General features: G+C 35.1%; 6 protein-coding genes and 1 long non-coding RNA gene across 10 annotated transcripts in view; 4 read left to right on the top strand and 3 right to left on the bottom strand.

Moving 5' to 3' along the window:
• Nucleotides 1-34,937, top strand: part of sntg2 (syntrophin, gamma 2) — an 83,328-nt gene extending 48,391 nt beyond the window's left edge. The window contains exons 9-17 of the mRNA XM_051867077.1: nt 355-482; nt 9,040-9,169; nt 11,736-11,774; nt 12,097-12,213; nt 14,695-14,766; nt 16,235-16,444; nt 29,380-29,472; nt 33,875-33,985; nt 34,158-34,937. Coding sequence (XP_051723037.1) covers nt 355-482; nt 9,040-9,169; nt 11,736-11,774; nt 12,097-12,213; nt 14,695-14,766; nt 16,235-16,444; nt 29,380-29,472; nt 33,875-33,985; nt 34,158-34,289 — 1,032 coding nt within the window. The 3' untranslated portion in view covers nt 34,290-34,937. The remainder of the gene's footprint in view (nt 1-354; nt 483-9,039; nt 9,170-11,735; nt 11,775-12,096; nt 12,214-14,694; nt 14,767-16,234; nt 16,445-29,379; nt 29,473-33,874; nt 33,986-34,157) is intronic.
• An 8,765-nt stretch (nt 34,938-43,702) lies between these two features.
• On the top strand, nt 43,703-78,786 carry tpo (thyroid peroxidase). Its single transcript, XM_051867069.1, is given in 11 exon segments — nt 43,703-43,858; nt 46,269-46,392; nt 48,289-48,418; nt 53,669-53,809; nt 53,811-53,876; nt 58,356-58,841; nt 65,946-66,204; nt 66,979-67,149; nt 67,728-67,965; nt 69,864-70,072; nt 77,849-78,786. Coding segments are annotated over 11 exon segments (1,971 nt in total). The 5' UTR covers nt 43,703-43,725; the 3' UTR covers nt 77,863-78,786.
• A 7,955-nt stretch (nt 78,787-86,741) lies between these two features.
• Nucleotides 86,742-94,009, bottom strand: LOC127498110 (uncharacterized). Its single transcript, XR_007925815.1, has 3 exons — nt 91,225-94,009; nt 88,961-89,071; nt 86,742-88,533 (listed from the first exon to the last, which is right to left on the bottom strand). It is a non-coding gene; the product is annotated as an uncharacterized LOC127498110 (long non-coding RNA).
• Nucleotides 94,010-99,161: 5,152 nt separating this feature from the next.
• Nucleotides 99,162-158,755, bottom strand: LOC127498081 (1-phosphatidylinositol 4,5-bisphosphate phosphodiesterase beta-4). 3 transcript variants are annotated; one of them, XM_051867036.1, is made up of 37 exons: nt 158,249-158,752; nt 156,224-156,312; nt 152,629-152,709; nt 151,727-151,786; nt 151,237-151,380; nt 144,628-144,707; nt 144,042-144,095; nt 143,696-143,777; nt 142,207-142,307; nt 140,492-140,549; nt 140,109-140,217; nt 137,747-137,957; nt 137,267-137,360; nt 137,015-137,094; nt 136,808-136,892; nt 134,132-134,222; nt 133,620-133,715; nt 132,874-132,971; nt 131,210-131,354; nt 128,307-128,391; nt 126,203-126,327; nt 122,935-122,986; nt 120,682-120,784; nt 118,879-119,043; nt 115,030-115,234; nt 114,860-114,948; nt 114,344-114,485; nt 111,440-111,492; nt 111,261-111,326; nt 110,997-111,112; nt 108,948-109,023; nt 108,674-108,849; nt 106,580-106,681; nt 104,151-104,208; nt 103,971-104,057; nt 103,511-103,547; nt 99,162-99,740 (listed from the first exon to the last, which is right to left on the bottom strand). In XM_051867036.1, the coding sequence occupies exons 2-37, from the start codon at nt 156,305-156,307 to the stop codon at nt 99,655-99,657; spliced, it is 3,576 nt and encodes a 1,191-aa protein (XP_051722996.1). In that variant the 5' UTR covers nt 156,308-156,312; nt 158,249-158,752; the 3' UTR covers nt 99,162-99,654. The 3 variants fall into 3 exon arrangements, with proteins under 3 accessions (XP_051722996.1, XP_051722997.1, XP_051722998.1); XM_051867037.1 differs by having other exon boundaries at nt 132,874-132,968; XM_051867038.1 differs by lacking the exon at nt 99,162-99,740 and adding an exon at nt 103,014-103,382 and having other exon boundaries at nt 158,249-158,755.
• A 1,055-nt stretch (nt 158,756-159,810) lies between these two features.
• LOC127498080 (1-phosphatidylinositol 4,5-bisphosphate phosphodiesterase beta-1) lies at nt 159,811-239,816 on the bottom strand. Its single transcript, XM_051867035.1, has 32 exons — nt 239,357-239,816; nt 233,610-233,687; nt 225,206-225,274; nt 206,699-206,839; nt 206,458-206,537; nt 203,707-203,760; nt 203,558-203,633; nt 202,654-202,754; nt 201,553-201,719; nt 193,960-194,106; nt 193,072-193,229; nt 191,132-191,214; nt 190,697-190,781; nt 190,410-190,596; nt 187,079-187,152; nt 184,491-184,587; nt 184,332-184,416; nt 182,461-182,585; nt 182,204-182,358; nt 179,611-179,775; nt 179,425-179,524; nt 178,939-179,043; nt 175,846-175,961; nt 173,197-173,332; nt 172,956-173,009; nt 171,417-171,636; nt 171,144-171,324; nt 169,066-169,142; nt 168,889-168,978; nt 167,694-167,751; nt 167,520-167,606; nt 159,811-165,080 (listed from the first exon to the last, which is right to left on the bottom strand). The coding sequence occupies exons 1-32, from the start codon at nt 239,453-239,455 to the stop codon at nt 164,880-164,882; spliced, it is 3,651 nt and encodes a 1,216-aa protein (XP_051722995.1). The 5' UTR covers nt 239,456-239,816; the 3' UTR covers nt 159,811-164,879.
• Nucleotides 239,817-245,272: 5,456 nt separating this feature from the next.
• tmx4 (thioredoxin-related transmembrane protein 4) lies at nt 245,273-256,871 on the top strand. Its single transcript, XM_051867089.1, has 8 exons — nt 245,273-245,485; nt 245,970-246,085; nt 248,996-249,041; nt 249,195-249,323; nt 249,425-249,470; nt 251,646-251,747; nt 252,204-252,267; nt 254,872-256,871. The coding sequence occupies exons 1-8, from the start codon at nt 245,292-245,294 to the stop codon at nt 255,111-255,113; spliced, it is 939 nt and encodes a 312-aa protein (XP_051723049.1). The 5' UTR covers nt 245,273-245,291; the 3' UTR covers nt 255,114-256,871.
• Nucleotides 256,872-261,357: 4,486 nt separating this feature from the next.
• Nucleotides 261,358-273,189, top strand: hao1 (hydroxyacid oxidase (glycolate oxidase) 1). 2 transcript variants are annotated; one of them, XM_051867082.1, is made up of 8 exons: nt 261,358-261,562; nt 263,929-264,080; nt 265,545-265,800; nt 268,966-269,141; nt 271,395-271,486; nt 271,898-272,056; nt 272,138-272,207; nt 272,937-273,189. In XM_051867082.1, the coding sequence occupies exons 1-8, from the start codon at nt 261,426-261,428 to the stop codon at nt 273,002-273,004; spliced, it is 1,110 nt and encodes a 369-aa protein (XP_051723042.1). In that variant the 5' UTR covers nt 261,358-261,425; the 3' UTR covers nt 273,005-273,189. The 2 variants fall into 2 exon arrangements, with proteins under 2 accessions (XP_051723042.1, XP_051723043.1); XM_051867083.1 differs by lacking the exon at nt 271,395-271,486 and having other exon boundaries at nt 271,893-272,056.
• The last annotated feature ends 15,169 nt before the right edge of the window (nt 273,190-288,358 follow it).

Genomic DNA, 288,358 nt, shown 5'->3' with positions numbered 1-288,358 from the left:
AAGTGAATTTTGCATAATAAGTCCCCTTTAAGAATGTATAGATATTTGTACTGGAAAACAAGACAAAAATACTGAGTAAGAAAATCAGTGTTCTCATGGTGTGTGTGTGAATATGCATAAAAATATGTATTTAAGTGAGGCAACTTTAATCCTCATTAATTTGTAAAATACTGCAGGATAACGTTGAGCCAGAGTTATTATCTGTCGAGTCCGAGCGCCGCGGATGCTTTTGAATCGCGGGACACGGTTGTTATGAGGCCGCTGGCATCGTGATCAAAGGGCAGCGGATGGCGCTGAAAACGAGATGTTTCTGCTCTGCCCTCTCACTCTCTCCCTCTCATTTATTCCATCTAGGCCCCGTCGTCGCCCTCCTCACCTTCGGCTAATGAACCAAAGTATGAGAAACGCTGGCTCGATGCCGTCACCCTCCCTCTCTTCATGGCTCGAATCTCTCGACGCAAAGCTGGAACCGACAAATTAAGGTACGGTAATCCGCTGCGATGCTGCACGAGCTGTAAGGTTGGCCACGCGGCCGCTCCAACTGTTGGTTTTTCAAGCATTTTTCATTTAGGTGAGAGGATGTTAAATCCAATATCTATGCGGCGGCATGCCGTGTCTGGAAAGGTCAGCGATGCAGCAGCCAGCGTGAGGAGAGCAGGTCGAGAAGAAGTGGCTCTGACTTTAGTCAGCTGACATTGAATGTAGAATGATAGCATATCACATAGTCATTCTGAGAAAAGAAATCTATAAATACGCACTTTAAAACTCAAAGGTTTTGATTGCAGCAGGTGGAAAGCTGAGAGATTCGTTTCTCATCCTTAATTAGGCAGAATGCATAATCTGAATGTGCATTTGCTTCGGGAGTTTCGTTTCTGACGACTTTGATTTTAACCCTATAAAGCCTACTGTATCATGTTTGATTCACAAATTTCAACATGATCAAAACAACATCTGCACCAAATTTCATATTTTTGCTCAGTTTGGGCCTCTAAATAAAACTGAGCTGTTTTTCCCTCCATATTTTCACTGTACACTAAAAAAATGCTGGGTTAAAACCATCCAAGTTGGGTTGAAAATGGACAATTGGGTTGTTTTAACCCAGCGGTTGGGTTAAATGTTTGCCCAACATGCTGGGTAGTTTTATTTAACTCAACTATTGTTTAAAAATGACTGTATTGTTTGCTTAAAATGAACCCAAAGTATGTTGGAAATTAACATTTATTAATATGTTTAATGAATAATAATTAAACAATAAACATTTATTAAAGTGCTTATTAATAAATGTTCACATTTTGATTATTATTGTTGCCTCTAGTAATTATGTGTCTTTTTGATTTTTAATTTCCAACATATTTTGGGTTCATTTTAAGGCAGACATATAGTCATTTTTAACCAATAGTTGGGTTAAATACAACTGCCCAGCACGTTGGGCAAACATTTAACCCAGTCGCTGGGTTAAAACAAGCCAACCGCCAATTTTTTAGTGTATCATACTATATCAGCCATAAAAGCCTGATGTATCAAATATGAAACTCAACAAAGATACACATGCTTTTTTTTAAGACATATTTTCTCTAAAGTTTCAGTAAACTTTTCCATTTCAAAAATGAGATTTTTCTGACTATCATTTCATATGTCAGGCTTTCCACAGTTAAATATGTTTTGCTGTTATTGACCTGTTTTTCTGTTCATCAACTTTTCTATGAAGTTTAACTTTTCTCTGAGTACGACTCCTCTATTGATCAAAATGATTTTTGAGCAAGTGCATCGTGTATTTTTAAGCTTTTAAACATCAAAAGGTGCATTATGATGCTTGATCTTTCATGAAGGAGTTTCAGCTGAAGGATTTCCTGGGCCATTTTTATTATTTTATAGTTTTATAGTTTTGATTATGCTTGGGTTGTAAGTAATTTTTGAACAAGTAACTCTCATTAGAGAATTAGTAGACTGTTAGGTTAAGGTTTGGATTAGTAGATTAAGTTGATGTAGTTGTAAAGTTACTTATAGTCAGTCGAATGTCTGTTGAGGAACTTCAGAATAAAGTGTTAGCAGATATTAATAGGGACCTATGAAATCTGCTTTATTTTTTCCAAAATTCTGTTTTATTTTTTTCCAAATTCAGTTTTTTCCATTAAAATTTTTTCTGGATTCCTTTTGTTTTTTCTGTTTAAATTTTTTAACTCCATTTTAATGGTTAAATACAATTTTAGTAATAAGAAAAGGATGTGTAATTAATTGAAGTCATAAAACGTATTAAGTTTAACAAAAATTCAGTTTTTAGGGCCCTATGAAATACGTTTTTTTTGTTCCCTCAAATTCAGTTTTATTTTTATTAAATTCTGTTTTAACCTTTAAGTCTGGATTCCATTTTAATGGTTTAATTCAATTTTAATAATCAAAAAGCAACAATTTTTATGAAATGTTTTTTTTTTTTTTTTTAAGAAATTGTGTATTTTAATTTTTCTGGCAATCAAATGAAAGCATAAAACATCAATTTAATTGATCTTTTAATCATATGACATTAAACATACTTTTTTTGTCAAACAGCTTTACTGTTCAAATTGAAACATGGAAGAAAAATTGTGATTATTCTTTAAAAAAAAATAAAGTTTTAATAATAATTTATTATTATTATTATTATTATTATTATTATTATTGTTGTTATTGTTATTAGTGTTAGTATTATTATTCCATTGAGATGTAGCTAAATTCTACTGTACAACAGTAATATATTTCTGACACAGTTTCTTTAAGTTAAACCAAACTTTTATTTTGACGGGTTGCAGTGAAGACCTTTGAGTTTCTTTGCGTTTATGATATGATGATAGATTTTCTCAAATGAAATGGTAAAATGCTCATGAAGTGACTCTGGAGATGAAGTTCATATGCTGAAAACACTGTGAGCGTCACGTGTGCTTCAGTGTGTGTCAGTTAAATGAAACCTCGCGTCTGCGCCATTCATTCACACAGAGACACAGAATGTGCAGGCTTCATATTTAAATAGTTTTTTTGCGGTTTAATATTCACAGACACTAGTCTATATCATGATTTGATTTAAGTGTACTGACCTACTTTTTATTTATTCATCAAATATTTGAGAAATTCTGTGACATTCGGCGTTATACGGTAAATTCCGTTTTTATGACTGGATTCCGCAATCCAGTCCGTGTTTTCTGCATCACAGAAATCATAGGGCTCTATATTAAGCAGACAGGCTACTAATAGTGTCTAATACTAGTACTAGTCTACTAATAATAATGACTGCTAGTTGACAAGTAGTTGCAAAGTTAGTAGAAAGTCTAAAGTGGACCATCGAAATTAAGTGTTACCTAAGTTTTAACTGGGATTTCACATCTCAGTACAATTCCCACAGAGCTTCGTTCTCTCCGAATGTAAGATGCTTTCAGATCCACCTTTTTGCAACAGTCTCCTGTGAGACGATGAACTTTTGGCCTTGTCGCGCCCAAAGCATCTTTGCAATATCTCGTCCCTTTCCTTTTGCTGTTCGCAGTCTGCTATTCTTCTCCCCTTCGTTATAACCCTCTCTCCATGTATGTCGATGCCCGATGAAAACGCCTCTCTCCAGACTAATAGATTTTTTATTGTGTTCTGTCACTCACTCGGGTGGCTTCTTGGTTTCAAAGCACTTGGCTACAGTCTGCTGGTAGTTCAAGCAGAACATTACATTCTCCAGGCAATTTCTATCTGAAAAACGGCAAGCGCTGAATGGCTGCATCTCACACATGGTTGGCATTAATTGAAATCATGCCATTTATTGAATTGCTTTATTGGAAAAGTTAGAAAATGCGAAGCTGCTAAAGATGTGTTCAGTGTTTCTATTTGCTCTGTAATATCACCTCAGTAATAGAGAAGTCTTGCTCTCACGTGACAGCATGATTTAATGCATTAGAAATGTTTATCTGATGTGGCTTCGGAGGTTTTGAAAGCCCCTGTGTGCCCTTTGCATGTGTCCTTCATAAGCAACGCAAAGATGATTAAATCTACATCCTAAAGGCCACAATGGAAATGATTGCTTAAATATATGTTTTGACCCGACAGTCGTAGCGCTGTCACTTTCTGTTGAACTCAACTGACAGCTATCATTAAATAGTCAGTCCAGCAAATCAAAGTGTAATTCATCTGCGGCACGCTCCAAACACACACTGAAATTAAATGTCAAAGCTGTCCCATTATATACAATTGATGGTGGAGTGAGCATGACAACCCTGTCTTCCAACAAATGCATTTCATCCCTCGAAATTTGTATTGATAACTTTTCACATTTAAAACAAATGGAAATAACCAGGTTGCGTAATCTGAACTGATGGCTATAGAAGCTTGTTTCCACCATGAAATAAAAGTAAAAAAGGTAATTGCGAGTTTATATTTCACAATTCTGACTTTTTTTCTCTGAATTGTGAGAATTGCGTAAAATAAAGTCAGAATTGTGTGATATAAAGTCAGAATTGCGAGTTATAAAGTCAGAATTGTGTGATATATAGTCAGAATTGCGAGATATAAAGTCAGAATTGCGAGAAATAATCAGAATTGTGATATAAAGTCAGAATTGTGTGATATAAAGTCAGAATTACGAGTTATAAAGTCAGAATTGTGTGATATAAAGTCAGAATTGCGAGTTATAAAGTCAGAATTGTGTGATATAAAGTCAGAATTGCGAGAAATAATCAGAATTGTGATATAAAGTCAGAATTGTGTGATATAAAGTCAGAATTACGAGTTATAAAGTCAGAATTGTGTGATATAAAGTCAGAATTGCGAGTTATAAAGTCAGAATTGCGAGAAATAATCAGAATTGTGATATAAAGTCAGAATTGCGAGAAATAATCAGAATTGTGATATAAAGTCAGAATTGTGTGATATAAAGTCAGAATTACGAGTTATAAAGTCAGAATTGTGTGATATAAAGTCAGAATTGCGAGTTATAAAGTCAGAATTGCGAGAAATAATCAGAATTGTGATATAAAGTCAGAATTGCGAGTTATAAAGTCAGAATTGTGTGATATAAAGTCAGAATTGCGTGATATAAAGTCAGAATTGTGTGATATAAAGTCAGAATTGCGAGTTATAAAGTCAGAATTGCGTGATATAAAGTCAGAATTACGAGTTATAAAGTCAGAATTGCGTGATATAAAGTCAGAATTGTGTGATATAAAGTCAGAATTACGAGTTATAAAGTCAGAATTGTGTGATATAAAGTCAGAATTACGAGTTATAAAGTCAGAATTGTGTGATATAAAGTCAGAATTGTGTGATATAAAGTCAGAATTGCGAGTTATAAAGTCAGAATTGTGTGATATAAAGTCAGAATTGCGAGTTATAAAGTCAGAATTGTGTGATATAAAGTCAGAATTGCGAGAAATAATCAGAATTGTGATATAAAGTCAGAATTGTGTGATATAAAGTCAGAATTGTGTGATATAAAGTCAGAATTGCGAGTTATAAAGTCAGAATTGTGTGATATAAAGTCAGAATTGTGAGTTATAAAGTCAGAATTGCGAGATATAAAGTCAGAATTGCGAGAAATAATCAGAATTGTGATATAAAGTCAGAATTGTGTGATATAAAGTCAGAATTACGAGTTTTAAAGTCAGAATTGCGTGATATAAAGTCAGAATTGTGTGATATAAAGTCAGAATTACGAGTTATAAAGTCAGAATTGTGTGATATAAAGTCAGAATTGTGTGATATAAAGTCAGAATTACGAGTTATAAAGTCAGAATTGTGTGATATAAAGTCAGAATTGTGTGATATAAAGTCAGAATTGCGAGTTATAAAGTCAGAATTGTGTGATATAAAGTCAGAATTGTGTGATATAAAGTCAGAATTGCGAGTTATAAAGTCAGAATTGTGTGATATAAAGTCAGAATTGCGAGTTATAAAGTCAGAATTGTGTGATATAAAGTCAGAATTGCGAGATATAAAGTCAGAATTGCGAGAAATAATCAGAATTGTGATATAAAGTCAGAATTGTGTGATATAAAGTCAGAATTGCGAGAAATAATCAGAATTGTGTTATAAAGTCAGAATTGTGTGATATAAAGTCAGAATTGTGTGATATAAAGTCAGAATTACGAGTTATAAAGTCAGAATTGTGTGATATAAAGTCAGAATTGCGAGTTATAAAGTCAGAATTGTGTGATATAAAGTCAGAATTGCGAGTTATAAAGTCAGAATTGTGTGATATAAAGTCAGAATTGTGAGATATAAAGTCAGAATTGTGTGATATAAAGTCAGAAATGCGAGTTATAAAGTCAGAATTGCGTGATATAAAGTCAGAATTGTGAGATATAAAGTCAGAATTGTGTGATATAAAGTCAGAATTGTGTGATATAAAGTCAGAATTGCGAGATATAAAGTCAGAATTGTGAGATATAATGTCAGAATTGTGTGATATAAAGTCAGAATTGCGAGATATAAAGTCAGAATTGTGAGATATAATGTCAGAATTGTGTGATTTAAAAACTCGCAATTGCGAGAAAAACGTTCGCAATTCTGACTTTATAACTTGCAATTCTGAAAAAGTCAGAATTGTGAGATAAAACGTCTCAATTACCTTTTTTATTTTTTTATCTAGTGGTGGGAACAAGCTTCCATAGATGAATGTGAGCAAAGTCTTTAGATATAGAAAGATGGTTCACTCATATTACAATGAATGGGAGAAAGTGCAATGCTCAATATGGCGGAATAAGTCCCGCCTTCTAAATAAAAGTGCCAATCGAGAGCCAAAATGCAGAAAGTCTTTTTTTTTTCATTTGGGTTCATTTTAAGCCAGCCATACAGTCATTTTTAACCAATAGTTGGGTTAAATAAAACTGCCCAGCAAGTTGGGCAAACATTGCAGAAAAATGCAGAAAGTCATTTTTTTTTTTTTTTTTTTTTAAAGCATTTTTTTATTTATTCTCTATTGATTTTGCTATGGGATTTGTTGACAGTCTGTTCTTATGGCATGAATATTTAATTTATTTAGTTATTATTTTACTTGGAGCTCACATTCAGCATGAATCATCTGGGAATTTGCACTGTAAATCATCTGTGACTGAAATGTATGATTCAACCCTCTACAAATCCTGGCCATACTTGTCGATTTAGTACTTGCAATGTACAATATATCTCTTATGTCTTATTCATCTCTTCATCAATACTAGAATAAACCTCTATGGCCTCGAAGATTTGATCAGGAAATGTTTCGTTCTTGCATCATGAACTACAGAGTTTATTTTACCACAGTGAGTCACTCCAGCAACAATGGCTCGGTTCAGAATAGAGTCCTCATGTACTGCTGACCACATACTGTGCGCTGTTACTACTCTATTGCTGCTGCATGCTGATTTTTAAAAATAGTTTGCGAAAGCTTGTGAAATTATAGACAATAAATGTTTCAACCTGAAGCATGCTTGTCAGGTGACCTCCCTGTGGAATTATTAGGGGCCAAGCACCGAAGGTCTAGGGAAGTCTATGGAAGCCCATAGAACCACTTGCAGGAAAGTTGTGAAATTTGGCACACTGATAGACGCCAGTCTGAACTGTCACTACAGCAAATTTGGAGTCTCTAACCGAATCTTTCTAGCACCACCAACCGTCCTAACTTGCATTTATATTTATGCTAATAACTTTTGAACCGTAAGGGCTAGAAACTCCTCTGATTCCTTGGCTCAAGACAATTCGATTGCACCATATGACGTCATTTGCCATTTTGAATTTTCCGAAAAACCTACTTTTCGAACTCCTCCTAGCCCGTTTGTTCCGATTTTCGCGAAAATTGAACCAGATCATCTTCAGATCATGGCAACAAAAAGTTGTGGGATTCAAGTTGATTTCTCAAACTGTTTTCGAAAAACGTGCGAACAAATTTTACTGTTGCTTGCAAAAATAGATGTAAGCTTTATATCCTCAACGCTTTAGTGTATTCAGACCAAACTTGGTCCATGTCATCACAAGCATGACCTGAGGTTACATGCTGCGTTTCGGCACACTGCCACCTAATGGTCCGGAGATACGAAAAATGGCTATTTTTGCTTATAACTTCTGAACTGTTTATCCAAAAATCATAAAAGTGGTGTCATGCCAAGTCGAATGATATCCAGTTTTCCCATATTGGCCATTTTGGGCGTTGGCCATTTTGAATTTTTGAAAACATAGGTCATTGGCTATATGCTAATGGCCAAATGTCAAAATTTCAATAGTAAGTGGCAAAAAATGCAATCAAAGTCAGGTGTGGGTAATTTTTTATGTGTTTATACATATAAATGTCTATAACTCCTAAACAAAATTAGATATTTACACCAAATACTTATGTATGGGGGCACACTGAGGAAACAAAAAAAACTGCACCACTTGGTGGCGCTATAATTGAACAACACATGAAATTGGCTCTGACTTAAGCTTATTTTCGTTATTATTTTTATTTTATATATATTTTTATTGTTATATTAATTGTATTAATTATTAATTTAGCAATAATTTATTAGTAGTAGTAGTAGTAATACTTTTATTTTTTATTAGTTTATTATTGTTATTATTTTAATTTAATTTATTATATATTATGTATTTTTCCTTTATTATTCCCCTTTCTATTTTTTATTTTCCTTTATTATTTTTTTTATTATAGTATAGTATTAATTTAGTAATAATTTATTAGTAGTAGTAGTAGTAGTAGTAATTCTTTTTTATTAATTTATTTTTAATGTGTCATTGTTATTATATTATTATTTTTAGTAGTAGTAGTAATACTTTTATTTTTTTTTATTTATTTACTCCTTAAAATTGTATATATTCATTATATTATGTAATGATTAATTTAGTAATAATTTATTATTATTATTATTATTATTATTATTATTTTCATAAATAAATACACTAATAATAACCGTAAAATCCAGCTATTTCATGCATACAGAAAATCTGCTCACTGTAAAAAATCAGTTTGATTTCTGTCATAGTATGCTTATGCCAGTGTTGTACTTGTATCAGTGCATTTAATATTTCATATTCTTTTTTATCCTCCTCTTCTTCTTCCAGATCGAACAGTTTTGAAGTCATTGCCTTAGATGGAGTTTGCACGCACGTTCTTCAATTTTGCACTGCAGGAGAAAGCACAGACTGGCTTCAAGCAATATCAACCAACATCAACGATTTGATGCAGGAGAGCGTAAGTAACATGGAATGATCTTCTGCGACGATTGGTGTAAGTGAAACTATGAGGGATGTCGGGTTTATGGTCCTCTGAGCTCCAGGCCTGTGTAAACTACAACTATAGAGGATGACAGAGACTTGATTATGATTATATATCAGTCAGTTAAGACTAAAACTTATTTTTCATGCATTGACATACTGCTGCAAATGCACTGGACTGAATGCCAGCAGAGTGAAGATGAAGACCATTTCATGACAGTTCTGAAATATGAATATGTAACTGGAACTTTGCTGTGTTCAGATCTTCGGCAACTTACAGAGCCCCTAAAGGGACATGGTAAGAAAAAAAGAAAATATGAGATGGGAGGAAAAATTATTTGTCAATTCTTTTGCGTTCTCTTGCAATTGTTTTGCGTTCCCCTGAGAAGCTTTGCGTTTGCTCTCAAAGAACAGAAAAGTTTTGCGAGCGAACTCAAAGTTTCTCAGGGGAACGCAAAGGTTTTGCGAGTGAACACAAAAGCATTGAGATATATTTTTTCCTCCCATCTTATATTTTTTTCATCCCCATGTACCTTTAGGTGCTCCGTAGCAACTTAAGATGATATACAGTCCATCATATCTATATATATTACTCTTTATTGGTGAATCTTACAAAGTCACACCTAGATTGTGCCAATAAGGAGTACTTCAGTCTTACTGCCATTAAGTTTGAGAATGTTGGCAGAAAACCAAACTTTTAATTCGTGAAGGCAGTTGGTAAGCGTAACAGTGAAATTTAATACTGTATTTGGAGAAAATATTACCAAGTGGGAGAAGGTAAATTAGGAACAATGGGGGACCTAGGACAGAGCCTTGGGGGACACCACAGCTAACAGAAGTTTTAGTTGTACAAAATGTGTATGGTTTGAAAGGTATGAAGTGAACCAGGCGTAAGGAATACCAGTGATACCAATAGCGGATAAACTGTTCAACAGAATATTGTGTGAAATGGTGTCAAAAGCTGCACTCAAATCAAGCAAAACAAGAATAGATAAGCACCTGCCATCAGCAGCCATTAACAGATCATTAGTACGGTTTCCGTAATATGCTTAGAACGAAACCCTGACTGAAAACACTCATATAAGTTATTATTACTAAGGTGAGCATGGACCTAATAGTGGTTGAGCAACAATACTGTGAATTGAATTTTATTAAATTTTTATTAATGCTAGTGCTAAATATTAAATAATGAAAATGTGTTAATTAGTGCTAAATATTAAATAATGAAAAATATAATCTATGATAATATAGATTCATATTATATTATATCAGTGTAGTAATAATATTTTTTAAAAATGTAGGAACATGAATAACCCAATGCAGCAATACACATTATATTATATTATATTATATTATATTATATTATATTAAAAAAGTACTTGAGCTACTGTAGCTCAACCACTGTTTTAATAATTTACTATTTTTTAGTTGCTTTCTGTAAAAAAAAAAAAAAAAAAAGGCAAGTTTCTCTAGATTCATGCTTTCTTGGACCCAATTCATAAGTCATAATGCTGCTCTCAGAACCAACCGCTTGCCAAGAATATTGCCTAACGATCTCATTTCCTGTGCGTTGTTTTAATTAGTGCGCTGATGATCCAATGGGCTTTTTCTCAGGCGTGCACTAAATGACTGTCACACAGCTGCCTGTTTTACGTGCAATTACTGCGCTTACGTCACCTAATGATGGATACAGAGTCTGATTGCTAAATGTCCAATTAAGAGCTGATTGTATGTGCGAGAGGGAAGCGGAACTGTTATTGTGGTGACCTATAACCTATAAATAGAGCGTGTGACACATGCTTGAGCAGCGAGGATGATGGGAGATGAGTGTTGTTTGACACATTCTGACCCGCGAGCGGATTATTGGCTGATAAGTCGACTTTGGCTGTGATTCACTGGCAGGCCAGTATACTGTCAATCACTGCTGACAAGCGGGACTGATTTAGAAAGAGAGCAGCCTCGAAAGCAGCTCTCTGTTTGTGCACTTCATGTTTGAACTGAAAATACAATCTTCCCTATATCTATAATGCATTATGAAGGTCTATATATATACTGATGTATAATATATGTTTTAATGCATTATGTTTTCTTGAAGAATGTCAATTAATAATAATACTTGCCTATTCATGGTTTCGCCTTCAGCAAGTGTAATGCATATCCATAAGATTTAGTCATAAGAACATGCATTATAATGATTTATGAATATTTTTTTACTGCATTATATATACTTTTTTATACTGCATACATAAGTGTTACGACAAGATTATATCAGTCATGATGTGAAATAATATTATTAAAAAAAGAATGGAAATTTATGGAAACATTTCTGAACACATGATAAATAAACATAGAAATAATATTATATATATATATATATATATATATATATATATATATATATATATAATTTCCAAGTAAATTATTAAACGATCAATAGCTAGTAATTTCATTATAGTTGTAATAAGTGATAAATATTAAATAATGATAAATATACAGATTGAAAAATATGGTCATTGATTTTGAAATGTTTTCGTTTGTTTCAGATAAAGACGGCGAATAAATACTGTTCTCCTGATGATCAGGTAGGTCATTTGTACTATGACATATTCCTCTGAATCATAGGATAGAAAGTAATTATCCTTATTGTGCCAGTTCTTTTACAGCCTCAGAATATGTCATAATCATGCCAATAACCGTCTCACTGCGATCGTGTAATGACCTCTGGCTCTTTGTTGCATTTTGATTAGTAATTCATAAGCAGCAGAGAGTAATCCAGTCATATTTACTCAGGAGAAATCCAATACTGGCAGAGGAAACCCTGCCAATGTGCGCTGAACACACAAAGATGTTGGAATTCACCGGGGTTCAGTGGGATTGATTTTCCGGGACTGTTTTCTCCTGCAGATTGTCCACATGGGTTGGGTATGCGAGCAGCTCCAGGGCAGTGACGCCGATTCGACACGCGGCTGCAGGTTTCTGGCGTTGAGAGGCTCTTCTCTTCTCATCTTCAGGAGTCCTCCTGTAAGTTCATCCATGTGTTTACAGACACTCAGTATTCAATCCTGCAGAGACGTACAGTATCTTCACACGTGGACGTGAGACAGTCAGTGGTTTTCTGGACACTCGCACCATTGTTTGGACAAACAGTTCTGCCACAAAACCACAAAGCCATTATTTGAGCTACTGTAAAGTTGCTGTGTCACTAAACTAAACAAAACATAATATAATATAACATAATATAATATAATATAATATAATATAATATAATATAGATCTGAATATATTATCTCAGCTTAATAATAATATAAAAAATGTAGGGTCTATGACTAACACGACAGAAATATTACTGTAGCTCAACTACTATATATTATATTATAATTGTAAATAATTAATAATAAATATATACACATATATGTATGTATTTGTGTGTTATAATCATATATATATATATATATATATATATATACATACATACACATACCATGTATATATTAGGGCTGTCAAGCGATTAATTTTTAATCTAATTAATTACACAATGTGACGATTAATCTAATTAATCGCAAATTAATCACACATCAAATTTGGCAGACAAATTACCTTCAAAAGATAATTTAAAGTCATTATTGTGTTAAATGAGAAAAGCATCACATGTACATTACAAAAAGTAGCTTTAGAAAAAAATATTTTATTTGATTCAACATAAAATTTATTACACAAACTTTTAGGCTTCAACGGCCATGATTGTGAATAAACGATGACAGAATTTTCATTTTTGGGTGAACTATATCTTTAATGGGTTTTTATTCATATGGAAATGATACTCATTCAAATGGCTGATTCATTCAGGAATGAAGTAAATGTCTCTCTTTATGAATGAGTCATTGAATTATTGATTGACCAATTGATTCGCTTAAAACGCAGATTCATTCAGATATAAAACAGTGCTGTGTGTTGCTCGAAGAAGCACAACAGTTATGCTCTGGCTTTATAGGTAATATTTTCTTTGGCAAAATTGAGCAAAAACATACAATATTTTGTCTAAAATATAACACAATATTAAATTCTTATTTATTGAACTGTTGTATAAAACCATTATCACATTTGCACTTGTGCTATCCAGGACAAAAACAACACTCGTGTGATATTGCTTAACTATATCATGATATAAATATGAGACAAAAACTAATACAGGGTCATTTTTGCCCTGATATCTTAAATTTTAGGGTCATCTAACTGCATTAGTCTAGATCGTGAGAATAATATCTCAGCTTGAGAATAATATCTCGCGTAGCATTACATTTACCTCAGGCAAGTCATTTAGTGTCCACAGCATGTTAGTTCACTAGAGAAATGAACTCTAGATGGGGAGCATTTATGGGAACAAATGTGGCATCAATATGGGAACCCTGAATAACATGTGAAACATTTCAAACACTAGTGAACTAGATCAGTCTGGAAACTACATCCTGCAAAAACAGTACATGTAGTATGGCAGGATCCTATTCTGAACACACCCAGTGTCTTATCTTCTAAAATATGACAACATTACCTGTCTTTTGGTGGTCTCAGACTCAGGACATCCATTCTAATTATATATAATCAATCTACTACTTTCTAATGGACTGTGGCGAGGAAAAGCCATTACCGCGGTGGCCTCGCACACATACGTTATTTGTGACAAATGCTGTATCTTTGCCATTAAGCCTGAAGACACAGGTTTCATCAGTTATGAAATACAACCCTGTACTTTGTGTTGGCACTGTTTTGTGTGCTATTTTAGTGTCTGCACTTCCTAATGCAGTGTGATATTTAGCTTCAATTCACCGTCGTCCTCTACGTGACTCTGTTATTGGTGCATTAACATTATTGTAAGTGGTTTTGATAAATTTTGTGACCAAAATAACACTGTGCTGATATTTCTTGCCATTTCATTAACTGTGCATTACTGAATTAATAAAGGGAGAATTGTAAGGAAACATAGCATTTAACATGCCTTAAAGCCAAGCGAGACATTCAGCAAATTCATTAGCATCTCATTATGTTTCAGATTTACGTCTGTGGTGCTTTAGCTCTGCATGCACAGAGAGAACAGACTGTTAAATAAGCGTTATGTCTCTCTAGGTCATGAAGAGGTAATTACTTCAAACTTTTTCATACGCATGAATTTTAATGTAAATGGCAGCATTGAAATCTATTTCTGAAGGCAAAAAAACAAGACAAGTGACTGACCAGTGAATCAGTAGAATCTCAGTGTCCGAATAAACAACACCAGTCGCATCTTTGTGTAGTTGAGTGTGTAACTGTAGCTTGTGTTAACTGTTGGTTAACAATCTTGACCTAAAAGATTGTAAGTTCAAAAACACAAGGGTTGATCCAGACACCTCACCATTGTGTCTTAACCTCAGGTTACTGCAGGGAGACTGAAGTAAACCGCTAATTGCCTGCTGACTGTGGATGTGTTGTTATGTAACATCATGATTTCTTTCTGTGTGTCTGTATCAGGTCATGGCGTCAGACTGGGCTCAAGCAGAGGCTAGTTTTCACCTCTGTGAGGTTCTCTTTAAGGTTCATAAGGTACAAACACACATGGATGGCTTCATCAATAGATGCTAGTTGCTCTGTATGTGTATATATTAAGATGTATCATGGCCATATTCCAGGATGACAATGTCAAGATTCACTAATGTTAAAATTGTGAAAGAATTGTTGAGATGGAGCATGAAGAATCATTTTCACACATGAATTGGCACTGACCTTAACCTCAGTGTAAGTTTTTGGGATGTGCTGGAGGAGACTTTACAGAGTGCTCACCTCTTGCATTGTCAATACAAGATCTTGACCAAAAAATGATGCACCTCTCGATGGAAATAAATGTTGTGATGTTATTTCCATCAAGAGGTGCATCAATTTTTGGTCTACATCTTGTATTGATAATGCAAGAGGTGAGCACTCTGTAAAATCTCCTCCAGCACATCCCAAAGACTTTGAATGAATTTAAGGTCTGGACTCAGAGGTGCCAATTCATGTGTGAAAATGATTCTTCATGCTCTCTGAACCATTCTTTCATAATTTTAACCCTGGTGAATCTTGACATTGTCATCCTGGAATATGGTCATGATGTGTCTTCCTACATGGTTGTTTAAGAAATGAAAAGCTACACACTCCGTCTTTAAGGGTTAAAAGAACCGTTGCCAAACATACAACATGCTAGAAACATAATAATCACTGTAATAATGATCCATTCATAGATTCTTAAGTATTTGCATTCTTAAGCAACTTTTTTTTTTGGGCAGGCAGTGTATATGTATATATAATATATAATATACAGTAGTCAACATTTGAAGTGGATCAAAACCTTTCATCAAAGTTGTACTAAAACCTTCTTCTTATGACAACTTTGATGAACTTTTTTTACTTCAGATGTTCAAATATTTTATGTGTCAAAAATACACAATCGTTCAAAAGTTTGGAGTTTTTTTTAAAGAAATTAGCACTTTTGTTCAGCAAAAGTGCATTAAATTGATCAAAATTGGCAGTAACGACATTTATAATGTTACAAAATATTTTATTTCAAATAAATGTTGTTCTTTTGAACTTCCTTTTCATCAAAAAAATTCTGGAAAATAAAATACATCATGTTTCCACACAGATATGAAGCAGCACAACAGTTTTCAACATTGATAATAATCATAAATGTTTCTTGAGCAGCAAATCAGCATATTAGAATGATTTCTGAAGGATCATGTGACACTGAAGACTGCAGTAATGATGCTGAAAATTCAGCTTTGATCACAGGAATAAATTACATTTTACAATATATTCACATGGAAAACAGTTATCTTAAATTGTAATAATATTTCACTGTTTTTACTGTATTTTTGATCAAATAAGTGCAGCCTTGGTGAGCTTAAGAGACTTCATACCATGATGGTGTATATATTTATATTTTTCAGTAAACATCAGGTTTTTAAAAAAAAATTATTTATGTGCTTCACGTTAGACCTTAATTCCAATCTTCTGTGTCTCTTTTTTTTCTGTCTAGCTATGGATAGCCGAAGACTGCTGGATACAGACCAAGTTTTATATGGGCCTCCAGCAGGACGGTGAGCTGCGGGACAGTGAACCCTTCTGCTTTAGTGTGCTTGTGGGTCACGGCCAGAGCTTCTGCTACAGCGTTGAGCTGGGCTCAGAACTGGTGCTGTGGGAGAAAACATTTCAGAGAGCAGTGTTCATGGAGGTGCAGAGAGTACGGGTGAGTACTGACACTGAAATCAAAGAGTTGAGCAAACTTACAAAACTTTACCAAAACTGGGAACAAATAATTAATATTGCATAACGGTATACAAACATGGCGGTTCAGTACAGGTTCGATACAGCAGGGGGAGAAAACTAAACATAAAATGACTTCTTTTCCTTCTTTTTATTAAACAGTGGTTTATTGAACAAATTGTCTCTCTCTTTAAATAAATTCGATTATAATTAACATTTTCTTCAGGATAAAAAAAATCGATCTCAGCTAATTGCTGTAAACTATTAACAGGAAACCCATTCTTGCACATTAATATAATATTAAAGGTTACAGTTAACAACAGAGCACAAAATATTAAATTCAGTGGCTGTTTATTTTTAGATATTATAATCAACATGCAAATAAAAAAAGTAAATTGCACATAAGGCAGGTTTTGCATTAACTTCTAAATCTAATTTAGTTTCAATTATTTTTTTTACTCCAATTCATTTTTGAAATATAATCATTTACACACTTACTGTCATAACCTGTTTTCATGACAAATTTATTTAAACATATATTAAATAAGATATTACTAATAGGTAAATATAATGAATATATAATCTAATATAGTGCATATATTCAGTGAAATGCTCCCTCTAGAGTTCATTTCTCTAGTGAACTAACATGCTGTGGACACTAAATGACTTGCCTGAGGTAAATGTAATGCTACGTGAGAGATTATTCTCAAGCTGTTTTATTGATGTCTTTCCACAGTTGAAACACTGGTTGAGAGATTACACGTAAACATATCTATGCATAGATCGTCTGTTCTTCTTCTTCAGCACCTTTTCCTGTTGTGGCGGTTAGCAAACAGCGTTGCGTTACCAAGCGTGCCCCTTCTGGATTGGAGTGTGGATCGCCTGTGACTGACTGTATTCGTGTGACTATGTGCAGCATTGTTAATAAAATACTAAATAATAGTTTAGTCCAAGTCCAAGTGTGAATATAGAAACATTTGGATTCGTGCCGAATGAGAGAGGAGCCCAACAGCGGTTTCAGTTTCACTTTAAACAAAATACATTTTTTGTACTGTCTGACCCGGTACATGCGACATAATCAGGTGCGACTTATTTTCCAGAAAATATGGTATAGGCTAAATTATAAAATTGTGCTTAATTATTAAAAAGTGCATATTTACAATTGGAGATATACGGCAGTAAAACAATTATATTGTGTTCAGTACTCCCACCCACAACTGACTTTGGTTATAGGCTAGGGAAAATTTTCTACCTTATAAGTTTGAGAAAGTTTGGTTTAGATTTTTGTGATGTGGTGTACAGTTCTTCACAGATACTTCCAATCTCGTGCTATGGGCACTGCCATTAATACAGGCATTGAAAGGTATTTTACGCTATATTTGCTTCTGCTTTTTGTATGCGGAAGTGTGATAAAGGATAAATTATCTATTATAGATCAGATAAAGGCATAATTCATACACTTCATGTTCAAAATATGTTGTTTTAATGACATATCTCGTTATTATGAGAAAATTTTAACAAGAAAAGTGTCGTTTTAACAGCTTATTATTACAAGATGTCGTTTTAACAACATATCTCGTTATTACGATCTAATTGAGTGGAGAGAATATTATGTTTGTGGCAACAATGCGCCATCGTAGTATTTGCCAATATTTTGCCAAAAAAGAATTATTGTCTAGACAGGATGATTTTCATTAATGCATTACAGTAATATGAATGAAGCAATGCTGTACATTTTTTGCATTACGGTAACAAGAATGCATCTTAATTTAAAATATATATCCTGTCAATCAGTATTATGGTTTTAAAATGCCTCTTCAAGAGATTAAACACATAGAAAGCGGTATATGACAAGTGAACCATTGATTTCTGCATCTGTCAGCACTGCAATGCAATGCATATGAGAGCGCGTCTGTGTCTGATTTGTGCGTTTCAAATGTTATTACTGCTTTAATTAAATTTCTCTGAAGACGCTTTTCTGTGAGACCTCTCCTCATTGAGCCGTTAAATTACCTCCACTATACAAAGGTCTAGCGCATCTCTGGTGTCGCCATGAACTCCTGCAGGGCAGCTATTATGAAGTATATGCTAACATAAGTTCATGGGATGAAGGGGATTTAAGTCTCAGCAGCTCCAGAGACTTGCGTTACTCACATTTAAGTAATCTTAAATACCACCCGGGGTCAAATGCAGAGCGTCACATTACGGCTCTCAAAGTTTCGGCGACCCTCGAACGAATCTCTAGCACGCAAGTGTGCATTACTACAGGATGTTTATTTATGGCTCATCAGCATTATGCCGGTTTAGCGCTCTGCCAGCGGCGTGTTGGTCTCTCTGCGGTGTTTAATCAGTGGTGATTCGCTCAAACTTTGGCTTAGTGGAGCAGATTAGTGGCTCTCTGGATAAACTGCAAATCATATTCCATGCCAGACATCAAAATCCTCATCTAACACAACACTAACGTTTTATTTGAGGCTAATTGAGGGAGTAAAGGCCACAAAAAGGCCTAATAGGAAACGCTCAAATGGCCCATCATGATATGCTGCCAAGTTCTGACAGCGAAATTTACTACATGTGTCCGCTTGATCTTAATTCCAAGGGCGATTATTTCAAATGGCCTTTTCATGTCCTTGAAAGGCACGACATGAATGAGACGGTCTGTGATGTATTTCTTTGTGAGTGTCGCTCACTAAAAGCGCTCAAAGAGGGGGTAGACCAGCGTGATGCTCACTTTCACATGAAATTCACACCAAAATTACAGCTCGCAATGGCTGACGTGACGAGTTTGACCTTTGTAGTTGGGCTGCACAATATTGGAAAAAACTTGCCATTGCGATATTTTGTTTTTCAGCAATATGCAGTCTATTGAATTGAATTCTAGAATGGTTGGGGTGATTTTGTTGGGAATTATTATAATTTTTTAACACTTTTTACTCGTGTTTGTAGTTCTGAACTGAATCCTCATCCAAAGCGCAATGGGTTGTGGGCAATATTAGCCCTTATAGTGTGCACGGATCCACACTTTGAAAATCTACCGGAAACAGTAGACCATCCAGGGACTTTTGTCATATTCTTTTCAACATACTATGCTTTGGGACACACTTATTTTAATCTCACATACTATTTAGGATGGATAGTATGGACATTGGGACGCAGGGCAAGTGTGCTGCACAAGTCCTAAAAAAGTAAGGCCAAGGTGATCGCGCCCAGGTGATTGGTCTCAGTATAGGTCATAAACCCCGCCCTCTCCATGTAATCTAATGGGATGTGAGACAAACTAAACAATTAAATTACACTTCAAATCAATTTTTTTCCAAAGGTGGTTTTGAGTTCACTACTGCGCAGACTCGTTTTCCGAGTTCACTACTGCACAGACTCGGGTTCCGAGTTCACTACTGCACAGACTCGGGTTCCGAGTTCACTACTGCGCAGACTTGTGTTACGAGTTCACTACTGTGCAGACTCTGGTTTTGAGTTCACTACTGCTCAGACTCAAGTTCCCAAGTCACTACTGCACAGACTCGGGTTCCGAGTTCAATACTGTGCAGACTCGTGTTCCGAGTTCACTACTGTGCAGACTCTGGTTTTGAGTTCACTACAGCACTGACTCTGGTTCCAAGTTCACTACTGCACAGACTCAGGTTCCGAGTTCACTACTGCGCAGACTCGAGTTTCGAGTTCACTACTGCGCAGACTCGGGTTCTGAGTTCACTACTGCGCAGACTCGGGTTCGGAGTTCACTACTGCGCAGACTCGGGTTCAAAGTTCACTACTGCGCAGACTCTGGTTCCGAGTTCACTACTGCGCAGACTCTGGTTCCGAGTTCACTACTGCGCAGACTCGGGTTCGGAGTTCACTACTGTGCAGACTCGTGTTCCGAGTTCACTACTGCGCAGACTCGGGGTCAGACAAAGGAGACATGGAAAACGTGCAGTGTTGGGGGGCCCCAGGATTGTGGTTGGGAACCACTGCTCTAAACACTGGATTGTGCTGCACACGTGTAAATGAACACAGTGTTTTGCTTCACACTGAAACCCTCAGAGGGCTGATTTTTGTAATGCAATCTGCTTTAAATTGTAAACAGGTGTGTGCTAACAGGAAGTTGGTGTTCTTCAACCTTATAATGGTTTAACTAGCCACTTTCACACATCTAACAGCAGATTTCTGTGTTGTATATCTATTGATGATAATAAAGCTGAATAAACTTGACTTTATTCATTCACTTTTACAGATATGCATTTGGCAGATTTTATCCATTATATTGAACACTTTCGGTTCATGCATTCCCTGAGAATCGAACCCATGACCTTGACGTTGCATACACCATGCTTTACTGTTTGAGCTACAAGAAATCATCTGCACTGGAAATATATTGTGTATACATGTCTTCTATAGGTCTTTATGTTTAAATGTGTAATTTATGACATTTCTTTCCGACACATAACTAGCTAAATCAAGGTAATAGTTTTTCTTGTGAAGTGATTGTGTCGGCACCTTCACAACTTGAATGATTGGTTCAGACTCTTTGACAGCAGACTTTTCATGTTTTCATGACAGCCTGCCCCACATTTCTTTTTTGATTGAATACCCTCTTTCATTAAGAACTGCAAGTACTTTTCATGTTGACTATATTTCAGAAAATTGCACAGAATTGGTCTTATTCATTAAACACTGGCAATTATGTGTGATTCATTCATAATTCTATCCTTTTATAAGTTGCTGCATTGAATTGAATTAAACGGTTATTACAAAATAAGAATTTTATGAAAAGTATATATTTTTAATTATTATTTTTTGTAGCTAATACTTAGTAGAGGACCCTGTGATTTGGTCATTTAAAACATTTTCCACTAAATCCATCAAAACATGTTTATTTCATCTCAGGGTTGTAGTAAATGTCTATTCAAGGTTTTTTGAAGCAAAACACTTGGTGCATTTTCCCCCGTTTGCTGAAAAGCAGAGGGTCAGAAAGCAGCCCTGAGCCCGCAAGCTGTATTATGTTGTACCCTTAACCAGACATTTATAAATAATACAAAGAAACGAAGCTGTCAGAAACAATTTCAATCACTGCAATGCTGAGATACAGAAAGGGCAACATGCAAAGCTCCCAAATTCATCCACGTGGCTTTGCAGGAGACCTTCAGTCTGTAACGCACAGGAAACGCGGCACTGATTATCTGCCACTGTCCATCCAGAACACTCACCAACCAGCTCAAACCCCCTTAAGCTCTTCATGTTGTGCACAGTACGTACCATTAGACGACAGTGTGACAGTTTTATGAGGCAGCGTGAAAGATCTTATAATCATTTTATATGGCGCATTCATGTGGGGAAGTCAGCGGGAGTTCAGGATCACGACTTCTTCGGGTTCAGTGAGTTGCGATCTTGTTTAAATGAATGGATAGTTGGTCCTAAGGCGAGATCTTAATCTGAAAATATCCACTTTTGATATGAATGAAGACCGTAGCGCTCATTCAGAGCACATTAAAGGAGATTTTCCTACTAATTCACAGTGTCAAAACTGTTATAGCTGGGATGAAAAACGGCTGGTGTCTATTTGGCACTGCATTACCTATATAAAAGCCTATAAAAAAGGTTGGGTTCGATTTTAATTATTTTTATATTGTAGTACTTTCACATTGACTCTCCAAAATAATGTAGAAACAACATAAAGATGGTATATTTTAAATATTTGTTTAATGGCATCTTTTTACGAAGCACTATGAATCGAGGCCCGTATCACAGATACTGTTGTCTCTATTAAATAGATATTTTATTTTTTTCTCAATTTTATCCATTAATTTTGGCTATTCAACATTGTGGTATAATTAAAAGCAATTGAATTTTTTTTAATATTTAATATGCTTTAAAAAATATATAATTTTTAATTGAAGTGAACTTAAAACCATCTTCACATAAATCTATTGTAATAAATGTCAAATTTACCTGTGCATTTAATATATCAGGGCTTAACACTCAAGGTTTTTTTTTCTACTGGCAAAAAGTTATTGTTTTTTATGTAAGCTTGTAAACAGTGTTTTAAGATGTTCAGGTAGGTCTAACGCATAAATACATAGAGAAATTGAATAATTAAACACTGCACAGTCTTCACTGCATAAATTATAAATTGAATATAGATTAATCCTTATTAAAGCTACAAAAGTTATTCAGTCTAGAGCAGTGAGTGATTTTTCTCTCTTTTGTTCTTTGATTAACATTACGGACAGACAGCAGCAGGTTTATTAGGCTGCTGTCACTTTACGAGCTGACGCACATGATGCGGATCTGACACATCCTATTTTCTCACAACTCTTTCCGTTCATTTAACACTTTTTAACTCATTTGACACTGTGCTTGCAAGGATACTCGACAAACCGGGAATTTTGTGTTTTTGTGCATTTAAGTGTGAAAGAGAACTCAATGCAGGGCTGTCTGAAGCGGCTTTCTGTGTGCTTGTTTCGGGTGTTTGTTCACAAAGAGCTGCTTCACAGACAGATTTGTGTTTATTTTTTGCGTCTTATCGTGCTTGAATGGTTTAATAGCACTAGAATGAATGATAGCATGATCATATATATAATGCTCGCCAAAAGGCGATGAAAAAACAGATGCTGCATTAACTGCATTAAATATAAAACTAACACGTTAATTTTGAGAGCCCTAACATACATACATTAGGGGTGTAATGGTACACAAACATGATGGTTCTGTATGTACCTCGGCTTTGAAGTCACTGTTCGGTACGGGTTTGGTACAGCAGGGGGAGAAAACTAAACTTTAATAATAATAATAATAATAATAAAACAGTGGTTTACTGAACAAATTGTATGCAAAGATGTAAATTGCACATAAGGTAGTTTTTGCATTTACTTCTAAATCTAATTATAAAATTATGTTTTTACTCCAATCCGTTGTTGAAATATAATCATTTATACACGGTGGCTGTCATTTTCATGACAGAATTATTTAAACATACATTAAATAATCAAGACATCACTAACAGGTTAAGTAAAATATAGGCTAATGAATAAATAGGCTAATATAGTGCATATATTTAGTGAAATAGTTCATTTCTCTAGTGAACTAACATGCTGTGGACACTGAATGATTTGCCTGAGGTAAATGTAATGCTATGTGAGATATTCTTAAGCTGCTTTATTGATGTCTTTCCATGATTGAAACACTGATTGAGAGAATACATTAGATATTATACATTTCAGTAAGTTGTACTGTATCTTTCAACATACCTTCAGATGTTCATTCATGTTTATTCTGTAACTAGTTTAAAGAGGAAGGGATGATCGCATTCACTCGCGCGGCCGCTGAAATGAGGCGCCTGTACAGTGATCTGTTACGCCACATTAAAGAGCGTTAAAACCCCATTTATTGTTTGAATTTCATGATAAAATGGTCAGAATTTGAAAAAAGACACTTTGTTTCTTATCAAAAGTAACAAAACGCAGAGCTTATTGTGATTATTGGTGGTTAATAGTGGTTAGGCTACAATGGTGTATTGTACACGTGCATATCAAACCGTAACTTCACTACTGAAGTTACGTACTGAAAATTCACAGAATGAATATATGTACTGTTACAGCCCTAATATATAGATGTAAAGTCTTTAATATTGCCTGATAAGAACGTTTGTGCATTATTTGTTGAGATCCCTGACACTAATGTTGCTTTTCAACAAATTTGACTAAGCTAGATGAAAGTGACTTTTAATAGTTCATGAATGATAGTTGCAGATCCAGCATTTTGTGTTCCACATCACATCGCTCATGTTATTGTCCTTGATCAATTAGGCCTTGATTGTCCAGTTCTCATTTAGGATGATGGGATTCACGTCACTGAGAGATGGATGAGTGTTTTAAAGAGCAGTGTTAACGCTCCATGAGCTTTGGTGCACAACAGCCTTCAGAGCCACTTGAGAAAGCGATTCTGTTCATTCTGCATTTGTGAGCATGATCGCAGATTATCCAGACGTGCTTCTCTGGGATGTTTGAGACGGGCTGAATGCTGGACCTCTAGTGTGGCAAGTGCTTTTTCACATTAAGAATGAACAAATATCTGCTGATGTGAGACGTTCTCCTTTTGGGATTTCACTAAGGGTGATGGAGAATTTCAATTAGTTGTTGATTAGAGGTTTGTTCTCCAGACAGCTAGATTTTCTTGGGCCATAAACATTCTTTACACAAGTGTACAAAAACAGACACAATTGGCAAATGCTTTGCAAACACACAAAAACTGAAGATTGAAGGCAGTTTATGCTACTGTCTGTTATAGAGCCATTAACAGTTATTTACTTGTATATACAGTATAACGAAAAACAGCAACCCATAAAAATCAGTGGTCCTTTGTTTGTCCAGATGTTGTAGCTGGTGCAAATATATTCACATCGCTATCATCAGATGCTTTCTTAACTGATGTTTTCTCACTGCTGTCATTTTAGTTGAGTGTTTATTTTGTTATTGAGAGGAAAGCGTGCAGCACATATTTACATATTCATCTAAACGTCACTCTCAGCAGTGACGTAAATTAAATAGATTAGATAATGAAAATTATCCCATGATTTACTCACCCTCAATGCATCCTAGGTGTATATGACTATCTTCTTTCAGACGAACACAATAAGAGTTATATTAAAAAATATCCTGGCTCTTCCAAGCTTTATAATGGCAGTAAATCTGTCCATCATTAAAGTAATCCATACGGCTCCAGAGGGTTAATAAAGGCTTTCTGAAGCGAAACAATGGGTTTTTGTAAGAAAAATATCCATATTTATAAATTTATAAACTAGAATCACTGGCTTCCGTACGCGAGTCGATTACGGCGGAAGAGTGACCTCTGACCTGACACATTATGTATTGACGAATGCCGAAGCGCAGAGAAATAGAGCAAAACAAAACACCAGTCACGAATTAGAAGTCTGAAACGAGAATTTTTAAAGAGAAATGGTGGAGGAGCTTGAGTTTGTTGCCCAGCCCTATTTGTTTGAACCGCGAGAGGTGTCTAAGCTTATGCTACGTTTACATCCTACATCATACGCCAGAACATGACTCTCTCGTGAACACAACATTGCTAGAAGCTAGTGATTATAGTCTATAAAGTTATAAATATGGATATTTTTCTTACAAAAATACATCACTTCGCTTCAGAAGGCCTTTATTAACCCTCTGGAGTCGTATGGATTACTTTTATGATGGATGGATGCACTTTTTTGGGCTTCAAAATCTCGAGCCCCATTCACTCCCATTATAAAGCTTGGAAGAGCTAGAATATTTTTTAATATAACTCTGTGTTTGACTGCAAGAAGATAGTCATGTACACCTAAGATGGCTTGACCGTGAGTAAATTATGGGATAATTTTCATTTTTGGGTGAACTATCCCTCTAACAGTATATCGCTGCAAAGGTATTTACAACTTCTTTTTACTTCTTAATGAAGAAGAACGAAAAAGAACTTCGCTGTACATCGGTACATTGGGGCCTTGAATCACGTACGTAACGTGAGCACGAGCAGTAAGTTGCTGGCTGCAGTTCACTTAACGGCCACCGGTGTCGCTAATAACAATGGTTTCTGAATTCTACATACAGCCCCTTTTAAAGGATTAGTTCACTTCAGAATTAAAATTTCCTGATAATTTACATCCAAGATGTTTGTCTTTCTGTCTTCAGTCGAAAAGAAATTGTTTCTCTGGATAAGACTCTTATTCCTCGTCTGGGATCATGTAGAGCTCTTTGAAGCTGCACTGAAACTGACATTTGGACCTTCAACCCGTTGAACCCCAGTGCAGTCCACTATATGGAGAAAAATCCTGGAATATTTTCCTCAAAAACCTTCATTTCTTTTCGACTGAAGAAAGACAGACATGAACATCTTGGATGACATGGGGGTGAGTAAATTATCAGGAAATTTGAATTCTGAAGTGAACTAATCCTTTAATTGCATTGCTCTGCAAGATTCTCTTCAAGCTGCATGACAGTAGTTCACCTGAAATAGAAAACTGATTGTAGAAGAAGACAATTTATGCTAATGTATGTTGAAGTACAACTTCAAAATGCAGTGATGCATGGAATAGAGCTTGCAAAGACTGAAGTGTTTGGCTTTACATACTTGTGTAGAGTATGCTTAGATTTCATGAGATGCAACATGAATCAACCAGATATTAATGTGTTTTTTAGTGTTTGTCCAGATGTTTTGGAGATGCATCTGTCGCAGTTCATTAGATCAACAAACACAATACATGTCTGTCTGGATGTCTCTTTTTAGTTTAGGAAGGGTTTTGTATGAAGAACGGTATAGCGTTGCATGTTTGACTGTTATTCTAATGCCTGCGTGTGTTCTGACGGACTGCAGAGAAGAAATTTGCAGCATTTGCACCGTGCCGTTGTGAGTTTCTCTTGGCTCGGCTTGACAAGGAAATCCTCAACAAACCTCACTATGTGTTTTTCAGATCCCTCTGGAGAAGCTCTCCAATTAGCGGCGTGTAGTCTGTGCTTTACATGTGACAGCCGACACTTACGCGAGGCGACAGTAAGCACTGCAAATCCGCTTCGCTGGCGTTTGCTTTCTCTGGCAGCTGAATTTCATGCGCCTCTTAAAATGCGACAGCACATCTGTGCTGCGAGTAAACGGCCTCTTCGGTTCCAGCAGATACGTCCTATGATGACTGAAGATCATGAGCTTGAGTCGAAACAGCAACAGAAAGGTAACAGGACGCCTGAATTGAGTAGAAACTTTCCCGAAGTTTTGAGAAGTACATCTTGTGGTTTTCAAGTTCATCCTCCACTCAGAGGTCAGTGTGTTGGGCTCAATTAGATCTCATAATTCTGTCAGCTGTATGGAAGAGTTTAATGCACAAAATAATAAGGACCCAAGAGAAATCCTGGCACGGCTGGTGCAAATAATTCCCATGCTCCTTCCACATTAGTCAGAGCTGTGTTGACGAACTTTAATGGCTTCTTCTCTAGCTCGACAGATTGCTTGATGATGTTGCAGAATCAAAATGTCACTGCCGGCGTCCACAAAAACTAACTCTGCTCCTCGGGTCTAATTGATTTCAAGAGCCACTCACTGTAATACTGCGAATATTACTGTTACATTTCATGCATATTTAGCTACAAATGTTTCCTCTTTTTTGAGGATTTGATTCAAAAATGCAAAGCAGACGGAACAGACTGTTGCAGATCTGAGACTCGGCTGTGATTTTCTCTGCCTTCGCATTTTAATTTTGGGTGTGGGTTATTATTAATCAGTTGTTGTTCATTTAATATTGCTTGTAAATGAGTTTAGGACAAATGTGTATGCTGAAATAAAAATAATATTCTATGATCGACATAATAGTTTTGTTTGTTTATTTTGTATTTGTGATATGTTTTGAGTTTGTAAACATTTAATCAGTTAATTAATCATTAATTTTACGTTTACATTTATCCATTTGATAGACATTTTTCCAAAGTGACTTGCATCCTGGGAATTCTGGGAATTGATCCCATGACCTTGCCATTGCTAGCACATTGCTCTACTGTTTGAGCTATGAGAATGTAATAGACAATGTAAATTGCTGAAAATTGACAAATTGAATAGAATCAATTTTTATTTTATTGTTCTTAATTAATTTTTATTCGTTTAAATTTTTTATTAATACTCATTTTAAAATACATGTTTATTCATTTATTGTATTTTTAGTCCGTTTGTATTTTTTTATTCATTTTTATTCATTTAAATATATTAATTAAATGTATTTTGTTTAGTCATTTTTTATTTTTTTATTTTGTTTTATAGTTAATTAATGTTTATTAATTTAAATATTTAAATATTTTAATATTAAAAAAAGTTTATCCATTTATTTTATTGTATTGTATTTTTAGTCATTTTTTTATTTTATTATTTTTATTTTTTAGTCATTTTTATTCATTTAAATATATTTTTTTTATTTTTTATTCATTTAAATATTTTAATAATACTAATTTTAAATATATTTTTATTTGTTTATTTTATGTTTAGTCATTTTTTATTATTTTTATTTTGTTTTATATTTAATTAATGTTTATTAATTTAAATATTTAAATATTTTATTAATATTAATTTTAAAAACCATGGTTATCCATTTATTATTATATTTTATTTTTAGTCATTTTTGAATTTTATTTTTTATTTTTTATTAATTTAAATACAGTATTTAAATAATCTATTAATACTGATTTTAAAATACACTAATTTTTCATTTTATTTTATTATTTTTTTATTTTATTTTTTCTGAAATCTGATTTGATGACCCGTGTTTAAAGCCACTGAATTCTTTCCAGCTCCTGAGGTATTCAATCCAGTGATCTTCGGGCGCTCTGCGTCAGCTCAGACCGCTGTAATGTGATTTTGAGGGTCATTGTGTTGTGAATACTGATGCGTCTCTATAATCACATTGATTAGAATCACGAACTTCGTGGAACAAAACACAGAGACTGAGGTTATCAGACACATTTACAGAAGCCCTTCAGACGCTGCCGAGATCTTTGCTTCCTCTCGGTCAGTCCATTAACTAAAAGATTTTATTCAGTCAGTGTGACCTGACTTTAACTAAACTGTGGCAGCACCATAGCATCAGATCTCAGTACTGCATGATTACTGGACTGGATATCGACATTTTCCCTTCAGAAAATTGATTATTAGACAAGTTCTTCTATCTTAGTTTTTTCTCTGTATTAAAAGCGCAGTGTTGGACAGCCGTTTCCATGGCAACTGAGCCGTACCTGTCTTATTCCCGGGAATATAAAGCATGTGAGATCAGGACTGTTGAGAATGTTCAGCCATTTAAATATGAATGTTGGGTCTGTTGTTTTACAGTGTTTACAGCAAACAGTGGTCTCGTGAGCTTTTGTATGGTCCTGTGTAAATATTCCTATTGTTCTTCCTTTGCAGTCGAAGAGCTACATGTGCAGCAGTCAAGGGAAGATCCTGTGCTTCACAGTCGACTTTGAGTCGGGCTTCTCCTGCTCCGAGAGCGTTTCAAAGGTAAGGAAATGAAACCTTGCTGTGTTTGCTGCTTATTGGCTTTCTGAGCAGAGACTCACAGCTGAATCCTGACAGGAGTGAACTCAGAATAAACTGCCTTTATATTGCGCTCAGTATTTCAGGTAATTACTGTTCTCCTTCCTAAGCTGCTTTACTCTTATTAGCAAAACACACTCAGGTCATCCCTGCTATACGCTACTGGCAGTTTATTAAGGAATCTTCCCATTTTATTTATTTTAATTTTTTTCATATTTTTTTTATTTATTATTTTTAAATGTATTTTTATTTTTTGTTTATTTATTTATTTATTTCTGTATTTATTTATTTATTTATTTAGATTTTTTTAATGGATTTTCATTTTATTTATTTCTGTATTTATTTATTTTATTCCTTTTTCTAGCCAAAATGTTTCAAACAAAACTTGTTTTCTTTTGAATATTCTTTTAATTGGTGATCATTTAACAGGTTTTTCCAGTGTCTTCAGAATCATCCTTTTAGTCTGTAAAATCCCTTTAAATAACAAAAGCCTGTCCCGCAGTGGCATCATCATCATCATCCATCCAAGTGACATCATTTTGGAGGGAAAACAGCAGCACAGTCTCAATGGATCTGATGAATTTCGGATGTTTGTGTCACTCTAAAACATTCATCCTCTTTGATTCAGTATACCTATAAAAATAAATACCTGAAACTAAAATAATAAATATAACTGTGAGCTGCAATTATTGGTTTTCAAGCACCTTAAGGCCTTTATGTTTTGTTTAGCAAGCCTGTAACCATCTTGATGATAGATGGAAAAGACCATTTACAGCCAGTAAAGGCAATTTACTAAAGAAATATATCATTTTTTAAGCTTTTTAACAGTTATACCGCCACCTATGGTCCGATCTCCATAAAAGTCTGCATGCTTGTTTAGAATCACGTCGCATGTGAGCACCTAATTTCATGAAGTTTTGAGTTTTCGTTTAGGATTTATAGGCTTATATTTGGGTATATTTGGCCACGCCCATTTTCTAAATGACTCTGTTATAGCTATTCAAAGGGTAAAGTTAAACTTTTTTTTTTTTTTATAATTGACCTCAAGAATCCATAAAATTGTACTGCAGTGGTTTTATTGAGGCTGAACGAAAAAACCTTGGCCGAGTTCGCAAAAGTAGGTATTTTAAATATTCTCAAATATTTCATTAACAGTTTGATTGACAGCAGTGGTTCTTGAGGAGGTCTATCATATGGTATGAATATTGTGTGTATGTGTGAAAAATAGCGTAATATACAATCATTTACGTGGCTGAAAATGCGATGGCTCAACAATTTACGTTTCAACCGACCTCCATTAAGCTTGTGCTCAAAATTCATTGGCTGATGGCGGCCATGTTTTTTGAGATATGCCAGTGTCCTCACAGACAATCATGGCACCTTGGAAAAAGACACTGCATACCAATTTTCAAGTCAATCAGACTGACTGTTGTGTAGCTATAGCCATATTTTTTATTTTTTTCATTTTATAGCGCCACCAAGTGGCCAGTCACCACGTCCTTTTTCAGGGAATCACAGATTGAGCCATACATGGGTGTACCAAATTTGGTGAAATTATCTCATTCCGTTCAAGAGTGATAGCCGTTTTAGTAAAAGTGGCCACGCCCACTTCAAACGTTTTTGGCGGCCCGTCGCAGATGTGAATCGAAAGTTCGCACTTTCTGCATTGCTTACACTTTAGTCTGCGACTAACGGTTTAAGAGTTATGAGCGATTTCGTTTTTTTGATCGCTTTAGCGCCACCGTCTGGCCGATTGCGGCAAAAGTCCTAACAATTACAATTAACTATGTAATAAACTATATAAATAAAAATAGTATCTCAGTGATTCTAATATAACACTGGTTTTCATCAAATTACACCAATCCATTTGATCAGATCACCATTTCATAAAAAATCCAAATATGAATTTTACATTGACATCCTCATTTAAGCTAACCGTTGTACCCTTTTATAGAACTAGTTTCCTAAATTACAACTCAATCATATTCATTTTTGAAATGAAGAGTTCAGAAGGTAATGGTTAATGAAATGATTCGTGATTCATGCAGAACTGCTCTGAATAGAGTAACATGGGCTGATTTCAAGGCTGACAGGCGAATTAAATTGTGCCGTCTAAATTTGGCATGTATTGTTCTTGGTTAGAATAGCAGTCTGTGATTTGCACAGCAGTGACAAGTGTGTTAAACGTGATTGTCTTCAGTCTTCACAGCGCCTGATGACGTCAAACCAGTTCAACTACCCGTAATGAAAGTGTTTTCAGTTCTCATTTCAAGGGCTTGTGTCAGGCGTCAAACTTGGCTTCTTTTGAAATATTAGAGTTATTAAATTCAGTTTATTATTTTTTACATTCAATCATGACTGATTTTAGGAGTCCATATAAGAGCAAATAACTTCAGTGAAGACAAAATGTCTTAAATTAGATTGAAATCTCAGGTTGAAATCAAAACTGACCCCATATACTTTCTTTATAACTGGCACAGATCATTATTCAGATTTTTTTCACATTGTCTTGCATGTTGTCTTAACATGAAGGTATTTAGGTCTTTTCTGAATGTTTAATTAGCAGTATCAGATGAGCAGATGGTCTTGGTGTAAAACACACACACACACACACACACACACACACACACACACACACACACACAACACAACACAAGACACAATAGTCATTATTGCAGCTTTGTTGTTGTGCCAAGGATGAAGAAAGAACGTTTATTTACAAGAGAAATCTTTATGTGTGGACTAATATCAGCAAAACGAATGAACATTCCTTCCTCGGCTGAATAAATCATCATTCAGTGTTCGGGTCAATGACATGATACTCTCCAGATCTTATGATCTGAAGTTATTCAGAATTATTAAAACTTGCATTTAAAATGCAGTTTATACACAAACAGTGACCTTGAACATTTTTCAATTTATAAGTTAAATTACTTCTGATATTTTTTTTGTCTTAAAAAAGCTTAGATGGTGTAACCTTAAGGTTCAAAAAGTTTGGGGTCGGTACGATTTTTTTTTCAAGAATGTTTTTCTCCTATTTATGCTCAGCATGGCTGCATTTATTTGATCAAAAATTAAGTAAAAATTGTGAAATATTATTTTAAACATTTCTGATTATCAGTGTTGAAAACAGTTGTGCTGCTTCATATTTTTGTGGAAATTGTGACTTTTTTTCAGCAATTATTTGAAATTAAGATCTTTTGTAACATTGTAAATGTCTGGACTGTCACTTGTGATCAGTATGAATATTTAACGTTTATAAATGGGTCAATGACGTGACAGGTCTTTTTTTTTTTTTTTTTTTCTCTCCAAGATATGACATTCAAAGTATCTAAGGTAGTACAACTTGATCTCTTTTATTGAATCTAAAAGGTTTTAATTATATTTTGCGACATATAAAGGTCTTTTAAAGATTTTGAAGTGACAAAAGGTCATTCGGTTTAACTCTCCAAAGGCCAATACAGCCATTTCATTTGTGATTAAAATATCTTAAAATGTAATAAACGTATATATTTTTTTATTCTGGCATGATTTTATAACATCATATATCAACATAGTGCAAAATGGTATTAAAATTATGTGTAGAAGTCGTTGCTCTGTTATGAGAAATAATGTCCATAAAAATGAATTTCATTGATGTCATTCAGAGTAACCAATATAAAGGGACCATTTTGGATCAAGTCATGCGGTCAATATCATGTGACAGGATGTGACATCATTCAGACACCTGCAAAGGAACACATGGTCATAAAGCAAAGTAACTAACTCTCTCTTAACTATTTGAAAAATTTATGTTTTCTCTTGCTCATACGCATGTCCCGAAACATCAGGTCATTTGGTACAACCGCTATAAAACATGGAAAATGTTGATATATTTAAAAAACTTGTACTAAATATAAAATGTTTAATTGTCCTTTTGCTAGCTAGCTAGATATCAGCTTGTTAGCATCGTCATTCGGTGTAACCAAAAGTGTCATTTGGTAAAACCGAAATTTTGGTTAAACTGAATGACTTTTTTTGGTGACAAATTTTGTCCATCTTGTAAAAAACAACACAAAAGCAGTGTTAATTGATTATAAAAACCACAATCTCATTGTTAACACTTCAAAATGAATTATATCTCCATAATGTTTTTTTACACCTTATTCGTCAATGACCCAAATCTATCTAAATCTAAATTCTACATATTCCGACTGATTTGTCTGCATTCGGTTACATCATATTGATTGCGTGCACATTGATGTGAATCTGAACACAGATGTGAATGAGGTTTGATGTGAAGTTTATCACTGAATCAAACCACTTCGTTTTCAGCTTTTGCATGTCCGGCTGCTCTGCTTGATATTTTTCATCTGCTTTTCCACAGAAAACCATCTGGAAATATAAATTCTCCCAGCTGAAGGGTTCATCGGATGACGGCAAGACACGAGTGAAGCTTTTGTTCCAGAATTCAGAGAATAAACAGATCGAAATGAAGGTCAGAATGTGTTTACATGTGTAATCATATAACGTTAATATTATTTATTGGGTTTATATGTCTAATATATTTTATAATATATGTGCATAGACAATGTTTGGGGCATAATTCATTTTTCATTGTAGCTCACATAACATCCTTCTGATCGTGTCTCTTTTCCCGCCGCAAACAGGAGCTGGAGTTTGCGAATCTGACGGCCGTCCTTCACTGCATACACTCGTTCATCGCTGCCAAAGTGGCCACGGTGGATCCCGTCTTCGTCAACAATCAAAGTCTCACGCAGAAGTACATGTGCAGCAGCTAGAAACATCCGTGTACATTCTCTGATTTTATGCACAATATCTATGGATATATCTAGTTCTTGTTATTTTTGTACGAATCTTCTAAATCCAGAAGGACGTTTAAGGAACACTTTGAGTAGATGATATTTTGACATGCATCGAGTTATGATTTCTTTCTTACCTACTAATATGATCAATCATGTGCTTAACCTGAACTCATATTGATTATGTAGCAAAGCAGATGTTGACATACGGCATTATAAGTTGATGCATGAACTGCATTTGACAATTTTACAGGGCAAAACGGGTGAAACTCTGAGACTTTCAGCTGTAATATCAACCAAACTTTTGTGTTCTTTTGCCCTTTTGTTTATTCAATGCCTCAAACCTCTTAATTTAGCACAAAGCATAATAGCAAGTCATATACGTATAAGATTTTAATGTCAATTCTGATGCTTCTCTGCATTTGAATCAAAGTGCTGCCTATGTTCAAATTAATTTGATGTGTTAATATGAAGTAGTTCTTTCATTAACAGTAATTAGACAGTCTTGCCAGCTACTGTCCTTAAAAATGGAAATTTTCTAAAAATCAAGGTCCCTGATCTACTGTTCTATTTAGTTTGATGTTAATCCAGTTCTTTTCCAAATAAAGGAATGATTAGTTCACTGCTGATGGAATACGCCATGATTCTTGTGTGGAGGAAATGTTTATATGTAAAAATGTGTATCATGGTTATTTATTATCTGATTGTATTGATTGTACAACTATATATTCTCATCTACTATATACATATATATATATATATATATATATATATATATATATATATATATATATATTTAAATTTTATTTAGTCACCCAATTACCCTAGATATCTGACATTTGATTATAGAACTATATATTCACATTCAGCCCATAAATATATATTTTCAAATTTTATATAGTGCCTAAATTACATTTATTTATTTATTTATTTTGCCAGGGCCAAACTAATCCCAAACAGAATAACATTAAAATAACTTGGAGGGAAAATAATTGGTTAATTTCACAATTACTATTATTTTTACACATGCAATCAGTCTTAACAGAACATGAGGGATAATTACCATTATACCAGAACACTGTGATGAATTAATGACTGCTGTCTTATTTTGGTTAATTAAATTTGCAGTTTAAAGAGATAGTGTATGAAAATTCTGTCATTTACTACCTTAAGTTGTTCTAAACCTGTATAAATTTCTTTGTTCTGCTGTACACAAAGGAAGATATTTGGAAGAATGATTGTAATCAAGCAGATCTCGCCCCCCATTGACTACCATAGTATTTTTCCCCATACTATGGTAGTCAATTGGGGGGCGAGATCTTGATTACAAACATTTTTCCAAATACCTTCCTTTGTGTACAGCAGAACAAAGAAATTTATACAGGTTTGGGACAACTTGAGGTGAGTAAATGATGACAAAAAAAAAAAATTGGAAGGTGAACTATCCCTTTAAATACTGTGAATCATGAAATTACTTCATCATATTGTAGATCGGCATGTAGTGAACGTAGTAGAATACAGTGGTCTTAAATAAGTGTTCAGATGCTTTAAAATGTATGAATGTCCAGAAATTATGAAAGCAAGTGTCTGTAAACAAATGATGAGGTGTCAAAAGCCTCAAAAATCAGTGAAGCTGGCCGTTATGTCACCGAGTCTCTGAAGCGCTCGACTGGAGTGAATTCTGAAGCAGCGCTGCATTAAACTCAAGAGGCGAAGGAATAAACATTTCGAGTGATGGAGAAAACGTCTCGATTGATTCAGCCAGCAGTGCTGCATTGTGCTGAAAACACGTCATTCTTCAAGGTCCCATCTGTAGGGCTCTTGATCACCGTGAAGAGCTTCAGGAGCTGCGACCTTACGTCAAATTAGCTAGTGTTTTTGTTTCTGTCAAGTCATTGACGCCAGTACGTACATACATGAACATCAGAGCTGTGAGACGGCAATGTTTACACATCATTAAGGTGTTTATTATTATTATTATTATTATTATTATTATGGCGAGCATCAATGTTAATATTGCTCTTAGGTGCGATCACATTTACCTCGAAATTTGGCGGGCGAAATCCAGTCATCGATCGGCATCCACACGATCAGGTGATTTCCACAGGCAGATTTCGCAACGGTTTCAAGTTTGTCATCGCGTTTGAGAGCTGTTTTGTTTGAAAGTGAATTCTGTGTGAGCTGTGTTTTATTTCTACACTATTAACAATACATAACGGACCATTTTGCCCGCGCAAATTCGCTAATATGACCGCACCTTTTATTTTTTTAATGTTAGTGATTTGCGTTTAAAGGGTTAGTTCACCCAAAAATTTAAATTCTGTCATTAATTACTCACCCTCATGCCATTCCACACCCGTAAGACCTTTGTTAATCTTCAGAACGCAAATTGAGATATTTTTGTTGAAATCCGATGGCTCCGTGAGGCCTACATAGAGAGCAATGACATTTCCTCTTTCAAGATCCATAAAGGTACTAAAAACATATTTAAATCAGTTCATGTGAGTACAGTGGTTCAATATTAATATTATAAAGCGACGAGAATATTTTTGGTGCGCCAAAAAAAACAAAATAACGAATTATTTAGTGATGGCCGATTTCAAAACATTGCTTCATGAAGCTTCGGAGCATAATGAATCAGCGCGTCGAATCCGCAGTTCGGAGCGCCAAAGTCACGTGATTTCAGCAGTTTGGCGGTTTGACACGCGACCCGAATCATGATTTGACACGCTGATTCATAACGCTCCGAAGCTTCATGAAGCAGTGTTTTGAAATCGCCCATCAATATAGAAGTCGTTATTTTGTTTTTTTGGTGCACCAAAAATATTCTCGTCGCTTTATAATATTAATATTGAACCACTGTACTCACGTGAACTGATTTAAATATGTTTTTAGTACCTTTATGGATCTTGAGAGAGGAAATGTCATTGCTCCCTATGTAGGCCTCACTGAGCCATCGGATTTCAACAAAAATATCTTAATTTGTGTTCCGAAGATCAACGAAGGTCTTACGGGTGTAAAACGGCACGAGGGTGAGTAATAAATGACAGAATTTTCATTTTTGGGTGAACTAACCCTTTAAGTCATGTCAAAAAGGTCGTATTTATGAGTTGAACACACATGAATGCCACCACAAAGTTGTAAATACTAGTGGGAAGCTCGGGATTTTACGAGTCTTTACCAGTTGGGGTCGTGTCAGTTAGAAACATGGCGGAATACCACAATATTTAGCAGACATTGTTAGGCTTTTTCATTTACAACAAAATAAGATAATTCCCTGCACAAAATATAATAGCATTGTAATATAACAATATAATATGTAACGATAAACTTTACAGAGGCTTCATAAATTAATTAAAAACATCAAAAAGCAAAACACACCTTTGTTCTTTGTTCTAGAAATAGATTTCAAAAACTTTGCTGTATTTTTGTTTTGTTAAAGCGAAGGTACACCGCCATCTTGAACGTACCTGATGTCGTAAACACAACTTCTCACCTGGTAAATACGAACTTCCCAGGAGGACTTGAATGCACCATATGACAGGAGGAAAGAAACCACCTAGCAACCACTCAAAAAAATCATAGCAACACTGGTATTGTGGCCGTGAGTGTTTCAGCACTCACATTTTCTTCAGACAATGTGAATGTAATCTAGTCACTTATATTTATGATTTTGTTATAGAGTATGTGACATGAATTCTTATAAATGAATGATTTAAAAGATTTTTACAGGCTTTTAGATGATTGTACTTGTAAAAAGGACATCAGATCAAGTGCCATCCACTGAAGCCTTAACATGCTTTGCTATTAATCTAGATTAATGACTTGACTTACTTTAATTAAGGATCATTGTCCAGCCAAAGATGATCTTTCAGAATTGACTATTAAAATGAGGTATGCCAAAAGCATCAGGTCATTCCTCATCTACCACAGTCATACAGCTAGAGTTCACAGACGGACATTTCCCCGAAAATGAGATGATCATGGGTCATTTATAGGAATATTCCAGCCAAAAATGAAAGTAGACTTTGTAAATGATGACAGAATGGTCTGTTTTATGTGAACTATATCCAATAAGGTTGTGTAATGTCATGTTTGAAATCTATGTACAAAGCAAGCTACTAACTCTGAGCAGATAATCATGATTTCCAAGTCCTGACAGATGCTTGACATGAGCTTGTGTTGTGTTTAAAGAGGGCCACTCCAACGACACGCTTCATGTAGCAAGAGCCTTGAAAATCAAGGGTTTTTGGTGGAATCAGCAGAGTTTGACTGTTCACAGTCAGTGAGCAAAACCCAGTACAGACGTGAACACAGGGGAGAGTGAACACAGCCGACTGGAAAAACACACAGACAACCGCCTCACAACACAACACCACAGAGACGAGAGGTATGAAATCGGTATATCATTAAAAATATATTTTTTTATGTTAGAGAAAGAAGTCTTCTGCTCTCCAAGGATCAAAAATACAGTTATTACAATTTAAAATAGCTGTTTTCTAATATTGAATATATTGTAAACTGAAATGTATTCCTGTGATCAAAGCTGAATTTTCAGCATCATTAGTGTCACATGATCCTTCAGAAATCATTCTAATGTTGATTTGCTGCATTTCTGATTATTATCAATGTTGAAAACAGTTGTGCTGCTTCATATTTGTGTGCACTGTAAAAAAAAAAAAAAAAAAAAAAAAAGAATTGGTGGTTTAACTTAAAAAAAGTAAGTTACCTGGTTGCCTTAAAATTTTGAGTTCATTGAAATTGAACATTTAAGTTAATACAATGAAGGCGATTGATTTAAGCAACAGAAACTCAAAATATTGTGTTATCTGAACCACATTAATTATTTAAGTTGATTTGACAAAAGAAAAATGTTGTGCTAACAAATCATGAAAACTATAGTTTTACACATACGTATCTACACATATATTTACACAAGTATATACACTATCCATATACACATATGTGTGTGTTACAGTGATGTATCACCAATTTATTATTTTAATTTAATTTTAATAAAACTTTATTAATTTTTTAGCTGTCAGGAAGTGTCATACAGTAGTTCACTCTTTAATCAGCAGAAAATATATTGCATAAATATAATTAAATGAAGCCTTTTTAACACCCCAAATTCACAGTATCCTACTGTGACACAAAACGATCTTATTTTAATTGTACATTTGCAATGTAATGTACAATTGTATAATATTTGTTGTGCCAAATTTAATTATTTCTGAAAAATCAGCTGATTCCAGTGCTATTATAATGATGATATGCAAATGACAAACTATGGCAGATTAGATGAAAACTTTTGACACAATATTTCTCAAAATTAATTTCATTTCTTTAAGCTTTAAAACATGACCCAGAGATTTCTTTTTCAAATTCATAGTTGGAAAGTACTCAAGTGATAAAATGCATTTCATAGTTCAAGGATTAGTTTACTTCAGAATTAAAATTTCCTGATAATTTACTCACCCCCATGTCATCCAAGATGTTTGTCTTTCTTTCTTCAGTCGAAAAGAAATTAAGGTTTTTGTGGAAAACATTCCAGGATTTTTCTCCATATAGTGGACTTCAACAGTCACCAACAGGTTGAAGGTCCAAATGTCAGTTTCAGTGCAGCTTCAAAGAGATCTACATGATCCCAGACGAGGAATAAGGGTCTTGTCTAGCGAAATGATCGGTCATTTTCTTAAAAAAATAAAAAATTATATATTTTTTTTAACCACAAATGCTTATCATGCACTGCTCTGTGATGAGCCACGCATTACATAATCACGTTGGAAAGGTCATGTGCGACATAGTTGGAAGGACCAATCCAGTGTCTACAAAGCGAACATGCAAAGACCAAGTCGAATGCCCTTTACAAAAAAAAAAAAAAAAGGAGGTAAAACAAGGATGTCAGACGATTTTGAAGTTGGAGGAGAAAATGAGATGGAGTTTTTCACCCTACTGCGGTACTTCCACCTACGTCATGTGTGATCTTTCCAACATGATTACGTAATGCGTGGCATAACGCAGAGCAGTGCAAGATGAGCTTTTGTGGTTAAAAAGTATATAATTTTTTATTTTATTTTTTTTTTAAATGACTGATCGTTTCACTAGATAAGACTCTTATTCCTCGTCTGGGATCATGTAGAGCTCGTTGAAGCTGCACTGAAACTGACATTTGGACCTTCAACCCGTTGAACCCCAGTGAAGTCCACTATATGGAGAAAAATCCTGGAATGTTTTCCTCAAAAACCTTTCTTTTCAACTGAAGAAAGAAACACAAACATCTTGGATGACATGGGGGTGAGTAAATTATCAGGAAATTTTAATTCTGAAGTGAACCTTTATCATAATGTTGTTTATTTCACAACGTGGGCAGTAGATCACTTTAGCTCCACAGATACAGAATAAATAGTGTTTAATCATTCTGTGATGAAAGTATATATATATACTGCGTGCAGCTTAAAGTTTATTTTTCTCTCATAAGACATTTATTTTAAGTTAATTAAAAGCATTTTTCTTTTATTCCAGGTCATATAGGACATGGCTGGCGTTCTGATGCATTTAACCTCTGTCATGATGTTCTGCAATCTGAGCACAGATTCATCTCAGCGTATGTGGTGTCTTTTACATACCATACATTTCAGCTTATATGTGATTCTGAGACATCTATAAATAAGATGTTTTATAACTTATACATGCCAGTCCCGATGTTGATGATTTGTGGTTAATTGCCTTTCTTTGACAACAAGTACTTAGCAACTAAGCACTTTGGAGTGGGATTCGGTAGCAATTACCAGAACTCAACACAGCGTCTTATTCTTACAGCCAGCTGGTGACAGATTCATTACGGTTTATTTTGTACCTACTGACATTTAGTTTGAACGTTTCCAGACCCAATGTTCCAACCACATCTGGTACCTGACGTCTGGTGCCAAATTTCTGTAATGACATCTCCTGTGGTGGCCCTTGGGATATTTCCCAAGAAATTGCAGGTCTCGACACGTAATAGGGAGGTCAGATGATGAGCGGGACAGCATTGTTATGTTACCGTCTTCATGTTAAAAGTAGATGGGTTGTTGGTTAGTATTAGAAGACGTGTTATATAACGTCTGATTCTCTGTAGAAGAATTCCCACTGGGGAATGTCGTCATTCCGAGGCGGTCCAGATTTTGGGCTGCTGGTTTGTTTGTGCTGTTGGCCCCACAGGAAGACTGTGGCTTTGATGCGCTTGTGCAGGCCGCATAATCAGAGGTGAAATGGGGACGTTTCTCGCAAACACAGCGTTCTTTAACTAGGCACGAATGCCAAGACGTCAAATTATGGCCCGTATTCATAAGCCCACCCTAGAGACATCACATTAATGTAAAACCTGAGTCAATCTGAATATTTTACATTTCATTTCATATCACTAAAGGATATGAGCAGTTTAATTAAATTTTCAACACTGACACATTTTTTCTGTGGATTTCTGGGAGGATTTTCTTGACGTCAGTATAATGCAGGCAGAGCCTAATGTAACAACAGCAACATAATAAAAAGCACCAAGTGAAATATAATAATATATGTGTATGTACCCAGCTAACAGGGAACATTCTCAGAACTTTAGCTAACATTCCAGATCAAAGTCATCTGGTCTTTAATAATGTTCTCAAAACATTAGCACAAAAACATTTTGTCATGGAATGTTTCTGACATGTTTTAGTTGGGCTTCTAAAATTGTTTAAAATGTTACTACTTGGTTCAGAATGTTCAGAGAACATTTAAATGTAGCAGTCTCATAATGTTCGCAAAATGGAATGTTTCCTTAACGTTCGTATAACCAAGGAGAAAACGTAACAATTTATTTAAAGTCTTTATGTATAATGCATTTTAATGGTATTCATAATGTACATTATAATCTATTATAGCTTTTCACATTATGGGCCCTATTTTAACGATCTAAGCGCATGGTCTGAAGCTCACGGTGCAGGTGCACTTAGACCGTGCCCGAATCCACTTTTGCTAGTTTGACGATGGAAAAAAATGGTCGGCGCACCAGGTGCATGGTCTAAAAGGGTTGTCCCTATTCTCTTAATGAGTCATGGGTGTGTTTTGGGTGTAACGTGCAATAAACCAACCAGAGTCTCATTTGTCGGAATTTGCAAGCAGAAAGACTCAACACTTCTCCAGAGAGGAATCCTTTTATTTTTAATGTTTGGCATGCTGTGTGTAACAAGCAGAGTGTATGCGCGTTGTGCACCCACCTATAGGCGCATTATACTAACACCCTCTTTAAATAACAACAAAAATATTGCGCCATTGACTTTAGACCAGGTTTCAGTTGGTCAGTGGCGCAGTCGTTTTCAGTTGCCTCAAAATAGCAACACGCCAACAATGCACCTGAACACACCTCGTTTGAAGACCAGCATGCCCATGGACGAACAGATGGGAGCAAGTGCATTTGATAATTAAACAACGTGGCGCAGGACGTGAAAATGATAACTGCGTCTGGCTGAAACTAGCAAAAAACAATTGCGTCGCGCCTGGAGCCGCATTGTACCGGGTGTATGATAGGGCCCTAAATCTTTTTTAACTGTAACCAAAGAAAAAATGCATTATAATATTCACAGATTCCTTGTTACTTCTGGAATTGGTTGCTTGTTGTGTTTTAATGCATTATACTTTCTAAAGGGGTATTATAATGTATTATAACTGGGGTTACAATTAAATTTATGAGATTATAAGATGCATTACAAGGCATAATTAATGCATCAAAAATACTCTTATAATGCATTATACATAAAGGCTTTACATAAAGTGCTACCCATACGTTTTTAAAACATTTCGTTCAGAGAACATTCAGAAATAACATTTTCATAACTTAATGGGAACGTTAGGAAAATGTTCTTGACAAATGTTCTACACATATTTTGTATGGCATCCTTTGGCCTTGATAACAGCTTGCATTCCTGCTGGCATTGTTTTTATGTACTTTTTCCACAGTCTCTGTTGTTATTGACTTCCAAATAGTTTCTAGTTGTTCCCAAAGACTTTCTTTTGGTGAAACTTTTGTGCAGTTTATCTTTGAATCCATTAAATTCCAACAATAATTATATTTTAGAATTAGAAACACTACTGTGACTGAAGAGTTACAAATACTGGTGTGGATTAACCATTACAGAAACATAAAAAATGATTTTGGCAATCACCAATACTAGTTGTTTCTTTCTCTGAAAACTAGTCATTCCCGAGAGCTTGATTATATCTTCATTCCAAGAGAGTCTTCAGATGGTCAATGCCGCACTGAATCAAACTGCACACTGGTAAACAACAGTCTATTACAACATCTATACTCATTTTATCTCTCGATATAGTCAGGACGGTGTTTCCATCTTTTCCTCTGAGAAGCAGGTTTGATCCTCGGCCGCCCCCTTTACAGATGTACACGCTCTCCAGACGGGCGTCATCAGAAACACAGCACATCTCCAAATCAGCAGAGATCTTTCACATGACGTTAGGGCTTTTGAAGGAGAAGGCGAACAGGAGACATAGAAGATCACTGCCTGTGTCAGGTGAGGCTCTTATACGTACTTTGACCCGAGGCCGTAACCGTGTCTTGAACAGGGGTGGTCTTGGAGTGGTAATTGGACTTTATATTTCAAGGAATTAAATAATTAAAGGATTAAAAGGGATTTAAGAGAAAAATGGGAAAAGACCAAAAGGGCATACTAGCCGTCTAATTGTAGTTATAGGCTATGAATCACATTTGATAAAGTTGAGTTATTTGCATCACTGGATATTACTCAAGTCATTTTAACATTTTTATGGTGAAACAGGTGTCAAATATTAAATGTTTAGCTACTTACATGATCTTACTACGCACTCTTTCACTAGCCGGGTTTCCATTACATATTTGTGCAAAACTTTTGCAATATTTTCTAAATGTCGATAAAAAACTATTGCGAAATGACCGTGTTTTCATTAACTGATGTTATGTGACTAAAACGTAATTTTACGTATGCCAGGTGACCTGTAAATGTGAAAAAGAAAAGACAGTTTCCATTGCAGTTTTGCGAAATATTCATTTTTCGCATTGTCTGAAAAACCATCTGATGTAAGCGTAAAATCTTTTTTGAGATATATGGGAGTTTTTGCGAAATTAATGCGTTTCCATTGGGCGTATTTTTAATTTCAATTTGCACAAGGGGGATGGAAACAGGGGAATGGAAACACAGCTACTGTTAAAACTAAAGCGTTGCATTGGAATTCGCACTCGTCTTCTGTGAACATTAAGCCCCACCTCCTTTGATTTGATTGGCCAATCATCTCATACATTTTGACAATGACATGCTGTGAGGCAGTCCAGCTTAAAAATGTAACTTTTAAAACTTTTTTACGGAGCCCCACACCTAACATGCAGGAAAAAAAAGTAATTAATGCGCACGATTTACTAATTCTTTCCCTCAATTTGCTAAATTGTGCGCATGATTTACTATTTTGTTCCATCGATTTGCTAAATCGTGCACGCGATTTACTATTTTGTTCCCTCGATTTGCTAAATCATGCTCACGATTTACTAATCCGTTTTCTCAATTTGCTAAATCATGCGCATGATTTACTAATCCGTTCCCCCAATTTGTTAAATCATGCGCACGATTTACTATTTCGTTCCCTCGATTTGCTAAATTGTGCGAACGATTTACTATTTTGTTCCCTCAGTTTGCTAAATTGTGCGCATGATTTACTATTTTGTTCTCTCGATTTGCTAAATCATGCGCACGAGTTACTAATTCGTTCCCTTGATTTGCTAAATCGTGCGCGCAATTTACTCTTTCGTTCCCTCGATTTGCTAAATAATGCTCACGATTTACTATTTCGTTCCCTCAATTTACTAAATCGTGTGAACGATTTACTATTTCGTTCCCTCAATTTGCTAAATCATGCTCACGAATTACTATTTTGTTTCCTCAATTTGCTATATTGTGCGCATGATTTACTATTTCATTCCCTCGATTTACTATATCATGCTCACGATTTACTATTTTGTTCCCTCAATTCATAAATCGTGCGCACAATTTAGCCTACTATTTTTTTCCTTCATGTCATGTCCAGGGCTCCATACATTTTTAACTCTTTCCCCGCCATTGACGTAATTTTCCAGCTTTCCATGTTTTCACTGTTATTCAGTAGGGGGCGCTATTATGCATCTTCTGAAAGAGTAGAGATTCTCCTAACTAAGGCACAAAAAAAAAAAAGAGCACAAACAAGCGATAAAAGCACTGCTTAAAAAAAAAAAAAAACATGATTTTTTTATGAAACACCCATATTCAAGTGTTGATAAAAAAGAATGCATGAAGTTAGAATAAAACTTTGTTGTTGATGTTGATTAAAAGCAGAGACACTGTTCTTTCTTTTGATATATTGCATGTTCAGATATTCATGCAACAAAATAGCCATTACATTTTTGTAAAAATTATCAAAATTGCTGGCGGTGGCTGGCAACTGTTTTAAAAAAAAACTCTAGTGGGGGAAAAGTTAATTTTTTGGTCTGGACTTGTCCCATTCAGTGTCTATGCTGGTTACGGCTCTGCTTTGACCCCAAAAAGTATTTGTACATTCAAGTCACACGAGCCTGAATGTTACAGCATTAGATATCAGAAGTGAAGTTTATAAAAGCTCTTGCAGCGTTTGATCCCAGATGACACTTGATCTAATGTAATGACATTTTTAAGTGTGAATGAAGTGTCTAAACACTTTTTGGGGCCGCTGCGGGGTATTAGCGTGTTATTTTGTACGGGAGATTCAGTCCATCTCTATAACTGGAATAATGCAGCAGCAGCATCATCTCTGAAGCGCTTTAAATGTCAGATTTAATCTATGCACAAGAGTTGATGAGAGCTGCTGCATCTACTCAAACCTCAGCAGACTGTTTACCCTTCAATGTTTGAGTTGCGTTCGTAAACACATTAACTCCTTTTCAAGAACTCCTTTCCGTGAAGGCAGTGGAGTGGATAGCAAACCTGTCTGGATGCCCTCAGACCTTTCAGCCCACCACCTGCGCCACGGAAGGAAAATACCGCAGCATCTCTGGAGTCTGCAATAACAGGTATCTGACTCCCATCTTAATAATTTATCCATAATGCAGCAAGAGGCACATCTCACAGTTTGAAAGCACAGAAATCAGACATTTGGTTAACTGCTCAGTGGCCTTTGTGAAGAGAATCAGGTCGATATGATAAGATGACCTGCGACCGGTAAGACGGGTCAGAGCTTTAACCAGATGAGAATGTCACTAAACAGTATAAGAATAATGTCTAAACCTTAAATATTCATACACGCCCACCCGGGTCATGGAAGACGTCATTGGACCTTTGCTTTCTTTCATCTACCAGATGTACCATGTGCTTCTATTGGATTCATTTGCATTGAGCTGATACTGTGGTAGAGCTGATGTGTGCAATCACATAAACATATTTTAATCAGGATAAACTCAACTTTTTCTTTATGATGTATATGTCTGATTTAGTTTCATGGAAATTATTTTCGGTTCTCCACACTGGCTCGGCTTGCAAGATTTATAGCATTAATTTTACATCTGCGGGAGGAAATGTACCATGTCCGTCCAGTTCTGATGCATCAAATTATATATTTTTAATGGAAAAACATCATTAGTTCTGATTAAATTTATCTTTTATGATATATGAATGAGTGGTTGAATGTGGTGTGACATGCTGTACTTCATTTAAATCTATTTCAAACATTTCTCAGAATCTTATATAATTATTACTAGAGCTTGACCAACTATATAAATGCTGTCAATCCGAAATCTAGACACTAGAATATCACATAGGCTGGATAGTGGACTCTTTTTACACTTGATACCATAGGAAACCACCCCGAATATCCTAGCAACAACCTAGCAACTCCCTGGCAACAACTTAGCACTGTGCAACATCGATTAATTTTGCATCATTGACTCTGTTATTTTCCTGTTTATTACACTCTAAGAAATGCTGGGTTAAAAACAATCCAAGTTGGGATGAAAATAGACAAACCCAGCGATTGGGATGTTTTAATCCAGCGATTAGGTTGTTTTAACCCAGCGGTTGGGTTAAATGTTTTATTTAACTCAACTATTGTTTAAAAATGACTATATGGCTGGCTTAAAATGAACCCAAAATATGTTGTAAATTAAAAATCAGACACATAATTACTAGAGACAACAATAATAATCAAAAGGTGAACATTTATTAATAAGCAATTTAATATGTTTATTGTTTTATTATTATTCATTCAACTTATTAATAAATGTTCATTTATTAAACATAATTATATAATTTCCAACACATTTTAGGTTTATTTTAAGCAAGCAATACAGTAATTATTAAACAATAGTTGAGTTAAATAAAACTACCCAGCAGGTTGGGCAAACATTTAACCCAACTGCTGGGTTACAACAACCCAATTGATGGGTTTGTCCATTTTCAACCCAACTTGGGTTGTTTTAAACCCAGCATTTTTTAAGTGTACTGTGAAGATGCTTTAAAACAGTCTGTATTGTAAAAAGTGCTACATAAATGCATTTTTAAGTGCTGATATAAGTTACTGAAGTTGAGTATATGAAAGTGCTTGTTATGTTAGTTCAAAACCATAATGCTTTGACAACTAAAAAAGAGCATTCAGTGAGAAAAGAATTCAAAAGTATGAGAATATTTCTTTATATTCAGTGAGAGAATTTATGCATTGCATTGAGCCAGAATATGAAATGTATGCAAAGCCATTATTAGTCAGGTCCTGTAATCTTTCAGATCATGCAATGCAATGTTACAGCTCTTATCCATGCAAGGACGGACAATGCATTAATGCAAATAGTATTAATATTGACTGTGAGCTCTCTGCAAACATGCACTACTTTAATCAACAGTACTGTTCCCTTATATTCTTTAAAAATGTGATGCCATGGGACATTTTAGATCACATCCATTCATACTGTGTTATTTAGGAAGAACCCGCTTTGGGGAGCAGCCAACACTGGCTTGGCCAGATGGCTCCCCGCGGAGTACGAGGATGGAGAAAACCAACCCAAAGGCTGGAACGCTGGACGCCAATACAGCGGCTTCCAACTTCCTCCGGTGAGCTGCACAAGAATATCCACAGAATGCATGAAAGAAATGACTAGAAATAATGTGCAAAACAAAATGATTCACTGGGGGGATGAGTCACCTTGAATGAAACATGCATGCAAATGATATGCAAATGCTATGGAAAAATAAATTAAAGCTATAGAAATATATATTTTTAAAAAAAAAGTTTTTTACTAAAACTAAAATTAAAATGAAAACTAGAAAAAAGAAATAAAACAACACTGTCACCCGGGGCGCTGCTAGCAATTTGCTACCCTATGAAAGAATATGAGGTTGGGCCCCCTACACACCCATTCCGCACCAAACATACAAACCAACCTAGCTATCCAAAATCTTTGTCTGCAATATAATAATGACCTATTACTTTTGCTATTGCTTTTGACCACTAGGTATCAGTATTTAGTCAGAGACCTACCATGGCTGTAGCTAGCAGATGATTTATTACGCAAATGTAATAGAAAAATACAGTACAGTAATCAAATATTCATAGAAAATGCAACATTCTTAAAACCAATTGTTTAGACAAAATTACCATTTTTTACTCATTACCATTTTCTCTTTCCTTCTTTTTATCTAACATTTATGAAAAATAGCAATACAGTTAGAAACTATAGCTACAACATGCTAGTTGTAAATCTTTACTGAGAAATCTATTCCCTTAACAAATGATCTATTATAAATTCTTCAACTAGTCCAAATTTGCCACAATAAATACAATAAAATGTGATAAATTCTAGTAAATGTGGTCATCATGATTTTAAAAAGCTTGCAGGATGATGTTTTCCCCTCTTTTTATCAGTCATTTTAGTGGCTGTTTTAGATCATGTTCGACTTTCTCCGTAGCGTTTTACTATATTCTCAATAGAATCCAAATGGGTTGCACATTTTATCATCAGCGTCGCATAGGAACGGCTAGTGCAAATCTTAACACTTTTGGAGCGCGCTGGTGAACGCACCTACGGTGATTCGCGCGCCACTCATGCAAAATTAAACAACTGGGCTTCAGTCACAGTCATATTGCGCAGACAATTGATCCTTTCAGGTCGTACAGCTTATAAAAGCTCAGAACGCGCAATGTATACAATTAATTTATAGTCTGATGATTCTGTATTTCGGCGTGTGCGCTCAGAGTACCGATAACATGAAGTGCCGGTACGCGAGAAAAAGTAAGGGTATGTTACTGATTAAAATAGAGAAGTGCCGTTACTGCATACCGGTGCGTACCGGCCCAATTCAAGCACTGACTGTTACTACTAATAAAACCGATCTCTGGGGGCCCCAAAAGTGTGTGGGCCCTTAGAATCGTCCTAACTTTCCCCCCCTTAGCGGCGCCCCTGCTGTCACCAATGTGGAAAAATACTGTTTTCCAGTCTGATTTGAAATCTATGATTAGGGTCAGAATTTACAATCATCTTCTGTGAACATTAAGATCTCCTTTAATTTGATGGGCCATCTCAAACATTTTGACATTAACGAGCACTGTTTGACCGGTCTAAACATGTAACTTTTAAAAGAATTTGTCATCTTAACAACAAACAGAGTGGTACTTTATCATTTCTATTTCAGTTAGTTGCCAAGGCAAGTTTTTATGTTTAAGTTTATACTTTTCATCTAATATTTTATTGTATTTTTTTATTTCCAGTACAAATATCTAAACATTCTAAAATCATGATACATTTTTCTTGAGAAGCAAAATGACTTAAGACTTGAAGTCTTGTTTTCTGAAAAAAGAATCAAAATTAAGTGAGTTTTTGCTGAAAACAAGAACAAATATAGCTGCGAGCAGCAATTAACAGAGTTCAAGAGCTTTAAGGCCTTTAAGCACTTGATATTATAAAAAGATATTATGTTTTATTTAGCAAGCATGTAACCACTTAGATAATAGATAGAAAAGACCATTTACAGTCAATACAGGCAATTTACCATAGGAAATATATGGTTTTAAAAGCTTTTTAATAGTTATTGCCAAAAACCTAGGACCAGTTCGCCAAAGTTGGTTTTTGAAATAATCTCCAATATTTAACAAATGATTCAGTGGACAGAGGTGGTCCTAGATGCAGTTTCTCAGAATGAGGAGTTCTACCACGGGGTATGAATGTCGTGGGTGTGTGCGAAAAATCATGTGATATACAATCCTTTATGCACGTAAAAAATATTTTGACATTTTTTTCCATGTTATAACACCACCATGTGGCCAGTCAGCACCAGTGGTGCGTCCTTTTTCACGCAACCACAAAATGAGCTCTTACATAGGTGTGCTGAGTTTGGTGAAGTACCACCAGCCCTCAAAGTTTCAAGTATCAGCACTACATGCTTGAACCCTAAATATCTTCCAGTGAGGTCAGAAAAAATAAACCTGTTTTCCTTTTGAATTATGTTTTAATTTTCTTACCCCACTGGCAGATAATTATTATTGATTTAAACATAAACTTACTTAATGTTGATACATTTTTCAGAAAACAAGACCTAATATCTTAAAGGATTAGTTGACTGCAGAATTAAAATTTCCTGATAATTTACTCACCCCCATCCAAGATGTTTATGTCTCTTTCTTCAGTCAAAAAAAAATTAAGGTTTTTGAGGAAAACATTCCAGGATTTTTCTCCATATAGTGGACTTCACTGGGGTTCAACGGGTTGAAGGTCCAAATGTCAGTTTCAGTGCAGCTTCAAAGAGCTCTACACGATCCCAGACGAGGAATAAGGTCTTATCTAGAGAAACGGTCTGTCTTTTTAAAAAAACAAAAAAAATTATGCTCATCTTGCACTAGCTCTGGGATGCGCCACGCATTACATAATTATATTGGAAATGTCACATGGTAGGCGTAAGTACTGAGCAAGTGTTTACAAAGTGAACGTGTAAAGACTAAGTCAAACGCCCTTTACAAAAAAAGGTAAAACAACTTGATTTTGAAGTTGGAGGAGTTTTTCGCCCTACTGTGGTACTTCCGCCTACGTCATGCGTGACCTTTCCAACGTGATTACATAATGCGTGGCGCATCACAGAGCAGTGCAAGATGAGCATTTGTGGTTAAAAAGTAATTTTTATTTTTTTTAGAAAATGGCCGATGGTTTCTCTAGATAAGACTCTTATTCCTCGTCTGGGATCATGTAGAGCTCTTTGAAGCTGCACTGAAACTGACATTTGGACCTTCAACCCGTTGAACCCCAGTGAAGTCCACTATATGGAGAAAAATCCTGGAATGTTTTCCTCAAAAACCTTAATTTCTTTTCGACTGAAGAAAGAAAGACATGAACATTTTGGATGACATGGGGGTGAGTAAATTATCAGGAAATTTTAATTCTGAAGTGAACTAATCCTTATAGTCATTTTGCTTCTCAAGTAAATGTATCTTGATTTAAGAATGTTTAGATATTTGTGCTGGAAAACAAGACAAAAAAACAACTAAGAAAATTTTTTTTTTTTCAGTGCAGTAAAAAACTCATGGTGTTCATAATCATGATGTTTTTTGAACAAGTTTGTTTTTCTGGAAATAGTCTGAATGGACTGATGAGGGAGTTTTGAGTGAGCATACTTGTTTGCTTTGCATACATATAAGCAGATTTATAATAAAAACTCTGTGAACGTCTGCCAAATAAGCTTGAGAAACCGTTACATATTAAACAGCTCGATCTCACATCTACCTGTGACACATTGGCCTTTCCCTGCTCTATTATCGCATTAAAAATGCAAAGCTATGCACGCTGTTTTAAATATGCACAACCTCTTCTTCCCAAATGCAAAGAAACATGAGCATCTCTGCCATCATGCCTCACTGAAACTATTTTTTTTAATGAGGCGAAGGCTGCAGCACTTCAGTGCAAGAATGCCATGACAAATGTTCATATTGTCACATCTCACATTGTGCAGAGAGAGCTCGCAAAAACACTTCCATCTAATTTAGCTACACCAGTTTAATTGCTAGTGGTTTTAATGACATTTTAACAGGTAAACAAACTCTGAAAGAGGGGTATAATGAGATTTCCACACACGAAACATCAACATATCAGGGTTCGTTTTCATGCATTTATTTTATTTACCAGAACAAATCCCAACGTTTTATATGTTTAGGCACAACTGCGTCAAATTAAGATATGGTGTTAGGAGTAAAGTTAAAGTGCAAAGGTTTCACAAGCCTTTTTGTGTAATTGTACAAACATCTACCTTCAGCTTGTGCTTTTTGCTGTGAAATCTGCCCTGATTTTTTTAAAGTAAACATAAGAATGGCTTTCATATTGTTAGTAATATTTCAAGATGAACGCTTACTGGATTAAAGCAAATCAGGTTTACTTGATTATTCATACATACTTTTTTAGTAAAATCATGTTCAAATGTGAGTCTCAAATATAATCATCAGGCTTTTGAGGAAGGATTTTTTGTTCATCTCTCAATCATCATTGTATTGCATTGCATTATATGTTTTAAAACTACAGATTTGATCATAAAACTAAGCATTTAAATAAATTACTAAGACATATTATTGGCAGATATAGAGCGTCGACTGATATTTATGTCAGAATTTCATCAATTTGGCCATATAAATATCAACATCTGCACCAAATTGCATATTTTTGCTCATTTTGGGAAAAATTGAGCTGTTTTTCCTCCTCAAGTGTGAGCTTCATATTCTCACTATGTGATATGAGCCATTAAAACCTATAATACTCAACTCTTTTTGTCAGGCTTTACAGGGTTACTCATCTGAACAAACTTCTAAACATTAAAGGGATAGTTCACCCAAAAATGAAAATTAAGTCCTTTATTAACCCTCTGGAGCCGTATGGATTACTTTTATGATGAATGGATGAGCTTTTTTGGGCTTCAAAATCCCCCCTGACTCCCATTATAAAGCTTGGAAGAACCACAATATTTTTTAATATAACTCTGATTGTGTTTGTCTGAAAGAAGATATACACCTCATATACACCTAGGATGGCTCGAGGGTGTGTACATCATGGGATAATTTTCCTTTTTTGGTGAACTATCCCTTTAAGTATTAACCTTCAGCTTGTAACTCGTCCTGCGGCGTTTGTGCTACAGATATGATTTATCACAGACTTGAAGGTGAATTCTTCTGACTTTAAATCATTGTGGCAGTGAGTTTCACACAGGAAAGCATATATATATATATATATATATATATTCATGTTCAGCAGCTAGTGTTTGAGTGTAAAAAATGATGATCGGAATGACGAATGATGTATCTTGCCTCTTTTGCTTTCATTTCTGTATTTTAAGGTTCGAGAAGTCAGTAACAAAATCATGCGTGGCTCCAGCATGTCCATCCTGGAGGATAACGTTTACTCCCAGATGCTGGTGGACTGGGGCCAATACATCGACCATGATATCTCCTTCACACCTCAGAGCTCCAGCCAAACCTGCGTTCTCGGAGGGACGGGACTGTCTGCACACCTGCACCAATGCCAACCCCTGCTTCCCAATGCAGGTAACCTCTCAAGATCTCTCAAGAGAACTCGACGCCTTAAGTCATTTTTAGTCATGCGAGACAGTGTTGAGGAAGTGACTCTGAAGCTGTAGCTTCCCAAGATACAAGATACTGATCATTTCAACTACAGCCAAGCTACAAACTTTTGGCTAATGATTCATATCAATTCACAAACAGAACTTGACATTAATTGTTATCATTGGATTTCTATAGCTTTCATTTGTTTTTATTTTAGTTTTAGTAATTTTAGTACTTCAAATTATTTTAGTTAGATGCCAAGGCAACATTTTTAAGTTTTTAAGATTACATTTTCCATTATTTTATTTTACTTTACTTTACTTTACTTTACTGGTTTATATATATATATTTATACAGTACTGGTCAAAAAGTTTGGAAACATCACTATTTTTAATGTTTTTGAAAGAAGTCTCTTCTGCTCATCAAACCTGCATTTATTTGATTAAAAATACAGAAAAAACAGTAATTTTATGAAATATTATTACAATTTAAAATAATGGTTTTCTATTTTAATATAATTTAAACTATAATTTATTTTTGCGATGCAAAGCTGAATTTTCAGCATCATTACTCCAGTCTTCAGTGTCACATGATCCTTCAGAAATCATTCTAATATGTTGATTTTTTTTTTTTTTTTTATAACCTGTGATACTTTTTTAAGGATTATTTGATGAATAAAAAGTTTAAAAAAGAACAGCATTTATTTAAAATAAAAACTTTTGTAACAATGTACACTACCGTTCAAAAGTGTAGGGTCAGGAATTTTTTCTTTCTTTCTTTTTTGGAAAGAAATTAATACTTTTATTCAGCAAGGATGTGTTAAATCGATAAAAAGTGATAGTAAAGATTTATATTGTTAGAAAAGATTTCTATTTTGAATAAATGCTGTTCTTTTTAACTTTTTATTCATCAGTGAATCCTGAAAAAAAGTATCACAGGTTCAAAAAAATATTAAGCAGCACAACTGTTTCCAACATTGATAATAACTGAGTATCAAATCAACATATTAGAATGATTTCTGAAGGATCATGTGACACTGAAGACTGGAGTAATGATGCTGAAAATTCAGCTTTGATCACAGAAATAAATTATAGTTTAAAGTATATTAAAATAGAAAACCATTATTTTAAATCATAATAATATTTCACATTTTTACTGTTTTTCCTGTATTTTTGATCAAATAAATGTAGCCTTGATGAGCAGAAGAGACTTCTTTCAAAAACATTACAAATAGTAATTTTTCCAAACTTTTGACCAGTGCATGCATATATATATATATATATATATATACACACACACACATACATACCCCATTTTTATTCAATACAACAATTTCTTGTGTATGCCTTAGCCAAAAAAAAGTGATTGGCTCTTTAAATTTAAGGGCGGGGCTTCCATTCTTCAGCCGGCATATCGATCGCTGCGATTGCTCTCATTCATTATTCTACGAGGGCTCCATCTCCTGCTCATACTGTCTCTGGTGTTGTGTATTATTAATCACGAGCAACATCTATTTTCATATGAGAGTCACCGGCAGCTAGTTTTCTGCTATTGACTGGATAAGACATTCCCCCAGACATTTCATTAGAATTATCTCTCGCTTTGACATCCCGTGTCAAGGAGCAGGATACTGTTCTCATTTTTAGAATTCACTGACAGAAGTTCATTTCGTTTAAACAGATAAAATGCCATGTGTTTCCTCAGGGGCGACGTCATTGTCTAGCGCTCGCTTTGTCTGACGGCCTCCGATGAGTCAGAGGTGGGAATATATTTGACTCAGAGGACAGTTCAGGACTGTTGGTTCGGAACAACGAAGATGAATCCGGGAATGTGGCTGAGCCTTATAATTAAAAACAAAATATATCTCATTGATTACTTCTTTATCTCCGGCGAACCTCAAACGGCATTGAAAATGGGGGTCAAGGCAGCACCTTTTTGTTGGCCGTTCTGGATCCTCCGGGGCTCGAAATGCTCATAAAAATGTGGGGAGTTTGTGCTGGTTTGTAACTAATCTCACTGTCCCCAGCCAGAGGCAAGGAGGACACTTCCATAGATATACAAAATAGCATTTTATTCCTGGCCACCCTGAGCCGTATACTGCATACTGCATACTAATACTCAGAGCTTCACGATAGACCGGCCGCTCTTGGCATCCGCCCGTAAATGACAGACAGAAAATAAACAAAAAGATTTGTGATCAATTTTGCAAGCGAGTCCATCCCGGAGGAGCATGTTTTTGCTCAGGAGACTCAGTTTCATTATGAATTTAATTGTTTATTCAACATGAAATGACATTCCATTTTGGCTTCCATAATGTAAAATTCCATAATGAGAAAAACGTAAAGCAAAACTGGATTTCATACATTGGGATTTCACAAGAGGGACGTTTAACTGTCAAATTCATTTCCACAATGCATCACAACGCACTTAGCAAACAACCTAGAATGAATGTTGTGTGCATGTGCACTTTGTAGGGAACAAATTAGCAGCACACAAGGCAGTGAGGCAATATAACATGGAAATGTAAATGAAATTATATAAACTCAGAGTTCATGTGCTTTTTAGTTTCAGCTCAGTATTGATCTTTATAATACCAAACTTTAGAAGCATATTACATCAGTTTAGTTTTCATTGATAATTTGCACATGAATAGATTCATATGAGGAATATAGTTCAGCCAGTAATTAATATTCTGTCATTTGTGCACCCTCGTGTCATTTACAACCTGTATGACTTTTGTTCTTCTTCCATGGAACACAGAAACTGGAAAAACACAGAAACTACAGATAATTAAAGCACCATAAATATAGGGCTGAGTAATAACTAAACTCCACTCTAAAAATGCTGGGTTAAAAACAACCCAAGTTGGGTTGAAAATGGACAAACCCAGAGATTGGGTTGTTTTAACGCAACTATTGTTTAAAAATTACTGTATGTCTGGCTTAAACTGAACCCAAAATAGTTTGGAAATTAAAAATCAGACACATAATTACTAGAGGCAACAATAAAAATCAAAAGGTGAACATTTATTAATAAACAATTTAATAAATGTTTATTGTTTAATTGTTATTCATTAAACTTATTAATAAATGTTAATTTATTAAATATATTAATAAATATTAATTTCCAACATATTTTGTGTTAATTTTAAGCAAGCAATACAGTGTTTTTTAAACAATAGTTGAGTTAAATAAAACTACCCAGCAGGTTGGTCAAACATTTAACCCAATCGCTGGGTTAAAACAACCCAATCACTGGGCTAAAACAACCCATTCGCTGTTAGCTGGGTTAAAACAACCCAACTGCTGCGTTAAAATTGGGTTAAAACAACCAATTTGCTGGGTTAACTTAAAACAACCCATTCGCTGTTCGCTGGGTTAAAACAACCCATTCATTGTTCGCTGGGTTAAAACAACCCATTTGTTGGGTTAAAATTGGGTTAAAAAAACCAATTCGCTGGGTTAAAATAACCCATTCGCTGTTCGCTGGGTTAAAACAACACAACTGTTGGGTTAAAGCAACCCAATCGCTGGGTTAAAACAACCCAATCACTGGGTTAAAACAACCCAATCACTGGGCTAAAACAACCCATTCGCTGTTAGCTGGGTTAAAACAACCCAACTGCTGCGTTAAAATTGGGTTAAAACAACCAATTTGCTGGGTTAACTTAAAACAACCCATTCGCTGTTCGCTGGGTTAAAACAACCCATTCATTGTTCGCTGGGTTAAAACAACCCATTTGTTGGGTTAAAATTGGGTTAAAAAAACCAATTCGCTGGGTTAAAATAACCCATTTGCTGTTCGCTGGGTTAAAACAACCCAACCGTTGGGTTAAAACAATTAATTCGCTGGGTTAAAACAACCCATTCGCTGTTCGCTGGGTTAAAACAACCCATTTGCTGGGTTAAAACAACCCAATCACTGGGTTAAAACAACCCAATCACTGGGTTAAAACAACCCATTCGCTGGGTTAAAACAATCCATTCGCTGGGTTAAAACAACCCATTCGCTGTTCGCTGGGTTAAAACAACCAATTCGCTGGGTTAAAACAACCCATTCAGTGGGTTAAAACAACCCAATCATTGGGTTAAAACAACCCATTTTCTGGGTTAAAACAACCCAACCGTTGGGTTAAAACAACCCATTCGCTGTTCGCTGGGTTAAAACAACCCAATCACTGGGTTAAAATAACCCGTTCGCTGGGTTAAAACAACCCAGTCGCTGGGTTTGTCCATTTTCAACCCAGCATTTTTTAGAGTGTAGTTTTATATCACCATCATGAATATTCAAAATTTCGCCCAGCCAGTATCATAAAAGTCCATACGACCCATGCACTATGATTTGGCATTAATGAGTGTGAACGACATTGATGTTTGGGTGAACTATTTCTATAATTGACTATTTTCATCACTTGATTTCAACACTTCTATATACAGTAATCTCTCTCTCTTACACACACAGATTCCCAAGGATGATAAACTTTCCAGAAACAAAAGCTGTCTTCCGTTTTTCCGTTCTTCACCCGCCTGCCTAAACGGCCAGAGAGACGCACAACACGTTCGACAACAGATGAATTCAGTCACGTCCTTCATAGACGCATCAACCGTCTACGGCCATTCGAAAGACCTCGAGAAAATCCTCCGAAACCTCTCTGGCTCTGAAGGTCTCCTGGCTGTCAATAGTAAATACACGGATAAGGGCCTGCCGTACTTGCCCTTCGTCTCTGTCCAGCCATCCGCGTGCCTCCAGGATCCCGGGTCAGAGCGGGTCGAGTGTTTCGCGGCAGGTGACAGCAGGGTAAACGAGATCCTGCCCCTGTCTGTCCTCCATACGCTCTGGGTGAGAGAACACAACCGGCTGGCCAAACACCTGACACGACTTAACCCTCACTGGGGGTCAGAGGTCATCTACCAGGAGACTCGCAAAATCATTGGAGCGCTGCATCAGGTAAGACACCGCTGCACTGTGAAAAACTACTTTAAAGACCCGTTGAAGACTTGTATTTGTGTATTCCATTTAAAAAGAATACTATAGTAATTTTTTTTTTAAATTGCAACACAGAATCACATGTGTTGCAATTAAAAAAATCTTTTCAACTCACAAATGATGCATGCACTGATAATGCAGGAATAAAAATGATCCTGATGCTTAAGTAGCCGACTGTCGCTATTTATTTCCATTCAGCACAGGTGAAAACATTCGTCCAGACTCAGAACTGACAGGTTTTTCTTCAGCGGAGACAATGAGGCCCAAAACTGCGGACATTTAAAATCAGTAATTGCCCATCAGAGGGCACGTTTGTCAGGCAGAAGTAATTTATGGAATATATTTAGCATAAATTTACACAGGAAGTCAAAGTTTCATTGTGCATCATCACCAAAGAAATGATTTATGTTAAAATACTGCAGCAGGGGGCATTTCCCCTCCAGACAGGAGGTTTTCATTTTGAATGAAAAGCTGATAAGTGAGGAAAACCTTTCTTGTGCATTTCAACCAAAAAGAAAATTTTTACTTTTATCTATGGCGGTACAATGGTATATGATTATATATATCATGATACATTTTAAAAGTTTGGAATCATTAAGATTTTTTATGTTTATGAAAGATAATTTTTTATGTTTTGTCAATAATGATAATTAGACGATGTTTTGCTGAGTGTGTTCAATGTGTTGGTACCTTTTATGGGCATTTTTACTTTTATATGGCCAATTTTTTCCAAACCTTATTAAATGTATGCAATGTCTTTTGTGACAATTTTTTACATCTAATCAAAAAAAAAAAAACATTAGAATAATAAGACACTATAGGGCTTTTACCAAATTAAATCAGTATCAACAAATTTCATCTTTGCAATGCAGAGGAGACAGACTGTTTAATGCAGCTCAGAGGGGACATGAAGGCATTTACCCTGCAGTTACCAAACCAAATCATTGTGAGTCATTGTGAGTCATTGAATCATTCATTCAATCAATTCATTCAAAAGGCTGATTCATTCAGGAACAAAGCATTTGACTGTATTAAGGAGTGAGTCATTGAATCATTCATTCAACTGATTCATTCAAACGGCTGATTTATTTAGGAATGAAGCATCTGACTGTCTTAAGGAGTGAGTCACTGAATCATTCATTCAACCGATTCATTCAAACGGATTATTCATTCAGGGATGAAGCATCTGAGGCCCCATCCCAAATGGCACCCTAAACCCTCACGGTCTTCCTCTGAATCCGCACTTTCGTGACGTAATGCCAGTTTGACTGCTGGGTAAAGACCTCTGTGTAGCTCGCAGACTTGCGGGCTCAGCTGAAGTTCACATCGAGGGTGCATAGCGGCCGCAAAGGGGGCGCTTGCGAGCACCCTTCTGAAACATAAAATGATGAATGGGGCACCCTACGGTCTCGTGGACTTAACGGACACGTGCATGCAGCAGGTTTTTTAAGTCCACAAGACCAAAAGTGCATAGAAGTGTACCATTTGGGATTCAGCCTGACTGCCTTAATGAGTGAGTCATTGAATCATTCATTCAACTGATTAATTCAAACGGCTGATTCATTCAGGAATGAAGCATCTGTTTAAGGAGTGTATCATTGGCTACATCCGAAAACTGGAAAATGCTGCCTTCAAAGGACACATTTCAAGGTGGGATGGCATCAAGGCACGTCTGAATCCCATGTTAGCTTCACTTCCTGTCTCCTGAGATACCTTCATTTGATCGATTTTTGAAGGCAGCATAGATGTATCCTTCACTGCCTTTGATATCCCACAATCCTGTGCTTTCCATTCTGTGACAGTTGAGCTAGAAAAATAAAGATGGTGTCCGAAAGTTGCGTTTGCTGGTCAGTTTGTGTGTAAATGTATGTTTTTGACCAACATTTTCCACTTTTGATGTCATTTCTAGCGAGAAATTACTACTGTAGTAATTAAATATTTGTTTAGTTCTCACCAAAGCTTGCGCTATTTTGTGGTAGATCATTAAACTGTTACGCTGCCTCAGAAGTCTGTCTGAAATCAGTTTTGTGAGGTGCCTTCATGCTCAAACACTGCCTTACAAGTCATTGCCTGATAGGGCAGTGAGGCAACAAGTCAGCTGCCTAGGTTTTCGGATGCAGCCACTGAATCATTCATACAACTGATTCATTCAAACGGCTGATTCATTCAGGAATGAAGCATCTAAATGCCTTAATAAGTGAGTCATTGAATCATTCATTCAATCGATTCATTCAAACAGCTGATTCATTCAGGAACGAAGCATTTGACTGTCTAAAGGAGTGAGTTATTGAATCATTCATTTAAGCAATTTGTTTAAAAGGGCTGATTCATTCAGTAACAAAGCACCGCCGTATGTTGCTTAGAGATACAAAACAGTGCTGTTGTTTGGAATAAGAGGGAAAAACAGGGAATGTTGTGTCTAAATGGCCAACTAAGTCACTTAATATTAACTTTTTGTTTATTGAACTGTTGTATAAAATCAATATCATATTTGTAATTGTGCTGATATTTGAAGAAAAAACGGCACTCTTTGTCTGATATTAATTAACTACATCATAGTAGTTAATAATAATAAAAAAAGTATATCATAGATATAAAAATAAAAGACAAAAAGTCATACAGGGGCATATGTACTAGACTAAACACTCTCTCTGGGTGTGTTTTTGTTTGGTTTTTGTAAAGTGAGGGAGCAACATACATGATAATGTCAGATCGCACATCGTTGAAACAACAATTATGATATTGTTATCGCAGACAATATATATCACACACAATATATATCGCACACAAATAGTGAAAAGTAGGATTTTATGCAGTGTAACGATTGCAGGTTATCACTTCAACAGATTGTGTCCTGAAAATGCCCTATACAGTTCTTTTATTTTAAGTGAATAAGTTCACAATGATCAGGATCTGAAGATTATTGTTTATATAACCGTACATTGACAGCGGTTAATCTCTCAACACTGTTGCTCACAGTCACATATGGTATTTTTCTCTCGTCTGAAAGTGTCCAATTAAAGACTTATCTACAGTTCCAGAAACATTTTGAGCTTTAGGGGTTGAAAACTCCTTTATATTAGTGCAGCTTTGTACCGCAGTGTGTTTTCCTGACAGCTGCTTCAATCCAGAGATCAGTGTAGGAGGAACGGCTCGTGTCTTATGATTCAGAGCAGTGTTGTTTCAGTATCATTGAGGCATACTATTAGAGTTTATATGAATATTTTGAGTTTCTTTTTATTTGACCTGTATATTTTCTTTTTTCATTTAAAGTTTTAGTAATTTTGTTGTTGTTTTGTTTTGTGTTGTCATTTTTATTAGTTTCTTTTAATATGTCCATATAGTTTTTATTATAAAAACTAGTTTTTATTATAGTTACATCAAGTTAAACTAAATGAAAATGAGAAATGTTGCCTTGGCAACTATCTGTATAAAACATCATAGAAAATGTAATCTATATAAAATTTTTAAAAATAATTAATTTTTGCTTTTCAATTTTTTTGTTGCATGTTTAAAAAATAAATACTATGATTAATTATTTCTGTTTTTAAACATGTCTAAACAAAAATGAATTATTATTATTAATATTATTAATTATTTTTTGTTTTTTAAACATGTCTAACAAAAAACAAAGACTAATTATTATTATTACTTTTTGTTTTTTAAATGTCTGCATAATTTTTATCCATTTTATACATTTTTAATTAATTTGAATTTTAGTTTTAGTTTTTTTTAGTACATCAAAATAAATCAAATCTGTATAAAACAATGTAAAATAGAATCTATATAAAATAAAGCTGCATTGAAGCTATAAGGTGGTTAATATCTTTGACAATAAATAGCAGATGATATAATTTATTTTTGTAATCAAAGCAGTAAATATTTGGCACATAAAAAACAAACAAAAAAACAACACTGGATGTCTTTGCATTAGGGACAGTTCATGGAACGACATGAGATCAGAATAATGTTCATTTTAATATTTGTCTCCATGTCATTAAGGTGTTGATTAGAAGGGGGTTCATATACTTTTGGCTATGCATTTTATCTATTAATAAAGTTACAGTATACAGAATGCAGTTAAATGATTAACCTGATGAATGTGGCGGCACCGCTCTATTTCTGACAGCAAAACAGTTTCGCCACACTGAGCAGAGAAGAAATTCAGGGATTAAAGGCCTTGAGCCGTGGCTGTAAAACCCTCCTCCTCTCCGAGCGGTCCTCACCGAATCAAAGAGACATTTGATCGCTCTCACAAGCATCTCTAAGGTTGAATGCTGCCCGGGTCCCATAAATTAAAGTGGCAGAGAAAGTGACTCTAAAGTAGTACAGAATCCACGGAAATGGCACACATCAAACGGAGCGCAGTGTTTTAACAAAGTCCCGCAGGGGCCGACTTCACACAACCAGTAAAAACAGTTTCCAGTCCGCGGCGGTGAAGCTGCTGTATTACGGTTTTATGGACAGCGGGTTTTGATTTATACGTCCCCTCCGTGGAGGGCCGGCCGTCAGTCAGACATGCTTTTGAAACCCTGCCGTAACATCTCTGTGCGGGGTGCCGCGCTTCTCGAGGTGAAATGCTGGACTATTTTCATAAACAGCGATAAGACTGGATGAATTTCTGAGGCGTATCACAGGGAGAAAGAGCCGTACAATCTCATCTTATCTCCAGGCACAGGATGTCCCAAACGACCATCTTGCAGAGCTGAGTACATGTACAATATCCCCCACAGACGCGTCCCATTCGCATTAGTGAGCAAATGAACCGTGCGCTTCTCAAATTTGCATCTATAGATTTCAGAATCAGAGTATCATTTAGCAGATCTCTGGATTTTGCACCCTGGGGCACATAGAAGTGTGTTCAGAATTACAATTTTGTAGTTTTTCATTTTATGCTGTCCTGGAAAAGATGCTAAATTGCTCAAGCAAATCTGCAAAATGCATTAGATCTGTTCCAAAACCTAGTGAGTGTCCTACCTAGACAAACAATTCTTAAAGTCCCCCTGTAGTCAATAATTTTGTCCCTTAAAACTCATCTTTAATCACCAAAATGGCATAATTAGACATTTTTTTCCTGTGAAAAAAATTCTTCATGCCTTAAAATAGCTTAAATGTAACTCTACACCCTTGCCTCATTTAGTATACGCGGATCAATGAATATGCAAATTAGCCCCGCCTCCACTCGCTTACGCCAGCTCAGAGATCCACTCGGTAAACTTACCGAGGTAAACGCTGCACAATGCTATCGCTCTTTACAACGTCGGACACATAACGGTTATTAATATGATTAGACTTTTGCTTGACTACGTTATCAAACAGCTAATAATGTGTTGCTAATGTTACAAACCATGTTCACATTCACGAGTCAGACAGCTGTCTTCTAACAATCAGCATCCTTACAAACACTTTGAACGACTCAGAACGTCAGTGGAGAAAGGCATATAGTTCATCATAACATCGTAATATACATCATACACCCGCTATATTGCTAAATCTGCCTGATTTTTCATATCAACAGAAAATATACCAGGATAACCTGGCTTCTCTTGAGATTCTCCTGCTAGATCGCTGTTAATGATATGCTAAAACCCGCCAGCACGTTGACGTGATTGGTTACAAGGTAGTTTGTGACGTCAGAAACACCAGCGATTTCAAAAGATATCTTTTTTTCACTGCACTTATAAGGAGAAAGTACTCAGCAATGGTGTTGATTTATGAATTTTCACATGGTTTGTCTTAAAGCATATTCAAAATATCACATAGACATATAAACAACATTAAAAACTTGTTTTTCACCACAGGGGGACCTTAAGCCCTGTATATACTTTGTTTTTTTGCATGTACGCGAACGCACAGCCTTTGAAAGTATATTTCATTTGACTCGTACGCGTAAACAATTTTGAGCAATGTCTCTCGCTCGTTACAACCCATGTAAACATCTTTGTATTCTTTCATGCTAGAGTTGTACTAATGAGGGTACTTTCTAACCTTTTTGCACAATCTCTCATCTATAGGCCTCCATTGTCGCTGCAGCTTTCATGCGTTCCCGTCTGTTCTGTTTATGCAGTTTTTCTTTGACTGTCTTGTGAATCGACACCCCCAGGACATGGTTGCCACCTTGTGGATAAAATAATTACTGCAAAAAAAATTAATGCGAGTACAAAGTACACACGGTTACAAAAATCTGCCGGTGTGCGTACAGTATGCGCGTACTCATCTGATGATGAAATTTCGGTCGCGCGCTGACCTTCGCATACACATAAAAAAATGAACTATAAATATAAATATTAAATGACTTGAAAATGCAAACAAAAATTTGAAATGTTGCAAAATAAGTGCAAGCTAAAAATGGAATAAAGATAAATTAAAGCTCAATAGAAATACTTAAAAAAGCAAAAACTAATAAAAATGACAAAATTACTAAAAAAATAAAATTTAAATGAAAACTGTTTGGCGGTTTGACACGCGATCCGAATCATGATTCGACACGCTGATTAATAACGCTCCGAAGTTTCATGAAGCAGTGTTTTGAAATCGGCCATCATTATATAAGTCGTTATTTTGGGTTTTTTTTGGCGCACCAAAAATATTCGTGTAGCTTTATAATATTAATACTGAACCGCTGTACTCACATGAACTGATTTAAATATGTTTTTAGTACATTAATGGATCTTGAGAGAAGAAATGTCATTTCTGGCTATGTAGGCCTCATTGAGTCATCGGTGAACTAACGTAACCCTTTAAGTCATTTTGCTTCTCCAGTAAATGTATCTTGATTTAAGAATGTTTAGATATTTGTACTTGAAAACAAGACAGAAATACAGAGGAAGAACATCATTATTTGCAGTGTGTCAGAGAGAAATGCTGATCATTAATTCTCTTATGATATTCAGTACTGAAAATATCAATAAAAAGGATTCAGTCTGAATAAAATGGGCTGTTTTAGCCAATAATGTTGTGTCATTATCTTAGAAACACATGATCTGAGTTAGAATCCATTGTGAGTCTCTGTGATTTGTGTCGGCAGTAAATACTGACTCTGTCTCTATATTGTTCTTCCTGCAGATCATAACCATGAGGGACTATGTTCCAAAAATCATTGGACGGGAAGCGTTTGATGAGTATATCGGACCGTACGAGGGCTATAACGACTCTGTGAATCCTTCTGTGTCAAACGTGTTCGCCACGGCTGCGTTCCGCTTCGGTCATGTGACCATCTCCCCGGTGCTCCGGAGACTGAACGAGAGCTTCCAGGAACACGAGCGCTTCTCTTCTCTGAATCTTCATCAGACCTTCTTCAGCCCTTGGAGACTGATAAAAGAAGGTGCAGTGGCTCTTGTTGCTCTTTAATTCTTATCTAGCCAGACTTTTGATTATCGCTCTATAGTCTGGTCCACTTTACCGCTTGTTCTGATTAAGAACTGGTCATTTACACTGCAAAAACTCTTCGTATTTTTTGTCTTGCTTTCCAAGTCAAATATATCTAAAACTCTAAAAAACAAGATGAGTGTGTGTGTGAGAGAGAGAGAGAGAGAGAGAGAGAGAGTGTGTGTGTGTGTGTGTGTGTGTGTGTGTGTGTGTGTGTGTGTGTGTGTGCGCTGATGGAGACTCTGCTGCTGCCAGATGTTCTTTTCACTCACGCAAAATATTGAAATGTATCTCATGTTGATAAGAAAGAAAAGTAAGAGAGTTTCAGGGAAGGCTGACTTCATTATACAGCTGATTCATGCGTACATGTCCAGGCAAGGGACAGAAATATTGAATATGTCAATATTAAATTATTACTGCTGCAACTGGCAGACTCATTAATGAAGCACTGAATGATTTATCATTTGAAGTTCAAATCAGTTGCACATCTAGAGGACATTTTACATACATCCTGATTTATAGAAAACAACTTGATTACAACGATAAATCATGTTCAGAAAAATATTTTTGTTGATCAGTTTATTATTCTGATTTACTAGTGAAAATTAAGTTTTAGTTAGTACAACTCCCCAGCACTGTAATCCACACATTTGCGAATATGAGCAAAAACTATATTTCAACTGTCTGTCTTGGATGGTCAGTGTCTCATGGCATGTTTTGTGCTCTGAAGGTGGACTGGATCCGGTCCTGCGGGGTCTTGTGGGCCGGCCGGCTGCCCTGCAGGACCAGGACCATCTAATGACAGAAGAACTGACGGAAAGACTCGTGGTTCTCAACATCCCAGAGACTTTAGATCTGGCAGCTCTGAACCTGCAGCGGGGACGAGATCACGGCTTACCAGGTTACACCCTTCACATCAAATTTGTCAGCAGGTTTATTAGGCTGCTGTCACTTTAAGACCTGACGCACGGATCCATTATACTGTTACACGTGTTTTCTTTCTCAACTGTTTATGTTCACTTAAAATATAACTGACTGTGAATACTCGCCAAGACCGGCATTTTGACATTATTTTGTGTGTATTTGACTGTTTATGTGCAATAAGCCATGAAAAAGAACTCAATTTAGTACTGAGAGGAGGCTTCATGTGTGCGCACTTTGAGTGTGAGAACAAAATCTGTGGGAATGAGTAAAATTATGTGCAATACGCGCAATCCCACGCCAAAATTCATGCCCTGTAACACCATCAATATTCATCTGGAGCAAATGAAACGAGTGAGTGAGGGGAGACGGGTTTGTGTGTGCAAATATATGTCAACTTATTCTACTAACCCGAACCCTAACCTAACAGTCTACTAATACTCTAATGAGAGTTAGTTGACATGTAGTTGTAAAGTTACTTCGTATAATGTCTAAAGTGGACCATTGAAATAAAGCCTAACCAACACTTGATCTGTAAACCTGACTGTTCTCTTACAGGTTACAATGACTGGAGGGTTTTCTGTGGATTTGACAGAGTTGAAACCAGATCAGATCTCGCAGAGGTGATCGGCAATGATGTTTTGGTAGAGAAAGTAATGGATTTGTATGGACATCCAAACAACATTGATGTGTGGCTGGGAGGAGTGCTGGAGCGTACGCTGTCTGGAGCCAGGACCGGACCACTCTTCGCATGCTTGATCGGAAAACAGATGAAGACGCTGAGGGAAGGTGACAGGTGAGCTTTGAATAGCGTCTGCAGAAACACTGCTCAACTACAGTTAACCTCCAGTCACCACAATACAGTCATTCACTAGGCAAGCTTTATTTCTATAGCGCTTTATACAATACAGATTTTTTTTAACTTTAGTTAGTGTGTAATGTTGCTGTTTGAGCATAAACAACATCTGCAAAGTTACAACACTCAAAGTTCAATGCAAAGGGAGATATTTTCTTTTTTAAAATTCTCTGTTTAAGGACTACAACAAACAGCTGGTAGGGACTACAACAAGCTTCTTCCTGGGTTAGTGACATCACTAACCCTAAAATTTACATAAACCCTGTTGCCAAAAACACACAACAAAGGGGGTGAGGCCATGTTGGGCTGCTTTAGAGAAGAGGAAGAGTTGTTGTAGTAGAGTGTTGTTGTCATGCCGTCATTTTGCGCCAGACTGCTTCACAAACGAGGGTCAATTCAACGCTGGATTTGCACAAAAGATTAACATGACGCCACATGCTAGTCGATGAGTTGAATCAACTCCACAGCAACTACATAAATTTATCCACTAACCATTCAGAAACGTCTAAAAGTTGTAACTTCTTCCTGAGTCTCTCCATCAGTGTCGACTCCGGTTTGAACAATGTAAGGCTGAACACCGTTACTGACAATCCTCATTTTGGCTGCGTGAGATTCTCCAGCTTTGTTGTTGTTGAGCAACCGAAGCACGAGCTGTTAAAGCTCTGCCCTCTTCTGGAAAGGGGGCCGGGAGCAGCAGCTCATTTGCATTTAAAGGGACACACACAAAAATGGCGTGTTTTTGCTCAGACTCAAACTTCACACCCAAACTTTCAAAATTCACAGATACATTCTGGAGACACCAGAGACTTATATTACATCTTGTGAAAGGAGCATTATAAAAAACTAAAATAAAAAGTCTTTAAGACGTTTAAAAGAGTGGACGTTTTTTTGCGTTCAGAGAACATTCAGAAATAACATTTCCAAAACTTAATGGGAACGTAAGCAAAACGTTCTCAGAACATATTTTTGCTCAGCTCTAAAAAGACAAAAGAGTGCAACAGTGCCTGCCCACTTTTTCAGTGGCGCTGGTTCCGGAAATATTTTTTCCACTCATATCTCCCACAGGGATTTCATAAAAGTCTTCATTAAAGAGTTATAAGCCATGAACCAAACCAACCAGCTACGAGGAGAATCACAATATTACAAACTTTGATTTGAAGTGAAAAAGTATTTGAAATTGGTACAGGACTGTGTATTTAACAGCTTTAGTGAGGGGAAAAAACTACAATCTTCATGGGCGGAGCTAAAGAGATCTTTTGACACATTTTGCTTGTTTTGACTCTGATTGGTGGAATTTTCTGTACAGCATCATGGGTATTGTAGTTTTTCACCACGAATTCCGCTGTTAAACACTATTATTTTAAATCTAAGTTAAAATAATGCAGACTAATGGCTTCAATGGAAGCAAATACCATCGATTAATGACCTCAGAGCTCACAATAAGTCTGTCTTTAAATGTTTATAAGTTAAAATTCAAATTCCCTATGGAGAGAATGAATGGAGTTCATCCGGAACCCGACTGTTGTGCACGTTATTCAGCTCAATTCAGTTCAGTGTTGATTCAGTTTAGTTCAATAACTGTGTAAAGTTCAGCTATAAGCAGCTCTACTGAAGATAATTATTCAATAAATACTCATGCAGTTCTGTTTTGACTGTTAAAGTTAAATGTTTAAAACAAGATTTGCTTTTGTTGATGGCATTGTCATGTCATTCCAACCACTGAAGCACAAGAGATGTTTTTTGTCAAATGAATCCTTTACCTTGTCTGAGTTCATGTCAAAATGATAAGAATAACACATTGCATCAATCAAAATGTGAATATTTTTGGTGTGATTCAGATTCTGGTGGGAACATCCCGGTGTCTTTTCCCCAAAACAAAGACAGGAACTACAGAGGCACTCTCTGTCTCGTGTCATCTGTGACAACAGTGGTGTGACGGAGGTTCCTCTTGATCCGTTCAGAGTAGAAACTTACCCAGAGGACTTTCTCTTCTGTGGGAACATCCCATCACTGGATCTGGAGGAATGGAAAGAGCAACCTGATGACGGTACGTATGTGACATGCTGCCTTCCAGCTTTATTTAGATTGAGATAGTAGGTTAAAATTTACATATACACTACGTTTTTTTTTTAGTTTTTTTTTTACGTATTATATAATTTTTATATCATTCATATTATATTTTATCTTATATAACTATATATTTTTATATTATTTATATAAAACAAATATATATTTTATTCCAGTGATCAAAGCTGAATTTTCAGCATCATTACTCCAGTCTTCAGTGTCACATGATCCTTTAGAAATCAATTTAATTGTAATTATAAAATAAAATATAAATATAAAATTTTAAAATAAATATAACTTTATTATATATATATATATATATATATATATATATATATAAATTGATAATATATTTTATCTTATATAATTAGATATTTTTATATTATTTTATAAAACAAATTTTTATTCCTGTGATCAAAGCTGAATTTTCAGCATCGTTACTCTAGTCTTCAGTGTCACATGATCCTTTAGAAATCAATTTAATTATAATATAATTATAAAATAAATATAAAAATATAAATGTAAAATTATAAAATAAATATAATTTTAATATATATTATATAAAATTCATAATATATTTTATCTTATATAATTATATATTTTTATATTATTTTTATAAAACAATTATATTTTTATTCCTGTGATCAAAGCTCATTACTCCAGTCTTCAGTGTCACATGACCCTTCAGAAATCAATTTAATGCATCCTTGTTAAATAAAAGTAATAATTTCTTAAAGAAAAATCTTACTGAGCCCAAACTTTTGAACGGTGGTGTATTTGCAAAGAAAAAAGTATATTTCACATCATGTAACTGGTAGTTTTTCACCATCTTTTCCTTCACTGGTTCATTTTAAATAGTCCTGAGGTGTAACGAATGATTCCATGTAGCCTCTCAATTAATTTAACTCATAAACGCTGCACGCATAATAATCATAAAAGAATTAGAAATAGTTTTGCATTTCAAAATAACTTTAAATGAAGTGAAGCATGTCACACCGCAGGACACTGCTTGAAGTTTCACGTCAGCCTCCTTTATGTGTCCATGTGCAAACGAACGCAGCTAAACACTGCTGTGGAAATTCATGAATACCAAAGAGGCTCTAATTTGAGGAATTACACAGTCTCAATGAGGAATAAAAGACATGCAGATTCACTCAGTATAATGAATGAGTTAAATCGCTTGTGTTCAAACTGCAGTCCCAGGTGAGACGCCGAGCTGTGATTTTATCCCCAGTGTGCAAATTGATGGTGTAAAGTAATCTGTTTCTATGGTAATAGTGTTTTCATCACCCAAACTTCTCAAACACAAATCACTGTTTGAATCTTAATGAGAAATCTGCTGCTTTTTGTGTCATGTTCTGACAATAGACCATTTTTCATTTTTACTTACAATACACTTTAGTTCAAAAGTTTGGGGTCACTGAGATTTTTATAAAATTCAAACTTTTATTCAGCAAAGACGCATTAATCAAAATGACAGTATAGATACTATTTCAAATAAAAAAAAAAAAAAACTTCCTGTTCATCAAAGAATCCTGGAAAAAAATTTATCACAGTTTCCATAAAAATGTAAAGCAGCTCAACTGTTTTCAACATTGATAATAATTGTAAATGTTTCTTGAGCATCAAATCATCATATTAGAATGATTTCTGAAGGATCATGTGACACTGAAGACTGGAGTAATGATGCTGAAAATTCAGCTTTGATCACAGGAATAAATTACATTTTACTATCTACTCACATAGAAAACAGTTATTTTACATTGCAATAATATTTCACAATATTAGTTTTAATTTGTGATCAAATAAATGCAGCTTTGGTCAAGTCAAGTCATCTTCATTTATACTACGCTTTTCACAATACAGACTGTTTCAAAGCAGCTTCACAGTGATAACAGGAATATTAATTGACAGATTGTTTTGGCTTTACAGCAGCTCTAAGAAAATATTATTATCGAGCTAAAGTTGGTTTTTGATTGAATCGCTTCCAGTTGTAAAAATTGTTAATTATTAACTTAGGAGCCACTTAAATGACACCTTTCCTACTGAAAAGCGAAGACCTTTAATGCATTCTTGTTGTTCATTTATGTGTTTGAATGTGTATGAGCGCAGACGCTTGGTCTTTTTACAAAGTGATATTGCCAAATTACTTGTCTGGTCCGCATAATACAGAAAAATTAGTCGTGTCCGCGGATCTATGCGAACTGGAATAATTTTGATAACGTTTTATCTATACATAGGGAAAGGAAAGGGAAGGTGAGCAGAAGAAACTTCTTTCAAAATCATTAAATAATCTTACTGACCCCAAACTTTGAAATGTTTTCAGGAAATCTTTCAGTGTGAAAAATATGGGTTTTTCAGCAACTCTCACTGCAAAAAATTTTCTTCCTCAGTATTTTTGTCTTGTTTTCCAATACAAAATATCTAAACATTAATAAATCAAGATACATTTACTTGAGAAGCAAAATGATTTAAGATATTATGTCCTATTTTCTGAATAATGTATCAAAATGAAGTGTTTTTGCTGAAAACAAGAAAAAATAAATGCCAATGAAGTCAGAACATAATCTAGTTTTCCCATTTGAATTAAGTTTATTTTTCTGACCCCATTAGCAGATATTTGCTCTTGTTTTAAGCTGAAACTCACCTAATATTGGTCAATATTTTCAGAAAACAAGACCTAATATCTTAAAGGTGGGGTAAGCCGTATTTTTAAAAACACTGTTTGGAAGTTAGTCAGGCTGACACTAACAACAAACGTGTAACCAATCAGCATTAGAGGGTGTATGACGGTCGAGGAGACAGAACGAGCAAGAGGGAGATTTGAAGAAAGACCGCAGAAAGAGAGATGAGACACAATACAAAAGAGCTCAAAAGAATATCACTGGAATGAAGGTTTATGACTGGGCAAGCGCTTTAGGACCCGCGTTAATATTAGAAAAGCTTTCCAGCGCTGGAGAGAGCTAAGCGGGAAGGCCTGAAAACAGACGCGGAGGCTGATTTGATCTGAGTTTGAGTGTCATTGAGTGTCTGGAGCTGCTGTGCTGTTGGCGACTAACAACAAACTCTTGTTTGTATTTACTCTTGTGTACTGTACGTTCATTTTTTGTGCTTCCTTGTTGTTCGTTCATCATCTGCACTTTAGTTTTCGTGAAGCATTATAATGTTGCGCATCAGCTGTGATAAACAGACATCCACTCTCACACTGCGTGTGTAACAGTGTGCAGCTAGTGAGAGTTGTGCAGATAAACCACTGCGCACTGATGACTGCTAGAGAATGAGGTGTTTAGCGTCATTGTTAGTGCACTCACCTCGCCTGCCAGCAGCGATCGGGCCGGCGTTCGAGACTGACATGGAGTAGGGTGGTTAGGATTGGAGGGTGAGTTTTGGAGGCGGAGCAATGAAGAGAGGAGTGGGTTTGTTTAGGTTGATTTCAAATATCAATAATGTCCAACAGCGTTTTTGAAAAATGGCTTACTCCACCTTTAAGTTATTTTGCTTCTTAAGTAAATGTATCTTGATTTAAAAAACTGAGAAAGAACATTATTTGCAGAGCATCTAGAGAGAACATAACGTTGATATATATATATGTGTGTGTGTGTGTGTGTGTGTGTGTGTGTGTGTGTGTGTGTGTGTGTGTGACCCGTGCTGGCAAAATGAGTCGCAATGAGCAAATTATCAAAATGAGTTATTGTCATTTTGAGTGAGCTACACAAAAATGAGTGAGCTACACCTGTTTGGAGTCAATAGAGTCTGCAAAGTCAATTTTGAGAATCGAGTTAAAGTTTCCTGAAGGTTCCAAATACCACCAAATTTGGCACAAACCAAGTCAAAACCCATATCTATAGGAAAAAATATAAATATTCAACTATTTTTTTCCATGATAACACAATTGTTTGATTAACATTAATGAAACAGACAGGCTATATATTAAGACCTACTGTATCACATGGATCTGATATAATATTACACATCAGAAGTTTTTCCCCAACAGCTAACCAAACGTTCAGTTAAGACATAACAGATAATGTCTGTGTGAATACTCGCCAAGACAGATATTTTGAAATACTGTAATTCTATATATAAGTGTATATCAGGATCGCACGCTGTTTGTGTGCACGCTTCGGATCTGTCAGTTAGTGTGAGTAAGACCGTTTTGTTTACATCAGCATGAGTTTGAAAATCACATTTCATTGTTTCAGACTCTTGCCATCAAGAATTTGCTATAAATATTCACAAAGTTTGAATGCTGCGCTTTAAAGCGATACTAAACTTGTGCTGAGGGAAGCGCCAGTCATCGAGAAACAATCAGAGAAAAACTGTATTTTTAATGGTCAAAGGAAAGGTACTCCTCATACAAATAAAGATACTTTTAGATGTTTAATTGCTATTTGGAGAATTGGGATCACTAGACAAGGGCTTAATGAACTCAATTTTTGTGAAAACCTCGAATTCAACCAAAATTGACATTTTTCACTTGTTTTGCCTGTAGCTCGAAATTAGCCTGTGTGTATTTCCATTTTGCCAGGTTTTTCCGATTTTCATTCTTACGGGTCATTTTTCGTTATATATATATATATATATATATATATATATAACAATGAGCCATATCTATAGACTGCAGAACATGACTTCTGCTGGGCTTTTTTCACTTCAGACTGTAAGAAACGGCCTATAAACCACCTGAACATCTCAGTAACTGCTCATTTCTGCTCTGGCAACCAGCAGCAGTTTGACGGATGTGTGTTCCTGTTCAGTAATTCTGGTTTGTTCACACAGACATTATTGGGCCACAGGTTGTTGGACTGCAGCCGCTCATGCGGTGTATTAACAATCATTTTCAATGTGTTCGCCGCTCCTCAGAGTCTGTAATTCTCACAGCACCGACGCTTGTAATCTCGACGCTGGAATCCAGCCCAATGATAAATATTGATCCATTATGAGCCCGCGACGCTGCCAAAACAATTAACGTTAGCAGTCGCACCTGTTACGTGCGATAGAAATTAATCTTTCTAATGAATATTAGGCAAATCCCACGGTAGGCGCGGCGCAGATGAGAGTCCGAGAGAAGCCATTGAGATTCCACGTCATGCCAGATGGAGAAACACGGGCTGGTTTGCATTAGCTTGGCCTCCTGACATCACAGGTCCTGACCCGTTCTCAACCCATCTACAGTGTTTATTCAGTCCCGAAGCTCAAGATGCCTATGAAATAGACTGCTGTCATCTCAGATAATGTCTTCCGGAGGAGATCGAGTAAATGGAAGTCACATCCATGCCTGGTCCTCAGGGCATCAATGGCACACGACGCCCACATGACAAAAACTGCTTTCAATAATAGAACACATTCTTAGAAAAAAGGCTCAATGGGGTTCTACATGGAACCATATTTATATATATTTTACATTTTTGTGATTTAATTGAGCTGTAAAATTGTACCTGTAAAACTGTAAATACAATAAAAAGTTAACTTTTTTATTGTGTCAAATCAGCTTAGATTCACTAATGTTGTTCTTCTGATTAAACTAATCTCTTTCTTCATATTAACTCAAATTTCTAGTTTCAATGAACTCAACATTTTAAGTCAACCAGGTTAGTTACTTTTTGTAAGTTAAACCAACAAATCATTTTTACAGTGTATTCGCTTTTCATCAACTCACAAGCTCCAGTTTGGGAAATGTGATGCTTAATGCACTTCATTATGTTGATAAAGAATGGAATATATTTTCTTTCTCTTGTATTTTTATATAAATAATAATCCTATATTCTAATCTGTGCGCAAACGATTTACATCAAAAGTAATAAAAAAGTAGTCCGAAATGTGTAATCTAATAGATTATGTTACTAACTACAATTTTCACCATGTAATCGATTTGTTGGTTTAACATATAAAGTAAGTAACTTGGTTGCCTTAATATTTTGAGTTCTTTGAAACTAAAAATTTAAGTTAATACAAAGAACGAGAACAAAATGTCTTTCTTTGTATTAACTCAAATGTTTAGTTTCAATGAACTCAAAATATTAAAGCAACCAAGTTACTTACTAAGTTAAATCAACAATTTCACAGGAAGTGTCCTCATAAACCATGTTTACATTGTAATACCCATGTCATTATACACATTTGTGTCCTCATAAACCATGTATACAAGAACACACACACACGCACACACAACAACAACACGATCTGAAGGGCAGTTATGAGTTGAATGATGTTTTTGGATCTGCATTTTATCTTTAAACAATAACTGTATTGAGTGCAGAATAAGGAGCCGTTCACACAGAACGTGTTTTTCCATTCCTATGCGCTACTTTTCCATTGTTTTTCTATGTAATCGCGCTAGACGGAGTCTTTTGCAGCGTCTCGCACACGAAGGCGTTCTAAAAACTCAAGTTAAAATCAATTCAACTTTCAACTTAAAAAACGTGAGACCTTGCATTTTTCCCCATTCCACTGCTCTGCATCTTGCGTTCTGTGTGAAAGAGCCCATTACTCAAAAAAATAATCTATTTTTATGCCATTTAGAATGGGCAACTTAAAATATTAACAGCAAGAACATACATTGTCAAGTTTGGTGGTGAGGGTTCAAATAACAGGCTGTGGAGCTCTGAAGCTGAACTTAAATAATCTGTGCTTTAGGTCAAAGCATGTTTTAATTATATTTTGCTAAAAGTTATTTAGAGTGATTAGTGTTCCCTTCAGTGAAGTGTACTCCATTCTATGAGTATATACAACTTGTTTTTTTGTATAGACTCTATATAACCTTTTCAGTGGATCCACAAGTAGAACTTATTATATAATGTTTGACCAACTTTAAAGTTGACACAACAATTTTTATTTGAGAATAGTTGAGAATACAATGGTTGCCTCAAGTTTTTGAGTTTTCTCAAACTCAGATTTTTTAGCTATGTGATATAACATATTATAAAACGGTTAGTTCCTGTCCTTGATTCTGATTGGCCAATAGCTGTGTTTTATTCACAATAATAGTTACTGAGGCTATGATCGCTTCACCCAACGGTTCTGTGTACCACTACACAACACCCTTAGCAACCACTCTTAGCAACGTAAACTGTTCTCAATTGATATTGTTCATTGAAGCTTACTGTATTACGTAGTAGAGTATTGTGAGAAAGAGATCGAGTGAGCGAGTTTATTACCTGCATTCAGATTTAGCATTTTCCTTCAGGTCAGTCCTATGTTCATAATAAAAAATCAGTTTAAATGTCCGCTGCAATATCTTGTCCTTTTAACAGTTAAGGGGTTTTCCCGTGACTGACGGCGCTAGTCAAAGCATTTGTCAGTTGCGTCTTGTTCCGTGTTCACAACAATTCAGTCTTTTCAATATAAAAGTCTTTGCGACTGACTGACACACTCATAAGGACAGTCTTTGCTGCCATCTAATAGTGTAATAATGCAACTTCTGTTGCTGTTCACGGTCAGGAACTATTTTCTCCGGCGGAAGGAAGGTTTTTAGTGATTTTACTTCATGAAAGTTGCATTGATACATATTTTAGGCTTTTAATATTTGTATTGTGTGGTAACCATTTTATAAAAGCAATAAGGTACGAGAGGCTGTGCTGTATCGTGAATAAGTCACGGCTGAAGGGGTTACTCCGCTTCGCATCGTGCCTAACAACGCCCTTCAGCCGTGACTTGTTCATGATACAGCACAGCCTCGATTACCTTATTGCTTACATAATGCATGCGATAATGTGCAGTATTTCTTTTTGATTTATATGACTTTTTTTCTCAGCAGACTTGAGACTCTGACCGCAAGACGAGTGGCAGTTTCTCCGAGATGCCGACGGCGACACCAGCGGCACCAGAACTGTGGTGTACCGCACAATGACACAAGACAAAAAAGAGCTGCTGAACATCGAGCACGTAACTACAGGACGCCTGTACAGATCTGATGAATCGGGACTCTCTCATTATGTTGGAATATAATACACTGAGCTGCACAGAGCGCATACAGGCCCTAATTAGTGATGGATTAATATTCTTTACACAGCCCTGCCTCATTCTCCAACGGCACAAAAGCACTGATCAGTGTATCATTTCAAAGCAATTATGAATATGAGTTGAACTCTGAACCGAAGACCATGTAGCTTCATGTAGAATGCATTTATGTTGAGTAATGTAAGTTCACCGTCATATCTGGTTTCAAAACTAAAATATAAATGCAATAAATGTCCATTTCCCAGTTTGTGACTTTATTGCTTTTAGGCTGCATATAATCCATGCATCTTTATTGTTAAAAATATACAAATGTATCCTATATGTAAGCAAATAAGTAATAATTTGATAATAATAATAATAATAATTCACCTTTTGCATTAAGAGCAAATGGTGCAAACAAATTAAGTAGGCTACTAAGTTAGTACACACTAATTTAAACCATATTATATGAATACTAGATGAACCGTGTGTTCAAACCTAAAGCAATGTCCTTTCTTGGCTATTAAGTGAGTACAAATCTATTCAAACAGATGTAGGCTACATTTACATTTTAAACCTGAAATTAAACTCTTTGGTGAGGACGGACACCTCCGTTTTTGACACAAATAGGCATCACATTTGCATTCAGCCATATCTTGTCCTGGTTTTGTTTTAGATAATGGAATACAAAAGCAATCAGTTCTGGAAAATGAGACGGCCGGAATTAAATAAAATGGAGCCTTTTAGGCAATCCACTGCAATTTCTGATGTGTTGACCAATTACGCCTCTCTCCTGTTCACCGTAATTCAAAGCAGCATTTGTAGCATGGAGCTCTTAGAGCAATCTCAGCGTTTCCACATGCTTAATTAGAGCAGATCTGTTATTCAGAATGAATGCGTCTGTACTGTTTGTGTATGTGGATCACTGATAACACACACAAAAAACCACACAGCACTTCCTTTATAAAGTCTGCTAATGCAGTAGACTGTATGCATCACTCCACACAGAATAAGTGCAGTTACATTACTTTCTACCTGATCTAAGCAGTAACATTTCAGTGTATTTATTGATTTCCTATAATGTAAAGTTCATAAACACGTACTGTAAATGCATAAACACAAGCATGAATTCACATAATTGTTCTGAAATGTCAGAATGCTGTTTATTATGATATATTACCAACAATATTCATCATAAATTTGTGTTTGTCATGCTCCTGTACAGCACTTTGAACAGGATATTTAATGCAAAATAATAAAAAAAGATTGGATGGTGGAAAGTAACAGGTAAAATTTATGACTAACTTACATTGTGATTTAATTTTAACATGCACTGATGAAAGACTAGGGTTACAAAATTCTGGGAAATTTAAGGCTGGAAACTTTCCATGGGAATTAACGGGAATATATGGGAATTAATGGGAATAAACTGGGAATTTGCTAAATTACAAGGTAGCAGCATAATCTTGGTTAAAACAACCAGATTTAATGCAATTTGAATAAATTATCACCCCACACCCCCCTTGCATTTAAGCCCAAGGACTACATCCAGTCCAGTAAGTTTTGATGATAATACTTGGGTAAATATATTCGATCTATGGTATTAAAGTTTAACTAGAAAATACCAAAATGTGTTTATACAGTAGCTAGCTAGCCATTAAATCAGATATGCTAAATGTAAACTAGTTAACACTATTTCATTGACAGTTTACGAGGCTAGTTTTCATGTGCTAGCTAGCTCAAGCTGTGATATAAATTCCCATAAATTATCATAAATTGCCCAGATTCCCAAGGAGAAATTTACCAAGATCATTAATTTAAAGAAATTTCCAATTAATTCCCCAAAATTCCCATAAATTCTCAATAAATTTCCCATAGAAAGTTTGCAGACATTTACCAAGATTATTAATTTAAAGAAGTATCCAATTAATTCCCATAAATTCTCAAACATTCCCTAGATTAAGTTCCCATGGAAAGTTTCCGGAAATTTACCAAGATCATTAATTTAAAGACATTTCCAATTAATTCCCATAAATTCCCATAAACTTCCCAGATTAAGTTCCCATTGAAAGTTTCCGGACATTTACCAAGATCATTAATTTAAAGCAATTTCCAATTAATTCCCATAAATTCCCATAAATTCTCATAAATTCCCTGGATTAAGTTCCCATGGAAAGTTTCCGGAAATTTACCAAGATCATTAATTTAAGGAAGCCATATTATGCCTTTTTACAAATTGTTGGTTTTGTTTTTCGGCTGTACTAGAACAGGTTTTCATGCTTGAATGTTCAACAACACATGTTTTTCCTCATATTCTCCATTGTTCAGCTCCTCTCTTCCCAGTCTGTCAGTAACGCTCTGTTTAGTTCCTGTCTCTATGAAGCCCCTCCTTCTGAAAAGCACAATGTGCTCTGATTGGTCGGCTGGAGCAGTGTGTTGTGATTGGTGTTTGGGAAACGTCCGACCCCTTACCATAACCACCAGTTTTAACACACTACTAACTCAACCAAGCCCCGCCCCTTTATTCTGTATGAATTATTTAAATGAGGAATATTGTGACGTGTTCGTTCCCAGAAGAAAACTCAAGACTGCAATGGAGGCGTTTCAGGGAGTTCAGAAACAGTGACACTGATATAGACAATAACTGCTTTGGGACTTTGCAGAGCTTTTTCATGCTCAAACATCAACATTACACACTAAAGAAAGATGAACATGGGGGAGAAAAAGGATAATAGGACCCATTTAAAAAGGTAAATAGAATCAACCTGTAAATTAATTATACAGTATATGTAGCCCAAAATATCAATGCATGCAAAATGTAAAAAAGACCTTCTAGTACAGACATTCTGGGAGATTTTCTAGCAAAAGGGAAAGATGCTTGCAGTGGTGTTGCGCTATAGTGTTTTGAAAATTCGCCCTCAGGTTCCTACACACGCTCCTAAACAATTTCTCGCTTCACACAGTTGAGATGTGAGAGAAGAGCAGCTCTGCAACAAAAGCTCCTCATGATCGCCTCTGACTCATCTCAACAAACAAACACATGCCTCTGCATAGATGACCGCAGCGAGCAGGAGATAGAAAAGATGACTGGTCCACACTGCACCCTATTCTGGCCAAAAACACCCACATGAAGTGAAAGAAGAGGTCACATGACCACAGTTCGTTTTGTCTTTATGTGCCGTTAGGGGCAGATGAATCTGACAGATGAAAGAAATTGATTGTACATAATATACAGCTGCTAAGAGCTTCTTCCTCTTGACTACATCTTCATAAGCATTCGTAATATCAACCCAGTACCTTTTAAACATGATTTTATTTCCCAGCGGATCGATTAAAACCCATGCACTCGACTCTCAGAAGTTGTGCTGCTATGTTATTAAATCAAGTGCTTAACAGTTTTGGATGCAAAATTCATCAGATGGTCAGTGAGCGAACTGTGGGTGGTCTGTTTAACAAAGTTGTGGTTTATGTGTAGCCTAAAGAAAAATACAATGTACAGACTTCACATGGGGCAAAATGCATTAACATTAACGCTATGCAAACATATTAGTTTTATATGATTTGAAACTGGCAGGGGGGAAGATGCATAGACATTCATTTGTGTTATACCATGGGGCTGCTGAATGCTTGAATCTGATTGGTTGACGAACGTTCTAAGGTCTGCAATTATTTTCATGTCCATATCACTTCACCAAATGATTTCAGTTATTTCAAAGTCCTTACAGGCTAAAACAGCAAAAAAAAAAAAAAAAAAAAAATCCCTCAACGACACTGTTCAAACAAATAAATATAGTAAACAGAATAAAAACAACTAATTATTTCCATGTTTTTTTGCCACAAAATTACGTTTTATTATGTAAGGAAAGCACATACTTTCTTTCTCCTGCTCTCTGTCCCACTCAAACATATGGAAGCTTGTTTCCGCCACTAAATAAAAAATAAAAAAGGTAATAGTGACTTTTTAATCTCACAATTATGAAGTCAGAATTGTGAGTTATAAAGTCAGAATTGCGAGATATAAAGTCAGAGTTGCGAGATAAAGTCAGAATTGTGAGTTATAAAGTCAGAATTGCGAGATATAAAGTCAGAATTGAGAGATATTAAGTCAGAGTTGCGAGATAAAGTCAGAATTGTGTGATATAAAGTCAGAATTGTGAGACAAAGTCAGAATTGCGAGTTATAAAGTCAGAATTGCGAGATATAAAGTCAGAATTGCGAGACAAAGTCAGAATTGCGAGATATAAAGTCAGAATTGCGAGATATAAAGTCAGAATTGCGTGATATAAAGTCAGAATTGCGAGACAAAGTCAGAATTGCGAGTTATAAAGTCAGAATTGCGAGATATAAAGTCAGAATAGTGACACAAAGTCAGAGTTGCGAGATATAAAGTCAGAATTGTGAGTTATAAAGTCAGAATTGCGAGATATAAAGTCAGAATTGAGAGATATTAAGTCAGAGTTGCGAGATAAAGTCAGAATTGTGTGATATAAAGTCAGAATTGTGAGACAAAGTCAGAATTGCGAGTTATAAAGTCAGAATTGCGAGATATAAAGTCAGAATTGCGAGACAAAGTCAGAATTGCGAGATATAAAGTCAGAGTTGCGAGATAAAGTCAGAATTGTGTGATATAAAGTCAGAATTGTGAGACAAAGTCAGAATTGCGAGTTATAAAGTCAGAATTGCGAGATATAAAGTCAGAATTGCGAGACAAAGTCAGAATTGCGAGATATAAAGTCAGAATTGCGAGATATAAAGTCAGAATTGCGTGATATAAAGTCAGAATTGCGAGACAAAGTCAGAATTGCGAGTTATAAAGTCAGAATTGCGAGATATAAAGTCAGAATTGTGACACAAAGTCAGAGTTGCGAGATATAAAGTCAGAATTGCGTGATTTAAAGTCAGAATTGCGAGATATAAAGTCAGAATTGCGAAACAAAGTCAGAATTGTGAGTTATAAAGTCAGAATTGCGAGTTAAAGTCAGAATTGCGAGATATAAAGTCAGAATTGCGAGACAAAGTCAGAATTGCGAGATATAAAGTCAGAATTGCGAGATATAAAGTCAGAATTGCGAGACAAAGTCAGAATTGCGTGATATAAAGTCAGAATTGCGAGATATAAAGTCAGAATTGCAAGATATAAAGTCAGAATTGCGAGACAAAGTCAGAATTGCGTGATATAAAGTCAGAATTGCGTAATATAAAGTCAGAATTGAGAGATATAAAGTCAGAGTTGTGAGATAAAGTCAGAATTGTGTGATATAAAGTCAGAATTGTGAGACAAAGTCAGAGTTGCGAGATATAAAGTCAGAATTGCGTGATATAAAGTCAGAATTGCATGATATAAAGTCAGAATTGTGAGTTATAAAGTCAGAATTGCGAGTTATAAAGTCAGAGTTGCGAGATATAAAATCGCAATTGAAACTTTTTTCTCAAATTTGCAAGATATAAACTCACAATTGCGTCTTATAAAGTCACAATTTCCCTCACAATTGGACATTATAACACACAATTACTTTATATCATTAAATTCTATTCGCCAATTTCAGTGAGATTTGCGAACCGATTCAACGGGTTCATTGAAAGAATCAGCTTGCCTCGCTCAACAATTGGACATTTCTCTTCCATTTCAGACGGGGGTGCAATTTATTCAGTCCAAAATAATGAGGAACGACATGTTTTTATGAAACGTAGTGGAGTAAAAAGTATGATGTTATGCTTTGAAATGTAGTGAAGTAAAATTAAAAGTTTTCCAAAATAAAATACTCTGATAAAGTAGGTAGAGATGCCTGTAAAATGAAATAAATATAGCCTACTTTGTCCACTACTGCATACTGTAACATTAATGGGGTATTTGGAGCATTAGACTGCATTTGAACTGAAGCACAGTCCATCTAATGAAGAAGGGAAACATGGCCCTGTGTCTGTTTGATCAACCTGAGCCTGTTTAACATTCTCCAGGAGTGTTGCAGATATTCATGCGTGTACCGCAGTGAAAACGCAAATATTAGATTAATCTTCATTTCCACTCGAGCTTGTTAAGCTCACTCTTCCGTAGAGAATCGTGCTGAAACACAAACACGTCGGCATCTACAGTTCCTCTAAACGTTACACAAGGGTTTTTACATGTTAAAGTGATCGTCTCTTGTATGATTTATTAACCAGGCTGTGCATTTAAATTCTGTGTGACTGTGAATGTAGAGGCCGTAATGACAAAGATGTAACAGCGGTACAATTGAGCTGATTTTGATGCTTCGTTGTTCATATCAAAGCATATTTTCTCTTTTTTTGTGTTACGGGAATCTTCATTATGTTGTCCATTACTTTTCAGGAAAGACAATGTTCTGAACACATCTGATGCAAATGTAGACAGCAGTATCTCAAGGCTTGAAGCAATATTCCCAGTTATTTTCAATTAAAAGTACTGCATGTTTATCATATAGGCGTAATGTCTACTGCATGACAATATAGTTTTACCCTTTAGTTTTTAACACCTTTCATTTGTTAGCACTAGTTAACTACAACCCGAATTCCGGAAAAGTTGGGACGTTTTTTTTTTTTTTTTTTAATTTGAATAAAATGAAAACTAAAAGACTTTCACATCACATGAGCCAATATTTTATTCACAATAGAACATAGATAACATAACAAATGTTTAAACTGAGAAATTTTACAATTTTATGCACAAAATGAGCTCATTTCAAATTTGATGCCTGATACAGGTCTCAAAATAGTTGGGACGGGGGCATGTTTACCATGGTGTAGCATCTCCTCTTCTTTTCAAAACAGTTTGAAGACATCTGGGCATCAAGGTTACGAGTTTCTGGAGTTTTGGTGTTGGAATCTGGTCCCATTCTTGCCTGATATAGGTTCCCAGCTGCTGAAGAGTTTGTGGTCGTCTTTCGTTTAATGATGCACCAAATGTTCTCTATAGGTGAAAGATCTGGACTGCAGGCAGGCCAATTCAGCACCCGGACTCTTCTATGACGAAGCCATGCTGTTGTAATAGCTGCAGTATGTGGTTTTGCATTGTCCTGCTGAAATACACAAGGCCTTCCCTGAAATAGACGTCGTCTGGAGGGGAGCATATGTTGCTCTAAAACCTTTATATACCTTTCAGTATTCATAGTGCCTTCCAAAACATGCAAGCTGCCCATACCGTATGCACTTATGCACCCCCATACCATCAGAGATGCTGGCTTTTGAACTGAACGCTGATAACACGCTGGAAGGTCTCCCTCCTCTTTAGCCCGGAGGACACGGCGTCCATGATTTCCAACAAGAATGTCAAATTTGGACTCGTCTGACCACTTTTTCACTTTGAAACAGTCCATTTTAAATAAGCCTTGGCCCACAGGACATGATGGCGCTTCTGGACCATATTCACATATGGCTTCCTTTTTGCATGATAGAGCTTTAGTTGGCATCTGCAGATGGCACAGCGGATTGTGTTTACCGACAGTGGTTTCTGGAAGTATTCCTGGGCCCATTTAGTAACGTCATTGACACAATCATGCCGATGAGTGATGCAGTGTCATCTGAGGGCCCGAAGACCACGGGCATCCAATAAAGGTCTTCAGCCTTTACGCACAGAGATTTCTCCAGTTTCTCTGAATCTTTTGATGATGTTATGCACTGTAGATGATGAGATTTGCAATTTGACGTTGAGGAACATTGTTTTTAAAGTATTCCACAATCTTTTTACGCACTCTTTCACAGCTATGCCCATCTTTACTTCTGAGAGACTCTGCCTCTCTAAGACATCCCTTTTATAGCTAATCATGTTACAGACCTGATATCAATTAACTTAATTAGTTGCTAGATGTTCTCCCAGCTGAATCTTTTTAAAATTTCTTGCTTTTTCAGCCATTTGTTACCCCCGTGCCAAGTTTTTTGAGACCTGTAGCTCATTTAGTGGATAAAAGTGTAAAATTTCCCAGTTTAAACATTTATGTTATTTATGTTCTATTGTGAATAAAATATTGGCTCATGTGATTTGAAAGTCTTTTAGTTTTTATTTTATTCAACTAAAAACAAAAAGTCCCAACATTTCCAGAATTCGGGTTGTACATTAGTTAACATGAACTATATACCTCTAAAGTATTTATTAATACTTATAGGCCCGATTTCACAGACAGGGCTTAGCCTAAGCCAGGATTAGGCCTTAGTTCAATTAGGATATTTAAGAAGCTTTTATAAACCTACACTAGAAAAAAAACATTATACGTGTGTTGACATGTGCCAATATTCGGTAATATTGATATATCACGATAATGAATATGCATGATATTGTTATCGCAAGCACCGCTGTATTCTGCGTCAAAGAGACACGCGCACTAAGATGTAAACAAGCCCAACGTGCATGAGAAGCACCTGGTGCCGTGCTGAATGAAAGTGCACATTCACTCTCTGACAGCAGAGGGCGCTGATGGAACAGCAGAAATGCAGCGGTTACCCCGGAAACCCCGTAAACAAAACAGCTGCGCTACTGAACAGTATTTAAAATGCTTCAAACAGCCATTGAGTTTTTTGTATTCGCAATGTTGTTCATCACAGCACTAAATACTCAATACTTAAAGACTTAACAGGCTATTTATTTTCAAACTTAAACATTTTTATATTTGAATCTGGACTACAACATGCCCTAATGATTGAAAATGTTCTGATTATTTGTTATTGTTCAGTAAAACTTAGTGACATAAGGCTTCATTAGTTAACATGTTAACATTATTACCAAACTGACAATAAAAATACTTATAAAGCATTTATTAATCTTAATGTTAATTTCTTAATGTTTAATAACATTACTAAGATCAAAAGTTGTTACTATTATTTAATGGACCTGAGCTAAAACTAACAATGATCAGTTGTACTTTTTAACTAACATTAACTAAAAATAATACCTTCTGTAACAAATGTTGCTATTGCTCATTCTTAATCTCAGTTAATGCATTAACTAGCTTCATCAATTATCGCATCATGCCTACTGGTATACATCTTGAGACAAAATAATGGCACTGACATATTTTAAGATATGTTCAGTGCAAGTTGCGTTCAGTTAAAACAGCTCAAACATGCATTTTAGTCTGGGACTAGTTTAAGCCTTGTCTGTGAAACCGGGAGATTATTTAATTAGCTTAGCTACTGTTAATCTTCTCAACATTTACTAATTTTTAGATCTGTTAACATTAGTTAATGCACTGTGAACTTACATGAATATCGACATTTTTTATTAAGTAACATTAACAAAGGACAATAAATGGTGTAAAAATATAACATGGTTAACATAGTTAATGCATTAACTAATGATAACAAATGAGGCTTTGTTGTAAAACGTCAGTGTAAAAATAATTGAAAAAAAAAAAAAAATCATATATATATATATATATATATACACACACACACACACACACACACACACACACATATATCAGCTATGCCAAGGCAATATTTCTAAAATTACTAAAACTGAAATAATATATGTAACTGTAATATGTAATATATGTAATATGTAATAATATATGTAATAACTATGTAAACACATTTAAGGGGCAAAAAATGAATAAACACACCAGTAAATCAAAAAAACACACACAATTACTAAAATGTTGACTAAAATAAAATTGAAAACAAAAAATATAAAAATAAAATTTAATTCAAAATAGAAGCAATGATACTAAAACTTATTTCAGCTATTTCAACATTTCTCATTTTATTTTAACTTGAAGTACTAAAACAACTAAAAATGAAATAAAAATGTAGAACTATATGGACATATTTAAGAAAAGAAAAAAAAAAACTAATAAAAATTACAAAAACACAACAAAATTACCAAAACACTGAATTAACTAAAAGTTACAACAGAAAATATAAAAATAAAATTCATTAAAAATATTAACAAAAAACATAACACCAGTCACAAGTTAAAGTACAAAAATAAGAGCTTTTCTGAAAGTTACCTGGTTGCCTTAAAATTTTAAGTTCATTGAAATTAAAAATTTGAGTTAATACAATGAAGGCGACTGGTTTGATCAACAGAAACTCAAAATATTATGTCATCTGAACCACATTAATTATCTAAGTTGATTTGACAAAAGAAAAAATGTTGTGATAACAAATCATGAAAATATTTTTTTTTTACAGTGTACACATTAATATTAAAGAGTTGTTCACTTTAACGAAAAATGATAATCTGTGGTAACTGGCATGCAAGAATCTGAAGATTAGAAATCATGTATATGTTGAAGATTATCACAAAGCAAAGTTCTTTAGTGTTTATCTGAGCTGTTACAGCTGCAGTGCAGGAGAGACACTGCGCTTGTGTTCAGTGAGATTGTACAGTACACACACACACACACACACACACACGTACACACACACAGTCTTATCAGAGTTGGTTCACCTCCACGGCCAGCAGTATGTCAGCCATTAAACTCCTGATATCAGCACAACGGACATCCAGAGTCCAGAGCTGCATTGCCATCAACTGTTCAAAGCAAGTCTAACCTGAAAGAGAAGAAGTGAAATTATCTTTAAAACAGGCTTTAAGCAAGCTGCCTTTTATCCTCTCAAAAAACCCACCATAAAGTTAGCATAAAGGCCATTTTATTACACGCTTTGAGTTTTACAACCCTCCTCTATCATTTTACTGGGCGCATCCACGATCGCTTTCCTTTCAAAGCTGTTGTTTGGTTTCCGGGCATATCATTTTTGACCCCCTCTTATTATGGCCTCATCAAAACTGTGCCAATCTATCAAAGAAAAGGTTAAATGATTGACTGGTTGAAGTGATAATTGCACGATTGCCTTCTTCCTCTCACGAAGAAAGTGGCAGAATATATATCAGCGTGTTTGCGTGTGTTAAAATGTCAGATCGTAATCATCAGCCAAGTGGAATAATGATGAAGTGCTTGTGTCTTAATTGAAATTTCACCTCGTGAGTGGCGTGCCGGCTGTATTTTTAGTCCCTCTGCACTTCAGCTCTGCGTCGGCCCACACACTGCCCTGACAAGAGAGCGCTGCGTGTTTTTCTCCATATCCATCCCTAGAGTACAAGAGAGAGAAGAGAACGGTGTACTGCTCACACTGCTACAGCTCTGTCTGTACTGTGCGTCGTATGCGCATTTTCTGTATGCATGGATTTTTTGGATGAACTATTATTGCATTTGCTAAAACGTGCGCACAGAAAATCTGCTTCCCAAAATACAATGCACCCCACTTGACCTGTGTATATTGTATAATGTATATTAATAGAAATGCACATCATTTCTAATTTAAGTAGACATCATTTGCTCAACTAAACATGCAACGTAGTAAAAAAGAAAAAATCCTGAATGTGTTTTCACTTATATTTATGCTTTTTGTACTTATGTTCTGATAAAAACATGCAATGCATTTATTTTTTTTTGCTTCATCAGAATGAGATGACACTTGGTGGGTTTTTTTTGCATTAGCTATGTGAACGCACAAAAAATCATGGACACACCTGTTCATTTTTGGTACATTTTGATGTTATGTTTAACAAAATGTCCTCCTCTGTGTTCAGGTTTGACTGTAAAAAAATTAATGCAAAAACTGACACTTCAAATCAACATTTCAAAAAAAAAAAAAAAAAAAAAAAATCTAAACCTTGACAAAAAGTAGTCATTGATAATGTATAAGTATAAATCCAAATCCAAAACTTAATACAAATAAGTATTTATATCTAAAAACCACTAGAGAATTTATAAGCCACTTTATATAAAAATATATAGGCATCTAGTGGTTACAACACGGCATTACATACGTTTTTCTTTTTTTACTCTTACCAGATGGTGCTAATCTGCCTTAAAAAAATTGGATCACGCAGAATCACACAGAACACATTTTTGCTGTTAAAAACATGAGACGCAGATCAATGGACCGTTTTTTTTTTTGTTATATAAAACATATTACTAATTAATTTAACAACTTAAGATGTAACACAAAACCCTAATGTACATAACTGATAAGAAAAAACGAAGAAACGAAACAAAAATTAAATTCATTATATTTGGGGCTGTTTACATGACACCCTTTTTCAAGTAAACGTTAAACTTTTTATGCGTTTTGTCCGTTCATTTACATGACAATGTCGTTTTGGGGGCCTGAAAATGCTAACTTTTGAAAACGGGTTTCAAAGTGCAAGTTTTTGAAAACGATACCATTATTGTCTCCGTGTAAACTACAAAAACACGAATTTGTGAAAACGGTGACATAATGCGCATGCGTATTATGTATAGACATGTAGTTTCTTTACAAAGTGATATCGCCATCTACTGGCCTGGCAGCAGAATACAGCGTTTTTAGTCGTTTTCACGGATTCGTGTGAATGAGGATCATTTTGACAACATTGTTGTCTGTATGTGAAAAATGCAAAAGGAAAAACGGTTACACTTTGTTAAGGTGTCTTTGTTACACTGTAATTATACATTTAAGTACTGAGTAATGTTAATAAACTACATGTACTTACTATAGGGTTAGGATTTGGTTTGGTTTAGGGTTAGTTGCATGTAATTATGCATAATTTATAGTTATTACTATAGTAACTACATGTAACATATATAACAATGACACTAAAATAAAGTGTTACCGGAAAAACGTCAGTTTTTAGTACACTGTTGTAATGTAAACGTACCCATAATTAAAGGTGCAATAAGCGTTTTTTGAAAAACGCTGTTAAAAGTGGATCTGACTGAGAACAACAACACACTTGTAGCCAATCAGCAGCAGGGGGCGTGTCCACTCATGATGGGGGAGGAGAGCAAGCGAGCAAGAGGGAGATTTGAAGAAAGACTGTAGAAAGAGTGATGGCTGAGAGACATTACAAAAGAGTAAAGCTCTGAGGGATATCACTGGAAAAAGAAGGGTTATGATCAGGAAAGGGCTTTAGGACCAACGTTAATATTAGAAAAGCTTTCCAGCGCTGGAGAGACCTGAGCAGGAAGGCCTGAAAACAGATGAAATCTGATAACAGATTTCAAATATCAACAGTGTTTCTAGGAAATCGCTTACTGCACCTTTAAATGAAAAGTATCACAGAAGAGTGTTTTATAAGATGACTCGTTCTTTTTCACTTCAAAAACTGTACATTTAACAGTATTTCACTGTAAAAATACGCAGCCTTAGAATCTGGCCAGATGAAGATGTCCTAAAAGGCAGGATAATTATGATTTTTACCTTTTGGAAGCGGCAGCTCGGCAGGTTCAGTAACAGCGTGAGCGCGACAGGGTCACACACTCCCCCTTCATCACAGTCCCGCTTCAGTGAGCGATCGCAGCTCCGGGTCGCTCCCCTCCTCCTCCTCAGCGATCACCACACGCCGCTGCTCTCATCCTTTCATTATGGCCTGTGATTATGTTCCAGACTTATGAAATATTCCCCACAGTCAGAGGGATCTTTAACCTCAGGCGCTGCTCGACAGGCGCAGTTAATTCTCCATATTTAACCTACTTGTTGGATATTCTGAAGAGAAATGTCTGGAGAAATCTACCTCACCCGTATTTCCTCGGAAAATAATCAGTTTCATCAGCGTAAGGAGTCAGGATGCGAAACAATCCTCATCCTGTGTATTATTTATTAGACTACAAGAATTGCAGTATGACCGGGGGCTACAACGTGTTCAGTACAGTATTACGAAACATAACCGAGCTGGATGTGTAACAGAAAACAGCGTTTGTGAGAAACGCAATCAAAACAGGAAGTTGTCTCACTGTGAACCTCCCGGAAGATTGTGAATCACACGCAACATGATTACAACGAACAAACGAGACGCTGACAGACAAAACAGAATTCATGCAGTAACAGTACAAGTTAGACATCGTTCTGGGCCTGATGCCAAAGTGCACGCAACGCTTGAACAAGATCATGTCTCTCCGACATACATTAGTACCTCAAAACAAATGAGCAAAACCAGACAAATGCAGCTAATACAACAAACTTATACAACTGTTTAATGTGGCCTAGGCTATATGGAGCGCGTCTGCGGCATGTTGATGATTAACACAGACAATGTCAGCTAAACTTTCATCACTCAGAATGTTTAAATGCATGAACCAACCCAATTAACATAAAACATTCACTTAAAATTCTGGTAAGGTTCTCTTAAAGTTATGAACAAAGATTAAAGTTATGCAGAAAGAAATCTGCACTGTAAACCCGAATAAGGGTTTATAATAATTCAGAAAATGATAATTTGCATGTTAATAGCACGGTATAGCACTTTCTGAATGATTGCAGCAATATAAAGCATTAAACATTAAAACTCTTCTAAATTAGCATAACAAAACATTAATCACTAATAAATCTCCCAATTAACAGTAATCTTGCACAAAAATACATTATATAACACTTAATTTTAACATTTTCTCCCCCTTCCGAGTGCCATGGGCAAAGCATGCTGGGAAATATAAATCCCAGCCCAGTTTCAGTTAAACTGGTCACTTAAGTTCATCTAAATTAAAAGAAATAAGTTAATAAAACTCAAAACATTGAAACAGTTCAGTTTACTTAAAATATGTCAGTTCTGTGAACTGAAAGTGAAAAGAAAGTGCTAAATACTCATAAAAGTTCATTTGACTGAACTATTTTGTTTAATTTAAGTTTGTCCTACTCAAACAATTAAATATTTTGAGTGTTAGGCTTTAGTGTGTCATTAATAATGTTCTCAAAACATTAGCTCAAAAACATTTATACATCATTCTTGCAAGTTTTTTTCTTCTTAAATGCTTTAGTTGGACGTTCATCTATTATTTTTTAAATGTAAATGTTTTTTTTTTTGTTTTTGTTTTTTTTCAGAACGTTCTGAGAACATTCAAAAGTTAATGTTCTCATAACCAAGAAAAAACAACAACGTTTTAAACCATTTTTAAAACTGGATGTTTTAAACGTTCAGCAAACTTTCAGATATAACTTAATGTGAACTTTAGCAAAACGTTCTTAGAACATATTTTAGTTAGCTGGGAAACGCATAACACAAAGGAGGTCTAGCATGAAATGAAGATGGAGAGTTTAAAAATCATACATTTAAAGCTTATTTTTGTTAAAGCATGATTTCATTTGTGTAAAAAGAAAAAGTTAGTCGAGCAGTAAAATTGTCTTTTAGAGTGATATTAGTCACAAATTTAGATTCTAAAAACGTTTTCCAAACATTCCATTTTGGTTGTGGGAACATTGTTTTGAAATGTTTTTAAATCATTAAAATGTCCAGATTCTTATAAAGTTGTTATAAGGTTACAGAACCAGTGTTGGGGTAATGCATTACAAGTAACGTGAGTAAGCAATAAGGTACTCGAGGCTGTGCTGTATTGTGAAAACAAGTCACGGATGAAGGGCGTTGTTAGGCATGATGCAAAGCAGAGTAACCCCTTCAGCCGTGACTTATTCATGATACAGCACTAGCCTCAAGTACCTTACTGCTTTTATAAAACGGTTACCACACAATACAAACATTAAAGCCAAAAATATGTATCAATGCAACTTTCATGAAGTAAATTTCACTAAAAGCCTTCCTTCCACCGGAAAAAAATAGTCCCTGACCGTGAACAGCAACAAAAGTTACATTAGATGGCGGCAAAGACTGTCTTTATGAGTGTGTCAGTCAGTAGCAAAGACTTTTACATTGAAAAGCCTGAATTGTTGTGAACACGGAACAAGACGCAACTGACAAATGCTTTGTCTAGCGCTGTCAGTCACGGGAAAACCCCTTAACTGTTAAAAGGACAAGATAATACATCGGACATGGTTACTAAGGGTGTTGTGTAGTGATACACAGAACCGTTGGGTGAAGCGGTCATAGCTGTGTTTTATCGTGAATAAAACACAGCTATTGACCAATCAGAATCAAGGACAGGAACTAAGTTTTTATAAGTTACGTTATCAGATTACTTATTTCAAATAACTAGTAAAGTAAATTTACAACAAAATATGATCATTAAATTTACAACAAAATATGAACTACTTTTTCAAGTTACTTTGTTTTCCCATTTATTGACTGACAGCTCTCCTGTCCCCATGTTGAGAGAAATCGTGAGTAAGTGCGTGTGCGCTGTGTAAATATGATGGTTATTTTAGACTAGTTCTAGGCTAAATGTGAGCATACATTTACTCATTTATTCTTCTCCTGCATCCTATTCTTCTGTGATCCAAAATGGCAACACAGCTGAAAGGTTTGTTTGTTTGAGCTGCGCCCTCTACTGTACAAGCTTGAATTTGCACTTCCTTCAGCCTGAGGCTTATTCATTTCACTTTTGGTGTGAAAGGGCCTTTACATTTGCCAAAAATAGAACTTTTCTTGTTGTTATAAAAACAAACAAACAAACAGCCCAGCCCAGATGAGAAAAAGTAATGTAACGCATTACTTTCCATAAAAAGTAACTAAGTAATGCAATTAGTTACTTTTTTAGGGAGTAACGCAATATTGTAATGCATTACTTTTAAAGTAACTTTCCCCAACACAGTACAGAACTGCTACTTACAACATACTAACATTATTTTCACCCAACATGCAATGTTATTTGAACATTTATTTTGAATATTCTAATAACGTTAAAACGTCCAGTCTTTCTATTGTGATTAGAACGTTATTTAAAATTTACAAAAACGTTTCTTACAACATTCTCCTAAGTTTTTCACCAAAAATACACATTCTTTGAATGTTTAATATTCTAAGAACATTAAAATGTCCAGGTGGATGAGCTTATGTTTATGCATCACATAATGAATTTGCTTCATATACTGTAGCCAAAGTTTAAAGTAGCATATTAATCTTACTGTTTCTTAAGCACAATATGCAAATTATCAGTAACCGTATGCATGAAAGAGTCAAGACCTAAATGAGCTACTGTGCCAAAATGTGCACATGCATTTAGAGACAAATGAAGCAGAAGTTAACTTTTTAAGTCATTTGATCAGACCAGCGTCTTTGCACACTTACCAACCGTAAGTATGGGTTTAGTTGACATGGATAAAATAACAACACACCACAAGTTTTATGTATTCATTAGACTGCAAACAACCAGGAATACTGCTTTAGGCGCAGTGCAGCTGTTATTCCTTTAGCCGCATGTATTCATGCACATTTCAGTGGGAGGAAGAAAAAACACACGCATTTGAATCATAAAAGCAGATGTTCAAACACAGAGATATCATAACAAACACACTCCGGCTTTGCATTTTCACTCAATTAACTCATAACCTGCTTCAACGATCGTACCACTAATTCAGAGACTGAAAACACACGACGAGTCAGTATGTGTCTGTTACAGCATGTTGACTGCTCACGCAGGGAAGTGCGTGTTTGTTACGGCACACAAAGACAACCAACGCTAATTGAGAATAAGAATGAGTGTGCGTGGCTCACTCTACATGACAATCTTCCTGCAGAATTTATGCAAGACTTGATGTATCAATAGAAAGGCCGTGTCTGTGTCTCTTACAGCACTGCATGTTCAACACCGCCCAAGTGTGATTTCCTTTGTGAAGAGATGTTTCATTGTTTCATTCGGATCATTTGGCTCAGTGTGTTTTATGCGAAGAGGTCGGCAGACATTTGAACCCGTCTGGATGATGAAACCGCCTGCAATCACACGCTTTTAAAGAAGCAATAGTCCTGATTCATTCGATCATCATTATTGCAGCTTCAAATGAAACGCATCGTTCAGTGACTTTTAATTTCCTGCAATGTTGTCGGTAATTGAATTCAGAATGTGGGATACAAAAGATATAAACAAACAATGATGATATACGATTCATAATTACAAATAAGTTGGTTGGTTAGTGTGCAAATAAATCAAGAACGTATTACACACAATAATATTAAAAGCAATTTTCTGTGTTAAATACTATACATCTCTGACATGCTGCTGATTTCATTTCAAATCATCTCTCAGTTTGACAAAGAAACAAAAGTCACGTTTGCAGTAATGCACTTACAAAAAATAGATGGGCGACTATGAGGGGAAACACTGCGACATGATAAAATATGATTAAAATAAACATTATATGTGTTAAGTCTCATCTTAAAGCTGCGTTCACACTGCCAGCGACATGATCACAGTCATTTCAATGGAGATCTGGCAATTTCCGGTGTCATGAGAAATCGAGTTCCCCCCAGGAATCAGGTCTCCTTTAGGACCCAGGCAGTAATGCCTGATCAAAAGTTGCTATCGTGATATCTTGACTAATTATAATTTCACTATTGTATGATGTTTATTACTTTAAGTGCACAAACAAAACATGCTTGAAATATAAAATGAATGCCTATGTATTGCATAATAAAACAACCTGGAAACAAAACCATGCCAAACATTTTTTTTTTTTTTTATAAGGATACGGATTATTGCAACAAACTATGATCTGTAAAAAGTAATTTAATATTAATTTTACACAATAATAGCAATGTGGTATAGTATATAACATTACTATTATACATTTTTAATAAATTAATTGTCATGCTATGTACACACAAACATCATTAATTTGAAACGTAATTGGGAACTATATTGGAAGCAAAAAAACATACCTAATATAATATAAGCTAAGCTAGCAGGCTAATCGGGTAGATGTATGCTATATTAGTACATAAGCTAACTAAAAAAACAGTAAGTGCAAGAAATGCTTGATTTCACAACCTATAGCTTCAGTTATATACTAGTGTTTGAACCATGTAATTTAAAAGACATTAATTGTCATTACAACGCATTTTAAACAATATAAATCATAACGAGATTTTGCTGGAATTATAATCAGGCACTAAAAATACTACCCATTAAAAGTCTGTTGAAGAACTGGGATCACTCGGGGTCCTAAAGGAGACCCAATTCCATCGGGGGAATTGATTTCTCACCACACCGGCGACACGAGCGACAGTGACTATTGGTGACAGGATGTGGGCGTGTCCAGCGACGTGACAAGGTTGATATATGCAAATGAAGAGTGACTTGCGGGAGCGATAACCAATTGGAGTGAAGTCTTTGGAGTGCACGTGATCCGTCACTACATCCTGTAGTGGAGAGTGTCGTCGGTAAAATGGAGGAGAAGCTATTTTAGTGGTCAGCAGGGTGTGGCAGCTGCCTGGTCAGGTCAATGCAAGTAATATTTGTTTTTTGCAGGATTAACAGAGTTATATTACTACGTGTAACATATAATTTGTATTGTTAAATAGAAAAATAAGTAAATTAAAGCAATCTGGTTGTTATTTTCATGTCATGTGAGTTCAACAGCACTGCCAAAATGTCCCTTTACAACAAGATTTGCGCGTTGAGTATTGTAGCCAATCACAGGGATTTCTGTTGAAAATAATGACCAATCAGAGGTGTTTAAGTTACCAGTAGTGAGAATCCACTCAGTATCTCTCAAAACGCTGAAGGAGTTTATATTCGGCACAAGTTTACTATGTTCTGCACTCACACAAATCCTCTTACTATAACAAACAAAGCAGAGACGCAATGTAAATAAAAGATTCATTGTGCAGTTTTGACAGATTCATTGATTAAAACGAGAGTTTTCGCACTCAATGAGTTTGCGCTGAACTGACTGACAGCTTCAGTGATTATAAAGGAAGCGCTCTTCACTAGCTGTCTAATTTCATTCGCAGGTTGAAGAAAAGTTTTTGTTTTTCCACGAGTCTTTGTGACTTTTCCTACATACTTCAGTACAAAGAAAAAAGATTTTTAAATGTTATAATAGTGATTCATGGTCACTATTCTGCTGGCTATAGTGGTAATTGAATATATAATTTAAATCTTTTTAGATTTTAAAATAAAGGTTTTTGTTTTTCATCAAGTCATCCCAAAACTTTTAGTTTTACAAATGAGGACAATTTTTCAAGGATGAACAAAAAATGTTTTTGGTCATCATATTAAACATATTTAAATTGGATAATATTCAGACTTTTGAGCTTTGAAATGCTGGAAAAGTTGTGTGAAGTACTACGAGGGAGTAAAATTAGATCATCAGAGTCTGCCATAACTTGGCTTTTGGTGAACTGACGCCACTGGCGGTCAACAACTTTCCTATAATTTATGATATATCTCTGTGTCCATTCGGTGGTACTCGCTGTGCTGACTCCAAACCTGAATGTTTTCGTGAACCCAGATGGACCAGCGCTTTGGCTGCAGATAAATAGCCGCGACGGCAAAGAGCACTCGCTGTTTCTCGTTTATCTTTAATAATAAGCATTTTATGCAGTGTGAACGCAGCTTTCACTCCTATTGGCTGTCACTTCCAAAAGTCACTCTTCATTTCCATAAAGTTAAACATATCTCACCTGTCATGTCGCAGAACACGCCCACATCCGGTGTAGTGACAAATTGGGTCTCCTTTAGGACCCCAAGCGATCCCATTGGTTCAAATTGCTTTTAATAGGTACTCTCTTTACCGCCTGATTACAATTCCTACAAAATCATGTCATGATAAATACTGTTTCAACTATGTTATGACCATTTATGTCTGTATTAGTTAGCTTATATGCTAGCATAGCATACAGATAAACGATTAGCCTGATAGCTTAGTGTATACACACATTTGCACTTACCCTACATACAGTATATTCATCTTTAATGTAATTATGTGTTAAATTAAGTTTTAAATTTCCAAATATCTAAGTTATATATATAAAAAAAAACAAATGAATGATGTTCAATTGTTCACTTAATAGGCGGTTATTATTATTAGGCTATTTACTAATGAACGGTTAATCAAGTGTAAGAAATTATGTTCAATTGGTTTTATTATGCACTAATGCGTTTTTGTATCTATTATATAGTAAGCTATGTGTATTTTAAATTAATATCATTCGTATATACTTAAGATAATCATTAACTTACAGTTTGGGGAGACCCGATTTCGAGGGAGGACCAGATTTGTCATGACACCGGAAATCGGCAGCTCTCTTCATTGAAATGAATGGGATCGTGTCACTGGCAGTGTGAACCGGGCTTTGAGACGAGACTAGTGTGAGAAAATCACTTACTAACCTAGTAAAGTATTTTGCATGATCTTTATAATATATCAGTATGAAAAACAGTGTTATTTCTTAAGACTCAAATACATAATTTATATTTTTCTGTATATGTTACAGCTATATTCCACTTTAGAGGATATTTAAAGTCAACATGAAACAGCATTCACAATCCATTTTACTCAGGTAATGGCATATGTACAAAATATCTTTCCGAATATACAAAAATAAATTGACTGCAAGGTAAAAAGTTGCAACTCTGTACCAGAATAGCTATCACAGGTTTACAACCAGGGTTAATCAAGTTATTATATTTTTAAAAAGACAAACAAACATTTATTCTTTATAATAATAATATGCACTGATAAATCATTCACAATAAAACCAGGAATGTGTATTTAAAAAAAAAAAAAAAACAGTCAATTTTAATTTCATGCTGACTTTAAAAGTAATTGGGCTTGTAAAACAAAGATCAAAATCAAATGCTCAGTTTTTCTCAATCATAAAACATCTGTGTGCTCATATACAATATTCATATCTCTTTCAACATTCATAAAATGTAAATAAATACCAAGCAGACATTACTAAAAACAGATTCTATGCATATAGTGTGCATTTAGGAGTAAAAAAGTGTGTTTGTGGGTGCGTTCTCACTGCGTGATTTTAAATGAAACGTGAGTTTGACTGGTCAGCAGTCTGTCTTCTCTTGTTTCTTCATGCGCCGAGTCTCTTTGGCCTGTAATGATGACAGTGAAGCACATTAAAGAAGCCATGTTATGCCCTTTTGTTTTTGTGCTCTACTAGAACAGGTTTTCATGCTTGAATGTTCATTATTTTCCTCATATTCTCCATTGTTGCAGCTCCTCTCTTCCCAGTCTGTCAGTAACGCTCTGTGTAGTTCCTGTCTCTATGAAGCCCCTCCTTCTGAAAAGCACAATGCGCTCTGATTGGTCGGCTGGAGCAGTGTGTTGTGATTGGTGAAGCGTGTTTGGGAAATGTCCCGCCCCTTACCATAACTGCCAGTTTCAACACACAACTAACTGAACTCTGCATATGAATTATTTAAATGAGGAATATTGTGACGTGTTCGTTCCCGGAAGAAAACTCAAGACTACAATGGAGGCGTTTCAGGGAGTTCAGAAACAGTGACACTGATATAGAGAAGAACTGGAACTTTGCAGAGCTTTTTCATGCTCAAACAGCATCATTACACACTAAAGAATGATGAACATGGAAAAAAGCATAATAGGACCCATTTAAAGCAGAATTACAGCACTGCCTCTGGAGGTAATGCTATCCAGAGAGACCCGAGTTAAAAAAAAGCCCTAGATTTCACAAATCCTATTTATTGAATAACATCTCAACATGAGATGTGCGCTGGGGAACAAACTTTTTTGTAGGGAGGATATTGCAAGCAACAAACAACATTTTGAAGCTGGTCACATGACACGTCATGTGTTTTAGTGAGATTAGGCTGGTTGGGAAGCGCCGCTCTGCACCAGCCATCAGTGGAAATGCAATGTGACGTTCAGTGTTTCCTCTGGTGATTGTAGTGGATGAAGTGGATGGAAAATCAACTAATTTATGCACTGCATTTAAATCAGCAAATAAAACAATCCTCCAGCAGACAAAAACATTTCAGTTGTGAATATTTGCAATGTGAAACATGTTAAAGAAATATTTCAAGAAATAGTTTTTTTTTTTTTTATCTAGTATTTTTGTCTTGTTTCCCAGTACAAATACACTATATTGCCAAAAGTATTGGGACACCCCTCCAAATTATTGAATTCAGGTGTTCCAATCACTTCCATGGCCACAGGTGTATAAAATCAAGCACCTAGGCATGCAGACTGCTTCTACAAACCTTTGTGAAAGAATGGGTCGCTCTCAGGAGCTCAGTGAATTCAAGCCTGGTACCGTGATAGGTTGCCACCTGTGCAATAAGTCCATTCGTGAAATTTCCTCACTACTAAATATTCCACGGTCAACTGTTAGTGGTATTATAACAAAGTGGAAGCAATTGGGAACAACAGCAACTCAGCCACAAAGTGGTAGGCCACGTAAAATCACAGAGCGGGGTCAGCGCAGGCTGAGGCACACAGTGCGCAGATGTCTGCAGAGTCAGTAGCTACAGACCTCCAAACTTTGTGTGGCCTTCAGATTAGCTCAAGAACAGTGTGTAGAGAGCTTCATGGAATGGGTTTCCATGACTGAGCAGCTGCATCCAAGCCTTACATCACCAAGTGCAATGCAAAGCGTCGGATGCAGTGGTGTAAAGCACGACAACACTGGACTCTAGAGCAGTGGAGACGTGTTCTCCGGACTGACGAATCACGCTTCTGTGTCTGGCAATCTGATGGACGAGTCTCGGTTTGGCGGTTGCCAGGAGAACGGTACTTGCTTGACTGCATTGTGCCAAGTGTAAAGTTTGGTGGAGGGGGGATTATGTGGGGGGTTGTTTTTCAGGGGTTGGGCTTGACCCCTTAGTTCCAGTGAAAGGAACTCTTAATGCTTCAGCATACCAAGACATTTTGGACAATTTCATGCTCCCAACTTTGTGGGAACAGTTTGGGGATGACCCCTTCCTGCTCCAACATGACTGCGCACCAGTGCACAAAGCAAGGTCCATAAAGACATGGATGAGTGAGTTTGTTGTGGAGAAACTTGACTGGCCTGCACAGAGTCCTGACCTCAACCCGATAGAACACCTTTGGGATGAATTAGAGCGGAGACTGTGAGCCAGGCCTTCTCGCCAACATCACTGCCTGACCTCACAAATGCGCTTCTAGAAGAATAGTCAAAAATTCCTTTCTAAACCTTGTGGAAAGCCTTCCCAGAAGAGTTGAGGCTGTTATAGCTGCAAAGGGTGGGCCAACTCCATATTAAACCCTACGGATTAAGAATGGGATGTCATTAAAGTTCATGTGCACGTAAAGGCAGGTGTCCCAAAACTTTTGGCAATATAGTGTATCTAAATATTCTTAAATCAAGACACATTTACTTGAGAAACAAAATGACAAGTTTTCTACACTCTAAAAAATGCTGGGTTAAAAACAACCCAAGTTGGGTTGAAAATGGACAAACCCAGCGATTGGGTTAAATGTTTGCCCAAACTGCTGGGTAGTTTTATTTAACTCAACTATTGATTAAAAATGACTGTATTGCTTGCTTAAAATGAACCCAAAGTATGTTGGAAATGAACGTTTATTAATATGTTTTATGAACAATAATTAAACAATAAACATTTATTAAATTGCTTATTAATAAATGTTCACCTTTTGATTATTATTGTTGCCTCTAGTAATTATGTGTCTGGTTTTTAATTTCGAAATTTTGGGTTAATTTTAAGCCAGACATATAGTCATTTTTAACCAATAGTTGAGTTAAATAAAACCGCCCAGCACGCTGCTGGGTTAAAACAACCCAATCGCTGGGTTTGTCCATTTCTAACCCAACTTGGGTTGTTTTTAACCCAGCATTTTTTTGAGTGTATGCTTAAAACAAGAAAAAATGTCTACCAATGGAGTCAAATTTCAGTTAAAATTAAAATCATAAACTCACTTTATTTTGGTAAATATCTTACAAAGACTTAATATCTTACATGATTTTGCTTCTCAAGTAAATGTATCTTGATTTAAGAATGATTTGATATTTGTACTGGAAAACAACACAGAAATACTGAGGAAGAACCTCATTTTTTTTGCAGTGTGATCATTTCACTGCAAAAAAAAAAAAAAAAAGCTTTTCTTATTTAGTATTTTTGTCTTGGTTCCATTCTAAATATCTAAAAATTCACAAAGTAAAATGACACAAGCAAAATTACCACCCAATGGGGTAATAAAAATAATCTTGTTTCTCTTTGAAATCTTGTCCCAAACAGAAACAAGATTATTTTTCTTACCCAATTGGCAGATCATTTTCCTTGTTTTAAGCAAGAACTCATTTTTTTCTTCTTCCAGAAAACAAACAAAAAAAATTCTTATATCATTTTACTTATCTAGTAAAAGCATGTGGATTCAAGAATTTTTTGATATTTGGACTGGAAACAAGACAAAAATACTAAATAAGAAAAGCATTTTTTGCAGTGTTGTTGCTTCAGTGGAACCCAAAAGGAGAAATTTTAGGTTATTTTGTCCTTTTTGGATCTTGACAGAACTGAGTGAACTCTCAGAACAAAGAAAGTCAAATGGTTTTGGAATGGCATGACGGACAGAAGTTTCACTTTTGTGATATAAAATTCAGTATTCAATCCATTTTTTACACAGTTGTTTATAGTATGTACACGCACTGACATCTCCAGATGATTGCAGGCAGAACAAACAGAGAACCCATGAGGAACGACTCGGCTTCCTCACACCGCATCTGTCTGCTCAGTAGTCTGTGAACGTGTGGAGGAGGAACAATAATTCACAGATATGATGGAATGGACATCCATACGGGGAGAAATGAAAGAATCATGGGAAAGGGGAGGCGTCATAAAATTGATTTGTGAGAGGAAAGACCTACCTTGGCATTGTGATTTTGCATAGCAGGAGTTCAAAAGCTAAATAGAAGAGCAAAATAAAATTCATGGTGAGTGATGATTATATCCACATGACAGTTTCATGCATCATCAAACGGGTCATTCCTGCCATGCATTATATTTTCATGCCACACCATCATATATCTTTAAAAAAAATCCATCCAATATTTTTAAGAATGAAACCATATTAGCAATTTATTAGGATGTAATTAATTTAGAAATATTCCTAATGCTTCTTTTTTCTTGCCTCCTGCCTCCTGTTTGATCAAATCATCATATCAATAAATTAAAAATACGAAAGAGAAGTCTGAGCGCTTCTGAACGTCTGTTACACCTTTATATAGAAATACACCCTTAATTACACAAGCACATTCATTATGTAGAGATTACAGAGTTCAAATGTTACTGCACAGCAGGAATGACCCAAACATTAAGGTGAAATACCTCCTCGTTGTGTTTCTCCAGCCTCTCCAGCTGTTCACGCTGAGCCGCCTGGAGTTGCTCGCTCTCTTTGGAATGTTTCATGGCGAGCTGTCAATCAACGCCCATGTTAATTTGCATAATTAGAAACATGCATTTGAAGAAAAAAAAAAAACACATCTGAAACAAGATTAGAATCCTTACCCTCTTTCTTTCTGTAAGAAACTTCCTTGTGTTCGTGCTGTTGAGCTCTCGAACTCTCCTGCAGAAACACCACCCGTCAGTTGAGTCATGGGTAATTTTTAAAGACTAAAAGTAGATTGCTTATAACTTTTGACCAGTAGGTGGCGCTGGCTTAAAATTTTGTGCATGCCCTAAGTGGATGATGACAATGATAATTCTCAAGTTTCACTACAATATACCAAAGTGTTCCCAAAAAACAGAGTTAATTTCGTTGACGAATAATTTTCGTAACATTTTTCACAGACGAAAACGATAACTAAATAATGAGTTTTGAACGACAAAAGCTATGATGAAAATCTATTGACATTTTCTTCAACGAATAAAAATGAGACGGAAATGTTAGGGAGGGACGATTTGGGAAGAGATCCAGTCATGTCCTGTGTTGTAGATGCGTATATTTGAACTGTAACGTAAGACATAAGTTGGCATACACTTGTTGCATGGCTCATAAAACGTTAAAAAAGTCTGGGAGAAAGAGGAGAGCGGAAAAAATGTGACGACACAAAAGAGAGCTCTATTCGGAGTGGTCTTCTGTGCGCACACACCGAAGTGCGCAGCCGCGTTCACAGAAAGCCACCTCTCAGACAGAGCTTGAATACTGAATTTCACATCTGAATGGACAAATACACACAACATGATGTCAAAATGTCCATTTTGGGGAGTATTCACGTTGTGATAATATTGGATGTGCATCAGTGTATTGGATTCCAGCATTCGGTCTTAAAGTGACAGCAGCCTAATAAACCTGCTGCCGTCTGTGCCCTTAATATTAATCAAACAACAAAAAACAAAAGGCTTTAATAAGGATTAATTATATTTAATTCATACAAATCAATATGTCTTCTTGAAAGAATAATGTTGAATGCAAGTTGTTATAAAGAATGCATATATCATTCATTGAAAAGAAGATCATCCCACAGTTTCACAGACAACGCTTAAGCTAGTCCCAGACTAAAATGCATGTTTGAGCTGTTTTAACTGAAAGTAACTTGCACTGACAGATCTTAAGATATGTCAGAGCCATTGTTTTGTCTCAAGATGCACACCAGTAATGTGTTTTTTCTAAGGCACGTTTATAAAAGCTAATTAAATATCCTAATTGAACTAAGGCCTAATCCTGGTTTAGGCTAAGCCCTGTCTGTGAAAACGGGCCCATATGTTCTTCTTCAGGAGAAGTGGTTTTATTTAATTTTAAGATAATTTTAATTTTTAATTTTACACGCTGATTCATAACGCTCCGAAGCTTCATGAAGCAGTGTTTTGAATCGGCTATATAAGTCGCTATTTTGTTTTTTTGGTGCACCAAAAATATTCTCGTCGCTTTATACTATTAATATTGAACCACTGTACTCACATGAACTGATTTAAATATGTTTTTAGTACATTAATGGATCTTGAGAGAGGAAATGTCATTGCTGGCTATGGAGGCCTCACTGAGCCATCGGATTTAAACAAAAATATCTTAATTTGCGTTCCAAAGATTAACAAAGGTCTTACAGGTGTGGAACAACATGAGGGTGAGTAATAAATGACATTATTTTCATTTTTGGGTGAACTAACCCTTTAATTAATGCATTACAATTTAACTAAACCCATTAGATTTTAGTCAACTAGCTCTACTGTAGATTTCGTCGACTAAAATCATCAACTAAAACTAGACTAAAACTAAAACAATTCAGATGACTAAAATATGACTAAAACTAAATGGCATTTTAGTCAAAAGACTATGACTAAAACTAAATCAAAATTTGCTGTCAAAATTAAAACTGCCCAAAACACACCCTCAGTTCCTCTTTGACGTTCTCAACTTATTGGTGTGTTCAAGTCAAAATGTTATAAAAATCACATTTGTGAAGTTTGGTCTGAAGATTGATGATAAGAGGCAATTGTTTTTGAAGATTTGTAGAAAAAACTGTCTGTGAAGGGGTTCAAAATGATGCAAAAGCATATATGGTTAAAAAAATCAGTTTCCTCCAATTGTTATTTTGAGATTTTGACCAACACCTTTCAGGATAGTGCCAATAAAAGTTTAATCTCAATATGTCGAAGCATTGTGTAGATGGGGTTTATTTTCCTGAACGATGTAGGCTACTTACTGTATGGTCAAATGTGGGGAGAATAACAAGAAAGTCTTAGAAAGTTTTAACAAAATGTTAAATGGTGGAAACTACTGCACTGAACTCAGAATCATCCATGCAATCAGAGAAGAAAAGAATAATAGTTCTAGATGGTGTTTTACCCTTAAAAAAGAGCAAATTATATGGATGAAATTGCTCAAGATGGTTCTGTTTGGTCATTACACTGTAATAGCAATGTCTCAAAATACAAGCAAAGCACAAAGAAAAGCGTATGAGCTTTAAAGGGAATTGCTGCTGAGCAGTTATTATTACCGTTCCCTCTCAGCCTTGTTCTTTATGCTTTTGTCTTGACTGATGGCTTTGCTGCTCTCCATCGAGGTCTTTGCTTGGTTGGTTCGCAGCTCTTTACTCTGTCTGTAAGAGGAGGAAAATAATTCAAATGGTTTTTATGACAAATATTGCTTTGCTCTATGATGTTACTATGATGTTGTCCCATACAAGATTTGCACTTTGACTGTTTAAGTATTTTGTTATGAATCACATGGTTATTAAATATATAAACTATTTTTATTTTATTTCCAGCAAAAATAACTAATTTGTGAGACTTATTGCAATATAAAAGGATATAAAATGGTGTGATAATATCTTGTTTGCACTATGCAACAAAAGTATTTGCTGTTTAAAGCGCAATTATAATAATAAATGCTTGATAATTCTGTGGAGTTAATGTAAAATACAATAAGAACACAGAGAACAAAACAGCAGCTGCAGGAAAAGACACACACACACTCTCACACACACACACAGACACACACACACACGTCATATGGAACAAAAGCCCATAAGAAACACACACAAGGGAGAATTCAGTAAGAATGAATTGCGCCCGCTGATAGTGCTGTTTAGCAAGCACAGACTGCATTGTTTCAGTACCCGATTCACTAAAGGAATTATGTAAATCAGGTAATGCCTCAAACACGCCCACAAAATTAGTGCTGCTCACAATTGGCATGGAGCAATCCCCCGGCGCACATGCCGGAACTGAGCGGCCGTTTGTGGTGGATGCAGCAGACGACTGCACATGCTTGACTTCACACCTGGATATATGCCCGGTTATATCCATCATTTAATGAATTACTGCTGACACGATCAATAGAAACTGTACACAGACGTTAATTACAATTAGCAGGCATACAGTGATGTCCTTTGTGAATCCAGCATGCACTGTTTGCATAGAAAGGAGGCAAGTTTGCCCAGAAAATAATGACACTGACTTCATTAGTATCCTCATATAATCTTTTTGTTTACAACTATATATAAATAAATATATACACTACCAGTCAAAAGTTGTAGAACGGTAAGATTTTTTAATGTTCTTAAAAGAAGTCTCTTCTGCTCACCACGGCTTCATTTATTTGATCCAAAATACTGCAGAAACAGTAATGCTGTGAAATATTATTACAATTTATAATAGCTGTTTTCTATGTGAATATATTGTAAAATATAATTTATTTCTGTGAACAAAGCTGTATTTTCAGCATCATTACTCCAGTCTTCAGTGTCACATGATCCTTCAGAAATCATTCTAATATGCTGATTTGCTGCTCAAGAAACATTTATGATTTCTATATATATAGGTTCTCTTCTTCAAAATAGCACATTTAATTCAAAGTTACTTGCAGATTGTATTATTTGTGAAATTTACTAGCAATTTTTAAGTGAAAATTAAGTGTGTGTAATAGTGCATATAGTGCCTAGTTAAATTATATTGCAGGAGGCATCTGAAGACGCAGGGTTTTGTGCTAAATATTACATTATTATATTTTAATAATACTGTAATAATAATTCATTTCATTAATGGGTGCCTTTCAAGACTCTCAAGGACAGCTTACAAATAATAAGATACATAAACAATAAATGAAAAAGAAAAAAAATACACAATAACAAAACTATATCATAAGCTAATCTAAAAAAATGAGTTTTAAGACATGATTTAAAAATTGAAAGACTACAACTATTATGTATGTCTATTATTATTATATAATAATAATAATAAATTAATATATTATATAAAACAAAATACATTGTAAATATAAAAAAATACTTATTTTGGTAAAAATATAAATATATAAAATATTTTATAATTAAATATAAATAGCAAATAGTCACTTTTCATGTTGACTAAATTAGCTGCATGCCACAAAATTTCCCAACACTTCAGAACTGGAGCGATTCATTAAAGCAGAAATCTTTGTAGAGAGATCCAAGTTCTCCAGCGATACAGGTCACTGTCCTGAGGCCAGCGATGAAGAGGGGAACAGACTTCACGGACACTATACTAGCTTTCATCTACATACAGTTGAATTCAAAGTTTGGTGGTTTCTTCAGAACAGAGCTCTCTCTCACCTCTCATGGACGAGCGTGAGATGATGTGTTTGCTGCTCCTGCTCCATGACCAGCAGCTTTCGGAGCTGCTCACACTGCTGGATCACGTGCTGCTCCCTCACATTCTGTTCCTCAGCCGAATGACATTTGATCATCTCAGCCCATTCTGACGCGTGAGCCGCAACCACGTCCTTCACCTGCCATACAGGGACAAAACCAAGCTTTGTTTTAATATTCAAATTGCCAAAACAAGTAGCTGGAAATTGAATGCAACAAATGAAATTCAGCTCGATACCTTGGATTTGTGATTTGTCGTTACAGTCTTAATTTGCCTTTCGATGTCTCTGCTCATTTCAAGGTTGTAACTTTCACTGAGGATGAACAAATAATGAGAGCGTGTCATATTTTACACTCAAAATATGACTGAGAAGAAGCTGTTATACTTCACAATGTTCTGGCTTTGATTTACAAAGGCTGGCTTATATTGTGCAAGATTCAGCATTGTAAATTGTTCCCTCCATCCAACCAACCAACCATCCGTCCGTCCATCCATCCATCCATCCGTCCGTCCATCCATCCATCCATCCATCCATCCATCTGTCTGTCATCCATCCAACCAACCAAACAAACATCCATCCACCAATCCATCCATCCATCCGTCCATCATCCATCCATCCAACCAACCAAACATCCATCTACCAATCCATCCATCCATCAAATCCATCCATCCATCCATCCATCCAACCAACCATCCATCTACCCAACCAAACATGCGTCCGTCCGTCCATCATCCTTCCAACCAACCATCCACCAATCCATCCCTCCATCCAACCAACCAAACATCCATCCATCCAACCAAACATCCATCCATCATCCATCCATCCATCCATCCAACCAACCAAACATCCATCCATCACCAATCCATCCCTCCATCCAACCAACCAAACATCCATCCATCCATCCAAACATCCACCCATCCATCCATCCACCCATACGTCCATCCGTCCATCCATCCATCCATCCAATTGTCCATCCGTCCGTCATCCATCCAACCAACCAAACATCCAGCCACCAATCCATCCATCCATCCAACCAAACATCCAGCCACCAATCCATCCATCCATCCATCCATCCGTCCATCCAAACATCCGTCCGTCCGTCCATCATCCTTCCAAACAACCATCCACCAATCCATCCATCCAACCAAACATCCAGCCACCAATCCATCCATCCATCCATCCATCCAACCAAACATCCAGCCACCAATCCATCCATCCATCCATCCATCCAAACATCCGTCCGTCCATCATCCTTCCAAACAACCATCCACCAATCCATCCATAAATCCATCCCTCCATCCCTCCATCCAACTAAACATCCATCCATCCATCCATCCAACCAACCAAACATCCACCCATCCACCCATCTGTCCGTCCGTCATCCATCCAACCAACCAAACATCCACCAATCCATCCATCCATCTATGCATTCATCCACCAATCCATCCATCCATCATCCATCCAACCAATCAACCGAACATCCACCAATCCATCCATCCATCCATCCACCTGTTCGTCCATCATCCATCCAACCAAACATCCACCAGTCCATCCATTCATCCAACCAACCAACCAACCAACCATCCATCCATCCATCCATCCATCCATCCATCCACCCAACCATCCAATCAATCCATCATCCATCCAATGAACCAACCAACAATCCATCATCCAACCAACCAACCAACCGTCTGTCCGTCCGTCCGTCATCCATCCAACCAAACATCCACCAAACCATGCATCCATTCATCCATTCATCCAACCAACCAACCAACCAACTATCCATCCATCCATCCATCCATCCATCCATCCATCCCTTCATCCATCCAACCAACCAACCAACCAACCAACCATCCATCCATCATAGTAACTGGAGAGTATTTGGACACTAACGTCAAACATAAAATGCCTGAATGTCATTGCATTAGATAAACTGATTTGACAGGTTTTAATTACAGTGAATAGAAATCCTCTCAGTGAACCAGTCAGCATTGTGTTTGTTTGTGGTTAGTAGATCAGTGTGATTCTCTACACCTGTGTGCATTTCAGCAGAACTGACTACATACATCCACTAAAAATCACCAAAACACTAGCTGATTCAGACACTTTAAGACCTCAAACATGAAGAAGAAAATTCACATTCATTTATGTGCCTGAAGTGAACAATGTATAAATTTAAACCTGAAACTTTGATGTTGAATAATCAACTATTTGGCTACCTGACTACATACAGTATGAAGAGAAAAGTACATCTGAGTGTGATAACAGACTAATATCACATTCACCTCACTTTCTTGCAGCTTTTTTCTAGTTGCTTCTCCAGCGCTTGTTTCTCTTTATCATGTTGAGCAACAATCCTGTCCACTTGAGCGCAGTGGGAACTCTGCAGTGCCGCGTGTGCCTGAAATAGGAAGCAGGATTGTTTTCTCTTCTGTCTTTGTATCCGCGCTGTCAGTTCTCATGCCCTACAGGCTTCAGTGTCTGTGACACTCCGGCAAACTGTTCATAATCAATTCAATGAACTCAAGGAAACAAAAGCCTTCGGTCACCTTCGCCTGCTTCTTCTTCAAAGCGTTCACATCCTTCTGCTGCTTCTTGACTAGTTTCAAGTAGGTCTGAGGAGAGGTTATAAAAACATGAATGCAGCACTTTTCATATTTCACATTTCAACGATGCAAATCAATTGCTTTATTCTGTTATTTTCATGTTTATTCTGTTGGGTTGTTACCTTCGTTTGCTTTAAGTCATCGATGGTCAGTTGAGGTGTGAGCACTGATGTATCTAGAGGTTCATAAAACAACATATGTTAACTGATTCTGAGATGTGTGTTTTGTGCAATATTTTAAAACGGATACATAATGTATGATTTTTGCCACAATTTTGCTTTTGGGCATTTCAGAGATGGCCGTAGGACAGTCTTGGATTCCTTTCTGATGTCAGTGTCAAAGTCTTTAATCTGCCTGAGCTTTAATCTCACTGGAGCCATATCTCAAACTGACAAGCAGAAAAAAACAAAACACACACACAGTCTACATGCCGAAACAAGCAAATGATTTGAAATGCATGTAGATTAAAGGGGTCATGACATGGATTTTCTCATTTTAATATGTTCCTTGAGGTTCAATAAAAACACAAATATATATGTATAGTGTAAACGGTGGCTGCTGTTTGTTTGCGGTGCTGACTGACGTCTGTCTGTATAAACTCTGCATAGCACGAAACACGCTGATGTATGATGTCTGCGTGAACAGGGTATGTAAAAATACACGTTGACAGGCAGGTAGGACATCGTATTATTTCATATTATTACCGAATATAATAATTGGATGAACATTTTATGGTCCTACACCTTCCACAGATAATATATATTTATAAAAATACATTTAGAGCATTTAATATAGTGATTGCTATCAGGGGATGGGGAGATTTTCAACCAGTATAACAAAAGTGTTTCTGTAGAGTCACCAATTGCACTATTAAAGGTACAATACGTAACTTTATTTGTTCAGAATTAACAAAATTTAAATAAGGAGGCTTTTACTCGTATATAAACATCGATCAGCGAACAAAAACAGCAGTTCAGCCAAACCTGAATGACGCACGAGAACAAACCTCTTCTGGAAGCACAAACACACAATCTCTTTATGAACATTTTGAAGCGTCAAAGTTGCAATTGCGTACCTGTCTATGGAGGGACAGAAAGCTCTCAGATTTCATAAAACAATATCTTAATTTGTGTTTCGAAGATGAACAAAGGTCTTATGGATTTGGAACGACATGAGAGTGAGTAATTAATGACAGAAATTTCATTTTTGGGTGAACTAACCCTTTAAATGACTGAGCTCCAGTGGGCGGGGCCTATGCTTTTTAAATAATGAGGAGGATGTTTTGAACTCTGAAGCTCGCAGGATGCATTAATGGTACAAAGGCCTCTTATAAGTCAAAAGATCAAGGTAAATTTGATGTTATGACCCCTTTAAAAGTCCACCAACCAACTTGACTTGATAAACTGTCCCACACCTGGCCAAAAACCCAATATATATTTTTTTGCAAATATATATAATTGTTAATATAAAAAATATATTAAGTAATTTTTTTAGAAATTATATTACATTTAGAATTTAATATAATTAATATACAGCACAGTGCAAAAGTCTTAGGCCACCACAATGCTTTAATAACCATCCATATTTATTTTTTGGTCTTTATTACGATACAAACAGAAAATACAGGACATTTTACACAAAATGTAAAAAAAAAAAAAAAAAAAAAAAAAAATAACAACAAAATGGCTTCTTTAAGCAAAAATCAGTATTTAGTGTGACCTCACTTCTTTCGGAGAAACTTCTCATATCTTGAAAGTTTTCTTGGTCTTTCAGCCCTTTTAAGTTCCATTTAGGTTTAACACTCAAGGGTCGATGGTCACGCTGGCGATACCACCTCGGTTTTTTTCTTACCCGTGTGAAAGAGACTTAAAATACTTCAAATTTGGACGTACAAATAAGAGTTATACATTATTAAAATCTGTGGATTGTCTCCTTTTATTTGTGTACACACACAGTAAAAACAAAATGTTGTGCTTTTGGCAAAATAAAGAAAACTAACATGATGCGTGATCTGTCGTCTCTCTCTGAGTCCAATCTGATAGTCATCAGAAAATGAACTGTAACTTAGTGAATACTAATCACACAAACACGAGACATATGTCTAAAGAAACGCTGAATTGAAAACAAATTTTCTCTGTTTATGAAATCTGTTTGAAAAGAGAGAAATGTCAGTTGTTCGCGAGTCACCTCATTATCAGCTAATGCGGCCAAGCCCACAGAGAGCGCACGGCATTCAGCCGGTTCCTGCTATTGCCTATATTTTTATTGTTATAGCCTAAAAAAATCGTTTTTTTTTCTGTTTTTTAATACTGCATACAAATTTGCTGTATTTTCTGGTTATATTCTAATAAAGAGACTGAGAAATAATTATATATGGTCATTATATCATTGCTAAAACAACATCTAATGGTGACCTAAGACTTTTGCACTGTGTATATATATATATATATATATATATATATATATATATATATATATATATATAAAATGTATATATTATTTATTCATACTGTTTCACTCAGGAATATGCCAAATTACCGAAGTAAAATCAGTTATTAATGTCATTCTATGATGATTACACAAAAGCAAAAAACTTTTTAAAAAACTTGTGAAAAAATTAAAAGAAATGTTGAACAATGTCAGGATGTAAAATATACATTTTCCAATATACATATATAATTGTTGCTTGTTGTATTCCTCATTTACGAATTGCTTTGAATTAAAGTTTGCTAAATTAATAAATGTAAATGTAAATATATATAGTGGCCTCAATATGCCATTATTATTATTATTATTATTATTATTATTAGTATTTTCCACATATTGCCATTATTATGCCATTATTTATATATGTTTATTATATCAAAATTATTAAATCAAAGTATCTGATGTGCTCTCCACATTCACATACTCTCACTGTATAACTACTGACTCATTTGTGTATTTTTATTTCTCCTACACAGGGTCACAGCGGCCTGTGTTTCTGCTCATGCAGATATTTACACTGTTTTTACTCTTATAGTTACCCTCTTTGGAACAGATGACCATATTTCGTCCCAGAGCTGCTCTCGATCTCTCCGAGTCCTTCTGCGGCGTCAACGCAGCCGGATTCACCCTCCGTTTCTTACTCCTCCTCCAGCTGTCATTCGGCACATCAGCAATATCTGACTGAATAAACAACCAGAATTCATTAAACACCATCATTCTCCTTCACAGCAGAGAGGGGAAATAAATGACTGGATTTTGCATTATCAGAAGCAAATGTTATACTACTGTCAAAACATTTGTGCATGTAAAATTAAGCAGCCAACATGTGTGTGAAATAAATGCACAAGCGAGAAAAACCTGAGCTGCAGTGATGCCTGAAAAATCACATTAGAAAAGTGCTTCTTAGTGCTATTGAATCACTTTCATGCTGAAAGTTTAATGATAGCAGTCGATCCGTACAGTTCTGTGAGTACATGAAGAAAACTGATTAAAGTAAATGAACGAGCTGATGGAGACCTCTCAAGGTTGTGTGCATTAATGATACAGATGCTCACCGTCTCAATGCCCATGGCTCTCATTTGGTCTGTTCGTTTCTCACAGACGGATAAGAACTTTTTGGGATCAGACAGGGCATCTACAATAGCTGAAACGAAAAGATCTGACAGCGTAAAGACTTGTGATGAAACACAATGAACTTGCTTTCATCATGTTCGAGTCTCCTAACCTCCGAAGCCGTCGGGCACGTATGTTTTGAGGATGATGTTGCAGAAGACGGTGGCCAGAGACAGGGGTTTGTTGTACTCGTTTCGCAGGGAGATGTGCCTGTAACCAGACTGCAGTCCGTCCAGAGGGAGAATTCGCTGTCCAATCAGCTTATTGTTGTCATCGTACACGGCCACCCGGAGCACGGCGAGGTCTGGGAGGATCACCTGTGGGATCGAGGCGTTTGAGTGTTTATTTACTCTGCTTGTGTTTTTGACTTAGAGGAAGGAGTTTCAAAAGCAAAACAAGAGACAAGAGAGATGTGACCTAGAAACTTGAAAACTGAAATAACAGCTTCACTCCAAAAAAAAAGATTCAATATTATAAAAAAATTGTGCAATTAATTTTCCAGTTTAACGCCTTAAATATATTTAACGCGATTAACGCAGCATCTGTTTTTTCCGTCATAATTTGGCTAGTGTTACATTATATGATCACGCTCTAATTCACGTAAATGCTTTTAAACCATTCAAGCACCACAAGACAAATGAGAACGTGCTGTCTGTGAATGTCGTGTCATGTGACACACACACGACTCGTGTGCACAGAAAGACGCACGCCAGTACAATAACACAGAATTATGCCAAAATGCCCATTTTGTCGAGTATCCTCATAAGAGCAGTCTTAAATGGGTTAAATAAAGTCTTAAATGAACTTAAAGAGTTGAGAAAATTAAATGAGCATCAGATCGGCATCATGTTCGGCAGCGGCAGCTCTTAAAGTGACAGCAGCCTAATAAACCAGTAGCTGTGATGTCTGTCATTAATGTTAATAAAAGAACAAAGGGAACAGAGAAAATTGTAGCTTTAATTAGGATTAATCTATATTTAATTTATAATTTATGCAGTAAAGATGGTAAGGTGATGGATAGCTTTATTCAATTTCTGTATATTCTGTATACGGCCACAGGTAAATATGACATTTATTATAATGGGTTTATGTGAAGATTGTTTTAAAAAGTTATTTTTTTAAAGACTATAATAAATGTTGAAATTGATAGCTTTCAGTTATACTGAAATGTTGAATGTCTATAATTAATGTTTTTAAAAAAATCAGTAGCAGTATTAGTATCAGTGATACTGGCCTTCATTCATAAAAAGATGCCAGTAAACAAATATTTAAAATATACTGTCTTTTAAGGCACAATATGTAAGATTTTTGAATTAAAATATCCCAAAACCACTAGAACAGTGTTATATATTATGTTGACTTGTGTACTATCCCAAATGTTTCCAAGAATGTTTAAATCCAGAGAAATAAGCAATTTTAACCAGGACATGGAGCATGCCTGTGCGTCGCCTATCAATGACATCATACCCACGTTACCCTTGATTTCCAGGGGTACAAGTGTCTCACAGCAGAGAAGCACTATAACAACTTTCAACACACAAATGTATCTAATATGATAAACAGCGCTGCGTTACCCCACATACGCTTGACCGGAAGAAGTGGAAGTAGCGACTGTGGCATAATAAAAGTCCCGCTGCTCTCGAGCCATGTGTCGCGCTCGTCTCTCATTAGCAGTCGCTCTAGCGGCCTCATTCAGCTCCAACAGCACTCGGTCCCGCTCTGCTTCATACTACAGTAACGTCAATAATCTCATCCATGAACATGATTTCTGCCCGAGTCCCATCCCGATTCTTCTCCACCGGCTGTAGACATGAAGACAACACATCCCATGATTCTGTGCTCAAACTCGGCGTCATCAAGCTACGCCTTTGTTTTGAATAAGTGACCTTTATTTGTGAAAAACTACATATTGTGCCTTTAAGTTGTTTCTACATTAATTTGGAGAGTAACTGTGAAATTATTGCAATATAAAATATTAAAAACGCCAATGTTTTTAAACGCAATTAATTTACAAAAAAAGTGATTAAGTAGTTAATTTTTTTAATCGATTGACAGCACTAATTAGGGCTGCACAACAGTTAATTGTGATTAATCGTGTCCAAAATAAAAGTCTGTGTTTATGTAATATATGTGTTCTGTGTATAATTATTATGTATATATATATCAATATATATATGTATGTGTGTGTAATAATTATATTACATAATATTTATACACATTTTACGTAAACACAGACTGTTATTTTGGACACAATTAATCGCAATTAATTCTTGTCCAGCCCTAGCACTAATATATATATATATATATGTAAATATATATACACATAGGAGTAATTTGCGGGTGGGACGGGTGGGACACATCCCCACCACTTTTTGCGAGGTTCGATATTGTCCTCACCACCTTTTGAAACATCTCGCGGCATGGACGTATACTAATACAAAAGAAACATCTCTAGATGATTAGCAATTTATTCGTTTGTGTTAAATAATAGGCGATCTGTCGCTGGGATGTGTTGTTTTTGAAATCATGTTGAGTGCTCGTTGCCGCTGTTATCAGTGGCGCAACAGTGCACACTGCGCAGACTTCACACGGACGAGCGCTTCAATCTATCGCTATCCAGAGACTCTATTCTTTTCAGTGAAATCACAAAACAAAATACACATAAATGTGTCCCTGCTCTTGATATACAATCACAGATGAACATCTTTGGTTTTAATGAGAAAAAAAAAAAAAAAATTACATGAAGGCGGATTAGAACACAGAACCTCTGGCATGCTGAACAAAAGTTCTACCCCTCGTCCATCAGGTCAATCTAACATTAGCTGCGGATCCACGTATTTATTGACTAATGTAAATGCTCTCGGGACAAACAACAGATGTAAGGACGAAACTATCATATTAAACATGAGGTCTATGTCGATAAAGTTTGTGCATTTATTATTGTAATGATACAATTACAATACCACCCCCCACCACCACCACCACCACCACATTCCTGTCCCACCCATATATATATATATATATATATATTCTTAGTCTTGAATAAATAAGCCTAAGATTTTGAGTTGAGAAAGTATACTTCCTTTTTTTGGTAATTTTTTTTCATAACTTTTCAACATTTTGGTGTGTGCTTTTTACATTTAGATTTGCTTTATTCATTATTTCTCCACCCTCATATTTTTTTCAGCGGAACACAAGAACAGGAAGAATTTTTCTGTGAAAATATGAAATCTTAAATCACATTTAGATTTAAAAATGGCACATCTGATGCAACAAAAATGCACTGGTTGTTACGCAACCAGTTTTATTCTTATGACTGTTTATTGTGATCTTTTTAGTCAAATTTGTTATAAGCAAAGTAACATGTGCATATTTAGGCATATAATACAAAAAAAAATTAACAAACTATACACAACTGCCAAAACTTTAGAGGACAAATTTTAAAATAATAATAAAAGATTTAACTACAATAACTATTACATCTAATATTAATAACTTATATTAAAATAAATGTTTCAGTAATCTGAATGTCCTGTGGGTGATTTGCTAAATCTACACAAAAACACAGTGCTTTATGGATCACACCTAATGGCTCTGTTCCTCACATCCAACTCTTGTATGGCTTTAGAAGACTTGTAAGTCTGTGGTTTGTATGTAAAGATCCTTCAGAAAATCTCCTGTTGAGTTTAATCATATAACAGCATGTCAGAGAGGATAATTAGACCGCAGCGTTCAGCAGATCTCTATAGTAACTACTCCATTTAGCTCATGTAGATGTAATTAAAGCTCACTATACTATTCCACATCGTATACGCTGTAGATAATGAAGGGAAGTCATTATGTCACTGGTATTCTGAGCTTCAGTTTAAGAATCATTAAGAACGAGCACCTCAGCTCTTTAGGGTGAAAAGAGCATCACGTGACATAATCAAGACAAAGACGTCACTGGCATGAAGGTCACCTTTCTGAAGACAAACGCTTCTCCACTGTACACCGGATTCAGCCCATTGTTCATCACCATCTTCGTGCGAAACTCTTTACGGATCGTGTCCGTGGGGAGCCCGTACATGTCCACCTCCACGTACGTGCCGATCTTCTTATCCGACAGAAACTGTCCAGAAATCACCTGAGAGACAAACACTTTACATAATTAACATGCTTTATTTACTGTGTCACTGTAGCACTAACTGATCTCAGTACTCGAGAGAGAGAGAGGGTGTTATTGAAATGTCTCTGTCGTTATTATTCAGGAAATATGTCAAAGTTTAACCAACTAAAAGAGAACAGGGTTTATTTTCACTTGGTTTAAAGGAAGAATTCCTACACTTTTTAACCAATCAGTGTCCAGGATTTTTCCACGACCTTTTCAATTGTTTGAGGTTACTGGATAAAGATTTTTAAAATAATAAAATAAAAAACAAATAATTTAAATAAATAGTTTTAAATAAGGAAATGTAAATATATAGATTTAAACAAATTGAAATAATTACATTTCAATGGATTTAAATTAATAAATAAATATTTATTCAGAGAAATTCACTAATGAATCATTTAGTCTGATTCATTGAAAAGAACCGATTTAAATAAATTTAAATAGATTTAAATGAATAAATGTAAATAAATTGATTTAAATAGATGTGAATAAATAGATTAAAATAATAAATGAATAAATAAATAGATGTTAAGATAAATTACCTAATGAATCAATTAGTCCGTCTAACTGATTCATTGAAAAAGAACCGATTTAAATGAATAAATGTAAATAAATAGATTTACAAAGATTAAAATAAATCAATAAATATTCAGACTAACTGCCTAATGAATCATTTAGTCTGTCTGATTCATTAAGAACCAATTTAATTAACTTTAGATGAATAAATGTAAGTAAACATATTTAAATAGATGTAAATAAATCAATGTATTTAAATAAATAAATATATTTTCAATTGTTCAAGGTTACTGGATAAAGATTTTAAAAATAATATATAAATAAACAATCACAAATAAGTTAAACAAATAGTTTTAAATAAATCGATAGTTTTAAATAAATTGATTTAAATAAATTGAAATAGATGTAAATACATAAATAAATTTAAATAAATAATAAATGAATAGATAATTAAATAAGCAAATAAATAAATATTCAGACTAACTGCCTAATGAATCATTTAGTCTGATTCATTAAGAACCAATTTAATTAAATTTAAATGAATAAATGTAAATAAGTAGATTTAAATAAATGTAAATAAATAGATTTAAATAGATGTAAATAAATGGATTTAAATAAGTAAATATATTTCTAATTGTTCAAGGTTACTGGATAAAGATTTTAAATATAATATATAATAAGTTAAACAAATAGTTTTAAATATATCAATAGTTCTAAATAAATTGATTTAAATAAATTTAAATAGATGTAAATAAATAATAAATGAATGAATAAATAAGTATTCAGACTAACTGCCTAAATTTAAATGAATAAATGTAAATAAGTAGATTTAAATAAATGTAAATAAATAGATTTAAATAGATTATAAAGTCAAATATTCAGATAAATTGCCTAATGAATCATTTAGTCTGTCTGATTCACTCACTGAAAAGAACCGACTCAAAAGAACAATTCCCTCTCAAACAGCAATCACACAGGATAATGTGTGTTCACTAAAGAAACGTCTGTGTAAAGAAATGTTTTCCAAGCCTGATTCCTGATTCTCCATAACGGCAGGACCCTGTGAAAGCGGTCGAGGTTAGGATGGACACACACCTGGACGCTGCAGGTGGCTGCGATCACTCCGTCCACAGGCGTCTCCGAGAACGGGTCGAACATCCGATCCGGCCGGCGCATGAAATCGGGCTTCAGCAGATACCTGTGAGAGTCAGATCACACGTTCATTATAAGAGCTGTTATCAGCGTCACCTTAAAGCAATGATCCGTTTAATGAAGTCTCTCTCGTCCCGTGTTTCATTTACAGCGCTAAACACAATGCTAATGGATACTGCCATGATTAATGTGCTGATTAATATGTTTGGAGTTTCACAGTGTCGGAGCGGCTCACAGCGTGGATCACACATCACAGCTAATTAACACTGACAACTGCTGCTGCTTTAACCAAGAACCACGCAAAAACTGGGGGACAATGAGCAACTGATTAGTATCTATAATCTATTTTTATGTGGGTAAATCAGTTATATGGTGTAATTATGCCACTTAAAATGTTAGTAAAGTTTTAATTAAGTCAATTTAGTATTTCATGATCATTTTCCACTTTCTGTTGGACCTTTACAATTAAACAGGCTGTTTTTAACCAATCAGTGTCCACGATTTTCCCACGAACTTTCCAATTGTTCAAGGTCAATGGATAAAGATTTTTAAAATAATAAATAAATTTAAAAAAAAATAATAATTGTAATAATTTTAAATAGAGAAATGTAAATAGATAAATAATTACATTTCAATGGATTTAAATGAATAAATAAATATTTATTCAGAGAAATTCACTAATGAATCATTTAGTCTAACTGATTCATTGAAAAGAACCGATTTAAATATATTTTAATAGATGTAAATAAATAGATTAAAATAAATAAATATATAAATAAATAAATAAATACTCAGACAAATTACTTAATGAATCATTTAATCCATCCAACTGATTTATCGAAAAATGTAAATAAATATATTTAAATAGATTAAAATAAATAAATAAATAAATATTCAGACAAAATTGCCTAATGAATCATTTATTAAAATATATTTAAATAAGTTTAAATAGATTTAAATATATGTAAATAAAATTATATATATATATATATATATATATATATATATATATATATATATATATATATATATATATTTCCAATTGGTCAAGGCTACTGGATAAAGATATTTAAAATAATAAATAAATAAAAACAAATAATTTAAATAATTTTAAATAAAGAAATGTAAATAGATCGATTTAAACAAATTTAAATAAATGCATTTCAATGGATTTAAATGAATAAATAAATATTTATTCAGAGAAATTTCAGAGAGATTCATTGAAAAAAATTGATTTAAATAAATTTAAATAGATTCAAATGAATAAATGTAAATAAATTGATTTAAATAGATGTAAAAAAAAAAAAAAAATTATTAAAATAAATAAAGGATTAAATAAATAAATATTCAGACAAATAGCCTAATGAATCGTTTAGTCTAACTGATTTAAAAAAAAATAATAATAAATAAATACATGTAAATAAATAGATTTAAATAGATTAAAATAAATCAATAAATAAATATTCAGACAAAACTGCCTAATTATTCATTTGTTTAAAAAACATTTAAATAAGTTTAAATAGATTTAAATAAATGTAAATAAATAGATTTAAATAAATAAATATATTTTCAATTGTTCAAGGTTACTGGGTAAATATTTAAAAAAATAATATATAAATAAACAAAAACAAATAAGTTAAACAAATAGTTTTAAATAAATGTATAGTTTTTTGCATTGTGATTTCTGTGCAAATGCACTTTTCTTGTGTAAAACGAGTAATGACGCTTTCATGGATCAAGTTTCTGGACAGTAAATGTGAACGTCACGTGATGATGTTCATTTATGTGACGTCAGAAAGTTGTTTCTGCAGTTTATTTGCATTAAATGATGTTTTAGAAGATGTTCTGATGCAATGAACTCTTCAGATCAATGATGAATAAGGTCTATTTGAAGAGTTGGATTTTTTCTCTGTAAGTGAAACACATAAAGATGCTCTAGTGATAATTGAGTCAGAGTAACTACTTTATTTGTGAGCCGATGATGGTTCATTAGTGCAATAGCTGTCAAAAAACTTCAGTAATAATGAACGGAAGCGTGTCAAACATACCCTACTTTTAATTTGATGTAAAACTTTTTTCCCAAAACAGACACTAAAGCTTCAAACAAGAAACTTCCAGGTAAAAACCTCTAATTGAGTTATTTAGTGTAATTAGTGTAATTAAGTGTATAATACTCAGTAGATGATTTAAACTCACCCACACGAGCCGTTATATTCAAACTTCCCCTGATTGAGCTGCATCGCCAAATCTACAAAACAACAAACAAACTGAACATGAGCACAGCTTCAAAACAAATATACACGACTAAAACTATCAGTGTAAAGACACTAGATTACAAACAGTTCATTTGATACTCTGGGTTCAGTATTACATGTCTGACATTTCATTTGCTAATAAATAAGATAATTAAATGTATTAATGTAATAAATACATATTAATGTAATAAATGTATTAATGTAATAAATAAATATTAATGTAATAAATAAAAAATAAAAAAATTAAAATCAAATAAAAAAATTAAACTAATAAATTATCATGCATTTTACTTTTTTATATATTATTTTCAAATTTCATATTTTACTTCCAAATCAAGACAAAAATATTATTATCAGTATTATAAATAAAAATCACTAAGAAAAATGTATCAATGGAAATGTAATAAAAATAAATTCGCTAATAAAAATAATAACAAAATAAAATAAAAAAATTAAACCATATATTATCATGCATTTTACTTTTTTATATATTTTACTCCAAAATCAAGACATAAAAAATATTATCAGTTATTTTTATCACAAAAAAAAAAGAAATGGTGAAAATGTAATAAAGTAAATCTAATAAAAAAGCACTAATAAAAAAATAATAACAAAATTAAATTAAAAATGAAACTATTATGCATTTTTTACTTTATTATTATTTTTTAAAATCAAATTTTATTTGAAAAAAAAAAATCAAGACAAATAAGTATTAAATATCTGACATTTAATTTGCTAATAAATAAAATAATTTTATATAAATGAAATTAAAAAATAAATTCACAAAAAATTAAACTATGAAAATTAAACTAATATATTACCATGCATTTTTTTTTTTTACTTTTGTTATTTTTTAAATATTTCATATTTTGATAATGTAAAGTAAATGTGCTAAAGGAAAAATTATTTCACTAATATTAATAACAAAATAAAGTAAAAAAAAATGATACTAATATATTACCATGCATTTTTTTTTTTTTACTTTTATTATGTTTTAAAAATGTTATATTTTACTACAAAATCAAAAGACAGAAATAATTATCCATTTTGTGAAGTTATGGTTCCCACAATGAACAATGAAGTTCCATAAATTTGACATTTTTCATTTTAATGACATTATTTATAATTTGCTAATAAATATAACATTAAAAATGTTATAAAATAAATTGAATAAAATAAAATAAATTCACAAATTATAAATCATAATATTACCATGGTATGATGATATTACCATACATTTTTGGCACATGGTAATACCGTAAAGAACTATGTAAATACCATGGTAATCACTGCAAGCGCACTTGGAAGGGCTGATAACTACTGAAGTATATTTTTGTGAGTTTGCCATCACATGACTGGAATCTGCTCTGATTTGTTCCTCTTTAAACAGAAGCGTGTCGCCGTCTGACATCATGACTGACACATCAAACCGTCTGCAGCCGACAGCAGCAGAACAAACCAAAGACGAGCGTTTCAGGTGAACACACACTGACAGAGTCTACAGATGTGTTCACATCACACACATCTACACAGACGGAGTCCTGTTCAATATTTGACATTCACACACAGGCTTATTCATCACAATAACAGGAGGAATCAGATCTGTTTCAACTGTTTAACATAATCAGAAATGTTTCTTGAGCATCAAATCATCATATCAGAAAGATTTCTGAAGGATCATGTGACACTGAAGATGCTGAAAATTCAGCTTTGATCACAGGAAAAAATTACAGTTTACTATATATTCACATTATTTTAAAGTGTTGTAATATTTCACAATATTTATGTTTTTACTGTACTGACTTCTTTTGTTAACATTAATCATCCTAAACTTTTAGGTGTATATTTATATTTGTTGCAGACTTTAATTATTTTTTTCATCATAACCACAATGTAAAAAATTCAGATATTTCTGTGTTTTCTATGACCACAAACCCTCTCCCAATTTCACACATTAATGCAAAAATATGATATATTATTTATATTATTTATATATATTTATTATATAATTTATGATTTATAAAAAAAATAAAATAAAAAATTATTGCTAATATATTACCATACATTTGTTTTTACTTTTGACTTTATTTTTTAAAATTTAATTTTACTGCAAAATCAAAAGACAGAAATAAGTATTATCAGTATTAAATGTCTGACATTTAATATGCAAATAAACGAAATAATTAAATGCATTAATGTAATAAATAAAAATAAATTCACTAAAAAATTTAACAATGAAAATGTAATAAAGTAAATGTGATAGATCCAAAATAAATTCACTAATAATAACACAATAAAATTGTGAAAAACGTATTAAAATTATTTAAAATCTATTTAAAAATCAATCAAATGTATTTATTTATTTTTTTTAAAAAAAAATATTTATTTAGACATTTTAGACAAACTGCTTAGTCGATACTGAGTGACGGATATATTTAGGCCAATTTATTTATTTATTTAAAAATATTTATTAAAATATTTATTTCTTTAAAATATAATAAAAGTGTAGTGCTGACATTAATCTATGATTTATAAACAAATAATTATAAAAATTATTGCTAATATACTACCATGCATTTTTTTTTTACATTTTGACTTTTATTTTCAATATTTCATATTTTACTCCAAAATCAAAAGACAGAAATAAGTATTATCGGTATTAAATGTCTGACATTTAATTTGCTAATAAACAAAATAATTAAATGTATTAATGTAATAAATAAAAATAAATTCACTTTAAAATGAAACAATGAAAATGTAATAAAGTAAACGTGATAGATAATTCACTAATAATAATAATAATAATAACAAAATAATATTCACAGCAGTTTTTGTAGTGCTGACATTAATTTATGATTTATAAAAAAAATTTAATAAAAAATGACTGCATTACAGTAATGAGAATTATGCTACAAAAAAAGTCAATTAAAATATATGTAGAAACATTACATGGGTGGGAAATTACGAACATTTAATAAAATAAATTTAACAAATATTAAATAAAAATAAAAATGATATTTTACTATAAAATCAAAAGACATAAATAAGTATTATTGTCCTTTTTTTAAAAAAACAAACAAACAAAAAAAACACATGTATGTTGAGTCCAAAATGTTCAGTAACAAGCTCCAAAAGTTGAAGTGAATGATGCGCAGATGGATGGATGTGTGTGTGTGTGTGTGTGTGTGTGTGTGTGTGGTCTGCATTACCTGGGGTCTGGAAGTTCAGAGACACCATCTGGCAGCCGGCGTTCCAGAAGATCTGTGGCATATAATTACTGGAGTCCACTCGGCCTCCTTTGGGGTAGATGCGACTCATCTGTCTCTTGTTGTAGCTGCGCATCTCGTTCAAGGAAACTAAAATGGAAAGGATTGAGGGATTTTTGGCTCTTGCACACTCATCCTCACAGTGTAGGTCTGCTGTTTTCACAGCACAAACGCTCTTTGAAAGAGGCTCTTTTGGATGAGAACAGAGATATGACGGATCTCTCATTATAAACCTCTAGACCTTCAGTCAGGCTTTTCTTCTCGAGTGTTTCAGAAGATTTCCTCTTAGTTAGAAGGACCCGACACACACACACACACACACACACACACACACACACACACACACACTGTCTGACTTCATACAGCCGCTAAAAATCACCAAAACACCAGCAGATTAAAAGACACTGAGATCAAAAAGCCGTTTCTTCACCAACCTCTCTTTTCTTCATCATTTTAGATGATGATAAAAGATCTGCAGCATTAGAAAACAGATTATATGTGATTTATGTTCTCTAATGATGCCGAGAGATTCAGTACAATTTAAAATTTCCATGTAATTTTTGGGCCACTTTTTTGACAAAATACTCTAAAAAGAGCTCAAATCTAGAGGTGAATAAAAGGTATGAAGAGTTTGTGACATTTAATTTGCTAATAACTAAAATAATTAAATGTAATAAAAAAAAAGTAATAAATAAAAAAATGAATTTACTAATAAAAAATTAAACAATGACCATTTAATAAAATAAATTTAACAAAATAAAAACTAAAAAAAAATAAAAAGAGACAAAAACTAAAATAATTAAATGTAATAATTCACGAAAAAAAATCATCAACAAAATAAATTAAACTATAATATTACCTCTATGTTTTATTCACCTCTAAAATATTTAATTAGCTAACAACTAAAATAATTAAATGTAATAAAATAAATACAATAAATAAAAATGAATTCATCAATAAACAAATGCAATGAAAATGTAATAAAATAAAATTAACAAATGAAAATCAATTCACAAATTAAAAAATAATAAAATTAAATTAAAAAAGAGACATAATATATTTTAATATTTAATTTTCGAATAAAGTAGATAATAAAAAAAATTCAATATAAAATACCTCTATTTTATTCACCTAAATTTCTGATATTTAATTTGCTAATGACTAAAATAATTAAATGTAATAAAATAAATGTAATAAATAAAAATGAATTCACTAATTAAAAAAAATGAAAATGTAAAATTAATTCACAAAAAATAAAAAAAAGAAACTATGATATTTTATTTTAATGATTTAATTTGCTAATAAATAAAATTAAATTAAAATTCACAAGCAAAAACTTTTTTTTGAAACTATGATATTAGCATGCATTTTAAATATTTTACTCTAAAATCAAAAGACTTAAAGACACAGTTGTCACACTGACCAATCAATTTTCCTGATTTTGACATTTATAATTAAGTTGCTAATAAATGAATGAAATAAAAATGAAATGAAATGTAATAAAACAAATAATTATTTAAAATAAAAATTAAATTCACTAATAAATAATATGAAACTATATTACCAACTCTACGTTTTATTCACCTCTAAAATCTAGAGGTGAATAAAAGTCATTAAAACTGTAACTGTTTCCAACCATCCATCTTATTTTTTGCACTCAAGCGCCCCCTGGAAACAGAGAAGTACACTACAACTTCAACAGCAAAAAACTCATGAAAGAAAACTAAAGTTAAAGCAGCACCAAGTAACATTATCCACTTATCCACTATCCAAACAAATTAGTTTTTTAACACATGAGATAAAACTCGTATTATTTTACATGGCGCGGTCGGTCATATAGTTGGCTAAATCCTCACTCTAACCCTTATATGAGACACTTTAATGCAGAATAAATTATTCACAAGTGACTGATAAGCAGATAAAGTGTCTGTTACAAAACAATTACTTTCTGCAGCTTTAAATGAGAGCCATAAAACTGACATGTAGATGCTTTATAGATCAGATACGAGTGCAGGAGACACGCCTCAGCCTGGGAAAGAAAGGATACTTCACGAATTCAATGGCGTTTGTTCTTAAATATCCCAAACCGACAGACTCGTTGAAGGAAGACATGTTGTGATGAATGTTGTTTTCTGTGGACATACAGACAAGATGAGCTGATCGAACGAGTGCTAAAACTGAAAATATTACAAACATTAATTTAATATGAATAGAACAATATTTGAAATAAAGCTGAAAAATAGTAACATCAGATGGAAAACTTAAACTAAATAAAAATTTTAAATGTTGTCTGAAACAACCTAAATGTTAATATTTACAAATATACAGTACCTGTCAAAAGTTTGAAAACATTACAATTTTTTTATGTTTTTGAATTTGTCTTAATAATCTGAAGGATCATGTGACACTGAAGACTGATAATGATGCTGAAAATTCAGCTTTGATCACAGGAATAAATTACATTTTACAATATATTCACATAGAAAACCATTCTTTTGAATTATAGTAATATTTCACAATTTTTACTATGTTTTTGATCAAATAAATGCAGCCTTGGTGAGCAGAAGAGACTCAAAAACATTAAAAAAAAATGTTAATCTTTCCAAACTTTTGACCGGTACTGTATATAAAAAAAATACATAACATAATTACTAAAAAAAAAAAAAAAATTAAATGACAAATTCAAATGAAAAATGAAAATATAAAAAAAGCCTTTTCAGAAAAGTGAAAAGCCAACTTAAAATATTAATAAAAATATAATAGTACATAAATAATACAAAAAAATAACACATTTGTATAATATGTTTCAGCTCTAAATATCAATAGGTTTCCATCCACATATTTTTATGCAAAGTTTGGAATATTGTATAAAAAAAAAAAAAACAGCTGGATGGAAATGCCAAGATGCACATAAATTCTAAAAATGTGCATAAAAAACATATGCACTGAATTGAGGCAGATACATGTTTTATCCAATAAGAAGACATGCGCACACTGTAAACCCTAACGCTCAAAATACTTAATTGGTTTAAGTAGGACAAACTTAAATTAAATAAAATTTGTTCAGTTAAATTAACTGTTATGAATATTTAGCACTTTCTTTTTCTTTTGAGTTCACAGAACTGATATATTTTAAGTAAACTGAACTGTTTCATTGTTTTGAGTTTTATGAACTCATTTCTTTTAATTTAGACAAACTTAAGTTTAACTGAAACTGGGCTGGGATTTCTATCTCCCAGCATGCTTTGCCCATGGCACTCGAAAGGGAGAGTAAATGCTAAAATTAAGTGTTATATAATGTTTTTGTGCAAGATTAATGGTAAGGGAGATTTAAAATGCTTTTGTTAACTAACATATTAGCAAATTAGTAAGTTGGCATTTTTTGAATTAGTTTGTTATAGCTAGCAAAATACTTACGTTGAGATAACCTGATAATTTTAAGTTAAATGTATAAATTAGTGTACTCAAATATTTCAAGTTAAGAACAATAAAAATGTATGAGTACAAAATAAAAATCTTTTTAACATGCATTAGTACTACAAACTCAAAACTTGAGAGTTCTGCTTACTTAAAATTGGGAACATAATTCAAAAAATTTGATGTAACTGATTACCTCTAATTTTTTGAGTTAGCCCAACTTATGGAAACGCATTTACCTAATAAATGCCTCAAAACCTCATGTGACTTTGCCTCAGCAGAGGCTGTGATTGGATAACTGGAGTCAAAATCTGTCATCAGAAGGATTTGATTTAATTCCTTCCAGAAGCGTCTCACACGATTGTGTTCCCAAACACCGGCATCCGAAAGCAACATCACATGACAGCGTTTATCGTGTTTCGTCTGACGCTTTGAGACGAAACTAATTTATGATGGAGGGAAAAAGAGCCCGACTGCAGCAACTTACATTTCATTAGGATTGCAAAATTACAGAAAATTTTTCAAGGCTGGACACTTTTCATGGGAATTGAGTGGAATATATGGGAATTAACGGGAATTAATGAAAATAAACGGAATTTGCAAAATTGCAGGTTAGCCTATAAGAGGGAACTTAAATGTAGTTGGAAAATACATCTTGCAGCATAATCTTGGTTAAAACAACCAGATTTATTGCAATTTCAGTCGAATTTTGCACATTTGATCAAAAATACAGAAAAAATTTATTTGAAAGAAATTAATACTTTTATTCGACAAAGATGTGTTAAATTGATAAAAATTAATAGTAAAGACTTCTATTTTGAATAAATGCTGTTCTTTTTAACTTTTTATTCATTAATGAATCCTGAAAAAAGTTTCACAGGTTCCAAAAAAATTAAACAGCGCATCTGTTTCCAATACCGATAATAACTGATTATCAAATCAACATATTAGAATGATTTCTGAAGGATCATGTGACACTGAAATAAATAACACATGCATAACAATTGCAATAAAAAATATATATTTATTTTACATATTTACTAAATTAGAATTAATTGGATGCAAAAAAGAAATAACTGTGTTATTTCATGTTATTACGACCAAACAAAATGTTTACATATATGTTTGTATATGATACATTTTATATAAATTTATATCAAATTTATAGAAATTTCCTAAAATTTCCAATTAATTCCCATATATTTCCATAAATTCTCATAAATTCCTGTAAATTCCCATAAATTCCCATAAATTCTTATAAATTCCTGTTAAGTTTCTAAATTGGAATATTTCCAAAATTCCCAAGGGTTTAGTTCCCATGGATAGTTTCTGGAAACATTCTGCCTCTTTGCAACCCTAGATTTCATTAATGATATTTTGCATTTTTGCATTTTCACAGGAAGTGACAATTTTGCTCTCTTGAACATGAGATGGAAACGCTGCTTTATTCACAAATGTTTTATGCGATATTCCAGTTTTGCAAACAATTTGGATGGAAACATGGCTATTGTCTTAAGTGCAAACTGTACTTGCCCTCGGCTTCATCAAAGCCAATGAACTTCACCGCCTGGGCGTAGTTGACAATACTGGACAGATACGGGTGGATGTTAGTCGTGGCCGCCACATACGTGTACGACTGAATCAATGCTAGTTCATCAGCTACATTCGTCTCGCTAGCCTGGAAAAACAAAATAACAAACAAAATAAGAAAACATTTTAGTTTGTCCATGCAAATCTCACCAGCTCAGAAGTGTTTAACAGTTACAGTTCTCACAACAGACTTTGAACTTTGCCGTTTTTCTTTATGCATGTAGATGACAGTGAGTGTCTGCGAGATTCCCATCATCAGAAGAAAAAAAGACAGTAATGGGTAAATCTGGCAGAAATATAAAAGCTTCTGCAGCACATTATCATGATAAGAGGCTTGGAGTGAAGTCTGTGTTCGTTCTGAACCTCCGTGACATTCACGACACTCCTCACCGAACTACAAAAACTGACGGTTGTCTCCGTTTCCTGTGGATGACACGCTCTTTGAAGAAGAGAAAACCTGTCAGAAGCCTTGAAGTAATGTTAATTGTTAATTGTGCATTTGAAACATAGAGAAATAATAACTTCTTTAAAAGCTAAAAGCAATAGTTTACTCACACTTTATTTCTTCTGTGGAAAAGAAAGATTTTTTCCTTATAATGACAGCTAAAATTAAACCATAAAAAAACATTTTTGTTACTTTATTTCAGCTAGTTTCTCATTTTTGTTTAGTTTAACTTGAAGTACTAACTAAAAATAAAATAAAAATTACGAAAAACAATAGACATTTAAAAAACACAAAATTACTAAAACTTTAAATAAAAAAATTACTAAAAAATTAAAATGAAAACAGAAAATATAAAAATAAAAACTAATTCAATATTAATGAAAAATATTAATATTGAATATTAATAAAAACTATAATAGTATATCAATGATGCAAAAATAACACTGACAACAAGCACCATAAAAAAACAAGTTGATACTTTTTGCATGCTATATATATATATAAAATTTTGTATTTTATTGTATATATTACATTACATTTTAGTTTATATATATTAATTTAATTTTAAGTTTTGGTAAATTTGTTATGCGATTTTTTTTGTCATTTTTATTACTTTTCTTTATATTTCTGTAATCTTAGTCATTTTACTTAATTTTAAACTATTTTATTTCAGTTTTCATTTTTGTTTAGATTAACTTGAAGTACTAAACTAAAAATAAAAGTCAATAAAAACAACATGGACATAAAAAAAGACAAAAACACAAAAATGACAAAAAAAGACAAAAAATTACTAAAACAAACTAAAATTAAAATGAAAACAGAAAATATAAAAATAAAAACTAAATAAATATTAATTTAAAAAAACTAATAAAACACTATAATAGTAAATCAATGATGCTAAAATAACACTGATGAAAAGTGCCATAAAAGCAAATAAGTAGATACTTTTATTATGTATGTGTGTCATTATGAGCTGTTGTTGTATGTAAAAGAGATGCACTTTAGAGATGTAAAAAAGATTCTTTAAAAAAAAAAAAAAAAAAGCCTTTTTTTTCTCCACCAAATCAAATGACAGCAAACCAGAACGACACGAGTGTGAGTACATTTAATTTCTCTGTGAATGATCCCTGTAGTGGTCATTTTATAAGAAGGATGTAAAAACCTTTCTGGGTGTGAGCAGCACCTCTTCCTCACGATTCTCTTCCTCAGTGATCAGACATCCATGAATCCGCTCGGGATGAGCTTCGTTTAACAGCTCTGCTAATGAGGAAAAGAAAATTATTACAAAAGACTGAACATGAAATTAATGTAATACTTCAAAATACAGACAAGAAACAATACACAAGAGTACTTTAAGGTGACATAAAAAAAACTGCATTTCTCTATGCTATTATGCGAAGGTTAGCCAATCATAATGGAACTCATTTGCATACAGTACAAATGCTCAGGAACAAAATCCTCCAGTTAAACTGTAGGGGTCTGAGACCGTGTTATTTTTTATAGTATTTATTGATATTTTGAATTAGCTTTAATTTTTATATCGACTTTAATACTGTTCATTTTAGTTATTTTAGTACTTCCAAGTCCAAAAACGCAAACGCAATGTCCATCTAGCACGTTTACATAAAAAGTAATGGAAAAGCAGCGCAATGGAATGCAAAAATGTGTTCTTGAGCTGTTAAAGCTCCGCCCTGTTCTGGAAAGGGGGCGGGGAGCTGCAGCTCATTTGCATTTAAAGATACACACACGAAACCAGCGTGTTTTTGCTTACACCCAAAAGAAGAGGGAATTTTGGGCGTGATATAATAAATGATCTGTGGGGTATTCTGAGCTGAAACTTTACAGACACATTCTGGAGACACTTAAGACATCTTGTAAAAAGGGGTCATAATAGATCCTGTTCCTCACCGGTGGTCGTCTCCTCCTCATTCTCATCTTCAGACAAGTTTGTGGAGATGCTCGGCTCTCCAGCCTCCATGTGCTTCCTGAAGTGCTCCAGCTGTTCTGTGGATTTAAAACCATGTTTGACAAAACTTGACCTTGAGAACTAAGTTTGTTGACATACTGGCAACATAACTACTTCTTACCCAAACAAAAATACAAATATTTACCATGGTTTCTGCCAAAATATTAAGGCCAAAATGAATCTGAATCTGAAAATGAATGAGTTCTACGAGGAGGTGAATGCTTTTTTTCCCCTCAAAATTAAGTAATTCTAACATGGTGCGAACGCACCTTTACTTCAGTTACTTCAGAGATTTTAGCAAGGGCAAAAACCACTTAAGTTTTCTTCAGAAAATATAAAAATATAGTTACTACAATACAACTGTTTTTGAAGAAGTTGCCATATTAATTACACATATTATGATTTTACTGTAGTAACTATGGTATTTGGTAGAAAGTAGTAGATATTTCACTACTTTTTTCAACTTCAGGTTTTAATCTTCTGTTCTTGATGAGGATTTTTCCTCTGAGGTCATTTGGAGACGGCAGCGGACATCCGGCCTCCATCTGAGAGAGAATAGAAGAAAAAACATTAGTAAGTAACTGTGTTATGGGCTCTTGAATAAACAGACAAAAAAAATATTGCATTTAAAAACACAACCGTATGGTCCTCTTCGGTCAAAAATGACTGAAAAAATTGTTTTTTACATTTTTTTGCTGCTTCAGAATGGGATGAAATTTGGTGACTTGTCGCATTGGCTATGTGAACACACAAAAAAATCATGGACATGATTCAGATATGTTAAAGGTTTAGCTCATTTGTGGTCAAAAGTGACCGACATAGGAATGAATGGGAAATACGAAAACTCAAGAGAATCTCTTGGTGGTACAAACTACAATTCAGCCACTGTGCAGAAAAAAAAGTATATAAAAAAGCCTATAAAACAGAACAAGTTTTGGCAAATGTGTCAATAATTCTGCCACAAAGCAGCAAAAAAATGAACAGCAAGGAAGAGGTTACACAAGAGTACAAAACAGACACAACCACTCAAACACACACTCACTTACACACACGCAGAAACACACACAACACACTATTATACACACAAATGAACCGGTGTGGCTGTAACAACATGGTAAAACTAAGCCAGAAGACTCAAATTAGAGGTTGAAATCAGATTTATTAGCTGTGATAAAGCATACCTGTTAATTTTTTTTTTTGCATTTTTATTGAATTTTGATGTTATCTGTAACAAAATGTCTTCCTCTATGTTCAGGTTCGACTGTAATAAAATTAATGCAAAAACTGACACTTCAAATCAATATTTAAAAAAAAACAAAAAACAAAAACAAAAAAAACTAAACCTTGACAAAAATTAGTCTTTGAAAATGTCTAAGTATAAATCCAAATCCACAACTTAATAAAAATGAGTATTTATGTCTAAAAAACACTAGATAATTTATAAGCCACTTTATATAAAGCTACAGTTGTGCTCAAAATTATTCATACCCTTGGTAAATATGACCAAAGAAGAATAAGAATATAAATCTGCATCGTTAATCCTTTTGATCTTTTATATTAAAAATCTACAAAAATCCAACCTTTCATTGGAGAATAAGAATTTTAAATGGCGGGAAAATCACAATATGAAAGAAATGTTTTTTTCCAAAACACGTTGGCCACAATTATTGGCACCCTTTTATTCAGTACTTTTTGCAACCTCCTTTTGCCAAGATAACAGCTCTGAGTCTTCACCTATAATGCCTGATGAGTTTGGAGAACAGCTGACAAGAGATCAGAGACCATTCCTTCATGCAGAATCTCTCCAGATCCTTCCGATTCCCAGCTCCATGTTGGTGCTTCTTCTCTTCAGTTCACTCCACTCATTTTCTTTAGGGTTCAGGTCAGGGGACTGGGATGGCAGAAGCTTGGCTTTGTGCTCTGTGACACATTTTTGTTTTGATTTTGATGTGTGTTTTGGATCATTGTCCTGTTGGAAGATCCAACCATAGCCAATTATATGACTTATAACAGGGACAGTCAGGTTTAGATTTTTATCGGTTAGTATTTGATAGAATCCATGATGCCATGTATCTGAACAAGATGTCCAGGATCTCTGGCAGAAAAATAGGCCCACAACATTAAAGATCCAGCAGTATATTTCATTGTACACATGGGGCACTTTTTACCCCTGTGTGCACCAAACCATATAATGGGCTTCCAACAGGACAATGATCCAAAACAAACATAAAAATCAAAACAAAAATGGGTCATTGAACACAAAACCAAGCTTCTGCCATGGCCATCCCAGTCCCCTGACCTGAACCCTATAGAAAATGAGTGGAGTGAACTGAAGAGAAGAAGCACCAACATGGAGCTGGGAATCTGAAGGATCTGGAGAGATTCTGTATGAAGGAATGGTCTCTGATCTCTTGTCAGGTGTTCTCCAAACTCATCAGGCATTATAGGAGAAGACTCGGAGCTGTTATCTTGGCAAAAGGAGGTTGCAAAAAGTATTGAATAAAAGGGTGCCAATAATTGTGGCCAACGTGTTTTGGAAAAAAACATTTCTTTCATAATAAGATTTTTTCCGCCATTTAAAATTCTTATTCTCCAATGAAAGGTTGGATTTTTGTAGATTTTTAAAATAAAAGATCAACAGGATTAACGACGCAGATTTATTTTCACAGCCTTCTTTGGTCATATTTACCAAGTGTATGAATAATTTTGAGCACAAGTGTACATATGCATCTAGTGGTTACAACACAGCATTACAGAATTTTTCTTTTTCTACTCCCACCAGATGGCGCTAATCTACATTCAAAATAGTGGATTTTAAATGCCTCGTCTCTATTTTAACATGGAATACTGCTTTAAGTGAAAAATCATTTAAAAAATATATTAGAAAAAAATTGTGTATTATTTTCAATGGGGAAAAATAGCTAATAAAAATTTTATAAATATTGCATAGTATCATAAAATATCCTAAAAATTTTAAATAATAATCAAAAAATATTATTGAACAAAAAATATTACATTGGTTTTCCTGAAAAAAAGAGTCACATTTCAAGGCTTCGGTCACTTTGACCTTGAAGGAGCCAAGTGTGACCCCTAAACGAAGAGGACCAGAGGGTTAAACAAACACACTTACTGGGAAATCATCTAACGGCTGTTTCAGGAGCAAATCTCCAAAGATGTCCTCACAGTAGCGCGCTAGTTTATACTGCTGATGTTTCCTGAGAGAAAGGTGCATTTATTATGCATTTCTTTATTATAATCATTTATTTATCTAGGGTAGTTTGTGAGATATTAATAAGGACCTTGATAAATAGTTTCATTGAAGAAAGCACATACGTACGTGCAGTGGTTTTCGAAGGACAGAATCACAGGATACTCAGATGTCATGAAGGCCGTTTCTTTAATTCCATGAATGACGTCCTGCAAATAACATACTGTAAATGTCTTTCAGTCTAAATATAAACAAATAAAGCATTCATACAGATAGATTTACTATCTAAAGACTAAGACTAGAGAAATGGATATCATTTAAGATTCTTCTGGAACATTTACTGGAGATTTGATTGTGAAGGCACACTGTGTTCGTGTTCACCTTGAACAGGACGTCTGTGCACATGGCCTTGCCGTGGGTGATTATGGGTTCCTGATCTTCACCTTTTCCATCCCAGCAGTCCAACTCAACACACCTGCCAACACGTGTTACAAAAAGTATTCTTATCACTTCATAACTTTAAGGTTGAACCACTGTAGTCACGTTGACTATTTTAACCATGTTTTTACTACTTTTCTGGACCTTGAATGACAGTAATTGCATTGCTTTCTATGGGGGATAAAAAAAAAAACTCTTGAATTTCATCAAAAATATCTTAACTTGTGTTCTGAAGATGAACGAAAGTCTTACGGGTTTGAAACAACATGAGGGTGAGTAATTAATGACAGAAATTTCATTTTTGGGTGAACTATCCCTCTAAAACCATTCAAATAAATAAATAATTTAATGTTATGGGAAATGCAACATACACAGATGATTTTGCAGTCATCTGAATGATATGAGGATGATATTTTCGTGTACCTGCAGCCGGTCAGCAGCACCTGTCTGTACATCTCCACTGAGGATCTGCCTCCAAACTGCCTGCCGGTCAGGTAGGTGTTGTGAGACGAGTTGATGAAGTAATGAGACAGAGGATGATCCATCTCCTGATAAACCTCCAACCGGTCCAGAAACACGGGAGCGTTTTCATCCGACATCAGATACCGACAGAATCCATCACATGACATCAGACCTGCACAAATCCATCCGTTTATCCATGCGTGTACAAATGAGATGTTTGAGACAGTCCTTTGATGTTCTTAAGTGAATATGGGCAAATGAATAATAGTTGCTGTACTTCGACACAAGGAGGCGCTGCAAGATTACAAAACTGTATTTACATACTGTAATAAGAAATGAACTTGACTTTAAGGCATGAAGAATGAGAACAAACCATAAACAAGCATTTAAATCATAATAATGCATTATTTTTTACTGTGCATTAAATCTAGACAACATGAGAGTAAACTGTATATTATTAAATGGCTACTTTTCTTAAATAAATACAATTAGGCCTAATTGTTTTATTTTGGGGTGTAGAAAATTGTTTGCTCAGAACAACTGTCAATTATATATTTATACAATATGTTTTGAAATATATTTCACTGCACAATGCCAGTACTGACCAATCAAAATCAAGTATTCCAGAGAGCCATATAATAAATAACAACTAGAGTTTCATGACAAACTTTGATGTTGGCTTGACAAAGCCAGGACTGAAAGTTCAACAGCTTGTAGTTTTAAAAAAAATTTTTAGTGATATGATTAAGCATTGTGCTAACATGATTTAACACATTGCTAACATGTTTTTAGCATGTTACTAGCATGATGTACTAACATGCCTAACATTTTGCTAGCATGTTTTAACACATTGCTAACATGAATTAACATGTTGATTTAGCAGGTTGCTAACATGATTTAACACGTTGTTTGCATGAATTAGCATGTTACTAAAATGTTTTAGCACATTGCTAGCATGAATTAGCAAGTTTTAGTAACATTGCTAACATTATTTAACACTTGGTTAGCATGAATTAACATTTTGCTGGCATGAATTAACAAGTTTTAACACATAGCTAACATGTTTTAGCATGTTGTTAGCATGATTCATCATGATTTGCTAACATGAATTAGCATTTTGCTAACATGTTTTAATATGTTGCTAACATGAATTAGCAAGTTTTAACACTTTGCTAGCATGAATTAACATGTTTTTGCACATTGCTAACATTAATTAGCATGTTGCTAACATGTTTGGTAACACTTTATTTTACACTGTCATTGTTACATGTTACATGTAGTTACTATAGTAATAACTATAAATTATGCATAATTACATGCAACTAACCCTAAACCAAATCAAACCCTAATCCTCACCCTATAGTAAGTACATGTAGTTACTTAATATTATTCAGTACTTAAATGTATAATTACAGTGTAACAAATACACCTTAAAATAAAGTGTAACCATGTTTTACCACATTGCTAGCATTTTTAGCACATTGCTAGCATGAATTGTTTTCACACATTGCTTACATGATTGAACACTTTGATAGCATGAATTAGCATGTTGCTAGCATGTTTTAGTATATTGCTAACATTATTTAACACTTTGCTAAAATGAATTAACATGTTTTAACAATTTGATAGCATGAATTAACATGTTTAACACTTTGCTAGCATGAATTAGCATGTCTTATCACGTTGCTAGTATGAATTATGTTTTAACACTTTGCTAACATGATTTAACGCTTTGCTAACACGAATTAGCATGTTGCTAGCATGTTTTAACATATTGATAGCATTATTTAACACATTGCTAGTATGAATTAGCATGTTTAACACTTTGCTAGCATGAATTAGGATGTTTAACACTTTGCTAACATTAATTTGTATGTTTAGCACGTTGATGGCATGAATTAGCATGTTACTAACATGTTTTAGCATGCTGATAGCGCGTTTTATAATGTTGTCCTAGGATAGTCATTAAGCTTTGCTAGTGATAGCTTTAATACTCTAAGTCTTATAATACAAAAGTCTTGACCCCCTTAATGAAAGTCTATATAACTTTTCGTAGTTTTGATTGTCTATTTAATGAAAATTGTAAGTTTGAAAACATAAAGCGACCCGAGTCAGAACAGTCTGAAGGTCTCAGTCGAGTTTGGTGGTTGTACCTTGAAAGCACTAGAAGGAGATACTGTCCAAATTTTGGCTCAGAATAATAATAATAATAATAAGTTTAAATAGTAGATCAGCTTTGTCAAGCCAACATAATAATATAACTTGCAAAACAAAGACCTCAGTCACATATAGTCAGATATAAACACAATAACGTGCCACAAACCTTTCATCTTCAGAGTCTCATCAGGTTCATATCGCTCTATGATTTGGAAAGCGCATTTACAGTCGAAGAACGGGAACAGGATTTCATTCAGACGTGGATCTCTCTGATTCTACCCACGAGAAAAAACCCTGCAAGTTACATTAACTAGGCCAACTTTCTCTAATATACACATGCACAAAGTTCAACAAAAGGAATAAGCTGCTTCATTGAAGAAGAAAAACAAGACTAAAGACTTCAAAGAAGAAAAGATTCATAACAGAGCAAAATCATCAAAATCATATATGATCTAATGTTTAATATTCCTTCAGGATGCATTAACTCTAATGACTGCCAGACGCTCACATGCAGGATATGAAAAGTTAATAAAAGAAAACATTGCTTACTTCATTCAAAAAGTGGACTAACCGGTCGACGCATAAATAGTCGCTTTTGTCTCCCTTGCTGAAAAGAAAAGCAACGGGGAAACAGAATTTTCAACTTCTTGATTGATGTTTCTGCTGTTCCAGTGAATGATTCATCAGTGATTCATGTTTCACAGCTCACTCTACTACAAGTTTCTCAATCAGTCTAGTTAGATTAATGGTTTAATATTCAAGCTCCTCAGGCAATGCATGTTTAAATATAACACTGTTTAGTTTAGTGTTGTGCAGCTCGTGGGAAAAACTCTAAAACAAACATGACAGCAAACTGTTGTAGGTCATTGAAGAGATTTTGATCAGGATGTGCTTGCAAACCTCTTTCTTCACTCTGAAAAGTAATTCAGGGGACCTGTTACCACAACTTGTATGGTTTCAAGTTAAAAATTCTAACTTATTGTTTAAATGAAACCTTTTAAGTTCTTTTGACATAATAATGTTGATCAATACATCAACTTAATATCATCTGTCATTTAAACTCAAATTTCTGTTAATTGGCTTTTATTAATTTAAGTTGTAACTTAATGAAATTGACTTGATAACTTCAGGAATTAGGCAGTGGATTTCTAGTTCCCAGCATGCTTTGCATAGGATTGGGTAAGGAGAATAAATGTTGAAATTAAGTGTTGATTTATTTGTTTTAGTGAAGGGAAAGACCTGTTAGTGTTTAACGCTGTTATGTTTGACATTTAAGAGTTTCTGTAATGTTGAAGTTTTTGTGGTTATTATTGTGCTGAAGAGTAGAGTAGTAACATTGACTAATGCTAGTGACAAGTAATATCTTACTTGGTCATTAAATAGACATGTTAATTAAGTTATGTTACCATGTGCTATGATACCTGTTGATTTGAACTGAAATAGATAAGGCTACAACTCTGGTAGTTTGAGCGACTTCATTTTTTTGAGTCATCAACTTAAAAATTTGTGTTTATGCTACAAAGTTCCTCTAACTCAATGTAGCTTGTTGGTTAAATGTAATTTCACTCAAAGTTGTCATAACTCTTATATTATATAAATTATAATATATCTTATATAAATATTAATTTATTATTAATATTATTAAGTATTATGTCTTACAAGTGCATGATATAAATATGTGAAAAGTTAATTTTTTTTGGAGATGAAAAATAATTATTTATCTATTTTTTAATTTATTGTCTTTATTTTTTATTCCTTTTTTGGTGGTGGGTATTATTAACACAAAATAAAAATAAATAAAAATAAAACATTGAAGAAATACTGAGGGAAAGAAAAATTATGACCTTTTAAAAAATGTTTATTGTTTAATGAAATATGAAATGAATTCAATGGAAAGACAAAGTATAAAAGAAACATTTTTTTTTTTTAAAGCACATAATATTAAGATTTTTTTTTTTTAGGAATAACATATACTGATGAATCTTTCACAGTAAGACCAGGATGTACTGTAGCATGTATTAAGAAAAACAGTGTCAATTTAATTTTATAATGATTATAATAGATAATAATGGATAATATTCTTTATACTATTTACAAATCATTTAGCAAAATACTAAATACTTTGTTTGGACAAGAGCAATCAGCTCAGAATATCTTGGCTGATTTCACACGTTTTGAATAATAAAGCTTTATATTTGTTGCTCATAATTTGTTTAATATACTGTATATTTAATATAGAACTAAAGTGCATGTTGCATGCTTACAATTTCTTGAAGAGTTCTTCAATATCAGTTCTGGGACAAATCTTCTGTGTAAGGCTGTAGAACTTGTGAAAGGTGAAGATCTCATGCTCGATTTCATCGTTCTGGTAAAAGACATGAATATGAATCATAGCAGCATAGTACCATACTACTCAAACTATTGCTGCAGTACACAGAGTTGCCAAAGAGAACATGCAACATAAAGAGGTCATGTGACAACAAATGTAGCATATAATCATTGCATATTGCGTGCTGTGTAGTATGCAGTAAACATTAGTATTCAGTTCATCGTCATAATGCTAAAATAGGGTATCTGCAGGTTTTTAAAATCAAATTTAAGACTTTTCTAAGTTTTACCAAAACTGACTGAAGGTTTAACTGACTGTAAAAATGATGATTTAAACAATTTTACAGTTCAAATAATACAGGTTTTTACAAAAAACGAAAACATAAAATAGTAAACCTCACATTTCAGCCTTTAAACCATTTTTAAGAAAAGGGATGAGTCAAAATGATAAATTATTATATTTATATTTATTTAAAATATGATAATATATATTATTATCCTAATTGTTTGGAGTTTAAGAATGCACATTATCTTCTTTTCTGCCCACCGGCTGAATGAAAATGCAATTTTATGCAGAAATATAGCGGTTACCCTGGTTTACCGCCTGTAAACAAAGCAGCTGTGCTTTTTAAAAATGCGACGAGTTTGCAGGTATGGCATAAACACCATAAGGTAAACACTGTCATAATTCATCAACAGTAGATCAATAAGCAATCTATTGGCATAAATGCGTGATATTCATTGATTGTAAACTGCTCTGAAAGCGTGAGCCTGTAAAAGCCTGTTTTATGGCCTTAAATATATTAAACCTGAATTTGAGACTTTTAAAGACTTTTTAACCCTCTGTTTATTGTTCATTTAATAGACACATTTGTGTTGTTTGCAGTCAAAAGTGATAAAAACTCTTATTTGAGTCTTGAGAATGTGTCTATTTCGCACTCTAGATATTTTAGATTTTTTTTTTCTGTATCGTGGCTGATTTGAAGATTGTACACACAAAAAAATTCTCTGTATTTTCATATTTTTGTGTATTTCTCATTCATTTCCTATGGCAGTCAGCGCGAACAACACAAGCATGACAAATTTTTTACAACCATTTAGCTTTTTTTTTTTTTTTTTTTTTAAATCAAGTCCACATTTTTTTTTGTGGTCAAATAGCGACTCCTACAAAAGTCACAGAGTTTCATACCATTCCAATAAAGTACCAATTTTAAAATTTCTAAAAAAAAATTTTAGTCGAAAATGACCGAACAACACCAGAGGGTTAAGCACCCGTGGGAAACCTGTAAAAGCAACCTAAAGCAACATTCTGCTCGTGTGGCTCACATCAATATCTGTACAATTACATCATTATTAATATCTCCACCCTGGATCTCCATATACGTGACGATATCTAAGAAAAAAGTAAGTGTTGTTAAAAATTACCTTTCCACTGGGTAAACCAAGATCCTTCAGTGCCTGGAAAATACCCTTCTCCGTTTTGCCTGAGGCAAAGGTTCTTGTGATACTGCAGAAAATCAGACACATTCACCGGTTATAAAGATAGACTTCACTCGTTTTAATGTGAGAATGTCCTTCAATAGATCAGGTGTCTGTATCTGTGTGTCTCACACATTGACATTCAGCCATTTTTAAGTCTATTATTCACCATATGAACAATATTCACTGTAAAATATATGGAGATATGATCTATTAACGTGCAGCAGGCATCTACCAAATATCACAAAAAGGTGTAAAAACCTCGTCACATTAATGAGAATGCTGGAAGTACCTTCTGACGGGTATTTTTCCATTCACGTTGGTCAAAAATGACAACCGCATCCAACTGCAGGAAATAAATCATAACACAAGCAAAGACTGAGCATGAAAGCAACAAGATACATTTGCACTGTCATAAACATAAGTTCATTCAGATAGAACAATAGTCGCACCTCAAAAAAAACACTTTTACAGCTTAAATAACATGTATTTTCCTGTGGAATTAATAGAAGTGCTTCATATTTCTGATTTGAAAGTTAACCATCTTTAATGTCTTGCCTCGTAGACTTCTATTTTAAGAGCATTACTGTAAACATGACTTTTGTTTGTTTTTACAAACTAAGAGATGAGAGAAAATGAACTGACAGCACATCACCAGCGTTGCTGATCGAGTTTAACCCAGAATATACTTTAAATAAGCTTTTCTTTAAGTAATGTTTTTCTGGGTAATTCGCTTATATAAGTAATTAGACTGAAATACAGCTGGCTAAATCATTTCCTGGCTGAATACTTTATGAAACCTTAAAAATGACTTGACACACAGCGCATTAGCAGGCTGAAATTGCTCCAGCGATGATGTATTATCTGGTGGCACTCACTGTTTTCTCAGGCAGGTCATCGGACACACGTTATTCGCTCGAGAGTTCTGAATCAATGACCGCAAGCCGTCTGTCCATTGCTGCAAACATATACACAAGCAAATAAGGGTAAAACTTAAAATGTCACTGAGTTTCCAATCTCTTCATGGCCAAAATGATTGAAAAAACAAAAAAAATATATAAAACCAAAACAAATGCACGGTTCTAGTAAGCTAATATGCTGATCGATTCAGATTTTTGTTTCTCAGAAAGACACATCAGAAATATTTAGGGATGCACAGATATGAACATTTTAGCAGATACCGATAACTGACATGTTGGCCAATAAATTTAAATCTAAATCCAAATTTGCATAAAAATTATAGAGAGCCTGATTACAAAAAAAAAAAAAGTCTCATCATTAAAAGCCATGTCCCAAACACTGCTGTTTGAGCTGCATGCTCTGAAGCTACAGATGATCACCGGTAAACTGAAACACTTTACTACCGCGTTAATTAATTTAACCATATATACAACAGTTCTTTCTGGAATCTGATTGGCTGAGAGCCATGCAATATTCCCCCAGTATCTTCACTGGTTTCACTGTTTGTATCACTCCGGTTGCTACGACTGTCATGGAGGTCGAGCAAATTCACCGTATTATTTTTGAAAAATACTACTGTTGTTTTGTCACGAAATGTAGTTTTTAGAGGTTTTTTTTGGCGAGAATGAAGTTATTTAGACCTCAAATATGCAATTTATATATAAACATAGCGCCTATTTTACAATTTGTTTTGACGCTCCAGGCCGTCAGCGACCGTTCAGGGCTCGTGTACCCACCGAGAACAGCTTCATCTTGGCCACTGGCCGCTGGCTCTTATGTACATAGTGTTTAAACATGAGATATAATTCATTTGGGGTATATCAAACGGGAAATCTTTGGTCTTATTAATCTATTAATTGTTCCAGAGCTAACTTCCGCTTCAGGGTCCAAACGCTCTATCTCATACCACAAGAAAACAACAAATGGTGCTAATATACACACATGATGTGGCGTAATACTTCCAAAAAAATTATAATCATAACCTTTATCTCCATACCAAAATCCCAGATGGCCAGACAGTGATTCATCTTTTATAAATCGTTAAAATATTAATGTCTGTGACGCTGTAAGCACGGAGACTGTTTTGTAGACTGTAAATATTTTAAATGTTTAACTTTAAAATGTTAAATGTTTAATGAATAAATAGCCATTCAAAAGATGCCATTCTCAAATTAAACGAGTCGAGGCTTGGACCCAGAAACAGCGTTCCTTACGTCACAACTTAACAAGTGGATAGATTTGGGTTAAGGGGAAAATTAAGTTTCATAATTTTATATTTAGGCTATATTTAACTTAAATCCTGTACTAGAGCGCTGCTTTTTCTTTTTTACGTTTGACTGAATTGTTTGCTTGTTTATTTCCTATTGTCCTTTATAATGGCTATTGTTGTTAATTTAAATATTGTTGTTCAATGAATATTATTTTATATAAATAATATGCCGTATTTGGTATTGAGAAAGGGATCGTGATATGGACTTCAGTGAAAGTTACATTATTAAGCAATTAGATGGAGGCAAAGACTGTCTTAATGAGTGAGTCAGAACAAGGAAGTTGTTTTAGCGCTGTGGGAAATCCCTTTAACTTTTAAAAGGACAAAGACAAAGATTGCTTTCCTCAGCCGGCATTCAAACTGATTTTTTTTATAATGGATATAATATTATGAACATCAACCTAAAGAATATCAGATGCAGGTAATACACTTGTTTAGTCGATCTCCCTCTCACAATACCATAATAATCTACTCTATGTGACGTTTTAGAATTAGTACCGGAGGCTTGTGCTCAACTGGTAAACTGTCAACTTGAGACTTGAATCCATGGTGGAAGGAAGTAGTTCTGCACAAAAGAAGGTTTTAAAGACACTTACACACAGTTGTAACACTCTAGGGTACAGAGATCTGCTCCAGGAATGAATTGCATATAAAGGGCAAAGAAAGTGTATAAGATTCAAGAAATCTCAATGATTGAAGATGATATTTACACACTCGTGCTGTCGCACTGTAGTATAAATGCAATATCACACTCGTAGCCTTTGCACTGCTATTCGTGTGATATTGCTTTTTTTCATATATATATACATATATATACATGTATGTGTATATTATATATATATATATATATATATATATATATATATACACACATACATACACACACTGTGTTCCAAATTATTATGCAAATGACATATCAGTAGGATTTCAGTACTTTCTAAGAAAGTGTTTGTTTGTTTATTTATCCATGTCTTTTTAGATAACTGGTATCAATCTCAGACAAAATAATTTGCCAGGTCTACTTAGGTAAATAGAAACCCTACTTAGAGGTTGTTCCACATTATTAAGCAAGTCAGAGTTCTCAGGCAATATGGGAAAGGAGATCTTTCTGAAGATGAAAAGCATGAAATGGTGCAATGTTGTGCAAAAGGAATGAAAACAACTAATATTGTGTGAAAACTGAATGCAGATTATTGAACTATCATAAGATTTGTGAGTGATTTAGAGCACAGCAGAACTCGGCCAGATAAAGGCTTACTAAGGAAAGTTTCTGTCAAACAAGTTAATTGTATTAAAAGGGCAGCTATAAAAAAGCCAGTGTTGAGCAGCAAACAGGTATTTGAAGCTGCTGGTGTCTCTGGAGTCTCAAGAAGCTCTCCATGCAGGCTGGCAGTCGTGCATAAAGATGCATTTCAGCCACTCCAAACCAAAAGCTCACAAAGAGAAACATTTACAGTGGGTTTTACAAAAAATAATTGTAAATACTTCTTAGTTCACTAAAAAAGGTCATCAGGTCATCATTTACCCATTTCAAACCCATATGTGCTTCTTTCTATTGAATGCATTACATTTACGTTTACGCATTTGCGACGTACACTGCATTCTAGATATACATTTGATCATTTCCTGGGAATCAAACCCATATTCTACTCATTCTTAAGAGTCATACTTTTATGATGTTTTCTTGTTTTGTTTCAGTACTTTGTTTTATGCTTTGTTGTTTTTGTGGAGCTTGAAAACTGCTTCGATTATATGGAAAAAGCAGCAAATGTTATATGGAATGATATGTGGGTAAATAAGTACATAATGGCAGAATGTTTATTTTTGGGTAAACTAACTCTTTAATAATGCACTGGGAAAGAACCCATAAAAATGATTCAGACTAAAAGGTTGCATGAATGAATGAATGAACAAATGGAAGATGTGCTGTTTTGTAAACATGTTTTTGTCTCTTAGTGTTTTATGAGTGCTCTATTTTTACACAAGATTCCAGGACATAAAGGACGCCATTTCTAATGCTCTCCTAATGCAAACACTCTTACTTCCTGGAAATCTAATAATGAATCAAGCACATGTTTCAGACAAAACACGACGCCCGACCGACAGAGGGTCCCGAAACAGCAGCTGCTTGCTAGTTCAACACAAGTGCACACATCCCTGGGGTCATCAACGAACCCTTGAGAGGAGCCGATAAAATCAGCAGTGCTTTAAGACACAGCAGCGGTGACGGCACAGTGACAGGCAGATGTCAGGAGCTGGAATTAGATGTGAGTTTGATGACCTTCCTACAGCTGAAATCCTTCAGGGAGAGGTTGAATCTTCGGTCAGTTTTTATATATATAATTTAACAGATTTTGTATTGTATTTACATGTAAAAATAAGATATGTGAAATATTAATATTTATATAAATAACATTACATATGAATATTATTAATACTTTACATATATGTGTGAATACATATGTTATATATATATATATATATATATATATACATACAGGTGCTGGTCATATAATTAGAATATCATCAAAAAGTTGATTTATTTCACTAATTCCATTCAAAAAGTGAAACTTGTATATTATATTCATTCATTACACACAGACTGATATATTTCAAATGTTTATTTCTTTTCATTTTGATGATTATAACTGACAACTAAGGAAAATCCCAAATTCAGTATCTCAGAAAATTAGAATATTGTGAAAAGGTTCAATATTGAAGACACCTGGTGCCACACTCTAATCAGCTAATTAACTCAAAACACCTGCAAAGGCCTTTAAATGGTCTCTCAATCTAGTTCTGTAGGCTACACAATCATGGGGAAGACTGCTGACTTGACAGTTGTCCAAAAGATGACCATTGACACCTTGCACAAGGAGGGCAAGACACAAAAGGTCATTGCAAAAGAGGCTGGCTGTTCACAGAACTCTGTGTCCAAGCACATTAATAGAGAGGTGAAGGGAAGGAAAAGATGTGGTAGAAAAAAGTGTACAAGCAATAGGGATAACCGCACCCTGGAGAGGATTGTGAAACAAAACCCATTCAAAAATGTGGGGGAGATTCACAAAGAGTGGACTGCAGCTGGAGTCAGTGCTTCAAAAACCACTACGCACAGACGTATGCAAGACATGGGTTTCAGCTGTCGCATTCCTTGTGTCAAGCCACTCTTGAACAATAGACAGCGTCAGAAGCGTCTCGCCTGGGCTAAAGACAAAAAGGACTGGACTGCTGCTGAGTGGTCCAAAGTTATGTTCTCTGATGAAAGTAAATTTTGCATTTCCCTTGGAAATCAGGGTCCCAGAGTCTGGAGGAAGAGAGGAGAGGCACACAATCCACGTTGCTTGAGGTCCAGTGTAAAGTTTCCACAGTCAGTGATGGTTTGGGGTGCCATGTCATCTGCTGGTGTTGGTCCACTGTGTTTTCTGAGGTCCAAGGTCAACGCAGCCGTATACCAGGAAGTTTTAGAGCACTTCATGCTTCCTGCTGCTGACCAACTTTATGGAGATGCAGATTTCATTTTCCAACAGGACTTGGCACCTGCACACAGTGCCAAAGCTACCAGTACCTGGTTTAAGGACCATGGTATCCCTGTTCTTAATTGGCCAGCAAACTCGCCTGACCTTAACCCCATAGAAAATCTATGGGGTATTGTGAAGAGGAAGATGCGATATGCCAGACCCAACAATGCAGAAGAGCTGAAGGCCACTATCAGAGCAACCTGGGCTCTTATAACACCTGAGCAGTGCCACAGACTGATCGACTCCATGCCACGCCGCATTGCTGCAGTAATTCAGGCAAAAGGAGCCCCAACTAAGTATTGAGTGCTGTACATGCTTATACTTTTCATGTTCATACTTTTCAGTTGGCCAAGATTTCTAAAAATCCTTTCTTTGTATTGGTCTTAAGTAATATTCTAATTTTCTGAGATACTGAATTAGGGATTTTCCTTAGTTGTCAGTTATAATCATCAAAATTAAAAGAAATAAACATTTGAAATATATCAGTCTGTGTGTAATGAATGAATATAATATACAAGTTTCACTTTTTGAATGGAATTAGTGAAATAAATCAACTTTTTGATGATATTCTAATTATATGACCAGCACCTGTATATATATATATATATATACACACACACACACATACATAAATGTATGCTCTCCTAATATGTATATAATGTATATATGTGTGTGTGTGTGTGTGTGTGTGTATTTATTTATATATACACACACAGACACATATATTAGACTGTTAGACAGTTAGTTTGCAACAATCTTGTATTTTAAAGTTGCTTTACATAAAAGTGCTGGCTAAATGAGCAAATGTAAATTCAAATAATCAACACTATAAAAAAAATAACTAAAAACTAAACAAATTTACACAGTAAAATACCTTTTTCCATTGAAACAGTAATATACCATAAAAACAATGCATTCTTTCTCAAAAACGGCAAATAATATTACCCAGAATGCATTGTAATATACAGAAGTAATATTCTGTAAAAACAATGCATTCTGGGTAATATTTGTCGTTTTTGAGAAAGTGTCCTATAGGTTACTTTCTCGAAAACAACAAATATTACCCAGAATGCATTGTTTTAGGGCATATTACTGTTGTATATTACTGTGTAAATTTGTTTAGTTATTTTACAGTTATTTTTTAGTGTTGTTCACGCTAGATTTATCAATATTTATAATAAAATGTTATACATTATTTTGATTATCTGATGGTGTTGACAGTAAGTGGAAGTCAAGTTTCATCACAAACATTCTGTGATAAAATTAAAAAATCAGCACTTGAAAACCTCTGAACATGTTTAACAGATCAATTCAAAATAATTTCTTAGTCCGTAATCTTTTATTTCTGTGCATATGTATAATGTTTTCCCACATTACTCTTTTATAGCCAGTGTTTTTAGTATGATTGGGAACCTATTGTAGTTTTTATTAATAATTTAAAAAAAAATACTTACAATTTAAAAGTATTTAAAATATTCTTTATTTTCTGTTTTCACTTCATTTGATGTGTTTTTTGTCATTTTTATTATTATTATTTATTTTTTTTTTTTAAATATATCTATGTAGTTTTTATGATTTTTTATTTCAGTTTTAGTTACTTAACTATATGAAATTAAATAAGGTTTTTTTTTAAATATATTTTAAAGTTTACTTTATTTCACGTAACAAACATTTCTTTGTGCTTTTAGTTTTAGTTACCTATAATAACCCCGCTCACAGCTAGAGAAGGCTGGCGTTACCTTGGCAGCGCTGATGTTTTGCGTGACCATGTACATGAAGCTCAGGTTGACCAGGTCTGTGCCGCTGCATATGCAGATGATTCTGCCCTCCAGGTTACTTTCACACTTTCCTGCGGCCTCCAACGCCGAGAGAATCTTTGGATCCTGCAGAGAGTTTGAGAGACGAGTGCATGAAACCGACCACTAGAAAACCAGTCCATCATCATAACTACTCAAACCACAACATCATCAAAATACACATTTATAATGTTTATTAAAGAGCTGTCAGTTTTGTTGAAAAATGAACTGATTTAAGAACATTTGCTTGATGAATGAAACAAGATATATGATGCAAAAACCAGAGCAGTACTTCAGTTTATTAATGCCAAATTGATTTAAATCATGTAAGAGCAGTATTTAAGATGACAAAGACAAATATTTTTTCTTTAGAATAGCATGCACTGATAAATCATTCACAGAGATCAACAAATGCTGAATGTATTGGTTTTACCTTTGGTACACTGATATCCCGTATACTGTTGATCAGGGAAAACTCTAATACTTGACCCTCCTATACGAAAAGATATGAAACAAATCAAAATGTTTTAGATGTATGAGCCTAAAAATGAATGAATTTAAAAAACACCCTGTGGTTACAATCAAGTTTTTAATGTTGTTTATATGTCTATGTGGTGTTTTTAATATGCATAATTCTGTATAATTCGCTCTTCCTCTTCTTCTTCTGAATCAGTTTATGGTTCAAACATATATGGCTGAATTAAACCGGTATTTCCACTTGTCATTGTGCAGCGTTTACTATAGCAAAGAGGATCAGGTAATCCGAGCTGGCGTGATTGAGTGGAGGCGGGGACTAATTTTCATATTCATGGTTAGTTTTATTTTTGAAGGGAATGCGCCCCCATTTACCTAAATTCATTTATGTCTGTGTGAATCATTTTACACCAGACTGCTTTATACAAAGGGACAATACAAAACACATTTTTTTTGCTAAAACATTGTTACTCAAGGATGGATCAGTACAAACTGTTCGTAAAGTTATAACCGTGATTAAACTAAACTATATACCTGTTCTATCTCAATGCAGAATATATTCTCTGGCTCTATAGGCATCATTTTCCGACTCCGGTTTGAAACGAACGCCGATACTGACAGTTTCTGACATTTTCAGTGCGTGAGATTGTCCTGTTTTGTTGTTGTCTGTATGCCGGAGCATGAGCTCTTGAAGCTCCGCCCTCTTCTTGAAAGCAGCTCATTTGCATTTAAAGGGACACACAAAAACTGTGCGTTTTTGCTCAAAAAGAGGCATAAAAGGTCTCCTTTAAAGTATAGCACATGAATTGGAAAATAAACAACTAGAAACTAGAATGCATTACATTCTCACACAACTTGTACCTTTCCTTCACTTTTCCATGTCAGGAAGAATCCAAAAGCATCCACCTTGAAAAAACAGTTTGATTCATAGACGAACGGATCCTGCAAACGCAGAAATAAAGCAGAAATAATCAATGTTCTGGGGTCAGCTGTGATTAAGCTTCATTTGAAACATGTTTGTTATCATTTTATTACATTAATAGACCTTGATGTGCATATAACTAATATTTATAACACTTTATAATCATGTTTTATAAATGTATAAACAGACTCACTATATCACTGAAAATATCATTGGATCATTGAAAGAGCTGCTATGAGAAACTCCACGTTATAAAGAAAAAGAAAGAAAGAAACTCCTTTTTGCATCTTGGGAAAAAATAAACATAATAAAATAAACCACCTTCATAATGTCAACAGAATCAACATTCCATCCCACTTCATTTAAGTATTCAAGAGATAATGGAAAAGATATAATGATAATAAACAAATAAAGCTGAATTTCATCTCATATCAATAGGGAAAGAGACCTCCAAGTGCTCTGAAAGCCTCATGGGAAATCTGTACGCTGGTTTAACAACTCCGATCCAGTCTCTGACACATCGTTCATGAGAATACATCCTTCCAGAAAACTTTTATTCCAAGATAAACTTCTCCAGCCTGAGCAAATATTCCCAGGGGACGAATGTCTTTGAGAACACAGATGTTCACAATATCCTCTGAGATTAAAGTCACCAGCGTCCATTCTCCATCTTCTTTGTGAATGAATGATGACATTACTTCAAACATTAACATAAAACATAGTATATTTATACCAGCTATAGCTATAATGTTTGTTTTGTTTAGTCTATTAGCTTGAGTGAATCTCACAAAACATGTCCGGGTCCCAGAAAAATTGAGAGCGGAGTAATTAAGCACCAGTTTTAGGGAAGCTACCCTGACAAGCTACTCATAAGTTTAAGTTAAGATACAGTCAAGCTACCATTCTGAAAAAGTAATTAGCTACACTACAAATTACTATCAAAAAGTAGCTACCATTCTACTAATCTTATTTTTTTTACAATGACATTAGGGTTTTTCACACTGCCCTTAACCCCAGGTTATTGTCATTCTAAACACAGCTTTTAACCCCGGGTAAAGGAACATTTCACACTTGTAATTTAGAAGCAGGGTTAGCACCACTTTTTACCCGAGGTTATAAAACCCTGCTCCGGAGCAAGGTTAGCACTGCTTTTGCAGCGTTAACCCCACATTAGGGCTTTTCACACTTGTAATATTTAACCCTGGGTCATTCTAAACCCAGGGTAAAGGGAATCCTGGGTTATCTTGCTTCACGTGTCACACTGCTCATGATTTACCCGGGGTTAAGAAACTAATCCTGGGTATTTATAAGGTGACGTTTCACATTGTACATTCCTAAATCCTGGGTTAATGTTCTTATTTGCATATTTGCAGTGTCAGTGTCATTGTTTAGATAATATGGCAAGCCGTTTTGTCTTTTATTCATTCTCAGGATATGAAATCTTGATATCAACAATTCAATTCTTGATATCAGGAATTACATTTCCACTAGTAACAATGTTAATTCTTGATATCAACAATTCAATTTTCACTAGTTAAAACGCTACTTTTTGATATCAAGAATTACATTTCCACAAATTCAATTGTTGATATCAAGAATTGATTTCTTACTAGTTGAAATTCCAATTTCACGTATCAGAAATACAATTCTCACTAGTAAAAATCATAATTTTTGATATCAATAATTAATTTGTTACTAGTGCAAATATCTATTCTTGATATCAACAATTGAATTGCTACTAGTAACAACGTTAATTTTTGATATCAATAATTTGATTGTCACTAGTGACAATATTAGTTTCTGATATCATGAATGTGATTGTTACTAGTAAGAAAGCCATTTTAGATATCTATATTATACTGATATCAGAAATACATTTTTACTAGTAGCAATTCAATTGTTGATATCAAGAACTGATGTTTCAACTAGTGCCAATTAAATTCTTGATATCAAAAATTCGCATTTTTACTAGTAACAATGTAATTATTGATATCAAAAATTATGATTTTTACTAGTAGGAATTGTTTTTCTGATATGTGAAATTGGAATTTCGATTAGTAAGAAATCAATTCTTGATATCAACAATTAGCATTTTAACTAGTGAAAATTGAATTGTTGATATCAAGATTTCATATCCTGAGAATGAATAAAAGTCAAAACGGCTTGCCATAGGATAAACGCAGCACGCGACCTGTTTACATAAGCTCTAGCATTGCGCATCCTCGTATTGCCGACTGTACTATCGAGTTTATACTGAATTTGACATTTCGGACTATAAAGGTAAGAATAAAACGGTCTCTTCTTCACTCAAATTGTCGTGTTTTCTGTCAGCATTTGACGTTTTTCCTCTCAAACGCTGATTTTACTGTTTATATACAATGCTCAGTGTTTCTGTGACTGTCCAAAGCAGGCAAAGTATGTGATTGGTTGTCTGTTGCTAAGCGTCTAGCTGTAACATTCTAACACCGCATCGTTTCACACTGGACAAATTTCACACTGTACACCGCAAAAGCAGTGCTAACCCTACTCCGGAGCAGGGTTACATAACCCCGGGTAAAAAAAGCGGTGCTAACCCCAATTCTAAATTACAAGTGTGAAACGTTCCTTTACCCGGGGTTAAAAGCGGTGTTTAGAACAACGATAACCCGGGGTTAAGCGCAGTGCGAAAAGCCCTATTGCGGTGCCAAACTTGTACAGTGGGAAACGACACGGTGTTAGAATGTTACAGCTAGACGCTTAGCAACAAACAACCAATTGCGTGCCTCATATTCACATGCTTTGGACGGTCACGGAAACACTGCACATTGTATAAAAACGTCAAATTCAGCTTTTAAGAGGAAAAATGTCAAATGCTGAGAGAAAACGCAACAATTTGAGTGAAGATGATATATACACAGGGTTATTACTAAAACTAAAACCATAAAAAAATTATTTACTTGAAATAAATGTTAACTGAAAAAAAAAAAAACTGAAATAAAAATTAATAGAAAACAGACTTTAAAAAAAAAGGACATAAACACAAAACAAATTACTAAAACTTTAACTAAAATGAAAATAAAAATGGAAAAAATAAAAATTCTAAATATTAATATCATCTCTATGATACTCAAATATCACAATGTTTATGTTTTTCTTTTAAAATAATATTTTTGTTCCACATTAGAGTAATGAGAATAATACTTCATTTTTATGGCAAATGTGCTTCATAATATAATCATAAAATAATATCATTTTCTCATATAATATAGAAATTGCAAAAATTATGCTAAAAATCATTATGCTCTTTAATAGGCTAAAAATTACGAAAAAAAATATTTTTCTAAATCTTTTTTATTTTCACCATTTTAAGGGAATTATGCATTTATATATATATATATATATATATATATATATATATATATATAAAAAAAAGTATTCTCAGGTTAAGTACCTTCCTCTTCTAAAACTGTATTTAATGATTTACAATAGTACACATATCAATAAACACGTTTTTCAGCAAACAACAAAGACAATGAATCTGAGAAATATTCATACCTCATCAAATCTGTCAAAAAATGCCCCTTCCTGCATGAAACAAGGAACAGGCCTTTGCCAGTTGAACTCGTACGGTTTTGCCATTTGACCTACAGGATGGAAAATAAAACAACAGCATTCAGTACGAGAGAATGAGTGAATCTGAGATTTAATAATCATGGGAGGTCCATATAAATCAGGCCTGACTACATCTCAGAAGTCCAGCCCAAAAGATGCTTGGACCAACAGAGCATGTGCGGTTTTTAAAAAAAAAAATATATATATATTTCAGAAACTTCAGCATCACTATTATTATTGCTCATCGCAACAGTTTTGCACATACTCTCCTGAAAATCTATTTTTTGCAATTCAACACACAGAAATGTCTTCAACCTTAAGTAGATTTAAATGGTTTCATCTTTAGATGTTCCTCAATAAAAATAGCCTAACAAATCATCCATGACACTCTATCAGTCTGTTCTCCTGAAAACAATATAGTAAAATTGCGTTGGTTTTTTTTGTTTTTTTACACATTAGGGTAAATGAGAATACTTTATTTTATATGGCAAATGTGTTTGATTCTCGTAAAAATAATATAATATTCTCCTAAATATAATATTAAAAAATATTTTAAAAATTCATTATGATATTTAATGTCATTTTACTTATCTAGTAAAAGCATCTGGATTTAAGATTTTTTTTTTTTTTTTAGATATTTAGACTGTAAACAAGACAAAAATACTAAATAAGAAAAGCAGTTTTTGCAGTGTATCATTTTAAAGGAATTATTTTTCCAATTATGCATATTTAAAAAATCTCAGGTTTAGTACCTTCTTCTACTAAAAAAGAAAGGAAAATCGCAATCTGTCGGTCTGTTCTCCTGAAAACACTCTGACACTCAGGTTCTCATGGTTAATGAATCACACGTTAAAGATTGCACACGGAAACTTCAAAGTGCTGCTCATGTCTGCTTGAAAATCATCAATGAACAGCAGCTGAGCTCATAGTATCCTACAGAAGAGATTCACTGAAAACACCACAGAGAAAACACAAAGAGAGAAAGAGAGAGAGATGTGGACTAATAAGCACACATCCTAAAGTGTGTCTGTCCTGTGAACACATGCTGTAAATCTGTGAAAGTAAAGTCAATTCATGAAATGCATATAGGAAATCCAGCTCATACTGATATAAAACATGTTCACTGTAGCTCAATATCTCAACATTTTAATACTTCAGTATAACAAACATGCAGTATGTAGTTCATTAAATGACAGTGAACTGAATACATGAGATACATAAATAAATCCACACTCACACATTAAGACAGGAGTCATTAATGAAAGCAGATGTCAATTGAAAGGCTGAACTTTGTACTCCAGACAAGATTAATTCACATTAATGTCAGGGCGGGGCAAGTTGTCACATGTATTTTATTTAAATTTTGTTAACTACAATATTTGTTCACAAAACAATTGCTTAATATTTTAGATTTCACATTTTTACACTTATGAATTGTTTTGTTGCATATGCTTTACTATCTAAATTATGATGAAAATCATATAATACTACAGATTCCTGTTGTGACAACATGCCCCACTGTTAGTTTAAATAATTTTTAAAGGGAATTACTGATGGAAATGTTCAAAAGTTTTATTGTGCTTATACAAAAATGACTTAAAAAAAGTAAATTGTAAAAAGTAAACGTGTGACAACTAGCCCCGGTTTCCCCTACAGTATGTTGTGTGGGAATACATGTATTTAACGCAGGACAAACAATTACTCATACATTTACTGTAACATATAATGTTCTGAATGAAACCGTTTTACAACATAAAACAAACAAACGACAGATATACGTTACAAGAGTGAATCAAACGCACTGATTGAATCAGTTTGTCTCAAATCAGCTGATTGATGGACAGATGTTGATTTAATCTCAATAATCCGAACTAATCTGAGTAATCCAGACGATATTTAACAGATGATGCCTCATTGTTAAAGTTCACTTCATTTTATTTGGTAAAAGTTGAGTTTGAGTTCACTCACCCGCTATACTGCTGCTCCAGTGTGATTGATTTTCCCTTTAATGCCTGATGGGAACGTTAAAACATTTCAGATGATTGAACAGCGACACCCACAGGCCTCCTTCTGCATTACAGCATGAGAACTTGCTCGGCAGACCATACAGATGTATCACATGGACGACGATTTTCCTCTTTACGTTCTTGAAAATATCATTAATAACACTTTATAATAACTAATTAGGGTAAAAAAAAAAAAAAAAAAAAAAAAAAAACCCATCATGTTCCGTAAGTGCCTGAAAAGGTCGAAACATACGTTATACTGTAGTATCAGACTGCTGACTTTTCCTAATCTTATAAACAAGAATTCAATTCGATTATTCGCTTGTCCTCCATAAAATTTCTTACTTGACTTACTGTATCAGAGACCCTAAGATACTAAATATAAATAAATGCCATTTTCTCATGCTCTGATATGCTCACTGTATATATGGCAAGCCGTTTTAACATGTAGGCTAATTCTTAAAACGTAGTTACTTACGGAAGCTTGTTTCCGCCACTGAATAAACAATAAAAAAGTATAATTGCGACTTTTGATCTTGCAATTCTGACATTATAACACGCAACTGTGAGTTATAAATCCAGAATTGTGAGTTATAAAGTCAGAATTGTGAGTTATAAAGTCAGAATTGTGAGTTATAAACTCATATGAAGTTTTTTTCCTCAAAATTGGACTTTGTAACTCGCCATTGCAAGTTTATAACTCGCAATTTTGACTTTATTTCTCACAATTGTGAGTTTATATCTCACAATTCTGACATAACTTGCAATTGCGAGTTTATATGTTGCAATTCTGAGAAAAAAAGGTCAGAATTGTGAGATAAAAAGTCGCAATTACCTTTTTTTTCTAATTTAGTGGCAGAAACAAGCTTCCATATGTGCTAGTATCTATTTTCATGCTATTTATTTTTAGATAATGTGATTTTTTTTGTACTTTTCTTTAATGTTTTTTTTTTTTTTTTTTTTTTTTTTTTTCCTGGGGTCAAATTGATCGCAAACAAAAGCATTGTTAAAATCATCTATTTCTGATGCTAACCAACTTTGTTAACAGGATTAAAGCTTCAATAATATCTGTATGTTGTGTTTTTATTAGGTTTATAAAACAGATAGTTCTGGTCCTTGATTCTGATTGGTTGAGCCACGTGACCTGTGACCTCATTACATCAGTATTACTGCACCACTGAAATAAATAGGCCTATTAAAATAAATGTTTTGATGGACTAACCATTTTATGAAAGCAATAAGCTCCAACAGTGAATAACAGCATTGTTAGGCACGAAATATAAAGGGAAAATAATAGGAACCTTTTGAAGTCAATCTCAATCGAACATTTAAATAATTAAATTTAGTAATTAGAAGTGTCATAAACTATTAATATACATTTAAAAATACACATTAAGTGTTGCATAATCAGTGAGAGTGACAGTCTACTGTAAAATAGATCTAAAAGGTCACATACACTTTATTTCACACCCATCACACATTAAAGTTACAGCCAAAAGGAGCATTATTGTTCAAAGCCCAAAGTTCACAAGAACAATTTTATTAAAACCAATGCACAACACGAGCACGACTTACATTCAACAATATTTGTCTTCCAAAGATCTTGATATTTGTCAAACTAATAACAGAAGTGGACAAAATCAAATGTCATTAAATGTTAAATCGGGATCTTTTCTGTCAACAGAAGTTGAAAATAATAAAGTGGCATTCAGTAGCATTCATGATCAATAGTCTGACACGTCATATCTAGCCTATCTAACTCTGTAGTAGTATAAATATCTTAAAAGTGCGCTTACGGTTTATACAAAAATGAGCTCTATTCATCAACACTTTTTACATTCCACATCTAACATAGATTGAACATTCAAAGGCACGGGACTTCACTTCAAAACGATCAAAAATATTCTCGAGTCATAAAAGTAATTCAAGTAATCTTACATTGCAAAAAAGATTTTGGTCGAAAGGAAACAATGGCACAGAATCGTGTTGTAAAAATTCAATAATACTTCTGGAAGTGAATATACAGGATTCATTTTACATGTAAACTAGTGATCATGGGGAAATTAAGTCATTGAGTAAATGATAAACGCTCTTTAGTAGCTGCAGCTGCTTCCCAATGACGTCACTCAAATGATCAAGACTCTTTTCAAAGCAAATTGTAAACAGATATTATGCAAGGTTTCAACATTTGTGTTTTAAGACAGTTTAGTCAGACCAATCTCAAAAGAAAGTGACAAGAAACACATTTTGGCTTTTTAGTATTTCACATAGATCAGATTGAGCATTATAAATATCAAAACCTTGCAAATATACAGAAAACGAAATGTCAAACTTGGTGTTGATAAACTTGAAATACATAACTAACCCAATTGGAGCAGATTAAAAAGATTTAAAAAAGTAAAAACTCTTAGTTAAATTATAATCTAGAGAGCAAGTAGAAATAACAGCTAATCAAAGTGCTTAATGAAATCACTAATTAATTATAGATGTATGGCATAAAAGTAGAAAAGAATTAACAATCAAATTTCACTTGGCATAAAAATCCTTAAACATATCCTACATCCAAAACGGAACATAATAAAAAGAAAATATTACATGCTTTCTGACTTCTGTAGAAAGATTGCATAATACCTCGGGACATCCAAAGTGCATATCCATTTTTTTTTTCTTTTTTTTTTCTTTTTTGCCTTCATCTGCATTACTAATTTTATTTATTACTGAGGTGAATCTCAAGAAACCTACGCCCAGGTCATGTTTTACCCCAAAATCAATAAGAAATAATATTTTGTATAAAGAAAACAAAGCTTATTTAATGACATTAAAATATTTCCTGTTATAGTGCCACCAAGTGGCCAGTTGCTGCGTCCTTTGTCACGCGATTTTTATGACATTAAGCACATCGCGCCACCCCCCACCCAAAATATTACTGTAATGCAAAAAAATAACAATAAAAAATATAGGTGCGAGCAGCAATTATTGGGGTTCAAGCTCTATAAGTTCTTTAAGCACATGCGTAAAAGGTATTATGTTTATTTAGCAAGCCTGTAACCATCTCAATCATAGATGGAAAAGACCATTTACAGCAAATACAGGAAATTTAACATAAAAATATATGGTTTTAAAAGCTTTTTAACAGTTAGAGAGGTTAAGCCAAAAACCTAGGACTAGTTCGCCAACTACGGCGCCCCCCCAGTGGCCGATTTCTATCAAATTTCTCACAGGCCTCTAGGGTCGTGAGTCAAACAGGCCCAGCGAGTTTCATTTCGATCGGCCTCCGTTAACCTTGTCTGATAGCTGCTCAAAATTCATTGGCTGATGGCGGACATGTTTTTTGAGATACTTCAATGTCCTCATACACAATCATGGCACCTTGGACCAAGACACTGCATGCCAATTTTCAAGTCAATTGTACTAATGATGAAGTAGTTATAGCCATTTTAATGATTTTTTCTCTGTTATATCGCCACCAAGTGGCTAGTCACTGTGTCTTTTGTCATGTGACCACAGAATGAGCTCCTACATAGGTGTGCCAAATTTGGTGAAAATATCTCATTCCGTTCACGACTTATAGCCATTTTAGTAAAAGTGGCTCCGCCTACTTTGAGCGTTTTGGCAGCCTTTAGGGACCGTGAATCGAAATTTTAACTTTGTTTTGATAATTATTGACAATGAGACTCTTGATACAGAGAATCTTGCTGCACTGATCCGATTGGGCCAAAAACCTAGTACTAGTTCTCAAAAGTAGGTTTTTCAAAAAATCCAAAATACCTGAAAATTTAGCTAATATTTCGACAAGCGACTCTAGAGCCAAGGATTCCAACGATATAAGACACTTGAGCCTATGCTTAATGGAGAATGCTGATCCATGGAAAATTTAACAATTACAATAGGGTTTCAGCGCTACACGCTTGAACCCCTAAAAATGGATGCATTATTACTGAATTTTTAAACATAGTGCCTTTTATGCTGAAAAAAAATTGTCACTGATTTTGGGGTGAAAATGACCTGAACATGTTTTTGTGAGATTCACTCATTGATTAAGGTGACCTATTGATGCTAATCGGAAAATTCTGCCCGTACGACAAACTGCAGTAACAAAAGAAAGAATTAAAACAGTTTCCTAAACAGAAACTGGAATTGAAATGGTCCCTTAATACAGCAAATAAACCACTATGCATTTATATATATATATATATTTTTTAAAACAACCCAACTGTGTCTGTTATGGGTTCAAAAAGAAAAAAGCTTATATCTTGAAACACATCTTCACAAATTGATAATAGTTCATCACATTACAACACAAGCTATATTGCTGACATTTACAAATGTGTAGAAGCACAAACGCTCGGCTGACTGTAAGCATGCATCCCTGAAACTGTTCCAGGTCAGTGTTGGACAGGGTTTCAGCACCTCCAGACCAGTATATGTTCATTAGTACAGGTGGAAAAATCACTCCTGTAATATATACAGCAAAACTCAAGCACTCAGCAGCAACTTTTGCAAGAAGATGAATCAAATAATCATCATCCGTTTCAGTGCAAATAAACCATGAACCTTTCAGAAACTCTCATGTCTGTAGAGGCCCGTTCACACCAGCAACAATAACTATAAAGTTGTGCTGTCAATCGATTAAATAAAATTAACTAATTAATCACGATTACAATTGCACCTAACATTAAAGATTTTAATATATTTTATATTGAAATAATTTCACATTTAATCTCCAAATTAGTCGGCATTAACGCTTCTCATTTACTTTGAATGGTTGATGTCATGCGTTGCCGAACTGAATTGTGGGTTGTGTTGCATCGCATCACTGGCGTTGCCCGTGGCAGAAGTTGAAAAATTTTCAACTTTTCAAATGCCAACGCAGGCGTCAGCCAATCGAATCGCCTTATGCAAATACCCTAGTGCGGATGCTAGCCAATTGCGTTCATGCAACACTGGAAAGTAATGTGATTGGCTTTTGTCATTATGACGGTTGTGTCAGCACCAAGCTTCAGACACGCCCTCCGTCAAGCGTTGACTCCCTGTATGAATGCAGCTTAATGACACAGACAGCAGCAGGTTTATTAGGCTGCTGTCACTTTAAGAGCTGACTCACATGACACGGATCTGACATGCATTTTCTCACAACACTTTACGTTAATTTAAGACTTTATTTACCTCATTTAAGACTGTGCGTACGAGGGTACTCGACAAAACAGGCATTTTGGCATAATTTTGTGTGTTTTTGCACGATTCATTTGAGCGTGAAAGAGAACTCAATGCTGTACTTGTGCGCTGTCCGAAGCAGCTTTCTCGTGTGTCTGTCACATAGACAGGAGATTCACAGACAGCGCTCCAGTACAGATCTGAGATATTTTTTGCATCTTCAATGGTTTATATAATTGTAAATATTATATAATAATTATAATTGTGTGCTTGTGTGACATAGCTTTTAATGGCGAGACCAATATATCGGTTATCGGCTTTCAAATAGAAAGAATTATCGGTATCGGCCAAAATTTTCATATCAGTGCATCCCTAGATTAAAAGCATTTGCGCGAATAAGAGCATGATCATATAATGTAACACTAGCTAAAAAATGACATTAAAAGTTTAACGAGTTAAAAAATGTTTAACGCAGTTAACATCGTATCTATTTTTTTCCGTCATTTTTTATCTAGTTACATTATACGTTCACGCGCTGATATGAAAATTTTGGCCAATACCGATAACTCTTTATATTTGAAAGCCGATAACCGATATATTGGCAGATAAATCTAAATTCACATTTTTTATATAATTTTTGACAGCCCTATTATAATGCGCTAATTTTGACAGCCCTACTATAAAGATAACTATAATATCGTCCAGAACAATGCACAACATCGTTCTGTTTATTCTAAGCAGTTTTGTCATCTACTGCTTTAAATGATCAAGCTCTGAAAGCAAGATTGATTCTGATTGGTTGTCAATGTTTTTATCGTTCATCAGCTGGAAAAAAATTGTTCTGAAAGTGATTCCCACGATATCGTTTCATACACTACATGGTTGAGTACATAGTGCATAAGTACATAGTGTATAGTGCATAATTTGAGACACATCTTTATCGTTATTGTCCTTGGTGTGAACGGGCCTTAAAAGTGAATCTCACAAAGCCTGTCGAGAACACATCCGGGTCATATTTCATCCCAAAAACTCCCAAGAATGTGGTGACATATGACTCGGACTGCTGTGACCAGGATGTTTTTGTGAGATTCATCCGTTAAAGATAATTGATCGCTACAGTATCTCTATACAGTATCATGACCTGCGTTCTCTTCCATTAAAACACTTTTGTTTTCATTCATTATTATGAGATGCACATCAACAGAACATTACAAATAATTCATATTTAAACCTTAGTATGTACCCAGTCAAGTAGACTAAACAAACCGAAATAAAATAACTCCCAGCGTGATACAGATGCAGCGTTTCCACGAGCTCTCCTTCGTCAGCTGTCGATATCTCCTGGAGCAAACGCAACCCTTCAAAAAATGTCTAATATGTAAATGAAAGAACGTAAAGTGAAGTGGGAAGAGATCCTGAAGGTTTCTGAAATGGTCCGATCAGTCTTTCTTCTCCTCTTCTGTGTCGTCTTCAGATTGTGCGCCCTTCTGCATCAGTTTCTCCAGCGTGGAGGAAGAGGGAAGAACTTCCTGCTCTACATCCTCAGTCTTTCTCTTGGTGCTTTCCTGCACAAACTCCTGGATCTCCAATGGAAGCCGCCGGAATTTGTCCTGGTATTCCTGATCCAGGTCATTCTGAAGCTGTGAACACAGGGCAAAATATTACCGTCTACAGGAAATCAAAACTGACCATTAGTGCACGTTATTCTAAAAAAAAAGAAGAAAAGTTTGTCTTCGTAATTGTTCAAAATGTAATAACTTCCTCCGCCTTACTTTCTTTATCGGCTTTTGAAAACAAAACTTCCTCCAAGTCTGAAATTAGCATTACTGAATATAAACTGCAAAAAATCATATCCGACAGATATAACAAAACCTATTATATTTTCATAAAGTTGTCCGCCCACAGTAAGGTAATAAGGAGGTTAAACACAAATAAGAAACAAATAAATAATAAAAATGTGGAAATGTCAATAAAAAACAGCATGTTTCATTTCAAGAGTCAGAGAGAGGGTGGAAAATAGTCCTGAAAAAATAAATTCAACTGTTTTTGGTCCAAAAAAGTCTTGATTAATTTTATTAGAGGACTCCAAGCGGAAAAAAGAAACAAATAAATAATAAAATGCAAAAATGTCTATTTTTAAAAAAAGGAAAGAAAAAAGCATGTTTAATTATAAGACTCAAAGAGAAAGAGTGGAAAATGATCCTGAAAAATATAAATGGGATGAATTTTAATATAACTTAAAGGATAATTTATTATACATTTGAAATAAATCTAATGATAAATTCAAAATAAATTATTTATTATTATTAGAAACACTAAAATGTGGAAAAGTCCATGAAAAAAAGCAAATAACAGCACGTTTAATTGAGAATTAATTGTTTTAATGGTCCTGAAAATAATAAATTTGACCATTTTTGGTGCATAAAAAACCTTGACTTACATTATTAGAGGACTTCAAGAGGAAAAACAAACAAAAACTAAATAATAAAATGTGGAAAAAGTCAGAGAGAGGGTGGAAAATGGTCCTGAAATAAATTAATTTGATACATTTAGGCCTAAATATAATATATTTGAATTTATTATTAATTTGAAATATAATGATACTTAAAATATGAATACCTAAATATAAATATTAAATAATAATGATATTTAAAATAAATTATCATTTATAATATAATTGTTATTATAAACAAAATACGAAAAAAAAGACTATGAAAAGAGCAAATAACAGCATGTTTAATTGTAAGTTAGAGAGAGAGAGTGGAAAATGGTACTGAAAAAAATAGTTTAATATATTATAAATTTAAAATAAATGTATCAATAAATTTAAAATAAATTTGGCGCAACTTTGACTAACATTATTAGAGGACTTCAAGGGGAAAAAATTAAGCTGAAAGAACAAAAATAATGAAAAGACCCCATCATAAACGGCAAACTTGATGTGGTTGAGTGTGAGTGTCTGTGTGCTGTGACCGCAGGAGACCCGCAGGAGTCGATGGATGAACGGGGCAGTGATGTGACATGGGACAGTATCGACAGATCCGGATCAATATTCACTAATGCAGCAGCAGATCAGGCCGATCCGTGCTGCAGCGCTCAGGAATCACAAATCTACACATATTTCACCAGATTACTTTATAGATAAGAAAAAAATCTTTACTGTTATGTTCAGGATTGAAAAGCACATTTGTTCTGTTTCTGCATCTAAAAATGTGCTGCATCACACTGAAATTCTCCAAATTTGAGATTTAAATACTCCTGACAGCTTATGAAATATTTAAAGGGTTGAATGAACAGTCTCTCATTTTAGTACAAACCTGTAGAAAGTTTTAACAGGACTTCATCATTGTAAGCATGTTTACATTATGTTTACATTACAAGAATCTCACATATCTCACATTTTGTCCATATAAATATCAGCATCTGCGCCAAACTGCATATTTTTGATATCTGAATAAAACTGAGGTATTTTTTCCTCCATATTCTCACTATATCAGACCACATGAGCCATAAAAACCTGATGCATCAAATATGATACTCAACAAAAACACATATGAAAACTTTTTATTTTAGATTTTGCCTAAAGGTTCAATAAACTGTTCCATTTAAAAAAAAAAATAGCATTATTATTTCATATCCCAGGCTTTACAGGCTTAAAGTTAAATAACTGATACTGACAAAAAATGTTGTTGAGCATAAAGGCATGATAGTGAATGACAGATGCAGAAAATCAATGATTTGTGAAATATGTATTGATCTACATTGTCATGATGCAACAAACTCAACAGACGCTGTGTTTCGTCCGACACTCGTCTGTCAAACTTCCAGAAAGCAACAACACTCGCTTTCACTAGATGACTTCTGCTTTTATAACAATAACAGTAACAGTGCTAGTTATTATAATATCTCTCGTTCTGTTCATTTATGAGACATTAAACTCCAAATGAGAAGTCTAGGGACTACATTAGTCTTAAAACAATCGCTCTAAAGAACTTCACGATGCTTATATCTACCTTTTTATCTACTGTTACTACTACCATGTTTATTTGTAATTGTAGTGCCACACGGCGAACTCTTACCTTGGGTTTCTCATCTAATATTTGTTGCAGAATGCTTTTATGGGTTTCTACAAGCTTCTCATGTCTTTTAGTCTGAGCATCTTCCAGCTAGAGACATAAAAAAAAAAGACAAAAAGTGTAAAGAATCATATTTATTCTCATTTATGATGATGAGAAATGGAGAAACTCTTTTACCCTCTTAATGTGCTGCACCACCTCGTTCACATAAGAGCGGTTGATTTCCAGCTTCTCCCTAAAATCAGAGAGAGAGAGACTGTTATGGATCATGGGATGCATTTATCAGTGTTTTATTGCCATCTAGAGGCTGCTTTTATAAGGAATAATAAAATTCTTTCCGTTCCTTTAATTGCCTCCCTGAACATTAATGAAACTAACCTGAAATTAATGTTTTTTGAATCTCTAAATCGATTCATGATTAGTTTGGTGTAAATTAATATCTCGAGGGTCAATGATACAAGCATCTTTGTAGCTTAACAAAGTATTTTAATATCATTTAAGTATATTAAAGCCAAATATGCTTACAATTCCCCTCACAGAATCACCTGAATGAAGCCGTCTGTAGTCAGTTGCACATTTTACTCACTTAATTACGTCACTTTTGAGTCTGCATTACTTTATCAATTCATCTCTACAGATATGAATCCAGATCTATTTGTCAAATATATAAATTTAGACGTATGTATGCATTTGGTAGATGCTTTTATCTGGAGTGACTTTCATTGCTTTCAAGTTATATATTTTGTAAAACACCAATTTAAACCCTCTCTGATCTGTGTGTATTTCTGTGGAAAATCTGAACATACAGTTCAACCTGTTTTAGACAGGAGCGTTTCTTCCGAGGAGGCAAGAGAGGCAGTGCCTCCTCAAAACAGTGGATGAGAAAATAATCCATATTAGAATAATAAAACAACTTGACATTTAAAAACGTATAAATCACTGTCCAACAGCAACACCCGCAGGTGCCTCCTCTGATCCCATTGACTTAAAACAGACACCCTAAAGTGTGCGGTGGGTTTGGTGGGGGGTAATAGAGGCAATGATTGGATATGACTGGTTATGGTTGGATATGATTGGTTCGTGCGATAAATCCCGCCTCTTGTTTTCGTGCACGTTCTAAGCTCGTGAATCAATCGCTTTATGTCATGTAAATCAAACTTGAAATGGCCAGAAAACATGATGACTGCAGGGGGACGCCCACCTGGCAGAGCAAGAAAAAGCTCTCTGTGCTGTCTCAGGGTGGACAGAAGGCCAAAACTTTGGGAAAAAGATACATTTTCAAATGTATCCGGATTATTGTGGATGCTAGAAGCCTTATTTCAACAAAAACACACATTTTATACACTAAACAGATGAGCAGATGAACTCTTACTCTTCTGTCAAGTGCTTCTCCTTTGATTTGGCTTCATTGATCTTCTCTTGTCTCTTCTTGTCCATTTTCTTTTTCAGTTCTTTCTTTTCTCTGTAAACACAGACGGAACAGAGAGGTTGATGCTACATGACCTTCTGAATTATTAAAAGATGCTTGTGATATTGATAACGGACTCACTTCTCACACAGCTCCTTGATTTTCTTCATTTGGTTGCTTTGACTTTCTTCAGCGATGCCGGTCAGCTTCTCGATAACCTGCGAACACAGCAGAAACACCCAAATCCATCAGTCATTCTGACCCATTCATTAAAGAGGTTTCTAAAGCTGCACATCAGAAATGTTTAAATAATTTATATTTGATTTCTCACATGAAATAAGCAAAAAATAGCATCTTTCTAGATGCAGACATTTACAATGAACACTTGGCTGGTTTATTTTTATATTTACATTTGTGCATTTAACAGACACTTTTATCAAAAGCGACTTACAATAAAGGAAAGAAAGCATTAAAAGCATAAAAAAAAACAAACTCAAATTCGTATGTATATGTGTGTGTGTGTGTGTGTGTGTGTGTGTGTGTGTGTGTGTGTGTGTGTGTGTGTGTGTGTGTGTGTGTGTGTGTGTGTGTGTGTGTGTATATACACACACATACATACATACATACATACATGATGTAAATATAAAAATATCTATATTTATATTATAAGCATTATTTACAAACTATATATATATACTGTATATATATATATATATATATATATATATATATATATATATATATATATATATATATATAGTGTAAATAATGCTTATAATGCAAACATATATTGAATATAAACACACATGCACACATGCGCACACACGCACACACACACACATATATATTAATGTTAATGTTAATTACTAATAATGCTAATAATATAAATATATACTTAATAAAAATACATGCACACACATATATTTATATTATTAATGTTAATTATAATAATAATGCTAATAATATATATTAATGTAAACTGTCAATATTAAATATTATATTTAATATAAACACACACACATATTTATATTTTTAATGTTAATGTTAATTAATAATAATGCTAATAATATAAATATATACTTAATATATTGTAATGATGGGACGGCAGAGCGGGGATCCATTTGCAGCTTTATTGAGAATAGTCACCAAGGCAGACAGGGGCAAAGGCAAAGACATAAACGGGACAGGCAATGGTCGAGGCAGGCAGCAGACAAACTGTATCGGGTCACAGGCGGAGATCAGGGCAGGCAGCAAACAATCACAGTCCAGTACACAGGCAAGGTTCAGGGCAGGCAGCAGAGAATCACAACGAATAAACAATCCAACGGTAACAGGGTAAACAGTCCACAAGAAAACGCTCAGAGTTGATCACCGGGGCAAATCAAGACTTCGCAAAGGGTGTGTGTGTGTGTGTGTCTTAAATAGTCCAGGTAATGATCTGCAGGTGTGTGTGGCAATTGGTGATTGGTGCATGTGATTGGAAGGGAGGATTATGGGAAGTGGAGTCCAGGAACTGACAGGAACAGACAGTGATCGTGACATATATACAGTCTCACACACACACACACACACATATATAGATATATATTATTAATGTTAATTAATAATAATAATGCTAATAATATATATATATATTTAATATAAACACACACACACACACACACATATATATATATTATTAATGTTAATATTAATGAATAATAATGCTAATAATATAAATATATACTTAATATAATCACACACACACATATACTGTATTATTTAAATTATTAATGTTAATATATGGTTAGTATATGGTAATATATGGTTCTAAAGAGTCATTTGCAAATGAATTAACACTTGTTTAAAATTTTATTTGAAATAATTTGCATTATGTTCTATTTTCTATAAGTTTGCCTTAAACAAGTAATTTCAACAAATTATATTAAATGGATTTTTTTTTTTTTAATTGTGTTGAATCTTGTATAATTTATATAAAAATGTTAAAATTACTGATTGATGATTTAATGTAAAAACATAAGTTGCCATGACTTACTGATCATGTTTTTACATGTGTGTGTGTGTATATATATATATATATATATATATATATATATATATATTAGTACATATAGAGAGAGAGTACAGTTTTAAAGAGTGAATTGCAAATGAATCAACTCTGTGATTTTGTTTCAGCACTCTTTTCTCAGACACACACCAGTTCTGGATTCTTGACGCACCTGTTTAATGTGTTCCTTCTTCAGGTACTTCTCGCTGTAATACTGTTCCTGACGGAGATTCAGTAGCTGCTGTTGCTGCTGCTCTTTGAGTTCAGACAGTTTCAGTCCGCTGTCTTGATCCAAACTGGCCAGTTCCTGCTCGAAGAACGAGGGTCCGTGTTCAGGACTGGACGACAGACACCTGACGACAGACGCCAGCCTGTGAGACGTTTGTTCACCTGATGTTTCGCCACACAATCCGAACCACAAGTCGATCAGAGGACGTCTACCTACCTCTTCTTACCATCTCGTTTTGCAGACTTCAGCAGGACGGCCCGTTTGCGGAGGTAGTCGTGCTGGATTTCATTGTATTTGGCCGTGTGCTCCTTGATCATCTCAGTGGTTTTCTTGTGATGTTTCTTCACCAGGTCCTTCATCTCTTTATAGTGTCGTCTCTGCTCCCGAACGAATCCCTTCTGCTGTTTGAGCTCCTCGATGGTTTGCGCCTCCATCTCTGAGGCAGAAACAGGCAGGGGTTTTATGGACTGTAAAATTACTTCTTCACATTCCACCTCCATATTTTATGAACCTTTTCTGAAGCTCAGGTGGATGGGTTCACTAAAGCTGTACATCAGAAGTGTTTAAATAATTTATGGTGAACATTCGAAATGATTTAAACTGAACAGCCACCTAATAAAACTGAATTTTATTTGATTGCTTACATAAATTAAGCAAAATATAGCTTATATATACACACACACACACACACACATTTTTTTATATATATATATATATAAAAAATGATTTTGTTTTTGTAAAAATAAATAATAGAATAAACTATTAAATAGCAGGTTATTTCAGGAATAATTAAAATATATTAACAAAATAATACACAAAATATAAAATGTCACGTATTATTTTGTTAATATATTTTAATTATATATAATTAATATATAATTATATATAATTAAATATATAAATATAATTTTGTGTATTATTTTATGTTAATATTTGAAAATTATTTTTTACATTTTTTAAATAACCTGCTATAGTTTGTTCTAATATTTATGTATATATTTATGTATATATACACAAAAACACACACATATACATATATATATATATATATATATACATATATATATATATACATATATATATATATATATATATATACATATATATATATATATATATATACATATATATATATATACACACACACACATAAGATTTTGTGTATTATTTTATATTAATATTTGAAAATTATTTTTGAAATAACCTGCTGTTGTTTGTTCTAATATTCTAATATTTATATTTATGTTTATGTATATATATATATATATATATATATATATATATGTATATATATATATATATATATATATATATATATATATATATATATTTGTTTTTGTGTGTGTGTGCGTGTGTATTTAAAATAAGTAATATATTATTTGTATAATATTTATATTATTAGATTATATATATATATATATATATTACATTTTGTGTATTATTTTGTTAATATATTTGAATTATTTTTGAAATAACCTGCTATTGTTTATTCTATTATTTTTGTTTACAAAAACAAAATCATTGTATATAAATAAATAAATAAATAAATAAATAAATGTATTTCCTGTTATTTTCTCTATATGTGTAATATGACAAAAACATAACTTAATAATATAAAATTATATATTATAATATATTAATATAAACCGTGCAAGTTATTTCAGATTTTCATTTCTCTGAATCAGGTCTCTTTTAAAGTCTGGACTGTGTCTCTTAAATAGGTGATAAAAGCCATTAGATCTGTTTAACACTGACCGGTGAGGACGCTTTGAATAAGATCTTCAGTTTTTGCCGCTGGTTTCGTTGAGCCTGAAACATATCCAGATAAGATCTCATCAGATAAGATTCAACCATATCTAATAACATTCATCATTTTTCTCTCCCGTCTTGTTTGATATGTGAACGCAGCACACGTGAGGTGAAACAGCTTAATCCAATCGATAGTAATGAATTACAGAGATGAGAGGATGATATGAGAGAGGTGTGGAGGTCTGACCTGTGGACTGTGGCTGTGTGCTGATCTGGGACGCGGGTTTAGGAGCCGCGCTGGGCGTGTGACTCAATCCGTTCTCAACCGGGGCGGGTTTGGGTTCGCTTTTAACCTCTGAGGGGTTTTCAACACCCGGATCCGCCTGAAGAACAAGAAACTTCTGCTAGAAACATCACCAAAATACCATTAAATACCATTCTCTGTCAGTTTAACAGCAACAAACCGTTTTGCAAAATGAAAAAAACTCATTAGAAAAATGACTTCATTCATTAAGTAAACGAATGGGAATGTGATTAGAGTTTAGACAGAGTAATTAGTGCAGTAATCCCATTATAAATCTATCACTAACTAATGCTCATGTATATTACATCTGAGAAATTCGATTTAATATGTGACATTAATACTGGTTTGCCCCTTTTTAAAAAGCTTTTTCTTACATACATTTTTAAGGCCCATTTCTTATATATATATAATTAAACATGGCCTAGGAAAATCGACATCATCACCCTTTGTGCAGACGTAATTTTTGGTCAGACTGTCATACAAACAAATTGTGAACACATGCACAAACAAGAGAGAACCAACAAAATATTAATAAATGATTATGTTGTAGTCACTGTATGCTTTTTCCAGTCAGAGTTTTGTTTTCTATGCTTTTTTTCATAGTAAAATAAAACCTGTAGCTGTAGTTTGCTGTGTTTTAGTGTTTGAGCTTCCCTCATATTTAACCCTTGTGTGTCCTTATGGACATTTCTGTCTTTTTCAGTTTTGTTTTTTGATCATTTTACCTGTTAATGCCAACTGCATAAATTTTGGCACTGGCGTGTATTTTTATTGGAATTTTTCTATTTCACCCTCATTTCCTTTAAAAAAAATATATATATATATTTTGCACTAGTAACACAAAATAGTTCCTCTCAGGGCCTTGAGGACAAAATGTCCCCATTGAAACCTTCATTCTGTTGGCAAGGCTTAAAAATGAAAAGTTTTATTTTTTTTAATTTATTTTTTTACCAGATGGTGCCATATTCTCTGGTTTGGCCTATAAAACAAATACTTGCGTTATTCCTGTTTTCTGCTTCTGCTTATTATTGAGCCAACTGGATAAATGATGCAGCTATAATTGTGTGGATGTCAGAGTGTGGTTTGCATGTGTGTAATAAAAAAATTGTGTGTGTGTGTGTGTGTAATATTTGAGAGTGAAAAACTACTGCAAATCACAAATCCAACCACTGTGTGTACCAGTAGAGTTTTGCTGGCATCTAATGGGGAAAATGTGGTACTGCAGTCAAACAAAATCTTACTGAAAGCTTATTTTTTGAGATATCATCCTCAAATTTGGAGCATAATTTGTTTAGATTTATGGTTTTGATTTTATAGCAGTTTTAGAGTTCAACATGTTTCATAAAATATATATTTTATATAAAATAATGTTCTCTATATCTTTTTTCTTATTTCACTTTTTAAACTTTTTTTTTAGTTTGACAATAATCTGCCCAGGGTCTTTTTTAAAATGAAAATTCTGTCATTAATCATGTCGTTCCACACCCGTAAGACCTTCGTTCATCTTTGGAAACACAAATTAAGATATTCTTGATAAAATCCGATGGCTCAGTGAGGCCTGCATTGTTAATTTACACTTTCAGATACCCAGAAAGCTACTAAAGATGTATTTAAAACAGTTCATGTGACTACAGTGGTTCAACCTTAATGTTATTAAGTGACGAGAATACTTTTTGTGCGCCAAAAGAACAAAATATCAACAATGTCTAGTGATGGGCGATTTCAAAACACTGCTTCATGAAGATTTACGAATTTTTTGTTTCGAATCGAGCTGGTATCAAACAATTGCAAACTGCCAAAGTCACGTGATTTCAGTAAACGCGGCTTCGTTACCTCATAAGTGTTTCAAATTTCAAGGGTTCACGTGACTTTGGCAGTTTTATACACGCTCCGTACCACTGATTCGAAACAAAAGATTCGTAAAGCTTCATGAAGCAGTGTTTTGAAATCGCCCATCACTAGATATTGTTGAATAAAGTCATTATTTTGTTTTTTTGGCGCACAAAAAGTATTCTCGTCACTTCATAACATTAAGGTTGAACCACTGCAGTCACATGAACTGTTTTAAATATGTCTTTAGTAGCTTTCTGGGTGTTTGAAAGTCTAAATTATCTTGCTGTCAATGCAGGCCTCACTGAGCCATCGGATTTTATCAAAAATATCTTAATTTGTGTTCTGAAGATGAACGAAGGTCTTACGGGTGTGGAACGACATGAGGGTGAGTAATTAATGACATTATTAATTTTTGGTGTACCAACCCTTTAAGTCGGTGCTCCCAAACTTCAAATTTTTATGACAGTTTTTTGACACTAACATTTTTGTCCAATATGGACCTATGTGTAACTTTTTTTTAATTGATGTACAAGGGTTAAAATATGTAATTCTCATATTTTGATGGTTTATTCGAATTTGTAGGGTGATTAAAACAAATATCCCCTCCGGATGTTACTTTTAAATAATATAAATAATTATATATTGTATTTTAATATATTTTTAATATCACTTAAGAGTGAAAAAGACTCCAAAATTACCATCTTCAACTTTCAGGTCTGAAGATTTGGAGTGAGACAGAAGCAGAATGTGAGTCTGTACCTCTTTGGTGTCTTTCTCCTCTTCTCCTTCCTCTAAAGTGAGAGCCGCCAGCTGTTTGGATCTCTGCTCCATTAGGTTGACGTATCTGATGGGGTTGGACAACGCTTCAATGACATCTGTTCAGCACAGAAACACACCGTCAGTCACGTCAAACACAACAACGCTCTCGAGAACCGTTACAAACTCACAAATCTCTGCATCATGCATCTGTTTTAGATACCATGGGCTAAAGTCATTTTAGTTAGTTAACAGCTATAATGTTTTCACAATATTTTGCAACTTCAAAACCTTATAAATATATATAAAGATTTGATATATGACATTATGTTTTGTCCCTTTTAAAGGCCTTCTTCTTGCAGTGACATTTTGCTCATATCTGAAGTTTCATTATAGGTAGAAACCCTTAATTAAGAGACATTTTTGAAAACATTTTCTCCTTGGCATTTTATGGGTCATTTCATCTTTAAAAAAGCCGTTCATTTACATAAACAGAGTGTTAGATTCAACATTTTCTAAAGAAAAGTCTTTGATAATTAGTTAACATAAAATAAAAGTTGTGACATCTTCTGTGGGGTCTATATCACTTTTTATATAATATGCATATTTAACAAATAATGCCACAGTTGAGCTTTAAATAGGTGAGGTCACTTTGTTTTTATGTGGCTTTAATAAGGCAAAGTTTCCATTTAAATTAAACAAACTCTTAAGATGGTCTAATCATTATTTGCATCTGACAGGAAAACAGACGAGTCAAAACGAACGTGTGAAACGCTGCTGAGAAGGTCAGTGCTGTTGTGCCGCTGTGGTGTAACACTTTTTAACTGAAGCACAACACTAACAGGAGCATTCTGGGAACTGGAGACGTGAATCTGTCCCATAATCCCCCATCTCATAGTTTCAGTATGCAAATGAGGACCACAAGCGTTTGTAAAAACCACCGCTGGGATGAAGATCGAAAAGCTCCTCACAAAAAACACTGTGGCTATACAGTGAAGGTAATACCACGGTACTCTGATATATGGGCCATTCTACAGAATTGGTGCAAACTGCTGTCCCACAACCAAAACACACATTTAAAAAGCATTTAAGTATTCAACTCGTTTACTAAGATCCTTCTATTATCTACTGAATCCCACAATAATACTTAAAATATCAGTAAGCTTAATATATATATATATATAATCATCATTTATTGGGTACTTTCAACTGGGAGGTGGCTGTCCCGAACCCTAACCCCTAAATTTCAAAATGATATTGCAATAATTTTTGCAATTTTTTCCATTGTTTTTAAAAATATCTTTTTGATTTTTTTTTTTTAAAGTGAGGTTCAAAAAAAATATTTATTTTATCTTTCTTTGTAAATCATGAAACTTTGTGTAAAAAATGTGTCCCACATTTTCATGTCACTATCGAAAGAGTGTATGTTTTAGTCCATTGACTGAGATTTATTTTAACCACACTTCTACATTTTTGATCAGAAAATATTCCTGTGTCCCTCCCTCTCATAGCCTCTCTTTCACATTAGATAGGTACCCTCATTTTGAGTTAAATGTGCTCAAAAGCCTGAAAATCTGTGTGTAACTTTAAGGAACGTCACTACCAAACACCTTTTTTCTGCAATTAGGCAAACTGTTTTGGGTGTTATTCCATAAAATTTGTTCAGAAGTGTACTGTGTTGATTAGCATCTTTGAGCTAGGCTCAAAAATATCTAAAATTGTCACTACTGAAACAGTCACGACCGTAACATGTGGTGAAGTTTCGGTTGTAACATTGTTTTTTGAATGTTATTCGATAAAATTTAGTGTTTTTGTGTGTACAACTGTTCAGAACTGTGCTAGCTAACCATGTGTTGATTAGCATCTTTGAGCTAGGATCAAAAGTATCTAAAATTGTCACTACCGAAACAGTCATGACCGAAACGACATTGTTTTTTGGGGGTTATTCGATAAAATTTAGTTTTTTTCTGCGTACAACTGTTCAGGACTGTGTTAGGTAACCATGTGCTGATTTGCATCTTTGAGCTAGGATCAAAAGGATTTGAAATTGTCACTACCGAAACTTCACCACATGTTTCGGTCGTGACTGTTTCGGTAGTGACATCATTGTTTGGTAGTGACAAAAGGGAACACATAATCATTTATTTGGGGGAAATAAACAAAAATTTAATACAGTTATGCAAATCATTAGTATGTTTTATTATGCAAATCATTAGTATTTTAATATGTTTTAGTAGTGTTTTAGTATGTGAGTTAAATTGTGTAACGTGATGTGGTGGCTACCAACACATTACTGTCACTACCGAAAATGTGCAGTCACAACCGAAACATGGGATGTTTTATCAAAAATAAAGTATATTGAATTATCAACTAAGATGTTATTATAGTGTTTGATTTAATGTATATTTAAACTAATGAATCCTTCACTTTGAAATCAGTATGATAAACTTTATGCCTTTTACAAAGAAAGATTGGATTCAAAATACAACAAATCTCATAACTTACACTTGAAATATTGTTAAAATTGTAATTGTTATTGATTTACATATGAGCACATTTTAATAAAATAACAACAAATATATTTACAAGGTAGATGTAAACAATGTTAATAGATCAATGTAACTCTTCTTATTAAATTATATATTATTGTGTTTGGGTAGTGACAAATTTGGGGAGAGGAAAAATATTACAAAACTTTCTGAAAATATTCTTTCTGCACAGTTACTAGAAATGTGTATCTTGGATATTATACAATTTGCATACATACAATTTTTTTCCAAGATGTTTCCAACTCTGACTTTGAATCAATTCTGTAGAATGGCCCATATAAGATATTCAAGTCATAATTCACAAAGAATATAAGAATATTTGTCACATATGCATAGAAGTCCATTTTCCATTTTCTTTATGCAAAGTATAATTTCTTGATTATGATCCAGCTTGTGAGATTCACTCATATTTACCATGTTATTCATAATGGCATTCAAGGTTATTTCAAAGGACGCCACAGTAGTACTATGGTACTTTTAGTGCTTTCTTTGAGTAGCAGATCCTAAAACAGCCAGATGTTTCAGATAACAGAAATGAACTTCTTACCAGCAAATGTATCCGGTACGTAGTCTTTCACCTCGATATACACGAATATAGCAGGAAGAATTAGAGCTTGATTCTTTTCATTTCTCAAACCGATGTAACGATAACCTGTGAGCATATGAGAAAATGGTGCTTTATTACAACAAACAAATCTGCCTTTCCATGCTGCAGCCTACTAGCAATATATTAAAATATTCTAAATAAATAATTAAAGTAAATTTGTCTGTTAAGCCTCCCAAAAATATTACAATGAAATCACATATGAAATCATATTAGGCTCTTAGAGATGCGGGGTTTAGAGAGACTGAATCGTTGATCGAAACGTTTCAGACACTGTGAGAAAAGAGCTGATGCTGCAGTGGAAATTATGAGAAAATTAAAGTGTTTTTAACTTTGGATGCATGTAACTCTATTGTAGGAGACTCCAAAACAACATTAGGAACCATTAAAACAGAATTATACAGGCACTTTAATATACATGTTTCTCACCCGGACGAATGGCTGAGACGGGAATGATCCGATGACCAATGAACTTCCCTCCTTCTTCAAACACGGCTATCCTGAGGGAAGCGAGGGTGGGCAACACAACCTGACCAATAAACAACACAGTTATTTATTTCATGCACTCCAACCATCTGATGATAATAATAACAGGACTCTAAAAACACTCCGTACTTTTTTAAAGACGATGGGCTCCTCGTCCCACACAGGATTGATGGCGTTGCTTTGGGACGTCTTTGTCTTGAAAGCTTTTCGTCTCGTGTCAACTGGAAGTCCAAACATGTCAATCTCCACATAAACGCCCACCTTCTTGTCAGTCAGAAACTGTCCTGATATGATCTAATGGAAGAGACAATGAGATTAAAATGACATATAACCAGTGCTCAGGAAACTAGTTTCAAACGCTTGACTGATAATATTTAACCTATTCGGGATTTAAAGTTGTTCAATTACAGCTAGCTACGACAACTTTACTTACAAAAAGTCTGCAACTATTTTATTAGAGTCTCTACTAGCGTTGTCATGATACTGGAACTTCCAACTTCGATACGATACCTTGAAAAATATCGATATTCGATACCATTTTCAATACCATGGTGAAAACTCACAGACAAATTAATTAAACAGGGCTTTATGTTTTTCAGGTGGTTCTAACTGTAGTATTCAGGTAAGAAATAATATAATAATCAAATATAAAATAACACTGGATAGCCTTCATTGTAAAAATTAAATACAGATTAACACCGTGTCCTAACCAGACTCGATGCGTTAAGATTCCAGCAACAAACAATTTGTCTGTCCACACCAGACACGATATGACTATGAGATGCGATAAAGTCAATCAAAAATCACAGCCAATCAGAAGAGTGTGTGGGCGGGCAAGCTCCTGGCACTCGCAACGAAAAAGTAGCTACATAATCAAATTCATGAATATTACACCATTTTAACATTATTAAACATACATATTGAGTTACTGAAACAATTTTTGTCATAGAATACACTTGTCTGTTCACAGTGATTTGACAGTTTGAACGTTCTTGTTTCCTTTCATTTATTTTGAAGATCTGAGGTGAATTGTTCATTGTTGCTAAAAGACACACAAAATGATATTAAAACTAACATTAGAAGTGTTTAACATTAAATAAAGTACATAAACGATACCAGAGATTATCATTATGATACTTTGTGTTGTTGTTCCAGACGCAATGTCGCAGAAAAATAGAAAACGTTTCTAAAATAGAATCGTCGCGTGTCGCCATCACAGCTAGTTAGGACAAAAATCTGATTAACATGGAAAAGATACCTTTTATCACGTGTCACGTGTATTTGGGACACGGTGTAATGCTTACAATTCAAGTTGCAAAAGTTATTCAGTCAAGAGCAGAGAGCGATTTTCTCTAACATGACAGACAGCAGCAGGCTTATTAGGCTGCTGTCACTTTAAGAGCTGAAGCACGGATCCAATAGACCAATTTGGAGCAGACGTCACAGTTACCTCACTTGCAGCTGCGCGCGCATATTGGTGGCAGAAAAATAGCGGTAACAAGTGGAGGAAAATGGGCAAAATCCACAGAATAAGAGAAAAATGTTTTGTTGTGCCTCTGGATGTCAGAGTCGGAATGCAAAAAATATAATTATAATCCATTTTTATAGAATACCGTCATTGCGGTAATGAAAATGCGCTTTGAAGAAAAACGCAAACGGAGATGTTTATGTTGCAAGTCTCAGACTGGACTGATGAAACAAGCGATGATTAGTTTACTATTAAAGCATGAATTTGATGTAAACTACATAATATTCACATATGTGGTTCATAGGGAACATACATACATAGCCATACAGTTACAGCATGAAATAATATTTAAACCTATAAAATTTTACATAGATAACTTTTAAACATAGCCTATAACATTTTTATTTAACAATTCTGACTTTTTTTCTTGCATTTGCATGTTTATATCTGCCAGTTCAGACTTTATAGCTCACAATTGTGAGTTTATATCACAATTCTGAGGGGAAAAAAGATATAATATAATTGCGGGATATAAACTTGCAATTATGAGGAAAAAAGACTGTTTTTTTGTCTTTGTCTGTTTTTCCTTCTAAGAATTGTGAGATATAAACCCGGATTTGCGAGCAAAAAAAAGGCAGAATTGTGAGATATAAACTCAAAATTAACTTTTTTTTTTATTCTTTTATTCCGTGGCTTCCACATACTTCTACTGCAGAACTGTCATTTTCTGCAACCAGGTAGGCTCCGCCCACAAAAAACATCATCGCTGTTTGCAAACACAAAATAGGTCTATATACTGTTACACAACATGCGTTTTCTCTCAACAATTTACGTTCCAGAACTGACTGTATTTACCTTTTGACATAATTTTGTATGTATTTGGCCGTTTAAGCGCAATAAGCCACGTAAAAGAAGTCAATTCGGTTCTTGCTAGCTGTCTGAGAGGCGGCTTTATGTGCGCGACACTTATATAGATCAGTGCTGTGCGCGCTTTTGGTGTGAGCGTGAAACCTGCGGGAATTACTAAAATTATGCACAATACAAGCACTATTCAACCGGAGCGAATGAGATGAGTGAGTGACAGGAGTATTGGAAGAGTTTCAGACATTTCAGTATCGATACTTATTGAAATATCTACTATTTTATTACTGTCATGAGAATTAATAGTGCACTGCAAATGAGTTTCCTAATGCTAACGGTTTTGGCAACAGTCTCGTGTTCCAGTTAAAAGCCTAAGTCTAGTACAAATCTAACCTTTACTGATAAGGTATTGGCTACAATCCCATCCACTGTGCTTTCTGTGAAGGGGTCGAAATGCTTGTCCGGTCGCCTCATGAACTCTGGTTTGAGCCTGTAGCCACTTTTCCCGTTGTACTCGTACATGCCGAGGTTCAGCTGCATGGACAGATCTGAGAGAGCAAACAAATATGAAGTGAAATTACAGCTGACATTTCATATCAAAGTCATGTTTTAATAAGTCTTTCCTGAAGCGTTTTGATTCATCTGCTCACCGATGGTCTGAAAGTTGAGTGCTACAAGCTGACAGCCGGCGTTCCAGAACACCTGCGGCATGTAGTTGGAGGAATCCACCCGAGTTCCTTTGGGATAGATTCTGCTCAGCTGAAATTTGTTGTATCTACATGCACACTGTTAAGGGACTGACGTAATGAACTGATAACTGATTCATTCACCTCCAGCACAACTAGCACATACATCACAAAACACAAAACTGTGTAAAATAATTAAAACGTAAAATATTAAAGAAATGATATTTGTTGTAAAATCTTTTTGGCTTTTTTGCTATAATGTGACATTATTTTATTATGGGCATGAAAATTTAAGCACATTCGTCCAGATGTTTATATGTGTGTAAACAACTATATATATATATATATATATATATATATATATATATACATATACACATATAAATTACTCCAGTCTTCAGTGTCACAAGATACTTCAGAAATCATTCTAATATGATGATTTGCTGCTCAAGAAACATTTATGATTATTATCAATGTTGAAAACTGTTGTGCTGCTTCATATTTTTTTTATAACCTGTGATACTTTTTTCAGGATTCTTTGATAAATAAAAAGTAAAAAAAAATAAAGAACAGCATTTATTTAAAATTGAAATATTTTGTAACAATATACACTATACTGTTCAAAAGGAAAGAAATTAATACTTTTATTCAGCAAGGATGTGTTGAATTGATCAAAAGTGATAGTAAAAACTTATATTGTTACAAAAGATTTCTGCTCTTTTTTAACTTTTTATTCATCAATGAATCCTGAAAAAAAAGTGTCCAAATTTTTGACCTGTGTATATGAATATAAGATATCGATATTATATATATATATATATGGTGTGCATCAAGTGAAAAATTTAGGTATAGTTTGCGATTGAGACTATTCTTTAAAATTAAGCCTTTTGTATCACGGAAGGACCTGGAAAATGTTATTCATGCTTTTATTTTCTCAAGATTAGACTATGGTAATGCACTGTACTATGGTGTTCAACACAAAAGCTTAGATTACAGCTGGTCCAAAATGTGGCCGCAAGACTTCTGACAGGCACTCGAAAAAACTACATTGGTTGCCAGTTTCCTATAGGATTGATTTTAAGATACTATTATTTGTTTTTAAAGCCTTACATGGTACTGCTCCAACATATATAGCTGATCTGATCCAGGGGAAGAAACCAAAGAGAACGTTACGCTCTGAGTCATTAAATCTCTTAGTGGACCTGCGGACGTACCGGATAATGAGAGGAAACCGCTCCTTTGCGGCCGCCGCTCCTAGGCTGTGGAATGGTTTACCTCATTATATCCGGCAGTGCTCCACTCTTAGAGAGCTTAAACGGCATTTAAAATCGGATTTTTTACTGTGGTGTTTGATCATTCATGAGTGTTGTGTTAGTGGTGTAATGGGTTTTTATTAATGCCTCTTTGAATTTGAGGTTGATTTTGAGTAATGGGAATTTGGGGTGAAAATGTACTTGATTGTCATTAAAAGGCCCTAAAAATAGGCTCCATTTTGTTTAATCCGTAAATTTCTTATTTATTTTTATTTGTAAATGTGGTGAAATGTGACTCAAACTTGTATTGGCAGGTTTTCTGAGATGCACTCAATAAAATGGTAAAAAAAATGAAAACAATATCCTTTCATAAGACTTGAAACAGTACATATGGACTAGAGTTCTGAAATGTTCCTGCCAGATTTGATTATTTGGGTCATAAGTTATGGCATGAATAATAGATGCACTTGTCCTGGTTTCCTGTCATGTGTCTGATGGGATATGTGGGTTGTGTGTGAAGTCACTACAGACGAGCAGCAGAACAAAACACACTCATCCTTCAGTTCCTCAGGTAAAGGATGCTCTACAAACTCCACCGGTGTCTTCGTGAGCTGCTCCAGGGCTTTGGTCTCCACAAACGATGACATCTGATAACTGCGCTTGGTTTCTGAAAGCAAACAAATTGAGTTTTGAAGAGATCTTCAAATCAGCGCACACATTATCGCATGCGGTCATACTCACTCTTGGAAACCTCAAAGGAGTGGAACTTGGTCGGCTGGATGTAATTGACCAGCGTGGACATTTCTTCTGTGGCAAAGGCTTCAGATCCTGCTGTACCCTGAAAAAACACAAAACCACCTCATTAGATCGATGAGCAGCTTTTTATGAAGGTTAAGATCCTCATTTGACAATCTGTTGAGAAAAATCATATTTTTTTTAAGAGTTTCAAGCCCTGTTTTTTACTATATTTGTGGACAAGTACCTGGAACTGACACAACAGAGTTAAACATTTTATTTACAGAGAAATCAGCTTCTGTCGATAACCTCAAAATGACCAATTAATCAGTTTCTGATTTATCCTAGTGTTGATAATGTCAACTAGAACTAAAACTATAATTTTCGATAATTTAAATAAAGCTGAAATAAAATATAAATATAACAGGAAAAACTAGAAATGAGGAAAAATGTTAGAAATCAGGGGGACAAAATAGAAACAGAAATGTTGCCTTGGCAACTAACTGAAATAAATAAATAAATAAATTTAAATTTAAGTACTAAAATTGCTAAAACTAAAACTGAAATAAAAATAAAGCCATACAGAAATATAAAAAACAAACAAACAAACAAACAAAAAATAGAAATTAGAATCATTGCCTTGGCAACTATATTGAAATAGGTTTAAGTACTAAAATGACTAAAATACTAAAGAAAAATGTTTTTATAAAATTAATAAATACATTAAAGCTATATAGGAATATTTTAAAATAAACCAACAAAAAATAGAAATGTTGCCTTGTCAACTAACTGAAATAAATAAATTAATTAATAAATAAATTTAAGTCCTAAAACTGCTAAAACTGACAAAATATAAAGCCATACAGAAATATAAAAAAACTAAAAAGACAAAAAAGAAAAAAAAAAAGAAACATTGCCTTGGCAACTATATTGAAATTAGATTAAGTACTAAAATTACTAAAATACTTACTAAAAAAAACAAAAAAACAAAACAAAAAACCTTTTTTCTTTTTTATAAAAGTAATAAAAATACATTAAAGCTATACAGAAATATTTTAAAACAAACCAACAAAAATAGAAATTAAAACCAAAACTGAAATAAAAATAAATTTAAGCTAAATAGAAATATAAAAAATGACAAAAGCACGTAACAAAATTACTAAAACTTCAACTAAAATGAAAACTGAAAATATAAAAACAAAAGCAAATAAAGGCGGCACAATAAGTCATGCCAGCATGGCTGAGAGCATCACAATGACTGCAACAATGAGCAATTAAAGGAATATTAAGATGATTTTAGGCAAAATGACTGAAAAATCATAAACACTCACTAGTAAAGATTTAATGGTTTATCACTTTTGACCAATAGGTGGAGCTGTGACCAAATTGATGTGGTGTTGTCAAGAGTGAGGTGACAATGACACATGCAAAGTTTGGTGTCAATATGCCAAAGCTCTGCAGACATACAGCCTACAGAGGTGTTTTGGCATCATGCCTCAAATTTTGTTGTTGTGGTATACGAATACGATTTTGTCTATTAACACAAAATCCATAACTTTTTGTCGGCACAGTCGGAAGATGATACGATTTGATTTTGGTGAAAATCGGACGAGTGGTCTAGGAGGAGTTCAAAATAGTAGGTTTTGAAAAAAAATCAAAAAGGCAAACAGGAAGTTTGGCCAAATATGGCAAAATTGGTATCTATGTTCTCGGCATGACCCAAGGTTCATTCATTACAATAGGCTAATTTAATCAAAAGTTATTAGCATTTCATTATAACTTTTGACCACAAGGTGGTGCTGCCCCAAACTTTTTAAATACCTTGAGGGCATGGTGGCAAAGACACATACCGAGTTTCATAACGATACGCTAATGCGTTCGTAAAATATAGCATTTTACGACAAAATTCAAAATGGTTGACATCCAAAATAGCCGGTATGGGAAAATTGGATATCAGTCAACTCAGAATGCCGCCCTGAATCTAACCACATTTATGATTTTTGGACAAACCATTCAGAAACTATAAGCAAAATAGCCATTTTTCGCATATATCTCCAGACCAGTAGGTGGCACTGCGCCGAAACGCAGCATATATTGATTTCCATAACTTTTTGTCACCATGATTTGAAGATGATCTGGTTCAATTTGCGTGAAAAATGGAGCAACGACCTAGGAGGAGTTCAAAAGTAGTTTTTTTTTCTTCGGAAAATTAAAAATGGCGGAAAAATTTTAACGATGGAAAATGACGTGCATTCATTCAAAAGTTATTAGCATAAACGTGAGTGCAAATTTGGACAGCTGGTGGCGCTAGAGGGATTGAGTTAGAGAAATTTGCTATGGACACAGTTCAGACTGTCCTCTATCTGTGTGCCAAATTTCATAACTTTCCCGCAAGTGGTTTTATGGGCTCCCATAGACCACGAGAGTGGAAGAAGAAGAAGAAACGGAAGAACAAAAAGAATGCCAACGATTACAATAGGTGCCTACACACCTTTGGTGCTTGACCCCTAATTATAGCATTAATAAATACTATCATTGTAAATAAATAACAAATATTTATTGATACACAAATAAAAACACAAACTCATACTGACCTCGTCTGACTTCTTACAGTCGTCATCGTCATCATCTTCATCCTCGTCATCCTCAGCCTCCACCTCTGCAGGCGCTAAATGACAAAAATAAACTTATACGTCAATCAAATCCCAAACACGAGAAGCAAACAGTGATTTGCAAACACATGCGCAGCTTAACCAGACATCCGGAGAGTCAGTTTTGTCACACGTCTCCATCCACTCAATATATGCAGAGCTGGTGTGAGATAAGAAAGAGCTCAGAGACAGGAAGTCCTGTTAATCCCATGATAAAGAGAGCAGATGTGTGTGGCTTTAAGATGCTAAGTCATAATCAATGAGTCTGAACACGCAAGACCTTCACCACCTGCTGCTTTAAAGGGATGGTTCATGCTCAAAGGAAAATTCAGACATCATTTACTCAACTTCATGTTATTGCAAACATGAACTATTTCACACAGCAGACAGTTTAAAGTGACGACATCACTGTCTCCAAAAACACCATGTGTTCCAATTAAAGAAATGAGGTTCGTAACAACATTGTAATTTCATAACTCCAGTCAAATGTTTGGAATAATTAATATTTGGTAAAAGTCTCTTCTGCTCACCAAGGCTGCATATATTTGAAAATTTATTTGTAAAATGTAATTTATTCATGTGATCAAAGCTGCATATATTGACTGATTTGCTGCACAAGAAACATTTCTGATTATTATCAATGTTGAAAACAGTTGAGCTGCTTCATGTATTAATGTGAGCTGCTTAATCTGAAATTAATACCTTTATTTAGTAAGGACGCATTAAGTTGCCCAAAAGTGACAATAAAAACATTTATAATGTTTAAAACATTCTATTTTAAATAAATGCTGTTCTTTTGAACTTTCAATTCTGAATCCTGAAAAAAATGTATCACAATTTCCACCAAAATTTAAGGATTCCGAGAAATAAAGTCAGAATTGCGAGAAATAGTCAGAATTGCGCGTTATAAAGTCACAACTGTGAAAAATAGTCAAAATTGTGAGAAATAAATGTACAATTGCGAGTTATAGTCACAATTGCGTGTTATAAACTCAATTGCGAGGTATAAAGTCAGAATTGCGATAAATAAAGTCAGAATTGCGATAAAGTCAGAATTGCGCGTTATAAAGTCATAACTGCGAAAAATAGTCAAAATTGTGAGAAATAAACTTACAATTGCGTGTTATAAACTCAATTGCGAGATATAAAGTTAGAATTGTGAGTTATATAAACTCACAATTCTGACTTTTTTTCTCACGATTGTGAGATATAAACTTGCAATGGCGAGTTATAATGTCCAATTCTGAGGAAAAAAAGACGGACTTTATAACTCGCAATTGCGAGTTTACATCATGCAATTCTGAATTGCAAGATAAAAAGTCGCAATTATACCTTTTTTATTTTTTACTTGGTGGAAACAAGCTTCAATAGAAAAGTTATTTTAAATTGTAATAGTATTTCGCAATATTACTGTTTTTATTGTCATTTTGATCAAATAAATGCAGGCTTGGTGAGCCGAAGAGACTTCTTTCAAAAAATATTTAAAAAATCGTAATGCTAGCAATCTCTTGACCAGTATTGTATTCCTCTACAAATGAGTCTTTAAGCTGTATTTGGTTCTGAAATCATGTGCATCATTTATTTCCTGATAATGCAGCCATGAATCACTTCAGTCAGCATGATTTCAGACATGAGTTCAGGTGTCTGTGGTGCTGCAGGTGGAGGTCTCGAGGAATCTACACCCCGCTGAGGAACCAGCTGTTCAACATCTGCTTTCCGCCAGAATGCTGTCTGGATTCAACCTTTAAAAACCTCTAGCATCCATCACAGGCTCCCGACGCCTCCGTCAGACATAAACGCACACGTCTCCGACCTGCAGAGGGTCTGTCGGCACATCGGCGCTCGAAAATGTCAGACGCTTGACTCTCCACATGCAGCTTTACACAGAGACCAGCTCACGGCTCCGGGAACGGCGGCGCTAATCGAGCTGCTGACGAGTTTATGACGTTTGCTTCTGTGCTTTCTTTCTTTCAACTAAAGATCGAGCCTTGAAAGGGGACATATCATGGGTTTTCATTTCACCTAAGAGAAGAGGGATGAATGCACTACATCGACCAGAGACCAGTTTTCAAATAACACACGTCAGAAATCATATACTTGGATCAAGTTATAATTATGGTGTCTGTAATTTAAACTCCAAGGCATTTATGTTGAACATCTATCAAACCATTAAACAGTGAATATACCAAACAAACCAAGCTCAGAACTGTACACATTTATATATTATATTATATTATATTATATTATATTATATTATATTATATTATATTATATTATATTATATAATTTTTTAAACTAATAAAAAATTAATATAAATAAAAAAATATAAAAATAATATAATATTTAAAATCTAATATAATAATATTAAAATATTACTTTTTTAACAATTTACTAATTTAACTATTTTTTATAATGTATATTTACAATTTAGCACTGTATACAAATTTAATATAAATACTAAAATAATAATAGTATGGTATATATTATATATAATAATATAAAATTATATTTTATTAATTTACAAATGTAATATAAAGAACATCTTATAATAAAAAAAATAATATATATAAATATATATAATTAAAATAAAAAATAAAATAAAAATAAATAAAAATAAAATAAATTTATATTAACAATTAACTAATTATAAAATGTATTTTATTAATTAATTTATATATATATATATATATATATTAATAATTTACTAGTCTAATTTTATATTTTTATATTATATATTTACAATTTAGAAATGTACATTCAAATTTAATATGAATAATATAAAATAAAATGAATTATAAATATAGAAATACAGCATATATAATACATAATAATATAAAATTATATGTTAATAACCATTTACAAATTGAATTTTAATTTTTTATATTGTATATTTACAATTTAGAAATGTATACAAATTTAATATAAATGCTAAAATAATAATAGTATATTATATATAATAATATAGAATTATATTTTATTATTAATTTACACATTTAATTTGAATAATTTACATAGAATATTTACAATAATAATAAACTATGTCCTGCATGTTTTAAAATCAAACACTGTCAGTCATGTACATGAACATATCAATTATTGGCTGATTGTTTGAAAGTCCCGCCCATTTGAGATCTCGTCCAATCATCATACACTGTCCAGTCAACATCAATTCTTGCTCCGTTGAGTAATACAGGCACTGACTTTTATGGACACAATCAATCGCAGATTTCAAGGGAAAACAGTCCATGCGTGAAGAACAAGAGCCCTTTAATACCTGCAGGTCCAGCGCTGGGTGACGAAGGCTCAAACACGCTGGACGAGTCGCTGTTGGTGTTGGACACCTGCTCGGACAGCTTCTTCTTCGTGCTCCCGTCAGATGGTTTCGGGTGAGATTTCTTGTTCTTGATGAGGATCTTTCCCATGAGCTCTTGAGGGCTTGGCAGAGGAACTCCAGACTCGAGCTGAAACGCCACAACAGAATCTGTCTTGAGAACATTGGCTCGGCCGGAATGGACTCGACCACAAAAAGAGCACAAGCGGATGTGGGAGTGATAAACTTACAGGATATTTCTCAAGCGGCTCGGTCAGAAGTGCGTCCCCGAATATCGATCTGCAATATTCTGCCATTTTGGCTTGCTGTTTGGGGCTGCGATTCAATATAAACACCATTAGAGCTGTCATAAAACAGCCATCACAACACGTTAACAAAATTAGTTTCTTGCAACGTTTGCATGCATCTCTCACTACATGTCCTTCTGTGACTGGAATGAAATTCCCAGACTGCACGCACATCGTGTCATCTTTGATTTCATGCAGAAAATAAAGCGAGCGCTCAAGCCGTCACATCTCACAAGAGAACAATGATGACTGAAAACAAATTATGCTTTTCAGAGACGGTTATAATCGCTCTACTCCTTGTTGCCATAGTTGCAGTCGGCCCCTGAGGAGCCGCGGCGCTACGGGACGGAGAGTATCAGCGTGTGCGGCTTCACTTACGAGTCCACATGATTCTCAAAGGACAGGATGACGGGGAAAGGAGACGTTTTGAAAGCACACTCCGCTATAGCTTCAATCACTTCCTGGAAAACAAGAACAGAATTTAAACGTGAAATATTTAGATATGTCAAAGTGCAATAGCTCTGTTTACTTTGATTGTTTCTAATGTTTTATTGCAGTTATAACAGTTAGCTGACTTTTTATTATTGTACTTCTATCAATATACTTTAAAAACTATATAAATATATAACTATATATATATAATGTATATACATAGTGTACTATATTATACTACATATACTAACGAAACTGAATGCTTCTGGTTATATAATGCATTTAATAATAAATCATAGGCCACACATACGTATATACAGAAATAAAAGTAAGTATTTCTACAATGGGATCGGCACCAAAAACATTTGTGTTTTGAATTCGCATCACTAAATATCACTGTAAAGTCCAAGACCAAGAGGTATCAGCAGACCCAAATTATTAAGTTATATTTATATATTTACATATATACAAATATATACAAATTTGTATACAAATTTAATTTTGGTTTGTTATAGATTGTATAACTACAATTCAGAAATGTAGACATTTATATTTCATTTACGATTTACAAATTAAATTTTAATTTATAATATTTTATTATTTTATAATTATGTGGAATTCTGCAGAATACATTTAAATATGGTAATAAAAAATGTACTAAACTATAAAACATATAATATATATATATATATATATATATATATATAAAATATATATATATATATATATATATATATATATATATAAAAAATATAGCATAGCTAAACAAATAATTAATTAATAATTATTAATATTTGCTTTAATAAAGTTAAAATTAAACGAGCACTCATGGTTTTATTTTAAAAATGTATATAAATTAAATTTTAATTTGTTATATATTGTATAATTACAATTTAGAAATGTACACATTTATATTTTAATTTTTTATATTTTTATATTTAATTTTACAAATTAAATTTTAATTTATATATTTTATTATCAATATTGTGGAATTCTGCAGAATACATTTAAATATGTTAATAAATAAAATGTATATATATAATTATATACACACACACACACACACACATTTTGTTTAATTATATAAAATATTTATATACTTATTTATATATAAAATAAATAAAATATAGAATAAAAAAGAATAAAATCTAAAACTATATATATATATATATATATATATATATAATTTATATATAAAAACTAAATAAGTACTAAACAAAAAAACTATTTTTTAAAAAACTTATTAAAATTAATTTGCTTAAACAAGTGTGTGTGTCTGTCTGTGTATATATATATATACATATATATATATATATATATATATTTATATATGTGTGTGTGTGTGTGTGTCAAGTCAAATCACCTTTATTTATATAGCGCTTTTAACAATGCAGATTGTGTCAAAGCAGCTTTACAGTGATAACAGCTCTTAAAGAAAATGGTGTCATTATCCATCTTCAATCAATCAATAGCTATTAATTTAGTTAATTTATCTTTATCAGCACTGGAGTAAACAGTGATGTCATCATCCAGCTCAGTTCAGTTCGCATACAATGGTGTCAATGCAGGCAGATCAGAACACTGTTGAATATCAAATGTCAAGTGTGTGTGTGTGTGTGTGTGTGTACAATTAATGAATAAATAATTATTAATATTAATTAGCTTTAATAAAGTTAAAATGAAACAAGCACTCACAGGCCTGCTAACGTGTGCACACAGATTTTGCATTGCCTGTGTATCAGTCAGTGAAGACCTTACCAATTATTGGGTTATTTTTTTATAGAATCCAAGTTAAGCACTACTTAACTGCAAGCACTGATGAAAAGCTGTGTGATAACTCAAAACTGAACCAGGCTCTCATGTGAGTGTGGTGGGCTGCAGGTCACCTTGAAGGAGATTTCTGAGGTCATGGTGAAGCCGTGTGTGATGACGGGTTCCTCCTCCGCCGTACGCCCCTTCCAGCAGTCCAGCTCCACACAGCGGCAGCCAGACAGCAGCGTCTGCCGATACATCTCCACCGAGGAGTTACCCGCAAGCTGACCCGCTGACAACACACACACAAACCCCTTAGCAAATGCTGGGAAGAACGCTGACTTCATGCAGAAACGAATATGCACTCAAGCAACTACTTTGCTTGACTTGTATGAACTGAATTATGATACTTTCATGGTGTTTTTGTCCTTTTTTGAACTTGACAGAATTCTCCTCACACATTTAACAAAAAAACAACAGCAGTATATCAGCTAAAACCAGCTTGGGACAACATAAAGGTAAAAAAAGAAGACAAGTTTCATTTTTGGGTGCGCTGTTCCTTTAAGAACGCAGTTGAGTATGTACTTCAGCAGCTCTGCACTACCTGCTCCGGCTGTGTTTTAGATTGATACATTAGCAGAATATTCACCATAATTGCATTTATAATTTATTTCTTGGTTTTTGAGGCCTATAACTGAGCATGCGGTGTGTTCTCAGATCTCTTCTAATAATTGGCTCTTACGCGATGTAATGCACTTTACCGTAAGTAGGTTTAAATGTAAATGTACTAATTCATGTAAAACATTGCCAAATGTGGAATTATTATTGTAGAGCTTATAAAGCACTGCTGTGAAATGATTCTTCTTCTCTGCACTTTTATGCAAACTGATTATCATTATTACTACTAGTTTAGATCAGTCAGTCTGAGGTGTGCAGTCTATTATGAGATTTTGCAACTTTATTCGGTATTGTTTCTAACATCTATTTGCATATTGCACCAGGTGATTTGTCTGTTGTGGTACCTGTGAGGTAGGTGTTGTGGGAGGAGTTGATGAAGTAATGAGAGAGAGGGAAGGTCATGTCTTCACTCTGGTCCAGTTTTTCTGCAGGAATGACGCTGTTCTCTTGACTGATCAGATACCTGGAGAAGCCCTCGACTGAGATCTGCCCTGTTACACAAATAACACAATACATCAGAGAAAGAGGCTCATGCACACATATCCAAATAAATATATATATATATATTGTAATTGTTAAAATTTCCAAGGATCAGCATTCTCCCCTAAAAGTGATCGGGCGGACCAAACCATAAGTCGTAGAGACTTGAAGCTTTGAGGGCTGGTAGTACTCACACTGTCTACAACGTCACCAAGGCTCGCCCTGATCAGCCTGATGGGGGCGCTACAGCGGCCAAAAGTACGAAATGGCTCGCAACTCCGAAATTTTCGGGTATTTTGGATTTTTTGAAAAACCTACTTTTGCAAACTAGTCCTAGGTTTTTGGCCCGATCGGAACCAAACCAGTGCAGCGAGATTCTCCGGAGTCTGATTGTCAATAATTATCAAAAAAAAAAGCATTTCGATTCACAGTCCCTAAGGGCCGCCAAAACGTGTGAAGTGGGTGGAGCCACTTTTACTAAAATGGCTATAACTCATGAACGAAATTAGATATTTTCACCAAATTTGGCACATCTATGCAAGAGCTCATTCTGTGGTCGCGTGAAAAAGGATGTGGCGACTGGCCACTTGGTGGCGCTATAACTGGAAAAAAACTTGAAAATGGCTATAACTACTTCACCGTTGGTCTGATTGACTTGAAAATTGGCATGCAGTGTCTTTGTCTGAGGTGACATGATTGTTTATGATGGAGGCCAATTGAAACAAAACTCGCTGGGCCTGTTTGACTCACAGCCATAGAGGCCTGTGAGAAATTCGGAAGAAATCGGTCACGGGGGGGCGCCTTCGCATTTTTCATGTGCGTAAAGGATTGTATATCGAACGATTTTTCGCACACGGCCACAACATTCATACCACATGGTAGAACTCCTCATTCTGAGCAACTTTGCCTCTAAGACCGTCGCTGTCCATCGAATCTTCGTTAAGTATTGGAGATTTAAAAAAAAACAACTTTGGCGAACTAGTCCTAGGTTTTTGGCTCAACTTCGATAACTGTTAAAAAGCTTTAAAAACCATATATTTCCTATGGTAAATTGCCTGTATTGGCTGTAAATGGTCATTTCCATCTATGATCGAGATGTTTACAGGTTTCCTAAATAAAACATGATACCTTTTTACGCATGTGCTTAAAGGTCTTAAAGCTCTTGAACCCTGATAATTGCTGCTCGCAGCTATATTTTGAAACTTTCTTTTGGAATTCTTTTGGAACACTTTCTTTCTGTCAATTTTAAACAATTTAAAATGCTCTTGAATGGTAGTGTAGTTTTCACAGCAGCATCATTATGGCATCAAAAAGTGATACAATCAAGATCGCATTGTGTTCTATTCACCTACATCTGCATTCAACAGAGGATATTTCACCTCAGAAAATTATCACTCTCTTTTGCACCAAAAGTAACAACTTGTCTCATCGAGTAAATTAGCACTGCGACTGCAAACAAACTTTAAATTAAACTCAAGCTGGAAGATCAGTGTTCCCTAAACAGCACTCGCGGTTGAAGGGAAGACACTGGGGGACGAGTGTCCCCTGCGACTAATTCTCACCAGCAGTTTACATTAATTAAACTCATTCTTTGCAGAGCTCCAAAGGTAATTAACCGTGGCCCTCTTTACGGCTGGAAGGCAGCGCTCAGGCTCAACGATCGCCGCCGCCTGTGTCACTCCAAAGCAAACAGCCCTTGATTTGCACACCGAAATAACACAAACCACCTCGCTGTCTCGAAAGGGGAGTCAAATGGTTTTTAAAGACTACAATTACTGCACACTGCTGAAATTCAGCAATTGTCTTGTCGAGTTAAATGGAGAATGAAAGAACAGGAACGAGATAAGAATGTAGATTGTATCTGTTGTCACAGTCTTGCATCCTAAGGTGGTTTTCTAGTTTCAACCGGCCACCAAGATGTTCAGACAGGTCTAGTTTAAAGATTTTAGAGGGTTTTTACACTGGTTTGGTCAGGCTAGAAGACCAGGAGCCATTATGTTAAGACTTAAAGGGGTCATGAATTGAGAAATCAACTTTACCTTGAGCTTTTCATATATAAGAGGTCATAGAATATCCTGTAAGTTTCAGAACTGAAAACTTCCTTGTTAGTCCAATAAAAGCTTTTATTGACACCAGGCCCAACGTCTCGTACTGGAGCGTGCCAATAGATAGGTGAAACGCAGAAGAAATCAACGTCTACTTCATCATTGCAACATTAGCCCCGCCCACTGGTGTGTTAGTGAGATGAGGAGGAGAGAAGAGCGATACAGGACTAAAATAACATTACCTTTCAAAGGATCCTAATGCTAGGAATGTGGTTATTTATTTTCAACAATGTGAATGTCTCAGTTGAGCTTTATTTATTTGTATTCGGTACATTTCACTGTGGATTCTTTGGTAAATCGATCGCATGTTAGCGCAGGCTTCGCAAACAGACTTTTACGATATGGACTCGACAGTAATGCAACAACATGTGAGTAACTGTGTTCATTCTAATGCCTGATCTGATATGAAATGATTCATGTACAGTCAGATGTTCTTTGTCTATGTGTCAGTAAATCAAACCAGTGACTAAACGCTCAACTTCATGTTCTTTCTCTTAGTAGGATGAAAATAATCTGTTATTAAATGGTGATTAAATGATGAATAGAAAGTGATCAAAGAACGCTCCCTTTACAATCGCTGGAGCTGTCAATCAAACAGTGCAAGTTTTTCAGTGACTGAGTTCTGGACTCATGCCAAAACTCCCGTTTTATTCAACAAATCTCTTTGTTATACGTTATATCGTTATATCATGTTTGCACTGTTAGTTATGATGAAAGCATTCATTAGTGTGCAGAAATTGAGTTGTAATGACGAGATCACTGCTTTCATGAGCTCAACAACATGTCTGTGATCAGCTACAATGTTCATCACTGCAACCTTTCATGCCACGATCTGAATATAATGCCATAGATCTAATTTTCACATTTAGTTAACCTTGAGAGCTGCAATAGTAAAAACATGCTAAAATGCAGTTCATGAGCCCTTTAATATGGAAGTAAAATAATGCCAAATGTATTTGAAACAAAAAAGCTTGTTGAATTGCACTACTTGAAATAAATATGCATTGCATTAACCGTGCTTGCATTTTAATATTTTTTTTAAAACCACAGAGCTTTGATCATAAAACTAAGCATTTAAATATCATCTTACTAAGACATACTATTGGCAGATATAAAGTGACGACTGATATTTATATGCATTTTATGTCAGTAGTCTGTTATACTAAAATAATCTCATTGATTTACAAGCATTAAAATTTCATCTTACTTTTTTGTCCATATAAATATCAGCATCTGCGTCAAATTGCATATTTTTGCTCAGTTTGAGTATCTGAATAAAACTGAGCTGTTTTTTCCTTCATAATCTCACTATATCATACTATATGAGCCATAAAAGCCTGATGCATCAAATATGACGCTCAACAAAAATCACTTTTTATATAACTTTTTTTTTCTAAAATTTCAATAAACTGTTCCATTTGAAAACATTAGATTTGTCTGACTTATTTCATATGTATACAGTAGATGATTAAAACTGGTCCCAGCTAAACCAGCTAAGACCAGCAAACCATCTTTAAGTTGTTTTGTTTTTTTAACAGCCATTTCAAATATAAAAATAAGCACCATGTGTCCAGGGTTCATTGACAATCGGACAATGAATGCTGCTTGGACACAATGTAATCCTGCCACCGCAGACCATTCCCGCATTTACAACCCAATCTACAATCAATACTATGCAAATATGTGTGCCTCGCGTGGGTGTTCGACTGTCCACCGCCTGTCTTTGAGATTGGACTGAGAAAATAGAGTCGGTAATCTGTGTGACAGCGGTGTGTCATGCTAGAACCACGAGCTAAAGAGCCCGATGATCATCCTCATCTATCGCCATCACTGGCCCCTCTGGACTCAATGTGCCTAATCAATCACCTGTCACAGGCTAACGGCCTCCCGCGCATTATCATCCACTGACCTGATCTCCAGTTTGCCCGTGGAGCCTTGTGCTCTGAGAGATATAAATAAACTGGCTTGACTGCGGCGTCGGACTGCATCTCGGGAGTTATTGTTGCTATGGTAATGAAAGGTGGAGAATGTTATGGAGGTTTTGTTTTCTTTCCATAGAATAAAAATAAGAAAAATCGAAGGCTCTGTTCCAAAAACAAGTGCACTTCCATGCTGTCTACCTCCTACATGGGCAGCTGCCTTCTAAGGCAACATCCCAACTGACACCGATCCTTCTAAATTATATAAAATAATACATACTGCACAAAAAAGTTTGGTAATTGTACACTCTAAAAAATGCTGGGTTAAAAACAACCCAAGTTGGGTTAAATATGGACAAACCCAGCGTTTGGGTTAAATGTTTTGAAAAAATGACTATATGTCTGGCTTATAATGAACCCAAAATAGGTTGGAAATTAAAAATCAGACACATAATTACTAGAGGCAACAATAATTTATATTAATAAGCATTTTTATAAATGTTTATTATTTAATTATTATTTATTAAACGTAATAATAAATGTTCATTTATTAAATATATTAATAAATGTTCATTTCCAACCTATTTTGGGTTCATTTTAAGCAAGCAATACGGTAATTTTTAAACAATAGTTGTCCATTTTAACCCAATTTGGTTTATTTTTAACGCAGCATTTTTTAGTGTATCAATTATACTTTTTCAGTTTAGAATGAAAAGGTATATTAATTAGTATTATTAGTACATTAATTCGTGTATTAATATATTAATTATAAAATATACTTATACTAATATAAATAATATACTGAAATAAATATCTGCAAATAATATACTTATTAATCAGCATATTAAATGAGTGAATTTACATCTAAGGCAACATCCTAACTGAAGCAGACCTTTGTAAATTAGAGATTTTACCCAAAAATATTGGGTAAAATATACCATTTTTAACTGGATTAAACTATTTATAGCTATTCTTTTGAGTTTAGAATTAATTAGTATATTAGTATTAGTATATTAATTAGTATATTAATATACTAATTATATACATAATATACTAAACTAATAATATACTTATTAATTAGTATATTAATTCAGCTAATTTACATAAGAAGTTGCCTTCAAAGGCAATAACTCGACTGAAACGGATCATTAAAAATTTGCGATTTTAAACGTATAAGCGTAAAAATATATACTACACAAAAATGCTGTGTAAAACAATACATTTTTAATTGGATAAAACTATTTATATCTATATCTTTCAGTTTAGAATGAATTTGAATATTAGTATCGATACGTTAATTAGTATAATAATATACTAATAATATACTAATTATATACTAAAATGTACTTATATTAATATAAATAAATATACTATGCTTAATTAGTACATTATATTAATTAGTAAACTAATTATTAGTATTTTGTTTTCCTACTATGCGCTACAACATCTGCGTTTCAGCTAATGGACTAAAGCGAACATTGCAATCTAATTAGTATTCATGAGCTGTGTGCTGATTCGCTGACAGAAAGCAAACCTCTCGAGGAGGGAAAAGAGATGAATGACTGAAAAAATGAATATCTGATAAAAAATACACAGTTTTATATTTGGTTGTTGCAAAAATGTTTCAGGCCTAATTACTAAACTTTCATGATTCAAATGTTTCTGTAAAGTTTAATGTTTTCAAACGATATCTGATATGACCCTAGGTATTTAAAACTGATGGGACGGGCGCCCCTGATTAAATCCCGAGGAATTTGCTGTTTGAACCGACAGAGAACATTGAAAGACAGGAATCCATCACTGTTTTAATGTGGCTGTCAATCAACAAGTCGGGTGGAAAAACTAATGAGGGATTAGATTTCATATTAGTATGATGACAGGAACAGACGGCGTTCTATTAAAAAGGCCTCATCAAACCTCATGGGAACACAGGGCCAAAACCACCCACATAATTATCAGTGATAATCAATTACATTCATTCGAGCTGTCCATCAGCGATCGATAAATAAACACCTCCAAACTGAGCTAATTCTCGTCTGTGGAATCTGTCCTTCTCAGACCGCCGGGGATGATGGGATACAGATAAACCATGATTCTGCCAAGACAATCAATAGTCTGTGCTGGTGGATTAAAACATTTACTGACAGGAAAATTCACTTAAAAATGAGAACTGTCACCGAACAGAGCCACATTCGATTTAAGAGCTGTAGTGAAGGGGAAGATTTTCAGTGAATAATGACTACATTTGGGTCTTTTTCTCACACAAATCATCATATGATTTGGAATATAATGAAATGAGTCATATGAACTTCTGTTATGGTGTTCTTTTAGTTAATATTAACCACGTTCTCTGGAAACGGCCCCATAGTGTAAAGGCTCTGCCCACTTCTGGAATAAGGGGTGTGGTGCAGCAGCTCATTTGCATTTAAAGGGGTGGTTGATTATGATTTCACTTTTTTAGCTTTAGTTAGTGTGTAATGTTGCTGTTTGAGCATAAACAACATCTGCAAAGTTATGACGCTCAAAGTTCAATGCAAAGTGAGATATTTTTCACCACAGCAACTACATAAATTTATCCACTAACCATTCAGAAACGTCCAGTTTCATTCTGAAAGTTGTAACTTCTTCCTGAGTCTCTCCATCAGTGTCCGACTCCGGTTTGAACAATGTAAGGCTGAACACCGTTACTGACAATCCTCATTTTGGCTGCGTGAGATTCTCCAACTTTGTTGTTGTTGAGCAACCGAAGCGCGAGCTGTTAAAGCTTCGCCCTCTTCTGGAGCTCATTTGCATTTAAAGGGACACACACAAAAACGGCGTGTTTTTGCTCACACCCAAATAGGGGCAAATTTGACAAGCTATAATAAATGATCTGTGGGGTATTTTGAGCTGAAACTTCACAGACATGTTCTGGGGATATTAATATTATATCTTGTAAAGGGGGCATAATAGGTCCCCTTTAATATTAAATGAGTTCTCTAGAAACGGCCTGTACTGTTTCTCCTGTTTTGTTGTTGCTGGAGTGTCCAAGGCATGGGCTGTAAAGGCTCTGCCCACTTCTGGAATAAGGGGCGGGGCGCAGCAGCTCATTTGCATTTAAAGATACACACATGAAAACAGATGGTTTTTGCTTCCAGCCAAAAAGGAGCATTTTGTGCATGGTATAATAAAAGATCTGTGGGGTATTTTGAGCTGAAACTTCAAATTGCAAGCTTCAATACTTCAAATGAAACTTCTTGAAACGACATACAAGCACTGCAAACTTAATTGGAGCTCTTTATATATAATCACATTTTAAATTAAAATTTCAATTTTTATCAGAATAAAAATCACAATTACTGTGAACGCTATATGGAAAAAAAAATGAATCAAGGTTAGTAGTGTTTGGAATGATGTGATGGTTTTGATTTTCGGGCATTTGTCTCAAACAGACCTTTTTGAATCATTCCTGGGTTGGGCTCAAATTTCTCCATGAGGCTCTGGGTTTGTTCAGGCTTCAGCGGCGGGTACAAGATCTCGTTCAGACGAGGGTCCCGCTGTTTGTTGTTTATGAATTCCGTCATCTGATCCAGGGTGAGAAAGTTTCTGCCCTTCGCGCCACTGGAGAGAGACGGTGAAAGAAAAGAGCGTATGGTTTACAGTGATAATCATAACAGAAAGATGAGCAGCAACATATCAGCATGCAAATTACACAATGACTTTCAGGAGGGTTTTTTTGTTTTTAATGTCTCGGTTATGATCAATGCCAATTATCTTTCATCATGATTTTTAAAATTGTAACGCCCCCAAATCCGGCCTAATTACAACGCTGTGATGCACTCATGTGCGCTCATCTCATACATATCATTCCAACATGACCTGAAGGCATCATTAGCTATATGTAATAAATAAATAAATAAAACATAACGATAAAAATATATTAAAAAAATAAATAAAAACAAAACAGATAAATAAAAACAATTTATAAAAATAAATGTAAAAACAAATAAATAAAAATAAATAAAACAAATAGAAAAAATAAAGATAAAAACAGATAAATTAAAACAAAAAAACAGGTAAATAAAAACAATGTATAAAAATAAATAAACAAATAAAACGGGGTTATAAATAAATAAATAAATTAATTGATAAAAACAGAAAAACAGATAAATAAAAACATTATTTTAAAAACAAATGTATAAATAAAATAAAAATGAAAAAGAAATAGATAGATAAAATAAATAAATAGAAAAAAACAAATAAAAATAATGTATAAAAATAAATGTATAAATAAATAAAAACAGATTAAAATTTAAAAAAACAAATAGATAAAATAAGTAAATGATAAAAACAGAAAAAAAATCAATCAATCAATACAAACAGTGCATAAAAATAAATGCATAAATAAATATACATAAAAATAAATTATAAAAAAGATAAAGAAACAAAATAAATAAAAACAGATAAACCAATAAATAAAAAATTATATATTTTTTATTTTATTGAAGGCATCATTAGCAATAGCTTCAGCTGAAACAGCTTCATAAAGACTTACAGATCAGCAAATATTTGGTTAATCTCAGATCGTGGGCAGAGATGGCTGATGAACGATTTGTAAACGTCAGGGGTCAAATCCTCCAAAGGGATGGAGTCATTCTGCAGGGACGAACAAAAACAGACAATCAAATAATGAATTACATATTCATATATCTATTACACAAGATCCGAAGAGTCGAAACAACTAATCACCAAAAACAGGGGAACCAAACCTGCTTCTAATAACATGTGGTCTCATATTAATAAAAACAAAAATAAGCTGGCCTCAAAATTAATTAGTTCATTCCATCCTATAAGAACCATCTAGTTAACCTGACACCGAATCAATTGGTTTGTTACGACAAACCCAATAACACACAAAGCCGTCAGAGAGCAAATATCAGTCAATGTCGTCCACATGCTGTTAGACATTCATCTCCCGCAGTAAACATTCAAAACATTCAGTCTGGAAGGCCGCGCCAGTGCCCGAGGCTGATTAATGCTTTGTTGGTCAAAATATAAAGCAGCAAACAAAAAAGAAAAACACATGAAAGGATGCGAATGCGAGTGAGTCAGAGGAGGAGGGCAGCGGGAATAACACCATGATGATTTCTCATTAGCTACACACTTTTTTCCCTCCCGAGTCTCCCGAGGCCTTTTAACATTATGGATTTTGAAAATCTCCCCATGTCCGCCGCTCAACCTTCAGATTTGCCGTAAAACGCTAAGGCAAACAAATAGACTCCCCTTGTTGCTGCGATTGAAAACATAAGATGTCATTTGTCAGGCGTTTAGAAAGGCGATGTGCTTCAATCTGAAAGCACAGGTTTTTGGTAAATCCCTCAAATTCACTTCCTCCAGAAATGCGCAGTCTTCCTGTCTGCCAGCGGGTTTCTGGAGCGATTAGCCGAACATATGCTCACCCGGCCGGACGGAAGATTACAGCTCTCCAGTGCCGTTTCCACGCGCTTCCGGTCAGTCGAGAAAATGCGGAATATGCTGCAGAAAAAGAGGGAAACATTAGGATCTGTTCATGTTCTGGTTTATCAGCTGAAAACAGTTGGTGACTTACTTTTTCACAGGGATGCGACCCTCTTGATTGGTCTGCAGCTTGAGTCTCGTGAAGCTGGTGATAAAACAATTTCATACAAAAGTTACATCAGTCATTCTCAGGGAACAATGACTTTCTTTGGCCTTGTGTCTCCATAACTTACTACTAATGAACTGAACACTGAACTTAACAGTATAACAACTGAAAGTGTATATATCTGGGACTATATTGATACATATTGTTGCACTATTGTTGGTTTGATTTCTTCTATTGTTCTCTTCATTTTTAAGTCGTTTTGGATAAAAGTGATAAATGATTAAATGTAATATAAAGTTTTTCACCAGAATGTCAGACAATTTAAAGGTCCCATTCATCACTTGTACATTTTTGATGGATGGATGGACTGACGGATGGATGGACTGACTGATGGATTGACTAATGGATGGATGGATGGATGGATGGACTGACGGATGAATGATAGATTGACTGATGGATGGATGGACTGACGGATGGATGATAGATTGACTGATGGATGGATGGACTGACGGATGGATGGACGGACGGACTGTTGATTGATTGATGGACTGACTGATGGGTTGACTAATGGATGAATGGATGGATAGATGGATGGATGGACTGATGGATGGATGATAGATTGACTGATGGATGGATGGATGGATGGACTGACGGATGAATGATAGATTGACTGATGGATGGATGGACTGACGGATGGATGGACGGACGGACTGTTGATTGATTGATGGACTGACTGATGGGTTGACTAATGGATGAATGGATGGATAGATGGATGGATGGACTGATGGATGGATGATAGATTGACTGATGGATGGATGGATGGATGGATGGATGGACGGACGGACAGACGGACTGACTGACTGATTAATTGACTGATTGATTGACTGATTGATGAACTGACTGATGGATGGATGGATGGATGGATGGAAGGATGGATGGACTGAAGAATGGATGGACGGACTGACTGACTGATTAATTGACTGATTGATTGATTGATGGACTGACTGATGGATTGACTAATGGATGGATGGACTGATGGATGGATGGATGGATGGATGGATGGATGGATTGACTGATGGATGGATGGATGGATGGATTGACTGATGGATGGATGGATGGATGGATGGATGGATGGACGAATGGATGGATGGATGGATGGACGGAAGGATAAACAGATGGATAAATAGACAGACAATAAGATTTAAAAAAATTAGATAAACAAACAAATAAATAAATAGATGAAAGATAAATACATTTATTACAATAAATACATACATGTTTTTCTCTCATTTGTTAACAACAGTTAATGTATTAACTAACATGAACTAACCATGAGCAATACATTTATTACAGTATTTATTAATCTTTGTTAATGTTAGTTAAAAAATAGTCGTTCATTACTTGTTCATGTTAGTTCACAGTGCATGAACTAATGTTAACAAACACTCTTGATTTTAATAATGTATTAGTAAATGATGAAATTATCATTAACTAACATTTATAAATGCTGTAGAAGTGCAGTTCATTCTTAGTAACTAAAATAGTGAAACCTTATTGTAAAGTGTTATAATTGTGTTTTACTGAAATTAACACTAAATTGTTTTCTTCTTAAAAAAATAATAATGGGCCTGTTCAACATTAGTCATTTTTTTTTTTTAATCTGGTACTGTTTCCTGAAAATAGTCGCTTTCCACCATCGGGCCAAACAGTTCAAAGAACAGTCAAATTGGTTATATTCTACTTGAGCTTCGGTTCGGTTCGGTTCGGCAGAATTACAAAGCGTTCTCGTCCCAGAATTCTAGAATTCTAGTAGAACACATGTAGTGATTGGTCACTTTTCTGTTGCCTAGCTGCCTGGCCAAGCGCACTATTTGAGTGAATTAAACACTAGTTTAAAACAGAAGCATCTGATCATCCTCCATAACGCAATTGCTATTTGCATCTCAAACCGTCTGTAAACTGACTGTTTACCAAAGAGCTCTGTTATCAGTCTTACATTGGAAAATGAAACCATATCTGTACCGGCTGGGCCGGTGTCACGACAAATCAGGTCCTCCCTCGAAATCGGGTCTCCCCAAACTGTCAGTTAATGATTATCCTGAGTATATATGAATGATATTAATTTAAAATACGCATAGCTTACTATATAACGTGTACGAAAACACATTAGTGCATTAGTGCGTAACGCTTAATTAACTGTTAATTAATAAATAATAATAATAATAATAATAATAATAGCCTATTAAGTGAATAATTGAACATCATTAATTTGTTTTATTTATAACTGAAACATTTGGAAATTTAACACTTAATACATTAAAGATGATTGAGAATATATGTAGGGTAAGTGCAAATGTGTGTACAAACTAAGCTATCAGGCTAATCAGATGCTATGCTAGTATATAAGCTAACTAATACAGACATAAATGGTCATTATAACGTAGTATTTATCATAACATGATTTTGTAGAAATTGTAATCAGGTGCTAAAGAGAGTACCTATTAAAAGCAATTTGAACCAATGGGATCGCTTGGGGTCCTAAAGGAGACCTGATTTCGACCCAATTTGTCACAGAATATAACGGTTTGCCGCGAAAGTGGAAAAGTAGCTAATGATTAATGGCTAATGATAAGGTTAATTCATTATGGGATTTAAAAATATATTATTTAGCTGTGAACGGCGCCCTGACCCAAGCAGGTGAACGTACACCATGACAGATCATCTGCAGGTACTCACGCTTTCTCCAGACAGGATTCTCTGCCCATGTTCTGAGCGAGTAGGTTGGATGCCAGACTAAACAGCTCATCTGCCCACTCCTTTATGAATGACAAAGCAGAAACAAAAAAAAGGCATTTTCATTAAAAACAATTCAGGTCAAGTATCCTGACTAAAATATGCTGCTCAAATATCTCACTGACAAAAAAACTATATCACGCTCTGCTTATTTAATAAAATGTTATGATGCCGATGAAAACACCTTGGCGACTTCTTCTTGGAAGGCCATGAAGTTCAGGTACTGGATATTGACCATGTCAGGTCCCGTCACCACCGTCAGCATCCGGTTCTCTATCCGTCCCACCAGATTACCCACATCCAGGAGCTCCCGGAGCTTTGCTTCCTGAGGGAAAACAATAATGAAGCCTCGCTGCCATAAAACATCTGAAATAAGCCAGTAAGCCTCTTTACGGCTGCTTAGCCGTTGTGATCTCGCCCACAACCGTTTCCCACGAGCGCTTTTATCTGTACGATAAAAACTCCATCTGAGCTGCTGAACACCTGCTGATGATGGAGAAACATTCAACACATCCGCTGGTGTTACTTCACAACACAAACACTTTATCATAGAAAAGAAGCCAAAAAAATTATATTTGCAAATGAATGCAGTTTGGATCCGGCCTTTGTGATGATTTCAGGTGATGACTTGACTCCAACTTTGGCTCTACATATAAAAATTATGAAATATTATCCCTATATTGTAATATTATCTTTATATCATTATCATTATGAGCACAAGTTGTAATTGCTGCCTAAAGGCCCGTTCACACAGAGGATGATAACTATAATGATAAAGATATCGTTCTAAATATAAAAGAACAGAAGAGTCCACACCACAACTATTATAAGTTATGATACAATATCATTGGAATCACTTCCAGAATAATTTTTTTCCAGCTGATGAACGATAAAAACACTGACAACCAATTAGAATCCACCCTGCTTTAAAAAACAGAACGATACCGTCCACTAGTGTGGACGCTGTTATAGTTATAGTTATTGTTCTTGGTGTGAACAAGCCTTAAAGGGATAGTTCACCCAAAAATGAAAATTATCCTATGATTTATTCACTCTCAAGCCATCCTAGGTGTATGTGACTATCTTTCAGATGAACACAATTGAAGTTATATTAAAAAATATTGTGGTTCTTCCAACTTTATAATGGGAGTGAAGGGGGGATTTTGAAGCCCAAAAAAGCGCATCCATTCATCATAAAAGTAATCCATACGGGGGTTAATAAAGGCCTTCTGAAGCGATGCATTTTTGTAAGACAAATATCCATATTTATATCTTTATAAACTAGAATAATTTGCCTCTGGCAGACGGCCTTACACATCAAGTTCCGGCGGAAGAGTGACCTCTGACCTGACATACTGATGAATGCAGGAGCACAGAGGATGGAGCAAAACAAAACACCGGTCAAGAATTAGAAGTCTAAAATGAGAATTTTTAAAGAGAAATGTCAGAGGATTTCGATATAAGAGAAGAGGAGCTTGAGTTTGTTGCTCAGCCCTATTGGGGATGTGCCACAGCGATCGAGTACTCGAGTAATCGACCGTGACAGCGATGATCGATCATGTAAACGATGATCGAAATGTTTAGTTTTTTTTTTGTTTTTTTTTCTCCTGATTGGTTAGCAGCACTTTGGGCGGCACCCTGAGCTCTGATTGTTTAGCTTGCCATAGCATGTGTCAAAAGCACACAGACTGTAAAAAAAAAAAAAAAAAAGGTCAAAAAACGTGAGAGAGAATGGCCTCGAAGTCACGTAGTGATGTCTGGCTTCACTTTGACAAGATAGATGAAAATACAGTTCAATGCAAGCTTTTATCTTGTGCTGAAAATATCCTTTAAATTCTATTCATAATTTAGCAATAATCATCAGTGATTTTCATACTGTAAAATAACATTTTGGTTGATCAGAAAGTGCAAATTGAATCCAAAATATTGCTGAAATATTAGAATAAATAAAAAATTGTACAATTTGTAGCCAAATAGATTGTGAATTTGTTGGCTTCCATTTTAAAGCACAATCGGAGATACACTTTCGGTCAATCTAACATTTGCATTCGCAAACTTTTTGCCGATGAAAGTTGTAATAGCTGCATCTGATTAATCTAATACAGGATGCGTTGGGATATCAACATTTATTCACATGCTGAATGCGCTGCAGATCAGTGTTTAGATTCATGCTCAAATGCAATGCCCGATATCTGAGTTATTTGAGACGGTCATATTGCTTTTAGATGTTTCTTTAAAAAATAAAGAAATAAATAAAAATACTGATGTTATAATAATGCAGCAGTGCTTTTTTTTGTCATATTTGTTCAATGGCATAGGCTAATTCGTATAATTCGTATGGCTTCAAAAACGCACAAGCGATTTATGGAATCACTTAATAATGTAGATGAAAATATAGCACAAATCTGCCATAAACAGCATTATAATGAGAACATTAAAAAATTCCATAGTAAATTCAGCGTGTTTCAGCGCGCTGTCATGAAAGCGCATCATGGCGGGAGCTCGCTCTCTCTCTCTCTCTCTCTCTCTCTCTCTCTCTCTCTCTCTCTCTCTCTCTCTCTCTCTCACTCTGGCTATAGCGCGTAACTTAAAGTTCACTGGCATTTGCATCCTTTTGTGCAGATACCAGTTGTAATGTTACGTCTGTCATGTATCTAAGTTATCTGATTAATATCATAGGATGTGTCATAGAACGGGCTTCAGTTTATTGGCGTCACTCACCTCAGGCAGCTATTCCTTTTAGACGCTTCTTTATTAATAACATTGCTGCATCGTAATCATAATCTAACAGTGTTCTAATCACGTGTTCATGTTTTCATAGACAAGTTTTCATGTCATATTTTCATTTTTAACATTCATTTTCATAACAGTCTTCAGATATTTTCATTATCTCCATGACGGCCATGCCCCGCCACCCCCGAGTACTCGATTACTCGTTTTTGAAACCTATCGATGATCGAAATGAAAAATTGCCAAAAATGCCCATCCCTAAGCCCTATCAGTTTGAATCTCGAGAGGCGTCTAAGCTTACGATACTCCTACATCCTATGTCATATAAAGCTAGTTATTATATTTTATAAAGTTTTAAATATGGATATTTTTCTTAAAGAAACACATCGCTTCGCTTCAGAAGGCCTTTATTAACCCCCTGGAGTCGTATGGATTACTTTTATGATGGATGGATGTGCTTTTTTGGGCTTCAAAATATCTATCCCCATTCACTTCCATTATAAAGCTTGGAAGAGCCAGGATATTTTTAAATATATCTCCGATTGTGTTCGTCTGAAAGAAGATAGTCATTTACACCTAGAATGGCTTGAGGGTGAGTAAATCATGGGATAATTTTTTTGGGTGAACTACCCCTTTAACACGTCCATTGTGTCTGAATACATTACTACATAACATATTATCCACCTTATTTTTCAACACGGAAGTAAGGTGTTTTCTGTGAATGTGTGAGACTTCTAATTTATTAGCCACTATAGGGAAGAATATCAAAGTGCAGTAAACTGTAAAACTGTCTGCACTACAAACCAGCGTTTTTAAAAATTAAGACAATACATTAAAATAACATGGTAAGAAATACCATTTTGCGATATCAAGCAACATAACGAGCTGTTTTGTACAGGTAAAAACAACTGGAAGCGAATGACAGACACATTAAATTTATAAAAGGCCGTGCTGCTCTTATCTGAAAAATAAGGTGGATATTAGAGCTACCATTTGGACATTACCTTGACACACTCATCTCAGGCTGATAACAGAATACTATGAAAGCTTATTTCTGCTAGGGAATAAAAAAAAGAAAAAGTAAACCGTAATTGAAACTTTTTAATCTCAAAATTCAGACTTTTTTCCCCCTCGCAATTCTGCTTTTATATCTCACATATCTTGTAATTGACCGTTCATAAAGACCCGCCCCCTTTAGTTACTGTTGCTATGTCCAACAAGCCATGCCAATCTCGCCACACATCATGTTTTCATGCAGTGAAAAATACATCGCGGAGCAAAGAGGACACTGACAACACATCGACAGACAAGACAGAGCAGGTTACTTTTGATATGAAACAAAATTCAAATTTTGTCATTTTTAAAGAAATTTAAACAATAAATACCATTTTGTGGCTCTTTAATGTGTCGTGACAGATCGCTGTAGCCCCTCAGATCAAGCGGCTCGTGAACCGATCATCTCTTCCTACTAGTTAATTTATATCATCAAATAAACATGAATGAACATCAGAAGGAATGTTGTTTCAACCGCGGAAAGATGTCAGTACACACCATTTTTCAAGTCCACCGACGTTAATCTGCTAACTCCCCTGACTGCTTTGTCGAACAAAATGGCGGATCTGGCATTATGATTGGGTAGATTGCCTGTCAATCAAACTCCCGGCGAAGGGTCAATTCCAAGTTATAAATCTCACAAATCTTTTTTTTTTTTTTTTCGCCATGGAATAGAATTTTTTTTAAAAAATTGTGACCATTTCAATCTCACAATTCTGAGTTAACAGCTCTCCGTTTTGACTTTTTCCTCAGCATTCTGACTTTACATCTCGCAAGGTAATTGTGACTTTTTAGTGACTTTTTTTCTTTTTCTGAGAACTGCGAGAAAAACAGTAAAAATTGCGAGTTATAAACTCAAAATTGAGAGGTATAAATTCTGACTTATTTTCCTTGCAATTATGAGTTTATATCTCAAAAATCTGACTTTTTGTGAAAAAAGTCAAAATTATTGAGTTATTAACTCAAAATTGTGAAGTATAAATTTATACCTCGCAAAGTTTATAACTCACAATTTTGACTTTTTTCCCCCTCACGATTCAGAGAACTGTTCAGAGCAGAGTTTGTATCTTCTAATAACTTTTTCAAATGACTTTTTTGAGAAAAAAGTATGCTTTGTGAGAATAACGTCAGAATTACTTTTATTAGTTTTTTATTCCATGGCGAAAACAAAAGTCCATAGAATACTTCCCAAACTGTAACACTAAAACAAGCATTTCCTGTAAAGCTGCACTGAAACAATATGTATTGTGGAAAGTTCTATGCAAATAAACAAAGTGAATTAATATGAAATGCATTTGCTGATAACAGGAATTATTTCATATAAATCTGAAATGTAAAATAAAACAAACTCTGCCTGTTTGCTTTGAATGCAGATCAGATGCTCTGTTCCTGTCTAAGTGGGCGTTTGTTGGCAAGAATAACCTGCAATGTGGACCCGATTTTATGCCAAAAAAAGCTTTTGCGCCTGTAGCTATGATGTCTAAGAGTGTTGCTCAGGTAGGGAGCCTCTCTAGTTTTGGAGCAGATCTTTCATCTGACGCGACGCTCAACAAGTGTTTCTCTCGGCAGCACATGCAGCTGTGCAACAGGTGTGTTTTGGCCTCTCAGCTGTCAGCGGGTAATTACAACCCAACGCAACGACTCTCCAATCAAGCTCTGATGTGTGAGTGCGATCCCTGCCACAGCAGAACCAATGCTTGAACAAATATAATCAAGCGTAAAAAACACTCTTACTGCCAAACATGCACAAGGAAGAGGATGAGAGACGCTTCACCGGCAGCAAAATCCCAAAGAGCACATGAGCACATCACCGAGAACAAATGGAAAAAGACACCCGATGGTTTTCCATCAAGAAAAATCAAATGTTTTATCAATTTCGGCTGTGACTCACAAAAAACAATATACCTAGAACAACACCCCAGAGGAAAACGAAGCTATTAAAGAGTCTAAATCCATCAGTGCTCACAGAGGGCTTCGGTAATTTCAAAGATGGTTCAATGAGTAATATTACATTTTGAATTGTCTTCTTGCCACTTGAGGGAGCGAATGATTGAATGGCGCTACCAATGTCTCGCTCCAAACTAGCATTTAGATGCGTTGCTAAATGATGCTCGTAAATATTTTATTCAGTCACATTCAGTTGAGAAGATGTGCAAACAATGAACAGACTGTCACAACGAACACAGAGTGTATCAAAGAATCTCATTTAAATACAGTTGCTTAAAATAACCTTCACTCTAAAAAATGCTGGGTTAAAAACAACCAAGTTGGGTTGAAAATGGACAAACCCAGCGAATAGTTGAGTTAAATAAAACTACCCAGCAGGTTGGGCAAAAGTTTAACCCAATCACTGGGTTTGTCCATTTTCAACCCAACTTGGGTTGTTTTTTACCCAGTATTTTTTAGAGTGGAAATAAAGCAATTCAAACAGCAGCCACTTTTACTTCCGTAATGTGACAGATCTCTGATGAAAGATGATTCAAAGGTTTTTTTCTGTAAAATAAAGTTCACTGATGATTCACAAATCACAATTAGAAATATGAAATATAAGATATTTTCTTGTAAAGAATTTTCTGTTTAAGGACTACAACAAACGGCTGGCAGGGACTACAACGAGTTTCTTCCCGGGTTGATGACATCACAAACCCTAAAATTTACATAAACCCAGCCCCCCATGCCGTTATTTTACACCGGACTGCTTCACAAACGAGGGTCAATTCAATACTGGATTTGCACAAAAGATTAACATGACGGCACATGCTAGTCGATGAGTTGAATCAACTCCACAGCAACTACATAAATTTATCCACTAACCATTCAGAAACGTCCAGTTTCATTCTAAAAGTTGTAACTTCTTCCTGAGTCTCTCCATCAGTGTCGACTCCGGTTTGAACAATGTAAGGCTGAACACCGTTACTGACAATCCTCATTTTGGCTGCGTGAGATTCTCCAGCTTTGTTGTTGTTGCGCGACCGAAGCACGAGCTGTTAAAGCTCCGCCCTCTTCTGGAAAGGGGGCCGGGAGCAGCAGCTCATTTGCATTTAAAGGGATTGACATTGTTCACGTGAGCATTACGACATATGCATGTAATGATAAGCCGGGGTTCAGACGTAAACATGGAAGCGCTATACTGCGTTCACTACGTCAACAGCAAAGGAGAATGACAGTGAAGAGAAGAAATTGTTGTTGAATAAAGTCATTAGGTTTGTTTTGTTTTTGCGCACAAAAGTGTTCTCATCGCTTCATTATATTAAGGTTGAACCACTGTAGTCACGTTGACTATTTTAACGATGTCTTTAGTACCTTTCTGGACCTTGAATGTGGTAATTTCATTGTTTTCTATGAGGGATAAAAATAACCTCTTGGATTTCATCAAAATATCTTAATTTGTGTTCTGAAGATGAACGATGATCTTACGGGTGTGGAATGACATGAGAGTGAGTAATTAATGACAGAAATTTCATTTTTGGGTGAACTAACCCTTTAAGGGTATTGGGGGCGATATCAGCACAGCCAAATTGTGCCGCACACGTCCTGAAAAGTGAAGCCAAAACATTTTGATCGCCCCCTGGTGGCTGGCTGCAGTATAGGTTATAAACCTCGTCCTCTCCATTAAAATGGAATGGGACGTTAGAGAGAAACTAAAAAAATCAAATTACACTTCTGTCAATTTCGGTAGTTCTCATAATGCTGACATATGTTCAAGTGTTCGTTTTTCCAATGAGTTTGGTTTTAATTAGTTATTCGATGCTATATGAGCGGGGTTTGACGACATGATTGACAGCTGTACTTGCGAGTGAGTCTGTGGGAGTGTGAATGTGGGCGGGACTTCCTATTGCACAGATTTAAGCTCTGAATGATGTCATCGTCAATGACCTCTTCTAGGATATTTTGGCTTCATTTTTCGACAATAGAAGGAAGTGGAAACATCCATCTTTTTTACAGTCTATAGAAGAGACACATCTTGCCTTTTTTTCAGACAGGATCTTCCCATAACCCTCATGACTCATGATTGGGTTCTGGCCCCGGGGCCCCTGCAGACAGACTACTGTTACACTTTTATTTAAAGCGGTTTCCTCCGACAGCATGACAGACGACACAGGTTCATTAGTGAAAGACGCTGTGTGTACTGCAGACACGGGCTCTGAATAGCACATGAATAATACATGCAGTTATTGAATATTAAATGGACTCTTTAAAAGGGGAGTTCTGTATGAACTGGACAGATGTGTGAGAGATTGGCGCTAAAAAAAGTTCAAGCCTGTAAATAGCCTACTTGCTGCATGATTATTTCCATTGCATTTTATTTTTCTGTATTATTTTATATTTCACATGTATTATTTTGAACATTTTCAGGATGGTTTAGTGTGCAAAATCTCACCGCCATGTTCTTGTCATGCATTTCAACACGTCAAACTCATGAACACAGTCATTATTATCTCTGCGATCTCTCTCACGTGTGCATGTTTCATGCAAATCTCCGTTTTATATTCTCTGCAGGATGCCTGGGCGAAATAAAAGGTCCTGTTGAGAGGAAAATAAATTGGATTTAGATTTCTCTGCACACCTGCATATATTACAGCACTCCAGCATCCTGACAGATACAGACGTGCAGACGGCCTTTTGTAATGAGAGACCTCTACATTTTCTATTTGTCTGATGGAATTCAGCGCTGCCTGTAATAAAACAATACATCGTTGATCAGCACAGTGAAAAATCAAGAGCAAGTTAATTGCTTTGTGCAGCATAATCACAAAACGACTGACAATCTCAACCCTTGATCATTTAAATGTGCTCTTTAAAAGAATAAGATGAACGCTAGATGAAAATGAGTTGTGCTTGGCCCTGATAAGCTCATTATCATGATGTTACGGTTGCTAAGGAGTTCTGGATTGTTGCTAAGGTGTTGGGTGGTTGTTAGGTTGTTACTTAATACCAGCCAAATCCAGAAGAGCGTATTAAGGTCTGTTCAGCGCAAGTCAGTGGGATTTCTTTTTTTTTTTTTCATTTTATTATCTGCTCATTAGGGCTGCACGATTAATCACAATAAAACTGAAATTGAGATATGGATTAGTACGATTACCAAATCACAAAGGCTAAGATATTATAAATAAATATATGTGCTGTGTGTTTCAGAGTGAAGCATGGCATTGTGTCCTTTTAAAATTATAAAGTCAGAATTGCGATATATAAAGTCAGAATTGCAGGATATAAACACAATTGCAAGTTATAAAGTCAGAATTGTGAGTTATAAAGTCAGAATTGCGGGAAATAAAGTCATAATTGCATGATATAAAGTCAGAAATGTGAATTATAAAGTCAGACTTGTGTGATATAAACAATTGCAAATTATAAAGTCAGAATTGCGAGATATAAAGTCAGAATTGAGTGATATAAAGTCAGGATTGTGAGATATAAAGTCAGAATTGAGTGATATAAAGTCAGGATTGTGATATATAAAGTCAGAATTTCGAGTTATAAAGTCAGAATTGCGAGATATAAAGTCAGAATTGCGCGATATAAAGTCAGAATTTCAAGATATAAAGTCAGAATTGCGGGTAATAAAGTCAGAATTGCGAGATATAAAGTCAGAATTGTGGGATATAAACAATTGCGAATTATAAAGTCAGAATTGCAAGATATAATTCTGACTTTTTTCTCGCAATTCTGACTTTTTATTGTGAGTTTATATCCCGCAATTCTGAGAAAAAAAGCAAGATAAAAAGAAAAATATTCTGGGATCCATGAAATTTTAGTGAAATTGATCAAAAATGCTAGTGGTGGTTGGAAACTTTTTTTAAAAAAAACGCTGGCGGGTAAGAGTTAACACTGTTATTTTCCTGTTTGTTAATGTGAAGCTGCTTTGAACAATCTGTATTGTATAAGCACTACATAAATAAATATGACTTTATTTTTTAATTTATATATATATTTGGCCAAATTGTGCAACCCTACAAACAAGCACAGAAAATCTTAAAATGCATTTTAAATCACAATTTTTAATCAGGATAATCACTATTCATTTATATGTGAGCAGCACATGATCTTCTTTTTAGTGTCTCAGAGCAGTTTCGTTTATTTATTTATTTATTTTTTACAGTTAGTAGTATAGTAATAATAGTTAGTTTTAATAATAGTTTATTAATTAATTAGATTTTTTCCCTCAAATCTGCCCTACTGCCAATCAGAAACTCTAAGGTTAGTGTGTTTGTTCATTGCTGCTCCTAGCAAACACCATTAACAATAGATCTCTGTCAGTACAAGAAGATCCAGACACACGCGCAGTCCACCTACACCTGTGCTAATCAAGGACGCCCCTGTAGTCTTTCTCTCCCTTTGGGCCTGGAAAGAATGCTGCGCAATGCATATTCATGATTATGATGGCGGAGCTGTTAAGGAGGAGGTTTTAAATCAGATGAGTCAGCGTCGATGGGCCCGCAGGCGAGCTGTTTCCTGCTCTCCGCTCCAAAGCCCTTGTCATTGTTGTCACCTTGTCCTCCGCGAGGCTCCTCGCCATGTTGGATGCCCTTTCTCGCAACCTCATTAGCTCCGGTGCCTTTGGCTTTGGTCACATACAGGGAGCCTTTCCACAAGAGTTTCTATGGCAACATGCATCAAGACCTCGCTGCCTTTGGGAGCCGGATTTAACCAAACCATGTCGTATCAAAGTAAAGGGCCACGGTGCATCTGCTCTGACCACAATCATTAGCTTTGAGCTCACTGGATCTCTTTCAACCACCAAAGATGAGTGAATGACCTGCCGGACAATGCAATTCACTGTGACGTCGAGTCAAGCCTTTTCATGTCGCTAATAAGCAATTAAAGCAAGCGTGGTGTATCAGACCATGGGTTCAGATGTGTTATTCTGTGAACCTACAAAAAAGTTGCAGTAAAATGAGTAAGAAATAATCAGGTGTCATATTAAACCAGCAGGTAAATATTGAACTGTAGAAAACATTTATTTACTGATTTAACGTTTTGACAGCTCATAATTACACCGGCGAACAAACTCATGAAAACTGAGATTAGACCACATACTGCAGCAGTGGCTTGTGTTCTGAAGAAAATCTAATTTATGTATTTATAAAGTCACATTCATTCTATTTACGTATATAAACATTAACGTCACATCGATTTTTTTTTTTTTTTTTTGTATGGCGCTTTTCATAATCATTTCAAAGCAGCATCACAGAAAGTCATACTATGTCAGTGTGACTATAAATAAATCCTGTATAAATACATAAATAAATAACAAAATACATATTTATAAATAATAAATAATTTAAATAATAATAAATAAACATTACTGAGACTTATTTATAAGTAAATAATTAAATAAATAACATTCAAATAGATAAATACATAAATAAAAATATAATGAGTGAGATTTAAAAAATAAAATAAAATAAAATATCAATACATCTTTGTTCTAGGTTAAAAAATTAAATGTGCCTACAATGTTGTGGCATGAATCATACATTCAGATGTCTAAATTTGTTCAGTCCAATGAAGCCGTACGATTATGAATAAATTGAGAATCATGATTTTTTTTTTTTTTCAGAGATCACGATTTTCCCACGATTCTGAACTAAAAAAAATAACTAAACAAAATATAAATTTAGTAGAGGTTCTGAAAAAATGTAGCTGCAGTCTATTTAAAATGTTTAATTAATCTGAATGAATTATTTAAAAAAAAATAAAAATAAATCAGGTTGAATGAATGATTCAATGACTCACTTATAAAGACTTCACTTGTTTCATTACTGATGAATCAGCGTTTTTTAACGAATCTCTTGAATGAATGATTCAATGACTCACATTTTTAACAGTCACTTGTCGCCACCTACTGGTGTAATGATGCAATCAGTACAATTGTCATTTGAAGCACTGTTACTTTTTAAAGGTGATTTGCTTTATTTTGATTGCCTCGGCAGACATCAGTGTTTATATCCGAGCTATAAACTTTTATCCCGGTACTTCTGTGATAATATGAATATTTGTAACACAGAAATAATGAAACTGTGTGGTTGAAAAGACTGTTTGTGAAGCGGGTTCATACATATACTGTACATAATAACTGCTGCAGTTATTCTCTATATCAGTGTCAGTGTTTCTGAACTCTCTGAAACGCCTCCATTGTAGTCTTGAGTTTTCTTCCGGGAACGAACACGTCACAATATTACTCATTTAAATAATTCATATGCAGAATAAAGGGGCGGGGCCTGGTTGAGTTAGTTAGTAGTGTGTTGAAACTGACGGTTATGGTAAGGCTCAAAGCGCTTGACCAATCACAACACACTGCTCCAGCCGACCAATCAGAGCACATTGTGCTTTTCAGAAGGAGGGGCTTCATAGAGACAGGAACTAAACAGAGCGTTACTGACAGACTGGGAAGAGAGGAGCTGCAACAATGGAGAATATGAGGAAAATAATGAACATTCAAGCATGAAAACCTGTTGTTGTAAAAATGAAATCAAGTCTTTGTAAAAAGGCATATAATATGGCCTCTTTAAGAACTGAAAGGGATAGTTCACCCAAAAATGAAAATTTAAGACACGAAACGATCGGTTTGTGCGAGAAACTGAACAGTATTTATATAATTTTTTACCTCTAATACACCACTATGTCCAACTGTGTCGCGCATCCGGTTGGTGAGGTCTGAACACGCTCTGACAACGGAAGTGATGTCTCGCACTCATTGAAGTATAAGTGCGAGACATCACTTCCGTCATCAGAACACGTTCAGACCTCACCAACCGGATGCTCAAGGCAGTTGGACATAGTGGTGTATTAGAGGTAAAAAATAATATAAATACTGTTCAGTTTCTTGCACAAACCGATCGTTTTGTGTCTTAGGACATCAATGTGTCGTCATGAGCAGCAGGGTTTAATTTGGATTTGTCTGTGCATGTTTTTTTTATTGTCATAGATGGTGTTACTGTTTCAATGCATTATACGACTGACAGACCGCAAAAGATAAAAATCATCATTTGTGTTCTACTGAAGAAACAAAGTCACCTACATCTTGGATGCCCTGGGGGTAAACAGATAAACATCAAATTTTCATTTTTGGGTGAACTATCCCTTGAAAGATTCTTTGGGGAATCAAAAATGTTTCTTCTATCTCATCACTGAGAAAACCCCATTTTGGAAGCTTCATTTTTAAGAGTGTAAGAATGAGCAACAGTGAAGCTTTTCTTAGAAAAGCACTAATTACAGCACATTATCATCTGAGTTTCACATGAGAGCATGTATTGTAAAGTAAACCTGAGAGTGGGTGGAAGTCATGGACCTCTAAATCTGTGTTCAGATTAAGCGCGCACACAGCCGCTGCAGCAGAAGTGTGTCGGCAGATGGGCGGACTGATTTCATGGCGCTGTGTTGCGGTGCTGATCCTCCTCCAGGCACTTTTTTTGGTTTGAGAGAAAGTGGGCAGGATTCAAAGGCTATCCTCTTCATTCTGGCTGAAGTCCCACTGGTTCTTCTGTCTGCTTCATGCTTGAATGGCTCATTACCCAAAGCAAGAAGGGGTGGTACCTTTATTTGAACTAAAAATATATGCTGTTGCATGGAAAAGAGAAAATTGCACCGGCTGATAGTGCAATAATGTAGACCGCACAATCCAACAAACCCAAGAAACAAGTGCTGAAGCTCACAGTCCGTTTGTGCAGCAGACACATGGTCTTTGACTAACCATGGATGTGATTTAGAACAAATTTAGGATGTCAGAATACACAGTTTGTTGCGTATGGGGCTGCATAGCTGCAGACCAGCCAGGGTGCCCATATATAGATAAAGGGGCCCAAAAAATTAGTAAATTTGCCCTTTAATATTTGGAGATAAATAATGTGGATGAACTACAGAGCACTTCAGAGACTCATATGGCAGAATGGGAACAGCTTTTCCACAAAGCATACGGTCATTAACAACAGCAGTGCCATTAGCAAAGCTCTGGTAGCTTGTCAACAGATGGAGGCATGTAAACAACCCACTACTTATTGAGACGATCTGATTGGTTTTAATATGCATCATATACATTTATGACATAAACGTCTCGTTATCTCCTCCACTTTTCAATAGAGTAATTAACAGCATGTTATCGTTCTCGCTGTGTGCTTTAACGAGAAGCCCAGAACACTGAACAGTAAAGATCTGGCGAACTAGGGAAAGACGAACAGTTCTGTATTCATCTGCTGTCGGCTTCACAAGCGCACAACAACTCAATACAATCCTTCTTCTTTCAATTAACAACACATCTTTAATGACTTGCATAAAAAAACCAATCCAAACAAAAGCAGCAGGATATTTTTCATGGTCTCAGCGCACTAGTGATTAAAATCTCATTCAAATTCCTTTCTTTGTAAAGCAGTAAAGTTAAACAGCTTGCAATTAGGAGATACCTGCTACTTTGGGACGAACAAAACCCAAAAGATAAGATTAGAAGAGTTGGTGAGCTAACATAAACTTGAAAAGAAGGGAAAGCTTCTAATATGCTGATTTGATGCTCAAGAAACATTTCTGATTATCAATGTTAAAAACAGTTGTGCTGCTTCATATTTGTGTGGAAACATCTGGACACCACTACAAATGTGCCATATTTAAGGGTATAGGGGGCAATTTCACAGGCTTTGTGTACATATGGGTCATTGATGAATAAGGTTTTTACAAAAAACCTTACAAAAAGTGTAAAAAAACATATGGATATATAATTAATTTTGAAGTTTTATGAAGTGTTAACAATGAGATTGTGTTTTTTTTATAATCATTTAACACTGCTTTTGTCATTTTTTAGAAGATGGACAAAATTTGTCACCAAAAAAGTCATTCGGTTTAACCAAAATTTCGGTTTTACCGAATGACACTTTTGGTTATACCGAATGACGATATTTTCAAACAATGCTAACAGACTGATATCTAGCTAGCTAGATAGTTTGCTTGCTAGCTAGCTAACAAAAGGATAAATGTTTTTAAAATATTACAACATTTTCCATGTTTTATAGCGGTTGTACCGAATGACCTGATGATTCGGGACATGCGTATGATCAAGTGAAAACATGAATTTTTCAAATAGTTAAAAGAGAGTTGCAAATGTCTGAATGATGCCACATCCTGTCACATGATATTGACCGCATGACTTGATCCAAAATGGTCCCTTTATATCGGTTACTCCGAATGACATCAATGAAGTAAATTTTTCCGGACATTCTTTCTCATAACAAAGCAACGACTTCTACGCATAATTTTAATACTATTTTGCACTATGTTGATATATGATGTTATAAAATCATGCCAGAATAAAAAATATATACATTTATTACATTTTAAGATATTTTAATCACAAATGAAATGGCTGTATTGGCCTTTGGACGGTTAGACCGAATGACCTTTTGACACTTCAAAATCTTTAAAATACCTTTATATGTAGCAAAATACAATTAAAACCTTTTGGATTAAATAAAAGAGATCTAGTTGTACTACCTTACATACTTTGGATGTCATATCTTTGTTTTTTATTATCATTAAGGCCTTTGGACAAAAAAAAAAAATGACTCGTCATGTCATTGACCCATATGTAGTCTTCATTTTCAGTTGTTGTTTGTCAGATCTCGTCTATGGTAAAGTTGTTGTTCTATTTCCCACATTTTAACTCTTGTATTCCTGAAGAAGTTTAAAAAAAACAGTTAAAGCAGAGTTTAGTTTTCAATAGCGTTTCTCCAGCATGCATTATGTCTTATTGGGTGCTGAGTGGCTCAATCGATCATTTGAGCATCGCTCCTTCAGACAGCATCTCACTCTCTCAGAATGATACAGCGTCTCATCTTCAGTCTGTGTAAATGGCTTCGACCTCTACATCCAAGGGTGGATGGACGGTTTGTTGTGGCTCGTGGATGCCTTCATATAAACGCGCCGCTACAAGATTTATTCAGCTGGCTTTGACACCAGCACACTGCGTTTCCCAGAATCACTCTCAGTCATGACACTCGAGTCACACCGCACTCGCTCGCAGAAGATGCTTTATATCATGGTGCAGAAAGAGAGAGAGAGAGACCGCAGAAATCACGACCACTTTCACCACCTCAATGCAAGCAGATGTAGAGAAATTAATAAATAATAATCCATATACACTACTGGTCAAAATTTTGGAATAAGTTGGGATTTTTACAGTAAAAACAGTTATATTGTGAAAATGAATGTTAAAATAAAGCTGTATTTTCAGCATCATTACTCCAGTCTTCAGTGTCACATGATCCTTCAGAAATCATTCTAATATGCTGATTTGCTGCTCAAGAAACATTTCTGATTATTATCAATGTTCAAAACAGTTGTGATGATTCATATTTTTGTGGAAACCACTATTCAGACGTTTGGGCTAAAAAATACTTTTATTCAGCAAGGATGTATTAAATTGATAAATTAAAGACGTTTATAATGTTTCAAAACAATTCTATGTGAAATAAATGAACTTTCTATCCCACAAAAATAAAATACTAAGCACTAAAAACTGTTTTAAACTGATAATAATAAGAACTATTATTAATAATTGAGCACCAATAATAATTGAGCAGCAAATCATCATATCAGAATGATTTCTGAAGGATCATGTGACACTGAAGGCTGGAGTAATGATGCTAAAAATTCAGCTTTGATCGCAGGAATAAATTACATTTTAAAATATATGTCACAAAGAAAACAGTTATTTTAAATTTTTATAATTATGGTAACACTTTATTTTAGGGTCGTTTAACTAGTTGTTTATTATCATGCATATTACTAGAATATTGGCTGTTTATTAGTACTTATTAAGCACATATTAATGCCTTATTCTGCATGACCTTATTCTACATTCTTAATCCTACCCAATACCTAAACTTAACAACTACCTTACTAACTATTAATAAGCAGTAAATTTGGAGTTTATTAAGGGAAAAGTTGTAGTTAATAGTTTATATGTGTTCCCTATACTAAATTGTTACCAATAATATTTCACAATCTTACTGTTTTTACTGTATTTGTGAACAAATAAATGCAGCCATTGTGAGCAGAAGAGACTTCTTTCAAAAAAAAAGAAGAAAAAAAAAAAAAAAGGTAATTATTCCTATTTTTTGACTGGTAGTGTAGACTGATAATCAGACAAACCAATACTTTTTACAGACATTTTAAATTTTCTACTTAAACTGAGTGTTGAACAGGAAACAACAAAGTAAATCTGTCATGAAAAAAATAAATGTTAACATTTATCTGCAAGCGTTAAAATATAAATTTTTGGTTGCATGTTCAACCACTTTCATAAACAATTGCATTTTTCCTCTACATCCTTTTGTTGCACCATTCACAGCGTAAACTCGAGCTAAAACAGGCCTGCTGTTGTCGACCACTGTGATGTAGCGCATGAAACGACTCTTCATCGCATTTGTGCGTTTCGTTTGGCACCAGTGTTGTTCTCTCGTTTCAGACACAAATAACGCCCATGAGCGTCAGGAAAGAGTTCACCTGGGAGACCCGCGGCCCACGGGCTCCATATTTAGATCGGAGCGGTCCAGATATAGCGTGGGTGCAGATGTCTGTCTGCCTGTGGCCATTCCACACCAGATTGCACAGACCATTACCCTCATAGAGAGATGCTTATCACCCACAAGAGCTATTAACCTATATAAGGCCTGGGAAACAGAGCAGGCTGCCGTAGTAATAGCTAAACCTCCTTTACAAGGACATACTTATAAACGGATGCAAGCGAATGAAGGGGAATAAAGAGAAAGTTGCTGGTGTTTCTAGTCCTGCATCTCTAACAGTGACACCCATCTTTTCTAGCATCCCACAAGTATTTTTCTCATTTATTTACTCTACAGGCATCTCAAAAATGTCTTCAATGAGTTATAAGCCAAAGCAACCAGCGCCAAGATTAATCAAAACATTCAAATATTTTATTCTTGACTGCATTTCTTTTCTTGTTGAACAACACCGCTCATCCCTTGAAGCACAAAGTGCAGTAAATGGTAAAACTATTTGCGCTTCAAACCAGGCAATACATTCAAATGATAAGAAATACCAGTTTGCAATATCAAGCAGATTACAAGTTGTTTTGTACAGCTATAAATAACTAAAGTGTCGTAAAGTGTTCATGTAACAAATGGCCGCTCCCCTTCTGTTTAAAGTTGCCATAAACAGGAAGTTGTGACCATTTTTTCTTCCCTGTTGTGACGTATATCTGAGTGAAATGGCTTCTCAAACAAGAAAAAAATGTAGGGCGGGGCTTGATTTTGTCCATTGGGAATTGACTGGATGCTCTGTAAATCCTAATGCTCAAAATAATTAATTGGTTAGAGTAGGACAAACTTAAATTAAACAAATTAGTTCAGTCAAATGAACTTTTATGAGTATTCAGAGTATAAATTTAGTATTATGAGTATTTCTTTTTCTTTCAAGTTCACAGAACTGATATATTTTAAGTAAACTGAACTGTTTCATTGTTTTGAGTTTGATAAACTTACTTCTTTTAATTTAGACAAACTTAATTTTAACTGAAACTGGGCTGGGATTTCTCATTTCTCTTAAAAATTTTGAGGCAACTGATTGTCTCAAATTTTTTGAGTTTTGCCAACTTATTTGGGTTTACAGTGTGGTTGTTGTTTGTTATTGGTCGATCTCGTGTCAGTTGCCCCACCCTCGCACCAGTAAACATATCATCAGAGATGTCCACACAAAAACAACAAAAACAATAAATGATTTAATGTTGACTTTAAAATAAAGAGGGTTAATGGTTTGACTTGAATTAGTGTCACTGCTTCATGGATGTGGTTGAACCTTCCAGTTTTAAAATATGTTGGAAATATCATTGCTGTTGTTTAGCATGTTGTTTGGCATAGTTTGTTTGTTTAATAATGCCAGGATGCATTGAATATAGTCTTACCTTTGGCGTTTTGGTGCATTTCCCTGTTCTTGCATCTTTGATGTAGGTGATGTCCAATAGGTCTGTTTCCTGAAAGAAAGAGGGGCAGATTTTATGTCACAGCTCACAAAACACAATTTCATGCTGTTGGAGCGAATCAATATTATGTTAAATATCACAAAAGCCAGTCAGATGTCACACAAGGTAACAGCACGGGAAATGTTGACAGAGAAAACACTGACGGAAAATCAAGAATTAATAATTAAGCAGACGTAAAACAGTGACTAATTCACACGCGCAGATCCAGATCAAAGAAATAATCTAATGACTCTCTTAAAAATACATTCCTAAGGAAATGATGCAGGGCCAGAGCGCCGCATTATTTGCGTCTGCAGTGTGTAATGGACACGCTGATAGATATGCTTTCTGACAGCTGCAGCAGAAACGAAAGCTGACGGCATTCGGCTGGCACAACTGAGCTACAACTGAGCTGGAACAAAACAAAGAGGCATTTGCTCTTTATACTCGTTTATGCAACACAGCAGTGATTGGAGTATAAAAATAGAACATCATCATTCGTATGATGGTAAAACCTGATGTCCTCATATGCTTCAGGAACAATTTGTAACACATGGGCATGTAACAGTGCCCTGTAGTGACACCCTACTCAAAAAACAAAAAGCATGCATATTGTGATCTCATAATAATCGAGGTACATTGTGATATTGCTTTTATACAACGTTTCAATTAGGGATGCACAATATATCGGCCACCATATCATTATCGGCCGATATATGTTCATTTTTAATGTTATCGTTATCAGCCCAATAAAAAAAAAAGCGCACTGTTCACCATGATGGTTTTGAATTGCTTGAAATATGATTTAAGTCACTCCAAAAAGAAAAATACAGTTAAGTGCAACATACCATTATAATTATGTGCTTGGGACATGGCTTTTAATGGTGAAACATTTGTCTTTGTAATCAGGCTGTCAAAAATATAAAAATTTGGATTTAGATTTATCGGCCAATATATCAGTTATCGGCTTTCAAATATAAAGAATTATCGGTTATCGGTATTGGCCAAAATTTTCATATCGGTGCATCCCTAATTTCAATAAACAAGAAGTTAATATTGAGTAACCTACATTTTAGACACAATATCAGCAGTTATAATCTGTTTTTCTTCCATTCACAAAAATATTTCCAAACAAACACATGTCTGAGCAACACACTATGGTGTTTTGTTGTGGGATGATCCAACAAGTTGGTTGAGTGAACGATTCAATGGTTCAACACAGTTGAACTTTGTTCCTGAATGAATCAGTATTTTTGAATGAATCGGGCTGTGTTTAAGGCTGCGGCTGCATCCAAAATCGCATACTTCCCTAGTATATAGTAAGTGAAAAACAGTATGTGACAAAAGAAGTATAGTACTGATAAAAGAGTAGGCAAAAAGTACACGGACGACTTACTACTTTCGGCGAGATTTTGAAGCATGCATACGATGTACACTTTACTATCTCATGAGGCCAAGGGAGAGTATCTGTAAATGGCAGTGAAGCGACGCAACTGACACTGGTAGGTCACATGATAATGACAACATGGCGGATGTAGTATATCTGGATTACATTCATACTACACACATTCATACTATATAGAATGTACTTTTTTTAGCAGTCGCGAAGTTATTATTTATTCAAAATAAGTACTTACTCAAGAGAGTATGTGATCTCGGACACAGCCCTTTTACGCCCTTCCCTCGCTGACTTCCCTCCGTTTCATTCACTCGGATGTATACCACTGCTTACATGCATGAGTGCCTACTACTGGTGGCAATAAATGAAATGCCCTAAGCCCTTGATCACTGTGGGTTGCTGTTGTGACGTCACAATCGTATTGCATTGTGGTCTATGGATCTGTCTAAAGTGTACATATGAATAGACTCACTCCCTCTGTCAAAATCAAGGGTCTGTCCAAATAAACTTCCCTCGTCCACTTGACAAAGTTGAAGGCACTTCAAAATGGTAGTGGTTCCCCCCCAAGGGAAAGTGCTTAGGGAAGTTTATGTCTTTTAAGTGTATGTCTTTTCAGGCCCTGTCCCAAAATGGCACACTTCATATGCACGGTACTGTGGACTTACAATGGCCGCCGCATGATTGCGAAGTCCATGAGACCGTAGGGTGTCCCATTCGTCATTTTAGGTTTCAGAAGGGTGCTCATGAGCGAGTTGATACACGCCCTCGATACGCACTTTTGCCAATCCCACACTGAAGCGAGCTCCGCAGCAGACTTCTACCCAACAGTCAAAGTGGCATTACGTGTGGACTCGTAGGTAGGCTGCGAGTGTTAAGGGTGCCATTTAGGACAGGACCAAAGTGGAGTTAAACGCAGCCTCGGTTACATGAATGATTCAATGACTCCTGAATGAATCAGTGTTTTGAACAAAATCGGTTGAATAAATGAGTCACTCATAAAGACAGTCTCTTGTCGCCACCTACTGGCGTAACCTGCAGAAGTAATGACTGGGTGGATTTCAGCAGTGGCATGTAACACAGTAGCCACTTTGGCAGGTTGAATTTTATATGATATGATATGATATATATATATATATATATATATATATATATATACACACACACACACACACACACACACATTTTTCAATGGCAGTCTTTTAAAAAGTGAAGTTTAGTGTTGTTAAAAAATATAGATTTTTCAATACATATTGATACTGAAATATCTGAAACGCTTTCAATACTCATTTTCCACAGAATAGATACGCGATACCAGCTGCTCTTTCTCTCTCTCTCTCTTCTCTCTGACAGCGAGTCGATACACAAACCCGCCTTTTATTTGCTCCGGATAAATATTGTTGGCGTTACAATGAATTTTGCATGCGAATGCGCATATTGCACATAATTTTCCTTATTCCTGCAGATTTTCTGCTCACATGCAAAGTGCACACATAAAGCTGCCTCTCAATACTAAATTGAGTTCTTTTTGGCTGCTTTTTGCGCTTAAACCGTCAAATACACACAAAACAATGTCAAAATGCCGGTCATGGCGAGTATTCATGTAAACACAGTCAGTTATGTTTTAAGTGAACGTAAACAGTTGAGAAAGAAAATGCGTGTGTAACAGTATAATGGATCCGTGCGTCAGGTCTTAAAGTGACAGCAGCCTAATAAACCTGCTGCCAAATTATGAGGTAATTATGAGATATTAAAAATACCTATGTGGCATTTTTTCCCCATGGTATCGGTTGAATTAAAAACAGTCACTTGTCGCCACCTACTGGCATAACCTGCAGAAATAATGACTGCAAAATCCCTACCTCCATGGGTGTCCAAATTCGGTCATGGAAGGCCACTGTCCTGCAGAGTATAGCTCCAACTTACCTCAATACACCTGCCTGGAAGTTTTCTGTATTGATTAGCTGGTTCAGGTGTGTTTAATTGGGGTTAGAGCTAAACTCTGCAGGACAGTGGCCCTCCAGGAGCAGGATTGGACACCCATGGCCACCTCTAATACACTGACAAACAGTCTGTCTGGAAGAAAAGATAGATATGTTTTACACATACAGTCCTATATGTGCGTTATTGGCCATTAAAAAAAAAAATCCATATAATCACCTATTAAATCTCAAAATCAGTCCATTATCATTATTCCTATATTATATTTCTGTTCATTCCTGAAACACATTTTGGATGGACTTCAATCCCCACCCCTCGCTGACACACTTTTGCGGTTGTGACACATTTCTGTGCAGTCGAGGGTAAGGACAGCGGACTCCAGGAGATTATATAAAGACAACCTGGATGTCATTTGTTCAGCGCTTTGACCTAAAACACTAACACAGGAGGAGAAACACGTCTCCTTTAATATTCACTAGGCCACAAGGTCATTCCCAACTCAACTCACATTTATATCACTTTGAAACGAAAACATAATCCACAAACGACACGGATGAGAAACCCAACAATGCCTGTAGTGTTACATTTTCTGATCATGTGAAGGTGCCTGTCAGACTTGCAACCATGATGCTATGCAAAGCAATGCTCCCCATAATATGACTATATAATATTTATGATAACTGCCAAGGCTATCTGAATAATGAAAGCTTCTCTCTCAGTCAACCGGTTCAACTATGAAAATTCGAGTATGGTGGCAAGCGCTTCACCAGCGCCATGGCAACAGGGGATGGAGGTGGAGTTGGGCTAAAGCAATTTGAAGACAGGCACCAGGCACCTTTGAAATCAGCTTGCAGAAACCGTCGCCAGCGAGCTGCTCCTGTGAAAATCCATTGAGACTACATGATCAAATATCTGTAGGTCAGCAGAGCAAACCGCAGTCTATTGACTCTCTATCCACAGAAAACTCACAAACGTGCTACAATGTTCAATAATGGAGCCGGTTGTAAGTGACTATAATGATTTGCTCGTCTCTCGCTGGCGACAATCCGGCCTGTAGCGCATCTAAATATAGAAAATCATGTATTGATTCAATAGACACTTGCTTTGCATAACAATACAGGATGCTATTTTATTACTATCGGCCAGAGGCGCCTGTTCTGGAATTCCTCGCGTATTTTATTGACAGGAAAAACTGTCAGGTTTATTTTCATTGATTTGCAAGTAGACTAAAAAAACAACAACTGAACTCTGGTGTCTGTTCATGTGCATGTATATTATACACATGATATCTCACAGAACCTGTCAAGAACGAGTTACCATTTATTTAATTTTAAGGTAAAGTGTGAGCTGCTTTTGTTTTCATCAATATTTGTAAGCACGGACACTGTTCTTAAGACAATAATTGAATGCAGTTTTGTCCTGCGAGTCCGTCACAATTAGCAACGTTTTATTCAATCCCATCTGGTATCAGAAGATTGAGTCACTCAGATGAATATTATTGTGATATTACTCACTGCTGCTTTCACAAACTCTGCATCCTGACTTACGTGACAAATGATATGATAAAGTTTGCTAGAATACACTCGCACTCGACTGAATCATAATTGATTTTCTTATATAAAAGTGTGAGAGGAGAGGGGAGGGTGTTACATATTGCCAAATCCACACTCAACTTATACGACCTCACTTCCAGAGATGCGAAGATCAACTTACGTACATTGACACTGTAAAAAATACTGGTCAAAGTTGTAAATGAAACAAAGATTTAAAATTTCATTTTAATAATTCAGGGTGTTGCTTGCTGTTTCTTTTTAATTATTTGTGAAATTTAAAGGGGTCATGAACTGTGTTGTTTTATTGTTTAATAATGTTTCCTGGGGTGCACTTATAATGTTAATATGCTTTTTACATAAAAAATTGACATAATTTAGAAATAAAAGGCATTTTTCTACCCTGATTTTAGCCCTCTGATTTGAACGCTCTGTTTTAAGGGGCGTGTCTGCTGTGAGACTTCAGTGTAAACGCCCACTGCTGTGATTGGATGACATTTTTGCATATGAAATAGCTAAGTATTACTCTCTAGGACGTTTTTGCTATTACAGCTCTCAAGGTTAACTAATCGTGAAAAGTGTTGATTATAGCATTACATTTAGATCTATGGCATTATATTCAGATCGTGGCATGAAAGGTTGCAGTGATGAACACTGTAGCCGATCACAGACATGTTGTTGAGCTCATGAAAGCAGTGATCTCATCATTGTAACTCAATTTCTGCACACTAATGAATGCTTTCATCATAACTAACAGCGACATAACTAAGAGATTCATTGAATAAAACGGGAGTTTTGGCGCGAGTCCAGAACTCAGTCACTGATAAACTCACACTGTTTGATTGACAGCTTCAGCGATTGTAAAGGGAGCGTTCTTTGATCGCTTTCTATTTATATTTTAATCCCAGTTTAAATAACAGATTATTTTCATCCTACTAAGAGAAACAACGTGAAGTTGAGCGTTTAGTCACTGGTTTGATTTACTGACACACAGACAAAGAACATGTGACTGTACATGAATCATTTCATATCAGATCAGGCATTGATTAACACAGTTACTGACATGTTGTTGCATTACTGTCGAGTTAATATCATGAAAGTCTGTTTGCAAAGCCTGCGCCGAAATGTGATTGATTCACCAAAGAATCCACAGTGAAATGTACCGAATACAAATAAATAAAGCTCAACTGAGACATTCACATTGTTGAAAATAAATAACCACATTCCTAGCATTAGGATCCTTTGAAAGGTAATGTTATTTTAGTCCTGCATCGCTCTTCTCTCCTCGTCATCTCACTAACACACCAGTGGGCGGGGCTAATGTTGCAATGATGAAGTGGGCGTTGATTTATTCTGCGGAGGCGGAGTTTCACCTATCTTCATATTATGGGACGAGTCGTTCACTGGGCCTGGTGTCAATAAAGGCTTTTATTGGACTAACGAGAAAGTTTTCAGTTCTGAAACTTACAGGATATTCTTACAGTACGATGACCTCTTATATATCAAAAGCTCAAGGAAAAGTTGATTTCTCAATTGATGACCCCTTTAAAAGCAATTTCTCAGTGAAAACTGTTCAAAGTAAATCCTACACCAACCTTTCAGTCTCTAGGTCTTAAGACTTTTTTCCTAGAAATAGCATGCAAGAGCAGGAACATGCATTATGAACGTGAATAGGTTCAGTTTTGAATTCATGTTAAATTGCATAAGCTCATCAAAAGAGGTGAATTAACATGAAACATGAAGGAGTCTGAAGTATTTTCAACATTCTTTTACAGTTCAAAATCAATGTCATGGCAGGTGAGCAGTTCATTTGCTGAAAACATTTACACAGCTCAATGACCTTAATTTTCTATGATAAGATACAATTGTTCTTTCCGACGCAGAATGAACTGATGTTATCTTACCAAATGTGGTTGTGATTCTTGAGTAATTATTGTCTGGCGTCCCATAGAGCAGTTCTGCCTTTTAGTACAATGTGACTTCCTGTTCTGCTCCTCACCCACACGTAACTCTGATTATTTCAAAGCAATTACTATTGAGCACAATATATTAGATGCTGTTTATCAAATCAGCAGCTCCAGGTACATAAATCAAGATGTACGCTGGCAAAATGGCAAATTTACAATGGCAAAAATTGACAGAGACAAACTCTGGAACACATGAAATTAAAAATTCATCCATACTTTAATGAAAATCTTTCATTTAAAGTGGGACGCCACTATAAGCCAAACTCTGAGGCAATGTGAGCAGTTGGCTGTCAGTGGTCCATCTGGACAATAGACTCAACCTCATTCCCTACAGACAGAGTTTGGAAAGTGACACCGCACTAGATAAAATGAACTGTTTTGTTCTGATGAGATGCTCATTTGTTTAGTGTTGTTATCGTTAACTAAAACTAAAAATACTAAAAACATTTATGCTAAATGAAATAAATTACACGATAAAATAAATAAATAAATAAATGTAATATTAATTGGAATAAATTAAAAGTTAAATAAACAAATAAAAATTTATAAATGTTATTGAAATAAAATGTTAAATAAATAAATAAATAACTTAAAATGAACAAAAATAAATGTAATGTTAATTGAAATAAATTAAATAAATACAAACAAATAAATAAATGCAGTAATTGAAAGAAAATGCTAGATAAATAAATTAAAAAAATAATGTTAATTTAAATAAAATGTTGAGTAAATAAAAATAAATAAATACATGTAATGTTGATTAAAATAAATTAGATGTTATATAAATAAATAAAATTAAATAAATGAATGCAAAGTTGAAGTAAATAAAATTTTGAAGTTGAAATAAAATGCTAGATATAAAAATGTAAAAAAAAAATAATGTTAATTGAAATTAAATGTTAAAACAAAAAACATAAATAAACAAAAATAAATGTCATGTTAATTGAAATAAAATGTTAAGTAAATAAAAAAAAATCAATGTAATAGTAAATAAAAATAAATAAATAAATAAATATAATGTTAATTGAAATAAATAAATAAATAAATAAATAAATAAATGTTAATTAAAATAAATTAAATAACAGGAATATTAAAAAAAAACATTCAGTTAGTTTCAAAGGCAAAATTTACTAGTACTAAAATTACTAAAACTAAAATTGAAATAAAAATGAATAACAGGCATATTAAAAAACTAATCAAAACAACAATAACACACCAAAATTACTAAAACATTAACTAAAAATGAAAATGAAAACAGAAAATATATAAAAATAAAAACTAATTAAAAAATAATTAACAAATACTAAGATATTAGTAATGATACTAAAATATCACTGAAAACCCATTCAACAAATATAACACACAAAACTGGGAAGCACTTGTGTAAAAAAAAAAAAAAAAAAAAAAAACCCAAACAAACAAACAAAAAAAATATCAATGATAATCACACGCTTCAATCACACTGCACTGGATTTTGATTTGAGAGATTTTACCTTATTCTGATCCGTCCAGTACAGGAAGTATCCCTGCGGATCGACGCGTAACGTCACTGGAGTCACAGTAGAAGAATCCTGAGCGGAGAAATTACATTTTTAAGTCTAAACACACAGTAGAAATAATATAAAAATGGCTTTAGACAACATATTTACAGGATGCATTAAAGGTCACATGAAAAGATCACTTTCTTCCTGCATTGACATATGAAACAGGGTTAAAATTCAGGACATACTGAAAGACATTTTTTTAAATAAAGCCAACAGAGTGCAAAAGTCAGGTTAGGGAAGTAAAAAAACTTTCCAATTGATTTTTAACAAAAACTTATAAACCTTTAAAGACAGACCTACTGTGAGCTACGAGGTCCACATTATTTCAACTTATTTTTTAAATAATCATACTTAACAGTGAAAAACTACATTACCCATAATGCTATAATGAAAATTCCACCAATCAGAGAGTTGCAAGAAGCAACACACTCACAAAATAGCAGTTTAGCTCCGCCCACTCCAATTAAGCACTGCGAATTACGTAATCAAATCGATCTCTCTATATTCTCCATCGTTTTTTAATTTGATTATGCTGTTCGCAGTGCTTCATGGGATTGTAGTTCTTTCCCTCACTAAAGCTGTTCACAGTCCGATTTTCAAACACTTTTTTGCTTCAAATCAAAGTTTATAATGTTGTGATTCTCCTCATAGCTGGTTGGTTTGGTTCATGGCTTAAAAAAAAAAAAAAACTTATTTTTTTTTTAAATCCCTATCGGAGAAATGAATGGAAAAAATACTTCTGCAACCAACGCCACTGAAAAAGTGGACAAGCACTGTTGCACTCTATAACCTTTAGTTTACATAAACCATGATTTACTGCTTGCTATCATGCATATATGGATCTGAATCCCAGATTATGTCATCAGTACAGCTGGAGGAGAAGGATGGCACATTTCAAACGCTAAAAGTTTCGCTTTACACCATCATATAGATGAGCTCAGAGCCAACAGATGAAATAAAACCCATCATTTTGATATCACAGGGTCTGTAAGTCAACTGCAGGAGTTATTTTAAGTACCCTGAATAAAAAGAGCAGCAAAATCAAAGTCTTCAGTAAAGCGACGTCATGTTTCTGTGGGAGGTAAAGACTAATCTTGCCTCGCGCAAGAAAAACACATGGGATTTCTGTGGCAATCCACTCGAAAACATGTTTCTCGATACGGGACGGACCGAAATTCGAGGTTTGACTCAGACATTGCATAAGTGCTCTATATTAGTGTGATTCACGCTGGCATGTAATAAAGTCACAAGCACGAAACGAGACGCCGGTCCTGTTTTAAACGTGGCACGGTCCTGTCTTTTTAAGCAGAACATTTGAACAGACAAGCTGATGAGGAAAGGGGAGCATTTACCCCTCAAGCAGACGGTGCGATCGCGGCGTCCCTTTATAAAGAGACCTGTAATTGATTGTGTTATTTTAGATCTTGCGTGGGTCTGCCCACATTCTAACTGCACATCTAAGTTGGGCGGCGCAGCATGTCTTAGCTAATGTAAGGCAGGCAAGGAAGACGGGAATTTAAAGCATGAAAGTTGCCATAGCAACAGGCCAACATTTCCAGTTTTATTTGCAGAGAAAAGCTTTTAAACGTCAACATTTTCAGCATAAGCTCATGTAAAGCTGTATGGCATTATGGTGCTGATAGAAGTCAGACTCCTCCAGAATACTTACTGCATTTATTTAAAGTGAACACAGCTTCTAAAGGGCTGCAAAATACATGAGAACCATCTGGGATTTTTGTTTCGTTTAAACCTGGATTAAGTAAGACCAAGAATAGTAAGAAACATTTCAGATTCTGCACTATTTCTAGGTCAAGACATTGACTCTTCCATCAAAGCCCTTTAGATCATCTCAAATCATTGTGGAGAACATGATGATCCTCAGGTTTTGTTCACGTAGAGAAACACGCCACATGCATGCGGATGTTTCTTGTCTGTTGATAATTTGTTATGCAAAAAAAATGTTTTAAATAAGAAAAATAACTGAAGATGGTATCAGACTTAAACCTAGAGCTTTTTTGGGCAGAATTTATAGCAGCAGTTTCTAAATTATTAAAGGGCACCTAATATGCATCTTTTTACAAGATGTAAAATAAAATCCCTGGTGTGCCCAGAATGTGCCTGTGAAGTTTCAGCTCAAAATACCACACAGATCATTTATTATAGCTTGTTAAAATTGCCACTTTTTGCTTGTGAGCAAAAACATGCCGTTTTTGTGTGTGTCCCTTTAAATGCAAATGAGCTGCTGCTCCCGGCCCCCTTTCCAGAAGAGGGCGGAGCTTCAAGAGCTCATGCTCCGGTGTCATGAGAAATCGAGTCCCATTCCATCAGCAGCTGTTGCTTAAATTCCATATTACTGGTCATTATAACGCCTTTTAAACAATATAAATCATAATGTGATTTTGCAGGAATTATAATCAGGCACTAAAAATACTACCCATTAAAAGTCTGTTGAACCAATGGAATCACTCTGGGTCCTAAAGAAGACCCGATTCCTGGGGGGACTCGATTTCTCACTACACTGGCATACAGACAACAACAAAACAGGACAATCTCACGCACTGAAAATGTCATAAACAGTCAGTAGTGGCATTCATTTCAAACCGGAGTTGGACAATGATGCCTATAGAGCCAGAGAATATATGCTGCATGGAGACAGAACAGGTATAGTTTAGTTTAATCACAGTTATACCTTCACAAACAGTTTGTACTGATCCACCTTTGAGCTGACAACATTTTTTAGCAAAAACCTGTTTTGTATTGTGCCTTTGTACAAAGCAGTCTGGTGTAAAATGATTCACACAGACATAAACGAATTTAGATATATGGGGGCGACTTCCCTTCAAAAATAAAACTAATCCACTGTGTCTTCAGCAGCTCTGATGTCAGGAGTAAATAAAGACTGTTATGTTCACTCTTACATCCAACAACAAAACACCTGAGTTGCTTACGAGACATTCTTGTCGCTACAGCTGCTCCGGCCTGGAGAAAATGACGGAATCTCGATCAGGGTGGGGTCTATGCTAATACGGCAGAGACCGTCAGCAGTCGTGGGCGGGGCCTGTGCAGTTTGACGTCATACTGCTCAGAAAATGAAAACGGCTTGTTCTGAGACACTGCTTATGATTTAAGTAGATAAAAAATAAAAGTATTCTTGTCGCTTCACAATATTAAAGTTGAACCACTGTAGTCACGTTGACTATTTTAACGATGCCCTTACTACTTTTCTGGACCTTGAATTTCGTTGCTTTCATTGGAGGATAAAAAAACCTCTCGGTTTTCATCAAAAATATCTTAATTTCTGTTCCGAAGATGAACGAAGGTCTTACGGGTGTGGAACGACATGAGGGTGAATAATTAATGACAGAACTAAACTTTTAAGAGGTTTCGATGTGGTTCTGTAAATTATCCAAAGTAAAACATTTGTCGACGTTAGTAACATCAGTACTTTTTTTCTATTATGCAATGTTCTAAAGCTAAATATAAAAGCCATTCTTGGTTATTTTAAAGGAGAACTATTACGCAAAATTTACTTTTACATGGTATTTGAACATAAATGTGTGTTGGCAGTGTGTGTACACAACCACCCTATAATGATAAAAATGCAACCACTCCCCTTTTTTTAATCCCCTTGAATGTGGTCATTTCATTGCTTTCATTGGAGGATAAAAAAAAAAACCTCTTGGATTTCATCAAAAATATCTTAATTTGTGTTCCGAAGATGAACAAAGGTCTTATGAGAGTGGGACAACATGAGGGTGAGTAATTAATTACAGAAATTTCATTTTTGGATGAACTTACCCTTTAATAGTTTATTTACAGTTGATTTTTAATGAAGGATGTAATCAAATATTCAAGGTCTGCATGGACTAAAATTAAAAGTCCAAGAATTGGACATTAAAACCCATTAATCAATCATGAAATGCAATACTGGGGAGGACATTCTTAAAGAGAGAGTTCACCCAAAAATAAAAATTCTGTCATCATTTACTCACCCTCAAGTTGGTCCAAACCTGTGAGTTTCTTTCTTCTGTTGAACACAAAAGAAGATATTTTAAAGAATGTTGGTAATCAAACTTCCATAGTAGGAAAACAAAAATACTATCAACCATCAACTGTCTGGTTACCAACATTCTTCAAAATATCTTCTTTTGTGTTCAACAGAAGAAAGAAACTCATACAGGTTTGGAACAACATAAGGGTGAGTAAATGATGACAAAATTGTAATTTTTGTGTGAACTATCCCTTTAAAGGTGTGGTTAATTATGATTTCACTTTTTTAACTTTAGTTAGTGTGTAATGTTGCTGTTTGAGCATAAACAACATCTGCAAAGTTACGACGCTCAAAGTTCAATGTAATGGCAGATATTTCCTTTTAAAGAATTCTCTGTTTAGGGACTACAACAAGCTTCTTCCCGGGTTAGTGACATCCCTAACCCTAAAATTTACATAAACCCTGTCCCCGAGAACACACAACAAAGGGGGTGAGTCCATGTTGGGCTGCTTTAGAGAAGAGGAAGAGTTGTTGTAGTAGAGTGTTGTTGTCATGCTGTCATTTTACGCCGGACTGCTTCACAAACGAGGGTCAATTCAATGCTGGATTTGCACAAAAGATTAACATGACGGCACATGCTACTGGATGAGTTGAATCAACTCCACAGCAACTACATAAATTTAGCCACTAACCATTCAGAAACATCCATTTTCATTCTAAAAGTTGTAACTTCTTCCTGAGTCTCTCCATCAGTGTCGACTCCGGTTTGAACAATGTAAGGATGAACACCGTTACTGACAATCCTCATTTTGGCTGCGTGAGATTCTCCAGCTTTGTTGTTGTTGAGCAACCGAAGCGTGAGCTGTTAAAGCTCCGCCCTCTTCTGGAAAGCAGCTCATTTGCATTTAAAGAGATACACACAAAATAGGGGCAAATTTGACAGGCTATAATAAATGATCTGTGGGGTATTTTGAGCTGAAACTTCACAGACACATTCTGGGGACACCAGAGACTTATCTTGTGAAAAGGGGCATAATAGCTCCCTTTTAAAATATCTAGTCCTGTTACAGAATAAAGCACATCTGCAATATAAGAAAAAATGAAATGCTTTAAAATAAATGTTTGACAATTATCTTATATCAAAGTGTTTCGATTCCCAGAGTGCAGCGAGTTTTTCTTGCTGATCCAACAGGTGAATGTGTAACACCTCAGTGCTGATCCACACTCAATCAATGCTCATGCAGCACTCGCTACAAAATGCGACACATTCTGTCTCCAAATGCATGCTTCTTTTTAAAGGTTTTATATTTTCATATTACATAGTGAGGAATCATCTAGAGCTGGTTGCATTAGGTTTCTGCAAAGTAGTGACAGGGCTGAGATGCAGTGATACATTACTGCACACAAAGTAACCTGATGTCATTCTCATGAGCCTCTGCAGAGACTCTGACACTCAGTCCATATGGAGTCTGTGAACATGCTGATGGACTTGAGAACTCGAAACTGATCTTAGTGGGCTCATTTCTCTGTGAATCCCCCTCTAACATCAATAAAGGTCGATCGAGAGCTGATTGTGAGGGTCTGCGGTGTTGGATATGTAAACAATGCAACATCCGCGCGGGCAATCATACAAACAAAACGCCGCACACATTCACCGCAGAAGCGGTGCATTCATTCTCTGACACACCGGCTAATTGTGACTTACCTCATCCCATTTCATAAATCTACTGCCTCGCTTCAGACTCTCGGACACGCGCACCGGCTTGAGTTGAAGCGCATGAACGCCAGGTTGAGCTCCAGCCATTCAAGCTTCAACATTTACACCCAAAACAGCTGTGGGGAGAAAAAAATCAAGTCTCTCTCTTTCTTCTCCGGGAAGAAGCCAAAGCGGAGCGCACAGGATGACAGCGAAACAGTTCTGGTGAATGGAAGCGCTTCTTTACGCACGCGGATGGTCATTTAGAAGCCCTTGGCATATGGACACATCACATGCCTGCGGTATCATGTCACTGAACGCCGCGGGTTTGTGTTTCAGAACGCAAGGAGTGATCGAAGACGCGGAGCAAATGAGCAGCGGGGAGAAACAGCGATCATAAATGATGGAGAGAGTGAGTGAGTGAGCGAGCGAGCGAGCGCGTGTCCTCCGCGCACTGACTCATGTGCGCGCTGAGATCCAGCGCCTCCTAGTGCGCAGCGCTTCCCTCCCCTGCTGAACCAACCGTCACAATTAAACATTTCATAACACCTCTGCAAAGGCAGGAAACGTTTTTTTGCTATTTCAGCCCTATAGAATTCAGCACTGAAGACTATCTAAACAATTACGAATAAATCAAAGTTTGTTCATATGAAAAGCACAATACAGCTTACTGCAGTAAGAAATGAAAGGGATATTATATAGGCTACATTGAGATTTTTTTTTTGCATTGTGACAATTTTTCATGACCTTTAACCCTCATATGTTTCATTTCTAGTTTACAGGTCAAACAGGTGTTTGAGGTCAATATTTAGAGAGCGATTGTATAAAAAATATACATTTTTAATAATAGAAATGTCTTTTTTTTCTTTTAGTTCTCATCTATACATTTATGCTGTTTTGGGAATTTGAATATGATATGATATGAGGATTCCTCAACTATAGCATTAGCATGCATATAAAATATTTAATTTTTATTAAAAAAAAAAACTTTAATAATGATCAGAATTAAATATGTATGTAGCTCCGCACATTACATGCAAGAAAAAATAAATCTTGCCCACAATTTACTGTTTCATTCCCTCGATTTGCTAAATCGTGCACATGATTTAGCCTATTAATTTTTTCTTGAATGTCATGTGCAAGGCTCCGTAAATATGAGCTGTTTCTGGATGTTAATCTAGGTGTTAGATGCAGAATTCTGTCATCTGCTGGTTAGAGAAAAATCTGTAGGAAATACAGTTTTAGAAAAAAAAGAGTGTAGTTACCATATACATCCAACAGAGGCCTATAGATGTCCATTCATTTTTCTGGATGTGGCTAAAGCTCAAAGTATACTTCACTTTTTATGCGTACGCGAGGGTCGGTGTACAGTGCACGTAACATGAATTTCGTCATCAGAAGAGTACATGGATTTTTGTAACCGCGCATACTTGTACGTGCAGGTCACATATGCGCATTTAATTTTTTTGCAGTAATTAGTTTATCCACAAGGTGGCAACCGTGCCCTGGGGGCATCGATTCACAAGGTAGTCAAAGAAAAACGGCATGAACAGAACAGATCGGAACACATGCGAGCTACAGCGACAACAGAGGCCTACATAGAAGAGGGATTGTGTGAAGAGGTTAGGAAGTACCCTCATTAGTACAACTCTAGCATGAAAGAATACAAAGATGTTCACATGGGTTGTAACTCATGGCAAGAGATTGCTCAAAACTGCACATATGAGTCAAATGAAGTATGCTTTGCAAGGTTGTGCATTTGACTGTGCGCGTACACTACCGTACATGTAAATGAAGTATATCCAGTGCTTAACTGCTCTTATAACAGCTTTTGTGATGTATATTTTGTGAATATATATTTAAACATTATAAAATACATTAAATCAGTATTTTTGTCCAAGTTTAAATTTTTTTGTTTTTGTTTGAGGTCTTTTGAAGCATCTTGTATTTGCAATAATGCCACATAAATTTGCAATGATGCCACAAAAGTTTCCTCTAAAAGACAATACTTGATTGTAATCACATATTATTTATTTCAATGATCCAAATGTATAAAAGTTATTAACTTTAGAATAAGAAATTAATTTTAACAAGAGCGAAGAGTAAGTGTGTGTGTGTGAGTGTGAGTGTGAGTGTGTGTGTGTGTGTGTGTGTGTGTGTGTGTGATCACATTCGTTCCACATTGCATTTGTGTTCTAGTACCAGGCCTTCATTTATGTGTGGAAATTTTCAGATTTATGCTGGATTTATTGATTTTTTTTGACAAATAAAAAATAAAAAATAAAACTTTTCCCATTCATTTTCAGTTGGACCCCAAACACCCAGAGTGTGATTTTTTTTTTTTTAAATTTTTTTACATACCTTCAGAACAACCAAATTTAAGCCCAGTTTGTGTGTGTGTGTGTGTGTGCGTGCGTGTATAGATTGATATTGTAAAAAAAGTCAAAAAATCTTGCACCAGATGAAGGGAACCATGTTTTTTAACTAAAGAAAGTTCAAATAGGGTCATATTGACCCCAAACACCCAATTAGGGTTAAGCACTTGTACACCCTTACTTTCAGAATATATTGTAATGTGAAAAAATGTTATTTATATTGTAAAGTATTTACATGGTATTTGTTTTCAGTTAATTACTTTTTTTGCTTGGGGAAAAAATACATGTGTCCTGACAAAATCATTCTCATTAATGTGATAAGAATATGGCAATAGCAGATAATTATTTGTTATGGACATCATTATAAATTTCTTTTGAAATGTGATCACAGTGAAACAAAGAATATGTTCCTTTTAAGTCGTTTTTCCTCTTCCACATCTGGGAATCTTAATCCATTACAATTCAGCACTGAATTCAATCACACATCTCTAGAAGTATATTCATTTCTCGTTTTCTTTCATCTCTTATAAACAAATATAAGCTTATTTATCAAATGCAAAACAATAGAGCATGTACGATTCATTTCTTGAAAATGACCTTGTCCTTCATGTTCAGTTAATGAATGTTATAATCAGGCTGCAACAATATTAATTCAGACCAATGATTATAATTAGGCCTATAATGATATTGTCAGACGCTCAATACGATTATGGTTTATAATTATATAAGCCATATTCATGCATCTTGTTTCAGTTCCATGTTTGGGAAACCCACAAGATAATAAAAAAAAACAGCAATTATGTTACTATTTTATATTGGCTTTCATTGACTGAAGTACATAAAGATGAATTTATCTGTTATATAATAATATATATGCTATGATTCAGGTGTGATTCAACTAGTTTAAAATTCTCAATGGAGCAAAATATAATAAAATGATTAGGACAAAACCTCATCTGAGCATTTTTGGTTTTTATTATATCTGTAGCAAACAGGTTTTTCAAAGTTATATAGCGTGTTGTTATGTAAGGCAGTTCCTGAACAGTGCTCACATATAGAGGAAATAACGGAACTGTAAAATCCACCCTTTAATTCACAGTGTGTGGGCTAGATTAGATAACACACCCTGAGATAGGTTTCTCTGAGCAGAATATTGTATACACCGATCAGGCCGATTATGTCCACCTTCCTAATATTGTGTTGTTCCCCTTTTGCTGCCAAAACAGCCCTGACCCGTCGAGGCATGGACTCCACTAGACCCCTGAAGGTGTGCTGTGGTATCTGCACCAAGATGTTAGCAGCAGATCCTTTAAGTCCTGTAAGTTGCGAGGTGGAGCCTCCGTGGATCAGACTTGTTTCAGCACATCCCAAAGATGCTCGACTGGATTGAGATCTGGGGAATTTGGAGGCCAAGTCAACACCTCAAACTCGTTGTTGTGCGCCTCAAACCATTCCTGAACCATTTTTGCTTTGTGGCAGGAGCATTATCCTGCTGAAAGAGACCACAGCCACCAGGAAATACCGTTTCCATGAAAGGGTGTACATGGTCTGCAACAATGCTTAGGTAGGTGGTACGTGTCAAAGTTACATCCACATGGATGGCAGGACCCAAGGTTTCCCAGCAGAACCTTTCCCAAAGCATCACACTGCCTCCGCCGGCTTACCTTCTTCCCATAGTGCATCCTGGTGCCATGTGTTCCCCAGGTAAGCAACGTACACGCACCCGGCCATCCACGTGATGTAAGAGAAAACATGATTCATCAGACCAGGCCACCTTCTTCCATTGCTCCGTGGTCCAGTTCTGATGTTCACGTGCCCACTGTTGGCACTAAACAGGGGTCAGCATGGGCACCCTGACTGGTCTGTGTCTATGCAGCCCCATACACAACAAACTGTGATGCACTGTGTATTCTGACACCTTTCTATCAGAACCAGCATTAACTTCTTGAGCAATTTGAGCTACAGCAGCTCGTCTGTTGGATCGGACCACACGGGCCAACCTTCGCTCCCCATGTGCATCAGTGAGCCTCGGCCGCCCATGACCCTGTCGCCGGATCACCACTGTTCCTTCCTTGGACCACTTTTGATAGATACTGACCACTGCAGACCGGGAACACCCCACAAGAGCTGCAGTTTTGGAGATGCTCTGACCCAGTTGTCTAGCCATCACAATTTGGCCCTTGTCAAACTCACTCAAATCCTTACGCTTGCCCATTATTCTTAACTTAAAGCCCCCAAGTTTTTAATGTTGTTTATATGTCTATGTGGTGTTTTTAATATGATTTAAGACAAACCGTGTGCAAATTCATCAGTTAAAGGAACACTCCACTTTTTTTGAAAATAGGCTCATTTTCCAACTCCCCTAGAGTTAAACAGTTGAGTTTTACCGTTTTTGAATCCATTCAGCCGATCTCTGGGTCTGGCAGTACCACTTTTAGCATAGCTTAGCATAGTTCATTGAATTGGATTAGACTGTTAGCATCTCGCTCAAAAATGGCCAAAGAGTTTCGATATTTTTCCTATTTAAAACTTGACTCTTCTGTAGTTACACCGTGTACTAAGACAGACGGAACTATACTCTCATTCCGGCGTAATAATCAAGGAACTTTGCTGCCGTACCATGGCTGCAGCAGGCGCAATGATATTACGCAGCGCCTGTGACCCTTGCAACCATGGAGACATTTGTGAGAGACGCTGCGTAATATCATTGCGCCTGCTGCAGCCATGGTACGGCAGCAAAGTTCTTGATTATTACGCCGGAATGAAAGTATAGTTCCTAGCCATATCGGCCTAGAAAATCGCAACTTTTCATTTTCCGTCGGTCTTAGTACACGATGTAACTACAGAAGAGTCAAGTTTTAAATAGGAAAAATATTGAAACTCTTTGGCCATTTTTGAGCGAGATGCTAACGGTCTAATCCGATTCAATGAACTATGCTAAGCTATGCTAAAAGTGGTACCGCCAGAACCGGAGATCGGCTGAATGGATTCGAAAACGGCAAAACTCAACTGTTTAACTCTAGGGGAGTTGGAAAATGAGCCTATTTTCAAAAAAAAGTGGAGTGTTCCTTTAACACCTTTGCTGAGTATTTTCTCTTTAAAACTGCAGAGAAGAAAAGACCGTCTCAAAAACGCGAATCGCCGGTGTTTCTGACGTCGTCAGTGGAGGCGGGGCTAATTAGCATATTCATAGACCCGCGTATACTAAATGAAGCAAGGGTGTGGAGTTACATTCAAGCTATTTTAAGGCATGAAGAAATTAGTTTTAAATATGTCATTTTGATTATCAAAGATGAGTTTTAAGGGATAAAATTATTGACTACAGGGGGACTTTAAGAAAATTTAATGTAATTATATTCTAATAATAAATGTATTTAATTAATTCTTTAATAATAATAATAATAACATACATTATTTTAATTTAATTATTATTTAACAATAATATAAAGATGAGTGTGTAATAGTGTATACAGGCTTGTGTGTTTCAGCAGAGGTGCTAATGCACATCTGTAGAGTTCAGCTTTAAGCGCTGCTGCTGCTGCTGCTGTATTTCCTGCTTCTGTTGAATCATGTGCTCCTGCAGCAATATGGCGGGACTGACACGAGCGGACATGCAGAAATATGGCATAAGTTCATGTTGGATCTCTGCTGTATTACTGCTGCTTGTGTGTCGTGTAAACGCTCAGACGGAGGTTAATCATGTTCTGACGGTGGCCGATTCGAACTGGACGCTCATCCTGCAGGGCGAGTGGATGATCAAATTGTGAGTATGTGTGTGTGTGTGTGTGTGTGTGTGTGATCTCATCTGATCCGCGAGCTGCAGGAATCTAGTGTGAATGATTGAGATGCGTTGATCAGATCAACAGCGCGGGATTCTATAACGCTCTGCAACAATGTATCCGTTTATACTGTTAATGTGTGTTTGTTATGCAGTGAAGTATGTGCTCAGTTGCAACCGGAAGTGTTTATAAACATTTCTCTTTTTTTGCTGCAATAATATATGTAAATACGTGCAAATCGTTTCAGATCGTCATGTTATGCATTAAGCATCTATATGCACACATATTGTGGATGTTATTGCGTTTATACTGGCTTATGGTGAATATGATCTGATCATTAGGGTCACGCCCACATTTACATCCAGTATGCAGGGAGTTAATCATCATATATTAAAATCATATAATAAATAAATCATATATTATTTATGCATGCATGCATCCGTGTAAATCTCATGTGTTTTATTACAGTTATGCACCTTGGTGTCCGGCGTGCCAACATTTACAGGCAGACTGGGAGAATCTAGGAAGACAAAGTGAAAGTCTGGGCATATCAGTGGGCAGGGTTGACGTTACACAACAACCAGGTTTGTGTCTCTGTGTCTTAGGGGAAGTATGAAGAAAATAGTATAGAGAATTTTTTTTGTCGTGTAAACAAAATATATCACAATGCATTTATTTTACTGTTTTATTATATGATAACCATGTGGTAATGCATATATATATTGGCTAATCCAGTGAATTAAATGTTTTGTTTTTTTTTTTTTTTGGAACTCATCTTCACATTATGCAACAGTAGAGTTAAAACAAAAGAGTAAAACAGTGAAGCTAATACTATAAAACAGAATGAGCTGTTGAATATAGTGTAATTATGTGCGTGTGACACCATCACAGTGTGAACGCCTCGTATGGTTTGATCAACTGCAGCGTGTCTGGCATTTTAGCAGGAACACTGCTGGATTGTTTGAACACAGAGCTCCTCACAGACTCCCTTTAAGAGTTGTCATGTGGCTCAAATTAACTCTACTACAGCAGGACTTGAGTTGGGCTTTTAACATGATGACTGATATAACAGGGCTGTCACTAAATTTAATTCCTGCTGTGGTGTTGTGTACCATCATTGAGTGACATCATATCTTAAAGCTGCAGTCCGTAACTTTTTTTGGTTAAAAATTATCCAAAATCAATTTTTGAGCAACTACATAACCAGCCAGTGTTCAAAACTATCTCCTTACCTTAGCCCGATTCACAACGGTAAGCTTGTAATAATGTTTTATAATAAAATCAGTACTGGTGGATTTCCGCGGGAAATTCGAGCATGCAGCCATTCGTCTTTGCGTCATTACGTCACGTCTTTACATAAAGAAAGAGTCCCATCTAGTAGCTATATGGCATTTATAGCCTTTTCTCACAGCAGCTGCAATAATTAAAGGTATCATTTTGATGGCGGATTGTAATCCAGAAAAATCCAAATGACAATCATCAGTGACAACTGGAGATTCACCTGTAGTCAAAAGCAAAAGACTTCAGACTACGGAGTGGCTACAGAAATTGAAATCTACAGCTAACGCTAATACACACTAAATACACAGTCACGCAATGCTGATGTTATTAACATTAACAATTTGAGAACAAACAATAATAATTTGCACAGTTTGACGTGATCCGAGCTAAGCAATTGTTAGATTTAATCACCACTGGCAGCGCGATTTATTGTTAGGCTTTTTTTCCTCAGTTGGTCAGAACAAAAGTGGCGGACATGTTACTTACTTGTTCAGACATTTTCCAGTGAAAATTCTTATTTTGGTCATACTTCCTAGACTACAGTCTGTGATTCGGAAGTACAGTATCCACCGGTGCAGGTGACTGACAGCAAACATTAGATTCATTCGCGCTGAGGAGTCGTGCCGATGCACAACCCACGTGAAGATGATAATTCCGCAAAAATAACTGCAATTGCAGGTTTCAAACAGAGATGGCGACAAAGAGGCAAAACTTACAGACTGCAGCTAAAGCATAGGGGTGTTGAAATTAATCATTTCTATGATGCATCACAATGAGGACATGGACGATTCTGCATCGACGCAGTAATAGACCATAATCGATTATAAACTACTGATGTTTCTCTGACATGATTCGTCACACACGCGCTTCTCGCTCTAGCGTAAAATGGCGGAGGGAGGCGAAACACAAAAGCGAGTAAAAAAAAAAATGCACCCACTATTTTAATCGAAGGGCAAAAGGGCCAAAAAATGTGAATTTTAAACACATCAACAACACATAAAATACGTGTATTTCACACGTTACATGCGTGGTGTTTGCGCATGGAAAAATCAACGCGTTAAATACACGTATTTTATGTGTTGTTGACGTTAAAATTTATGTGTTTTTGGCTCTTTTGGCCTTCCATACTATTTTAACATTTACAGCGTGCAAGCGTGTGTGAGAGAGAGCGTGTGCGTGCGAGTGTGTGAGCGTTATTGTAATTTAAGTACACTATTTGACAGTTTCCTGCACTTTTAGTATTTACTAGTGTTTATTAGTTCTAAATGCTCCTTTCGTCTGCTGTGTTCAGACTTTTTCAGAAGTTTTGTTTTGATGTTTGCTACATTCAGGAAGTGTGCTTACTTGGAGTAGATGAAAAGGAAGTTCATATATCTGACTGCTTGTATTCATTGACGAAAATGTGCAGTAATATTTAAAATTGAGGATGCGACGCATCGTGGAATCAAATCGAATCATTGACAAGATAATTGTAATCGAATCGTGAGACCAGTGAAGATTCACAGCCCTATTGTTGCAGCTCCTCTCTTTCCAGTCTGTCAGTAACGCTCTGTTTAGTTCCTGTCTCTATGAAGCCCCTCCTTCTGAAAACACAATGTGCTCTGATTGGTCGGCTGGAGTAGTGTGTTGTGATTGGTGTTTGGGGAAATGTCCCGCCCCTTACCATAACCTCCAGTTTCAACACTCTACTAAGTAACTCAACCAGGCCCCGCCCCTTTATTCTGCGTATGAATTATTTAAATGAGGAATACTGTGACGTGTTCATTCCCAGAAGAAAACTTGAGAAACAGTGACACTGATATAGAGAATAACTCCCACTGGAGGGACTTTGTGCAGCGCTTTCATGCTCAAACCGCAAACATTACACACTAAAGAGATGTAAAAAAGCAGAATAGGTCCTCTTTGTATACCATTATATCCAGACCCGATTCCCTTTGAACACTAATTATATTTTAAAAGCAATCAAAGCTAATAATGCAGGTGTTGTCTTGTTCTTCTGAATGGCATCTCTCTTGTAAATCTCAGCTGTCAGGGAGAAAACGCCTTTTACTGTGTCTCTCTGTCAGGAAGCTGTCAGGCTGTACTCTTATTACAGCTCCGCTATAGACCGTATACCGCCTTCCCATGCCGAAGGGATTCTTTTGCCCAGTATAGGATGTGCTCGCTCTTCTATCTGCATCAATATATCCGTCCTCTCTTCTTTTGTTCTGCAGGTCTGAGTGGGAGGTTTCTGGTTACAACACTGCCGACTATTTTTCAGTAAGTCCTCAGATGGCTGAATTTACATTCCCTCAGGTGTTCTGACAAAACTCGCTTTCAAAACTCGTTTAAAATCTTCTTTCAGGTTCCATTTTTTTTTTAATTAAAAAAGTTCATTGTGTAATTCAAAGTTTAAACCCATCTCACCCACAGCGCTAAAGATGGAAATTTCCGCAAATATGTTTCATCACGGACTATTGAGGATATCCAAGCTTATGTTGTGGACCAAAAGTGGGCGCTGGTTGAGCCGGTGCCAGGATGGAAGTCGCCATCTTCTCTTCTGTAAATAAAACCTTTCCTGTCTGCAAAAGTGCTGATGTGTTTGCTTCATGAAATCTCACATGTACATTTTTTAAGCATGAAATCATTTTATTCTTTTACAGGATGTCAGGAATGGCTAATCTGTTTCGTCTCTCCGTGTGGATCAGAGTAAGAAACATTTTGCAGTTTGTTCTGTAGTTTTGTCTTTAAAATTGGCATCATTTACTCATTCTGAACACTTATTATGTTCACGCTGGTCTGAAAAGGATGAAAACACCATAAAAATATCAAAGTAATCCATATAACACCGTTTCCTAACCAGACGCGATGCGATACGATTCCAGCGACAAACAATTTATCTGTCCACACCAGACGCAACACGAAAAAGTTAATCAAAAATCACAGCCAATCAGAAGAGAGCGTGGGCGGGCTCTCTCGGCACTCGCAACGAAATGAATAAGTAAATAATCAAATTCATGAATATTACACCATTTAAACATTATTAAAAATACATACTGAGTTACTGAAACCATTTTTGTCATAGAATACACTTGTCCACAATGAGTTGACAGTTTGAACGTTCTTGTTTCCTTTCATTTATTTTGAAGATCTGAGGTGAATTTTTCATTGTTGCTTTCAGCACGGTTATAAAAGACACAAAATGATATTCAAACTCACATTAGACGTGTTTAACATTAAATAAAGCATATAAACATTACCTGAGATTATCATCGTCATACTTTTTGTTGTTCCAGCCGTGATGTCACAAAATAGAAACCGTTTCTAAAATAGAATAGTCATGTGTCGCCGTCGCGGCTAGTTAGTAAAAAAACTCTGATTTATATGGAAAAGATACCTTTAATCGTGTGTCGCGGCGCGTCTGGTCAGGACACGGTAACTGTATCGACGCATTAATTTCCCAGTCTGCAGTGATACTTTTATTATTTAAATTATTAATAATTAATAATTTAACATGAATAATTATTTGTTAACATTAGTTGACACACTGCAAAAAAAAAAAATGTTTTCTTCAGTATTTATTTAGACATTCTTACAGATGCATTTACTTGAGAAGCAAAGTTTTTCTTTTCTGAAAAAGAATCATCAAAATTACTTGAGTTTATGCTTAAAATAAGAAAAAATATCTGCCAATGGGGTCAGAAAAATTAATTTAAAGTGAAAGCAAGATTATTTTTTCTGACTCCGCTGGCAGATATTTTCTTTTTTTTTTTTTTTTTTTTTTAAGCAAAATGTCACTTCATTTTGATCATTTTTTAGAAAACATGACTGAATACCTTCAGTCATTTTGCATCTCAAGTAAATCTCAATTTAACCCCTAACTGTCACCCCCTTATATTTTGCATAGACGTGAAAATGCACTATCCAAACATTAATCGTTGCATAAATAAATGCTTTGGAATATAATCCTAAGGTCTTGGTCTTGTTTTAAAGAAGACACTCAGCAGATTGTTGCTGAAGTGAATGCACTTCCAAAACTGAAAGTGTATAAAATTTAAAATTTACTGTAAATCAAATGTACTGTACTAATTTTTTATTTTATTTTATATAAAATATACATTTTACAAAATAGGTTTTACTCTAAAATTGATATAAAATCAAAGCCATATGTCTAACCAAGTTGTGTTCCAAATTTGAAGTTGATATCACAAAAATTAAAGTTCCCATGAGATTTTGTTTAGGCGTTGTACCAAAAATAGCCACCGGGTGTCACCAACATTCCATTGAAATTATTTTGATGCATTTTGATGCAAATTTCTGTCCAAATATCACATCTATCACAAAACAGACACCAAATATGGAAGTTTGAGATTCAGATCTTTCTGACGATACATGTTTTGTCAAGATTAGAAAAGTTTTGAAATCAAAATAAATTTTGTAATATGAAACATGACACCGCCCACTAGGGGGAGGAGCCCGCTAACAGGATTTAAAGTACCGTTTCCACGGTAAAGCAATGTCCAATTTCAAAACGGTTTTCACAGGATGAATAAGTTTATAAGCTTTCGAATGATACCAAATTTATGATGATACAAAAAAAGGCAATAAATAAAAATGGTGTCAAGCGTCCTGCTTAGATATTTGTACTAGGGAAAAAAAGACAAAAATACTGAGTAAGAACATCATTTTTTTGCAGCTTAACATGAACTAACAATGAAAAATACTTCTAGAGCATTTATTAATCATTTACTAATACATAATAGAAATCAAAAGTTGTATGTGTTTCTTATATGTCCGTTTTGGAGCTTTATGCTTTCATTCACTGAATTGAAACCTGTCTTTTACGTATATTGATTATATCCCTGTTTTGTCCGTTTATCCCAGCAAATCCACACGTACCTGACGAACACTCTCGGTATTCCTTCCTGGGGTTCTTATGTGATATTTGCCATCATCACACTCTTTATGGGACTGATACTCGGCCTGGTAAGTTTAAAAACATCATTTCCACAGTTTAGATAGGTTAATGTATTATTCATGTTCAAAGCATAGAGTGATATGCTTTACTCTTTGCATGAAAGTATCTCATGCATAAATCTTCCTGCAAACGGACCATCCGCGGTACTGATCTAAAAAGACCATTTACCGAAGGGACCCGATAAAGTGCACTTGACTTCATCGAATGCGAGCGCTCTATGAAGCAGATCGCACGTACAGATACATGATGACTTGCAGCAGAAGGAATTATATAATGCATTTTGAAATAAAGATGCTTCTACATTATACAACTGTGCGTTGTGTAACGCTGGTCGATTCTGCGGCTCTTTTGAGGATACAGTGGGTGGTTCTCTTCTCACATGTAGTGGATCAAACTTTCAAAAGTGAACTTCCACTGGTGGGTTTGAAATAATCACTCGGTCTAATAATGAATATCTCAATTAGATGCTGGTTCTGATCGCTGACTGCATTTGGCCATCCAGACCAAAGCGCAGAGAAGACAAAACAGGTGAGATTAGAAACACACTTTCTTTGCACTACACTTTTTAGTTTTAACGTTAATTGTACAATGTTTTTACAGATACTGTACTTTGTTTACATTTACTTTGAATATACTGATGTTTTATTATTGTATATTGCATACTACATTTGGTATCACATTACAATAAGGTCCCATTAGCTAACATTAGTTCAATCATGACAACTCGCCGAATAGTTTTAGCACATTATTGAATATGGCAATGTTAACTCTTTCCCTGCCATTGACAGAATTTTCCAGCTTTCCGTGTTTTCGCTGTTATTCGGTAGGGGGCACTATTACACATCTTCTGAAAATCTTCAGATCAAAACAGACAAAAATAGAGCAGAAACAAATGATAAATGCGTTGCTTATTGCACGTTGTAGTCTTTTTGTTCAGAATGTTGCTTTTTTTAATGAAACTTACCCACTTTCAAGTGTTGATAAAGGAATGAAGCTAGAATAAAACAGTTTTTTTGTTGTTGTTTAAAATCAAAGGCTCTGTTCTTTCTTTTGATATATTGTATGTTCAGATATTCATACATCAAAATATTCTGGAGGCTTTTTGTGAAAATTATCAAAAACACTGGCAGTGGCTGGCAACTTTTTTAACCCTAATAATTTATTTTAATAATATAATAGTAAAATACACAAGATATTAATTAAGTCGTCTTTTCTGAAGAAATTAAATAAATAAATGAGTTTAAGCTTAAAGAAAGAAAAAATATCTGCCAATGTGGTCAGAAAAATACGCATAATTTAAAGGGAAAAGATTTTTTTCTGACCTCATTGACATTGATTTCCTGTTTTAATAAAAAAGGCACTTGTTTTCTGAAAAATGTATAAAAATTAAGACTTAGGCCATGTGTCCACCAAAGCGTTTTTAGCCAGCTGTAAACACTAGGCGCTGTGAGCGCTTGAGAGCTATGATACGGAATATCCACAGAAGTGTTACTAGTATCTCATTTCACAGATAGTTTGTTTCTATATAAAAATATTAGTGATGCACAGATGTATCGGCCTATACAATAAAAGCTATTATTATCACTATTGGCCATCGATTATATCCTGTCAATCAAAAGGGTGTGGAAAAAGATGTTCAGATTGCAACTCATACTGTGTGTGAAGAAAATGGCTCGTGTTGAATTTATTTAACGCAACAATAACGCATTAACAAAAATAGCGACGTTAAAGCAAGCTCTATTTGATCCTATGAATCACCCGTAGTTCAAGCCAGGGTTGCCAGGTCTGCATTTTTGTTGTTGTTGTTCTGTCCATTTTATCACGAAATTCAAACAATAAATGGCTTTTTGACGCTCTTAAATGTGACATGACGGATCGCTGTAGCGCCTCAGATCAAGCAGCAGAGTGAGTCTTTTCTTCCACTTTAATACAAGTTATATCTCGAAAAACATGCATGAACATCAAAAGGTATGTTGAAAGATACAGTACAGCTTACCGGAATGTATCATGTCTCACATAATCACTTTATCTGTGTTTCAACTGCTGAAAGACGTCAATAAAACAGCTTGTGAACAATGTCACATAACATCACATTTACATCAGGAATGTTTTCCAGTGTTCACAGTTCCTTAGTTAGCTATAATAAAACACTAGAGAGGAGCTTAATTACCGTTAATTATATGTTTGAATAAATTTGCCATGAAGACAAGTGCTTATGAAAACTACCTTATATGAAAATGAGTTTTATACAAACATTTCAGATTTATTTTTGTGTAATTATTATATATGAAAATAAATAGCAGCTGAATTTAATACCTGTGTTGTTAATTGTAACCTAATATTATAGTGTAGCAAATGAGAGGGTTTCCTGTATAGGGTTTCCTGTTCCTCCCCTCAAAAAAAATAAATAAAACTATCGGTATCGGAAAAATTTAGTATCGGTGCATCTCTATTTATTATATATTATATTGTAATCTGTTTATGTTATACAAGCAGAATGTGGCGGTTGGTCGGTGTTGTATTTGTCCCGCCCCTCCTCCACTCTGATTGGACGGCTGGCTAAAAAGAGACAGTGATGAGCGCAGCGTTTTACTCAAAGTTGAGCATTCTTCAACTTGAGGTGACCAGTAAAAAACGCAGAGCGCTCAGCGCTTGAATGGGAAAAAGACGCTCAGTGCCTTGTTAAGCTCCTGGCATTTAAAAAACGCGGTGCTCCCATTGAAAACAATTGGAAAAGTACGCTAGTCGCTGGAAAAAACGTTTTTGGTGGGTGTATCTTGATTTAAGAATATTTAGATATTTATACTGGGAATAAAGACAAGATTTGTTTTGGCAGTATATGCTACAGTTTGTATTTAAGTCAAAACATCATTTTTTTTTTTTTTTTAATGCACACAAGAGTTCAGTCAACACAGTGGTTTTGAATTGACTCACTGAAATTGACACTTTGAACTGATGAACAGATTGAAATATTGCTGCTATATTTTGAAATAATTGTAAATATATTGTGCATATTCAATAGTAACGGCCAGCTCTGCTTATAAGTACAACTTTACTTGGTCAATAAAGTCAAGAGTTGTTATTGAACCTTCCCTAATATAATGAATAATTTCAATCTTTGTACCTCTGCAGTTGTGATTGTGAAAGAGGAAGTGTCAGAGGAAGAGGTGGAGGACATGCTGACGGAGGAGAAGCGCGCGTCTGACCTGGAAAATGAGAGTGAGAGAGTGTCCGGTGACGAATCGACCGAAGAGGAAGGACCGCTGACAGATGGAGCAGCCAGTGGCAGTGAGCAGCCGCCATCAGAGGGGGCAGCAGAGAGATCAGTGAGGAAACGCAAACCACAGCAGCCGAACACCGCAGAGGGAACCTAATGTGCCCGCCCAGGTCAGCGGATTGCAGTTGCCACCAAAAACAAGAGGAAGCTGCCATAGCTGTAGGATATGCAATGCAAAGCCAGCTATTGGCTGATTTCTGCGCCATTCGTCGTGCAGAACGCGGTTTGCCCATGTGACGCTTTCCTCACATTTTACCTGCTTCACGCTGCAGTTTAATATGTTTTAGTTATAAAAGACTAGTTGCTTAAAGTTATTGCTCAAAGTTGCCAAACATTGACATACCTTCTTTAAAGGGATAGTGATAAATTCTGTCATTTACTCAACCTTGTTGGTTGATGGACCCCATTGACTTCCATAGTATGGAAAAAAAATACTATGGAAGTCAATGGGGACCATCGACTGTTTGGTTACAAACATTCTTCTAAATATCTTCTTTTGTGTTCAGTGGAAGAAAGAAATTTATACAGATTTGGAACAACTTGAGGGTGAATAAATGATGACAATTTTAATTTTTGGGTGAACAATCCCTTTAAGATTTTATATTTTCTATAAACACCAAAAATATAAATCATTTTAATGCTGAAGTTACGATAAAAAAAACATGTTTACGATGTATTTGGATGAATCTCACAAAATCTGTCAAGAAATATCTGGCTCATATTTCACCTCAAAATCAAAAGAAAAAAATGTTATTAATGTTTTTGACATGGTGACATTTTTCATGATGATTAAGCACATAACGTTAGTATTTGTTGTACTGCCTTTATGCTGATTTTAATAATTGTTTTAATAAATTGTATAACTAATTTTATATTTGTACTTCTCTATATCTTTTCTGCAGTATCCTGTTGTATACAGTAAAGTATTTTTTTCTTTTTTTAAATTACTGTATTACAGTAATGAAAATTGAGAATTACAGAACTCTAAACTAAATTGTAATGATGCATTACAATAATGAAAATTATTAATATATTGGGAGAGATGCTTAATTGTCATGAAAATGCAAAACATCTTAATGATCTTATAGATATATATTTTAATTATTATTTTTGAGTGAAATATGAAGAACGTGTTCTTAGCAGGTTTAATGACTCATCCATTACACTGTTGTTTTACCACAATTCCTTAATTATTCTATATTTGCTGTAATGAACGCTTTCATGTTTCACATTCCTGTGCCACAACTGAATTCCTGCATTTACAATCCTGACTGTTTTCAGAAGGAAAGGATCTTAAAGTATGGTAAATATGAAGGGTATTTTTGCACTATTGCATTCATCCACACATGATGCACATAGTGTTGAGCAGCACAATCTGTCCGTAATCATCGTTACATAAACACGGGAGATCATCAGAAGGATGTTTTGCGCACCAGGTCTCAGGATAAGTATTTCTCAATGGTATGAAGACATTGTTTTGTACAGTGTAGATTTGTAATGTATTCCCAGTAATTGCAAATGAAATTGATAATTTGCACAATAAAACATTGACGATGTCTTTGGTATTAAAATTGGTGCAGTCTTTGACTGGCGGCTCGACGGTCAGTTGCCTTTAATTTTTTATACTATTGACAGACTGTTTAAATCTGTGTAGCAAAATAAATATTGGTGATATTTGTAAGTGGTAACCAGCACAGAAACACACCAGCACATCTGTAAAATGTTTCTGTGTCGTTTATCCTATGCTGAACATCTTGTCAATTTCATTGTATGGTGTGACAGATTGTTATATTGTTCATATTGTGTAATGTGTTTAACTGCTGGTTGTATGTGTTCATTAAAAAGTTTGACTTGATATGAAGTGTTTTTGGACTTTTAGTTTGCCATGTCAGCATTAAAACAGAAAATAATTTCAGTTTGCGAAAACAACAAATTGCATTTATCCCAGTGCAATGTCTAAGTCCCCTTAAAACTGACATCTATTGGCCATGAAACTGCATTGGCATAATCATTGAAATACAGCTTTGAAAGCATCACCACAACATTTAAACATTAAGGGCCAGATTTACTAACAGCTTGTGTCAACGCAAACCCTATTTTGGCTTTAAAAACTATTGTCGTGATTTACTAAAGACATAGTGGAAATATTAGCAATGAAAAGGAGTGGACCGTTATTTTTGCACCTGACTTTATTGCATATGCATTTGTTGGAGCTGGAGATGCAAAATTTATGGGCAGATAGTATTTAAATCAATAATGCTATGCGGTTTACTAAGGTTTGCAGTAATCAATGGCTGCGTTTAACTCGGGGTGGCCAAAAGTAGCCCAAAAACAGCCCAATGCAATTTTCTCCATCGAGGGGGCAAATTCTCCACTGAATTTGTATGTCTGGGGTGTGTTTTGGGGGTGTTGAAGCACCAAAATCGTACATACAGGGGTGTAAATCAACCCGTGGCAACAATTTAAAAGTAGCCCAATTAACTCCACTTTTAGACATGCACTCTCTTAGCACTTCCCCTCGGAAGAATCTCCGCCGCCATTTTGAAGTGTGTTAAACTTCGTCAAATTGACGAGGGAAGTTTATTTGGACAGACCCCCTTGACCCCTCGATTTTGACCAAGGGAGCGAGTCTACTCACATGTACACTTCAGATAGCCCCATAGACCACAATGCAACATGGTTGACGTCACAACAGCAGCTCGCAGTGCTTGCACAAGTGATCAAGGGCGTTTCATTTAAACCAAGTAGTGGGATCTCATGCAACATAAGCAATGACATATATCTGAGTGAACGAAGTTAGCCAGGTAAGGGCATTAAACACTGTCATTTGCACCATTATTTAATGCCCAAATAAAGTCTGATTTAATCAATTTTGCACCTGACAGGACATTGAATTTGTGCAGTCAGACAGTAGATCACCCGCAGAACTTTCACACGCTAGGAAGTTCACACTGAAGGTCTGTGGATGATGCATTTCAAGGTAGGAAGGCATCAAGGCATGTCTGAATCCAAAGTTAGCTTCACTTCCTGTCTCCTGAGACACCTTCATCTGATCGATATTTGAAGGCAGCATAGATGTATCCTTCGCTGTCTTTGATATCCCACAATCCTGTGCTTTCAATTCTGTGACAGTTGATCTAAAAAATAAAGCCTTGGAACGTGTCCTCCGAAGGCAGCATTGTTCAGTTTTTGGATGCCGTCATTGTGTTTCAGGATCCTTCATGAATCCTTTATAGGGGTTTATGAGACTGACTGACAGTACATTGATATGTGGCTATATAGACCTTGAGCGCCAGAGAAACGAGCGATAACCATCTTTAGAATTTTGTCTTTGAACTTCTGTTTTTGCTGTAGCTGTTGAAGTGGATGTCATAACAAATATCAGTAGACCGGGAAGATATTAAAACGAGCGGTTCATTCATAAATCCGTAAGATCTTACCTTCATGCTGTGGAAATACAAACCTGAAGACAGAACACAACGAGTGCAGTGCTGAAAAGGGAATGGAAAATAGCAAATAATAAAGTGAATTTTAAAAAAAAGTTATTGAATTTTACATTTTTTTATTGTAGGGCCCTATGAAATCCGTTTTATTTTTTCCCAAATTCCGTTTTATTTTTTCCCAAATTCTGTTTTTTCTGTTTTAATTTTTCTGGATTCCGTTTTTCCCGGGGTTTTTTTTGTTTTTCTTTTTTGGACATTTTAATGGTTTATTAAATATTAGTAATCAAAAAGCATGTCTAATTAATTTAAATAATAAAACTTATCCAATATACCAACAATTTATAAAAAAAAAAAAAAAAAAAGTTTGAACTTTTCTGGATTCCATTTGGTTCCATAATAGTTTAATTACATTTTAATAATCAAAAAGCATGTCTAATTAATTGAATTCTTAAAAACACCAAAATTTATTAATTAAAACATGTATTTTTTCAGAAATTCGGTTGCGTATTTTAATTTTTCCGGCAACCAAATGAACGCATACCATTTAATTTATCTTTTAATCATGAAATTAAACTTTTTTGTCAAATGTGCTGCACAACAGAGCTTTACTGTTAAAATTAAAACATGGAAGAAAAACTGAGATTATTCCTTAAAAATATAGTTTTAATAATTTATTATTAAATTATCTATTCTACTGTACAACAATAATAGGCCTATGTTTCTGTCAAGTTAAAGCGAACTTTTATTTTGACGGGTTGTCGAGAGCTTTGAGTTTCTCTGAGTTTATGACGATGGTTTTCTCAAACGAAGCGGTTAAACGCTGATGAAGTGACTTTCAGAGCGGCTCTGGAGATGAATTTCGTGCGTTCATTTCCTCATATAGCGAGGCGACAGAGGATGAAAACACTGCGAGCGTCGCACGTGCTTCAGTGTGTGTGTGTGTGTGCGTGCGTGCGCGTGTGTGTGTGAGGTAAATGAAACCGCGCTTCCGCGTTATTCATTTCAGAGGCACACAGACATGCAGGATTCATATTTAAATAGTCTTTGTGTGGTTTAATATTCACGGACACTAGTCTATATCGCGATTTGATTTTAGTGTACTGACCTGCTCATCAAAAAATTGACAAATTCCGTGACATTCCGCGTTATATACTAAATTCCGTTTTTGTGACTGGATTCCGCGCTTCCGTCCGTGTTTTCTCCATCGCGGAAATCATAAGGCCCTATTATTGTTATGAAAAATGCACAAAAATACTATTTTTTTCTTTCAATTTTTATATGAAAACAAAACACGTTTTACTCAAACTGAATAAATCAAAACTAGTTGTGTTCCAAATTTGAGCTTGATATCTCAAAAAATGAGCTTTCAGTAAAAGTTTGTTTGGGCGCAGTATCAAAAGTTTCCACTAGATAAAATTAGTTTCCCATTCATTTCCAATTCAAATAATTTTTGACCACGAACAATACAAGTGTGACTATTTTTAATGGCCATTTTTTCACACTAGTAGTTAACAGTTTGGCTCAATTTATTTCTCTTGACCTCAAAAACTGTTTGATGTGCTTAAATGTGTAGTTTAGACAATGGTACGGAATTGATAAAGGTTCTGTTGACACACACACACACACACACACACTAAAAGATCATATTTTCGTCTATTAACCAGAGGGTTAGTTGGCTAACTGATACTTTGATTCGATCAGTAAGCGATCTCCGCGGTGTGTGTGAAGTTGAGGTGTGTGTGCAGCGGTTGTGAAGCACTGAAGCTGTTACGTAAAGCTGCAGAGGAGGCACATCTGAACATCCTACACACTGGAGGAGAAAATACTGCCATCATTTAAACTCACGTCAGGAGAATCTCACCAAACCTGTCGGGAATGTGTCTGCAATATATTCCACCCCCCCAAAAAATTTCACTTTAAGATGAAGACTGAATGAAGCCTATTAAAGACATTATATTACATTATTTAATGAAACTTAATACACAAACCATATATATAACTATATATATATATATATATATATATATATATATATATATGCATACACACACACATATATAAAGTATACTAATTACACTAATTAAAGAAAGATTTTTTGCTGATTTAAACTCAAAATGATATTATAGTAATAATTTAATAATTACCTCTGAGAATAATGATAAATTCATCTGTAAAACATCCTGATGCATTATTACAGTAATGAGAACACAGCGGGAAAAAAATTATTTTACTTTCTATTCTTGTTTTCCAGTACAAATATCTTAAATCATGAAGCATAATGACTTCAGTTATTAATTCTTCTTATTTTCTGAAAATTGCACCAAAACATTTTTGAGTTTATGATTAAAACAAGAACAAATATCTGGCACTGGTGTCAGAAAAATCTACTTAATTCAAAGAGAAAACAAGATAATTTTTTTCTGACCTTATTGGCAGATATTTTTATCTTGTTTTAAGCAAAAACTCACTTATTTTTCAGAAAACGAGACTTATAATCTTAACTCATTTTGCTTCTCAAGTAAATGTAGTAAATGTATTTAAAAATGTTTAGATATTTGTATGGAAAACGACAAAAATACAGAGGAAGAATTTTTTTTGTGCTTGACTGTAATAAAAAAATAAAATCCTAACAGTCCTATTTTTCTTTATGCATATGCATATAATTTCTTTTTACTGTTTCTGTCATATGCAATTGTTAATCTCCTGTATACAAGTAATTTTAATGTAAAATTCTTAATTTGACCATTAAGTACAGGCCATGTTGATTTTCACTCAGTTGTGTGTTGGTTGATCACATATTTGTGTCACATAGCTGCATGTGACGGGGCAAAGGGGCCGACGCTGGATAAACATTAGTTGAAAGCCTGCAGAAAGTTCACTTCAGAAAGTTAATTATTCATCAGTGTCTCTCTGATCTGGTGAAATACAGCTGGTTGAAGAGGTTTGAGTCTCATCAGCAGTTAAACATGTCAGACACGCTGGTGTGTGTTAGCGATTATGAGCTTCAAGCTCAAAGACTTTTGCCAAAGTCAGTGTTTGATTATTATTTCTCAGGAGCCGACGAGCAGGAAACTCTGCGTGATAATGTAGCAGCCTTCGCCAGGTACGTGATGCTTCACTATCATATAAACGGCACTTGATTTTACAAGCTTTGATTAGAGGGCATCACTTTAGTTTAGGGTCCAAGTCTCACTATTAACTAGTTGCATATTACTAGAATATTGTCTGTTTATTAGTACTTATAAAGCACATATTAATGCCTTATTCTGCATGACCTTATTTTACATCCCATAATCCTACCCATATGAACCCGTATGAACGGGGATTGTTTTGAGACCAGATAAAATATTTAAATGTTAGATCAACACTATGTTTCACAAAGTAATGTTTAAAGATCAACCTCCATGAATCATTCTGAAGAGATTTATGTCAAAGGTCAATCACAAATAATGCATCTGACATTATGTACTAACACACTGCTAGTTTATGTAACTAGAAATGTATATGACCCTCTGACACTGGTGGCTTAGTGGGTAAAGATTTAGGCCTGGCTGCACAAAAACCATTTAGCTAAAAAAAAAAAAAAAACAGTTATAAATATAAACGATACTAATAAGGATTTTCTGAACTTTTGTGTCATCAGATGTTGGTCTTGTAACACAAGAGTTGAAGGTTCAAAGCCCTCGAGCAAAACACATAACCGCATGTTTCTCCAGGTGTAAAACAAACATATTCCAAGTTGATCAGGATAATAAATAAAGCGTCTGCTAAATGAACAACAAATGCATAATCAAAAGACCCAATTATTATCTGATAGCAGCAAAGAAATCTCATAAGGGGCTATAGTTGTCACAGTCTACAGTCAACATCTGGAACAAACTGACAATTTATATATATATATATATATATATATATATATATAAAATTGTCCACAGTGTATATATATATATATATATATATACACACACACACACACACACAAATGTCTATATATAATTTATCTGGAAATTATGAGATTAAAAAGAGATAAAAAAAAATAGAGATAAAGCTATGACAAAAATTCACAACTATGACATAAAAAGTCAAAATTATGACATACTAAGTCTTAATTATGAGATAATGTAAAAATTATGGCATACTGTCATAAGTATAAAAACTCTAAATTTTGAAAGTCATAAAATGATAAATTGTTATACGTTTGACCTATAATTATGACTCATATATCTCATAACTATAATTTTAACTTTTTGTCATAATTGTGAATTTTTATGTCATAATTTCTATGTTTTAGCTCAATTTTATCTCACAATTCTGACTTTTTAATATCTTAATGATTAATATCATGATTTACCAAAGCATGTTTTTTTTTTCTTATATAGCAGAAATTAGTTTCCATACTGTTACTGTACAAAAAAAAGTTAGATAATTGAACACATATAATGGGGCATGTTGTCACACTTTATGGGGAAAGTACACCTAAAAATGATAACATCTAAATTAACTTGTTTTGTTCAAGTCAAAAATATTGTTTAATTTTGATAAATCAACCTAAATACTTACGTTTATACCAACAAAATAAAATTTTATGGGTTAGATCAAGTAAAAATAAAGTAAAAACCTGCTGTTTATCAACGTTCATTTATCAATTCGAGAAGAACACTTTTTCTTGAAATATGATCTACTGATTTATAATTGTCTATAACCCTATTCGGAGTCATCAAGCTATACAGTATATAAAAATTCAGTGAGAGAAATGAAACAAAGTTTAAAAAAAAATATGAAACAGGATAAGAACACAGAACTCTGGTTGTTCACTCAATCATGAAGTAAACAGCAGTCTGTAATAGTTCGAGTCAGTCCATCACATTGTTGACAAGAATTACACTTTTCCTAAATATTTTGACCTAATTTTAGAGCAGCGTGGGGTCATTACGGCCAGTTATAATTCTGTGGTGTATCTTGGCCTGGAGCGCTCGTGTGGGAGAGCAGACCTGAACACCGCAGCTCGAGGACTTACAGCACTGTCCAGATGAATAATGCCACTTTATATTAGTCATACATACATATTTATAAAATGTGCAAACAAGACGTCCTTCAGGGTTACAGACACACGTTGTGAAAGTTAAGTGAGCTGTGGTCAGACGACCCGATGAGTCACGAAATCAACACAAATATTATATTAACACAAAAGTCAAGGGTGAATTCATTCGGCAATACGGTACACAAGTCATAGAGGAAGAAATAAACAAACATTTTATCTATTTAAAAAGAAAGATATATGGGCAAACCCAACCATTGGTTTAAATTTTTAAACCCAGCAGTTAGGGTTTTCCATATTTGACCCAAACATGAGTTGAAACAACCCAGCATTTTTAGAGTACAATTATGACATTTTGTGACAACCAGCCCCGGTATCATTTACTGTATATTATTAAAGTTCTGAATGATGAATGGTGTCTCTCTCCTCAGGTGGTGCCTTTACCCTCGTGTGCTCAGAGACGTGTCCACAGTGGACATGTCCACCACAGTTCTGGGTCAGAGAGTCAGTATGCCCATCTGTGTGGCACCGACCGCCATGCAGCGAATGGCCCATCCAGACGGAGAGACGGCCACGGCCAGAGGTCAGACACCATTAACTTAGTCTGGAGCTACAGGCTTCACTGTCACGTCACATGCAATTACTCTAAGCAACCACATGGGGGCGTCATTAGTCTTTCCTACATACTACAGAATCTCCTGCTCCCAATCACACTCAATTGTCCCTTACAGAAATGGACCAGATTTACCATAGTATGAGCTAAAATACTGTATTTCTGTGTGGCCATAATAGGGAAGCCCATTTCTGCCACGTAATTAGAAAAAATATGCTTTGGTAAATCATAATTTGAAATACAAAATCATAATTCTGACATAATACATCATAAGAAAAAAGTTATAAATCAAGTCAATTAAGAAACAAAAAGTCAAAGTTATGACAGAGTCATAATTTTGACATAAAAAGTCATAATTAAAAAGTGAAAATTACACCAATTCATAATTTTGTAATATAAAGTTGAAATTATGACATGCTAAGTCATAATTGTCAGATAAAAAAAAGTTAAAATTATGACAAAAAAGTCACTATTATTCCCATATTAAAAATTATGACACTATTATGAGATAAAAAGTCAAATGACTAATGAAAAATAGTCATAAGTATGACACTAATTCATAACTATTAGGTATAAAGTAGAAAATATGATTGTAAGTCAGAATTGAGATAAAAAGTGACATGCTAAGTCATAATTGTCAGATAAAAAGTTAAAATTATGACACTATTATGAGACAAAAAGTCAAAGTTATGACAATTATGACATAAAAAGTCAAAATTATGACACTAATTCATAATTATGAGGTATAAAGTAGAAATTATGATGTTATGCCAGAATTATGAGATAAAAAGTCAAACTTGACATAAGCCATAATTATAACCAAGTCAATTATAAGATCAAAAGTCAAAATTATGTCCTATGAGATAAAAAGTGAAAAAAATCAAAAGTCAAAATGACATACTAAGTCAGTTATGAGATAAAAAGTCAAAATCATGAGTCATAATTATAAGTCAAAATTATTACTCTAATTCAGAATTATGATACAAAAAGTCAAAGCTATGATAAAAGTTACAATTATATGTAAATTAAGAGTAAATTAGTCATAATTATAACAGTCAGTATTTGACATACCAATTCAATTATGAGATAAAAAGTCAAAAATTCAGTAATTTTGTGTCAATTTTTACTTTTTATCTCATAATTTTAACATTTTGTCATAAATTGTGCATGTATTTTTTTTCTTATGAGGCAGAAATGGGCTTCCATACTTATTGTTACAGTCAGTAGCAGTGAATACAAAACAGCACAGTTTACTGAAGTAATAATTCTACTAACTATAAAGCTTTGGCAGAAACTTATTAGCATGATGATCGATGATCTCTAGCTGACAGTTAACAGATCGCTCCTTTCTGAAGGCTTGAACCCCAGTCCAATCAATCATCTTGTAGCCCTTTTGCTGTTCTGACCTCTCCTCCGGTCTGTTCCCGCCCTCAGCCTGCCTGTCCTGTGACACGGGGATGATGTTGAGCTCGTGGGCCACCTCCACCATAGAGGAAGTAGCGGAGGCCGCACCTGGGGCCGTGCGCTGGATGCAGCTGTACATTTATAAAGACCGAGCGCTGACTCAGTCTCTGGTCAGGAGGGCAGAGGAGGCTGGGTATAAGGGTATCTTTGTCACAGTGGACACACCTTATCTTGGCAGGCGACGTGATGACGTGCGCAACCGATTTAAGCTGCCCTCTCATTTGAGGTAAACGCTGAGACAACCACACGTGACGTGTGTGCGTGCCAGACTGTGTTTGTGTGTGTGTGTGGATATAAACTCACCAATACAGTGGGAATTCTTCATCAGATCTGAGATCAGAGTAATCTGACTGCATGTCTTTAACAATCAACAACTGCTGATTTCATTGCAGCTTTAGCAGCAGCAGCAGCATATGTGTTATTATACTGTCACACTCTTTCTCTGCTGCTCTGGAGGCTTCTATGACTTTTGCACCAACAATTTATAATTATACGGTCTGATCTATAATCATATACTCCAATTTTACACCTCAGCAACTGCATTTCACTGTCAAAGCCCTGGCAGCCACTCAGAACAAGCTAGCAACTGCTTAGTAACACACTAACAACTACTCTGAACATCTAGCAACAGCATAGCAACGAGAGAAAAGGTGTACACACACATACACACACATGTATCTTTAACAATAGACAAGCAACAAGTGATTTTCACAGTTTTAACAGCATCATATGACAGGACATATTATCATTGCATATTTGCTTTCTCATATTATTTTTCTCTGATCAAATCAACACCCTGGTAACAACTTGGCAATCACATAACAAGCTCACAGCCGCTCAGAACACCTAGCAACACCCTGGCAACCACCCACAACGCATTACTCACATTTTTTTCAGATAATGTAAAATTATATACTTCAATACATAGTCAACTTAATTTTAATACTAACCAGATGAGATGTGATGATTCCAGCGACAAGCAATTTTTCTGTCCACACCAGACGCGACACGACAACGAGATGCGACAAAAATTAATCAAAAATCACAGCCAATCAGAAGAGCGTATGGGCGGAGTCTGTCTGTCGATTCGGAAATCGAGTCTATGCAGCAGCTAGCTAGCAGTTTTTTTTTTTTTTTTTTTAGCATCAAATATATTAAACCAAACTTGGAACACTTGGGTTTTTTTTTAGTTTATGACCTATACAGCAGCCAGCCACCAGGGGGCGATCGAAATACTTTGACTTCACTTTTCAGGACTTGGATGAAGGTCACACATAATTATATTTTAACTCACATTAGAAGCTTTTAACACAAAATAAAAAACGTAAACAGTAACCTACCTGAGATTATTATTATCATACTTTGTATGTTGTTCCAGCCACAATGTCGCAGAAAAAAATGTTTCTAAAATAAAATCGCAGTGCATTGCCATCACAGCTGGTTAGGACACAATTAAAGGGATAGTTCCTCCAAAAATGAAAATTCTGTCATTAATTACTCACCCTCATGTCGTTTCAAACCCGTAAGACCTTTGTTTATCTTTGGAACACAAATTAAGATATTTTTGGTGAAATCTGAGTGATGCGTAACACAAGAATGAACCTCATTGGTTCTTGCGGAAGCTCAAACGTGCTGTGTAACACGAGAATGAACCTCAGTGGCTCTTGTGAAGCTCAAACGTGCTGCGTAACATGAGAATGAACCTCATTGGTTCTTGCTGAAGCTCAAACGTGCTGCGTAACACGAGAATGAACCTCATTGGCTCTTGAGGAAGCTCAAACGTGCTGCGTAACATGAGAATGAACCTCATTGGTTCTTGCTGAAGCTCAAACGTGCTGCGTAACATGAGAATGAACCTCATTGGCTCTTGTGAAGCTCAAACGTGCTGCGTAACACGAGAATGAACCTCATTGGCTCTTGAGGAAGCTCAAACGTGCTGCGTAACATGAGAATGAACCTCATTGGTTCTTGCTGAAGCTCAAACGTGCTGCGTAACACGAGAATGAACCTCATTGGCTCTTGAGGAAGCTCAAACGTGCTGCGTAACACGAGAATGAACCTCATTGGTTCTTGCTGAAGCTCAAACGTTCTGCGTAACATGAGAATGAACCTCATTGGCTCTTGAGGAAGCTCAAACGTGCTGCGTAACACGAGAATGAACTTTAGACTAAGCCGCTCAATTCATATGGATTAGTTTTACAATCTCTTTATAAACTTTTTGAAGCGTCAAAGTGTTAGTCGCGTAGCTGTCTTCATTTTTGTTCCGAAGATGTACGAAAGTCTCACGAGTTTGGAACGACATGAGGGTAAGTAATGACAGAATTTCATTTTTGGGTGAACTATCCCTTTAAAGATGCAAATAATTGATTGCAATATCTACAATACAACCTTTATAGTCAAACAGATTGTAAACATTGTATTTCATAGAAACAGCTTTGATTTAATGCCATTGCTGAAAAATCCAGCATTGCTGGTCACCTGCATCAGGTAAATTCAGGTTGACTGGGACACTTTTCCCAGTCATCTCAATGGCAAAAAGTGTCCCAAATCAACCTGAATTCACCCTATGTTCTGGGATCAGCATGGGAAGTGGGACCAGCTCAGTTTTGCTAGAGAACAGAATGACTACGCTGGTCCACTAGCTAGACCAGCTCTAACCACCATAAACCAGCCTCGAACCAACACAGAATTCATGCTGGATTTTTCAGCAGGGGCATGATAAAGAAACCTCACAAGACGGATCATATCAACTCTTTTTACGATCCTCCTGAGGTTTCTTTATAAACAAAGCCTCAGTTTTCTCTCACTCATGGACAGATTATTTTACAGATTTGTTGTCCCTTGAAAACCAAAGCACTCACTGAAGAGCTTTATGTATTTATGGAAACAGAAATCTCTCTCTTGAACCAGGGAACCGTTTACTGACGCCGTACAGTAGATCACGCCGCTCATGGGGATTAATACTCGCTCCGTCAACACTCGCTACATTATGCTTTTTATGTGGGGGAACATTCAGATATCAGCAGTTCTACAGATATATGCCAACAGCGGCCCGCTATAAAAATGCCCTCATGAAAGTAAAGCCTTCCTGCTCCGGATCCCACGAGGTGAATTACGGCAATCAGAAATCCAAAAAAGCGTCACGGCCCCACCGTATATTTCAGCACAACTGCCTCCGTTTCCATCAGCAGCGACACAACATGAACTTCATCTCAACCCTCCCGGAGACCTTTCGCTCGGCCCCACAAATCAAAGCGCACCAGCGGCAACAAGGTGCCATTGAGCGCGAGCGCTGGTGTTTGGATAAAACCCCAGCTCAGTTTTCATACACTGACCAAAAACAACACTCACAGGACTAATTCCATTTTGCACTCTCATTTTTTTCCCACAGGATGGCCAATTTCGAATCCCCTGATTTAGCATTCTCCTCAAAAGAGGGTTATGGGGAGGACAGCGGCCTGGCGGTGTACGTAACTCAGGCCATAGATGCCACGGTCAAATGGGACGACATCGCCTGGCTGAAGAGACTGACCTCCCTGCCGGTGGTGGTCAAAGGGGTTTTGACAGGTGAGTGATCCTCTTATGTTTTGTGTCATCTGTGGTTGTGTCCGAAACCTGTCCAGTTGGTCATTGACTTCACAGACAGAAACCTGGATTCAGACAAGCTTCCAGTGCGCCATGATGTCAGGTCTAAAGATCTGAAACAAAGTAAAGTGAGCTTTAGAGATAGCCAAACAAAGATTTAGTGGCAAAGTTTATTTTTAAATAAAATTAAATTAAAAATAAAGTTAATATAATAAATATAATAACATAAAAATAAAATAAAATAACAAATGTACTGTAAAAATTAAATAAAATAAATATTAAATAAATTAAAACTAATATCAAATAAAAAAATAAAATAAGTAAAAATAAAATAAAATAATAAAGTAAAAAATAAAATAAAAAATATAAAAATAATAAAATATAATAAATATAATAAAATATTAAAACAAATATAAACAAATATACTGTAAAAAGTAAATTAAAAATAAAATAACAAATATTAAATTAAAACAAATATAAAATAAAAACAAAATAAAATAAAATAAAAATATAAAAATAATAAAATAAAAATAAAAAGTAATATAATAAGTTTAATAAAATAAAACAACAAATATACTGTAAAAAATAAATTAAAAAATAAAACAGAATAACAAATATTAAATTAAAACCAATATAAAATAAAAAACAAAATAAAATAAATAAAATGAAAAATATAAAAATAATAAAAGTATAACAACAAATATACTGTAAAAATAAATTAAAAAATTTAATTAAATAACAAATATTAAATTAAAACAAAAACAAAAAATAAATAAAAATAAAATAATAAAGTAAAAAATAAAAGTAATATAATAAATATAATAAAATAAAACAACAAATACACTGTACAAATTAAATAAAAAAATAAAATAAAAACAAAAGTAATAAAAGTAATAATAAATCTAATAAAATAAAAGAAACAAATATACTGTAAAAAAAAATATTGTTGTTAAATAATGTTCTATTCAAGAAACCATCTTCTTAAGTTCTGACTTTCTAGTTCTAACTGGAACCTTTATTGTTAAGAGAGTGGAATGTTCACCGTCACTGATACAGGACAACCTATTTGCATAATATAATCAAAACAAAGCAGACGTTGACCCCGTCTGTCAGCGAGGGGCCGCTAATTAAAGATAATGTGTCATTTATCTCCCGGGAGGAAAAGGCAGTCAGACCGTGAGCGGTGAGGTTATCTCAGAAACGTCTAGAAGCTTTACTGCTGTTATTGTGTCTTCAGATAAACTTTTATCTTCTCTCTGGCTCTGGAAACGACACATTCTGTAAATTAAAGAGCACACACACACAAAAAAAGGATAGACCAAAGGATATAAATGTATTCCCTGACAAACTCGGAAAAGTATTGAGGGGGGGGAAGTAATTGGGGAACACCATTAGTTATTTTAGCTCATGTGTGGAACATAATTTTCCTTGAAAAGTGCATCCTTTCCTCTTGGCTTCGGCTTAAAGGAAAATGCTATTTAATCATTTTTGGGACTTTTCCAAACAGAACAGACTTAAATTACACTACATGCAAAGCTACATTTTCACCTTTTCTGAAGATGCAGATGAAAGTTGGTGTCTCATAAATGAATAAATGCATTCATGAGACGCCATTATGTATTTTTTTTTTTTACATGTTCACCTTTCTTAGTGTCTAATGTTGCTGTTTGAGCATGAAAAAGCTCTGCAAAGTCCATCCAAAGTCCCTGAAATGCCTCCATTGTAGTCTTGAGTTTTCTTCTGGGAACAAACACATCACAATATTCCCCATTTTAATAATTCATACGCAGAATAAAGGGGCGAAGTTAGTAGTGTGTTGAAACTGGCGGTTATGATAAGGGGTGGGACATTTCTAAAACATGCTCGAAGCGCTTGACCAATCACAACACACTGCTCCAGCCGACCAATCAGAGCGCATTGTGCTTTTCAGAAGGAGGGGCTTCATAGAGACAGGAACTAAACAGAGCGTTACTGACAGACTGGGAAGAGAGGAGCTGCAACAATGGAGAATATGAGGAAAATAATCAACATTCAAGCATGAAAACTTGTTCTAGTAGAGCACAAAAACAAAACCAAGATATAAGTCTTCTTTAAATGCAAAAAAAAAAGATGTTCTTCCATACAAAAGATTTTGGCTCCAAATTGCAGCTCCCTTGTAGAATGAGAAAACACAAAACTGCTTTAGAAGAACCACAGTAACTCATGTTCTTCTCATGGTGAATCTTGCCGTTTTAGCTGAAGATGCCAAAGAAGCTCTGAAGTATGGGGTGGATGGAATACTTGTGTCAAACCACGGAGCAAGACAACTCGATGGCGTTCCAGCCACCGTAAGTGTCTACTGAAGAAATGAGACCTCCAACCCACAAAGTCCTCTTTGCAAACTGTCCTCTGTGGCCTTTAAATTGCATCTTTGATAGTGTGAAATACGGTCACTGGTTTACCAAAGTCGACGCCAAACAATGGTTTGGATGCAACCTCAAGTTTTAAATGAGCGTGAAGAACGTGCTGAATATAGACACAGAGGTGATGTATCTGCTCCTGGTCTTCCAACACTTGCATTTTATGTTATGATCTATAATTAGTGCTGAGATGATCTACTGAAGCTCCTTCTAGAACTTTCTGTGATATGACATGACGAGAAGCACAAGATGATTAAATACACTACTGTAGAACTGAGAATGAAAGAGCGACCTTTGATCAGTAACATACAGTAATGTGTATGGTGTATGTCAGTGCAGATTGACGCTTTGCCTGAGGTTGTGGAGGCTGTTGGAGGAAAGGTGGAAGTCTTCATGGACGGAGGGATTCGCAAGGGCACGGATGTGCTGAAGGCTCTGGCGCTGGGAGCAAAGGCTGTTTTTGTAGGGAGACCCATCCTGTGGGCGCTTGCCTGTGAGGTAAAACACAGTATATATGGAATTACTGGACATGCACATTAGTTCCTAGTTCTAACAAGACATCAATCTTTCTGTTTGCAGGGTGACAAAGGAGTCGCTAATGTTCTCCAGTTACTGCGAGAGGAACTTCACCTTGCTTTGGCGCTTACAGGTAGTTTGGTTTGAGCATTAGTTTGTGCATGGGTGATTAAAATAAAATAAAATAAAATAAAATAAAATAAAATAAAATAAAATAAAATAAAATAAAATAAAATAAAATAAAATAAAATAAAATAAAATAAAATAAAATAAAATAAAATAATAAATAAAATAAAATGAGATAAAACAAAGTAAATTACAATAAAAAGTAGAAACAGTACTGCACTACATAAAATACTATATCAAAACCTTTAAAATTATATATATATAGTCATATATATAGTCAAACCAAAATGTATTCAGACACCTTGAACATTTCATTCATTATTACAGTTTATTCACTATAGTTTAAAAAAATGGTAATAAAATATGACAAGATCTCAGAGTTAAACTGTCAGAAAAAAATAATCTTAATTATGTCAGATAACACTTTAGCAAAACATGGTCAAGTCAAAGTGTCTGAATAATTTTTGGTTCCAAATTTTTATCAATTTTACTGGTAGTCCACTGTATGAAGAATTTTTAGGTATATGTTATTATTCATATACGTTATTCTTATATATAACTCTTATAATGTGTGTATATATATATATATATATATATATATATATATATATATATATATTATACACCCATATATATATATATATATATATATATATATATATATGGGTGTATAGGAGTTACATACATTCAGATTAATCTGTGTGATTGTATTTGGCATGTGATATTGTTTTTGCAGGATGTCGCTCACTGAAGGAAGTCAATAGATCCCTTTTGAGAAGATCTGAACTCATTTCAAGGATCTAATGAGCAGAACTATTGCATGCTGGGGGATTTCATGTGTGCCAGTGACTGGACCGACTTGTGCAATTCAAATGAACCCAGAGGATTTGGGAACGACAGATTTAGCATCATGAATAAAACATTTGTGTATGTCATTTGTGTAAAGTTTTGAATAAATGCATCAAAAGCATGTGGTTTGTACAACCCTACCGTGCCTGACAGCAGTAATCCTTCCTGTTTACTCGAGGCATGCAATGTTTAGTAACCCAAACCAGTTTTGTGACTCTTCCAGTCTGCACAGGGACTGTTTTCTTCACTGTACAGCCACTGGGAACAGAACGAAGGGGATATTTAAAGGAATATTTCACCTAAAAACCAGGGGTTTTCTAGTTACAGTAAAACTGAAACCATAAAAAAACATTGTTACTTGAAATAAATAATAATTTTATTTCAGTTAGTTGCCATGGAAACATTTCTCATTTTCATTTAGTTTAACTTGCACTAAAAAAAATACCTAAAACTAAAAACTCAGAAACCCTTGTTATTAGCGCCACCGGTGGCCGTTAAGTGAACTGCAGCCAGCAACTTGCTGCTCGCGCTTGCACTCGTGCACACGTAACGTACAAGAGACTGAACCTGATTCAAAAAAGAAAAACATCCCGACACCGTCCATGCTGCTGAGAACGACGTTTAGATGAATATGTTAATGTGTCCTGCTCGCTTTTCTCTCAATAACAAAAATGGGAGCGGTGAGTAAGCAGCAGTTCAGAAAGCATTAGCGATGTGGATATGTTTGCACGAGCTCTGCGATTCACCGGCATCATGTCGACAGATGAAGTAATTAAAGTACAGTGTTATGATAGTTTGATTATAAAGTATTTGAGACTATAGACTACATAGATCTGGCTATGTGGGACTAGTTTGAATCCATCCCTTTACTTTGCATATTTTCCCGGCAAAAACGTCCCAAGTCCTTCACATCGAAATCGCTGCGTCCTCTCGACGTCGCATTTGTAGGATGTCATCAAGGATGTTTTATTTAAGAAGAGTAACCGTGATAAAATTGACTGTTATTCCTCGTGAATTGTAAAATACTGTAATGTATTTCTTAATTTGCAATCTAACGGTTACTTTTCTTAAACGAGACCGCCTCGATGACGTATGCGGCCGACAAATGCGACCTCCGAAGGACGCAGCCTCCATACAAGCTTTCTTAGACAACCTAGGAAGTTTCATTACAAGCTGTTCACACATTGGCAATAAAAAAGCGATTAATACATGAAAATTCCTACATATAACCCATTTAGTGACACTCCACTAAAAAGAACAACTATGATTATTATTATGACTTTTCTTGCTTTATGTTAATGCTTTTTTTCTTGCATGCACAAGAATTAAAAACTGATATCACCACACTGTACTTGTCATTTACATTCGTCTCTTTCATTACAGTAATAGTCATTTGGCTGTGAACAGGTTCCCTGCTGTACGGTCACTGCAGCGACTTTCTCATGAATATGCATACACTCCCTCGACGGGGCCCGAAAGGCAAACAGGTTTGTGAGAGGTTCAGAAAGGTCACACACAAGGCATGGGATTTCTTTACTAGCTCTTTCCATGGCTGAACCACAGGACCTGAATGAAGCCATTATATGCATTGACTCTCCACAGGAAAACAAACTTTGTCAGGGCTCTGTTCATTAGCACCTAACACTTTGTTTGAACTGCCTACTTGTGCAGGGGCCAGAAAGGGGAAGTGAACTCCTGCTGAAATCAAACAAAATCTACAGTTTATGAGATTTTAAGAGGTTTTGCATTGTTTGCATGCAACCTGGATACTTAGATGATAAATATAGCGGGCCCCAATTTCATCATGTATTTGCATTAGGTAAAAATATATATATATATATATAAAAACAAGCAATGTTTGGTGTAATGCATTACTAAGTAATTAATTACTTTTCCCTTGAAAAGGTTAAGTAAAGAATTACTCTTAATTTGTCTGTAAGTTAATTACAGTTACTTCTGATGTAATTGCATTAAATACTGTATAAATACTGACTACTGAACAGTTCTATATAAAACAATAATGGATTTAACATCAAAATTTAATGTCTAATGTTAAAATGCAGGTAACCTTCCCCTTTTAAGTACTTTGGTCAGTTCAAGAATAATTACTTTACCCAACACTGAAAACAAGTTGCATATGCATACAAATGATGCATTTTTTGCCTTTTTCTTTAATGCTTTGTTATCTAAAGCAATGACATTTACACATTTTTAAGTGTGACTGAAGCATCCAAATATGTTATTAATGCCCAGCTAAGAAGGAACGTTCTCAGAACTTTGACTAACATTCTGGCAAGCTTCTCTCAGTTATGAACAAAAATGTAACATTAAAGGCACAATATGTAGTTTTTGCCACTAGAGGTCGCTTATTCAAAACAAAGCGTAGCTTGATGACGCCTTGATTTTTCGCAGAATCATGGGAGGTGTAGTCTTCACATCTACAGCCGGTGGAAAAAATCCCACGGGATTCGGGCAGAAATCATATTCATGGATGAGCTAATGTACTAATGTATTAAAGATTTATTAACATTACTGTAGTATGAAGCAGGGTGGGGTTGAAAGCCGTTGGAGCTGAACGAGGCCGCTGGAGCGATTGCTATTGAGAGATGAGCGTGACATGCGGCCTGAGAGCGGTGGAGCTTTTATTATGCCAAAGTTGCTGCTTCCGCTTCTTCCAATCAAACGTATGTGGGGTAAAGAACCTTGCCAGAATGTTAGTCAAAGTTCGGAGAACATTTCCTCTTAGCTGGGCATTAATAACATATTTGGATGCTTTAGTTACACTTAAAAATGTGTACTAAAAAGTAAAGTTCCCATAATGTTTGGAGAATGATAAAATGGAATGTTCGCATAACCAAGGAATGAACATTTTTAAAACATTTAAAAAACTGGATGTTTAGAGAACATTCTGGAATAACATTTTCATAACTTAACGGGAACGTTAGCGAAACGTTCTTAAAACTGCATGCAATAATGACTTCACCTGAAAAATGTACGCGCCCGTTGATCTTAAGCTGTCAGATTACTAGTGCTGACATAGCAGGTCACCAGTTATCTCAATATAACCTCGCCTGCACACCGCAGAAATAGAGCTGCATTGAAGGATATCATTTTGAAACACTGTGTGGCCATAAAGAATCTAACCGAAAAGCGCCCGCATCACACAGCTGTTATTCTAATTTGTTTGAGCGTTTGCAAATAGCACCAAGACCGCATCACCCATAAAAGTTAGCAGAGGTTTTGCTTAACAAGGCGCTTTTGTCTGACCAGAGGAGGGCACTTGTTCAAACACACAAACCAAAGTGAAGAAAACAAAAGTGGCTCATCTCGAGAGAGAGAGAAGCAACTTTGTCCTCTCATGTCACCAGCCCTGCATGCAGATACTCAGAATGGCATACTACAATACTTATCCTGTTATTTGTTGCAGTAGTGTTGTGTAATATATGTAAAAATGTGTATCTGCAACCAAAGCACGCCTTTTGGGACAATGCATAACATAATACAATACAATACAGCTGAAGTGTGATGAATAAACGGTAAGTAATATCAGCTCAAAAATGTTTTCATCAAAATCTGCAACACTACAAAACAGATCATATAAATAGATCAATAGTATTTTTAGTGCATATTCCTCAATAGTAATTACTTTCATTTCATTGGATTTCATATTTAGTGGTAAAGAATCACTTCTATTGCTCATACAGCCCCTAACTGAAAGTATTAAACTTTACAAACATCTTATTTCACAAGCCCTTGGTATCGTATGCATCTCAGCTGTAGTCTGTTTAGATTTGTTCGGCCGTGATCTGGCAGGCGGAAAGCTGCAACGGTCTGTGTGTCTGTTTCTGAAATACAGCCTCTGGCTGTGGCCCAGCGTCTATGGCTTTAGCTTTGGTTTCTGCACACTGAAAGCCTTTGGGGGAAGTCAGCGTGGGACAGGGTGTGTCCCGCTGAAGCTGCGGTCGCTGTGACAAGACACTGGCTGAGCGTCTCTGCGCACGGAGAACCAGAGATCTGCACCTGTGTGTCTAGACAGCGGCCCGAGAATAAGAGCGCGTCAAGGGAGAAGTTCTCACATGCGATTTCTTTCCTCTTTGCAACAACTGAACATAAATCATAATATAAAATGAATATAGGAAATGCTGAAAGCATAATATACTAGATTTTTACATTTTCTGGAGAAAATGTGAGCGCTTATTGCCTGTGCAGATCTAAATGAGTGCTGCTATGTGGTTGCCAAGATCTTGCTATGTGGTTGCTAGGGTGTACCAGAGCATGCTTGCCATGCAGAACTCGCCATGATGATACTAGGGTGTTGATATGTGGTTGCTATGGTGTCCTGGGGGGTTCTTAGGGTGTTGCTATGGTGTTCTGTGTGTTCTTAGGGTGTTGCTATGCAGTTGATATGGTGTTCTGGGTATTTACCAGGGCATGCTGGCCAACAGTGATGTTAGGGTGTTGATATGTAGTTGCTATGGTGTCCTGGGAAGTTCATAGGGTGTTGCTATGCTGTTCTGCGTGTTCTTAGGGCGTTGCTATGCAGTTGCTACGGTGTTCTGTGTATTTACCATGGCATGCTGGCCAACAATAATGTTAGGGTGTTGATATGTAGTTGCTATGGTGTCCTAGGGGGTTCTTAGGGTGTTGCTATGGTGTTCTATGTGTTCTTAGGACATTGCTATGCAGTTGCTAGGGTGTTCTGGGTATTTACCAAGGCATGCTGGCCAACAATGATGTTAGGGTGTTGCTATGTGGTTGCCATGGTGTCCTGGAGGGTTCTTAGGGTGTTTCTATGGTGTTCTGCATTTTCTTAGGGTGTTGCTATGCAGTTTCTAAGGTGTTCTGTGTATTTGCCATGGCATGCTGGCCAACAATGACGTTGGGGTGTTGATATGTGGTTGCTGTGGTGTCCTGGGGGTTCTTAGGGTGTTGCTATGGTGTTCTGTGTGTTCTTAGGGCGTACTGGCTATGTAAAACTCACTACCATGATCTTAGGGTGTTGCTATTTAGTTGCTTTGGTGTTCTGGGCAGTGCTATAGGGTGTTCTCTTCAACAAGCAAATGAAATGTCATTCATGTCTGTAGCACAACTGTTTGTTTGAACCCCAAACCCTAAGTATGGCAATGCATGGTCACAGCCTCAAATACCAACCAAAGCATTCAACTAAAATAATTTATTTTTTATTTTTTATTTTTTATTTTTTTTTTATAATATACATAAAAAATACTCAGCACGCACAAATACTTGGTAAAATAGTCCATATTTCATTTAGATTGAAGAACTTCTTAGCATTGTATGAATTATATTTATAATCAAGCTTCGTCCACCATCTTGGATGGATATTTTGGAAGAAAATATCTTAGAAGACAGTATAATTATGCTGCCTACCTTTTGAAACACACTTCACTCCAATAATGCCTTTAAATTCCACCTACATAGAACCTACGGTAAGTATCTGCTCCCTACTTACTGTATCATCAAGAAAGCGATTCAAGTCATATATCCAGGAGAGGGCAATGTTTAGCTTCTCATCTGTGGAAAAAAACGTCTGTCTGATTACTGGGTTTCCCCTGTAAAGACAAGCACGTTCTTATTTAAAACAACTGTTTTGCATTGAGACAAACATCTTTTCCTCATTTTTCAGAAAACATCTTTGCAGGATGCACTCCAAATTAATGCTGCAGTTTGGGATTAAACAAATACGCATTAAACACAAGGGAAACAAACCCGACCCGCAGATTGTTGAGTTATACCCTCATTAAATGTCAACGAATGCATCTGATTAACTCTTTTATTGCTCTTTCAAGCCCAACTGTTGATGGAAAACCAGCCGAGTTAAAAGATCTGGCATGGGCGATACGGCAAACAGAACAAGGCAGTTCCTTCCTGTGGCACAGAATGTAATGGCCTGGAAAACCATATCAATGTGCAAGTAATTACTCCATCATACTTCCCACAGTAGTCATCTGCCCGGGGATCAGGCATGATTGTTAACCCACCAGAACTGATCTCAAACTAACACTCAGGGTCACTAAAACAACTTTGGACTGACACTAACACTCGGCCGTCAAGATGGTCTCGACACGTAGGGCATCCACAAGGAGAAATGAGCAGAAAAGAAGGGGAAAAAGAAAAACAAGCAGTGCATGCTGTGATTTCATAAGTTTAGAGACGCCTCTGCTTCTGAAGGCGTCCCACATGTTTCAGCACTTTGGCTATGTTCAGAAGGGAATACTAGCTTGCTGTATACTGCATACTCATTTTTAGAAATACTATGTACAACAGTCATTCCTGTAGCTAAAAAAGCTCTAGCAATGCCAAGGTCATGGGTTCAATTCCCAGGGAATGCACGAACCGATATACCTTGAATGCAGTGTAAGTCACTTCAGATAAAAGCATCTTCCAAAATGCATAAATGCAAATGTAATTATGTTACAATTGATATAAATGGAAGGTCAAGTGCATTGCATTGCAGTATTCCACACATTGTGTTCTGGTTGTATACTGCACATACTCTGCGTATGCATGCAATTCACAAATCTTACCTGCTACTGAAATGCACTGAAAAAAGTGTTGTTGAAACAATTTACATTGCTAGTAAGGTTCACAATTAATTACAAAGAAATGGCATTGAATTAAACATGACATTTTGAAGTATAAAGACTGAAATAGTGTTTTTTTATAAATCCTACTCCGATAATCTTTGTTTTTACAACTTCAAAAAAAAAAAATCATTTTTTTACAGTGTAGCATGCAATTTTGAATAGAGCCCACGTTTTTGGTTCATCAGCTCAAATTCTTTGTTTTCGTTCTCTACGTGTAAGAATGTGCGAGTTTTTCAAATGACCGTTTAAGTCGTACCAGGTGAAGAAATATGATTGCGGGGAAAGCAGTTTTGAAAACACTCCGTGTCTCTTTAACACTCAGTGACAATTGCCCCAAATTATCCATTTATTTTCGCACAGGCCTGGTGACAGTACGTGTTTTCAGATATGGAACTCACAGCTGCGTCCAATTAATAACAACTTCATGTGCAACTCTGCAGCAGGCCACAGCCGAGGGAGGGGGTTCGGTTCGAGTAAATTTAGTTTCAGAACAAGAGGAACGTTCAGACCAGAGAAAGGGAGAGAGCGAGAGGAGGGAAGGAGGAAAAAGCACACATCTGTTGACATCAAAATTGTGGAACCTTGAATTCTTCTTTTTTTCAGTCATTGTGGTGTTTTACTACCACGAGTCCGAGTCCAACATCTGGGCCTGTTGTTTTACGAAACATTTCCCACAGATCTTTCTGTTTTGTTTGTCAATTCACGGACGTTTAGCGCATGAATCCATAAGACATGAAAGCAAGAGCGTTGTATGTGGTCTCGCGCTCTCCGCCTGACGCAGCTGTGTCTGTTCGATATCCATCTAAAATCAATATCTGTTGATGATTACGGCCAACACTATTTATTCTTCTTGGGCTGGGATGTGGCCTTTGGTCAGCAGATGTTCGGCTGTGATTTGCATTCCTGTTTTCTTCCCATTTACCAGCAGATGTGCAGATGTTCAGAAATATAAAAGTTGTGTTCGTAGGTCTGGCTGCATTCTGAATAGCACACTACCATACAACCCTTACTATTTGGACACTTGAGCCACACTTAGACACAAGATATCATGCCAAACATTTGACAAAAAGGTGTTTATACTGTACATTTTGAAATGTTAAAACAATAGCTCTAGCACTGAAACTGAAGAGAGAAAGTATTGTGTCACACAGTGGAACATGTTGATGATCTACACCTGTGATTCCTCTGCTAGGACACCTGTGTGAACTTGAGATGAACTGACTTCGTACATCCACTAAAAACCATCAAAACACCAGCTGATTCAAAGACCTCGAGCAGAAATAATGAAGTGAATGAACTATGATATTTGCCAAGATGTGCTGTATGAAAGCATACTGCATGGAATAGTGATGAACCAACCAGAAGCAATTGTAACCGGTCCTACTCGACCCACTCAGAGTGGGCTTCGAACCTCCGTCATGGGAAGCGGGTGTGCTAACAATTACGCTAAAGACCACAGTCCTTAGCGTCAGTCGCTAAAGCACTTCAAGGCCAAGGGAGTGAGGTTTACTCACCCAGCTCTTACTAGCATGCCTCGGATACACTCACCCCCCTGAACCTCACTCCCATCCGGGTCACGGCACCAAATGTAACTGGTCTGTCTTGATCTGCTCAGAGCGGGATTCAAACCTCCGGCATGGGAGCCCGGGCATACTAACAAGGACGCTAAAGACCGCAGTCTCTAGCGTCAGTCGCTAGAACACCTCTTGAGGCCAGGGGAGTGAGGTTTACTAGCCCAGCTCTTACTAGCTTGCCCTCACCCCCCTGAACCTCACTCCCATCCGGGTCACGGCACCAAATGTAACTGGTCCGTCTTGATCCGCTCAGAGCGGGATTCAAACCTCCGGCATGGGAGGCGGGAGTGCTAACAAGGACGCTAAAGACCGCAGTCTCTAGCGTCAATCGCTAGAACACCTCTTGAGGCCAGGGGAGTGAGGTTTACTAGCCCAGCTCTTACTAGCTTGTCCTCACCCCCCTGAACCTCACTCCCATCCGGGTCACGGCACCAAATGTAACTGGTCCGTCTTGATCCGCTTAGAGCGGGATTCAAACCTCCGGCATGGGAAGCGGGAGTGCTAACAAGGACGCTAAAGACCGCAGTCTCTAGCGTCAATCGCTAGAACACCTCTTGAGGCCAGGGGAGTGAGGTTTACTAGCCCAGCTCTTACTAGCTTGCCCTCACCCCCCTGAACCTCACTCCCATCCGGGTCACGGCACCAAATGCAACCTGTCTTGACTTTACCCGGTCCGAGCGGGATTCGAACCACTGTCTCTGGCATGGGAGGTGGGCACACTAACAAGGACGCTAAAGACCACAGTCTCTAGCCCACGTCTTGAGATCAGGGGAGTGAGGTTTGCTTGCCCAGCTCTTACTAGAGCCCCTTTCACACAGTGCGTTGATCCCGTAAAATTGCCAGAGTGCCTTCTGTGTGAATGCAAACATGTCCCGGGATTGATCCCGGGATGGGGACCTAGTAACATTGCCGGGATCAGTACCCGGTTTGTGCCCTGTGTGAACAAAAGGCAGGATCAGTGCCGTAAGGGGTGTGTTGTAGTGAAGATGCCTAAGCTGAGATTGTTAGCCAGCTTAGTGGAACAGCGCTAGTTTATGATAGAAACAGAAAAAAAAAATGCACAAGCATTTTCTCGAGAGATAAATCGCAGATCATAAGCAAACTTGAGACACTACGGAGACATTACACATCACATCATGATGTCCCGTGTCTTTACGGGATGTGCGTGAACGCACCCACAGATTCCAGAAAATCACTGGCAGTGTGAATGAACTTAAATCAAATGATCCCAGGACACATCTGTGTATTTTCCGGAATCTCTGTGTGAAAGGGGGCTGAGCTTGCCCTCACCCCCCTGAACCTCACTCCCATCTGGGTCACGGCACCAAATGTAACCGGCCATGCTCCTCCTGAGATCAGGGGAGTGAGGTTTACTCGCCCAGCTCTTACTAGCTTGCCTCCATTACAGTATCAACCACAATTTTAACATATTGTTCTTCCCTCATTATTCAAAACATTACAATATATGCTGCACAATATTCAATAAGTCAATACTCCATTCTGGACACAGCCTGTCTGCATGTTTGGCAGGTGTAATGTGTTCATGCAGTCCAAAGTTCAGTAAAGAATGAATTTATTAAACAAGCATGTTGATGCACTGCTTTAATTAGTTGAAATATTTTATAGGGCTTACTCATAACTACAGACATACTCAGAAAAGAAGACTTTTAAAGAAAGGCATTAAAGTGTCTCGTAAAGAAATGCTTTACTGTTATCCCTCTGAGAGTCTGGGAATGGAACATAACAAGCACGTTTAAATCATCTGAACTTCTCTGGTGGACACAGCATGCTTGATATGAGAAACATTCTCTGCAAAAAATAAATAAATAAATAAATAAATAAAAATAATAAGGTTTTGATTTATGGTCCCAAAAGATTAAACATGGCATAATTAACATCTAGATCTACAATCCTGCAACACATGATATCATATGATAGAAGAAAATGTGATTGGTGTTAGCATGTTGCAGTGCAGTTGCTAGGGAGTTCTGGGTGATATTCAATTCACTATCATGATTCTAGTGTGCTATGGAAGGTGTTGCTAAGGTATTCAGCATTTTGCTATGTGGTTGCTAGGGGGTTCTGGGTAATTGTCAATTCACCTTCATGGTTCTATTGTACTATGGGTGGTTGCCAGTGTTGCTAAGGTATTCAGCATGTTGCCATGTGGTTGCTAGGGACTTCTGAGAGGATACCAATGCATGCTTGTTCATGCAAAACATGACAAGGTGTTATGGGTGGTTGCTATGGGGTTGCTATGGAGTTGCTATGCAGTTGCTAGAGGACTGTGGGCAGTTGCCAAGGTGTTTTTATGGTTTGAGTGTGTTACTTTACCTGATTGCCAATTTACCTTCATTATTCTAGTGTGCTGTGGGTCGTTGCCAAGGTGTTGCTAAGGATTTCAGAGTGGTTTTTAATATGTTGCTTTGTTGATTTCTATGGTGTTCTGAGAGGCTGACAATGCATAGTTGTTCATGTAAAATATTGATTAACTACAATTACAGGGTGTTACAGGTGGTTGCCATGGCATTGCTATGGGGTTACTAGGGTACTATAGGCGATTGCCAGTGTGTTTCTAAGCAGTTGCTAAGGTATCCAGAGTGATTTTTGCCAAGTTGCTAGGGTGTTCTGAGTGATTGTAAATTCACCATTCTGATTTTAGTATGAACTGGGTGGTTGCCAATGTGTTGCTAAGATTTTCAAAGTGTTTTTTTTTAACATGTTGCTATGTAGTTGCTAGTGAATTCCACGCATGCAAAACACTTCTGTGTTACAATGACAGTATGTTATGGGTGGTTTCCAAGGTGTGTCTGTGCAGGTGTTTTGTTGTTCAGAGTGATTTTTAGCATGATGCTATGCGTTTGCTAGGGTGTTCTGGATGGTCACAGTGAAAAGAGACCTTCATTGTCAAGTCCCTGTGATCTTCTGGTCTATAGATAAGGCAAAGAACATGAAAATGCTTAGAAAAGTATAGCACAATTTAATTCACTAATCAAGCCAGGACCTTCTAGGACCACAACACAGTTTGCGAGAGATAAACTCGCAATTACGAGAAAAAAGTCAGAATTGCGAATTGTGAGTTAAGTTAGAATTATGAGAAAAAAGTCAGAATTGTGAGAAAAAAGAATTGCGAGAAAAAATTCAGAATTGCAAGAAAAAAGTCAGAATTGCGAGATAAGTCAAAATTGCGAGAAAAAAGTCAGAATTGCGAGAAAAAAGTCAGAATTGTGAGAAAAAGGTCAGAATTGCAAGATAAGTCAAAATTGCGAGAAAAAAGTCAGAATTGTGAGAAAAAGGTCAGAATTGCGAGATAAATTAGAATTGCAAGAAAAAAGTCAGAATTGCAAAATAAGTCAAAATTGCAAGAAAAAAGTCAAAATTGCGATAAAAAGTCGCAATTATCTTTTACATTTTTTATTCCGTGGCGGAAACAAGCTTCCATAGAATCGACTTTGTTTTGCTGAAACGAATTTTGCAACATCAACGCTGTTATTGAACTGAATTGAATCAACATTGAACTAACTCGACCTTAAAAACGACAATTTTGTCTTCTATTGTATTCAGTACTATTGTATTGATTTGAAATCAAGTGTCATATTTGCATCATTGATTCTGTTACTTTGCTGTTTATCACTGTGAAGCTGCTTTGAAACAATCTGTATTGTATAAAGCGCTATAGAAATAAATGACTCGCCATGACTTAATCATAAATGAGTTATTGTAACTGTAAAGCTTGACTTAGCAAACACTACTAATCAAAATACATAGACAAACAGCTCATTTATCTCTCTGCTTGTTCAAAAGACTTCTCCCACACTTAATTGATATGACATACTAATCTGGCATTTGTTTTGCGGTTTTACCCTACGAGGAAGTAAATTCACTTAACAAGCTATTATCGTGTGATGCGATGTGACAGTGGTTTGGACGAGTGTCAGCAGGAAGTGATGCGGGCCAGATAAAGCCGGTGCGTATGTTTATGGTGTAATGGTTGATTATGACCTTTACGCTAGTTGCCTTCAGGTCATGATGTGTGAGTCCATTACCTGGGTTAGACTTTGGCAGACGTGCTGTTGCCCTAAAGGAAAACACACACAACATGTATCCACAACAACAAACAAATTCGGGTGGGACCATTTGCAAGGAAAAACTGAGACGTGTGTGGACATTGGCTCTCAGGCAATATTGCGCATAAACAAACCCAGAGGAAGAGACCATCAGCCATAGTACACAAATAAACGTAAACTACACAGCTGGGCGTCTTTGGCTTTGCACCAGGATGAGAGGTACAAAAATATTTAGACAGGCAGGGTTGGATTTCAAGAACGAAACGAAAAGTAGCCGTAACTATAAAATGTTAAACAGTTCTTGGCACACAGAAATTGAGATTTATTTCACAGAGCCATCTCCATCAAACTATGTTCATAAATTGGAAATTATTCGGGAAATAAATCCCTAGAGAAAAATGTTATTGCTTAGAGTCAGAGGTGAAATAAGATATTCAATGAGCTAGGGGGGGGGGGAAATAGGGTGGGATGTGATTTTATCCATCAGGAATTGATTGGAAGGTGGAAAATGTTGATGACATCAGCTGAAAAGAAACAGTACTTTTCTATGAAATAACATGCACCAGAAACATAAATATAAGTCGATTCTGATTTTGTGCTGAAAATAAACTTACTCTCAGATGGAAGAAATAATATCACGAAAGAAATAACATAAAAAACGAGTAATATAAATATAATATTATTATATAAATAATAATAATAAAAAATGAAGGAAATATTTAAAAAGAATCTTTTTTTTTTTAATGAATCAAAGATGTCTCCTGAAACTGAAGGACACTTTATTCTCCATTTAATCTCAATTTATTATATTATTGCCATCTAGTAGATATGCGAAAATATCTCTAATCTCTAAAGAGATCATTTTTCTTTACTATGAAACATGTATGCATCAATATCAGAGCCATATACAGAATGTATGCATTAGTAAACAGTAGTAGCCAAAAGTGAAGTCCGGCCTTGGAAAATCGACATCTTCACCCTTTATTCAAATATTATTAAAAATGTGTAAGCATATTGTGTAGTTGTGCTTGAAGTCGATTGTTTTATTTGTGATGATAACGCAATGAAACATGCCAAATTATGCGGACATAATTTTGACAGAAATAATAATTTTTGGTTAGGCTCTCATACAAAGAAATTATGAACACATGCAAAAACCAGAGAGAATGAAATGTTAATAACGGATTATGTTGTAGTCAGTTGTTTGTTTATGTTTTTTGTTTTTTTAGTGTTTTGTCTATCTAAAATATTTTACTCTGTCACACTTTAGTTTAGGGTCCAATTCACACTATTAAATAACTATTAACTACAACTTTTGTCTTAATAAACTCCTAATTACTGCTTATTAATAGTTTGTAAGGTAGTTGTTAAGTTTAGGTATTGTGTAGGATTATGGGATGTAGAATATGATCATGCAGAATAAGGCATTAATGTGTGCTTTATAAGTACTAATAAATAGCCAATATCCTAGTAATATCCATGATAATAAGCAACTAGTTAATAGTAAGAATTGGGCCCTAAACTAAAGTGGTAGGTTTTCTTCTTATTTTGAACGTTTAATCAAGCTTGTAGGGTCATTAAGAACAAATATCCCCCCTGGACATCACTTTTGGTCACAACAGTACATCTAACAGGCTAAATATGTAAATTCAGTGTCATTATCACAAACCACACTACTCCAAATGAAGTCATTCTATCCAAATATCTTCCCCCAGTCAGTGAGTCAGTGTGTGTGTGTGTGTGTGTGTGTGTGTGTGTGTGTGTGGAAGACCTCTTTATGCGCCGGCCGTTAAACTCTGTCAGAAATGACAGCAGACGTGCACCTGCAGCGAGCCCTTCAAAGTAGGACGCTGCCACATCCTTAGATCAACAGCATGACTGGCTCTGTCTTACGTAAAGCTGTACATTTACAATGCAGGTGTCGAGCTCTGTCCGATTACACAGACCTGGATCCGCTGCCAAACAAACAAAATCCTCTGCCAACCCCTCTGAGGAACGACTCAGCCCATTTTTACACATTATTACTGAGCAGCGCTTCGCTCTAAATCATCTGTAATGTGCCTTGCAATGTGACCCAGTTAATTCAGCAATCATCTTTCTGATGATATGACATTCATCTCAGTGATGTTATCGTAAACAAAAACTAAATAAACTTTTCATTAATGAGAGCGTTTCTATGACTCCAAATGAGGGAAAAAATATTGAGATGTATTAAAAACACTCACACAGCACCGTTACGTAGTTTTCTGTCATTTAATGCCAAATAATTAACAAAGTATAGTGTTATAAATTTATATTATTTTTTAAAAATGAAACATAAAAAAACATTGCTAGATTTAAGATGTTATTAATATGAAAATGTGAAAATGCGTTATCACAGTCTGAAAAGGTCCAGTGAAATAAAATTGAACTTAAAAAAGAAATATTAGATGAAAAACAAACTAAACTCAACAAAAATAAATAAAAACTAAATACAAATATTAAAAACTGTGTTTAAAAATGACAAAACACAGAACAAAATTACTAAAATCTAAGCTAAAATGAAGATTTAATAAAAAAATTATAACTATACTAGTATTTTGTAACAATGTTATAAAGAAATATTGGTTCACAAAAACACCTCCGACGTATTTAAGAAAAAAAAATATTTATAATTCTTGTGTGGAAATACTGTAACAAGATTTTAAAGGGACATTTTAGACAAAAAAATCATTATTTACTAATTTTCCATGGCCCACAAAAGGAGATTTTTTTTTCTTTTTCATAAAATGAAAGTTAATTTGAAGCACTGTTGAGCTGCAAACATTGTCCATATCTTATGATACTGTAGCTTTGTGTAAGAAACAGACTTTTCAGTGAATACTGAATTATATCTGCGTCTGTTCCTCATGCAAAGCATCATTCACTCTAAAAAATGCTGGGTTAAAACAACCCAAGTTGGGTTGAAAATGGGTTGTTTTAACCCAGCAATTGGGTTAGTTTTATTTAACTCAACTATTTAAAAATTACTGTATTGCTTGCTTAATGTGAACCCAAAATATGTTAACATTAACATTTATTAAT

Source organism: Ctenopharyngodon idella, chromosome 17 (assembly GCF_019924925.1).
Source record: "Ctenopharyngodon idella isolate HZGC_01 chromosome 17, HZGC01, whole genome shotgun sequence".
NCBI lineage: Eukaryota > Metazoa > Chordata > Actinopteri > Cypriniformes > Xenocyprididae > Ctenopharyngodon > Ctenopharyngodon idella.
The sequence above is the reverse complement of the archived record's forward strand: the minus strand, read 5'-3'. Positions and strand labels throughout refer to the sequence as shown.

Bases quoted from the DNA above. Each gene is read 5' to 3' on its own strand.
- LOC127498081 (XM_051867036.1), bottom strand. From the start codon at position 156,307: ATGGCAAAACCGTACGAGTTCAACTGGCAAAGGCCTGTTCCTTGTTTC. The intron at 140,550-142,206 runs GTAAGCATGCAA...TTTTCTTTTCAG, and splicing joins GAAGAACTCTTCAAGAAATT to CAAGGGAGACAAAAGCGACT. The intron at 109,024-110,996 runs GTGAATGTGATA...GTTCATCCTCAG, and splicing joins AAAAGCTGCAAGAAAGTGAG to TGAAAGTTACAACCTTGAAA.
- tmx4 (XM_051867089.1), top strand. From the start codon at position 245,292: ATGTGCTCCTGCAGCAATATGGCGGGACTGACACGAGCGGACATGCAG. The intron at 249,042-249,194 runs GTAAGTCCTCAG...TCTCACCCACAG, and splicing joins ACACTGCCGACTATTTTTCA to CGCTAAAGATGGAAATTTCC. The intron at 249,324-249,424 runs GTAAATAAAACC...ATTCTTTTACAG, and splicing joins AAGTCGCCATCTTCTCTTCT to GATGTCAGGAATGGCTAATC.
- hao1 (XM_051867082.1), top strand. From the start codon at position 261,426: ATGTCAGACACGCTGGTGTGTGTTAGCGATTATGAGCTTCAAGCTCAA. The intron at 264,081-265,544 runs GTCAGACACCAT...TCCCGCCCTCAG, and splicing joins AGAGACGGCCACGGCCAGAG to CCTGCCTGTCCTGTGACACG. The intron at 265,801-268,965 runs GTAAACGCTGAG...TTTTTCCCACAG, and splicing joins AAGCTGCCCTCTCATTTGAG to GATGGCCAATTTCGAATCCC.
- LOC127498080 (XM_051867035.1), bottom strand. From the start codon at position 239,455: ATGGCTGGAGCTCAACCTGGCGTTCATGCGCTTCAACTCAAGCCGGTG. The intron at 193,230-193,959 runs GTACCACAACAG...GTGTGTTGTCAG, and splicing joins CCACAACACCTACCTCACAG to CGGGTCAGCTTGCGGGTAAC. The intron at 184,417-184,490 runs GTGAGTATGACC...GTTTGCTTTCAG, and splicing joins CTCCTTTGAGGTTTCCAAGA to AAACCAAGCGCAGTTATCAG.